This window comes from Polypterus senegalus, chromosome 9 (genome assembly GCF_016835505.1).
Source record: "Polypterus senegalus isolate Bchr_013 chromosome 9, ASM1683550v1, whole genome shotgun sequence".
Lineage (NCBI taxonomy): Eukaryota > Metazoa > Chordata > Cladistia > Polypteriformes > Polypteridae > Polypterus > Polypterus senegalus.
Window position 1 is genome coordinate 103,086,536 of NC_053162.1, and position 286,194 is coordinate 103,372,729.

Genomic DNA, 286,194 nt, shown 5'->3' on the forward strand with positions numbered 1-286,194 from the left:
ATATCATCTGCATGTAATGAAATTTTCTGTTCCAGTCCTTCTCTGCTAATCCCCTTTATCTGATCAGTATTTTGGCAATGTATTGCCAGTGGTTCAACGGCAATTGCAAACAACAGGGCTGACAAGGAGCAAATGTGGTTGATGCAAACTGAAGCTTCTGGGTTAGTATACAGTAATTTGATCCATGCACAAATGTTCGGGCCAAACCCAAACTTCTCCATTGTAGTAAAAAGATATTTCCATTCAATCATTTTGAATGCTTTTTCTGCATCCAATGATAATAATATTTCTGGGGTGTTTGATTTAGTTGGTGAGTATATTACATTAAACAGGCGTCGAAGATTTGAAGATAAGTGTCGGCCCCTAATAAATCCAGTTTGGTCTTGTGATATTACCGAGGGGAGCACTTTCTCCATCCTTCTAGCTATGATTTTAGAGAGTATTTTAACGTCGTTATTTAGAAGTGAAATTGGTCTGTATGATGCACATTGTAATAAGTCCTTATTTTGTTTTGGAAAAACGGTGATTAGTGCTTGGCTTAAAGGTTTGAGGAAGAGATTGGTTATCTCTGGCTTCTGTAAATGTTGCTAATGGGAGAGGAGCTAGCTGAGCGGAGAATTTCTTGTAAAATTCTGCAGGGTAGCCATCAGGGCCTGCTGCTTTCCCTCCTTGGAGTGACTTTATAGCATCTAGTAATTCTGATAATGCCAGAGGTTTCTCAAGTTCCTCCGCACTAAAAGTGTCTATTTGTGGTATTTGTAATGTATCCAGAAATGCATTAGATTGTGTATTGTCTTCTTTAAACTCAGTAGTATATAAGGATTTATATTAGTCTCTGAAAGTGTGCTATATGTTTTTGTGGTTGACGATTTTAACTCCATTTGCGTTGGTGATTACTGAGATTGCGTTGCGCACTTCTTGCTTGTGAATTTGTTGAGCTAAAAGCTTATTAGCTTTCTCACCATGTTCATAGTAATGGTGTCTGGATTTATAAATTAGTTGTTCAGTTTCTTTAGTTGTCAAGAGGTTTAGTTCTGAATGCAGAGCCTGCCTTTTCCTATGCAGAGTCTCGTTTGGTAGTCTGGCGTGTTCTTCATCTATTCTAGTAATTACGCTTTTTGTCTCTGCTACTTTCTTGGCTTCGAATTTATTTCTGTGGGAAAGATGTGAGATAATCTGTCCTCTTAAGTAGGTCTTAAGAGTTTCCCAGAGTGTTCCTGCAGAGATCTCGGAGGATGTATTTGTCTCTAGAAAGCATTGGATTTATTTGGATATAAATTCTGTACAATTCTCGTCTGCTAATTGAAGCGGGTTGAGACGCCATCTGCGGGGTGAGTGTATGGGGCTTAGTAATTTTAGCTCCATAATCATAGGTGCATGGTCAGAAATAACAATAGCATCGTATTCGCAAGATTTAATCATAGGCAAGAAGTTATTATCTATAAAGAAGTAATCAATCCTTGAGTAGTAATGATGTACTGGTGGGTAGAAAGAATATGTTCTTGAGTTTGGGTTTAAAAACCTCCAGGGGTCTGATAAGTTGTGGTCAGTTATAAACTTTGTAATTATCTTTGCGGTGTTAGATGCTGTTCCCCCTGTGGAAGAAGTTCTATCTAAAAGTGGATTTAGAACACAATTAAAGTCCAAAGCCATTATAACTTTGAGTGTTCAGATTGGGAATTGATGGAAATAAATTTTGTATAAATTCCTTATAATCGACATTAGGTGCATAAACATTAATCAAGATCATTTTACAGTTAGATAAGTCTCCCATGACCATTACATATCTCCCTTCAGGATCCAATACTACATCTGATGCTACAAATGGGACTGTTCTATGTATGAGAATTCCCACCCCTCTAGTTTTCTTTGTAAAACTAGAATGGAACATTTGGCCAGTCCAGTCTTTTTGCAGCCAGATCTGATCCTTGCCTAGTAAGTGGGTCTCCTGTAAAAATACTATTTTAGCGTTTAGACCTGTTAGGTGAGGGAGAACTTTCTTTCTCTTTAATTCGTGATTCAAGCCTTTAACATTTCAGCTAACGGAATTGACTGTCCCATCATAGAGACATTGACTCTGAGTTTTTGATGTCATTTTATAGTCTTAACTGGAAGTGAGACAGCTTCGGCCTTAATTTCCTATTTCCCCTAGAGTTGTTGCCATGCAGCTTATTATTACATTGGTAGTTATAATTATAAAGATTAAGAGGATAGATTAGGTATAGAGCAGGCCTGCTCTCTTTCTTTCACCCCCTTAACCCCCCACTCTCCCTTTTTGCCTCCCCAAGTGAGGCTAGAACCCACTTCACACAGTCCCAGTCCTCTGACATACCCAGAGACAGAGCACGCCCAAAGCAAAACAAGCCCCCACACAGCGGTGTTTTAGGATTAAAAGATAGAGATATCTATCTATAATAATAAAAGGCAAAGCCCTCACTGACTGGTTCACTGACTCATTGACTGACTGACTCCTCACTAATTCTCCAACTTCCCATGTAGGTAGAAAGCTGAAATTTGGCAGGCTTATTCTTACAGCTTACTTACAAAAATTAAGCAGGTTTCATTTCGAAATTCTTCACGTAACGGTCATAACAGTCGACAACGTCCGCCATGTTGAACTTTCATATTTATGGCCTCATCTTCATGAAATTTGGTAGGCGGCTTCCCTGCGCTAACCAAAACCGATGTACTTACTTATTTCGATGGTATGACGCCACTGTCGGCCGCCATATTGAACTTTCCAATGTCACCAATTTTCAAACTTCCCGTGTAGGTAGAAGGCTGACCCCATCTTCACAAAATTTGGTAGGTGGCTTCCCTGCGCTAACCAAAACCGATGTACGTACTTATTTCGCTGGTATTACGCCACTGTCAGCCGCCATATTGAACTTTCCAACATCACTAATTCTCCAACTTCCCGTGTAGGTAGAAGGCTGAAATTTGGCAGGCCCATTCCTTACAGCTTTCTTTCAACAATTAAGCAGGTTTCATTTCGAAATTCTACGTGCAGCGGTCATAACGGTCAACAACGTCTGCCATGTTGAACTTTCTTATTTACGACCCCATCTTCACGAAATTTGGTAGGTGGATTCCCTGCGCTAACCGAAACCAATGTCCTTACTTATTTCGGTGGTATGACTCCACTGTCAGCCGACATATTGAATTTTCCAACATCACTAATTCTCCAACTTCCCGTATAGGTAGAAGGCTGAAATTTGGCATGCTCATTCCTTACAGCTTACTTACAAAAGTTAAGCAGGTTTCATTTCGAAATTCTATGCGTAATGGTCATAACGGTCGCCATGTTGAACTTTCTTATTTATGGCCCCATCTTCTCGAAATTTGGTAGGCGGCTTCCCTGCACTATCCGAAACCAATGTACGTACTTATTTCGGTGGTATGATGCCACTGTCGGCCGCCATATTGAACTTTTCAACATTCTTTGTTACTTATGGGCCCATCTTCAAGAAATTTGGTACACGGGTTCCCAACGCTAACTGAATCCTACTTACGTACATATATACGTCCATAGCCTGCAGCTCGGTCACCGTGTTAGGCGGCGTTGGGTCCCCCATCCCAACGCCTCCCACGTTGTTGGCTGCCTGCCTATATAAGGCCGTCCGTCGTTCCAGTCTCTACATTCCCTTCCTTGCTTCGCCATGGGATTCACGTCTCCCTACTGATAACTACAGCCTTTTTGTTTAATCCACGGCTTCTCCGCTGTTTTATTGTTTGTTTATTACAATCGAGATGATCACTATCGATCTAAGAACTATCACTTACCGAGTGGTTTCCATGCCCGGAGATACCACCTACCCTTTTCCATTCTCTTTGTTACATATTGCACGGCCATATCAGGCTCAGTCTTGATATCCGGAGGAACATTTTGTCTTATGTATTGAATGACTAGGACAGGTTCAAGGTGTGGACTGATGACGGTACAGGAGTTAATTCTACTACACAGGAGCACTATAAGAGTGAAATGCTTAAGCCCTTCACCTATGGTTTTGCATGTGAGTTGATGGCTGCCGCTGAATTGTTCGGTTGTCGCTTCGCGTACGAAATGGCCAAATATTTTACACCTTTCGACAACCGCCAATGCCTCTTAAACATCTTAGATTTACAGGTGACGATTTCAGTAGTGGACACTTTGAGGTTTATGAATGTTTAAACTCTCAAAAGCTGGATGTGATTTTATCGCTGAAACTGGTTGTGTGCTTACAACGCTTGACAGATGCCGAATGTCACTTCAGTACAACAAATCCTGCAAATACTATCCTAATTGAAACAAACCATGAAACTGAAACCGATTATGACAGCAGCAATCCAAGCTGTGAGATTTGAGACAAAATTACTGTTCACATGGCCAACTGTAAGTTGCATGCTCAAGAGTAAGCTCAGCGCACAGCTTGGTCATGTTACAACCAGAGGGCCGAAATGACAACATGGTATACAAAGAGATCCTTTACAAATAATTATTGGCATATTTTCCCTCAGTTTAAAAAGGTAAAATTTTAATGCAGTACTTCGCCGCTGCGAAGCACGGGTATTTTGCTAGTTACCAATATACTCTAAAAAAAAAATAAATAAATAAATAAATGTGCATTTAAAATATATATAGTCTTCAGCAATCTTAGTGCATTCAGATAATACACCCAGACAATAAACCCGGGGGATAGTGTTGGAAATTTGTCCAAAAATAAGCATAATACATCTTAATGCAATAATAGCAATAACCATAAACCAAGGGTTTGATTTTGAACATTCTCGTTTAGGGTAGAGATAAAATAAAAATAAAAAAAAAAAGTAATTAAGCACAATAAAACATAGACAGCGCCCTAGTAATACTAAGTAATAATGAGAATATATGATGATAAAAACCCATATTTTAAACAGAAAAGATCAGACAGTAGATTATTAGTCCTTGCTATATATCATTAACGGCCATGACTCACTATTATGTATCAGAATAGTCCCTGGATCAGCTTTCTTAATTCCTTTTCTGCTTCTTCCTTGCTAGCGAAGAAATAGAATTGACCTTGCAATTCAACTTTCAGTTTGGCCGGATACAAGAGGCTGTATTTGACGTTGGCTTGCCATAACCGCTGTGTAATGTTGTAGAAGGCTGCGCGTTTAGTAGTTATTGTTGGAGAGAAGTCAGGGAAGATATGAATGCGGTTATTCTCATATATAATATCTTGCTTGTCTCTGAGGAGTGCCATCACCTTTAGCCTAAATGATAATCTTTCAAAGCGATTAATAAAAGATCTGGATTGAATGGTATTTGATCCGCGTACGCGATAAGCCGCTGCTATCTCAGATTCTGCTTTAAAGTACTCCCCGATTATTTTAGAGAAGAGTTCAGCTGCGAATTTCACTGTGTTTGGACTTTCTCGATTCTCAGGCAGACCTTCAATTCTCACATTATACCTTCTGCTTCCATCTTCCAAAGCAGCCAGTCTGTCTCCGAGTTTTTTGCATTCGGAGCTGACATTTTCTGCTTTTTCTTCGGCATTGGCAGCTAAATTTTTGGCTATTTCATGACACTTTTTTTTTTGTTTTGTTTTATTTTATCATTTTTACTGAATAAAAGTCTCTATTACTCAACAGAAGTGCAATCTCCCCTTCCTGCTCAGTCACAGTTGGTTGTGCAGTGGCTATTTTGGCAAGTTCCCAAGACAAAGGACAGTAGAAAAGCATGTTTTATAGTGTTTTTAAAAGAGAATCTTGCACATCAAGTGTAACCGTAAGAAATCCAATTACTTTATGCACTTTTAAAAAAATTAGCGTTCTGTTATTTGCTAGTCCAGTGAGAACAGGGACGTATAAAAATAATGAGAAGGTACCATTTAGTTACATTGGCTCTATTAAAGTCATTTGAATACTTTAAATGTCAGTTTTATTCCTAATTTCTTGCTTCTAAAATACAGTACATAAAATTTCTTTTAAGACTTTTAGAATTTAGGTTATCAATTTGTCTCACTATATAGTTATTTAAAATCAGATAATGTTTATGTATTATGTTTTGGAGTCATACAACAGTATTTACTATAGTAGCACTAGTAAATCTTCATTAATGCTCCCTGTGCTTGTGTAAGTAAATATAGATACACTGTAGACATGTATAAAATATTTCTACAGCGTATCATCTTATATTGAGAGGAAATGTATGTGTATGCCCAGTACATGTGTATAGATAGTCTTCTGCCTGCTTTTCATTTCTTATGACTAAACATCAGTGTTAAAAATGAGCAATAGGATCCTATTCCTTAATTCTGTTAGGGGTGTTTTTTTTTTTTTTTTAATGCTTCCCTTTTAAAAACTGACAGTTGATATCAACAATACCAGTAATGCATTTCAAGTTAATACTGGGTTTGTCTCTCTTTTACAGTTAATATTGAGAGAATAGAGCTAAAAGGAATAAACAAAAAAAGTGAAAAATCAGCAGAGTACACATTTGAGGTGAGTAAAACTAAATGTAATTCTGACACCTTTTACATTTCTTTGCTTCATGAAAGGTTTTTAATTCACATTTGTCTTTGCTGGAAATATGTAATTAATAGGCAGTGATATTGTACGGAATGCTTTTTAATTCCAGAATTGACTTTGAATTTTTGGTGATTAATTGAGAGGAGTGATTATGACAATTAAAACATTGTAAAACCAAATCTCCTTTTTTTTTTTTTTTTTTTTGTTTTTTGTTGCCCTCATTTCCTAAATTTTTTTTACATAAATCGTTAATGTTTGACTTCAGTGATTTTGCACATTAGCACATTAGATTAGCCTTTTGGAAAAACTGGAGGCAAATTCAAGCAAAAGTTCTGTGTGTACTAGGCATCTACCTGTCTGAGGTTTTTTATCTGTGTCATTGGTTAGTTGAGTACTTTCAATCAGATGTCAGGCAACACAAAGAAAATGAGCTAACAAAATAGCAAAACAGAATCTGAAATGCCATCCCTGTCCTCTTAAAATAAAATAAGATGCATTTTAAATGCTATCTTTAGGAGTAGCTGTAGTATTTGCACAAACGAAAATGTTAGTTTTTGCCCTGTGATGAACTGGTGCCTTTTCCATACTAAGTTCCTGTTTTTCATCTGTAACTGCTGGGATGAATGTTATTGGCCTTGTAAGTATTATGGAAAATACTTTGGTAAATAAAGAAGAGTCTTGAGCCAATGAGATGTTGTGAATTTCCCCTTGGGATTAATAAAGTATCTATCTATCTCTATCTCTCTATCTATCTCTCTCTCTCTCTCCTTTGTTTACACCAACAGGTAGAGTCCCACATGCTTTAGTTAATGCAGCATGGCAGACTGAAGAAATCTAACAGCACTGTCTTCTTTTTGGTGTGTTCCAATAGCACCTTTGAATTTGCAGTGGTGCCTCATATTTTGAATGATTATAAATTCAAGCGTTCCATAGTTTGAACAATGCTTCTACATTCGAAACTGTGTTTGCAGTGGAAAAAAAATGCAGCAATAGATGTCACTTATGCAGCAAGTGTGAACATCATTTGTTGTTTACAGTCTTAGTGTTAGTACACTGGCTGTTTTTGACATACAGGCATAATCCCCTCCCTCACTTTCTCTTACTGGAATATCCGGTCCTGTCTTGCCAGTGTACTATGTGGTATGCTAGCTCGATAGCTGTATCTGAAATGAGTGAATGTAATTAGCAGAATGCCAGCTGTCCTTAATCTTATTCACTGCAATTCGTCCATCTTATTTGCAAGGGATCTTACCTTGGTGAGAAAAATGCTAGAATGGGGTGGCTTGTGTGGCCGCCTCCATAGCCTCACCAGCACCCCAGCCCTGCTCTTGCCTCTTGTCCCTGTGTGGGGTAGCCCAGACGCCTGGCTATGTCTGCTAGGAGGCTGCTGAGAAACTCGGCTATAATAGTTTGCTCGCTGCATAGTTCTGTTTTTATGAGATTGTGGCGGATGTAGACGGTGTTCACCCAGGATATTTCAATAATGACAAACGGCAACACATACACAAAAGGACAAACAAAGCACCGAAAGGAAGAGCATCTATGTGCGATGCCATACATTTCATTTTATTATTCACTATTTACATCTTTTATTTATTGCTTTCATATTTTAATTTATTATTTAGGACATTTCATTGTTGTTGTTGCAATCAGACCATTAATTTGTACCATTGGTTGTGACATGAACAGTACAAGTATTTACTTCAAAAGTTACAAGTTTATATTGCCAATGACATATGCAGCAATGGCTAAAGAGAGAGTTCTTGTATAAACAACCATACTTGTCATCCACAAAGTCACCCTGATTTATATCCAGCTGTGGTCTATACTGGGTTCCCTCCCACCATTGCTTACTACTAAAGACAGGCAGTATACATGCCTGACAGTAGGAGTCAGTCCTGTTGTTGGAAGACTTTGTCACTTCTTTCATTTTTACAAGACACTAGCCCTTTTCAGAGACACATTTGAATTACAAGGATTGCACCCAAATGTCTTACTTATGTTAAACATCTTCAGCAACCAGCTGGGATCTTTTGGTTTCAGTGTAATGTTTTGAAATGTAATTATGCTAGCGCTGTTAGGGTCAGATCAGGAAGGGAGGGAGAGTGTGAACGTGACTGAGAGAATAAAAGTGAAAAATGCTAACTTTACAAGTAACATAAATATTACCCAATCTGTTTGTTTTCAAATAATGTTGCATTACTGCGATGATGTTTTCTGATACTACTGATGGTACTATTCAGGTCATACAATGATTTCTTCAAAATGTCCAATATATTTGTCTCTCTCTTTTTTTTTTTTTTTTTTCTTTTCTCCCCCCAGTGCTACGTGCTGACAGCATGCACCAGAAGGCATGAACTTATTCAGTGCTAGCAGGAGCATGCAGGTGGCCAGTTGCTTGTGCTATAACAAGCTTGACCTGGCGGCGATCAACGCACATGTACTGTGCAACTGAGAAAAGCATTCATGGCTCACCTTGCAGAGGAACATTCTTTCCTCTGCATGTCCTGGAGTCCTGTGCAGACTGGGCAAGATCAAAGGGGAAAAGAAACGCGGTCACTGAAGCGCAAGAAGGTTACGTGAATTAATATGAATAATGTTGCATTTGTGCCACAGTGTTTTCCGAAATCTACTATACAGGTCATAAAATGAATAATTCCAAATATCATATATATCTCCGTTTTTTTTTTTTTTGTCAGTGCGGCTTTGACATCATGGACCATAAGGCACATACTAATTCAGCATGAGCAGGAACACTCAATAAAACTGAATTAAAAAAAAAAAAATCAAGTGACAGTGATATACGAATAAGGCAGATTGACCAGCTTTTGTGTGTCAGCTTTTATCCATCCAGATCAAAGAATGTCCAGTTCGATTATCCCAAAACACTACTCACATCTACAGTTATTCCCAGTTTCAGATAAAAAGTTATACTTGTACCACTGCCCCGGGAGAACAACTCACCCCGGGTTACTGCACAATTAGAAAACTGCTGGAGCAAAGCAGTTCAATTTCGAAAATCTATTGGGCAACGTGACCAGCACTCGTCCTTTTATTTGACCCCTCAGCACAAGTCCAAGCTCAGCATTAAACTACATGCCATATCACAAAATAAAGAAGAGGCAAAAAAATAATATATGTATATTTTATATATTAAAAAAAAAAACAAAACCAAGTACATTGCATTTGAAACCACCCCACCTGTTTTAGGAGCGCAATGTTCATGAATAGGAGAAAGCAGGTTGTCCAAATAGATTTACTGTCCTTACTGTTTAGGGCAAAGAGAAACCCTACCGGAATATGCCGGCCGTCGAGCCGATAACAAAAAAGTTAAAGCCTACAAGTCCAAGTAATCGTCAGGAAAACCAAAGAACAAAAGAGTCCATCTTCAGAGACGCGTCTCACTTGTGTCACTGAGTCTTCAAAAAAAACTTTTTCCAGCAGATATTTTACTTGGTGCTACCTTGTCTCTTCTCTTTGCTCCACCACAAAATGTCACTTTCTCTCCCCCCTTCTTTTCCGGTTTTTAAGTCTTCAGCACCAACTGCCCTGACTGTGTTATGACCTCCCCCTTAAAGGTGTATTTACAGTGTCCACTTTCCCTGCAATGCACCCTAAGGAGTAGCAAACTGCTCATGGAATTATAGCACATGTGGCATCTGCTATAAAGTAACAGCATCAGATCCCGGGTTCCGGTGTGTTGTGGTAGTATGTATCGTGATCGTGACTGAGAGAATAAAAGTAGGGAAGAAAAAAAAAAAGTTTTTTACATGTACTATATATTTACAGCGACTGTTACACACGAAAAACAAAATGTATGTGTTTATTGTATATTATTAAGAATAAGAGTAGCTCACTACTCAAAACGGTAAATATACGAGACAGTCAGGATCGAACCGGGGGACTCTTGATTATAAGTTAGCAAATCTTACAGCTACACCACGGAAGCTGTTGTATCATCCTTGAACCTTTTGTGAAAGTGTTTATTTGATGTTTGCACTTCAGGGTTCACATATTATATAGTTTGTCTACATTTTGTCATTTCTTACTAAAATATGAAAAATGCTTCTGTTTTAATGATACGTTTCCGTTTCTACAATAACCTGTGTAAACACATGAAATGCACGTGTTCCAAATAACATTCTATTATTTCCATTCTAAAACTCCAGCACTTCACTCCCAGATAATGAAGAGTAGGAGAACTTTGTGGCCGCTCTGCGGCGGTGGGGGGATGGAATTGTAGGCTCCTTGCTGCTTGTCTTAATCGGCACATTTACATGACAAAAGACACTGACGGAGAAGTGCGAAGGGATTTAAGGTGGGCTGGATTTACAAGTTTTTTCATAGTCTTTGGTAATTCCAGTGTTAAAATTAAGTAAGGATGTGAATAATGCAATAAGTTAATGCAGGAAATGTCTTAGGATTCAGTTTCTATTTCCATTTAAAATGCCCTTTAAAGTACTTTGTGCAACACACTATTGCATGTTGCAAATGGAGGTTCTGCTTCTTTGTAGCAGTTAAATATTACTTTTGTTTTAACTATAAGAAAACAGTCTAAAGAATAAATGAGAATTTATCCATGCTTAGCAATATAGATTTCTTTACTCATAACATTCTGTTAAGGCTAATTCATGCACGCTTTGTTGTTGTTGACTTAAGGTTTCTCTTGTGTTTTTTCGGAGTGATGTTTCTTTAGAGAAAGCACAGATTACCCTTTGTTATTTACAGACATTGTGTGAATGTGGAAAGTCTACACAGAAAATATTCAAACTTTAATTTTCTAATTGCAAGGCAGCAGTGCAATGCACTGTACCACACTACCAGCTTTCCTTTAAAATTTTTCGAACATATTAAGTCATTTACCAAATTACCTTTATTTATTTAGAGACAAGCAAACAATCGAGCACCGCGCAGGAAGCATATCTTCTAGCATTGAGGAGTTTTAGTTAATATGTAATACATGCTCTGATTGGGTAGCTTCTAAGCCATCCACCAATAGCATTCCTTGTATGAAATCAACTGGGCAAACAAACTGAGGAAGCATGTACCATAAATTAAAAGACCCATTGTCCGCAGAAATCTGCCAACCAGCAAAAAATCCGTGATATATATTTAGATGTGCTTACATTTTAAAATCCGCGATAGTCAAAGCGCGATATAGCGAGGGATTACTGTGTGTATGTATGTGTGTGTGTATATATATATATATATATATATATATATATATATATATATATATATATTGTGAACTTGACCCCGGACACAGGCAGACAGACATCGTTTTGCTCACCACACACTCGTTTATTTATACTATTTACAGATTTTTCCCGCGCTCAAGTCCCCAGTGCCTCTTGCAACGATTCTAGGCCTTACAACGCCTCTGTCTCTCTTCCCAGGCCTTACAATGCCTCTTTTCTCTCTTTTCTCTCTTTTTCTCTGGCCGCCTCCAGTCCTCCCGCTAGCTCCGTCCTCTTCCACCCGACTTCCGCTCCAGACTGAAGGGAGGCGGCCCTTATATAGTGCTCCCGGATGAGCACCAGGTGTTTCCGCATCCACTCTTGGCCACGCCCCAGCGTGGCGGAAGTGCCGCTGTCCTCCCGCAGCTCTCCGGTCGCCACAATAAGTCTTCCCCGCACTTCCTGGTGTGGCGGAAGTGCCGGGCTCCCGGGATAATTAGGCACCGGGGCGCCGCCTGGCGGTGGCCACGGGTCCCTACAGGGCTGGGCTTCAAAGCCCTGTACCCGAGGCCCCCTGTCTAACCAGGACGGACGCCCCCACTCGGTCTGGAGGAGGCACACGCCTCCTCGTCCTCTAAGCGCCCGCCGGGCTCCACCCCGCCGAGGGCCACACGGATGAACCGCATCGGGCGCCGCCTGGCGGTAACCACGGGCCCCTACAGGGTAGGGCTTCCATGCCCTCGACCCGTGGCTCCCAATAGAACCAGGACGGACGCCCCCTCGCGGTCTGGAGGAGGCACAAGTCCTCCTCACGCCCTCCTGCCCCGGCCGGGCTCCAGCCCCGGCCGGGGGCCACAATATATATATAATGTGTGTGTGTGTGTGTGTGCAGGGTGGGCCATTTATATGGATACACCTTAATAAAATGTGAATGGTTGGTGATATTAACTTTCTGCTTGTGGCACATTAGTATATGTGAGGGGGGAAACTTTTCAAGATGGGTGGTAACCATGGTGGCCATTTTGAAGTCGGCCATTTTGGATCCAACTTTTGTTTTTTCAATAGGAAGAGGGTCATGTGACACGTCAAACTTATTGGGAATTTCACAAGAAAAACAATGGTGTGCTTGGTTTTAACGTAACTTTTTATTCTTTCATGAGTTATTTACAAGTTTCTGACCACTTATAAAATGTGTTCAATGTGCTGCCCATTGTGTTGGATTGTCAATGCAACCCTCTACTCCCACTCTTCACACACTGATAGCAACACCAAGCAGGAGAAATGCTAGCACAGGCTTCCAGTATCCGTAGTTTCAGGTGCTGCACATCTCGTATCTTCACAGCATAGACAATTGCCTTCAGATGACCCCAAAGATAAAAGTCTAAAGGGGTCAGATCAGGAGACCTTGGGGGCCATTCAACTGGCCCACGACGACCAATCCACTTTCCAGGAAACTGTTCATCTAGGAATGCTCGGACCTGACACCCATAATGTGGTGGCGCATCATCTTGCTGGAAAAACTCAGGGAACATGCCAGCTTTCGTGCATAAAGAGGGAAACACATCATCATGTAGCAATTTCGCATATCCAGTGGCCTTGAGGTTTCCATTGATGAAGAATGGCCCCACTATCTTTGTACCCCATATACCACACCATACCATCAATTTTTTTGTTCCAACACTCTTGGAGGGATCTATCCAATGTGGGTTAGTGTCAGACCAATAGCGGTGATTTTGTTTGTTAACTTCACCATTCACATAAAAGTTTGCCTCATCACTGAACAAAATCTTCTTCGTAAACTGAGGGTCCTGTTCCAATTTTTGTTTTGCCCATTCTGCAAATTCAGTGCGCCAATCTGGGTCATCCTCGTTGAGATGCTGCAGTAGCTGGAGTTTATAAGGGTGCCATTTGTGAGTAGCTAATATCCGCCGAAGGGATGTTCGACTAATGCCACTCTCCAGTGACATGCGGCGAGTGCTACGCTGTGGGCTCTTGCTGAATGAAGTTAGGACAGCCACTGATGTTTCTTCATTAACGACAGTTTTCATGCATCCACATTTTGGCAAATCCAACACTGAACCAGTTTCACAAAACTTAGCAAGCAGCATGGGAGATGGGTGGTCTCGTAGGGTGTCTTGCATTGAAATCTGCTGCAATGACCCGGTTACTGCGTTCACCAGACATTAATACAATTTCTATCCACTCGTCCCGTGTTAACCTCTGCGACATGTCAATGGCTGTAAACAAAGAGAAACTTGTAAATAACTCATGAAAGAATAAAGTTACGTTAAAACCAAGCACACCATTGTTTTTCTTGTGAAATTCCCAATAAGTTTGATGTGTCACATGACCCTCTTCCTATTGAAAAAACAAAAGTTGGATCCAAAATGGCAGACTTCCAAATGGCCACCATGGTCACCACCCATCTTGAAAAGTTTCCCCTCTCACATATACTAATGTGCCACAAACAGGAAGTTAATATCACCAACCATTCCCATTTTATTAAGGTGTATCCATATAAATGGCCCACCCTGTATAATATAATTTTTTTTGGGGTTAAGATTCAACTATGACAAAATTCAGTTTAGCATCTAACTAGAAAGTGCAAATACGGTAGTAAAACAGTGGGTGCAAATAAGAACTTAAAGTATAGTAGACAATAAGGTGCAATAAGGCAGCATACAAATGAGACTGAAGTTATTGATATTTAGAAAGGTCATCTATTGTGTGGTAAGGTTTGAGAATTCAGAATAGTAATGGTGTTATGAAAGAAACTATTCCTGACTCTGCTCCTGCAGGACCGAAGGCTCCTGTACTGTCTACCTGACGGAAATAGGGTAAACAGCCCATGGTTGGGGGGTGATTCATCCTTGATGATGTTGCAAGCCTGTTGACAGACACCATGTGTTATGGTCAACTATAGTCAGCAGTGGGATGCCAATGATGTGCTGGGCAGTTTTCACCACCTGTTGCAGGGCCTTCCTGTCAGCTGTGTGGCAGTTGTCGTACCACACTGTAATGTAATTAGTCAATATGCTCTTGACAATGCAGTGGTAAAAGTTCAACAGAATCTGAGGAGACAGGCAAGCTTCCTTTAGTCTCTGCAGAAAGTAAAATCGGTACTTCGTCTTTTTAACCAGACTGGAAATGTTTATTGTCCAAGAAAGGTCCTCAGACGTGGACGCCCAATAATTTGAAGCTGGAAACACACTCTGCTCCATTTCTATGGATGGGAGCGTGTCTGCTGCCTTTTTAGTTTTCTGATAATCCATAATGAGCTCTTTGGTTGCCTTGGTGTTGAGGGCGAGGTTGTTTCCAGGAGGTCAACCTCCTCTCTGTAGGCTGACTTATCATTGTTGCTGATCAGTCCTATTACCGTGGTGTTTTCTGTGAACTTTATGATGGAGTTGGAGCCATATAAAGGTACATAGTCATGGGTGAAGAGGGATTTGAGGAGTGGGCTGAGTACACACCCCTGCGTAATGCCAGTACAGTGGAATCTCGATTTGTGAGCATCATTCGTTCCGGAAATCTGCTCCAACCCAAAGCACTCGTATATCAAAGCGAATTTCCCCATAAAATGAAATAATGGAAACTCAGATGATTCGTTCCACAACCCAAAACTATTCATATAAAAATGATTATTACAAAATATAAAGTAAAAATACATAAAACAAATTAACCTGCACTTTACCTTTGAATAGAATCATGGCTGGTATGAGTGAGTTTCTAAACTCTCTTGGGATTCCACCCAACGGGACGACAGGTGGAAAAACGTCCCGAAGCAAACCGCAGGCTCCAAGCACTGTAGCAATTCACCGTAAAAGCGAATCCGAAAAGATCGCAGACATGCTATAAGTGCCTGCTGTTGATCGGTAATACAGGAGCATTATAAATGCGCAGGGCACAGTATTACTTGGCCACTAACCTAGCCCCGACCCTGCCTGACTGTTGTGTCTTTGTATAGTTAGTGGCAGATCCCGCTACAATAAATAACTGTGCTGTTCCTGTTACAAGCTGAATAAAGCTGGTGTCGCTAAAGTACTGAGACTCAGCTTCATGTTTTGGAGTGCAAGACAGGAACTTGCACGTTACAACACTCACACGTGGTTACCATGCTATAGTAAACAGTATACGCTTGTACGGATGTTGACTATATGAGTGAGGCACGCCGACTCAGATGGAGAATGGGAGACGATTACCCACAATCCTGCAGCAAGAGAGAGAAGAACAATCAGCTCAGTTTTGATCACATGACAAAGAAAAAGGTACAAATATAACACAACAATTGCGCTTTTATTCAAAAATTTAACTGCAGAAACAAAAAGCCACCTTAACATGCGAAATTGACAGCTGTTTGTTGTAATTGCCTCCGTGGTTCAATAGAACCAGTTCCCGTTTGGGAATCAAAAGGTCGCGAGTTCGATCCTGCACCACTCCGTTTTGAGAAGTAAACTGCTCTTAGTCTTACTATTTTAGAATAAAAGCATACATTTGATTTCGGTCTGTAACAGCTGGTGCAATTTATGATCCTTGTAAAGGTTAGCTTTTTTTTTTTTATTCACCTTTCATTCCCTCAGTCGCGTTCAGAATCAATCCATACAACCCCATCTGACACGGCTGTTTTCACATAAAGACGCGCTATAGCTCTGCAGTGTACCACGATGCATACTAAAGCCCTGACCCCCAGGTTGCTGACACACAAATGCTGGCGAAGCTGCCTTCTTCATATCTCACCCTCACTTGATTTTCTTTTTATTCAGTTTTATTGAGTGTTCCTGCCAGTCCCCGCATGTTGCTGTATGATGTTTCGTTTGTACAACAGGACATGCAGAGGAGAGAATGGTAAAGAGCAGTAACTTCGGCGCTATATGCAATAATCAGACACTCCCCATCTGCCCGTTGTTTTGTTATACTTTTACACCAACATATGTTCCGTCCTGTGTTTGAGCATGCTCAAACGGGCATGCTCAAAAAATACACGTGTGTCAGCAACCTGGGGGGCGGGCTTTAGTATGCATCGTGGCACACTGCAGAGCTATAGCGCGTCTTTATGTGAAAACAGCTGTGTCAGATGGGGTTGTATGGATTGATTCTGAACGCGACTGAGAGAATGAAAAGTGAATAAAAAAAAAAAAAAGCTAACCTTTACAAGGATCATAAATTGCACCAGCTGTTACAGACCGAAATCAAATGTATGCTTTTATTCTAAAATAGTAAGACTAAGAGCAGTTTACTTCTCAAAACGGAGTGGTGCAGGATCGAACTCGCGACCTTTTGATTCCCAAACGGGAACTGGTTCTATTGAACCACGGAGGCAATTACAACAAACAGCTGTCAATGTCGCATGTTAAGGTGGCTTTTTGTTTCTGCAGTTATATTTTTGAATAAATGCGCAATTGTTGTGTTATATTTGTACCTTTTTCTTTGATATTTGGACTTCAGGCTTCATACATTATATAGTTTATGCCTACATTTTGTCATCTACTACTAGAATATAAAAAACGTTTCTGTTTTAACAATGTGTTTACACAGATTACTGTAGAAATGGAACAGACATGAAATGCGTGTGTTCCAAATAACAATCTATTATTTCCACTCTAAAACTTTCCTTCACTCCCAGATACTCAATCAAGGCATGAGCTGAGAGAAGTTCGTGCACGTTCTAAATTGGTGGGGGGATGGAATACCCGGCTGCTCCTAGCTTCTCTTTATCAGCACATTTAGAGGACAAAGGATGCTGACGGAGAGGTGTGAAGGGATTTAAGAAGCGATGTAAGGTGGGACGGAATTACGAGATTTTTCGTAGTCTCTGGTAATTCTAGTGTTAAAGTTGCAATGATTGAAATCGCTTATAGTAATGAAATAGAATGCAGACAAAGTGGAAACAGAATATAGATGAAAAAACAATAATAGTAAAAGCAGACTTCAGCAGTCTCAAAATAAAGCAAGATCCAGCATCTCAAGATGACAGTAAACTTTAGCAGCTAAGACTCTTCAGTATGCGACCGACTCTCCACGCTAGTGTTTAGATCTGGACAGAGTATGTACCCAAAAAAAGAAGTCTGACTGTATTCTCGTACCATTGCTCATGTACTGAAGTGTCCGCAGGCATTTTTCGTGGCATTACATGTGTAATTTGTGAGCATGCCCTTGTCGATCAAACAGAGGAAGCTCTGCAGTCTACTTGTGACTTTACGCTGCAGGAAGATAAGTAAATAAATCAAGGTAAATAAGCTCTGGCTTTTATATAAGTAACATATAAATATTTCTTATATAAAGACCATCACAAAACATAATCAGAAACAGGACTTTGCACGATATGTTGGCGAGCTCTTTAAGCCAAGCTGCTTTGTTGGAGGACAGGTATGGGGCAGACCGACTAGCAGAATGACGCCCCAACTCTGGGTGCATCCAAACGGTGTCAACTTTTACCTTTACGCCTGGTGCAGCTGCGTTGTTCTTATATGTGAGTGGATGTTTCTTGTGGGGCTGCTTCTGTTCTCTTTCTCCGATGCAGAACCCTCGTACTCATCCGAGTTCACCTTTGTTATAGCACGTCTTTATTTGAAAACTGACAGTGTCAGATTGGGAGAAGCGTGAGCACGACTGAGAGAATAAAACTAAATAAAAAAAAAAATGCTAGCCTTTACAAGAAGCATGCATTTACATCGGTTGTTACAGACTAAAATTAAATGTATGTTTTTATTGTATAATAGCAACAATAAGAGAGCTCACTACTCATAACGTTTATTTTGAGACGTGGGGAGGCTCGACCCGGCGACCCTTTGAATAGGAGTCAACAGCTCTCATTGCTGTACTACCAAAGAAGTCGCTACAGCGACCCACGCTAGCCTGATTTCTTTTTCTTTGGTTATAGTCTTGAATAAAAGCACACTTGTTTGATTATATTTATACCTTTTGTGAAAGTGCCTATTTGATATTTGGACTTCAGTCTTCACACATTATATACTTCATGTCTACATTTTGTCGATAGTCCTAAAACATGGATAAAGTTTGTCTTTTAGGTATGTGTTCAACATTTCTTGCATTTCCTGTCATCCTACACTTAGATCTTTGTAGACACGGAACACATGTGAAATGTATGTGTTCCAAATAACGATATACTGTATTTTTTTTAGCTTATACAGCGCTTGGTACTACTTCACTCCCTGATAGACAAGGCTTGAGATGGGGGAGCAATTTTTGCACTTTCTGAGGCAGTGGGAGGATGGGATAGTAGGCTCCTTGCTGCTTGGGCTTATCAACACATTTACAAGACAACAGAGGCTTAATGGAAAGGTGCAAACCGATTTAAGGTAGGCCGGATTTACGAGTTTTTTCATAAGCTTTGGTAATTCTAGTGTTAAAAAGGCAGGCAGTTTCAAGAACCTTTTCTCTTACGTAAGTCATAGGCTTTTCTGTATAAAGTAGGTTGTGGCTTCTTTGTGATGAATGTTTTCTGAGCAAAAGAAAAACTGACATCAAGTCAGGGAACTAATTCCCAATACATGGGTTGAGAAATGGAGAGCATTTAGTCCATATCAGTGGTTCTTGATTATAGAATGCAATGCTCAGTTTGCTGTAAACTGAGTGCATCACAGATAAAATGTTAAGTGAACTTAAGGTGAGTGATATTGAGATGGGTGTTCCATCTCGCTGATCATCTTGGTCAGTTACAAGAAAGGTTCCATAGGAGGCATAATTGACACCTGTTATAAAAGGTCTGAATTGGTTAAGCAGTCTTTTCATAATTTTTAATATCTACAGTACTACAGTCACACATACAGTACCTAGTGACTAATGTCACCTTTGTAATAGTTTACACATTTTTATAAATGCTGCCTACATGTCTAATTTTGTACCAGTGTATTTATCAAATTAAAAAACATCTAGGAAATCGCCGAAGGCAGTTATTGTGGAAATTTGAGTGACATTTGAGTATTTATTATTATTGTTATTGTTACTAGATGTTTATGATTTTCATTTATTTATGTTGTTCACTGAAGTAAAGAATTTTTCATCAGTCAACAGTACTTCATGTTCCTTTTTAAAGTCCACAGATGCAAATGTATATGCAAAGCAGTGTTTGAAGTGGATATAAATAAGTGCCAGTATCGTATGCAATACACTGATGTATTAAATGTGAAGAATGAGTACCACCTTGTATGGAGTAGTTGCATTCAGGCTTCACAATGCAATTTCTGTAGCTTTCCCATTAGAAATTCTGTCTATGACCAATGCTGTGATATTGCACAATTTATGTGCTGTGATTGAAGTGGGGGTGGATAGATGGGGTGTCTCACTTGGAATTTGCCACACTTTGATCAAAAAGCAGTTGGAGGGTCTTGGTGTCTATCCCCTTTTCAATGCCGCGACTGGGGGCTGGAGGTCAACAAAGATGAGAGCCAATGTGCTTCAAAGAGTGCCAACAATAGTGAACAGTAAGCAAAGTAGCATGTGCTAACCATTGAGCTTTACATCTTCCTTGAGCTTTACTGGATTTTCTCTTTCCATTTCAAAATGTGATCACATCTTTTTTTGTGTCCAGAATACCTTAGGTCATCTGTACAACCTATTGGTTAATGGTGCTATTAATGTGGCCAGTCATTTAGTTCTACTCTGTCCTTCATTTGCATAAAGCATGCTCTTGGCACACAGTATACAAGACAGGATAATATAAATTAATTTCAGCAATTAAATATTGACAAATCAATAAACCTGTGTTGGCTAATGTTCTGTTTTCTATAATGTTACCAAACTTCAATCATATCCAACAAGGCATTATTGAGATTTTGGTGTATTTTTTTTTGTTTTTCTGTTGTACAGGGTATTTTACCCCCTAAATATTGATACATCAAAATGTCCTTGTTAGCAGATACCATCTACACTTTATGTACGATCCTAACAAATTTTGGGTTTTTAATTAAATGGGAAGGTTTTTTGTTGATGAGTGAATGAGTCAGTCTGCTTTGCACTTGTATATAATTAGAGAGAAAGCTGGCTCAGTACTTATTCCTGAGGGATACCACTTTTAAAGCAACCTAACTCTCAAAGTTTCTCTCATCATATGCCTTTGCTTTCCTACTTTTCAGTCAATTTTGTACACATCAGTAGCGACCAACCCATTCGTCCGGAACGGCAGCTATACCACCAAGACCTGTGGCCTGGCAAACTAAGGGATCGTCAGACCAGACAAGCCGTACTTCTTCTAAATCACTTCCCCAATAGATGATTAAACAGGCAAAAAGCCAGCAGTTAAATAATAAGGTGAATATTTATTAATAAAAAGAAATGAAACAAACCCCAAATAATATATATCTCTCTCCCCGACCAGCCCCAACATAACCCACAATCCCAAAAATGAATGGCGCTACATAATAATAAAAGGTGCATCAATAAATATACAAACCCTCCCTTGTCCCTACAATGAACATGAGACAAATATGACACACAAAGAACATGAAACACACAAAAGTCCAAAAGATTAAACTGAAAATGATTAATGAGAGTGAACCTTGTCCGGCTGGAAAGTGTCCTATAGTAATTATCACATGGATGAAATGGTTGTTTGCTCCTTCCCCAAATGACAAAAAACAGTCTCTCTGTGTTGTCCTCAGTGTATCGGTATGATCCAGAACCACGGGGTTTGTGAAACGATGGTGGTGAGGTTAAATGTCTGGCATTGAAAGCAGCAAGCAAGTGCAAATTCTTTATGGGCATTCTTTCTTTGGTGAAGTGTTTGGATTGTAACTGTCTCTCTTGTTTTCTTTCGCCCTCTTGTTTATATAGAAATAACCTGGGTGAAATCGATGTGTGGAAAGGGAAAATTACCTCAAGGGGTCATGGTTCCACAGCGTTCTCCTTCCTCCTTTATTTCCAGGGGGAAAATATTTAAACAGATACAACACTGTATAAATGGGACAACACTATAAAAGACGCGACTCAGCACAAAACACCATTTAAGACGCCCCCATCTACACACTTTTCTTTGAATTCCCACTACCTTTAGTTTAGCCACTGACCTTTATTTTTACTTTATTAAAAAGCTTTCTGAAAATCAGTAAAGTTAAATGTCATATGCACCTTTTCTTGCTGCATGCTTTCAGCACTTCCTCCTAGAATTCCAATATATTTCTGAATCCTAGCCTTCCCTTTCTCAGTTGCCCTCCACTGAGTCAATGCCTTAATGTGATGGAGTGGCTTGTGTGATCATTGATCCCCTGAGTAATGCTGTCAGGATTCGTGTACTCCTGGTAGGGGCACCCATTGCAGCAAGGTTAGAGGTGAGGTCTTGACTGAGACTGACCTTCTCATGCCCCCATCACACCAAGTGGTGAAATTTCCTGCCATACCTCGACTTGCACTTGGCTTGCCACATGGATTACTGACAGGAAGTGAAACAGTGATATATATCAATAACTCCTTTGCACAGCCTCTTCCTCCCATCTATCTTCCTCATTCTTTCTCTTGCATCAAAGTCCAGCCCATGCCAACAGCCAGACAGAGTTAGCCAACACTTGAGTATGCTTTTCATCCAAATTCTGATAGTTGTTTGTACATAAAGTACAACAAACACAATTTAACAACATTGTTATACTAGCTGTGTAGATCACACATGCTATATAATTTACAGAATTTGGATTAGCATGCTTTTCATGAACTACTGAAAAGTGGATGGAACAGACACTTAACACATACTTTGCATTCAGCATTAAAACATAAATGCACTAAAGCCCTGTGATAAAACACCCAGCAATAGCATGATTTGCTCTGCTTTCCTTCCCTGCAATCTCCCCAGTCAATATTCTTAATAATGCATGTCATAGTTAGAATAAGTAAACTGTATAATAACATATATTAAACCTTGAACAATATGCTGCCTAGTAATATCACATTAGAATCTCTGAAGCCTTTGAAAAAAGTCATAATGCCTGGCTACCTTAAACTCCTTCACACCTATTCATCAGCATCTTTGTTTTGCAAATGTGCCAATCAGCACAAGCAGCCTGCTCACTCATCCTCCACCAACACAGCTAAAGAGACTCAAAATTCTCATAGCTCAAGTCTGTTTATTTGGGTGTGAGTTGACTTGAGTTGTATAGGGAAAGTAATCTAACATTATTTGGAATATGTACATTTCATGTGTGTTCCATTTCTACAATAATCTGGATAAATGTAGGATGGCAAGAAATGTTCAACACAGCTTAAACAGAATTTTTTATGCTATAGTAGTAGTAATTGATAAAATATTGACGTGAAATGTATAATGTGTGAAGACTGAAGTCCAAATATCAAATAAATTCACAAAAGGTACAACAAAACAAGGTCAACTTTATTCAAGAATATAACCAAACAAAAAGAATTTTTTTAACTTACATGTTGCTGTCACTATGTAAAAACCGAAACCCATTTATCAATTGAATAGGTGGGTTAAAGGTAAGAATGGCTTCTTCTAATTCAAGAGGTTGCAGGTTTGATCCCAGGTCTTCTCCTAATTTTCCGTTTTGAGTCATGAGTTATTATTATTACTATTACGTCCATTTTTCAAGCCAAAAATATTAGAATTGATCCATGTCTGAGATTACATATATATTTGCAAACAGAGTATCCGTGACATTTTAAGAAGAATGGAAAAAAATACGCCATTTTCAAAGTAAACTGGCTGTGCACTATACTTCACTTTACTTTGTTGTCCTCCTTGGCGATATTTCAGTGCAGAGAGCATGGATTCACCACATAAACTATCATTGACATTGAGTGTTGATGTCCAGACCTGAAATGCAGTCTCTGTTCTGTAGCCCTCTAGACAAAAATAATAGAAAATGTGTTGGATTCTTGCATTTTTTCACTATAAGGAAGCTTGTTTCATCCATCCCATCCATTTTTGTTATTTTGCAAATATAAGTATTTGATTGATAATAGAGGTGTGTGCTACAGTGAGAGAAACTAAGTACGCCTATAGCATGCAATAATAACTGAATAAACATTATATGCAGTGCTTGAAGTGGAACAAAATTACTGGCAATAGGTCTCTAGTGTTGGCATCTTGGTTGTTCTTGCAATGTGCTATTTAATTTTACATGACACTTAATCCTGGTTATAAACCTACATCTGAGAGCAGATTTATGGGTAAGGTGCAAGACAGAAGTGATCCCTGGAAAAGGTGTCAGTCCATTGCAGAGTCAACTCACACACCCCACAGGCTAAGATCAATTTAACAATGTCAGTTTACCTAAATTTAATTGGGTTGAAGTTTAGTACTTATTTTTTAACATAGGCACAATGATGATACAAAGCTGTCATTCGTTATTCACAGCACCATAATCTGCATTGGTTTTTTCACATTCTCTGCCCAGAGATATTGATACAAGTGAGTGAAGAATTCATCAGGTGAGAAAGAAGGATGCAGGAATTAATGTATATTAACACTAGAATCCCTGATGCCTGCGAAAATATTTGTAAGGCCGGACCACCTTAATTTTACTTGCACCTCCTCATCACTGAGTTAATTGCACACTGATAACACCTTTATTTTGTATATGTGTCAATCGGCTGCAGGCAGGCAGCCTGCTTTCCTATCCCCCTACCAAGGCAGCCAGAGTCAGACACAAAATACTCACAGCTGAAGTCTGTTTATCTGGGAGTGAGGTGTGCAGAATTGTACAGGAAAATAATATATCATTATTTGAAATGCATACATTTCATGTTTGTTCATTGTCTACAATGATCTATATAAATGTTAGGTGCCAGTTGAACACATAATTAAAACAGAATTTTTTTTCATGTAAGTAATAACAAAATGTTGACGTGAAGTGTATAATATGTGAAGACTGAAGTCCAAATATCAGATGTTTTCACAAAAGGTATAACAAAACTAGAATTTTTGAATTTTATTGAAGAATAAAACCGAAGAAATTGTTCAATATACACGTTGCTGTTAATGAGATATGGCCTTTATGAAATCTGAAGTTCAAATATCAATCAGTATGAAGTAAAGAACTTTGCATGCATGTGTATGTTTTTGATTTTCACAGTGGAAATGCAGCAGTCTCACAAATGTCTGCTTAGCTGGTAAGAGTTGCTACTTCATAGTCAACGTGTTGCTGGTTCAATCCCAGATCCTTCCTGCTTTGAGTGGTGGGCTGCTATTTTTGTTACTATTGTACAGGGTGAGCCAAAAAGAGTATCACATTTCAAATGTTTATTCTACAAAAACCAAGATAAAATAAGTTTCATTATGACACAAGACAGGGTGTACAACATTTTTTTTTTTTTTGCTGTGTTTTAAAAATGTCTTCAAGGTGGTGGCCATCATTAGCAATATGCTCTTCGAGACGATTTCTGAACGCTCGCATGATTCATTTGGCCATTTCAAAGGGAATAGCGGCAATTTTGTGGTGAATGGCATCTTTCAAAATTTTCAGGTCAGTGTGTGTATACCTTCGACTTGGGATAGCCCCACAAGAAGAAATCACAGGGAACAAGGTCAGGCAAATGTGAAGGCCACCTGAAATCAGCATGCAGATAGATGAACTTCCCTCTAAATCATCTCCTACAAAACTTGTATAGATCTCCACGCCGTATGAGCTGTTGCGCTATCCTGTTGGATGTGGAGGATGCCTGGTTTCATTTCTTCCTGTTGGGACCGCACAAACTTCTCTACAATGTGAAATTCTGCCATGGCACACCAAACTGTAACACGCTCACTGTGCAGGGGTCTCTGAAGTTCACAAGGGTTGATTTCAGCCCAATAATGAAAGTTTTGCTTATTTACACAACCATTCAAATGGAAATGTGCCTCGCCACTGCACATGACAATGGCATCTCAATGAACAGTTTGCAGAATGTTCGTGCACAACTCTACTGCTCTCCCAGTCTCTCTCAGTGAGTTCCTGCTCTACCATTGTTTTGTATGGATGGTAATTATGGTCCTCATGCAAAATCCTCCTCGAAGATGTGTTGGAAATGCCTAAGGCAGAAGTATGTTTGCGTACGGAACATCTAGGAGACTGCAAAATTGATGCCCTTACAGCTTGGATGTTTTCAGGCATTTGTACAGTACAAGGGCAGCCTGGAGATTTTCTGTTCAATGTTGTACCCATCTGTCTAAATTTAGCCACCCATTGAAGAATTGTTTTCTGAGTTGGGATTTTGCCATTAGGGGTAATGCTGGAGTACGTTCAGAAGGCATATTATGTGGTGATGATGGATTTGTTGTTTTTGAAGAACGCTTCGACAGCAAAAGCATGGTGTGCATTGGACCAAGGCATGTTGCCAACTGAAAACTACAAGGGATCGTCTATCAAAGGAACCCCAACCCACTCAGCTGCGTTTACCTCACGCAATGACCTTGAAAAATGTGGTACTTCATTTTGGCTCACCCTGTATAATAAAAACTTATATTTGATTTGAGTCAACAAAACAAGTATGCTTTTATTAAGTAATACCAACTGAATTGTTGTTGACATGGAACATACATGAAATGTATGTAGTTCAAATAACGGTATATTTTTCCCTATATAATTCAAGACACCTCACTCCCAGATAAACTTCAGCTATGAGAATTTTGTGTCCGACTTTAGCTGCCTCAGTGGTGGATGTGGATAGAAGGCTGCCTGCCTGTGGCCAATTGACACCCATGCAAAACAAAGGTGTTATCAGTGCACAGTTAATGCAGTGATGAGGACGTGTGAGTAAGGTGGCCCGGCATTATAAATATTTTTGCAGGCTTCAGGGTTTCTGGTGTTAACAACTGACATGAAATTAACCAGAGAAAACGTGAATATCTTGATTTCGTACTGTCTGCAATGAAATAAATTTAAGAACTACTGCTTTTTTTTCCCCCTGATTTCTGTCAGCTGTTCTGCAGAGACATGCAAGTATAAGGCGCATAATGCTATGTGCATCTATACTAATTAAAGCCCTCACTGACTAACTGACTCACTCATTACTAATTCTCCAACTTCCCGTGTAGGTAGAAGGCTGAAATTTTGCAGGCTCATTCCTTACAATAGTTAAGCAGGTTTCAATTCTACGTGTAACGATCATAACGGTCGGCAACGTCCGCCATGTTAAACTTTCTTATTTATGGCCCCATCTTCACGAAATTTGGTAGACAGCTTCCCTGCACTAATCGAAACCAATGTACATACTTATTTTGGTGGTATGACGCCACTGTCGGCCGCCATATTGAACTTTCCATCGTCACTAATTCTCCAACTTCCCGTGTAGGTAGAAGGCTGAAATTTGGCAGGCTCATTCCTTATAGCTTACTTACAAAGGTTAAGCAGGTTTCATTTAGAAATTCTATGTGTAATGGTCGACAACGTCTGCCATGTTAAACTTTCTTATTTATGGCCCCATCTTCACGAAATTTGGTAGGCGGCTTCCGTGCGCTAACCAAAACCTATGTACGTACTTATTTCTGTGGTATGATGCCACCGTCGGCCGCCATATCGAATTTTCCAACAGTCTTTGTTACCTATGAGCCCATCTTCAAGAATGCTAACTGAATCTTACTTGCATACATATATGCGTCCATAGCCTGAAGCTCAGTCACCGTGTGAGGTGGCCTTGGGTCCCCCATCCCCCACCTCCCACGTTGTTGGCTGCCTGCCTATATAAGGACGTCCGTTGCTCCGCTGTTTTATTGTTCGTTTATTGCGATTATAGTTATTGTATAGGTATTTTAGACTTGGTTTACATTGTTCAGGTACCCATTTCCTTTATCGTTCCAACTGTACCCCCCTTAACATGTCTATCGAGGTGATCACCATTGATCAAAGAATTGTCACTTACCGAGTGGTTTCCATGCCCGGAGATGGCGCCTGCCTTTTCCATTCTCTGTGTTACATATTGCATGGCCATATCAGGCTCACTCTTGATATACAGAGGAACATTGTGTCTTATGTATTGAATGACTGGGACAGGTTCAAGGTGTGGACTGATGACGGTACAGGAGATAATTATACTATACAGGAGCACTAGAAGAGTGAAATACTTAAGCCCTTCACCTATGGTTCTGCATGCGAGTTGATGGCTGCCACTGAATTGTTCGGTTGTCGCTTTCAAGTGTACCGAAATGGCTAAATATTTTACACCTTTGGACAACCGCTAATGCCTCTTAAACATCTTAGATTCAAAGGTGACGATTTGAGTCGTGGACACTTTGATGTTTATGAATGTTTAAACTCTCAAAAGCTGGATGCAAAGTTATCGATGAAACCAGTTGTATGCTTGCAACGCTTGAGAGATGCCGAATGTCACTTCAGCACAACAAGTCCTGCAAATACTGTCGTAATTGAAACAAACCATGAAACTCAAACCGATTATGACAGCAGCAATCCAAGCTGTGAGATTTGAGGCAAGATTGCTTTTCACATGGCCAACTGTAAGTTACATGCTCAAGAGTAAGCTCAGAGCACAGCTTGGTCATATTACAACCGGAGGGCCAAACTGACAACGTGGCATACAAAGAGATCCTTAACAAGTAATTATTGGTATATTTTCCTTCAGTTTAAAAAGGTTTACTTTTCTTCTTAATAAAAATTTTAAGGCAGTACTTCGCCGCTGCGAAGCGCGGGTATTTTGCTAGTATGACAATAAACTTGAAAATTGCTTTAAATGTGCATTTAAATTGTCAAATTAAAAAAAGAACAATCTCAAGTTAGGTTTAAATTTTGAATCCAGAAACAATTAAAATAAGGCATTTTCAGCATCAGTCCTAATTTAAGTTTTGAGTTAACTTCCATAAATTCATGAGCCAATGAGAGATGGCCGCTCGGCTAGAACCTAGAGTGCAACACTCTTGAACTTGACAAGAAGGTAACTACATGGCATTGTAATAGAATTCTATAAGAGCTGACTCATATACTTTTTTTAAAGTGTAAGCATTTCTGAAATAGTACAGAAGGAGGTTCCAAAGCAAAAAGGTTAATACAAATGGGACACAAGCTTGGAGGTGCCCACTGTCCATGAGTATCAACCTTTTTGTTAGATATACCCAGTCATTTTGAATACTTTACAGACATGAACAGTGCTTTTGAAACCTCTGGAGTGGTAGATACAGTAGGATTGAGATGCCAAAGTGGGATTTCATTAAACCAGTTCTCGGCAACAGGGACGTGGTGGACTGAGTTATTGGACGCACAGACATTCAGCTTTTTATAGAAGATTCATTTCTGTGTCTTAACAAGACATTGCATATTTGAGCATATGAATAGGCACCTATAAGCTACGATGGGTTTATTTGTTATTGACTTTGTCTGGACTGGTGACCTAGATCAGAATAAAAATCCAGCTCTATAAGACTAAATTTATAAGACTAGTTGCACTAGACTTAGAAGCAGACTTTACAGGGTGGTCAGAAAATTTTAACATGTGGCTCAGCTCTTGGTATATGATAGAGACCCCCAGGTACATTAGACACTTGACTTTTTTATTGTGCAGATGGGACTTGTACTGCCAAAACAGGGTAATTCTGAACTGGAGGAGCATTAATGTATTGCAGAGGCATTTTTACAAGTTAATGAAGTACTACTAAATGGAAATGTCATTCAGGGATTTAAGGATAGGGCAGATGTGAAGGTTCTTCCATCCATCGTCTAACCCGCTGAATCCAAATAGGGTCACGGGGGACTGCTGGAGCCAATCCCAGCCAACACAGGGCACAAGGCAGGAACCAATCCTGGGCAGGGTGCCAACCCACCGCAGGACACACACAAATACACCCACACACCAAGCACACATTATAAAGTCTTAGTTTTCTTTTAAACTCCTGAAAAGATGTTTAACAACCCATAACTGCAATGCTTCTGAATGCTGTACATCTCTGACCCAGTATTATTCTGAGTGGAAATTTTCACTCTCTGAAAATATTCATGACTCATACATGTTGTTTGAGGTACGTTGTTGTTAAGTCAAACAAAACTTCTTCTGATTAGTTATTTTATTATAAATTTAATGCTCAAAAATAAGATTAGCAGAATTCATTGTTACTTTTTTGATAATGTACATTAGATAAATTCATAGACGCCTTTCATTTCTGCGTATTGAAAAGCTTAAGTCTAGTCTTGCCTCATCTCTATCCCCCCTCCTCCAAATTGGCATGGTGTGAATGGAAAAACAAAGAAAAGCTTGTTTGCCTTCCCTCAGTTCCCTGCAAACATTAAACTGACTCTGGAGAAAATGGACATGGCTCCCAGAGACTGTTTTGTAAATTTAAATGACTGAGCAAAGGGAAGGGGAAATTCCAGTATTATGTAATCTGTTTAGAAATAACATTTTCTTTAATCAGCAAAGTCCCAAGTATGACATTGTATTAACTGGAGAGAATAGTTTAGATTTGTGGGCAAAGTGTACTTCTTGCAATTAATTTGTTCTTTGCTTCTTTTTATTGATCGTGAAGTTGCATTTAAATGTAAGTGTTAAACTGTGCCTTATCCAAAGGTTTACAAAAAGTCCTTAGAGTACTTTTGTGTAATCCTTATAATGTGTAACTACTGCTCCACAAATGGGAGCAATTTCAGAGGATTTCAGAATTAATGCTTGAAAAGAGTACTTAACATCATTTTTGGACAAATGACCAATATTATGGTGATTTATTTTATTATTAAGCCTCCTTGCAATTTTACAGTATATTGAAAAAGTGGGTTAGAAGAGTGAAAGATTGACAAAATGAAAAGATTTATACTTGGGCCATAATCATAGTTTATGTTGGCAGCCTAAACATTATACATTCTATGCAGATTTTTATAGCAAACTACAAACCTTTTTTTTTTTTAATAAATTTTATTGTAATCACACAACATTCCATACAAATAGATCAAACTTTACAATAATAGGATTGAAAACAAATCAACCCCCCACTCCTGAGAAAGAGAGCATGGCCAGCAGAGTAAAACTTAAAGCTAGTAAAAATAAGTAAATACATGAATTAATAAGTAAATAAAGATAAATGGAGAATAAAAAGAAATGGGGAGAAAAGTCTGCTTCCTCAGTGCTTTAAATGCATATTCTAAAATGTTATTGATTAGATCCTGCCAGATTTTGAAAAAGTTCTGCACAGATCTTCTAAGTTCAAATTTGATTTTTTTCAGTTTCAAATAGTATATGACATCAGTTACCCACTGACTTAACAGAGGAGAATTAGGATTCTTCCAGTTGAGCAAGATAAATCTATGTGCTAATAGTGTAGTAAAGGCTATCACAATTTGTTTGCCCTTCTCCACTTTAAGCCCATCTGGGAGTACACTTCTCGAAGCGCACGACAAAAGTCCCAGGTTTAGAGGTATTTGATCCCCGTATGTGATAAGCTACTGCTATCTTGGTGTCTGATTTAAAGTCCTCTCCAGTTATTTTTGAGAATACAGTAATCCCTCGCTATATCGCGCTTCGACTTTCACGGTTTCACTCTATCGCGGATTTTATATGTAAGCATATCTAAATATATAACATGGATTTTTCGATGCTTCGCGGGTTCTGCGGACAATGGGTCTTTTTACTTCCTGTACATGCTTCCTCAGTTGGTTTGCCCAGTTGATTTCATACAAGGGACGCTATTGGCAGATGGCTGAGAAGCTAACCAATCGGAGCATGCAGTTAAGTTCCTGTGTGCTGAATGGCTCAGCGACGCAGCACCAAATACAATTCCGCGGCGTTAACCAGGAAGTCTCGTCTCGCTCATTCAGCATCAACATGTTTCGCTGTGTAAAGAGTTAACTTTTGTGCTCTTTTTTTTTTTTTATTTATTTTTTTTATTTTTATTTTTATTAATTTTATTACAATCCATACAAAGCAATCAAGTTTTACAAAAAAAAATTAGTTAAGAACAGATCGATCCCCACCCTGAGAGAGAGAGCAAGCCAAACGTAAAATTTAAGGCTTGTAAACATACCTAAATTAATAAATTCTTTGTGCTTTATGAACTTATTTTAAAATATTACTGATTAGATCCTGCCATGTTTTGAAAAAAGTCTGTACAGATCCTCTAACTGAGTATTTGATTTTTTCCAATTTCAAATAATATAACACATCAGTTTCCCACTGACTTAAAAGAGGAGAGTTTGGGTTCTTCCAGTTTATCAGAATAAGTCTGCGTGCCAACAGTGTAGTGAATGCAATCACAATTTGTTTGTCTTTCTCCACTTTAAACCCTCTGGAAGAACCCCAAACACAGCTGTTAATGGGTTAGGAGGGATTGTGAGTCCAAGGCTGTCTGAGAGGTAATTAAAAATTTTTGTCCAGAATAATGTTAATTTGGTGCAGGCCCAGAACATGTGACCTAGTGAGGCTGGGACTTGGTTGCAACGTTCGCAGGTTGGATCATGCCCTGGAAACATTTTGAGAGTTTTAGTCGAGACAGATGTGCTTGATATATAATTTTGAGTTGTATAATTGTATGCTTTGCGCATATGGAGCTTGAGTGAATTCTCTGCATTGCTACTTTCCACTCCTTTTCTGATATATTAATTGAGAAGTCATTTTCCCAGTGTCCTCTTGGATCTTTGAAAGGAAGGGATTGTAAAAGGATTTTATATATTGTAGAGATGGAGTCTAACTCCTTGAAATTGAGCAATAATTTTTCCAGCATGGATGAGGGTGCAAGATGAGGAAAATCTGGAAGGTTCTGTTTAACAAAGTTCCTGATTTGAAGATAGTGAAAGAAATGTGTAGCTGGAATGTTAAATTTGGAATGTAATTGTTCATAGGATGCAAAGACGTTGTCTATATAAAGATCTCTAAGCAAGTTAATTCCAAATTTTTCCAGATATTAAAACTGCATATGTTTGTGAAGGTTGAAAGAGGTGGTTCTCTTGCAGAGGTGCCACAGAAGAAGCTTCTCCGTCTTACAATTCTTTCTACATTGGTTCCAGATTCTAAGTGAGTGGAGCACAATTGGGTTATTAGTGTATTGCCGATAACGTGTGTTTATTGGAGCACAGAGCAAGGAATACAAAGAAGTACTGCAGGATTTTACTTGTATTGCGGTTTAAGCCTGTGTATGTTCTTCTATTTGTGTCCAGGTTCTTATCCTGTATATTTGCTGCCCAGTAATAAAACTGGAAGTTAGGTAGAGCCATGCCACCTTCTGCCTTTTGTCTTTGTAGGGTCGCTCTTTTGATGCGTGGATGTTTTGAATTCCAAATAAATGAGGTTATTGTTGAATCTAATTGCTTAAAGAATGATTTATTAATGTATATTGGATGTTTTGAAATAAAAAGGAGCTTAGGAAGAATATTCATCTTAACAGTGTTAATTCTTCCAGCTAGTGTGAGATGAAGGGTTGACCATCTATGCAAGTCTTGTTTAATTTTTTCCATGCAGACGAAATTTTGTTGATAAAGAGCTTTATGTTTACTTGTGATGTTTACCCGAGGTATTTAAACTGTTCTGCAATGATAAAAGGTAGGGTGTCTAATCTAATATTATATGCTTGAGAATTCACTGGAAAGAGTACACTTTTATTCAGATTAATTCTGAGACCAGAGATCTTTTGAAATTCTGTGAGTGCTGCTAAGACTGCAGGCACAGAATTTTCTGGGTCCGATATATACAGTACCATGTCATCTGCATATAATGAGATTTTCTGTTCCAGTCCTTCTCTGCTAATCCCCTTTATCTGATCAGTATTTCGACAATGTATTGCCAGTGGTTCAATGGCAATTGCAAACAGCAGTGGTGACAAGGGCATCTTTGTCTAGTGCCACGTTCTAGTTTAAAGTAGTCTGAGCAAATGTTATTGATGCAAACTGAAGCTTCTGGGTTAGTATACAGTAATTTAATCCATGCACAAATGTTCGGCCAAACCCAAACTTCTCCAATGTAGTAAAAAGGTATTTCCATTCAATCATGTCGAATGCTTTTTCTGCATCCAATGATAATAATATTTCTGGGGTGTTTGATTTAGTTGGTGAGTATATTACATTAAACAGGCGTCGAAGATTTGAAGATAAGTGTCGGCCCCTAATAAATCCAGTTTGGTCTTGTGATATTACGAGGGAGCACTTTCTCCATCCTTCTAGCTATGATTTTAGAGAGTATTTTAACGTCGTTATTCAGAAGTGAAATTGGTCTGTATGATGCACATTGTAATAAGTCCTTATTTTGTTTTGGAAAGACAGTGATTAGTGCTTGGCGAAAGGTTTGTGGAAGAGATTGGTTATCTCTGGCTTCTGTAAATGTTGCTAATAGGAGGGAGCTAGCTGAGCGGAGAATTTCTTGTAAAACTCTGCAGGGTAGCCATCAGGGCCTGCTGCTTTTCCACCTTGGAGTGACTTTATAGCATCTAGTAATTCTGATAATGCCAGAGGTTTATCAAGTTCCTCCACACTAAAGCGTCTATTTGTGGTATCTGTAATGTATCCAGAAATGCATTAGATTGTGTATTGTCTTCTTTAAACTCAGTAGTATATAGGGATTTATAGTAGTCTCTGAAAGTGTGCATTATATTTTTGTGTTCGATGATTTTATCTCCATTCGTGTTAGTAATTACGAGATTGCTTGCACTTCTTGCTTGTGAATTTGTTGAGCTAAAAGCTTATTAGCTTTCTCTCCATGTTCATAGTAATGATGTCTGGATTTGTAAATTAGTTGTTCAGTTTCTTTAGTTGTCAAGAGGTTTAATTCTGAATGTAGAGCCTGCCTCCTCTATGTAGAGTCTCGCTTGGTAGTCTGGCATGTTCTTCATCTATTTTAGTAATTTCGCTTTTTATCTCTGCTACTTTCTTGGCTTCGGATTTATTTCTGTGGGAAAGATATGAGATAATCTGTCCTCTTAAGAAGGCCTTAAGAGTTTCCCAGAGTATTCCTGCAGAGATCTCGGGGATGTATTTGTCTCTAGAAAGAATTTGATTTGTTTGGATATAAATTCAGTACAATTCTCGTCAGCTAATAGAAGCGGGTTGAGGCCATCTGGGTGAGTGTATGGGGCTTAGTAATTTCAGCTCTAAGATCATAGGTGCATGGTCCGAAATAACAATAGCATCGTATTTACAAGATTTAATCTTAGGCAAGAAGTTATTGTCTATAAAGAAGTAATCAATCCTTGAGTAGCAATGATGTACTGGTGAGTAGAAAGAATATGTTCTTGAATTTGGGTTTAAAAACCTCCAGGGATCTGATAAGTTGTGATCAGTTATAAACTTTGTAATTATCTTTGCAGTGTTAGATCGTTCCCCTGTGGAGGAAGTCCTATCTAAAAGTGGATTTAAACACAATTAAAGTCCCCAGCCATTATAACTTTATGAGTGTTCAGATTGGGAATGGATGCAAATAAATTTTGTATAAATTCCTTATCATCAACATTAGGTGCATAAACATTTATCAGAATCATTTTACAGTTAGATAAGTCTCCCATGACCATTACATATCTCCCTTCAGGATCCAGTACTACATCTGATGCTACAAATGGTACTGTTCTATGTATGAGAATTCCCACCCTCTAGTTTTCTTTGTAAAACTAGAATGGAACATTTGGCCAGTCCAGTCTTTTGCAGCCGGAACTGATCCTTGCTTAGTAAGTGGGTTTCCTGTAAAAATACTATTTTAGCATTTAGACCTGTTAGGTGAGAAGTACTTTCTTTCTCTTTAATTCGTGATTCAGGCCTTTAACATTCCAGCTTACGGTTAACTGTCCCATCATGGAGACACTGATTCTGAGTTTTTGATGTCATTTTATAGTCTTAACTGGAAGTGAGACATTTTGGTCTTAATTTCCTATTTCCCCAAGAGTTGTTGCCATGCAGCTTATTATTACGTTGGTAGTTATAATTATAAAGATTGAGGATAGATTAGGTATAGATCAAGCCTGCTCTCTTTCTCTCCCCTTAACCCCCACCCTCCCTTTTGCCTCCCCAAGTGAGGCTAAAACCCACTTCACATAGTCCCAGTCCTCTGACATACCCAGAGACAGAGCACGTCCAAAGCAAAACAAGCCCCATGCAGTGGCGCTTTAGGGTTAAAAGATAGAGATATCTGTTACCAATATAGTCTTTAAAAGAGAAAAAAAAAAAAAAATTTTGCACTTAAAATATATATATAGTCTTCAGCAATTTTAGTGCATTAAGATGATACCCCCAGATAATAAACCCGGGGGATGGTGTTAAAATGTGTCCAGAATAAGCATAACAAGTCTTAATGCAGTAATAGCAATAACAATAAACCAAGGGTATGATATTGAACAGTCTCGTTTAGGGTAAGATGAAATAATTAGAAAAGAAAAAAAGAAAAAAAAAAGTAATTAAGCACAATAAAACATAAACAGATAGCCTAGTAATACTAAGTAATAATGAGAATATATGCTGATAAAACCCGTATTTTAAAACAAATAGATCAGACAGTAGATTATTAATCCTTGCTATATCATTAACGCCATGACTCACTATTATGTATCAGAATAGTCCGGATCAGCTTTCTTAATTCTTTCTCTGCTTCTTCCTTGCTAGCGAAGACATAGAATTGACCCTGCCATTCCACTTTCAGTTTTGCCGGATACAAGAGGCTGTATTTGACACTGATTTACCGTAACCGCTGTTTAATGTTATAGAAGGCTGCGCATTTAGTAGCTGTTGCTGGAGAGAAGTCAGGAAGATACAAATGTGGTTATTTTCATATGTAATATCTTCCTTTTTTTCTGAGGAGTGCCATCACCTCTAGCTTAAATGATAATCGCTCAAAACGAACTATAAAAGATCTTGGTCGGGTCTAACGGTGTTTGATCAGCGCTGTAAGCGCTGCTATCTCAGATTCTGCTTTAAAGTCCTCCCGATTATTTTGGAAAAAAGTTCAGCTGCGAATTTCACAGGGTTTGAACTTTCTCGATTCTCAGGCAGACCTTCAATTCTGACATTATACCTTCTACTCCCATCTTCCAAAGCAGCCAGTCTGTCTCCGAGTTTTTTGCATTCGGAGCTGACATTAACTGCTTTTTCCTCGGCACTGGCAGCTGCCTTTTCGCCATTTCAATCCGATCGTGAATGTCTCCTTGAGATCCTCCAATTGATCAGTAAGCGTGCTCAGTTTAACCGAGTTTTCCTGAATGTGCTCTTCAATTTTACCCCGCACCTGTCGAAGCTCAAGTTGCACCTCTTGACGCAGCCTTTCCATCTCCTGTTTCAAATCCTGTTTCAGTCTCTCAAGTGCCTTTGCCGTTGCTTTCTCATTAGCCTTCTCGCTTTTCTTTATATCTTGCGTAAGCTCAGCGAGCAGCACCTTCAGTTCAGATAGTTCAATTGTGCTTTTTTGTACCGAAGATGAAGCAGCAGGCTCTGCTGCTCCCGGCTTGCGTAGTTGCGTAATTGAAGCCGCGGACTTCAAGGCCCTTTCCAGCTTCAGGTGATCTTCTCCGATCGGCGAGCTATCCAGATCTGCACTCACGATTGCACCCTCGCTCCCCTTTTCGCTCTCAGCCGGCGACGATGTAGCGGACCGTGGTCCCGAGGAGTCTGTGCTTTCGGCCATCTGATCCAGGTCTGTCTTTGAGAGGCTGTATCTCGAGCTAGGGCTTGCTGATCGTAGCTTGGATGTAGCTTTAGTCTTCGATTCTTTCGAACCCCCCTTCTTGTTGGCCATGTTTATATGTGCTTACATATACTGTAGCAGTCCCTCTCAGGTTGAATAAATACAAGATATCTCAGGATAATAAGCAAATAATATGAAAAATAACATCCAACTTTTGTGCTCTTTTGTGTTTATCTTTGTGCATAGTCAATCCCTTCATTATGGCTCCAAAACGATCTGCTCCTGCTACTGCTTCAGGGGCCATGCCCAAGCGCCAACGGAAGATGTTAGGCCGGAGTTATACTTCACGCGACGAGACGCATGCTGCAGCAGACGCTCCTGCTACGCAAGCGTTGTAGTGTTTATACTTGCGCGCGTACTTTATGTAAATCTGGAGGAATCCACCAGGTGGCAGTGCGAGATATTATCGAGGTGAGAAAATGTTCGGCTTCTCTGTGTTGTGAATTGCCTAAAACACCTATTAAATTCCGATAACACCTTACCGCAATATCTCTGAAAAGGATGTTTATTGATTAAATCCATAAATCCAGGGATGTATGTGTCCATTCCAGGAAGCATTGGGCACGAGTGAGAAACAGTCCCTTGACGAGGCCTCAGCTCATCGCAAGGTGAATAGAAGCACACACATACACTAGCGTCATTTTAGCGGCACCAAATCCCCAAATCTGCATATCTTTGGATGGAAACCGGAGCACAGTGTGGAATACAAGCAGGAAATACCAGCAACATAACTCCCTGCTTGAGACAGCAGTGCTATCGCTCCGCCACCGTGACACCCCCATGTGTGTAATTATTCCCCCATGTGTGTATTTATTAACAGTATTCATTATTTAAACGAAACTATATGTAAAATGTAGCATACACATTTTAATGCATTTCATCATGAAAGTGATATCAAGTATAAATCTAAAGATTCTAAATGTGCAGAGAGTTGGAATATCATACATTTAATTTGTTCTGGTTGGCGATCTATTGCTGCTTTCCGCTGCTGAAGCAAAATGCCGACATACAGATGCATTCGTGGTGCTTTTATATTCAAGCGTCACATATTCCCAATCGTAATGACACGATACATTTTAAAAATCTCACATACCATCTTTTGTGCCATCTATTTTTTATTGTTTTACTTTACCTGCTGTCAGGTCCAAGAAGCTCGTAGCGATTAAAAACTGGGATGATGTTTACGACCGTCTGCTTTAATGATAAAGTAAACTACGAGGTTAAAGTGGACATTTCGAGATTAAAGCCGAAATTTCCACTTTAATTACAAAATACACGTTTTCACCGTGTCCTTTATTTTTTTCTCAGTGGCTCAAATATAATGCTATACATTATGTTGCTGTTGTTAAGTTGCAAAAATTAAAACATAAAATAGACATATATAAATGACACAATACATTTTAAAAGTCTCACATACCATCTTTTGTGCCGCCTATTTTTTTGCAACTTCGATCGGCTGCATAATGTATAGCGCTATTTGAGCCATTCATCAAACAGCAAAGTGCGCACATCGATCCCCGAAGGATCTCCATAGAGGCTTGCTGTCACATGTAGATAGTAATCAAAGACTGACGTCACGTTCCGACTTTTAGCACACTGCGCCCCCTGACTTTTTGCTGGTACTGCAATTCTCGCACGCTGCCAAGCATTTCTGAGAACCTGCTCGGAGGACGCGAAATGAACGCTGGGAACGCTGCGGCAGCCATGATGCGACGCCAGACGCGTTCTGAGCGTGAAGTATAAATGAGCCCTAAATGACTGCCGAAAAGGTAAATTTTTTGAATATGTTGAAGGAAGGGAAAAGCTACACCGCTGTAGGACACCATTACGGCATCAATGAGGCTGTGATTCTTTTTATTTAAAAAGTAGGAAAGGAAAATATAAGATCTACGGCCGGAGTGTCCTTTTAACCAGGGTGCAAAGCGAGTTGTAAGTGGATGTAATAAGGCAGTAGTCTGGATTGAATCTGCTTTAGGGATTTGGATTGAAGACTGCTGGAAGAACAACAACGGCAGTGCTACTCAGTCGCCTGAAGAGGCTCTTTTAGGAGAGCTGTAACGCTCTCCTTTGTTGTGCAGTAAAACTAAACTCATCGTTATCGGACAAGTCATCGTGTCATTGTTGGTGAGTAACCATAATTAATTTTCTTCTTACAGTACTTAGTATATGTACGTACGTTTAGTGTCACTGTACACACATTTACTTTATACAATTTTTCTTGCATTGTACGTATTTATTGCTGGTGGCCTGTCTATCGTAATGGCTGTAACATATGTGATATCAGAGACACTTTGATATCTTTAAAAATAATATTTAGGTTTTACTGCATATAAACAGTGTGTTTACATACATAATTTCAATGAATCTTACCTAATATCTATAAGAATACAAAGGGTTTATGCGGTATAACTGTGCAATAAATGTTTATAAGAGTGTGGGAGAGTTTATAAGGCCTTAAAATATATAAAAATAACCATACAAACATTTGGTTTCTACTTCATGGATTTTCACCTATAGCAGGGGGAGTCTGGAACGCAACCCATGCAATCGAGGAGGGATTACTGTAGTTCTGCTATGAATTTCACTGGGTTTGGACTTTCACGATTCTTAGGTAGACCTTCGGTTCTAATATTATTCCTTCTGCATCCATCTTCCAGACCCGCAAGTCTTTCTCTGAGTTTTTTGCATTTGGAATTCACAGATGTTCAGCTGCTTCAATTAGAGTCGTGAATGATTGCTTAACGTCTTCCAGCTGATCGCCTAGTGCTCTTAGTTTTTCCTCAAACTTGGACGCATTTTCCTGAATGTGTTCCTAAGTTTTTTTAAGCATACCTTTTAAAGGCTGCCTCAAAGTAATTATATACACATTTCTCCAAGTCTTTATTATCCTGCCACGGCTCCTGCTGCTCCAGCTGCAGCTTTTTGTTTGTCTTGAGCATACCATTTATATCTTTCTTCAGCTCATTTATTTCACAAGCATTGGTTGTGACCATTGTAGTGATCATTGCCTTCAGTTCGGACAGAACGTTGTGGCCTTCGTGCTCTGCAGGTGAAGTGGCAAGCCCTATTACAGCCAATGCTCCCGGCTCGCGAGGAGTACATGAAAGCGCGGACTGCAAGGCCATTTCCAGTTTCAAGTGATCTTCTGGAATCGACGAGCTATTGTGACCTGCATTGCTTGCACATTCGCTCCCATTTTCATTCTCAACTGGAGACGATGCAGTGTAGCAGGGTCCTGGAAAGTCTGTGGTTTTGCCTACCTGTTCCAGGTCAGTCTCTGAAAGGCCATACTTTGAACTTAGATTTGATGACTGTCTAGGCTTGGATGTAGCTTTAGATTTTGTTTCTTTCTGAGCCTCTTTCTTGCTGCTCATGGTTATATATGCTTGCATATACTGTAATAGAAACTCCCCGGGATAATAAGAAATAAGAGAAAAAATAACACCGCTGCTAACGGAGCGCCGCTCCAGACGTCCATCTCCCGTAATGGACGAGACCAACTACAAACAAATCTAAAGCAGTAAACTGCTTTAAGTGTTTAATTATTGGCCATATTGCCCAAGTCTGTAGTAAGTGTAAGTCAGGAGTTTGATAGCTTTTGAGGCAGTTTAATATCAGCATTTGTACTGTAATATTTAGAATACTGTCTAATGCACGGGTGTATTGTGTGTGAGTGAGAAATTTTGCATGTGTCCAGGTTGGACTTGACTGTATTTAAATTATACATTTTTAAGTACAGCTGTTTTAAAATGTATTTAGCTGTCATGCTTTTTAAAGTAAAAACTTTTTTTTTTTTTTTTTAAACATTTTGCTTTGCACCCTCCGCCTCTATAACCTGTCGTCTGTTGGGGCAGGAATGAAACCTTAAAGTGCATCAATAATTTTAATCTCCGATTTCCTACAGATCTTGACATTTTCTGGTTCCCTGATACTGAAAGCATCAATATATTGATGATGCGTGTGTGTCACAATTTCTTGAGGATGGGACGGTCTACAGCTAAAATGGTTAGACAACAAAATACCAAACTAGAAACTTAAGCCTATTATTAGATGACAATGTGCTGTTTAGTTTTTGAGCCAAATCATGCAAGAGAAAGAGGCAATCAAGAGGAACCCTTAAAATCAGTAATTCTGCAATTTATTATGAATTCTTCTTGTCAATTGCAACCCTAATGACCTATTTTATGATCAAAAAGATCAACATCAGAACAGTAAATAATTACTAAAATGTATCCTCTTTAATAAAACCCCTGTGTGCGTCCAGGTGTCCGTGTGTGTGTGTCTTTTGGTGAAGTGTGCATGCACGGGCCACGCCGCACATTGTACCATGCCCCGCCCATGCGCTCGGCACGTGGACGCACACACACTGGAAGCTGGGCGCGCAGTGAATGGCCTAGCCGCTGCCGCGCATGATAAGATATAAAGGACACCTTTGCTGGGGAGAGTGCTGATTGGATAGTCACGGCAGCACACATAAAATCTGTTGTTGGGGAGACGCCACACAAAATAATCAGTTGCACGCCCCCACAGATTAAAATACTTGCTGGGGAGACACCATAGGCACGATTATAAGCAGCACGCCACACATTACATCAGTTGCTGGGGACACTCTGCTGATTACCCACTGTTGTGACAGAAAATTAAAGTCATATTACGGACATCAAAGCCAGTATTACTGTCAGAGAAAATTACATGCATTTTATGGAAATACAAACCAGTAATACTGCGAGAGAAAATTAAAGACATATTAAAGGATGCATATTACAGCACATACAAGCCAGTATTACTGTAGGAGAAAATATTACGGACGTATCTACTAACAACATGCCACCCAAAAAATGACACGTCAAGTAGGACAAAAGACACAGACAATCAAATCCTATATAAGCAACATCTCCTGGAAGAACAGTCAGCTCAACAAGTAAACATCAACAAAAGAAACGCTGAAAGACAAAGAAAAATACGAACAAATAGACCGATTGAAGAAAAAGTAAATGACTGTCAGAAAAACGCAAAAAGAGAAAAACCCAGAAGAGCAAACCTTAGAAAAGGTTGGCATTTACTTGCCAGAACCAGTATTCAGCCATGGTTAGTTATATGTTGCATTATCAAGAGTTAGAAGTTGTTTTCCAGATGATGATGTCAAGGTTGTAGAGATTCCTGAACAAGGCAAACTGATGCCAAACTCAGACAGAATATTTACAAGAAATGTTGTCTATAATGAAATTGTATAGAAAAATTTCATGAGGTAAAAAAATTTAAAATTTTACCTAAATATCTTCTTCAGATATTGTGTCTTATAGATTGTTACAAAGTTTTACACTAAGGCAATATTAATTATACTTACTGTATTGTCATGTATGTTTCTATTTTATTTTTATTATTATTTTACTTTAGGCTTCTTGAAAAAATATTTTTGACAAAAAAAAATTAAGACAAGAAACAGAATGAGGTCAAGGTCCCTTGCCATTTAATATAGACTGTTCCTACTAATGTTCATGCACTACTGTTCTAGCGCCCGTTATTGTAATGGGCTTAATGTCTAGTATAGAATAAATCAGTTAACTTGCTTCCTATGGTGCAAAGCCTATTCACACTCGCATCCAAATTTTTTCATTTTAATATCTCATCTTTGTGTATTATGCTACATCTGCAATAATTCAAATTTGTGATATTTTAGTTTACCCCATCATCTTGTAGAAGTGCCTTGATACTTATATCTACTCTAAAATATATTGTAGCTTGATAAACATGCATACACCGTAGTTTACATTTTACTGTATGACCTCTGAATTGAACTAACCACCCACTACATATAATTCACACAAAAAATGAAATGTAATCTAAAAATGTTTATATTTGTGAGAAGAAAGTGTATATTATACACTAAAAAAATTCACGGCTTGAATGAGTAACTGATATAAATACTATAAACTATATACTGTCCTGACTGTTCTAAAGTTCACTATAGCATGTAAAAAAATTAACAGGACTTAAATGAAATACTGGAAAAGCAACTAGGTTCCAATAAGATCTTTAGTGGGTATAAGCCTGGATTAGGCTTCCTGTTAGAATTCTTAACCTCTTTATTCACTTTATTGGATTTGTAATGTATAAAAGTCTTTTTATTGATAGTATGTTTGCAGTGACAAATTAAGCAAATGCATAGCATGCAGTCAGCGTTATCAACTAAACTGATGTTACATGTACATGTTTAGTTTTCATCAGGTTATTAGTATTGATGTTTCAATGTGGGTTATGTGGTGTAGCAGAGCGAATTCTTGTCACAATATTACCATGAACTTCTATGTTAAATGCTGTATCGATAGCAAATGGATGAACTCCAATAATCTTAATATGGTATATTTTGAATGCTGCGTTATTACGTTTTTAACAAGGGACCATGAAATGCTGTACTTGGTAGTACATCGGCACTCTTAATACTGAAGTACGCAATCTCACTTAGGGTTTATTTTAACAAGACCAATGTACCACATCTACTCGGTATTGAAATAACCTATGGCATGATATGTGGGCAGCAGACTTATCTAATATTGCTTTGTTTAAAAATTCATAATGGCTCATCAGTGGTAAAGCACTCAATCTATTTAATTTTCTGCAGTTTTAAAACTTGATAAATTGTGGAAAAATCTCTAAGTTTGCATCTCTAAGTTGGACGATTCTGTCTGAGTGTTTATTTTGCAGCTTTGTGGATGTCTGGCTGGGAGTGTTACTTCTGAACAGAACGTGAAACAAATAGCCATTAAATGGTCAATGTCATCAAGGATTTGGCTGTGAAACTGATAAAGAAATCACATTCATTGTTCCTTATCAGTGTGAATGATTGTAACATCTATATTTATATTCCTGCATGTATTGTATGCATATAGAAATTATTCGTTCAAGGGTTTCTTGTTTTTGTCCTGGTTGTTTCTTAATCTAATTCAAAACTTGAAGTTTCAAATATTTATTAATCTTTGATATTAGTTTGTATTCTGTGTTATTGATGTCATCTTTGCTTTTATTTCTGTTGGGTTCCTTTGAATATTTATGAAGTTCTTTGTATTTGCACTGAGTGTATGTAACTTTTAGATATTGTTTAATAGCTGGATATTGAAAGAATTTAATTAAACACTCAATTGCCAAAATATTTTTCCTACATGTGTTGTTAAATTACATCCTTTCAGTTTAGCCTCACAGGACTAGTTTGATCAATGCACCACATATGTTAGGGCCAATCCCAAATTTATGCAAAGTAATGAATAGGTAATCCCATTCAACCATATCAAATTATTTTCTGCATCAAAAGATAGTAAGATCACTGGAGTGTTGGACTTTATGGGCAAATACATTAAATTAAATAAGCGTGGAAGCTTGGAAGCCAAATATCTACCTTTAATAAATCTGGTTTGGTCTTGTGTTTTGTCTTGGTAAAGGAATGTATTTCCCACTTTGTATTATTAATATGTAGCCTTTGTCAGAATGCCTCAAATCTCACAGGCTGTTTATAAGGTATTGTACCATATAACTTCTCCCCACCTTCCCTTCTACATTTATAACCTCAGGCAATTACAGTAGATGTAGTAAAAGACAAACAGGAGTTAAGTTACACTTTAAATAATATATTACTGATAGTATTCATAAATAATAACAATAAGCAAAGCACATTTGAATATTGACAACCATACAACCTTATAAATTGTGATATGTAGTTTCAGGCGGCACAGAGACTTGTTAGTTAGTTAAAATTTCTCTAGTTAAGTCCTCATTTTTGGTCAGCTTTCTTCAGAATAGGCCACATGCCTTTCTCAATATGGCTGCCGAGCTGTGCTCTTCATTGTGTTGTCCTTTTCAGTTCATGGTGTGTGAGATGCTCTTTCATGAGATGTTTGTAAGAGAGAGAGCTAGGGAGGGGTAAAGCAAGCAAATTTATATATTTTCTGTTTAAACCCTACAGCCAATTGGGTGTCATGGTACTTAATGGCTTCTGATACAAGCCAATTCCAAACAGCCATACTTCAGACCAATGGGGCAGAGTATACTCACACCTGCCCCCAAAACCATTTGTTAATGTGAAGCTTGCCAGGTCAGTAGATTGGCTTTCTTGTGGGGGTTGATTCAGAGAGTCCTAAAGAGAAACATTTTCCAAACTTATTTGAGGCACTTCCCCAAAACTGTCATAAAATTACAAGGAACTGGTTCTTAACCATCTATCCACAACCAAAACCACTTTTCAATAAACATTAGTGTTATAAGTTACAAATAAAGACATACAAAATATTTATCAACTTATGTACAAAATTTCACACCACAACAACTTATTATTACTGAAGGAAGCACTTTCTCAATCCTTCTAGGTAGGACTTTGGAAAGTATCTTAACATCATTATTCAGAACTGAGATTGGTGTGTATGATGCACTTTGTAATAAGTCCTTACTTTTCTTAGGAAACATGGTAATTAATGCTTGGTGAAAAGTTTGAGGTAGAATTTTATTGTCTCTGGCTTCTATAAAAGTTGCTAATAAAAGGGGCGCTAACGTTATTGAATTTTTTTTATTTTTTTTTTTATAAAATTCATCAGGGTAGCTGTATTATCATGGTATTTCCCTCTACTTACCCTTTCGCTAGGGGTAAGTGTACTCATCAGAATTGTTACCGGGTTGGTCTACTGTTGCACCTTAAGATTAACACACACATACATAGATATATACATACACACAGAAACAACAGTGCCCTATGAATGATACACACACAGCTGGTTAACCTCTAACACTTTAAACCACACAAGTGCCTTCGGAATAACACAGCCTGTCACTCTCTCAGTACTTCAAGAGACTTACTTAATATCGGCACAAACAACATACGATGTTTTAAAGATATCTCAGACCTAAATATTACTTTTGGTCTCCAAGAATACATTTAAACATATAAAGGCTCAGCATCCTTGACTATTGGCCATTTATCAGCCAAGAATGCCTTACTTTACTTTATGTACCGTTCCCTAATTTTGGGTGGAGCTCTCAACCTCAGCCCTTAATAAACCTCACAGCACAGAGGTAATGGCAAATCTCCAGCTGCACCAGGTGCTCAAAGAAATCTACCTTATTACTTCAATCACTCTAGACATTAAAACAAAGCACAGAAAGTTAAAAGCAGCATGGTATTTATTACAGGAATAACAATACTAGTGGAACAAAGAATAATAGAAAATAGGACTGATAGTAAAGTCTGGATATATATAGTCTTTAGAAAAAGCTTATGAAAAGTTTAAAGATGACAAGGAATAATGTCGCAAGTGGCATGTGATCTAGTTGTAGTTGTTCGGCACCCTCTTCTGACATTGTTCTGTTCCCTTCTCTTGATGTTTTCGTCCCTTCTTCCTCCCTCCTCTGTTGCTCTTCAAATGAGGCATATTCATTATAAAATTTTACTGGGGGTTTTGCAAGATGTGATTGTTAGATATTCTGATTGGCTAGCTGTCAATATGATGAATGAATTCACTGTCTGTTTTTCCCAAACAATAAAACTTTTTTTTTTTAATGTTGCTTAGTGCCTACTGGCATGTCTTCCTTTCCCAGGCTGTAAACCCATTTAGCAACTTATTGTCCCAGATGTCCATCCTTTCTCAGGTTATAAAGTAATTGATAGCCTGAGGCATTGCCATGTCTTCCTCTTTTGCTTGAACAGCTGTTTTAAAAGTGAGTCACAATTGGGAAGAAGATATGCTTTAATGTGTCCTGTGTGTAAATTCATCTGGTATTTTGTCTCGGACAAAATATAATGAAAAAAATAAACCAAACTGTATAGATTTTGTACCCCACAACAGTAGCCATCCGTACCTGGGTGCTTTCCCACTCTGAAGTGAGTTTATAGTGTCTAGTAATTCTGATAGTGCCAGAGGTTTATCCAATTCCTCTGCACTAAGAGTATCTAGCTATGGTAATGGTATGGTAATGTATCAAAAAATGCATTAGATTGTGTCTTGTATTCTTTAAACTGAGTAGAATATAAGAACTTATAGTAGTCTCTAAATGTGTGCATTTTATTTTTATGGCCAATGATTTTATTGCTGTCTGTGTTGGTGATTACTGATATGGCATTGCAAACTTCCTGCATGTGGATTTGTTGAGCTAAGATCTTATTAGCCTTCTCTCTGTGCTCATAGTAATTATTTTGAGATTTAAAAATTAGTTGTTCTGTTTCTTTTGTTGTCAAATGGTTGAGTTCTGATTGCAAAGCCTGTCTTGTCCTAAAAAGTCCCACATTTGGAGACCTGGCATGTTCTTGATCTCTAATTTCACGGATTAACTCTGAGGCCTTCTTGGTTTCCAATTTATTTTTGTGGGAGAGATATGAGATAATCGGTCCTCTTAAAAATGCCTTCTGAATTTCTCAGCGTGTTCCTGCAGAAACATCTGAGGATGCATTTGTTTCTAAAAAAAAAAAAAATCAATTTTCTTAGATATAAATTCTGTACAGTTCTTGTCAGCTAATAACAGGGTGTTAAGACGCCAGCTGTGAGATGAGTATGTGGGGCAGAGTGATGTGACCTTGATCAGAGGGGCATGGTTGGAGATAACAATAGCATCATATTTGCAAGATTTGATCACAGGCAATAAATTGTTATCTATAAAGAAATAATCAATTTTTGAGTAACAATGATGTACTGGTGAGAAGAAGGAAGCTCTTAATTATGGATTTAGAAATCTCCATGGGTCTGATAAGTTATGATCAGTTAAAACTGTGACTATTTTTTCAGTGTTAGATGTTGTCACCCTGTAGGTGAAGACCTATCCATGTCTGGATTTAAAACACAAAGTCACTGATCATTATTATTTTGTGAGTGTTCAAGTTAGGCATAGATGCAAATACAATACAATACAGTTTATTTTTGTATAGCCCAAAATCACACAGGAAGTGCCGCAATGGGCTTTAACAGGCCCTGCCTCTTGAAAGCCCCCCAGCCTTGACTCAAAAAAAACCTTGTAGGGAAAATGGAAGAAACCTTGGGAAAGACAGATCAAAGAGAGACCCCTTTCCAGGTAGGTTGGGCGTGCTGTGGGTGTCAAAAGAAGGGAGCATACAATACACAGAACAGAACAAATCCTCAATATAGCATAAAAATAAAACTTTTAGAAGTACGGAGCAGAATTTAACAATAGATGATATCATATAATAAGATTTGGATATATTTAGAGTCCTGGAGACCTCATCCATCAAGCTGCCTCCCCCATTTGGCCATTCCATGGCTAAAAACAGTGCTGGGCCAGCCAGTCCGATGAAAGGACCCCTCTTTCCCATGATTCCTGCGATCCTCCATCAGGGATGACTTTACCATAGGCAGGCAAAACAACTTGACAGGTGGGCCGTGGCACCAAGTGCCACATTTGAGTACCGAGGAGAAAAACAGAATAGGTGAGGGTTAGTATTCAATTATAACTGTCATGTTACTTATGTTTTAGTGCTAATGACTAACAACAGAGATGCAGTATGTACAGTAAATCAGCAGCTCTAGTCAGAATATGCTAAACTGAAGTAGTGAGTCTTCAGCCGGGATTTAAAGGCTGAGACCGAAGGGGAATCTCTTATAGAAGCAGGCAGACCATTCCACAGTTTAGGGGCCCTGTAACTAAAAGCTCGACCTCCAACTGTTATTTTATAAATCCTTCGAATCATAAGCAGACCGGCATCTGCTTAATGTGAATCTTAATGTGCATTCTGGTTTGTAAGTCATGATAAATTCAGACAAGTAAGTCAGACCTTGGCCATTTAATGCTTTATATGTTAAAAGGAAGATTTTTGAAATCTGCCCTAAACTTAACCGGGAGCCAGTGTAAGGATTTAAGAACTGGAGTTATGTGTTCGTATTTTCTTGTTCTTGTAATAATTCTTGCAGCCGCATTTTGGATTAACTGAAGGCTGTATAGAGAACAGTTTGAACAGCCAGTGAAAACCGCATTGCAGTTGTCAATCCTACTTGAGATAAATGCATGAATTAATTTCTCAGAATCCTGTTTATTTAGAAAGCGCCTTAATTTCCTAACATTTTTAAGATGGAAGAAACATATTTTGAACAACTTTATAATATGCACTTTAAATGACATGCTAGAGTCAAAAATAACTTCTAGATTGAGGGCTGGTTCAGTAAAATTAATTGGGATTCCAACTGAGTTAAATGATGACAAAATATTGTTGTGATCAGCGTCTTTCCCTCCAACAATTAACATCTCTGTTTTATCTGTATTTAAAGACAAGTAGTTCTCATTCATCCACTCCTTTAATTCGCTAACACAACTAATTAAAGACAACATCGGAGAAACTTCATTTGATTTAAATGAAAGGTATAACTGGGTGTCATCTGCATACAAGTGAAAATTAACATTATGTTTCCTAATGAGAGATCCCAGTGGAAGCATGTAAAGTGAAAACAGTAAAGGTCCCAGTACTGAGCCCTGTAGGACACCAAATCTCACTTCTATGTATAATGATGGAGTACTGTCAGCACATTTCTGTACATATTGGAATCGATTTGATAAATAAGAACTAAACCAAGCGAGCACAGGGCCTGTAAGTAAAATAGAATGGTCAGTGGTGTCAAATGCTGCACTTAAGTCCAACAACATAATTACATTGGAGTTTCCTTCATCATATCAGAATGTCATTTACAACCCGTGTTAGTGCCGTTTCTGTACTATGACCAGTGCGAAAACCAGACTGGAATTTTGCAGTTTTTACTAGTTTTGTTGGCATGGATCTAGTGAACAAGTAGTGGGCTTCATTTTAGAAATTAAAGTTAAGACTTCCTGCTCAGTTACAGGATTAAAAATATTAAAGTGCTGAATGCAATGTGAGACAGGGTCTGCTAAGCTAGTATTTGGTTTGTACTGTGATGCAGAGATCTGGGATCTTTTTAATTTTCTCATTGAAGAAGTTCATAAAGTCTGTACTGCTAATATCTGTTGGTATTTTGCACTGTTGATCTGAATTCCCATTTGTTAATTTAGCCACTGTTCTAAACAGTACCCGAGGATTAATGTAAAATAGTATTCTGAGCGAGCTTTAAAGAGGACTTTTTTATATTTATTAACACTCTCTGTCCATGCAATTTGAAAGACATGTAGCTTTGTTGTTTTCCATCTGCGCTCCAGTTTTTGACACTCTAATTTAAGAGCTCGAGTGTTTTCATTAAACCATGGAGAGTTTCTGTGTGCTTTGATCACTTTTTTTTTTTAAGGGGAGCCACTGTATCCAGAGCATCTCTCAAGGTCACATTATAATTAACATTGTTTTCCACGTTTACATTTGATATTAACTGATCTAAATGGTTTTCCGCAATTACACTCAATTTACTCAAGGTATCTATGAATTATGAAGCAGAATTACAATCTAGATGTCACACTGTCTTTGTTTTAATCTGTGAGTGCATTGGCAAGGGCAGGACTAAATCAAATGTAATTAAGAAGTGATCGGAAATAACTTAATTTAATGGAGTAATATTTAAATTTTGAATTTTAACTTTGTAAGTTATAATTAAATCTAATGTGTGGTTATGATTATGAATTGGAGCATTGACAATCTGGCAAAATCCTATTGAATTTAACAAATAAGTAAAACATTTGATAAAAGTGTCAGTTTCCACATCAATGTGTACAATAAAATCCCCCATCAGTACTATGTGATCATAATTTATAGCCAAATCAGATAGAAGGTTGCTAAATTCAGTCTTGAACAATGAATATGGCCCTGGTGGTCTGTAGACTAGCACTATAATTGTGTTGGAATCTGTTTTAATGTTTAAAATGAATACCTCAAAGGATGTAAAGTTGCCTTAATTTTTAGAAGTGATTTGCATTTTGTTACAATGAATTATTCCAAGGCCTCCTCCTCGACCAGAATCACTAGACTTACGAAGGAACGAGTATCCATCTGCTGACGCCTCAGCTAGGGGAACAGTGTCATATTTACTAAGCCAGGTTTCAGCGATAAGAAACAGATCAGACTTTGTACTTAATATAATATCATTTACCAAAACAGCTTTAGTGCCAAGAGAGCGAATTTCAATAAACAGCATTTAAAACTGCATGGTTCTTTCTGAACTGGTGATATATTTTTTGTTTTAATTTGAAGTAAATTTCTATTACAGATGCCCCTGGTGGAGGGTCTGGTTTTATCCCTTGGTCTAATTATACACCTTATTTTTTGGTTATCAATTAATTTAGGGTTTGTATCAAGATTAAATTTACTGGATGCCCCACGACAGGGATTTTGGGTAACAGCTTCAGGAAAATAACATTTTGGATAAAGTCTCTATCATCCACATTGGGTGCGTAGATATTTATCAAAATCACTTTACAGTTAATAAATTACCCATCACCATCACATATCACCCTTCAAGATCAGATACATCTGATATGGCAAGTGAAATTGTTCTATAAGTTAAGATTCCCACGCCTCTAGTTTTCTTTGTATAGATAATGGAATATTTGGCCAGTCCAGTCTGTTTGCGAGTGAGTCTGTAAAAATGCTATCTTGGCATTTAGACCTGTTACGTGAAAGAATACTTTCTTCCTCTTTAATTCATGATTAAAACCTTAGATATTCCAGCTCACAAAGTTCACTGTTTGTCCATAGAGACATTGCTTCTGAGCAAGCCCAGGCGAAGTACTGCCTTAAAATTTTTATTAAGAAGAAAATTAAACCTTTTCAAACTGAGGAAAAAATATAACAATAATTATTTGTTAAGGATCTCTTTGTATACCACATTGTGAGTTCGGTCCTCCGGTTGTAATATGACCAAGCTGTGCGCTGAGCTTACTCTTGAGTATGCAACATACAGTTTGCCATGTGAAAAGCAATCTTGTTTCAAATCTCACAGCTTGGATTGCCGCTGTCATAATCGGTTTGAGTTTAATGGTTTGTTTTAATTACGACAGTATTTGTAGGACTTGTGTTGAAGAGACATTCGCCATCTGTCAAGCGTTGTAAGTATACAACCGGTTTCACCGATAACTTCACATCCAGCTTTTGAGAGTTTAAACATTCATAAACATCAAAGTGTCCTACTGAAATCGTCACCTGTGAATCAAAGATGACAATCGAAAGTTGTAAAATATTTGGCGATTTCAGTACACTTGAAAGCGACAACCAAACAATTCAGTGACAGCCATCAACTTACATGCAGATCTATAGGTAAAGTGCTCCTGTGTAGTATAATTATCTCCTGTACCGTCATCAGTCCACACCTTGAACCTGTCCCAGTCATTCAATACATAAGACACAATGTTCCTCCAGATATCAAGAGTGAGCCTGATCTGGCCGTGCAATATGTAACAAAGAGAGTGGAAAAGGCAGGTCCCATCTCTGGGCATGGAAACCACTCGGTAAGTGACAGTTCTTTGATCGATGGTGATCACCTCGATAGACATGTTAATGGAGGTATGGTTGGAATGATAAAGGAAATGGGTACCTGAACAATGTAAAGTAAGTCTAAAATACCTAAACAATAACTATAATCGTTATAATGAACAATAAAACAGAGGAGAAGCCGTTGATTAAATAAAAAGGATGTAGTTATCAGCAGGAAGACATGAATCCCGTGGCGAAGCAAGGAAGGGAATGTAGAGACTGGAGCGACGGACGGCCTTATATAGGCAGGCAGCCAACAACGTGGGAGGCGTTGGGATGGGGGACCCAACGCCTCACACGGTGACCGAGCTGCAAGCTATGGACGTATATATGTACTGTAAGTAGGATTCAGTTAGCGTTGGGAACCTGCGTACCAAATTTCTTGAAGATGGGCCCATAAGTAACAAAGACCGTTGAAAAGTTCAATATGGCGGCCGACAGTGGCATCATACCACCGAAACAAGTACCAAATTTCAGCCTTCTACCTACACGGGAAGTTGGAGTATTAGTGACGTTGGAAAGTTCAATATGGCGGCTGACAGTGGCGTCATACCACCGAAATAAGTATGTACATTGGTTTCGGTTAGCGCAGGGAAGCCACCTACCAAATTTGGTGCAAATGGGGCTATGAATAAGAAAGTTCAACATGACGGACGTTGTTGAACGTTATGACCATTATGCGTAGAATTTCGAAATGAAACCTGCTTAACTTTTGTAAGTAAGCTGTAAGAAATGAGCCTGAAAAAAAATTCAGCCTTCTACCTACACGGAAAGTCGGAGAATTAGTGAGTGAGTGTGTGAGTCAGCGAGTGAGTGAGTGAGTCAGTGAGGGCTTTGCCTTTTATTAGTATATATATATATATATATATATATATATATATACTGTATATAGATATATACTGCTCAAAAAATTAAAGGAACACTTTTTAATCAGAGTATAGCATCAAGTCAATGAAACTCTGGGATATTGATTTGGTCAGTTAAGTAGCACAGGGGGTTGTTAATCAGTTTCAGCTGCTTTGCTGTTAATGAAATTAACAACAGGTGCACTAGAGGGCAACAATGAGATGACCCCAAAACAGGAATGGTTTAACAGGTGGAAGCCACTGACATTTTCCCTCCTCATCTTTTCTGACTGTTTTTTCACTAGTTTTGCATTTCTATGGTCAGTGTAACTATTGGTAGCATGAGGCTTAAACCTGGACCCTACAGAGGTTGCACAGGAAATCCAACTTCTCCAGGATGGCACATCAATGTGTGTCATTGCCAGAAGGTTTGCAGTGTCTCCCAGCACTGTCTCAAGGGCATGGAGGAGATTCCAGGAGACAGGCAGTTAGTCTAGGAGAGCTGGACAGGACCATAGAAGGTTCTTAACCCATCAGCAGGACTGGTATCTGCTCCTTTGGACAAGGACAAACAGGATGAGCATTTCCAGAGCTCTACAAAATGACCTCCAGCAGGCCACTGGTGTGAATGTCTCTGACCAAACAATCAGAAACAGACTGTCCTCTAGTGGGCCCTGTGCTCACAACCCAGCACAGTGGAGCTCGATCGGCATTTACCATAGAATACCAGAATTGTCAGGTCCACCAATGGCACCCTGTGTTTTTTACAGATGAGAGCAGGTTCACCCTGAGCACATGTGACAGATGTTGAAGGGTCTGCAGAAGCCATGGAGAATGTTATGCTGTCTGTAACATCATTCGGCATGACCAGTTTGGTGGTGGGTCAGTGATGGTCTGGGAAGGCATATCCATGGAGGGACGCACAGACTTCTACAAGCTAGACAAAGACACCTTGACTGCTATTAGGTATCAGGATGAAATCCTTGGACCCATTGTCAGACCCTGCGCTGGTGCAGTAGGTTCTGGTTTCCTCCTAATGCACGACAATGCCCGGCCTCATGTGGCAAGAGTATGCAGGCAGTACCTGGAGGCTGAAGGAATTGAAACAACTGAATGGCCTTCACGATCCCCTGTCCTTAAACCCAATAGAACATCTGTGGGACGTTATGTTTCGGTCCATTAGGCGCCACCAGGTTGCTCCTCAGACTGTACAACAGCTCAGGGATGCCCTCATACAGATCTGGGAGGAAATGCCACAAGACACCATCCGTCGTCTCATTAGGAGCATGCCCCGACGTTGTCAAGCATGCATACAAGCTCGTGGGGGGCCACACAAGATACTGAAAAGCATTTTGAGTAGCAGAAATTAAGTTTTTGAAAAAATGGACTAGCCTGCCACATCTTCATTTCACTCTGATTTTAGGGTGTCTACACAATTGAGCCCTCTGTAGGCAGAAAACTTTTATTTCCATTAAAAGACTTGGCACCCTTTTGTTCCTAGGACATTGCCCTGTTGCTATTTGTATAGATATCCAACTTCATATTGAGATCTGATGTATCAAATGTGTTTCTTTAAAGTGTTCCTTTAATTTTTGTGAGCAGTGTATATATGTAAAATATAGATTTGTGTATATGCACATATATGTAAATATATATATTCATATATATACACACACATACAAATAGAATTATTATTGCAATTAAAGTAGCAGAGAAGAAAATAAAATGTATAATTACGGCAAAAGTCTCACTGCCAGTAGGCCAAATTGCAGGACATGATGTGACTCACAATCTTATTTTTTGTTTAGTGTTTTTTAGCTCTCTTTCTCCTTCATCCAGAGAACTAAATATGTAGAGCCTGCCTTGATTATCCACTTTTAATTTAGCAGGATACATCTTAATTCGACTTTGCATAAGCACTGTTTAATGCTGTAAAATAAGGTACGTTTAGCAGCTGTTGAAGGTGAAAAACTAGGAAAAATGAATGTAGTTATTTATTTATTTATTTATTTATTTATTTATTTATCAAGCACCTTTAAACAACTTTCATTGACCAAAGTGCTGTACAACTAAAAGACAAAAAGGTTAGCAGGTACTACACAGCGCATATATACTCAATATACATTGCACACTACTATACTAAACCGATCGATAAAATCAAAACAAAATAAGTAATAATAATAATAAATAAGATGAAACCAACTACATAAAATCAAGAGGAATTAAATGCACATGAAAACAGATGTGTCTTAAGCAGGGTTTTAAAATGATTAAGATTCTGGGCCGCTCTCAACTGCAAGGGGAGGCTGTTCCACAAACTGGGGGCTATTACCGAAAATGCTCTACCTCCTCTGGTTTTAAGCTTTATTCTGGGGATATGGAGTAACTGAAGATCAGAGGATCGCAAGGTTCTGACAGAAGAATACGGAACAAGAAGCTCCGACAAGTAGACAGGTGCCAAGTCATTTAAGCTTTTAAAAACAAGCAGTAATATTTTAAACTGGATCCTGAAATGAACAGGAATCCAGTGAAGGGAGGCCAGTATAGGTGTTATATGGTCACGCTTTTTCTTCCCTGTCAGAAGGCGGGCCGCTGCATTTTGAACGGCTTGCAGCCTCTGAATTTGTGCCTGACTGAGACCTATGTATAATGAGTTACAGTAGTCAAGGCGTGATGTAACGAAAGCATGAATTACTGTCTCAAACTGTTCATGGGGAATGTAGTGCTTGATTTTACTAAGTAGTCTAAGTTGAAAAAAGCTGGACCTTACAACTGCGCTGATCTGTTTATCCAACTTAAAAGCAGAGTCAAAAATTACCCCCAAATTTCTGGCAGACTGATGAAAAAAAGATGCCAGAGTTCCAATAACACTGTCGTACCCACTGAGGACATTGGACTTTCCAAAAGCAATAATTTCAGTTTTGCTTTTGTTCAGACTGAGAAAGTTTATCTCCAACCATGTTTGAACATCTCGGAGACAGTTCAACAAGGTCTGAATAGCTGGGTGACTATTTGCTGGAATAGATAGATAGATTTGAAGAACATCAGCAAAGCAGTGGAAGGCGATTTTATGCTTTCTAAAAATAGACCCCAATGGAAGCATGTACAATGAAAAGAGGATTGGCCCCAAAATGGAACCCTGGGGTATCCCACAGCCAAGAGAAGACACTGAAGATGATTACTTCCCTAAATGGACTGAGAAGCTCATTTTCGATTTCAATTAACCTCTTGAAATTGACCACGAGGCCTCCTAGCCCAACTCACTCCCACTTTCGCTCCCACTTTTGCTCTTACCTGGAGTAAATGCTGTAGTTTTAGGTGATTAATTCTTTTGCCTGTCTATTCAAGGTTAGTCTCTGCCAGGCCATAACTTGAGCTTGAGGCCTGTTTAGACTTAGATGAAGCTTTAGCTGTCTCTTCTGCTTCTTTCTGAGCCTTTTTTCTGTCAGTCATGCTTATATATACTTGCATATGCTGCAATCAAAACCCTTCGGGTTAAGTAAATACAGGATACCTTGGGATGAAAGGTAAAATAACACTGCTGCTAATGGAGTTCTGTCTCAGACATCCATCTCACAAAATGGACGAGACCAAAATACATTTTAAATGAAACACTGTATGTTTCTTACAAGGGGACGCTTTGTGGCAGTGTGACTTAGCTGATTTAACGAGTATGTCTGAACAACACAAATATTTGTTAACATGTATAAATGTTTGATCAAAGTTCACCGGGGTATACTTACTAAAAAAAAAAAAAAAAAAAGCAATATAGACTTTTAGAATCATGTCCAGCAAAGGTTGAACTCCCCTGAAACTACAGTCTAATCAAAGGAAGGTGTTTTTTAGTCTAAACTAACACTCCGTCTGGACTAGTGTTTTCACATCATTTGCAAAAGTATATTCACCCTTACTAAAATAACTAGAAATGCATATAGCATAGCCATTCCCCTACACTGTCCATGTGAATATCGGGGGAAGTAGGAATTAGAAATGTCCCTCTTTAAGAGATGGTTACACCACTGGCCATACGATTTTATCGCTAAACTGTAGCAGCTGGTTATTCTTTCCCTTTTGCTTATTTTTGCAGCATTCAAACTGTAAAAAATGTAATTTAGATGCATACAGGTAAACAACACAGTGCCATGGAAAATAACTCCTCTGCTTCCTCTATATTGAATATGGTTTTCTTCCATGAAATTTGACCAGTCTGCGAATGTGACATTGTGATGAGCGGGATCCTATTTGGGGAAGAGCCATGTAATAAGCACAGACCAATCATAACGCAATTAGAGAATGTGTTTCACCCATCCACACTTTCCATATTTCCAAAAATATATTCATCTGGAGAACATTTTCAAAAAAGAAAGAAATCAAAAAAATGTTTTAAAAATGCCTTTGCACATGGAATGCCTGAAAAATTTGTGAAGTCTGAGGATTTGTTTTCGATGCTTAGATCAGCATGAAGAAAAGTGTTGTGGAAACACCTCTTTTCTCAATATCTGAAGTGAGCCTCTGCAATTTCTTTTAGCAGAGAATGGAAAGACTGCATCGATCTTACAATAACATTAATACACATGAGATGTAAAGTAGTTGCAGGTGGTGGGAGAAATATTGCATCTGATGCAAAGGCTGGATTTTCTAATCACCCTACAGCCAGCTTATACTCTTAGGTGGATGTCACATTGGGCAGTTGTCTAATTTCAAAGCACTCAAATTGCTGTTCCTACAGAGCTATGATTGAATCCTTGCTAAATTATAGTCAGGAGACCCTTTCTTTGCAGTTTGCATCAGGACCTTCTTTATAAAGGCAACTCTAATATTTTGGATGAAGTGGACCACCAGGGTGACAATGCAGGTTTAAAATGGAAGCAAAATACAGTGAAAAGTAGAACAGTGGAGTTTCTGGGTCATATAAATACTGACGTCTTCTTTCAGGGAAAAATTATTCTGAATGGATTCGATATGAAAATTCAAATATGGATCACAACAAATTTTGTTTAATGTTCAGAGAATGTCAAGCACTAAAAAATGGAGATTTTGTCAATCTTACTTTTGTGAAAAAAAAAATTCTTTCACTGGCTGTGACATGCTTGTGCTCTCCTAATAGGAAAATCTTTAGCATTCCTGCTGGAATCCACATATGCAAATCAAAAGACCTTGCTTTAGAGTAGCTGCCAAAATATTTTCTTTTTTGTATGGTTACAATAGTAAACTTTCCAAATCCTTTAATAGAACCCCATCTAATTTCAAGCATAATGTAATGAAGTTCCTGGCTATAATCTGGACAAATCCCTGCTAAACCTTTTCAGCCTCACTTTGTTAATGAAATCACACCCAGGGAGTATTTCAGTTTAGTCCTAGCCACAGGAAAACATCTGAAAGATATTCCAATTTCTATTACCTGAAAAAATAATTCTTAGGGCTACATCTTGTTTGTGTCTGATCTAATGTTGAGATCTTTTTCTCCTGGTAAAAACTAGAAATATGAGATTTAAAATGTAATTCAGAGTTCCATTAACACAGACAGTTAACATACTGGTTTATTTAATAGTCTAATAACATTGGTCTGCCTCCATCCCATCAAAAATATTAGGTTTCTTTAGAGATTTGAGGTTGCTGAATCAAAATCTGGCAACAGAATTGCTCTGTCACGTCCAGTTTTTGATCAATGAAGATAAAAAATGAAAAAACTACTTAAAAAGTAATATTTGTAAAATAATTTTGACTTGAAAAAATGAAAAATTACAGCATTTTTTAAATCAAATTATTACTTACAAAAAAGTAGTCACTTGATATATTCCCCACGCCACAACCAACCGTTGGAAGGGCAAACACATGCTAACACAGAATCGCTCTATTTTCCATTATAATGTCTCTTCATTTGAGCAATATTCTGGTGGAACCTTCTCCCTATATTTATCAGAGACCACTTGCTATTCTTGGGAAGTGGGGGAGGAATACCAATAATTAAAATTCGAATGTAGAAAATTAATTCTTAAATAGTTACACCCAAATGCTATGAAGGGATTTTAGCTAGTTCCTCTAGCACATGCTTTTTTCTTTGTCTAATAAAGAAAGGATGTTTATTCTTCTACCTGTTACTTGGTCCAAGACCATTGATGGATCAATCCAACCTTGCATATTTATAGAAAATTGATTTAAATAACAACTTTCTCTCTTTTTACAATTAAAGGGCATCTGTCCTTCTAAATATAAATTTGTCTGTTTTAAAGGCATAAGAAGACAGAGAAGTAAAATTACTAATTGAGAACAAAAAGTGTGTAGCAAACACTTGATTTTGGTTGTTTCCACCTCATTTAATATTAATAACTAGGATGACCTTTATTTTTTAGCTCAAAAAATATTCAAATAATATTCTGAGCAAATATGCTGATTCACTGAATCCAAAATCTCATGGAAACTGTGGTAGAGAAATTCCAGTTTCAGATGTGGATTCAAGCACACCTACATTTTAAGAAATACAGAGTGTTTTTTTTGGCAGACCAGTGTAATGTGTTAGTGATAAGGCATAATATAATGTCTGTCTATTAAAAGTTAACATAAACATAAAGCAGTTATGATCATGTCCCTTGCCCTATACAGAAAAAACAATTTAAGGAGAACTGTTCTGATTCAGTGTTATGGGCAAAAAATTGTGAACCTTTATGGCATTAGACGGAGTCTTGTATACATCATCTGGTAATATTTTATTGCAGAGAGAACGATTGTGTATAAAAGTACTTTGATAACCGGCACCTGCACACCCCTTCCATTTGATGCAAAAAATATGTTAGTGCTTCTTCAGATAATTTTATAAAGGTCCTTTCTTTCCTATAAATTAAGACACCATGAGCCTTCGTTGGTGAGCTACGGTGAGTAAAAAAAAACTAAGTGATTATTGTCACAAAATTTGATATTTTTTTTCCTCATTAATATTTAGAATGTATAAATATGTAAAAAGAGTCGGAGTGTTTATTAGGGAATGACTAGGTTAATAATAGCTAACAAAAGTTTGAAGCAAAGCAGATGAATCACAGGCTATACTTAGTTTGGTAGCAAGATGGAAGAATTAAAACAAAAACAAAAAAAAAAACACACACACAAATGCAACTGGTAGATGGAAGAGCATTTTGGACTTTTTCTTTAAAACAGAAAACCAGTTGAGTACAGTGGGTGGGAGTAGGTGCCCAAGGACTGACAAACAAAACTAACCTAACCTGATTGTCCTTTTAGCCTTTACATGTGAAGCAAATATGCCTTATTACTGTAGCTAATGTGTGTTAAGTAAGCAGCTGGCTATATTACAGACTGTGAATAAAACTGTGTATTGGCAAAGGTAACTAAAATGTGCTTTGCTGAACAGACTCTTTTAAAAGATGATGGTACAATGAAAAGAAAAATCAGAAATATAATATCAATATATCAATAAAACTGCACCCAGAAATTATCAGTCATTTCAGCATATGGATGAGGTGGCTGGTTAGTAATCTAAAGTTTGCAGTATTGCAACTGGTTTGGGATGAGTGTTGCTGAGCTGCGAACATGATAAAAACAAATTTTTCATCGGTGCCAAATATCAGCTAGATGGAGAATATCGTTGGTTGATTGGGTGCATGCGCTGATAGCTTGTTACCGCCCCACCGCCCAACGAACCACCTGAATTGGGACCGGAGTGCAGCAGGTGAAACCTTTGCACCACGCTGGAACAGTGTGAGTTTTTTTTCATTGTGGCTGGAGTGCCAATTCTCCACCAACCCCCCAAGTTTTCCTGCAAGTTGGAGGACCTGTTTGCAGGGCTAAATGCAGATTAACATCATTCTCAGAATGAAGCAATTGCAGGTTAAGGGCTTGCTTTTTTATTAGAGAAATGCCATTTGCATAAGCTTTCACTGTTGTTCAGTAATGAATGACTTTTATGATGAGCAACATGACAATTAAAACGAGAGTGATAATTTGCAGATGCAGGGTTTCATTGCTTGTTCATTTGTGCAGAAATAGTTTGAAACAAAATTGAAAAATTGCAGAACGTTGTCCTTTAGTAATGTATTGACTCCTAATAGCTGTTTCAATTAGGTTTCCCTCTGGGAGGAGATTCTTGCTAGTCATAGGTCTGGTCCAGTGCGACATCGGTCTTCTGTGGTGGTGAAGTTTGTGCTGGAGGAAATGGAAGGGGCAGGGCTGTCAAGTTGATCAGTAATCCTCTGGAGAGTTCTACTCCATTCTGGGGCAAACAGAAATTGTGTGAAACTGTGTCACATGCAAATCCTCCCCTCTAAGTATTTTAGTGAGACTTAAAACCTTGTAGTACACTCCAATGCCCATGTGCTTAAAGAGCCATTATACAATTTTTATTTATTTATTTTTTTTTTAATAGTTAGATGAAGTGAAACCTGCTGAAATTCACTGAAGGATGTTGGATCGGTACAGAAGTGAAAACTGAACGAAAAGTTTCGTGAATGGTTAGAAAGGCAGAGCGTCCATATTCATTTGACCTTTTGTTCAAATAAACTAATGTGCTGTGCTGTGTGTGTGTTCAAGCTACTTATAAGCCGTTGCAAACATGTTACTGTATATTGCATCATCTTCTATGCATTGCGGGTGTCTTATTTTCAGTTTGGCTTTACTTTTTGATTTACCCTTCTATATTAAAACCATTAAGGCTTCGACGTGAAAAGCAAAAGCTGCTTTCCTTTCTCAATAAACATAATGGGAAATAATTGTCCTATTTCTGATTTTCCTTTTATTGCTATAATTCTGAAGAGAGTTTTTAGTGTCTAAAAGCAAAGTTCACTATGTCATCCAAACATGTGTCATTTGGAGTCTGTTCATGAAATTCCTTAAAGGCGTAATGAAAAATAAAATATATGTAACCGTATTTTTGCTTAATCGGTCTCCCGGGAGATCCTGTTTAGTTTAATCATGTATGTTATTCTTTCACCAACGAACAATCACCTCAGCACTTGAATGCTGTCCATGTTTACAAACTTAGGCATGTTCAGTACAAATGTACATGTAGTAGCACTCAAAACTTTTAATCTATGTTTGAATATATTTGAGTATTTTACTAATTTTTCATGAGAGAAATATTGTCTAATACCAAGTCTAAGCACTAAAATAGATCGGTATCTCCCAAAATGACGTTTTTTACCATCCGTGTTCAGAATAGAAGGCTGAAATGTACACAGCTCCAGAGTAGTTTATATTTTGAATGTGCCTTTCAAAAGTTGTTAATAATATACATCTACCATAAAATATTGTAAATAGTTATATAAAGATAGGATGCTTTTTTGTCATCTTTAATAAAAACATTAAGGGCAAAGGCACATATTTGTGTAGCCCATTCAGTTTGTTTACGAAACCTGACAGACTGCAGCCACAGAATTGCATTCTGATACAGCCTTTCATAATTCATAGAATGAACAAAAAGATAAGATTAAACACCTTATTTTTGGATAGTCTAAGGTAGGGGGTCAGCAACCTAATTCACATGTACAACAGCAGGCATGTAGCATTATTTTCAGTGACACGTGGAAGATTGAAAATTAAATATAACTGTAGTAAAGTTTCTTTAATATTATCTAGTCTGTAGTGTCTATTTATTATAGTAATCCATCCATCATAACTACAGGGTCACAGGGGTCTGCTAGAGTGCTAAAGCCAATCCCAGCCAACACAGGGCGCAAGGCAGGAAACAAAATTGTAGTGATTATTTAATTTTTTTTTTAAAAAAGTGTAACAATAATGTTGTGCAGATGTGTGTTCCTCACTACATGGCCATACGCACAGTAGCAGTAGCAATTGCCAAAACCATCTAATTGATGTGGCCTTGTGTTAATATGGTGCGAAATGACAGACAAATGCAACAGTTGTTGTTCTCAGCCTAAATGGGCAAAGGAGTTTGGTTTGTTGCAGAAGAGGATCAAACCACATGTTGTGAAAACACTGTGTAGAATATGAAGTATATGCTGTCACTTCGAAACAAAGCATTAGAAATATTTGAAGGATGAGGCACACAGAGGAATTTATCAGGAGAGCAGTAGCAACATATCAGAAGCAAAGTAATTTCTTCAAAACTATGCAGTGCTAAAACTACAGAAGGCAGCCATAACCTCTTAGAATGCATTTTACGATTTACATATGGAGAATACTTTGCCTATTTCAGCAAGAGCAGTAGAAAGGCATATTTGCAAAATTGCTGAAAACATCAATTTCCCGCAATCCGTTTCATTGACAGATGCACCAGTGTTCAGTGCGACTGTGGACAAAAAATATGAATATCGATTGACATCTCACTTCTAGCTATTGTTGTAAGATACTGTGATGGAGATTGTATAAAAGAGTACGTTTGCTGCCTTAGGCCTATGTATGGCACTACTAAAGGAGAAGATCTGGCAAGAACTTTCACCAGCCAGTTTGAGGTACAAACATGAAGAAAATATTCACCATTATGACAGATAGTGTCCCTGCTATGGTGGAGATGCTGAAGGGGTTTGTGAGTTTAATTGAAAATCAGATCAGTCCCCTAGTCATGACGTTTCATTACATTATTCACCTGAAAAAGTTTTGTGCCAAAATATGAATAGATTGTTATGAAGAAAGCCCACTGTATGTTATTGCATTTGCATACATATACATAATTACTTCTGCTGAAGCATTGCAAGTGAACTGCTTCTGTGTTTTTTATATGCAGATTGCTCCATCTATAAAGGGCCGCTTTATGTGTTCTTCTGTTCCCACGTCAGGCTGATGCTAGTGGTGTACTTTGTATTCCAGGTGTGCATAAACACTGCAATGTAATTTCTGGTGAGATTACAGTGCATCCGGAAAGCATTCACAGTGCATAACTTTTTCCACATTTTGTTATGTTACAGCCTTATTCCAAAATGGATTAAATTCATTTTTTTTCCTCAGAATTCTACACACAACACCTCATAATGACAACGTGAAAAACGTTTACTTGAGGTTTTTGCAAATTTATTAAAAATAAAAAAATTGAGAAAGCGCATGTACATAAGTATTCACAGGTTTGGGAGGGTTGAGAATTAAAATGTCAATTTAGGAAATACATTTTTAAAGACATGTGGCACCTAAGTGCATATTAGGAAGACTGAACCCTTCAGTTTTCTGCCTTTATATTCCCAAGAACATTGCAGTACATGCCCATCCACCCCTTTAGTAAAGAAAGGGTGCATATTTTACCATTTGCTTACCTGTTACCTAATCAAGGCAATCCCAATCTGGCATATTTCTGTAAACACAAATGAAACAACAAATTCCTCTCTTCTGGATAATACAAAACCACCTTCTAACAAGACAGGGAAAAATACTGATTGAGAGCAAAAATGTAGGAAATACTTGATTTTAGATTGTTTCCAACTCAAATTAAGTTACGAATGAAGACAACTACTATTTTCCAGTTCAAAATATACTTCAAATAATATTCGAAGCATGGTATTTTCCCTGAATCCAATATCTTGCATAAACAGTTTGTGGTAGAAAAATTCCAATTTCAGATACAGACACAGCACACCTAAGTCTAAAGTACAGTGGAACCTCAGTTCACGAACGTCTCGGAACACATACAAATCGGTTTACAATCAAAAAGTTTGCCAAAAGTTCAACTCGGTATACGAACAAGCCAGTTTTCCTTTCGGTTTGTGCGCGCTGATGATTTCTGCACGTGTTCAGTCTCTCCCTGTGCATTCCCTGTGCAGCAAGAGAGACACACACACACACACACACACACACACACACACACACGAGAGACCGCTGGATGCATAAGTCTTGTTTTTTTAAAAGACAGATCCGAGCATTGTTTTAACCTCGTTGTATTTAATGAAGACTTTTTTTCTATTGGATTTTAACGTCCACTTCACTTCTGTTTACAGCGATCAGTTCGTAGCGTGCATTGTTGCAATGTTACTTTTCTTGGTGGTTTATTATATTATGGATTTTTCAAATGTTAATTTTTTCCCCTGTGCTTAAAACTCATTAAAAAAACTGTTTTTAGCAAGCGGTTCGTAGCGCTACAGTGCAAACTCTTGCAGTATTAGTTTTGTTGGTTGTGGAAGGTTTTCTCAGTGTTATTCAGTGTTTTTACATTTAGTTTACTATTACGCTGTGCATTCTATGGTGTGATTAACTATATTTTTGCTTAAAAATCTTTTTTTTGTGTATTTTTGTGTATGTCTGTTTGAGTGGATTTTGGTCCACACCAGTGTAATTGAATACATACTTCTGCCTGGTAGCTTTATTGCATTACTTATCTTGTCACACTGAAACTTTTTCATTTAGCTGAGGCTAACCCTTTAAGTAAAGATTGTATTGCATGTGATTCTGTCTTGACATGCGTACGACACAAAGTAAATGTTAATTTAATGCAAAATCTGAGAGTTAAGATAAAAAAATACAATTGGCCGGGTGGAAGCATGATTATTCAACCCAAATTATTATTGGGTGCCCAGTCGGGAGGGTAGGCCTCAGTTTTAATCACAAAGTAGTACAGACGAATGAAATAGAAATAAGGTATTTTCTTGTCCCCATCCTCTTTATGATGTGCACAAAATCACATTTTTGCACCTTACAAAAGCATCCTGGGGTGGTTTTAATTGTTGTTTTTTCCCCACAAACCTTTGATGCATAATCCTACACATTTGGCCAATCAAAGGAAGAACCGTAATGCATGGGACAACCATGATATAAGTGCACTGCAAATTCAAATACATTTTTGAGCATCTGCAATTTTTAGAAACCATCCAGAAAAAAACAACCCATTTTAAATTTAACCATGATTTAATGTGAGCCAAAAATATGTTCTCAGCTTCAGGTAAGAACATAAGCCATTGAATAGAAAAATATTTCTTGGTGATGTAACAATTATTAGAAGTTAAAATAGCATTTGATTTCAGGAGCATACAGTTTTGTCTCTATATAGTGATACAGAGAGAAGCAATGGTAGTACACTAAAACTGATTTATGTTATGTGTACATATAAATTCCTCTGTCAATATCATAAATGTGGTCCTTAAAATTTTAACATCATTTTTACACCGTAGTACTTTGATTCAGGATGGAAACTGGCATGATTTTGGTTCAGCTGTGTGTTTATAAAACTTAGGGAAATAACTATTTCTGGTCAGCTCTCAAGATATTTAAATAAATACTAGCTATTACACCTTTTAGAATTGTGGGCTTTGAACATGTACTTGTGATACTTAAATTTACAATATTTAGTGAAATTTCCTTGGCTGCACAGTTCCAGGATTTTCCATTCATATGCATATGAAATGTATATAATGTTTTGTTGCTTCAATTGATGGCATTGCAAGCCATTGATAATGTATTTACTGTCAATTTCTTAAGGCTTTAGCCTTTCTATAAAGAACTCTTGATTTTTATTTATTTATTTTTTTTCGTTTTGAAGGACAGATGTTTTTAGCTGGCACTTGTAAGGTTTCGAATCGATCCTCACAGTATTGCATGTAAACCTGAGGATATGCATATCATTGATGTTTTCATTAAATCGTTGCTGAGAAAGGCAAAAACTGGAATAGCAATCACAGTTACAGTGGCGGTAATTAATGGCTTCCTCACAACTATCTCAGCAGTCTAATAAAAAACATACATTAGAGAAAAACTGGCACCTGTGTGATAGCCAAGTTTATGTGAAATTATGTGAAACAGAAATCATGCACATTTGACAACAAGAACCCCTTTTAAATTCAAAATATTGCAGTGTTCATTGTATGAAAATAATAATTTGTTCTGGTGGTTTCTAGCACTTTACACTTTAAATTTTAAAGATTTATAAATCTTGGAATACATGTACCAGACTAGTATTAATTATATATAGTAGAAATTAATTAAATTTGTGGATGTCTGCAAAGGAAACATTTTAATATTCAGAAACTGCTTCATTATTTGAAGAATTAAAGGCTTCTATTACACACAGCTCATACTCTGTGGCATTTGCTTCACCATGAGTAAGTACTTTAGTGAGACTGAATAACGTGCTGATGTAGCATTTCATGATACTTAAACGGATTTTATTTAGCCTTACATTTTTTTCACAATTTAATAAATCTTGTATAAAGTTGTGGTTTTTCAAAAGTTAATTTTCTTTTCTTTTCATATTTTGATACAAGGAGCATGCCATAGGAGCAAGTTTGGGCAGTTTTTCTGTAGGCAGCTCAGCTGGATTTCAAGGCAATAGAATTTACCAAGACAGCTGAATAATCAAGACAATCTTGATTTAAAAGTTATTATATGAGCTAATACAGGCAACACTATTGATGACAATTTTGCACCTGCATTCATATGCAACACCTCAGCTACGCAAACCAAATGAAAGTGAAGATATGGTCAGGGATTTAGAATGGTATAAGTTTAAACCACAAAATCACCTGTAGACATTAAGCAAAGAGTGCATGTATACCAAGCGGTCAGGAATACCATTTACTGAGAATCCATGAAAAACCAATAATAAATTATCTGTTCAACACATTTTCATTGTGGAGGTATTGGTAACCAGGCACCCAAATTTAGTTTACTAGAAAAATATGGTTCCTGGTTGGTATACAGATTGAAACTTGATGGTGCCTTTTGTTTCTACTTTGCCTGATTGTCTCAAAACACTACTCACATCCACAATTATTCCTAGTCAAGTACATGCCTTTATCCGAAAACAGTGTCAGATTGGGGATTTGGGTGGGTGGGGGATTTAGTGGGAGCGTGAACGTGACTGAGAGAAAAAAATTGAAAAAAAAAAAGGTTGACCTAGCGGCGATGAACACACATGTACTGTACAAGGCATGCATGGGGTCCACTGAGAAAAGAAGAGTGTTCATGGCTCACCTTGCAGAGGAGCATGGCACCACATCTTACAAGAAAAGGTGATGGAAAAAGAAAAGACGATGCAACATAGACAAGCTTCTGTTCCTAGACCTTTGCTTCCCCCAGGAAATACAGTTCAGTGTCAGGTACTAATTCAGTGTAATAGGAACCACAGCATAAACAGGTGTGTACATTGCATTATTATTATTGACCAGATTTGTGGTAAAGAAAATCAGGACAACCGCCTGTACCAACCACCGCCATTAATAAAAACTTATGATGTTGAAAGCTTGATGTATAATGATTTGGGTCATATAAAGGGCATTCTGTATAAAGTGTAATGAGAATGCACTTTTAAGAGATGCAGCACCAGCTGTTCCAAAATGAAATACTTTGTAACGCAGGTGTGCCTTGAAATGTTGAGAGACTGCTGTATATTTCAGTGTAATTTTCTCTTAAAGTAATGCTTACATTAAAACTGGAATAAAACTTGTCTTAAAATCTTTTACAGTTTAGACACAGGAGACATATCTTTCATAATGTACAAGTTCATTCTGCCATGCAGGCGTACAAGTTCTTCCTTTTTGCTAAGTGCCCACTAATTTTCCACAGCGACTCGACTATCTACAATGGAAAAACCCACAAACTGCACCGCTGCAATGACAGTTTTGTAGGCTATCTGGCAAACATAAATTGTAAAAACCTGACGAAAAAAGTTAGGTGATGCCATTAACGTGTTCCCTTTCTTCTCCGCTTATGTTTTCAGAGCAGTTTGCCTTGCAGTCTTAAGTTATACACAGTCCCAGCAAGCCGCCTCGCAATGCTGACTATGAGTTTGCTGTAAATGTAGGATGATATTGGTTGGATATTTGGAAGCTGCAGTGTATGGGTTATTTAAAAAAATTAAATAAATAAATAATTAAATCCGTAACTGTTTTTTTTTTCCATTCGAGACGTCTGGTCAACCTAATTAGTATGATAATTGTTAATTTTATAATCTTGTTATTTTACCTCAGCAGCAGTCGAATGTGGTTTTGCAGCCACATACGAATTTTCTTCAAGAATTTCTGCATACATCTCCAGCAATGCAGCAGCAACTTCTTTCCGAGTGCAAATCTTTTTTTCCTTTGTGGTTCGCTGTTGCTTTCACCATCTCCTTCACCAGCTGACATCTCAACCAGTTGTTTTTGAAGTGCTTCTTGCGCTTGTTTTTTGGTATCTTTGTCAAAAAATCGATCTTTGTACCGTGGATCAAGAACAGTAGATAGATAGTATAGTGGCTTAGAGGCTGTCACAAAAATGTTCAGTAGTGCATTCTCCAAAAGTGTGGTTTTCTACGTCTGAACTCCGAAATCTGTCTTGCCACACTTTTTAAACAGACACTTCAACAGATGGAATTGTAGATGAATGCACAGTTATGTCTTTAGTAAAATGTTCGAGTGGAGTAATCATGTTTTCCACAAGTCCCCACTGATGCACCGTGAGGAGACTTAAAGACAAAAATGGTTGTTTGGACTCTGTATAGAAAATGTGTATATACATGTTTATACAGTATGGTACTGATCTAAAGTCTTTGTTTTTTGAGAATATATGACATTTTCAATCAAAATAATCACAATATTAGTTTAGGTCCATATTGTTTAGCCCTAGTTTTCGCTTTTTTGTTCTGTTTCTCATAGCCTTTGTACTGAGTGTATTCCTTATAGTAGGGATGTAAATTTAAAAAACTGTTTGAGATCCACTTACGAAATAAAAAAAGCAACTAAACCCTATCCCCTCTTTCCACACTTCCAATCACAACACACTCTACTGAGAAAACAAGATTTCAGCATAGCCCTCTTGGCAAACTGCAGGTCACGTCCATAAATCAAATTTGCATAGCTGTCATAAAAAAAGCAGTCACTTACCATCCCAGGTCATACAGGTTTTAGGGTTTCCTTGACAGTGGTTCTCATTTTTTATGCTCTAATGATGTGCACGATTACAACTTGCCAGTACTTACTGCACGTGGAAGCCACAGTTACAATCAAGCAGCAAACAAGCAAAGAACAGAAAATGTGTACTTCTATGAAACTGTGATACTGTGGTGTGTAGTATAGGCACAGTAAGAAAAGAAATGTTAGAACTTCCTTGGATTCAGGACATATCATGGTGAGTACAGTAAGCAATACTTATATATGTAACAGCTGACAATGTCGTTGAGAACTTCCAGTTTTAACCATTATAAGCACTGATGTTGTCTCTTGCAGCTGGGCTGGTTTTTCTGCTTACAGATAAGCAGAACATTCTGTTTTTCAATATTTTAGTTTTCATAAAAGAAAATTGATAGTCTTTAAAACATTGTATTTAAAACCAAAGGGTTTGTGCTCTTAAAGGTTTGCTTTCTAAGTGTAAACTAATTCAGAATGTTGACCAGAAAAGTAATTAATTTTATAATGGCCCCCAGATTTTTGACTGGCTTAATTGACTTTTATTGGCTACATGTGTAGGATCTCTGGCGGTGTGTTCCAGAGATGGTGTATAGCACTTCTGAAGTTGCAAAAAGTTAAAAGATGCAGTTTCCAAGATGTTACATATTTAGAAGTGTTATATGAGGCTCATCTTTCCCACTTACATCTCCTTTTCAAGTGTGATTGCATTACCTGTTATTCATTTATTTGTATAGATGTTTTGTTCCCTGCTTACACAGTTAAAGTTCTGTTTATAAATACACTATTAGTAGTAAGACAGGTATCAAGGTTATTTGCTTTTATGGCACAGATTTTCAAACCGTTGGGAATACAGAAAACTGCACTTGATAAAAGTGAACCTTTTGCACTGCATTCTTCAAAATATTACACAACTCTGTATTCATTTTATGGCTAACTGCTCCAGATGCAGAGCTATCACATTCATATCCAAATTTTGAAAGAAAGTCAAATGTCTGTTATAGCTACTGTTGCCTTCAGTGAATTGAAACCCCTTTCTCTTCAGTGAGAAACAGGAGCCTTTTTCTTTTTTTAAATGAAAACTTCTCTGCAGAGTCACATGATAGTTTAGCTTTTAGCTGAAGGTGGACAGGGATTTCTAAACTGCAGAATACAAGAAGTTGATGCTTAAAGGTTGGTTTACCCTTCAGGCACCAAATATATTTTGGGATATTTTACTCCCACAAACTGTGTTAACCAATCAATAAAATGGTACTTTTTGCACAGTGGATCTCTTTCTGCCTGTTGCATACAATGGGGCTGCTAGAGTTAAGACCGGCTCCCGTGGCATACAGAGCGGAAGTGTGGGCTCATTTTGGCTTTCACAATAAAGGAAGGCACTAAGGAGATTGGCAAGAGCCATACCGTCTGCAAATTTTGCCATGCCAAAGTTAAATATTCAGGGAACACAACAAATCTGAGAGCACACTTAGCCAGACACCATTCTAATGTACAGATAAAGGAGCAGCAAACGGCAAGCGTTAAAAAAGTGGGTGCCTCTCAACTTATTAATGGAACAAGTTCAAACACAGAAGTTAGCACAGACCTCAACTCATGCAAACAACATAACTCTCTCAATACTTTATTTTATTTGCAAAGATATCCGCCTTCTGAGTGTTGTAGAGAGTGAAGGTTTCTGAAATATGGTGAATGCAATGGAGCCTCGTTATACCATACCCACCCAAAAACACATCACTGACATGGATGTGCCCAAGTTGAAGAGGAGGTAAAAATGAAGGTACTGGAATCTTCGCTCCACGCAGGAGACGTTACCACAGGGAAGTGTTCTGAAAGCTGGACATGTTGACCAGCTCATCTTCCTCCACAAAAACTTTGACATTAAAAATGAGCAAACAAACTGTAATGACATGTGCAACCCAAGTTTAAGATCTAAAAATATTCCCCATGAATATATACATAATTTCTTACATTTGTTTAATATTTTCTTTAGGGATCCTGCAAGCAGTTTAATTTTCACTGATATAGGCAGATGTAGTTCCTTTTTTCAGATTGCAGAAAATATAGTGTTATGATGTTGGATGTTACAGGGACAATGTATTTTCTTTTATTAACCACTTCAGATTGAAAAATTTTTAAATGGCCTACATACTACTGTAGAATGTGAACCTTTAAAACAGAATTTAATATATATGTTACGGCCAAAACCCGAAATCGGCCAAAGCGGAAAATGGCCAATGTCACTGTAACTGGACCAGCCAATGTCCAATCTTTTTAATGATTTCGGGATTTGGCAAGGCAGTTTGCGAAATAGCATGAGGCGATCGGCCAAAGTCGGAAGAAAAAAGGCATGAGCAGCGATTTGTTGTGCACTTAGCTGTGCAATTGCATCGAGTGTAGCATTGGCGACTCTTGTTCAGAAAGTGGATGCCACTTGGTTGTTTCACAATAATTAAGATTAGGTATATAAGTTGGTTTCACATTTCTGTCATCATTTTAGCCCTAAAATAGTGACTTAACATCAGGGACCTATTTTATTGACCTTAAGGTTAGTGTTTGGGCGAAGGGAAGGCCATCTCAATTGGCGTCCGCTTTCTGAACAAGACCTGCCTTGAGCAGTTTCTTGTGCAGAATGGAAAACTCACTTTTGAATCTGCATCTAAAATTTTTAGGCATCTTCACACCTTGAGTGGACAGTCTTACATTAGCACATCGAATTTTGGCCAGGAAGTTTTTACCACTTTGTGAAATGGCTGCCCAAAGTAGCATATACACTGGTCATTTCTAGTAACTTAGACTTTGGCCACACCTTTAAGCCAAAATGCGAAATGACCGGCCAATTCAGGAACTGGCCGAACTTTGGGTTTTGGCCGTAACATATATAATGTCTGAATTTATATGTAACACTGTTTGATTTTATTTATATATATATATATATATATATATATATATATATATATATATATATATTTTTTTTTTTTTTCTCAATTTGTCTACCTAAAGAATTATGCAAGCAGTTTTATTTTTTACTGATATACTATAAACAAATATTAATTCCTTTGTTCAGATTACATTGCTATGATGTTATGCATTTTCTTATAAACTACTTGAAGCATAGTGTGACATACTATGAACCTTTAAAGCAGGATCAAAAAGTACAGTGATTTTTTTAGTGATATAGGAACATGTTAATTCCTTTCCTCAGATTGCACCAAAGGTATTGCTATGATGTCTGAAGTTATAGGGACTGTGATAAATGCAGTTGCAGATCCCACTGTTCTGATTGCATAAAAAAGTAAACTTTTTTTTTTACTCAGATTTTATGCATGTAGTGGTGTTTTCTTTACACTATAATAGTTTTCCTATAATTAGATAAAACAAATTGCAATTTATCAACTGGCTTACAGTATTGCAATATAATGCAATATATTGAATCATAACCCCTGTATTATGATATGTATCTTATCGCAAAATTCTTGCCAATACACAGCCCTAGTCTTCATATATCATCAGATCTGGTAGTTCAGAGTGAGACAAAGTCCACACCTTCCACTTACCTAATCCAGTGCAATTTAAGTCTATTATGTGAATTATTTTCTTAATCTGTGCTAATTTTGTGTCTAACTACTAATTAGACTCCTGTCCCAAACTATCCATTTAAGCATATGCAGCTGTACAACTAACTTCAAAATTCGAAAGGTAACATACCGCATTTGCCAGTACAACCACTTCTGCCCAAGTGAGAGCACATGTACCATTGCATACACTGTTCACAAACTAACATTTGTGGCCCCTCTTCATGCATTTGGGGTTGACTTAGTTGCCTCTTGTGCCTTTCTACCCATGATGCAACCCTTGACTGACATTAGCTTTTACCAGTATAGGCTGGCATCACCACTATGAAACATCATAGAATGCAACCCTCATCATTCCCCCTATAGGCCACCCCTAGAGTTGTTTGCTCACCATATGCATACTCACTGTGTTAAACATCTCTGTTCAGAACTGGCCCATTGGTCCACTGGTCCTGAGCTGGTACCAGAGCTGACAACCGCAGCAGGGCTTCAGTGTTTTCCAAATTAGACTTTACTTAAACATCGGAGCCCATATGATTTGCAAATGTACCAGCTGCACCTGCTCTTTAGAAAAATGTCACCAGTTTACTCAGTATCCCTTTCTTTAATAATAGTTTTAATTATATTAATTATCCCACTTAATACACAGAATCTACACTTTATGAGCCCAAAATTAATGTCATTATTTTTTTGCCATTCCTAACTGGTTTGCGTAGTTTCCACCCCTTGGATTACAAATTTGCTTCAGTAATGAACAAACCTTTTTTTTTTTTTTTAAACTAAGCTATTGAACTATTGTGACTAGTCCTATTATTGTATGACTTGTGGACTTGGTACTCACTTAAACCCCAGTAAGTGTATTTTTCTTGCTGTCTCTTCAGTTCTTCTTCATGCCTTTGTCTGTAGTCTTTGCTTGTCATCTTTTCATAGCTTCTTTATTCATTCTGCTATGTAGGCAGGTCTGCAAAATGGAAGATGACAAAGCAGTCTCTATCCATCTCATCATGGTTGTCGGTCTGGTGCCAACACTCAGCTTTGCTTCTGGGCATTCATTGGAACAGCTTGGCCACTAGTATCACTCCACTCCAATGTGCTACTGGTAAACCAGTCTCCTGTATGGATTTTACTCTGCCAATTGCCTTCACTATTTATTACCCACACCATCCCAAAGTCTGTAAAACGTCACAATAGAAGTAGCACTATTGTAAAAGATAAGAAAATGGAAACAGTTAGAAATAGCTTTTCCCTTTCCTGTCTTCCTGCATTATCCATCTGTTTTTTGTCAATACCTGTGTGTCCTTTTTTTATTATATAGTAACTGCTACCTAAAAATGTGGGCTAAAACCTCTCCAAAATCCAAGTGCCAAATCCAACATCTCTCCTAAAACTGACCTTTGTTCTTTACTCACAACCACCTCACTTTTCTCAATTTTATTGAAGGGAGTTTCATAGTCTTTTTAATGAACTGGTCAGTCAGGTTTCGAATTACTGAAACTTAGTGTGTGTGCTTTTTAATTACAGACTGGCCTAGCAGAGCTATTAGGATACTTGCACCCCTGTGCATTCCTGACTTGCTGCCTGAACTTGTAAAAACTTCCTGCTGCACCATCCCCCATCCTTTGCTCTTTTGCTTGTCCTGCTTCGTTCAAACAACTACTAAACTGGTGCAGTTTCTTTCCAACTCAGTCATTCTTGCACTAGCACTTTCAGACCTTTCACATACAAGCACTTGTTTTATTTCCACACTTTCTTCATTCAGTACCCATATGCCATTATCCAGTTCATGCCCTTCAGTCAACAATTTCCATTCAAACTCACCAGCTTCTCTGCTTTCTATCTGATTTCTTTTTCCTAAATCAAATGTCAATGCAGCACTGGTTACCTTTCCTAACAGTGGTGAAATATCTATCTGTGTAGCATGTTCTTTAAATACCGGATAGACCTCAGAATTACCTGAAGATTGTGGTGCAGTGGAGAATAATGGAAGGAAACACCCTTGCTGTTTTTCCTTCCTTTCATCCCTCTCCTATTCCTCACACTCACATTTCCACTCTTTATCTGAGCACTCATCTGTTTCAGGTAAGTCACCCACCCATGTTTTAGGGTTCCAGTCAGATCCTGTTACTACTGCCTTAATTTTCACCATATGTGGTTTGCCCACCTTTTTTCCCCTGCTTTCTCCTTTAGCAGTGGGTGTTCTACATGCTAGCACCTCACATTTTGCACACCAACTGCTGCATCTCTCAGAACTTAGACATTCACACAACATTCCATTTTCACTTTCATCCACTTGATTTTCTTTTTCATACTGATCTTCCTTATTGCCAATAATACAAGATAGTAAACCCCTTATAACAGCAGCTGTCTTTTTTTATACCAGATCTCTGTTTTCCTCCTTTTAACCCTTCCAGCCTCTTTCCCTTTTTGTAGCATGCTTGGCACAGCTTCTTCTTTCTCTACCTGCACTACAGGTTTCCATTTCCTAGCTTTGGCCTGCTTACCTCTGCTATTCCATTGGAAGATGGCTGGCTTTAATATGAATTTAGGCTTTTCTGAGTCTACAATGCTACTCTAATACACTTTGCCAAATTCGTTACAATAAGTGCCGTATGAATGACACATGCATATCCCATCATTCCCTAGCACTCCAATTAGGGACTCACTACCACCAGCACTAACAAACATGCGGGTCTCATCTCTAAACTTTTTTTGGCTATATTCCATTCAGCAATCAAACAATGTTTTATTTCCACCGCATTGTACACTGGATGCCCTAAAATTCACATATATACACACACATATACATCAAAAATGTATTTGCAAACAGGGTACAAAACATGGTTAACCCAAAATCCTGCCGACTACGCAAATTGTTTTGTCTTTATAGAGTAATATATTACTCTACTTTCCCCTTTTGTATTATTAATATGTAGCCTTTGTCAGAATTCCTCAAACCTCACAGACTTACCACTGTTTATAAGGTACTAGCTGTATTACCTCGTGTTACCTGGGCTATTCATAGTTGAAATATGAAACAAAATACTGTTTATTTTGATTTGATTAGAATATGATACTATGATTATTTATTTTATTAATATATATTTTATGTTATAAATATATTGTATTTATATATTTTATCATCTTTATATGTAAAATTGTACGGTGACTGACTGACTGACTAATAGATAGGGTTGCCAGACGTCCCTTATATATGGGACATGTCCCATATTTGATCATTTTGTCACCTGTCCCATACTGACCTTTCAGGGACACCCAAATGTCCCAAATTTAGTTCATTTTCAAATTTCGTAATAAAAATATATTTTTACTACCTTCTTATGGTACTTAGATGAAACTTTATAAGTTATTAGCTGAAATACCCAGTGTTTCCAAGCAGGAAAAAAGGTGTTTTTTTGTTTTAATTATTTGAGAAAAACACAACTTTAAAAATATTTTAACAAACAATAAAGACTTACCCTACAGTATTTTTAATCGACCAATGAGAAACATGTGTACCAAGTTTACACATACTGTGTATCTATACTAATAAAAGGCAAAGCCCTCACTCACTCACTCACTCACTCACTCATCACTAATTCTCCAACTTCCCGTGTGGGTGGAAGGCTGAAATTTGGCAGGTTCATTCCTTACAGCTTCCTTACAAAAGTTGGGCAGGTTTTATATCGAAATTCTACGCGTAATGGTCATAACTGGAAGCTGTTTTCTCCATTTACTGTAATGGAGATGAGCTTCAACGCCGTGGGGGCGGAGTTTCGTGTGACATCATCACGCCTCCCACGTAATCACGCAGTACATAGAAAACCAGGAAGACCTCAAAAAAGCGCTGAAGAAAACATGCATTATATAATTAAGAAGGCAGCGAAACAATAAGAAGCGAGCGAGTGACATATACAACCATATTCATGAGTTCTGCTACTGGAAACAAAGCACGATGTAAACCTACACTTTAAATTAAGTTCATAGACAGGCTGCGCTGGCGTTTGTAATTTAGTGCCTGCCCATATAAGGCCGTCCGTCAGCGGCAATCCAATAGCAAACTCCACTAAATATTCATGGGTGAAGGACTGTGTTTATGGAGAGGAAGATGAGATGGTCAGGGTGGTGTTTGACACAAACTCAGCTAAACTGCGAGAGAAAGTTTTAAGTGCCAGGACTAAGGTAACATTAAATACAGCCATGGACATAGCACGAGATGGCACCAGCACAGCTGGGAACCTTCGATGCATGTACACCGAGTGGCTCACGGAACTGACGCAGTGCACAGATAAAAGCAACAGTTCCAAAGAGCTGAACAAAACCAATTACACAATTGAAAAGGCAGCAAAAATATGAAGCGCCTGATACATACAAGCATATTCATAAATCCAGCTACTGCGGAAACAAAGCACACGTTGGAAAAAGTCAATGTCCCGCTAAAGGAAGACAGTGTAAAAAAAACCCGTGCATGCAGTGTGTCAGGTCTCAGATAAAGAAGAAGACGAGCTGTTTATTGATGCAGTAAGAAACGAATCGATGAATGAAACCTGTCATCTTTACAACGATTGACAAACATTGAATGTAACTTGAACACAACACATCCTACAAATACGAACCTGATTGAAAGAAATAATGATAATCAAATCCTTGATGACAGCAACACTCAGTAACACTCACAAAACAAATACTGTATATTGACAGTCATGTTACGCTATTTTTAAAATGTTCCCTTTTCTTTTCTAGCTTTTTAACACACTACTTCTCGCTGCGATACGCTGGTATATATATATATATATATATATATATATATCCCGATCTACATACTCGAATAATGGATACTTTATTCGCCATCAATGATTGTTTTGGTAAAGCCATACTCAGTGTATTCATTAGATGAACGGTAAAAAGTAAGAGCGAGGGAGGATGACTTATTGAGGCATGCAGGCTGTAGTGCGTCAACTCTATCTGAATTGTGCGATCACATTTGAAAAAATATATCTTTTCAAGTTCTATTTAGTCCATATGTGTCAAACTCAAGGGCAGGGCCACATCCGCCCGGCGTAATTATATCCGCCCGCGAGATCATTTTATATACTGTATTATTGTTATTAATGGCCCGGTATATGAAGCGCTGGTAACACAATAAACTACAGATCCCATAATGCAGCGCTTCAGCTGCCTTGCCGAACACTTACCGTTAATCAAGTCTAGCTTATGATGCTGCAAGTTATTGCGGCTAGCTCACACGATGCTGAAGAGAAAAGTTGATTCTGAAAATAGAGCCTTTAAAACCGATGGGAGGCTGAGTATATGTTTACTGAACCCGTGTGTCTCATTTGTGGAGCTAATGTGGCTGTAATTACAGAATTTAATCTAAGACGGCACTATGAGACAAAACATCAGGGTAACCTGAATGCAATGCAGAAGATACAGAAAGCAGAAGAATTAAATAAGAATCTGACACTTCAGCGGACGCTTTACCCGTGCACAATCACAAAGTGATTTCAAGTGAAGCTGCTTTTATGGGAGACACAAATGCACCAGTGCAATTTGCCCCACTTTCCCTGTTGCCAAGTAATGTTAAACCAAGTCGTCACTACGGTGTTCCCAACACGCACTTTGCTGATAAACTGAGCGCACTGAGTTTGCACGGCGCTTTGGTGACTTTGAAGAACAAAAAGTCCGTCTACATGCGGCTCGAACCTTGTGCATGTTTGGTAGCACATATCTGTGTGAGAAGCTCTTCTCAGTGATAAAGACTAACAAAACAGCACACAGGAGTCGCCTCACTGATGAGCACCTGCAATCCATCCTGAGAATCTCCACAACACAGAACCTCACACCAAACAGAAACGAACCTGTTGCCAAAAAGATGCCAGGCGTCCAGCTCTAAAATGACATATGAGCAAAGACAACTGAATGATTTGATTTGTTATTGCTGAAAGGAACACATTTTATTTATATTTCCAGGTTTTGTTATGCAGCATGTTCATATTTGAATTTGTATAATTTTGACAGGATATATTTTTATGGAGAGCAAAATCTTTTGGGATATTTAAAATCTAAGTTTATTTTTTATATAAAATTACATAAGAGTAAAGAAATTTGAATGTTTGTTCTTTTAACGCTTACTTTATTTCTAACTTGTATAATTTAGACAGGATATATTTTTATGGAGAGCAAAATATTATAAGTTGTTTAAGGTTTGAGTTGATTTATTCACAAATAATATTCCTGTCTGTTTTACCATTCCTACCAAAGATATTTCTGTCGACTAAATAAAAATTCCTTCTATTTAAAATTTAAATAGAACTTGAACAAATACGATAGTTCATAATATCCACGCAGACTTGCACGTAAGAGCGGGAGTTATCCGTTTTAACAAGCAGCGTATTGCACTGATACGAAATAGCTGTGTGTGTATATATGTAGATATGTATGTATATGTATATATATGTTTATATATGTGTGTGTGTATGTATGTATATATATATATATATATATATATATATGTGTATTTGTGTGTATATATGTAGATATATATGTATGTATATATGTGTGTCTGTATATTTATGTGTATATGTATAGATATGTATATATATATGTTTATGTGTGTGTGTGTGTGTGTGTGTGTAAATATATATATATATATATATATATGACAGCAACACTCATCACTCACAACAGTGACAAAACAATTACATTGACAATCATGTTACGTTATTTTCAAAATGTTTCCTTTTCTTTTTCATTGCTTCTTTAACACACTACTTCTCCGCTGCGAATCGCGGGTATTTTGCTAGTCTATACTAATAAAAGGCAAAGCTCTCACTCACTCACTCATCACTAATTCTCCAACTTGAAGGCTGAAATTTGGCAGGCTTATTCCTTACAGCTTACTTACAAAAGTTAAGTAGGTTTCATTTCGAAATTCTACACGTAACGGTCATAACAGTCGACAATGTCCGCCATGTTGAACTTTCTTATTTATGGCTCCATCTTCACGAAATTTGGTAGGCGGCTTCCCGCGCTAACCGAAACCAATGTATGTACTTATTTCGGTGGTATGATGCCACTGTTGGCCGCCAGATTGCACTTTTCAACGGCCTTTGTTACTTATGGGCCCATCATCAAGAAATTTGGTACGGGGGTTCCCAACGCTAACTGAATCCTACTTATGTACATATATATGCCTGCAGCTCGGTCACCATGTGAGGCGGCGTTGGGTCCCCCATCCCAACGCCTCCCACGTTGTTGGCTGCCTGCCTATATAAGGCCGTCCATCGTTACAGTCTCTACATCCCCTTCCTTGCTTCGCCACGGGATTCATGTCTCCCTACTGATAACTACAGCCTTTTTGTTTAATCCACGGCTTCTCCACTTTTTTATTGTTTGTTTATTACAATTATAGTTATTGTATATGTATTTTAGACTTACTTTACATTGATCAGGTACCCATTTCCTTTATTGTTCCAACCATACCCCTATTAACATGTCTAGTGAGGTGATCATCATCAGTCAAAGAACTGTCACTTACCGAGTGGTTTCCATGCCCGGAGATGGCACCTACCTTTTCCATTCTCTTTGTTACATATTGCACGGCCATATCCGGCTCACTCTTGATATCCGGAGGAACAGTGTGTCTTATGTATTGAATGACTGGGACAGGTTTAAGGTGTGGACTGATGACTGTACAGGAGATAATTATACTACACAGGAACACTATAAGACTGAAATGCTTAAGCCCTTCACCTATGGTTCTGCATGTAAGTTGACAGCTGCCGCTGAATTGTTCAGTTGTCGCTTTCAAGTGTACCGAAATGGCCAAATATTTTACACCTTTTGACAACCGCCAATGCCTCTTAAACATCTTAGATTCACAGGTGACGATTTCATTAGTGGACACTTTGATGTTTATGAATGTTTAAACTCTCAAAAGCTGGATGTGATTTTATCGATGAAACCGGTTGTGTGCTTACAACGCTTGATAGATGCCGAATGTCACTTCAATACAACATATCCTGCAAATACTATCGTAATTGAAACAAACCATGAAACTCAAACCGATTATGACAGCAGCAATCCAAGCTGTGAGATTTGAGGCAAGATTACTGTTCACATGACCAACTGTAAGTTGCATGCTTAAGAGTAAGCTCAGCGCACAGCTTGGTCATGTTACAACCGGAGGGCCGAACTGACAACATGGTATCCAAAGAGATCCTTAACATAATTATTGGCATATTTTCCCTCAGTTTAAAAAGGTTTAATTTTCTTCTTAATAAAAATTTTAATGTAGTACTTTGCCAGCTGAGCTGGTATTTTGCTAGTGTATGTGTGTGTGTGTATATAGATATATATATAGATATAGATAGATAGATATATATAGATATATATATATATATATATATATATATAGATATAGATAGATATAGATATATAGATATATATCTATCTATATATATCTATATATATATATATCTCTATACTAATAAAAGGCAAAGCCCTCACTCACTGACTCATCACTAATTCTCCAACTTCCCGTGTAGGTAGAAGGCTGAAATTTGGCAGGCTCATTCCTTACAGCTTACTTACAAAAGTTGGGCAGTTTTCATTTCGGAATTCTACGCGTAATGGTCATAACTGGAAGGTATTTTTCTCCATTTACTGTAATGGAGTTGAGCTCACAAGCCGTGGGGGGAGGAGTTTCGTATGCCATCATCACGCCTCCCACGTAATCACGTGAACTGATTGTCAACGCAGTGCGTAGAAAACCAGGAAGACCTCCAAAAAGCGCTTAAGAAAACATGCATTATATAATTGAGAAGGCAGCTAAACAATAAGAAGCGAGCGAGTGACATATACTACCATATTCATGAGTGCTGCTACCTCGGAAAGAAAGCACGGTGTAAACTTAAAGTTTAAATTAAGTTCATAGACAGGCTACCACTGGCGTTTCACATGCCCACAGGAATGCGGGATACAAGTTTAATGAGAGGACGCAGGATATAAACGAGAGTTTTGATCACTTTGTAACTAAGTTAAAATTGTAGGTGAAGGGGTGTGCTTATGCAAATTCCAAGAGACTGTGTTTGTGAGGGATTGACAGTTAAGGCGGGTGGGGGAGTCACGTCATCATCTCCCCTCCCATTCATCTCATTTCGGTCTGAGCTGAGCTCCAGGGCTAACGCCGTCTTCCAAAGCAACTTCGTCAGACTGCCACCAAATACTCACAGAAAAATCCACAAGTTAATACACACGCGGTCTCTAGAGTTTCTCCACACTGAATCCTCCAGGCACTACTTAGAAAAGATTACATTGACAATCGTGTTACGTTATTTTTAAAATCTTTCCTTTTCTTAGCACAAGCACAGCTGAGAAGCTTCGATGCATGTGCTCCATAACGCTAAAAATAATGCATTTAATCACACTTTGCATTACAAGCAAAGGGGAGCTTTTGTCAATGCATGATTTCCTGGTACACCGATTACATTGATCAGCGCATCCCGATTCATTTTACCCTCGCACCACCTTAGTTTGAGAAGAAGTTTGAAAAAATATGAGGTTAACACAGAAAAACATATCACCAATTCAAGCTTTATGAATAATCGATTCGCCATCAATAATTGTTTTGGTAAAGCCATCCTCCTTTCATTTTATAATTTTTCCGCCACTAGCCATGATTAAATGAACGGTAAAAAAGTAAGAGCAAAGCGAGGGTGAATTATTTAGGCAGGCATATATATGACAGCAACACTCATAACAATGTCAATCATGTTATGTTATTATTAAAATGTTTCCTTTTCTTTTTCATTACTTCTTTAACACACTACTTCTCCGCTGCGAGGCGCGGGTATTTTGCTATATATATATATATGAATGACCTCCAAAGAGCACTGAGACTTTTGATATCATGAACGTGTCTGCAAAAACTGGGGTCTCCTGCCCAGCAAGAGTCGAGCAGCCAGCGCGCGTGCATAGCTGTGCCGGCCTTTGAGGCGCTGACTGCGCTTCTGCCTTAAGTCAAAGTGAGCACTTTTAATTTTTTTCTTCCTCCCTCTGCGCTATAGCCCAGACAAGTGCAAACACAGGACCCCTTTTCTACACCACGGCAAAATAATATTAAGGCGATTCACACTTTCTTTTGCACGTATACGATTATGAGGTCCTCAGCTCGGATTATGAAGACACGCACAGGAGTGTCAAACTCAAGGGCCGCGGGCCACATCCGGCCCGGCGTGTAATTATATCCAGCCCGCGAGATAAGTTTATATACTGTATTATTGTTATTAATGGCCCGGGTATGTGAAGCGCTGGTAACACAATAAACTACAGATCCCATAATGCAGCGCTTCAGCTGCCTTGCCAACACTCTCCGCGTTAATCAAGTCTAGCTTATGATGCTGCAAGTTATTGCGAAGCTAGCTCACACGATGCTGAAGAGGAAAGTTGATTCTGAAAATAGAGCCTTTAAAAACCGATGGGAGGCTGAGTATATGTTTACTGAACCCGTGTGTCTCATTTGTGGAGCTAATGTGGCTGTAATTACAGAATTTAATCTAAGACGGCACTATGAGACAAAACATCAGGGAGTTCTGTGTTGTGGAGATTCTCAGGATGGATTGCAGGTGCTCATCAGTGAGGCTGAAAGACCTGAATGCAATGCAGAAGATACAGAAAGCAGAAGAATTAAATAAGAATCTGACACTTCAGCGGACGTTTTACCCGTGCACAATCACAAAGTGATTTCAAGTGAAGTTGCTTTTATGGGAGACACAAATGCACCAGTGCAACTTTCCCTGTTGCCAAGTAATGTTAAACCAAGTCGTCACTACGGTGTTCCCAAATACGCACTTTGCTGATAAACCGAGCGCACTGAGTTTGCACGGCGCTTTGGTGACTTTGAAGAACAAAAAAAATCCGTCTACATGCGGCTCGAACCTTGTGCATGTTTGGTAGCACATATCTGTGTGAGAAGCTCTTCTCAGTGATAAAGACTAACAAAACAGCACACAGGAGTCGCCTCACTGATGAGCACCTGCAATCCATCCTGAGAATCTCCACAACACAGAACCTCACACCAAACAGAAACGAACTTGTTGCCAAAAAAAGATGCCAGGCATCCAGCTCTAAAATGACATATGAGCAAAGACAACTGAATGATTTGATTTGTTATTGCTGAAAGGAACACATTTTATTTATATTTCCAGGTTTTGTTATGCAGCATGTTCATATTTGAATTTGTATAATTTTGACAGGATATATTTTTATGGAGAGCAAAATCTTTTGGGATATTTAAAATCTAAGTTTATTTTTATATAAAATTACATAAGAGTAAAGAAATTTGAATGTTTGTTCTTTTAATGTTTACTTTATTTCTAACTTGTATAATTTAGACAGGATATATTTTTATGGAGAGCAAAATATTATAAGTTGTTTAAGGTTTGAGTTGATTTATTCAGGAATAATATTCCTGTCTGTTTTTACCATTCCTACCAAAGATATTTCTGTCAAATAAATAAAAATTCCTTCTATTTAAAATTTAAATAGAACTTGAACAAATACTGATAGTTCATAATATCCACGCAGACTTGCACGTAAGAGCGGGAGTTATCCGTTTTAACAAGCAGCGTATTGCACTGATCGAAATAGCTGTGTGTATATATATGTAGATATGTATGTATATGTATATATGTTTATATATATGTGTGTGTGTATGTATATGTATATATATATATGTATTTGTGTGTATATATGTGTGTGTATGTATGTATGTATGTGTATGTATGTATGTGTGTATGTATATGTATGTGTATATATATATATATATATATATATATATATATATATATATATATATATATATATATATATATATATATATATATATATATATATATATATTAGGGTTGGCGGTATCCAAATTTTAATACCGTCAAACCTCCTCCCTATTTTACCTCGTATACGGTATTACCGTGAATAATAAAAAAAATTGTGACGTAAGGCTCAGACAGCGTCACCAAACTGTTGGCTTGTGCCTAAACCGTTCAGAAACTGAATATCAAACACTAATACTGAAACAATAACAAAATAACATGCAGAACAATATTAACAACTTTTATTAGCAACAAATAGCAGTTTATAAAAAGTGCAAATACAACAGTCGAACAGAATTAAATTAACATAAACATCCAGAACAGTTTTCCGCGAGACGCAAGCACACAAATCAATTAAATTAAATCACACCGCCTGAACAACTTTTAATAACAAAGATGAGCAGCTTATAAAAAGGGCAAATCGACCCACAACAGTCAACCAGAGTTAAATTAACATAAACATCATCCATATTATAAAAAGTATTGCAAAGCAATAGTCCTAAACAAAACGTCTTCTTTCCAATATCGTTTTTAACGTAAACCAAATAAAAATACTTGAATCAATGAAATAAAAATAAACACAGTGCGAAAAGGAACGAATGGCAAGTGGCATCAATCTATTCAAGATTTCGCTAGAAAAACCAGCATGTTTACTTTGTCCGGCTTTAACAGGGCACGTTGTGGACCGACAACTTTACCTGCGGTGCTGAAAACCCGCTCCGATGGTGTGCTTGTGGCACAGATGCACAGGTACTTTCGTGCCACTCGCGACATCTGGGGAAAACGCCTGGCAGCATTTTTCCACCAGAGAAGTGGGTCCTCGTCTCCTTGAGTAACTGGCTCCAAACAGTAGGCTGTTATTTCAGCTCCGACTCGTCCTCTACGGTGCCGATGCGATGGGACCTACCATTGCATCAGATTTTTTTTGCAGCATACTCCCCAAAGTCACCACGGCCAATGCAGGGACCTGATTGCGGCATGAATGTTGGCAGCGTTGTCAGTGGTTATGGCTGAAAGTTTTTTCTCGTTAAGTTGCCATTCCTGAAGTGTAGCTCTGAGCGCAGCAGCAAGATTGTCTGCTGTATGACTCTCAGGAAAATACGTAGTTTGGAGGCATTTGGATTCAAGTTTCCAGTCAGGTGTAATAGTACGGACAGTCAGAAACATATATGGTGTCATGTTAACTGACGACCACATGTCAGTTGTTAAGGAATAACTGTGTGACGCTGACAGCAGCACTTGAACATTGTCTCTAACTTTACTATATAAATGTGGGACGGCTGTTTGTGAGAAATATTTCCGTCCAGGCAGCTCGTACTGGGCATCTAGGACATTTACCATGTCCGTAAAGGACTTTTTTTCCACTGTGTGGAAAGAGACCATTTCCTTCGCCAAGTATTTTGTCACTGCATCAGTACAGGTTTTGCAACGGACACTGTCCCTTTTGTACTTTGTTGCTTTCCCGAAGGCCCCCATTATCGTCGGTTGCGTACTGGCGGTGGACCTAAATGTTGTTGGTCCTGCATCGGGAGGAGTTGAAACTGTTGCACTGAGTGAACTCGGGTCCATCCTCGCAGCAGTGAGTGAATGGTGGTTTCGTATATGCGACCTTAGGTTCGAGGTATTTCCATTTCTCGCGGTCACCTTTTTGTTGCACAATTTGCAAATTGCCTCGTCCGTATTTACCGCCTCTCCCTTCTCGTTCGGCCGAAACCCGAAATACTGCCAAACTGCAGAAGTTGTGTTCTTTTTCGAGACCAGGTCACTTGGTGTGCGACTCGCCATCTTTCCCCACCTCTCTCTTTCTCCATCACGCTGTCACGTGATGACAACCATGCATCGCATACGCATTTTTAGGCATTAAATAAATTATATTTAATATTTAATCCTTGTCTCCTATATAAGTGCATTGTTTTTATGACGGTATATATGACAACAACACTCATCACTCACAACAGTGACAAAACAATTACATTGACAATCATGTTACGTTATTTTCAAAATGCTTCCTTTTCTTTTTCATTGCTTCTTTAACACACTACTTCTCTGCTGCGAAGCGCGAGTATTTTGCTAGTATATATATATTTTGTACCATATAACTTCTCCCCACCTTCCCTTCTATATTTATAACCTCAGGCAAATTAAGTGTAGAAAAGGACAAGCAAGTTAAGTTACAATTTAAATAATATATTATCTATACTAATAAAAGGCAAAGCCCTCGCTGACTGACTGACTGACTCACTCACTGACTCATCACTAATTCTCCAACTTTCCATGTAGGTGGAAGGCTGAAATGTGGCAGGCTCATTCCTTACAGCTTACTTACAAAAATTAGGCAGGTTTCATTTAGAAATTCTATGTGTAACGGTCATAACTGGAACCTACTTTCGTCCATATATACTGCCATAGCCTGCAGCTCGGTCGCCATGTGAGGCAGAGTTGCGTCCCGCATCATCACGCCTCCCCGTAATTGAGTGCCTGCCCATATAAGGTAAATATTCGCGGATGAAGGACTGTGCTTTCACTTCGATGAATGAAACCTGTTCTCAATTGTGTAATGTGTTTTTTGAAGGCAGCAAAAGAATATGAAGCGAGTGACGCATACAAGCATATTCATAAGTGCAGCTACTGTGGAAACAAAGCACGGTGTAAACATAAACTTTAAATTAAGTTCATAGACAGGCTGCCACTGGCATTTGTCATGCCTAAGACGAATACGATATTCGCGAGATACAATTTTAATGAGAGGACGCAGGGTATAAACGACACTTTTCAGCACTTTGTAGTGGAGTTAAAATTGCTGGTTAAGGACTGTGCTTATGCAAACAAAGATGAGATGGTCAGGGATAGAATAGTGTTTGGCGCAAACTCAGCAAAAGTGCGAGAGAAACTTTTAAGTGCCGGGTCTGAGCTAACATTAAATAAAGCCATGGACATTGTGAGATCGAAAGAGATAGCACAAGCACAGCTGAGAAGCTTCGATGCATGTACTCCGAGCGGCTCACGTGAACTGACTTTGCAGGACTGGGAAAGGTTAAATTAAGTTCATAGACACGCTACCACTAAATATTCGCAAGCAAATCCACAACTTAATACCAGGAATACCTTTTAAACATCTTAGATTAACGAGTACCGATTTGGGTAGTGAACACTTCGATGAATGAAACCTGTTATCTTTACAGCGGTTGACAAACACAGAATATAACTTGAACACAACACCTCCTCCAAATACAAACCTGATTGAAAGAAATAATGATAATCAAATCCTTGATGACAGCAACACTCAAGTTACGTTATTTTTAAAATGTTTCCTTTTCAATTTTCATAACTTTTTTAACACACTACTTCTCCGCTGCGAAGCACGGGTATTTTGCTAGTTGATGATATTCATAAGTAATAACAATATGCAAAGTACATTTGAGTATTGGCAACCATACAACCTGATAAATGCAGATGTGTAGTTTCAGGTGGCACACAGACTTGTTAACTAGAGACATTTTAAGTAACTAAGTCTTCATTTTTGGTCAGCTTTCTTCAGAACTGTCTGCATGCCTGTCTCAATATGGCTGCCGAGCTATTCACTTCATTGCATTTTCCTTTTCAGTTCATGGTGTGAGATGCTCCTTTATCAGTTGGTAAGAGAAAGAGGGGTGAAGTAAGCAAGTTAATAGATTTTCTGTCCAACCCTTACAGCCAATAGGGTGTCATGGTACTTAAAGGCTTCTGATAAAAGCCAGTTCCAAACAGCCATACTTTAGACCAATGGGGCATAGAATACCTTCACACCTGCCCCCAAAACCATTTGTTAAGGTGAAGCTTGCAAGCTGGGCAGGCTGGCTTTCCGGTGATGGTTGATTGAGAGAGTCCTGTACTTGCCAAACTTGTTTCAGGCTCTTCCCCCAACCCTGTCTTAAAATTTACTATCCTGACTTAGTCCTATGGGGGTTGGGTAAACATGAATGCTTCTCACTAATGAAATACTAATATTACATTGCTTAAGTTACAAATAAAGACATGCAAAATATGTATCAACTTGTATGCAAAATTTCACACCACAGCAAAGGGTAACATGCTTAATACATTTACACAGAAAACAGGCTTTTTGCTTAAGAACCAAATGTGTCTATTGTTTACTATGCACCCTGGATGAATTCTTTTTTTGTTTGTTTTTAGATTTTTTTCTCCTAATTACAAGTATGAGCTGCTGTACTAAACACAAGCTCACTCACCATTTACACTCAGCCAAGCTGTGTCTGTTTTAATTACAGGACAAAATGAAAAGGTGTGAACTCATTCTCTTAATTTCTACCAAAGACTTGCCTCTCTTTTCTTAATACTCTGTTGTTTCTTTTTTTCCACAGCATGGCTCCTTAGAATTGTTTGTCTGTCTGTTTGCTTGTCTGTCTTTTAATGTAAAAGCCAATATTCCTACCTTCACTCTCTCTATAATTTTCACTCTCGGCTGTCTGTTTACAGGAAGATTGGCAACAAAATGACATGTACAATTTGTTAACTACTGTAATATCTCACTTAAAGTACTTATGTAAAGCTTAGAAAATCAGATTCTGAAAATGATTCTTTTTGTATCAGCTAATTTACCAAAAATTAAGTCATTTAGTGTTAAAATCAGCCTATTTCAATCAGCAGACAATTGATCATTACTAATCACTTCCTTTACTGTTACTGTAGATAATCACTGTACATAATTTTCAGTCTAAATTGTGCTTCTAGAAAGAAGTAATAAGAAGAAAGATTCTGTCCCCTCTTGTTTTACTGGAATATTCAGATTGACTTTTCCAATGTTTTTTGATCCACTAAGCAGTTATTTTTGTCTGCAGAGCAAATAACCCAGAATAGTTTAATTGTTCACCATGTAATTAACAGTATCACTAATCACCCTGTTAATTCTGTAATGCACTACAAACCTTAAAGTATTAACTGCTTACTGGAGTTTTAGCAAAAGTGCTGCTGGCAGAATTGGGTCCTTCACTGTCACAAAGAGTTTTTTTATTTTAATTTTTTTAAATGTCCACAAATAGCAACACTTCATATAAAGCCATCTGCTTTACTTAAGTTGATGCTATAGTTATTTTCTTTCATTTTCTTTCACTACTCTTAAATTTAGAGAATTTTCATCTAAAGAATTCATAGAACACAGAAAAGGTATATGGTAGAGAGGTGGTGTCCCTGTTTGTGACTGAGGAACTGATTTATTATAAGAATCACAGAAGTTTTTTTTTTTTTTTTTTTTACTTATTTTTATATACAAACAAATAGTAATGTGATAATTCCAAATTTTGCACATTTGTACAGATCCTTAAATAGCCACCCCTCTTTGGAGCTAATTCATTATTGACGGTGAAGTATACAAAATATTAAAGTAAATTTCTGTAGGCTACTTGTTCTCTTTGGAAGACTTGCAAATACTTTTATGTATGTGTTTACTTTTACAGGTTTTGTGGTCTGATTCTACATTAACAACAGTTACCAAAGCACAGCAGGACCTGACTGAATTTCTCTCAAAGGTAAAACTTACCAAAACCATTTTCACGGTTAAATATTTAGAGCTCAAAACTATAATGTGGAACCTTTTTTTTTTTAAATAGTCAATCTGTAGCTGTAGAAGTATTATTTTTAACTATATTATGATGTTTGTGTTGTATAGAATTCACACACTGCACAGTACATAACATATCAGTGTTTTTTTATTACATGATAACTTAGAGTGCAAATAAAATTCAAAATAGAATCTTTATGGTATATCAGGAACTTAAAGTATCACTTGGGCAAAAAACAAATCTCAAAGCTACAACCTATGTTTGCCAGTAATCACTCATTTTAAAATAATTTCATCTTTTACTAATTTTAGTCTAAATCTTAATGTTGTTTTTGCTCATACCCCTAATTTCTATTGTCTCAATTCTCAACTGTGTTTTGCCATTATAGAAGAGAGAGCAGCAGTCCATATTTCCAGGCTACTACAGCTGAAGTATGGTTTGAAGCGACAAGCAGAATCTTTTTGAATGCTTTGATGATCTTTGTTTTGCTTGAGTCACGCTGTTCGTATTTACATCCTGAGAACTACTGATTATATCATTTCGTTGAAAGCGCAGCCACTTCTTCAACTGTTATTTCATAGTTTTAAAAAAAGCGTACATCAAGAGAGAGAACAGAAAATAGCTGCTGTTAACATATAGCCTGTTCATCTAGTCTAATTCTATATATTACTATACTAATAAAGTAACCAAAGCTTATTAAGACTTGATTAAATTTCTTTTAACACCTGAATCCCTGAAGCTTACAATTTTTTTCATTGTCCTTGACCTTTTTAAATTTTCCTAAGCTATGCCAAAAAGCTCCGTACCTCCTTATCACTGCGCTGATAGCCCACTTTTGTTTTGCAAAGATGTGGATTAGCAGAGCGCAGCCTGCTACATCCCCAACCCCCTATTCAGTCAGATGAAGGCATCGCCCTGCTGCATTCCTCAAAGCTGAAATGTGTGTTCCAGTATTTATCATTTCATATGTGTTCTGTGTCCACAATGATCTGTGTAAATATAGAATGACAGAGAAAATGTGGAGCAAGAAATGCTGAACACACTGCTAAAACAGAAAAAGTTTTCATATGTTAGTAATAACATAATGTTTACATGAAGTGTAGGATGCGTGAAGGCCAAATATGCAAGAAATACTTTAACAAAAGGTGTAACAAAACAACTATGCTTTTATTCAAGAATAAAACCGAAGAAAAAGAAATTACTAAATCAAGGTGTTGCTGAAGCCCAGCTATTAGTCAGTACAAAATAAAATTAATTTGCATACGTGTGTGTTTGCGTGTTTCATTTTCAACCAATTGTCACAGTGGTAACACTGCTCCGTCACAGGTCTGCACAGATGGCTCAGTGGATAAGCTACTGTTTAGCAATAGTGAGGTAATAGGTTCAAATCCTGCGACTTCTCTGTATATAGAACTTTGAATAGTGAGCTGCTGCTGTTTATTATTATTATGATTATTTTTATCATATAACAAAGACATGCATTTAATGCAAGTCTGTAACATCCTGCATAAATTTATGGTAGTTGTAAAAGATGTTACTTATTCTTGCACACAGACATTCATATCAACATGTCATTTGAATATTTTTTTTATTGAGTTTTATTCCTGAATTCTTAAATAAAACTTAATTTGAACTTTTTTTTATTCAGTTTTATTTTTGGATTCTTATATAATAATATATGAATTAAAAAATCGTTAAAATTACATGTTGATGTGAATGTCCATGTGTGAAGAAAAGTAACATTCACCATAGACACTACAGTGTCTGTTTTCTCAACAAGACGCCAAAAAGAAATGATTGAGCTGTGTTTGTGTGTCTACTTTTATCCCTTCAGCACTAACTTTTAGAAGTACCATAAATTTACACCGACTGTTATAGACTAAAATCAAATGTATGTTTTTATTATTTACTGTAATTGTAACAGTAATAGCAGCTAACTACTCAAAAAGGTAAATGAAAGGAAGTCCCAGGATCGAACCTGCAACCTCTTGATTATGAGGCTGCCGTTCTCACCTCTGCACTAGCCAAACAGACATGCCTACTTTGTATCGATTGATAGTTGGGCTTTAGTTTTTACACATTGCCAGTAACATGTATATTGAACAATTTCTCTTCCTTCAGTTATGTTCTTGAATAAAAGCGCACTTGTTTTGTTATAGTTTTTGTGAAAGTGTTTATTTGATATTTGGACTTTAGTCTTCACACATTATAGACTTCATGTCAGCATTTTGTCAATTATTACTACAACATGAAAAAAGTTTCTATTTTAGTTGTGTTCATTTCTTGCCTCACATTTCCTGTCATCCTACATTTACACAACTCATTGTATTCCAAATAACGATATATTATTAACCTTATACAATTCCAGACACCTTACCCCCAGCTCTGAGAATTTTGCGTCTGACTTATCTTCATTTGCCTTGTTGGGGGATGAGATAACAGGCTGCTTGTGCTGATTGACACATTTGCAAAACAATCACACAGCATTACTGTATATTTTTAAGGCTTTAGTGATTCTAATGTTAGGAGTAAAATGTCTTTTTTATATTGTTTTTATTTTTATTTTGCAAATTGGAGAAACTGACTGTTAATGTATATTTGAAAGAGAAAAGAAAACTAAGCAATTCTTTATAACATGCATTTTCTTTCACTCCTCAACTTCTTGTTGTATTGTATTTGTGTCCACTGAAGATGTACTTTCTTGTTTTTCACTAATATCACCATTTGGCATGGTCTTCAGCTGTCGTCATTGTTGAATTTGGACATGATTACATGGTTTTGATGATTCAGTTTGCTTGTATGATTCTTATTTTTCTTTTTCATATTTCCATTATGAATCTAGATAAAAGCCAAGCAAAATGACACCTTTTATTGGCTAACTAAAAAGATTACAATATGCAAGCCTGAAGAAGGGGCCTGAGTTGCCTCGAAAGCTTGCATATTGTAATCTTTTTAGTTAGCCAATAAAAGGTGTAATTTTGCTTGGCTTTTCTCTACTCGCTATTCTTGGTAAACCTTGAAGATGCGCGTGACAACAGCCATTCATGCCAAATTCAGAATCACTGATGTTCCTTTTTTGCGCATCTCTAGTAAATTGAATACTAACTGTGGCTAAAAATACCTGTTGCTTGATGTATACCCCACATTGCTACCATGTGATTAGATTAGATAAACTTTATTAATCATAAGAAGAAATTAAGAATGCGCAATTATTGTGAAAATAGAGGTTAATCTGACAAACTGCCATTTTCTGTTATTATGTGATGTGTTCTTTTAGACTGTTTTATGTATGATGGTTAATTTGGTAATCTGTACTGTGAGTTAATGCAATAAAGAAGGGCCTAATTTGTAACCCCTGTTGTTAGATACTATAATATTCTCTTTTTAAATGATTTGGTGCCAAAGGCATAACATAATTGTAGACAAAGTGCTTGAACTCAGTGTAGACTTTCTAGTGTTGAAGGCAAAAAAGATTCAGTGTGCTATTCAGTATATTTTATATAAAACATAAGGGTTGCTATGTAGCCTAAGCATGCCAGAGAAGCCTGGTGAAAAAGGCTTATGCCTACGTTAAATGATTGTTATAGCGGCACTCCTATCTAAAAACTCTTGTCATAAAGCAGATTCACTTTCACAGAAATAACTAGGCAGGGAAGAATCTAGGTATGCACACTACATAGTTGTGCTTTAAGGTGTTCTCATATCTTAGTTGTTTTCTTTGTAGCACATCAGGAGATGATTCATTACATTGTTTCAATCTTCGGTTTGTTTAGTTTTACCCAACAAACTTTCAAGCAAACCAGAAATAACAAACACCCTGTGGGTGTGTCATGGACTTCTTTACTGGGCAAAAACATTTTTTTCCAGGGAACATTTGTCAGAGTGTCAGCAACAGCTACCTTTTGCAGAAATTCATGTGGTGTGTTTACCAAATCCAGCTCTGTAAGCAGAATGTATATTATCTGATAACTAAAAGAGCACATGAAAATTCAGTGCTACTTTGCATACTACAGAAATGATACATCTACAGAAGATGGCAAGCTCTACTGAGGGCACAGAGTGGTGTGATCAATTTCATTTAAACATTTTAGGTGAATTTCATTTCATGGTATGATGATTTGTATTTATTCTCCAGTAGCCTATATGAACATAACCTGTATCTTGTTTAATTCAAATCGCATGTCTTCTGACCTGTAAATATTTACTATTTCTTCATTTTGGTATGTTACCATTCATTATATAGTATCATAGTTAATGTGCCTTCAATGTCCACATCGTGCCTGATGAGGGATTGTATTGAGAGTGTTCCCCCATGACTACTATTAACTCTGATTTGTTGCCCACATTGCGTAAAATGTCTTACACAAAATTATTCACACATCACTGTAAAGACAAAAGTTAATGAGATTTTGTTAGAAATTAAGTTAGATGACACGACTATTTCAAGAGTTATTGGGCAATATTATTCAGTTTACCTCTGTGTTCAACAATTTTCAAAATATGTGCTGAAATCTCTGCTTACAAGGAGTTGTGGATGTACACATTAGGATAAATAAGAAAATTGCATTTTATGTAGAAAAAAGGTAATCCGCCATCACTGCCTGGCAGAAAGTAGTTGTGTAAAATAAAGTAAATTTAGGAAGAGAGAGACTGTAGCAGCCCTAGGATGGTAAAAGTTCACAATGTTTTAACAGTAATTTATGAATTTTATTAGAGAAACCTGGACATCACGTATCATGGTCCAACTCTCACAAAACTCCCATAGATGTACACATAAGATATTTCAATAATTTTGAGAAACCTAAGTATTTTTAACATTTTAAGATTACTTCAATACTCATTTTTATGGTATCAATTCTGCAGCCTACATTATAATTCCACTTCTTGGTTTCCATGGCGTTGCAACCCCATTTTCACACACTCACAGGTGTTAATATGGCAACTTCGGCGGTTTAGGAGCCCTTTGGAGTCCACTGTGTGTAGTCAGTAATATGAAACACTGAGAAGTGGAGGTGTCCTCTGCGCAAGGCCTTCAACTTATCTAAACTGTATCCCTTGGATGACAGTGCCCTAGGTCAGTGTTTCCCAACCTCGGTCCTGGGGGCACACTGTTGCTGCAGGTTTTTGTTCCAACAAGCATCTGTTTTTAATTGGACTACTGGGCTAACTAAGTGAACTGATATTTCCCAAGTTCTGTGTTTTGGAAACAATATAAAAATTAGAAAACTAAGTTTGGTAAAAAAAAAAATAATAAATATATATACAGTAATCCCTCGCTATATCGCGCTTCAACTTTCGCGGATTTTAAATGTAAGCATATCTAAATATATATCACGGATTTTTCACTGGTTCGCGGATTTCTTCAGACAATGGTTCTTTTAATTTATGGTACATGCTTCCTCAGTTTTTTTGCCCAGTTGATTTCATACAAGGGACGCTATTGGCAGATGGCTTAGAAGCTACCCAATCAGAGCATGTATTACATATTAACTAAAACTCCTCAATTATATAAGATATGCTTCCTGCGCGGTGCTTGATTGTTTGCTTTTCTCGCTCTCTCACCCTCTCTGACATTCTCTGCGCCTGACGGAGGGGGTGTGAGCAGAGGGACTGTTTGCACAGAGGCTGTTTGCCTAGAGGATATGGACACTCCTCTAAGAAATGCCGCTTTATCGTATTGATTGTTTGCTTTTCTTAGCGAGCACTCTCTCTCTCTCTCTCTCTCTCTCTCTCTCTCTCTCTCTCTCTCTCTGAAATTCTCTGCTCCTGATGTGCGCACTCCTTTGAAGAGAAGATATATTTGCATTCTTTTAATTGTGAGAAAGAACTGTCATCTCTGTCTTGTCATGGAGCACAGTTTCTGTTGCTAAAGTAGTTGCAGCCTTTGATTATTAGGTGTTGTTTGCCAATGTGTCTGCTCTGCTCATTTTTAATTGTCATTAATAAAATACAACAAAGGGGGAAAAACTGCACAGAGAAAGGGCAAAATATAATGGAAACAAAAGAGTTAAGCATTTAAATCTATAGCAAAAGCAGAATTGTCTTCTAAATGTAAAAATCATGCTGCTGTGCTTTTTTAAATTTCGAATAAGAGAAAAATAATACCAGCTAATTAAATGAGATCAGTATTATCAGGTGTTGTCACTGATTAAGAATCTGATTGGAACAAAAACCTTCAGCCACAGTATGCCCCCAGTACCGAGGTTGGGAAACACAGCCCTTGGTAGCTGTGTAGTACACCTAATAGGTTGATCAGCTCTGCTTAATTGCCTAACACACAAGTCAATACAAAGAATTTTGAGAGGTATGCTATTTCTAAATTAGGAAACATTAATAGGTATAAAAATGCAAATTGTTATGTTTGAAATATGGATGTGATGTTAATGTTTTTAATGTTCTACTGGTTAAAATGTTTTGTGTAGCTGAAAGTTAAAAACAAAGCCAAGGGTCTGCAATTACTTTTTCCCTGCAGGTCACTTTTATTCTGTGTTGTTCAATTGGGCCAGCACTCTTTAGCATTAGAGCTCTGATGTTCTCTGGATTTTTTTTAATTATCACTGTAATGTGTGGTTACTTTACTTTATTACATGTGATTTTAAAATTATTTTTGTCACATTTACTGTATAATGCAAGTCGCTCTGACTTTTCATAACAATTGTAACATTTCATTGTACTACCTAAGTAACAGTATTAGTACTCATCAATGTAAAAAAAAAAAAAGTTCTTTACTTGTTACTGTTCGCTCTTACCTTTTACAAAAGAATGCACAACTTGAAGTATTTGCATTTAATCACAATTTCCATTTGTTTTCATCAATGTGAAGATTTTATTGAATGTAGAATTGCAATTTAAATACATTTTTTTCAGTTTAAGAAATGGTATCAAATTGCAATACTTAGTATTGTGTCAAAGTTTGAAATTTTGGTATCACACGACACATTTTTAAATAGGCAAAAACATGTATTCTGAAAATTATTAACAATCCAAAATAAATACAGTTATAGTATTGTTTTTCGTGATAGAGTTCTATATTACTCTACTTTCCCCTGTTTTTATTTTTTATCTGAATGTACCAAATCCCATAAACTTGCCACTTTTTATAAGGCATTGTACTTTATACAGTTCTCCTGATAAGTTTACATACCCTGGCAGTATTTGTAAGGTGTGTATCTTTAAAGATAAGATGACTGATCAGGCAAAAGACATTTTGTTTACTTTTAATGGAATTCAAATTAAACTATAAGGTATCACACAATGGCACAACCATTAAACAAAACATAGTAATAATAACACCACTTGTTTGCAGAAAAGCCTGTATCTCAGCAGAAGTGGCTTGTGGGGGTTTTTTTTTTTTTTTTTGGAATCTCGACAAATGATCCTGGCAATTATGGCTGAAGTCTTGGTTGGTGTACCTGACCGTGGTTTGGTAACAACAGAACCCCTAACTTACTACTTTATCAGTCTGAACACTACTGACATTCAGTTTCAAATCTCTGGAAATCTTTTTATATTCTTTTACTGATTTGTACAAATCAACAGTCTTTTTCTTAAAGGTCCTTTGACAGTTCATTTGCTTTCCCCTTGCCTTGGTGTCCAGCAAAGTCAGTGCAGCACTGCATGTATTTAAATGTACTGTTTATATACACACACTGATTACAGTCAAAGAGGTTACAGGTGTGGACACTCTCCCTTAATTACCCATAATTTGAACCTGTGTGTGTGTGTGTCAGCTTGTGTGTATACTATCAGCCTCAACATTCAAGAGTATGCAAACTTTTGATCAGGCCTATTTGGGTGAAACAGGATGCACCTGAGCTTAATTTTGAGCTTCATGGCAAAGGCTATAAACACTTATGTACAATTGATCTCTCAATTTTTTTTATTTTTTAATGAATTTAATCTATTTTGGAATAAGGCTGTAGCATAAAATGTGGAAAAAGTGATGCGCTGTGAATACTTTCCAGGTGCACTGTAAATACAGCGTACTAATTAACAAGAAACACTATTTTTTGGCCACATTGTCATCAGCTATGTCAATACTCTCTCTTTCTGTTTTATATTCAATATATATTAGCGTGGCGGCCCTGTGCAGATGCACAGTTTGCACATGCCTAAGGCTGCCCCTGCTGCTGCTGCCTAGCACTTCAGTTTTGACATTGCGGCTCATTAACTTTGGTCAAGGCTTGTGGCTATACTAGCAGATGACATTTCTGGTACCGTAATGCCATGGAAAAAGTGCTTTTGTCAGAAGGCAGAAGTAAGAAAAATCAATAAGTAACAGCGAAGATGCAAAATGATTCAATCACAAATGATAGTAATCATTTTGTACAAGTTCATCGCTAACTAGGATCGGTCATGCGGGCCGCATGTGGCCCGGGGGCCGCGTGTTTGACGTGCTTGCTCTACACAGTGAATGGGCATAAATTCCAACAGAAACACTGCAAAATCTTGTGAAAAGCCTTCCAGAGTGGAAGCTATTACTGCTGTAATTGGGGGTTAGGGCTGCAACTTCATATTAAAGTCTATGTACAGTATTTGAATGCAATGTCATTAAAGTCACTGTTGGTCTAATGGTCAGGAATCCCAATACTTTTGTCCCGATGGTGTAATTCAAAAGGAGAGAAGCCCGTAGAGGCCTTTGGTACCTCCTGATAAGCAAACAATATGAGGGGGATTAACTAATATGAGTTTTGTCCATCCTTTCTGACCTCCTTTTAAGGGTCTGGTTAAATCACTGGACTGAACCATCAGTTTGAGAGTGATATACTGAGGTTTTTGCATGCTTAATTTGGAGTAATTTGGTAACCTCCTTGATCATTTCTGAGGTAAATGGCCTCCCTTCTTCCTCGTCTTCTTTAGGGATGCCAACGCACTCAAAGACCCGTGCGATAGTTTGAGTTGCCCACTCGCAAAGGAACTGCTTCAGGATAACGAGTAGTGTAATCCACTACAACAAAATGTATTTTTGTCCTCTAGCAGAAGGTTCAAGGGGTCCTACAATAGCAACCCCCAGTCACTCAAAAGGAATATCTGTGAGCGGGACAGGGGTCCATGAGAGGAGTACAATCTTTATGAGGAACCTGTCTTAATTGACATTTGGCAGAAGAAGCACAAAACTAATGGACCTCCTCATTAATCCCTGGCCAGTAAAACTGGAGTTTAATTCTCTCCATTGTTTTTTCGAAGCTTAATTGGGGGGTTCCTAATTGGGGGAGCCTCAAAGCTGGTCCTGGGCTAGCACACAAACATGTCGCTGGAATTTCATGTAATTAGCAACATCAGTCTCTCTTCACCCTTATGCTCGGCTACTCAATAAAAAAGTTTTTCAGCTCAAAGTGGGGTCCCTGTGCCATGTAATTACTGGCACGGATTCCATCAATCGAAGCAACCACATTCAAAGGCAACTTAAGGGAGAAGCTGTTCCACTGCTCTCTCTTAACTTCCTAAGGCTGAGTTTATATTTCACGTGATGTGATGCATGCCCCTACAGACACTACTCCTACGCAAGCGTTGTACTGTTTGTACTTGCATGCGTACTTTACATAAAGCTGTAAGATTCCCAGGTGGCACTGCGAGATATCATCACATGATAAAACGTTCGGCTTTCTTGTGTTGTGAATTGCCTGAAACATCCATTAAATTCCGATGCCACTTTCCCACAATATCTCTGAAAAGGATGGATGTTTAATGATTACATCCGTCAATCCAGCTTGCCAAAACGGGGGCAGTTGGGAATGGTTAACTCCTAACAAGTTGTGTGCTTCTCCTTGGGCTGCAGTACCGGTTCTGTGTCTGGTCGGGTGGGCTCCTGTGTAGCGACACATCCAGGATTGGACTTATTCTGCATGCTTGACTAGAGGACCATTCTGCATGCTTGACTTGTGAAGTGAACCGGTGGTGCTCAAGGGCTAGAAGTCTAGGTTTTTGTGCTCGTCTTCAGACCAGTCAAACAAGATAGTCGGGGAGGGCATTCAAAAGTAGATCACACATGACCATCTCAGTAATTGGCTTTGCCAAGTTTACCTCTGGCTTCAGCCATTGCCCAACTCTGCCCTACAAATTGAACACCTGTGACCAAGTCGGCCTTTCAGTGTCGAATGTCCACTCGTGACACACTCCAGCCTGCTGGACCAGATTACTTCCGTACCATAACAGTACTTCTGCCTTCAGTAGGGAATCCATTCCCGGATGGGTTTATCCATTCCCAGGAATTTGGGAATCCCACTTGTCATTCCCAGGAATCCTAGGCTCCCGGGGATGACACAGTGCACGGGCATCTCACATGTGAACGGTTTTAGAACAACCGACACTTAATTTTAATAAAACTACTGCAGTATGTTGACACCAATAAAAGACTAACCTTATCCACAAGCAGTTCATGCTGTCCTATAAGTACATGTATCTAGTTCAGGGGTGCCCACACTTTTTCGGCTTGTGAGCTACTTTTAAAATGACCAGGTCGAAATGATCTACCTACATTAAAAAATGCTATATATTGCATAGTTTTACTGTCAAATAATGCAAAGTGTACACAACACATGTTTCGCTCTTTACGTTGCTCCACGGCGTGTGGTTTGTTTATTTGGCAGCATATAGATCGGGGTAATTACATTCATGGCATTTGTAGTCTGAACCACAATCTGATCGTATGGGTGGTTACCTACCAGGTAACGCTTGTGTCGGCAAACATCCGCCACGGTGCCCTCTCCAGTTGCGAGAAGCAGAACATAGAATGTTGCAAAGTTTTACTGTCAAATAATGCAAAGAGTACGCGACACGTGTTTTGCCCTAATTCTGGGCTCATCAGGTGTACACACTCATGCTCACTCACGTCAGTGTCAGAGGTGAAGCCACAGCGTGTGGTTCATTTATTTGACAGCATGTAGATCGGGGTAATTATATTCATGGCATTTGTAGTCTGAATCACAATCTGATTGTATGGGTGCATGTGAGATGACCAGTGTGTTAGAAGAAAAGAGATCTCAGACTGGCCGCCCTGTATGTCAATCAAGTGGCAAATGCCATCGGGAGGATACATGATAGACTAACGTTTAAAAAACATTTTTTTGAATGCAACGCGATTAACCTGATCAGATACTGATACACTTGTTCTAAACAATGCCATTGCTCTGAAACACTGCCATTTCAGCTTTTACTGATGCATCCAGTTTCTTGTCTTTATTTTGTGATGACAGGTTTCTTGGCACAGATAATGCGGATGCAACAGACTGACACATTGCAATTTCAAGCTGTTGTCTGACAGACGTCAATGAAGTCTGCCCTGTCCCGGCATTCGTGAGCTGCAGTGTGCAGACTCCTCCCAGTCCACTGTACTCAGTCTTAGTCGGAGCCGGGAGACTGACGACTACTGCTGGTTGACTGAATTAATCTGCAACACACTACAGCGTGGGCCAAAAAACAATGCCACTTAATTATTTTCAACTATAACTCTGTTATTTCTTGATCGATTTTTACACTTTTACACGCTATATATGCAAGCTTGGCTGTTCCCGGTTTCCTGGGAATTACACCAGTTTCATTCCCGGGAATGAAAAATGTCCAGGAATCCCGGGCTCCCAGTAATCGGGAGCCTGGGAATGGATTCCCTAGCTTTCAGCTGATTATAGTTACCGGCCGCCTGCTTATCAAGCTCGTAGTAGGCCCACTGTGCCGATCCCCTCTAGAACAGCTTCAGTATGTGTGCAGTCTGCATGGTCCCATGTGGCCATTCTTTCAAACACTAATAAGTATGTCTCAGTGTCATCAACTGGATGTATGTGTAATAACACCTGAGACGGACCCATCTGGAGGTCCTGCCGGAGAGTAACACAAGCATGGTTGCGTACTGCTGCTTCGGCAAGCTGGGTTTGTTGCTTCCCCACCTGGGCCTAAATCTTTGCAGGCATCGCCTGAATGGACAGATATTATGTCCTGTGGCTCAGACATTCTTTCTTGCCTGCTAGAAATCCTGCCGACTATGCCACTGTAAAAGGACAAGGGTAGACTTTTGGGGCGCCCTGCAGCCAGCACTGTACAACTCTATAAAGAGTAAATGCAAAGAAAGTGCATTAAAATGCCAAATTTTCCTGACTTCTGTCTAAGGTAGGTTAATTAGGATAGCGGCCCTTCCACGTTTAAGGTGTTCTGGGAGGAAGAGGTGGGTCCAGGTGGACAAACTCCGGAGGGGACGTCAGACGGAATGGTTGCAGTGATGCTTTCTACAGATGGGGGAGAAAAAAAGGTCGTTAGTGCAGTGTCACCTCATGTCTCGGCAGAAAATTGTCGTCTCCCAAGCCTTCAAACTGTTTCCCATACACGTGACAAGTTGAACTTAAATTCCCAGAAAAATGTAGGAAATAAGGTTTGATGAGGATGATGCCCTATTTAATTAAGATAATTTCTGGTTCTGATTGATCATGCCAGGTGATTCGGACCTATTCTGCTGTCCATTCTGAATAAACTGAAGATAACGTGTTGGTCAGATAGTAGACCTCACGACCATAGCTGAGATTATTATAGTGCAGAGAAAACTTTTGCTACCGGCTTTCTCTCTAAATTGTCAGAGCAGCATCTAGATAAGTAGATTTCTGAAATACTCCTGCTTAAGATTGAAATCTGTCATAGCAAATGCAAATTTTATCTTTGATTTACTGGTTTTATTTTTAAAGACCTTTACTATGATTTATTTTTAGGTAGAAAACTCAATTTACGGTGTATACTCTTTCTTTTTTTTTTCTTTTTATTTATATATAATTCCTTTAGCTTTCCCAGTTGGTATCGGATGACGATCAAGATAAAATGGCCCCACACTCTGCTGGTGTAGACTCTTATTATATGCAAGATAAGAATCACTCTGACCTGGAAGCAGATCTTCGGTAAGGAGGACGCAAGAAAAGAAGAATATTTTTTGTTGAATAATCAGTTTCCTTATAGTAGTGTTTAAAATGTTGTCTTAGTTAATGTGAATTATAATGAAATGCAAAATGAATATAATATCATGACATCATCCTTACTGCAAACATTATTGCTGCTTTACTGTTTTTTATCTTTAATGCGCAATTTGTCTGTAATGGAAATGATAAATCAATTACTTTATTTAAATAAATTGTACTTTTAGTCAAAGCTGACAAATACTTATGCCTGATGAGAGTCTGCTTCTTCCTGCTATAGTTTAGTCCAACATTTTGAACAAGTGGCACTTGAGATGTTTCATCACATTTTAAAAGGGAGGTTGCTGAGAGGTACATGCAGTTGTACAGTACCTGCAGTATTATGAAGGACTGGGAGGATTATTTGCACCCAAATAAAATTTAGTCCAACATGTTAACTGTATTGTAGTGCAATGCATATGCTCATTTTGCATTTAATTTAGTTTTGTCATATTAACACCATTAACACTACGAAAAAACTCGTCGATCTGTCCTATCTTAAATCACTTTGCACCTCTCCGTCAGCGTCTTTTGTCCTGTAAATGTGCCGATAAGCAGCAAACAGCAAGCGCCCTGCTATCACATCCCCCCACCCTGCATAGTTTTCTCAGCTCAAGTCTGTTTACCTGCGTGTCAGTTGCTTAGAGTTGTATGGAGTGAGAAGTCAAGCAAAATGAATGACACCTTTTATAAATACTATATCGTTATTTGGAACACATGCATTTCATGTGTGTTTTGTGTCTACAATGATCTATGTAAACACATCACTGAAACAGAAATATTTTTCATGTTTTAGTAATAATTGACAAAATGTAGACATGAAGTATATATTGTGTTAAGCCTGATTTCCAAATATCAAAGAAACACCAACCCTAAGTTTTCACTGCAAGTTGGGACACCTGCTTGCAGGAATGGATGCAAATTAACATCATACCAGAATGAAGCAATTACAGGTTAAGAGCCTTGCTCAAGGTCCCAACAGAGTAGAGTCGCTTCTGCTTTTTACAGGATTCAAGCAGGCAACCTTCTGTTTGCCTGCACAGATCCCTAGACTTGGACCCACCACTCCTCCCTAAAGAAAATAGGAACACTGATAATTTATTACCATGGTGGAAGCTTCTTTAAAGCTAGAATTGAAAGTTTTCTTAATAAATGTTTGCATTCTTTAGCCAAACTAAAAGCTTTGCTAGCATGATTTTTTTTTTCAGATATGAATAATTAGATCAAAAATAAATATACAGAAGCTAATCTCCTTATCAGCTACTTGTGATAATCTGAAGACAATTATGAGGCTGATTTGTTTTGCATGGATTTCTGTAGAAATGTGCATTATCTATTGAAAAGTCAACTCACTACCGGGAGTATACTTTTAGCAATGTACATTTTATTTTAGTGTTGACACATCTGTTTAATTTTTTTTATAAAAATATACCCATTTTCTATAATTGGATTAACTTTTTACCAATACATGTAACCGCCATAGGAGAAAAAAACTAACATCTTGAGTCACTTGTTTTTAGAATTTATATGTTTCACTAGTGACCAACAAATTCTGGATTTTCTGCAGACACCTTTCATCTCTGCCTTCTCATGTGCTCAGAAACAACTACATCAAGAAATTCTTCTGCACTTCATCAGTTATTCCCTGTGTTCAAAATTTAAGTAAGTCTTGGGTTATACATTTAATGTTTCCTGTGAACACTGTGTATTACCAGTCAATACTTTTCTATGTACAGGGGATCCTTGGTGTTATGAGACAGTTCCGTTCCTACAACAGTGATGTAACCTGAATTTTGGTGGAAGTCGAAACACACCCTAGCCTAAGTCTCTTACCTATCCTAATACATTTGCAAAATCATAATCTAGAACATAAAAAAAACAAGTAAGCCACAGAAAATGGAAAAGGACATAAATATACTGTACTGTATACTATACTGTAGTAACAGAAAAAATGGCAAAAAATGAGCGTAGAAAATTCCTTACCTTTATTACTTTTTATCACTTTATAATGTCTAAATTTCTTTTCCATCGTGATGGCTTTCCTCTTCTTCGAAGCACTGCCAGACTCTGACTTTCATTTAGAAGTTATGATAAGGGCCACAAAGTCGCCAAACAAAGCCACACAAATGGAACACTTCCTCCGTGTGCAACAAAACTATTTAGCCAACTCCGTCACTCATATGCTGTGTTACTGCATATTCTTCCACTGCGTACAACCAAACTAGTTCACGCACATAGTCTGTAAGTACGACGCTAATGATGCGTTTTAAACTTGAAACGTTGTATGTCAAAACTTTGTAACCCAAGGACTCCCTGTACTATATATAATTACTACTCTGAAATTAAGAAAGATCCTTTTTACAGTTGTAGCTTTTAGTGCTCAATGGTTAACTAATTTTTGCTTCTCATCTAGTGTTATTTTTGCTTTCCCAATTTAAATTCTTTATTTTCTTTTTAGCCAGCTACCAGTAAACAGTGAAGTGTAATTGCAGTAAAAGGTAGCCAGATACTGATTTGTCTTAATTGTGCTCATAATAAATTTGCTGTTTGAGTAAAATATTTGGAATCAAATTTGAAATTTTGAGACCCAAGGTTGAAATCTCCACTTAATATCCAATTAAATGTGCATATATTATTTTAACTGTTTTAAATTAAAAAAAATCGGAAAGTACAGATTTTGTTATGCATTACCATACTGTCCGAGACAATAAAGTAATGTTGGCAACTTTTAAGCACCCCCAGATTTTTATTAGTTAATTCTCTGTGTTTTTGTTGAGAATTACTAACGTATGCCTGCAACTGTAAATGAAACCGAAACAAACATGGTTACGATTATTATATATAAGAAAGTTAAATTACCTTATTGCAAATGGCATGTGTCAGAGTCCAACACTAAAGAAGTACACAATGATTTATCAGTTTCTCATATTGCATGTTTTTATAGAAGTTTAAATCATACTGCATCTTTTTATAACAAGGAATTAAAACTGGGATTTTTGGTGATATTTTTCCATATGGTTAACTGGAGTATACATGCAAGGTAACATAATATAGAAATAGTAATGTAATCATAGGTTTTCAGACTTGTATTTGAAAAGTTGGGCAACATTATCTTTAGACCTTTACTGTATTACTTGAGCCATCATTTTAGTACTGGAAAAATATACAAAAAAAACTAATTTCAAACAAGATTAATTTCAGAAATGTGTAATTATTACATACTAGAAATTATTAAACACTTTGTATTTTTCATGACGTTAATTTATTATTTGTCTCCATATTGCCCTCTCTGCATAATTCTTTATTAATGTATAAATTGTGGTATACATTATTTAGAATTATATTACAAATTTAACAATTTAAAAAGAATTGTATTTGTTTTTAAACTGAGACAGATATTTTTATGCAGTATACCTTACATTTCTCTTAGGCTATAACTCATCTTCCCAGCACAAGGTCACCTTTAATACAGCTGTAAGGTAGGACACATCTTTGTAAAATTCTGATTTACTTTTTCCAAAGTATTGCTTAAAATATCCCTCTGTACTGTGTATTTATGTGTAATATTTTCATTGCTTATTCCATTGTCATGCACAGCTGAAATGTTCTCTTACATTAACTCCTATGTATTATCTTAAATTTATCATGCCATATGTGAAAAGATTTTCATTAAATGAATTTGAGTATTATATATGATGATGTGAACAATGTGTGCATCATTGAAGTAATCTCTTGACGTTTAAAAAAAGTTTTGAAGAGTATCTTTCTGTGTCATATTCGGTGGAAACTGATATTTGGCAAATGAAAAACTGTTTTGAAAAATTTAAATGTTTGTTAATGCAGTGAACTAAGCCTCTGAGGCTGCTGGAGCTGAAGTAAACTGGTATGCATTAATTCTAGAGGAAATATTTTGCATCATTTTAGCCACTGCAGATGACTGTGAAAATAATAATTTGGCAGAAGATTTAATAATATGGAGTGGTGTGTGAAAAGGTAGCTCTGTGATAAGTTGGTACTTTATTTGTAGACACTTTATTCGTGTCCTTGCTAGAGAGAAGACATGCCATATTCACTGGAATGGTTTATTTCAGTTGTAGAGTTGTATGTTCATACAGGAACTTTACAAGTTGATATCTGAGAGATTCTTGGAATTAACTTTCTGCATTCATTGTTTTTGATACTGGTCTGAATGCGTAAGTATTAGTAGAATGGAAAACATTGTTTTAAGATATATTTCTCCACCTGGATATATTTCTGAAGGAATCTAAATGCTTAAGCTTCCTTTTTACGTAAATATAAAACTCCTTTTGTCATTTTTGATGGTTTAAGGTTTTTTTTTTTTCTTCTTCTTCTTTCTTTACAGGCCAATATGTGGTGTTGCCAGCATACAGTCCTCTAATAGCTGCAGCACCACAATACTACAGCCTTCTCTTTTTAGCCCTTCCTTTTCTGCTTCCCAGACTATGAGCATTTTGTCAACTACTGGGCCGCAGACAGATAATTTGACAAGTACATCTGGCTTATCATCAACAGGGAGTCAATTATCCAATTCCTTACAGACTCCACCAAATCCTGAACAGAATGGAATCCTTGACTGGCTTCGCAAATTACGCTTGCATAAATACTACCCTGTTTTTAAGCAGTTAACCATGGAAAAGGTAGATGGACCAGTTTGTTTAATCTTTTAAATCAGCCTTTTTTTTAATACTTGGAGCAATCTGTAGTAGATTGGTAGATATCTGCAGTTTGCTTTTACTTTGGTAAATGCTTTCTTGTCTTTTAAATCATAACTCAACACTGGTTATTTGACTTTGATAAGAGCTGATACGGCATGGTATTTGTAGAGCATATAGTCTTGGTATTGCTTTTTTTTTTCAAATTAGCAAAAGGCGCTATATAAACATGCTGAAAACAGAAGAGATACTCATTTTAATATAAATATTTATATTACCAGTTGAAAGATAACTCTGTAAAAGTTCATCAGAGTATCAGAAACAAATATTCTGTAAAATTAGTGTGTAAAACAGTGGAGACAAAGGTCAAGTTACCTGTAGAGCCTGTAGTTTATGTCCATTTAGCAAGCGTACCTGCCCAGACCTTTTGTTTTCATCACACCATTTGCTTTTTATAAATTGGTAGCTGTTAATATTATAATGATTGCTATGTTTGAATTGATAACACAATAACACACATCTTTGCCACATTTTATCATGTACCTGCATAAAGAAGGAAAGCAAGGTGATATACCATAGTAAGCAAGGACTTAATGTAATAACTGGTGCACCTTTAACTAAACTGTCACTTTTATGTAGTTTTTAGCCCTTACAGAAGAGGATCTAAATAAATATGATCTCACCCAAGGAGCAAAGAAAAAGCTGAAAACTCAACTCGAACTTCAAAAGTGAGTAGTGTGGTTTGAACTAATCTCTTAGTTATATTTGGCAGGATACAGGCTGTATATAATAGACAAATTCAGGAAAAAACAGCATGTTTCAGTCTTTAAGTAAAATGTCTTGTAGTAGCCTGAGTCAACCATGCTGTTTTCAAGATATGTATTAACAGGCTTTACTCTGTAATTGCTGACCTTCGATATTATTGGCTGTTTTAGACCCACTTCAGTGACTCAGTCTTCTTACCTTTAACAGACAACTCTCAGACTGTTTAGAGCCATTACTTGTCTTCAAAATGGTCTTTCTGTATTAGCAGTGTTTTAAATGATAATTTTTGGTAATCTGGGGCTGCATTCTAACAGTGTTAAGCCTCAAAATTTTTCATAAAATTTACAGTGAACATAAGGCAATATTCTTGAAAGGACACAGTGTTCTGCTGATTTTCAAGTGATATATATTTTTTGATCTCATATCTACATCATTTGAATTTTGCAGTCAAATAAGACATCCACATGTGCAATTAAAAGATTATCAATCTGTAATTTTTCTATTGTTACATTTTTTCCATCAGTATCTATATATATATATATAATTCACTAAGGCAAGACAACCATGGAAAGCATGCCGGAAGAGGTGTGGATTCACTAAGCTGCCGACAAGTAAGACACATATGGCGCACGCAGGAAAGAGCCACGCCCACCAACTCCAAGACCATTGGATACGACAACAACTCGCATGGCCACGCCCACTAACTCGGACGCGACGACACAGAAAAAATGGCGTCATTTATATTCGTCTGTCGTAGAGGCCACATGCAGTGCAGGTCAGGTTAATGTCATGCACCTCCGAGCTACGTTGACTGTTCATAGAAGCATGTTTCTAGCGGAGGTGAATCGCCATATGCAGCATGTGAAACGGTTTGCGAGGGGTATCCCATGGGATCCTTAAAACAATCCTTTACAACTTAAGTTGAAGCACAATTTCGGTTATGACGCACGACCGCGTGCACACCATTGCAAACTGTTTTACACGCTACATACAGCTATTCGCTTCCGCGACAAACATGCATCTTCTTAGATGCTCCTGCAGGAACACGGAAGACGTTTTCCTGCCCACCAACGCTCCTTTTTCACCGGACGGCGTCTACCCTCGCTCTTTAGGCATTCACACTGCCTGCCCATTTGCCCGGACGCAAAAACTCACCGGCCACCCAGTTAGTCCCTTTCGTCTGTGGTAAGAGTCCGCATGCACGTCTGAGCCACGCGCCGTTTGTTATGCTGCGGGTTCACTATTGTGTTGTATTTTGCTCTCTCCAGAGTTCCATCTTTTCATTCACTTACTGTTGTATTCTCACACCAACCCGTTTTAGACATCTGTGTCTTTCCAGTGTTTAGCATTCAATAAATAAATATGCATGACATTGACCGTGTGTCTATCCAGCGCAGAGAGGCGTGGGTAAGCCGATGAACCCCATTCAGGCTGCAAACTAAGTCCCACTAAGTGCGACTCACACGCTCCCACTGGTTCCGTCCCAACCCTTTGTACACACCCCCCTCCCACCTCACTACTACCGTGGTCGGGTGTCTTGGTGGAATATACAGTATATAGAATAGCAGCCAAAACCGCACAGAGCAATGAAAAGTCTACGTCAGTCACAGGTACATCTGTACTTTGTAAAGACGGCGACTCAAGTGACGAGTTGGATGTGGACACATGAGCGGGCAATGCATACTGAACGAGAAATCAGCAGACTAGCATGACGGACGGAGCTGAATCGACGTCATTCTCCTTTCCTCCCGTTCCACACTCCGCACCGTGCACCCCCATCCCTCCGTCTGGCAGGAGAAGGCGCGAGGACGGTGCGCCAGTTTTCAGTCACTTCAGACGATTGTGTGTTGGTTCGTTCCATGCATTGTTACAATGTTGCTTTTCTTGCTGATTTATTACATAACCGATTTTTCAAATGTTAATTTTCTCCCTCTGCTTAAAAATCATTAAAAAACCGGCCTGATTATGCGGCGTATGGTACGCCGTGGGTTGGCTAGTTTAAAATATTTTTAGACTTCTTCATTCTTTGAAGTCCAAATTGCAGATTACAATTTTTTAATCCAACTGTTTTCTTCCCCGCATAAACCAGTTGCTTCAAACTATCCCAACAGTACAATATACAAGACAGAAACCTTTTCAAAAACATTATCAGATTGGAGCGGTGTGCAGGAAAGATGAACATCAATTATAAATAAATGTGTATGATGCAAAATATTACATCTCCTGCAAATGTACCTCTTTTGTTTTAGAGTGTGATCTGATTGGTAAATTTGTGCTCCAATAACACAGAATAAAACAATTAATAAATATGATTGCTAATCCATGTCATGTGGTGTGAATGAACTGACCTTCTGAATGTTACAGTATCCCATAGTCATTCATGCCATGTACATCTCCTACTGCTTCATTATTCACTGACTCTTGTGCCTTTTTATGGTTCTTTCAAAAATATTAAGCCATGCTGTACCTAGCAAAAGATCCAGTGTTGTACAGCATCTTTCTTCACACAAATCTCTTTTTGGATTTATACACCTGCAATGTTTTCATAGTTCACAAAGTTATCTTTACTGAGCAATTGTGCAGCAATGCCTGTGATCAATCATTTTATATATTCTCCTCTGATATGAAAAGATGTTTGCACTTGATAAGATGGGAATACAAATGAAGCTAATAAATTGTTAAAATGATATTGAAAGAATTCAGTGTAATAAACTGCATTCATTTCTGCTGGTACTGAAAACAAAATTAAAACTTACACTTTCTGTAACAATTCACTCTTAAAGCTGCAGTGCTGGAGAAATTAACTTGCAAACATTTCTATGAGAAAACAAGCAGACAGACAATGGTATTCCTGTAATTGCAATATACTTCAACCTCTTTCACAAATCTGGAAATACAGAAAACATGAACTCATCTAAAAGATAAGTTGTCATTTTGGGAAGTGCACAGGAGAAATCAAAATATGTATTCTGTATTGCACAGGGTTGATTAAAACAAAATTTTTAATTTAAAAGAAAATAGGTTATATCTGTCCCTCTATTTTCCACTTAATCCAATTCCAAGTCAATATCTGGACACAGTGGCGAGACTTGGACACACACCCATAAAGAACAGCATGCCTGATGAAGGCCAGAAAGCAAGAACATTTTGTCTTACCTTTTATTATTCTGGATGTGATTAACCTTTAACCTTTCAGTCTACTAACAAGATTTATATCATCTGAAACTTTATTTTAGTGCAAGCTATATTGTGTTTCTATCCTTGAATAGCGTAACTAAAATGAAATTGCAGCCTACACCCAAACCATAATCAGTTTTTAATTTTATTTTTAAAACTTCTTTATTTAAATGAATTTCACATGCTGTAATTTAAGATTCCCTTCCATTTCTGCATAATCTGTCCTAATAAAATCCACCTCAATCCATGGTCACACTCTGATGCACCTCTTAAATTATAGTAAAACCACTGAGGTCATGAGGTATTCAGGCATTCAGCATTTGGACAAGCCTTCAACCTTCTTTGAGCAATCTGACAAGATGAAAGTGAGAGGGCCAATGAAAGCAAAGAGCACCATGTACTTTGAAACTCCTGAAAATGTCTTTAATTGAATTAATCACCATAGGTAAATCATTTTGATCAGTACAAAGTTCAGCTAAAGTATGGTCAAAGTTTAATTTTTATTTGAATTAAAGTGTCAGGTTTGTCAATCCATCCATTATGAAACCCACTTAATCTAGTTCAGAATCATTGACAGCCTAATACTTCAAAGACCACACCCACAGAAAACTCGGGTTATACATTGTAAATTATTCTTCATCCTTCAAAGACCACACCCACAGAAAACTCGGGTTAAACATTGTAAATTATTCTTCATCCTTGCATTCATCAACTTTTAATAAAAGTACAATTTATTTAATCTCATTGGTAGAACTTGCACCTTCATGAAATTATGGATTTAAATGTTAAGCAAATCGACTACCTTCAACATTATGCATTGTGAGACTTGCTTGTTGATTTAAAAAAAACTGTCATTAGCCCCAGAGTACGTTACTGTTTGTATCAGTAAAATTATATAGTGAACAGCTAACACTCTCCCATTAACACTAGCTTGAACTGGTTCACTTTGTAAGTAAGATGCATTTTACAATTATTTTAGAAAGGGAACTCTCAAATTCCTGTGCAAATTTCAATTTTTAAACTTCTATTTTAATACCAGAAATTTAACCAACTAGAATATTAGTTCAGGGTGAATTTAACTTTACTGCTAACACTTAAAATAAACTTTAAGGGTTTATTTTTCATAGTTACAGTTTCTAAACTATAAACCATTAAAGACTGTCTGTGTCACAATTAAATGCAGTCCAACAGGTAAAATATTGTAGCGACCCGTGGAGGAGTCTTTTAAGATTTCGAGCCGAACTCTGCCGTGCACCTCTCCGAAGCTGTCGGCTAGCGGCTTGCCAGCGTCATGCACGCAACTGCACCCAGCTCTTTAAGAAAGAGAACACTCGTGCCCCATACACCGCATGACTCCGAGTGTCTCGGTAGTTTGCTTAGATAAAATCTTGGCAATAAAACAGCTCTGTCCTGTTGTATCTTTTTATTACAGAAGATAGTCAGAAACAAAAGCTCAACATTATTGCTCGGCCATTGCCAAGGTCACGCACAGAGACACATTTCAATAAATTGGTACTTTTTACAAAATAAATAACCCCCGGACGGCGATGTCCCAAACCCACCCAACCAATTAAATACAAACACACCATTACTTACAACACAAATGACAATACGTAAATGTCGACATACAATAAGCTTTTTATAAATTACCCATAAATTCCCCACAAACTATTTACATAAATTACCATGAGGCGTCACTCCGCCAGCGCTTGCTGCCGGGTTGTTACACAGCCCCCTCCTAAGAGGGTTAGTGTCCCCACAACCCTACTCATCACAGATAAAATCACGTAAATGTCCTGGCCGTCGACGGATACGCTTTGTCCTGCCGGAGGTGCCGTCACTTGTGTCGGGCTCAGTCCTGTCAATGTCTGACTCGGTGCCGGGGGTGGAGGTTGGAGAACCGCTTGTATTTTCGAGTTGTTGTTGTTCTGGGGCCAGTGGGTGGTATGGTGCTAAACGGTCCTTGTGCAGCACCACCCGTCTGCCTCGTCCAGGCATTCGGACTCGGAAAACTACCTCCGATATTTTGTCCAATATTTCCCCCGGTCCTTGCCAATGGTGAGCTAGTTTTGGGGACAATCCCCGTTTCCGTTGCGGGCAAAATACCCACACTTTGTCCCCTGGCTTCAGCGTCGGGCCATGAGCCCGTGAATCGTAAGCCCGTTTTTGGCGCTCCAGCTCCCTCCAGGGCCTCCCTGGCCAGTCGATGAACGGTGTCCAGCCGCTCTTTTAGCCGTCTAAAATAATCCATTTCGGGCCCACCAATAATCTCAGGCTCAGGGGGTGAGCCAAACACTAATTCCACCGGCGTGCGAGTTCCCTTCCAAACATCAGCCCGCTGGCGTGCATTGGCTCGACTCCTGCACTGCTGTCCGATATGCCCATAGGACCAAAGGCAAATGTTGGTCCCAGTCCCGCTGGTGTTGACTGGTCAGAATTGCCAGTTGAGTGGCCAGGGTGCGATTAAATCGCTCGACCAATCCATCACTTTGTGGGTGAAGGGGGGTGGTCCGGGTCTTTTTCACCCCCAGTCGCTGACACACCTCCCTGAACAAACGGCTCTCAAAGTTCCGCCCTGATCGCTGTGGAGCTCGTCCGAACTCCAAATCGAGTGAACATTTCATCCACGAGTTTTGGGCAGCTGTGGGGCACTCTGATCCGAACTGCATACGCCTCTGGCCATTTGGTAAAGTAGTCCATTGCTACCAAAGCGTAGCGATTTCCGGCTTCCGTTACAGGAAAAGGACCCAGTATGTCCACGCCAATTCTCTCCATGGGTGCCCGACCAGGTATCGTTGCAATGGCGCGTGAGAACGCGTTGACCAGGTCCTTTTGTGCAGTGCAGACGTCACAGCAGTGGGCGTGTAGCTCTGCGTCTTGCCGACACCCGGGCCAATAAAACCGCTGCCGTAGTCGACGCACTGTCTTAGCGTTCCCGTAATGTCCGGATCCAGCCGCTCCGTGGACCCATCGGAGGACCTCGGCGCAAAGCCTGGGGAACCAGTAGTTGTAGCCGGTCAATTCCTCCGGGTGCGTGCCACCGCCTGTAGATTACGCCATCGTGCAACTCCAAGTTGCCCAACTGAGAGTGGAGTATTTTGAGTTCAGGCCCCTGTGACGACACGGTTTGCCAGTCGGGACGTTCTTGTGTCTCCAACCAGCCCTTTACCTTTTCTAGTGCTTGATCGTTCGCCTGTAACTGCCTCAATTGGTCAATAGTGTACGGCTCCCCTACTCCAACAGTGTCATCTATCCTTGCGGATGCGGCGATGGCCCCAGCCCCCTTTCTTCCTGTCGGCGGCAATATCGACATTCATTGCTGAGGCATGGACGCCTGGAGAGGGCATCAGCGTTGGCATGCTGCCGTCCGGTCGGTGCTGTATCTCAAAGTCATATTCTTGTAGAATCTCCATCCACCTTGCCACCTGGCCCTCTGGTTGCCTGAAATTCAACATCCAGGTGAGGCTAGCATGGTCAGTCCGCAGTGTGAACCTAGTGCCCAATAGGTAGGGCCGAAAGTGCCGTACCGCTAGGATCACTGCCAACAGTTCCCGCCGAGTGACACAGTAATTCCTCTCCGGTCGACTGAGGCTGCAGCTGTAATAAGCTATCACTCTTTCTCCAGCCTCCCCCTTCTGTGAGAGCACGGCCCCAATCCCCACATTGCTAGCGTCAGTGTCCACCACAAAAGGTTGGTTGGGGTCAGGGTACGCCAGGACAGGCGCGCTGACGAGGGCAGCCTTTAACTGTTGGAAGGCGGCTGTGCAGTCCTCCGTCCACCCAAACTGTTGGCCCTTACTCGTTAGTCGGTGCAAAGGGCTGGCAATGGTCGCAAAGTTTTTTACGAATCTTCGGTAGTAGGAGGCTAAACCCAAAAAGCTCCGCAGTTCAGTGATATTGGCTGGTGGGGCCAGTTGCTCACGGCAGTCACCTTGCGGGTCTGTAGCCACCCCACTCTCGCTGATTACGTGCCCTAGAAACTGAGTCTGTCGGGCGAGAAGATTGCATTTCTCAGGGTTTAACCGCAACCCGGCGCTACGAATGGCGGTCAGGACCTCCCTTAAATTGTGCACCGCCTGGTCAAAGTCTCTGGCATGAATCAGCAGGTCATCTAAATAGACCACACAACGGGTTCGGGGAATGTCTTTTAGGACCCGCTCCATTAGTCTTTCAAACGTGGCCGGCGCATTACAAAGTCCAAACGGCATTACCTTAAACTGCCACAGCCCTTGTCCGATGGTGAATGCAGTTTTGGGTCGGTCCTCTGCTGCCAGTTCTACCTGCCAATATCCACTGCGCAAGTCCAAAGTGCTGAACCAACGGGATCCAGCCACATAGTCCAATGCATCATCGATGCGAGGCAATGGGTAAGAGTCTTTTCGAGTGACTGCATTTAATTTACGAAAGTCCACACAAGGCGCCAACCCCGTTTTCTTCCGCACCATGACCATGGGTGCGGCCAGGACTGTCCGAAGGCTCAATGATGTCGTTGGTTACCATCTCGCGAATCAATTCTTCGGCAGCTTGGCGTTTTGCAAGAGGCAATCTGTGGGGGCGCAACCGAATGGGGGCGGCGTGGCCAGTGTCAATGTGGTGTTTGACTAACGAGGTTCTGGTGCAGTCCTCTTCTCGAGCCGCAAAAATGTCCACAAAGTCGTTCAATACTTTCTGGAGTTGCTCCTGCTGTGGCGTGCTCAGCTGTTCACCACTTCGATGGCCCAATTCCTCCACAGCAGCAACCGTCTCAGTGGATGGGTGGTCGTGTGAGGAAAACCGTTGGGGAGCACTGGTCTGAGCTGCAATACTCTCCTGGGGTCCTCTTCAGTCCCTGCATCTTCCGAACAACGGTCGGGAGCCGGTGAGCCGTGGTGTCCAGGCAAATCCAAGCTAACAGCCCTTCCAGGATGATTCCAGCCCGATTGGGCGACACAGTCTCATTACCTACGAGAGGATGGCCCTGGACACATCAACACATGCTCCCCAGTGGGCCAGCAAGTCTAACCCAATTATGCATTTGTCTTTAATGTCCATGAGCCAGAATTCGTGGCTGGTCTGGCTCGTCCCTACTACTACAGTCAATAGTTTCTTTCCGGCATTTTTGTCCGTTCACCCGTAACCGTCGCAGTTCGATGTTAGAAGGAGTCCAGTCTTTTGGAAGAGGACCAGCTGTTTCGGGCAACACTCCTCTCTGTAATAGACAAATAGTGGACCCCGTGTCCACTAAGGCACTGCATGGCCGTCCGTCTATAATGCAGTCTAGGTATAGTCCACCTGAAAACCCACAGCGCCCCACTTTAGGGCAGTCATTGCGGAGGGATGCTGAAAATTGGAGCGAGGGTCCCTCACGGCCTCACTCAAGTCGTTTCCCAAGGTGATGTTGTACGAGGCAGGGGACTTGGAGCAGGGCAGTCCCTGGCAAAATGCCCTGGTTCTCCGCGATCGGAAACAGCGGTCCGATCTTTGTCTCTGTCGGGGAATTGATGATGGCTGGGCGCGACTGACCTCCACACCCTCAGGCTGGTCCCTTTCTACCACTCGCTCAACTGCTCTCGATAGCGCGCTTGGGCGTGATGATTGACGTGCCGGAGACCCAAACTGTAGTACCTCTTCAGCCCGTTCAGCCTCCCGTAGTGCCTCGCTCAAATGTCTGGGCGACGACAGACAGACATGCTGACGAAGACGCTCTGGTGCAAGGCCCCGCAGGAAAGCATGAAGACTGAGTTCTTCCCTTGCTGCTGTCGAGAAAGTAGGGTAACCTTTCCGTACATAGACCCTGATGTCAGCTGCAAATGCTCCCACACTCTCACCTTCACGCCGATGTCGGTTTGTCAGCTCCTCCCTGCTGTGTTCCGCTGAGGTTCTCTGTCCAAACGACGGGTGAGAGCATCGGTGAGGGCCTGAAGATCACGACACTCCTCAGGCGGCAGGTCGATGAGTACCTGAAGTGCGGGACCCTCCAAGGCAAGGGCCAAGTGTGTTGCAGCTTCCTCGCAGCTCCAACCATTGTGAAGAGCAGCCAGATCCACTTGTGCAAGGTATGGCTCCAGGGGCGTCAACCCGCTGTATCGTGGCAGCTTAGCGGGTGACCGTGTGGGGAGGACCGGCCGACTGGTGATTTGGGGTGTCGCTTGCGGCAGCTACAGGTTCATTCCGGCCGTGCCTAGAAGATCGCAACACTGTCCGGGGAATACTGGCACCCTCAGGCCAGTTTGTCCTTTTTCTCCGTGCAGTTCTGCTGATCAGGCGCTCCAACATAACGCTATTTTCCGAGATGGCACGCTCTATTTCTTCAAGACTCTGTTCCATGACGGCGTCTTCTAAACAGCCTGGTCTCCCACTTCTGACACCAATGTAGCGACCCGTGGAGGAGTCTTTTAAGATTTCGAGCCGAACTCTGCCGTGCACCTCTCCGAAGCTGTCGGCTAGCGGCTTGCCAGCGTCATGCACGCAACTGCACCCAGCTCTTTAAGAAAGAGAACACTCGTGCCCCATACACCGCACGACTCCGAGTGTCTCGGTAGTTTGCTTAGATAAAATCTTGGCAATAAAACAGCTCTGTCCTGTTGTATCTTTTTATTACAGAAGATAGTCAGAAACAAAAGCTCAACATTATTGCTCGGCCATTGCCAAGGTCACGCACAGAGACACATTTCAATAAATTGGTACTTTTTACAAAATAAATAACCCCCGGACGGCGATGTCCCAAACCCACCCAACCAATTAAATACAAACACACCATTACTTACAACACAAATGACAATACGTAAATGTCGACATACAATAAGCTTTTTATAAATTACCCACAAACTATTTACATAAATTACCATGAGGCGTCACTCCGCCAGCGCTTGCTGCCGGGTTGTTACAATATCCTTAATTTTAACAAAATTTTTCCTTGTCAGAATTCAGAAGAAATCAATAAAATTATTCATTGCTTTTATATACAAAACACATTATTGCCAAATTAAAATGCAATACAAAAGCATATATTTAATTCATGTCCATTCAGTCACAAACTGAATGTGACTTAATTCAAAGTAAAGTAAACTCGTTAAATTTCATCTCATGTGTGATTGGAGCACATTGCGTTTCTTTTCACAACCATACATTAATCATGCCAAAACTAAATTAAATGACAATTCAGCATCAAAAGATGGGTTAAGGTGCATCAACAGTATGGATAAGGAGACTTTGGAGTTATGACTGTGTTCTGGTGTAGTAGTTATTAAGTAATGGTCGATTTCCCCAAACAATTCTTTCTTTTTGATAGACTCTTTTCAGTGAATCATATGTCTTGATTCATGAGCACAAACAAATCAGTTCAGTGGAGCTCAACAGGAGGGCTAAGGCATCTTACATGACGTTGTCATATTTTGTTTCGCTGCAGTTGCTGCTGTTCATTTCATTCATCAATGAGTTGCTCCCCGAGAATCAGTCCAGTGATTCTTGTTTATTTGATCTGCAAATGAATTACTAACTGAGAATCAACCTAACAATTCTTGTGAATCTGTAAACAAATCATTACAAGTTTCAGAGTTTTCATTCACTTGTGATTCTGTCATGACCGGTGTTATTTTAATTAGGCATCTTGAATATGATACCATGCTTTATGTGCTGAAAGAGGACAATAGCATATGAATTATGTTAAATATATACACTGCTCACAAAAATTAAAGGAACACTTTAAAGAAACACATTAGATACATCAGATCTCAATATGAAGTTGGATATCTATACAAATAACGACAGGGCAATGTCTTAGGAACAAAGGGATGCCAAGTCTTTTAATAGAAATAAAAGTTTTATGCCTACAGAGGGCTCAATTGTGTAGACACCCTAAAATCAGAGTGAAATGAAGATGTGGCAGGCTGGTCTATTTTTTCAAAAACTTAATTTCTGCTACTCAAAATGCTTTTCAGTATCTTGTGTGGCCCCCACGAGCTTGTATGCATGCTTGACAACGTCGGGGCATGCTCCTAATGAGACGACGGATGGTGTCTTGTAGTATTTCCTCCCAGATCTGTATGAGGGCATCCCTGAGCTGTTGTACAGTCTGAGGAGCAACCTGGTGGCGCCTAATGGACCGAAACATAATGTCCCACAGATGTTCTGTTGGGTTTAAGTCAGGGGATCGTGAAGGCCATTCAATTGTTTCAATTCCTTCATCCTCCAGGTACTGCCTGCATACTCTTGCCACATGAGGCCGGGCATTGTTGTGCATTAGGAGGAAACCAGGACCTACTGCACCAGCGTAGGGTCTGACAATGGGTTCAAGGATTTCGTCTCGATACCTTATGGCAGTCAGAGCACCATTTCCTACGCAGTAGATGTCTGTGCGTCCCTCCATGGATATACCTCCCCAGACCATCACTGACCCACCACCAAACCTGTCATGTTGAACGACGTTGCAGGCAGCATATCGTTCTCCTTGTCTTCTCCAGACTCTTTCACGTCTATCACAGCTGCTCAGGGTGAACCTGCTCTCGTCTGTAAAAAGTACAGGGCGCCAGTGGCGGACTTGCCAATTCTGGTGTTCTTGAGCAAATTAGTCGAGCTCCACGGTGCTGGGCAGTGAGCACAGGGCCCACTACAGGACGTCGGGCCCTCAGGCCATCTTCATGAAGTCTGTTCCTGATTGTTTGGGTAGAGACATTCACACCAGTGGCCCTCTGGAGGTCATTCTGTAGGGCACGAGCAGTGCTCAGCCTGTTCCGCCTTGCACAAAGGAGCAGGTATTTGTCCTGCTGATGGGTTGATGACCTTCTACGGCCCTGTCCAGCTCTCCGAGAAAGACAGCCAGTCTCCTGAAATCTCCTCCATGTTCTGGAGATTGTGCTGGGAGACACATTAAACCTTCTTGCTGCAGCACGTGTTGATGTGCCATCCTGGAGAAGTTGGACAACCTGTGCAACTTCTGTAGGGTTAAGGAATCGCCTCATACTGCCAGTAGAGATGATTACTCAAGCAAAAACTAGCACGAGTGGAAAACCAGCCAAAAAAGATCAAGAGGGAGAAACTTGAAATGACCTCCACATGTAAAACCAGTCCTGTTTTGAGGGTTTTCTAATTGTTGCCACTTTAGTGCACCTGTCGTTAAGTCCATGAACACCAATACAGCTGAAAGTGATTAACAATGACCTCAGCTGCTTAACCAACCAGAAAATTATCAGACAGGTTTAATTGATTTCATGCCAGGCCGAATAAAAAAAGTGTTCCTTTAATTTTTGTGAGCAGTATATTTATATATAATTAATGTATATAATCCTATATTTAAAGCAAATTAAGTATAAATTAAAAGCAATAGTATTATATATTTAGATATAGTACATACATATGTGAAAATAATGTATATAAATATGAAGTCTGTGATGCGATTAGAGGGGATACCAACCCCCCTTTGACATCTGTTCACCAATCGGAATGGAGCTGTGGCTCAGAAAGACAGGTAGGTTCCTGTCTCAACTTGTCCAAATGTGTTCCAGCCTGCAAACTCTGCCACATGACTATTCTTTTTTGCCCTTTTAGAAAGTTATAAAATGTTCAAAAACAGCAATAACAATATTTTAACCCAAATTTAACTGGAAAAAAAACTCAAAAACTTTGGGTGAAATCAGCTTTAATGGTTACTTTTAAAACCACCCTTAAATTGTTCTGTGACAAAATATTTCTTGACCACTGCAGTTAGATTTTAGAGTTGTGGATAATTGTTTTAATCATCTAAATAGTAAATGTAGACAAACATTTGGTAGCATTATCTGTCACCACTGAGCTTGGGGGTTTTCATGGTGTTTTGATTTATTTTTTTATTTTTACCCTTTGTAATAGCCAGATATTATATTATCTCATTTTTTGTGTTCACCTGTACCTGCCAAAAAATTTTACAAATGCTGAAGTTGAAAGAATGCAATGAACAAAAATTAGTTAGTTTGGTTAGGCAAGCTACAGATGCTCAGAAAAAGGCAAATAAGGGTACTACAGCAACAAATGAAAATAAAATTTTGTATGAAAGGAATTTTCCTCTTATAGCTGAGATTAATCTCTATGAAGTTAACCAGTTCCTTCCATCTTTTCCATATTCCTGGATTTTGCCAGTCACACAGGCTTTTATCATTCTTGAGTAGTGATGGGTGAACCCTGCTGAATCTGCTTTGTGAAAAATGCAGAAACATTTGGGAATTTCAGTGAAATATGCTGGATCAATTATTGAGGCCAAAAATGTGACCTGAGCCACGAAGCAGCAGTATGGCACTGTATCTAAAGCCATCACTTTTAAACAGGCAAAAGTCAGAGAAATGCTGGATCAACTGCAAGTAATTTCTTGACTTTTCTTAAACTGATGCACCTCAAATGCCCATGATGTTGAAATTCTAAAATTCCATTCAAAAAATCTGATTGATATTCTTCTTTGTCTTATAATTAAAGGTTCCTGTTTCACCACCACAAGTAATGCCATTGAACACTGGTACCAAGGCGTAAATTTCTGTCCCTCTTCTCTGGCTCACAATTGACTTGTCCTTGACAAATTGTCATCTGCCTCTCTTACTGACATTGCACAACATTGTTTCCCATTGCTATCTTTAGCAGACAACTCTCTTGTAATCACTCACATTGTTTCACTATACTTGATGTAGAAAAAAACTACATTAGTTATTTCAGACACACATAGTGGAAGGAGCAATTAAGCCACGAGTGAAATGTGCAGAAGTGGATGGTGGCTCACTCACAGAATTTTCATAGACTTTATTGACCCAACAATGAATTCAAGTATGAAAATAAATGGTCTGCTTTCTTTGTGAGAATGGAAGGACAGATGCAACGAGGCACTTGACCATAAATGAGGCATGATTTTTGAGGAAAAAGACATAGAGGATTAAGAGTTGCATATTGGCTGCCTTTGGGTGTTAGCCTCTACCCTCTGTTTTTCAGCTCCTGACTGGCTTCCACTGGCAGACTCTGAGCCTGTCATGCAAGGGGATTAAAATTTTATACTTGGGAAGGGCTGTCCCATCCAACATTGGCTACTACAGCTGTGTGATTTCACATTGGCTTCACAAAGCATTATGGGATGCTGTTAATAAAAAGTTCACCTAAGCAAACTGCTCAGCACATTTTCAGGTAAAAATTAGGCGACCAGGATTGTCGGTGAACCTAGGAAATTTGCTGCAAGGAATGAATTGGTGAATTTCTCTGATCAATGTTACTCTTAAGCAATTGTTTATTCAATGCTGATTTAAAAAGTAATTAGCCGATGTAAGAATAGGAATGGAAAACTGTGAGAAAGGAATTCATAAATCAACAAGAAAGAAATACTTCTTGAAAGACAAAGTTGTGAATAGGTGTTTTGCTGGAAATGACAGATAATGAGTAAAAAGATCTAATTTCGGAAAGAGCTTGAATTTCAGCTTCATCACCGTAAACTCCAGATGTTGCCATGTTTTGATAGTACTCCTGACTTGTTATGATAACTCGACATGCGTTGAAAAGAATAACAGGAAGAACATCTCCAAATCTGTTCCAATGTGATGCAATGAAATCTACTGCCCTATGTCGTAGTGAGAGTGCATTGCCTTCGTCAACCGTTTGTGTCAAGAAATAACCCACTGATAGGAACAGGCAGTTGCCGGATCCCGGAATACAGATAATGGACAAAATCCCGTCGACAGAGAAGATACTGTCGTTCGTTTTATAACAAAAGCTTAGGAAATTACCGTCGCAGTATAACGAGAATAGCAAGGAGTGAAACCAATAGCAAGGAGCGAAACCAATGCCAATGGTCGAGAGTGTATCTTCCTGTAGCAGGCTACGGAAAAGACTCCCAGGCCGCAGACATGACCGAAGTGAAAGGTCACACGGTCAAGCTTGATATCCATAGACATGTATAGATAGATGCCGCATTCACTGTGTTGCCCAGTCGACACGTTACATCAGCGCGTCCGCCCTAGTGCAAGTGGCAAAAGTGCCATTTAAACAAATGCAGGTAGACGTGGAAACCGGGTTTTCTGATGAAAAAACAATAACATTTAAAACAGTATCATTTACATACAACAGATTTTGGCGAATCGTTTGCATGCAATTATTTATATCCATTTATACATTAATAATGGCAATTATTAAATAACTTCGCAGCGGAGAAGTAATGTGTTAAAGAAGTTAAGAAAAAGAAAAGGAAACATCTTAAAAATAACGTAACATGATTGTCAATGTAATTGTATTGTCACTGTTATGAATATTGCTGTCAAATTATATATATATATATATATATATATATATATATAAAAATATATACACACACACATAAACATATATACATATACATATATGCATATCTACATATACACATATCTGTATATATATATATATATCTCAACATATATATACACACATACATACAGATAAATATACATATATATACACATACACACACATATATATATATATATATATATATATATATATATATATATATATATATATATATATATATATATATATATACATATCCACATACAAACCAGATTCCAAAAAAGTTGGGACACTAAACAAATTGTGAATAAAAACAATGCAATGATGTGGAGATGGCAAATGTCAATATTTTATTTGTAATAGAACGTAGGTGACAGATCAAACGTTTAATCCGAGTAAATGTATCATTTTAAAGGAAAATATGTTGATTCAAAATTTCACGGTGTCAACAAATCCCAAAAAGTTGGGACAAGTAGCAATAAGAGGCTGGAAAAAGTAAATTTGAGCATAACGAAGAGCTGGAAGACCAATTAACACTAATTAGGTCAATTGGCAACATGATTGGGTATAAAAAGAGCTTCTCAGAGTGGCAGTGTCTCTCAGACGCCAAGATGGGAATAGGATCACCAATTCCCACAATGTTGCGCAGAAAGATAGTGGAGCAATATCAGAAAGGTGTTACCCAACGAAAAATTGCAAAGACTTTGCATCTATCATCATCAACTGTGCATAACATCATCCGAAGATTCAGAGAATCTGGAACAATCTCTGTGCGTAAGGGTCAAGGCCGTAAAACCATACTGGATGCCCGTGATCTCCGGCCCTTAAACGACACTGCACCACAAACAGGAATGCTACTGTAAAGGAAATCACAGAATGGGCTCAGGAATACTTCCAGAAACCATTGTCAGTGAACACAATCCACCGTGCCATCCGCCGTTGCCAACTGAAACTCTACAGTGCAAAGAAGAAGCCATTTCTAAGCAAGATCCACAAGCTCAGGTGTTTTCACTTGGCCAGGGATCATTTAAAATGGAGTGTGGCAAAATGGAAGACTGTTCTGTGGTCAGACGAGTCACGATTCGAAGTTCTTTTTGGAAATCTGGGACACCATGTCATCCGGACCAAAGAGGACAAGGACAACCCAAGTTGTTATCAACGCTCAGTTCAGAAGCCTGCATCTCTGATGGTATGGGGTTGCATGAGTGCGTGTGGCATGGGCAGCTTGCATGTCTGGAAAGGCACCATCAATGCAGAAAAATATATTCAGGTTCTAGAACAACATATGCTCCCATCCAGACGTCATCTCTTTCAGGGAAGACCCTGCATTTTTCAACAAGATAATGCCAGACCAAATTCTGCATCAATCACAACATCATGGCTGCGTAGGAGAAGGATCCGGGTACTGAAATAGCCAGTCTGCAGTCCAGATCTTTCACCTATAGAGAACATTTGGCACATCATAAAGAGGAAGGTGCGACAAAGAAGGCCCAAGACGATTGAACAGTTAGAGGCCTGTATTAGACAAGAATGGGAGAGCATTCCTATTTCTAAACTTGGAGAAACTGGTCTCCTCAGTCCCTGAGACTTATTACTTGTCATCATGAAGCAGAGCCTTATTGGAAATTGGAGGCATTTGAATTGAAATGGGAGATCAGAGGGTATAACAGGGATGCGAGGAATACATTGAGTATGGAGAAACTCTAGAGACAGCGTGTGTATTAACTTGTGGATTTTTCTGTGAGTATTTGGTGGCAGCGTGACGAAGTTGCTTCCGCAAGACCGCGTTAGCTGTGGAGCTCAGCTTGGAGTATATTCTTTTCCTACCTTGTCAATTGTGTAATGCGTTTTTTGAACAAGTTTGATGCATGGAAGTGATCACTCGTACTGCGTTCAGTCAGTTCACGTGAGCTTCTCTCTTGTGTGATGTTGCGATGTCCACGGCTTTATTTAATGTTAGCCAAGACCTGACTTAAAAGTTTCTCACTACAGCAATTTTAACTCCATTACAAAGCGATCCAAAGTCTCATTTATACCTCGTATCTTCTCATTAAACTTGTATCTCGCGAATAAAGTATTCGATGAAGGCATGACAAACGGCAGTGGGAGCGTGTCCATAAACTTAATTTAAACTTACGGTTTACACCGTGCTTTGTTTTTGCAGTAGCTGCACTTATGAATAAGCTTGTATGCGTTTTTCTTCAGCGCTATTTGGAGCTCTTCCTTGTTTTCTACGTACTGCGTTCACAGTCAGTTCACGTGATTACGTGAGAGGCGTGATGATTTCACACGCAACTCCGCCCCCCACGGCCATCGAGCTAAAATCCATTACAGTATATGGAGGAAAATAGGTTCCAGTTATGACCATTATGCGTAGAATTTCGAAATGAAACCTGCCCAACTTTTGTAAGTTAGCTGTAAGGAATGAGCCTGCCAAATTTCAGCCTTCTACCTACACGGGAAGTTGGAGAATTAGTGATGAGTGAGTGAGTCAGTGAGGGCTTTGCCTTTTATTAGTATAGATAATAATAATTATTATTAAATAATTCCTCCCATATAAGTAACATTTCTCGGACTGCCTTCCATCTCCAAAACATTTCTAGACGTCCTGTTTAAGCTTACGTAGCACAGTACTGAAGTATTGGTTAATGCCTTAGTCACCTCACATATTACTGTAATGCTATTCTATCTGGCATCCCACAAAAACTTATCCATCACTTACAACTTCTTCAAAATTCTGCTGCCAGGATAATAACCTGTTCTAAATCCACTGAACATATTATACCGATTCTCTCTCAACGTCACTGGCTCCCTGTTAACTACAGAATACAATACAAAATACTGCTCTTAACATTTAAAGCTCTCCACAACCTCACTGATCTCCTCCAGACTGACACTCCCTCTCGCTCACTCAGATCCTCATCTGCAGCTCTACTTTCTGTACCACACATCAGACTCTGTTCTATGGGAACTCGAGCGTCTCTCATAGTGCTCCTCAACTCAGGAATTCTCTTCCCTCTCATATGCGTCAGCTCGATTCAATAACACATTTTAAAACTGCCCTTAAAACTTATCTTTTCAAACTGACATACCAATTGTGAATTTTGCACTGTTACTGCCAGTTATCTTTGTTTGTTTGCAAATTATTGCTTTTTGATTTATTCTCTTATTTTAATTTTACTTATGTTGTTTAATTTTATTGTAAGGTAACCTTGAGTGCTAAGATATATAAAATGGAATTTTCTAATGGCCAAATATAACCAAAACGATTGTTCAGCCTTTCCTATGAAATGTAATCCCCAGAGATCTGGTTTGGAGCGTACAGTGGTTTGTACAATCCCAAGCAGCGTATTATTCATTACTTCACTCCGCAGCAGTGCCACTCGCAATATGGCGGCGACGTTGACGTATGATGCTGCTGGTCATGCGGCATCTAGTAATTCTATGTCTATGTAGATATCAGGCGGTGATGTGACATCAATGGGGTCATGAGAGAGGAGCGGGGAACACGGTAGTCTGAAGGAGGAATAGGACTCGAGAAAAGCGGTGTGGGGGTGTATGGGAGGCCACAGGCAGTATGGGGAAGGGTTTGGAAGAGGATGAATAGGAAAAGAGAAATGCCGTGTCGGCTGCGTGTGGGCAGGACCGGTTTTGAAGTGGAAGCAGGACGAACTAGAAGAGAAATATATATAAGAGATTTTAGCTGCTTTCAACATTGTACCAAAAAGATCTCTCACCATTTCTGTCATTTCACCCATGTCTGTTTATTGACACTTTCACTATTACAGTCGTAGTATTTTAATACTATCAGTTTAGGACGGTTAGGAAAATTTTTTCCACCTTTCTCTCTCATAAGATCTCATCTGACTATTACACAAATAGAATATATGAACAGAATAGCAAGGTAATTCTGTTTTTTAGTGGTTTAAAGAAATGCCTTCACTTTTTTATCCTCAAACTCATGCTTTTTGTTTTTCTTATATTTCCCCTACAAAGTACATTCATGCTTTTCTAAATTAAATGCTATACTCCACTGACTAATACATGTGCCCTTCCTTATTTTATATGCTGTTGGCTCCATGCTACACACAGAGTACAAAAAATAAAGGAGAAATTTTCCTGACTGTAGTATACAGGTCAAATTCCATTGGAACAAATATCTTTACAATGAAATTTTGATTACAACAAAGTATTTTTATGGTCCTGACAATTTTCCCATATGACAGAGTTTATAGAACTCTCATTACTATGAAATACATTCAGCAGATGCTTTCATTACAATGAAGTGCCCAAAAGACCTTGAAATACCTGAATGGATCATCCACAGAGCAGATAGTTATGTGGTCACAGCTCAGTTGTGCACAATGATCTCCAAACAAACATTGTAATTTTTTTCTTTCTTTTTGTTTTGAGGTACAAGACAGGGACTTATAGTGAGACCATGATCTTTTCAGATTTGCTTCTGCGATTCTTCGCTGCAGCACTGTGAGCCTGTGGTTGCCCTGCTCTGGCAACAGACAAACAGTCTTATACAGACGCAGCAATCACGCTTTGGCGTGTCATTACGTTTTTCGGTTCCAAAAGAGTTCACAAACCTCACAATATGAAGAAGAAGAGAACGATGATTCGGCTTCTGATTGATAACTCTGCTACCTACACCATGTTTCCACATTTCGAGTTCCTCCTGCCCAATTGCACAGCAGTGCTTCAGCCATTGGATTTGGGTATCATTTGCACCCTGAAAGTGTATTATCACAAGGAAAGGCTGAGACAAATTCTCATTAGCATAACTTGAAGACAGGAGGAGATGAAAATTAACGTGAAAGAAGCTATTGAAATGATTGCAAATGCCTGGACGCAAGTTAAAGAAAGCACTATAGCGACACATATACAGAATCTTATTACTATGAAATTTTCATAACTGAAATATTTTTTAGCTCCCTGGCACTTCATTGTTTCATAATTTGACCTGTATATTGAAATTTATTTCATTAAGGCTATACTGATTCCAATTGTTGTTATGAACACGTATTACATAGTTTTTAGTCGCATGATAAACTTATCTGAGATTTTATTTTCATTAAGTGCACATTCCACAAATATTCATGTGATGCTCTATCTAAGACTTTTCCTTCTTCCAGCTTTATGGCATCTCACCAGAATTCCAGTATCGGATTATCTATTCAATTCTTATCAGTCACACCACATGTTCGAAAACTTCTTTTTTATAAATAACACATTCTGTCTGCATATAATTTCTAATATTTTGTTGTCTTGGTATCATAATATCACTGTTCTTCAATTTATTTTTTTAATACATGCTTTCTTAAGTATTAGATTTATAATGCCTGATATCATTGTTGGGAGAGTTTATTTCCTTTAATATTCTTTGAAAACTTCCAAAATATCCAGTTTTTGCATTTTTTTTTTTTGTTTTTAATAAAATTCTCCTGGCAGTCCACCACATTCTGATGTGTCTAATTCAGAAGTGTAATTGCTATTTGACTGTTGATAACAATCTCATGTGTTTTTTTTTCACATATTTTTGCCTCTTGGTCTGTATTTTTTTCCCTGATTGGATATTTATTTTTTCCCTTCCATTCACATATTCTTTCTTCCAATTGTTATTTAGGAATCAAGTGCTGCTTACTTTTCCCATCCACTCTTTTTAAATTTATTGTTTCTCAGGCCTATAATCTCTAATTTCTTACCACCTTTCATTCTTTACTCTTACTTATTTTGGGTGTTTTCTTTCTTTTTTTTGGGTTGTGGTAATGTGGGACTCGCATGCTTTGATCTCTTATGTGACTATCTTATAGGTGTAGTTATATTTCAGGTCACCTCTTTTTTTCCTCTTTTTTTCCTTCTTAGTTGGGAGTAAAGAGTGGGACAGGGATTTCATTGTACTCTTTCAATAATGTAGTTTTCCACACCCTAGCTGCACTTTCTAATAATTTTTCTTCTACAGCTTTTTATCTTATTACTCATCACCAAAATTCAGTTGCCCCTGTTTCAAACATATGGCTGGTTCGATAATGGTCCTTCAGTTAATTTGTTCATTCGTTCTCTCTCTGTTTCACTTCCTTTGCCCTCATTATGTTCATCCAAGAAGTCTTTTGTGTTTTTTTTTTTTCTGTTCATATAAACTTCTGTCCTTTTCAATTGTTCCTTGTCTTCCAAATGTTTCATTACCAGCTTTGCATTATTGGCAAAGAGTTTCAGGTAGTCTCTAAATGTGTGATTGTATCCTTTGTAGAATCATATCTCCACCATATCTCTTACATACCTTGTCACTACAATTGCTTGTCACTTGTCGTTCTACATCACATCCTCATCTGGTCTTCCAAAAATAACACCCCTGTTCCCATTCCCACGTATGTAATGTTGGCAGGAGACAGACATATCTTACATCTCTTATTTTTCTTTTACTCTCTACATTTTAATACCTTTGTGTTTATCTTTCTGGCGCACTGCAAATATAACTGTACACTAGTACTAACTCCATGTCAAAGGATCCGGTTTGTGTGTGTTTTCTGAATGCATCTTGAGATTTACTTCTGTTATTTTACTTAAATGAATGAAATATGCTGCTTTTGTTTTAGTGTAAATATGTTAATGCAACAAATATCCTGGAAATTTATATCAATTTTGATAGAAATGGATATGTTAAGTCCATGTTACATAATACAACTTTTCAAGCAATTTTCATTCATAGCCTTCGTTTACATAATCTTAGTGAGTCTGAGGGAGTCAGTGGTGTGCTATCTTGAACCTGGTCTCCTAATGTGATATACCAACCATCTCACTCCAACTAACCTATGACTTGCTATATTAAAATAAACTCTGTGTGCATGAGAGCTGGTAGCCTAAGCATGCTCAGCCAAGGAATAAGGAACAGGCATGTTTTGAATCTTGAAAACAGGCTTGTCTTGTGTTTCCCTTACTAAAGCAAAATGCAAAAAAGGGCAGAGACTGCAGCTGAACGCACCATATCTCTTAACCCTTCATACAGCATAGGCTGTGTCAGGCAGCACGCTATTGACTGTCACAGAAAGGAATGAGCATGACTGTGCTGGAAGGTTGGCACTCAGTCTGTAAGTGGGGCGTGATTTTCAATCACTTATAATGACATGGTCTGGGGAAGGAGATCATCAACTGTGGTTGAAAAATTTGATATATACCCCACAACTTTAATTCATGTAATGTGACATCAGCTTAAAGTAAGCAAATATGATCATTTTAAATCAAATCAATTTAGTGTAGGTATATATTTTTTTTAATTGGAAAACAAAACCTTGTGGTAATTTTTGAGTATAATTTTTTAAAAATTGTATTCTTCAGTGTGATAATCTTAATAATCATCATCGTGAGCGTATGGCAGTGCAACAGTTATCCATTCTCATATCCATAGAATGGTAGTAACATGGCTGACATGATAGTCTCTGCCTCTGAATTATCTTTTTTTTCTTCTTCTGAACAGCTTATCGGGGCCAACTTCAAACAGCAAAAGTCAGAAACGTTGACATTAAACTGTGAAAGCATAACATGATTCGTTTTCTAGGGTTTGGAACCCTGTACTGCTTGCTTCCTCTTCATTTTAATTCTGTTTTGGTGACAAGTTAGTAATTTTAACATTTATATTTGCAAATTCTACTATACTATTCTCTATATACAAAAATATTAGGACAATAGGTATATGTACATATATATAATATTTAAATTAATTAGTACTGGTTTTACAGGATTAATGTTCTATATGGAATTGAGTATTGGAAAGTTATCAGCAAAATAATTAATCATATCCAACCCTTTTTAGAAAAGAATTTGAACAAACACATGAAAAAGTAACTTTATATTTATTTTTAGCAATGTACAGCTTTGCTGTGAGTGCTGAAGAACTAGACATGATTTTGTTTTTTGAAAGATTAGCTTTATGAAAAGTAAACTGTAATCTTGTAACAAATGTTACATATTCACATAACTTGGCCCAGTGTATTTGGTGTGTAATAGAAAGAAAATTCGACAGCCAGTCAAATAAAGTTTTGGGGAACCTCCCCATATATTGCCCAAAGGACAGGTCAAAATAATGATGAAACATAAAGGGTTCAACCAAGCATTTGACAACCAAACATTGAAAACAGGGGGGTATTTATACAGAAACTCAAAAGTGACGTCTTAGCTCCGACTTGTTCGTGACGTCATCAAGGAGGGACAGAAGGACAAGTCAACCATTTTGGCTCTGCGATACAGCTGTTTTTTTTTTCCATCTTTGTTTCTGCGGGAAGAAAGAGAGAGGTTAGTACCCTTTTGTAGCCCTTCATCTCACAACTGTCTACTCCCCGTGGGTTTTGTCGACTGTCTCCGAAGCACGCGTGCATGACGGGTGGTAATCCCATCTCTTTTCATCTTTGGTCATGCCACGGTATTTAGAACCAACAGGATGTCTCTGACAACACTGAGCTTTGAACTTTCCAGCCATTGAGAAACTTTTTTAATTTTCCACAAATCCTTTCTTTTTTCTTTTCTGCCTACAGATTTAGATCAAGATAAGGGGAGTTAATTTAACTTCCATGCTCCTTTCTATAACTTCTTTCATTTACTGTCCCCTACTAGGAAACCAGTGACAACCTTGTCCACTACTCTTTCTAAGATATTATATAGCTCACTATATTCGATTCCAAACTATCAGCATATTCAATTCAAATATATATTGTTATATAGTACTATACCTCATTCCTCAAAAGCATTGTGCTATGAGTCTAGCTTCAGATCCTTACTGACATTTGTGCTCTTCTGAATGCACCAGGCACATGTAAGCATATGTTCTGGAACTGTCCACCAGTAAAAGTTTCTGGTCTCTTGCTGCTGGCTTTCTCTTCTCCGTTCTCTCTTCTAGTATACATCTTCTTGCTCAAAGGATCCTCCTTTTGGATTTTCCCTCACTCCCTCACCTATTTACAGCAATGGTCATTACTGTTGTGCAGTATTATTGCAAAATCCAAATTAGCCTCTTGCTAGAAATCTGTTGATTTTCTTTCTTTTAATGGTCACAGTATAATTCTTTCTTCCATAACTTAGTGCTGCTTGAACGTCCAAGCATGGATTATCAAGCCACCTGCCCCCAGTATTAACAGATGGAAATTTGTGATATCTCATAAGGCAAAAGTCTCTACCCATCTTGTGTACTAGTCAATCAAAACCAATAGGAAGGTGTTACCATCTTTGCTCCTAAGGAAGGGTGCCTTAAAATCAAGACCTAACATTTTTCTTGGAAGTTTTCACTTTAGTTGTCTGTATTAGTCCTGAAGGTTTCCAAGAGTCTGGCTTATATTTTTGGCTGGTAACTTGTGTTTTGAAATGATTACAGATATCTTTTTATACTGTTGGCCACCAGCCCATTTCCAATATCCTAAGTACAATTTTAAGCCAACCTAGATGTCCACTTATTGGGCCATCAAGAAGATACTGTAGGAAATTATTAATCGGCGGGGAAGGCACAACTACCTGGAACTGTGCCCTGTGGATGCTCAAAGGAAGCTTTCTGTATAAATCACCTTGATTTACCACTAAGGAGATCTGGTCACTCCTCTGTTCAGGGTGATTAGCTGTCTTAAAAAAGAGAAAAAGGCTTTCATTACCTTCCTGAGCACTCCTAATGTCATACAGGGCAGCAGAAAGATGCTTAGGTCATAAATACTACAGATGAGGAACCTGGAGGGCTACATGGTAGAGCATCAGAGGTAATAACAGTTAATGCCCCTTTCCTGTAGGTGCTAAAAAAGCCAAATTGTTGTACCTAGGGAATCCATTCCTGGATGGGTTTATCCATTCCCAGGAATTTGGGAATCCCACATGTCATTCCCGGGAATCCCGGGCTCCCGGGGATGACACAGTGCACAGGCATATCACATGTGAACGGTTTTAGAACAACCAACACTTTTTTTAATAAAACTACTGCAACATGTTGACACCAATAAAAGACTAACCTTATCTACAAGCAGTTCATGCTGTCATATAAGTACATGTATCTAGTTCAGGGGTGCCCACACTTTTTCAGCTTGCGAGCTACTTTTAAAATGACCAGGTCAAAATGATCTACCTGCATTAAAAATGATGCAAAGTTTTACTGTAAAATAATGCAAAGAGTACGCGACATGTGTTTTGCCCTAATTCTGGGCTCATCAGGCGTACACACTCACTGCACCCCCCTCTCAGGAATTGAACCTCGGACGTCAGCGTCAAAGGCGAAGCCACAGCGTGTGGTTCGTTTATTTGACAGCATGTAGATTCGGGTAGTTACATTCATAGTCTGAATCACAATCTGATTGTATGGGTGCATGTGGGATGACCAGTGTGTTAGAAGAAAAGAGATCTCAGACTGGCCGCCCTGTATGTCAATCAAGTGGCAAATGCCATAGGGAGGATATATATTTTTTTTAATGCAACGCGATTAACCTGATCAGATACTGATACACTTGTTCTAAACAACGCCCACGCTTGCCATTGCTCTGAAACACCACCATTTCAGCATTTACTGATGCTTCCAGCTTCTTGTCATCATTCTGTGATGGCAACTTTCTTGGCACAGATAATGCGGATGCAACAGACTGACTCATTGCAATTTCAAGTTGCTGTTCAAAGCTGTTGTTTGACAGAAATCAATGAAGTCTACCCTGTCCCGGCATTCATGAGTTGCAGAATGCAGACTCCTCCCAGTCCACTGTACTCAGTCTTAGTCGAAGCCGGGAGACTGATGACTGCTGCTGGTTGTCTGAATTAATCTTCAACACACTACAGCGTGGGCCAAAAAAACGTGCCACTTAATTATTTTCAACTATAACTCTTATAACTATAATTTCTTGATCGATTTTTACACTTTTACACGCTATATATGTGAGCTTGGCTGTTCCCAGCTTCACTAGTTGTACGCTCAATATGTAGAAAGTGGGCCAAGATGATGTTTTAGGACAGTTGAAGGCTCAGGTTAAGGGTCTGTAATGACCTGAAACTTCTTCCAAAATGCATTTTTCCACTGCCCAAACAACTGACAAACATTATTTCTCAGAGGCGGAGTAATTTATTTCTGCTCCTATCAAAACCATGGAAGCTTACCTTTTCTGTGCCATGTTTTTGCTGAGTTACAAGTCCAATGGCACTCTCATCAGTTTGTCGGGATCTGGTTGAGACAATACTGGAGGACATGCCAATGCTTGGACACATACACCATCAGCATGGCACTGCCAGATCTAAACATTAACATGGTGAGTTGCTCACATACTGAAGTGACTTTAGCTGCAGGTGGAAGTCCCATTTTACTTAAAGTGCCAAGCAGAGTTGTGTTGCAGTGCAGCAGTCTATTACCAGCAAAAGCACTGTGAAAAAGCAGTCTGTTGTTACGGTTCTACCTTTGTCCAGAAACGGCTCCATAAGAATTATGACCACAGACTCGGAAATTCTTTGCCCTGGGTTGTAACTCAAAACACAGCTCTCAACAAAACGTTGCCAGATGTCTGAAATAGCAACAAATTTGTCATTTTTCACACATTCTGCATGGGTGTCTTTGTTATCAAAGTGCAAATGCCGCATGATAGTCTGATAGCATTCAGGAGACATCGTATCTTTGATTGCCGATACAACAAATAGTTCTGAGCAGGCATCAATCACGCCACCAACTGTGGTCATCACTGCTTTTGGTGAAAAGAATGGAGATAAATGCCATCAACTCAGAGAGAGAGTGGCAAGTTTGTTGTACCACATGAACGTCACAGACAGAATAAAACTAAAGAATAAAAAAAACAAAAGTGCTAACTTTTACAGGTAGCCAAAATTTACACCGAGTGTTACAGATTTAAATCAAATGTTTGTTTTTATTTTATTATGGTAGTAATAATAGCAGCTCACTACTCAAAAACGCGGAGCATCTGGACTCAAACCTGGAACCTTTTGGTTATAGGGCAGCAGTTTTTACCTCTGCACTATCCAAGAATACATATCATCTTTCTGTTGATTGACATTTGAGCTTGGGTTTTTAACTCACTGACAGCAACATGTACAATGAATGTTTTTTTTTCTTTGGTTATATTCTTGAATAAAAAAATCACGTTTATTTGATATTTAGACTAAAGTCTTCACACATTATACACTTCACTTCATTATAAGTATAACTTGGAAAAATTTTCTGTTTTAGGTAGGTGTTCAGCATTTCTTGTCTTGTATCCTACATTTACACAGATCATTGTAGACACAGAAGATGCATGAAATGTATATATTCCACATAGTGATATATTATTTACGCTATACAAATCCAGGAACCTCACACCCAGATAAACACACTTAAGCTCTGAGAATTTTGTGACTGACTTCAGCTCCATGGTTCAGTGGTTCTAGGGTGGGGGAATGGGATAGCAGGCTTCTTGTAATGAGCAACAAATTTGCAAAACAAAAGACGCTAATGAGGAGAGGTGCAAAGGAATTTAAGGTGGCCAAGGATTATTCATTTTTTCGTAAACTTCAGGGATTCTAGTGTTAAGAAAGCTGTTCTCACACTCGAGTCCATTTCCATGTATACCCTTTTTACTTCTAGTTTTTTTAAGATGATTTAATGGAGCAGCCAAATCTGAAAAGTGGGGTATAAACTTGTGATGCCATCCTTCCATACCTAGGAATCTTTGTAGTGACTTAAGATTTTTTGGACACAATAGTGGTGACTAGTTTGAGTGTTTCAGGATCCATAGATGTTCCTTCTTCAGAGACTACATAATCTAAAACTCTAAATTGTTTTTTAGGAAAGACACTTATTTAAGTTTTAGGATTAGACTAGCTTCTTCAGGTCTTTTAACAACCATCGCAAGGTCTTGAAGATGACAATCCAGAGAAGGGGAAAATTCAGTAATATCATCAACATATACATAATGGATTTTCACATAAAATTCTCTCAATAAGCCATTAAATGAGGCCGCAGCATTCTTCAATCTAAACTGCATTACTTTAAATTGGTAGAGACCAAATGGTGTGGTGGCTGCAGTCTTGGCTTTACTATCTGGATCCATTTCCACTTGCCAATATTCTGAATAAAAAAAAAGTATGGAAGCATGTTTTCCCCTTGCATGGATTCCAAAATTTCATGAATTAGCTGAATGGGGTAGGCATTAAGCAGAGTTTTACCATTTAAACCTCTATAATCAACACAAACGATAAGTGCTGTCCGATTTGTTCACAATAGCAGCAGGTGCCGCCCAAGCAGAAGATGATGGCTCTATGATGTCTTCCTCCAGTGTCTGCTGGATTTGTTTCCTTATTTCTGTTTTGAGAGGGGAAACTCAACAGGTGCAAGACTTAACAGGTACTACATCCAGAGTCCTTATGACATGAGTCGGTCACTCTGGTTCAGCCCCTTAACCCCACACATACCAAAGTGTAAATAGAGAAGAGAAAATACTGTACAGCTCCTTAGGGTGATCTTCCCATAGTTGTTGTTTTTCTTTGTCCAGTAATACTGGCTTAGATGTGAGGTAATGCTCAGTAGGAACAGCACAATAAAGTGAAACAGGAAAATCCTCTCTTACCCAATTTGTAGAAGACATGTGGGTTAGAAATGAGTGAAATTAAATATTTTTGTTTTGTTTTCAATATTTCCCCTGGTGCAAAATAGTAGAAGTTAAATGTAGGATGTTCCAACCCCAGCAAAAGAGGAAATGACAGATCTGGGTCTTTCATGACATACACATCAAAATTAAAGGTGTCATGCCATACAAAGGGGACTTTGGTTTTGCCTTTAGCACTGTGACTTTTACCATCAGCCATTATAAATGTAAGCTAATCAACTGATAACAGCTGACCTTGTGGAGTTCCCATCATCTTCCGTATAAAAGTACTGCCTGTATCCACCATAGCCTTCACTTCTATCCCTCCAATCTTTATCAGCACTAACGGCAGCTGAGGAAACATAGTGGGTAGTGTCTTTATGTTGGACTATATTAACATCAGCTATGGCCTTGTTAGGTCATTTTGATTTGTTCTTTTCTGCTGTTTGATGTTTGGCTTTTGCCCAATAATCCTTTTTAGCCGACAAATCCCTTTCCATCATGGATCCTGTTTTAACCAGCTGATCTACTATATGTAATGTGCCCTTTATGCAACTGGCCAAAGCAGGATTACTTTTGTTTAATATTCTACGCACCAACTCACTTTCTTCATAGAAGGTTTCCATTAAAGACGTAGGGCTCTGTAATCAAAAGCAAATCTCAAATGCGTCGGTGTGATGCTTGTACTGAATTTCTTATTTTTTTCTTCCATCTCTGTAACATAATCGGTTGGAAGAAATGCCAACAGGAAAACAGCCTTAAATGCACTCTAAGTCCGAATCTTCTAAAGTTCAGCACTCAACCGGCTCTGTGTATGTCCTGACAGCCCAGCAGAAAGAGTTGCAATCAAATCTGTTTCAACCCGTTGTCTAATGGACATAAGTTTCACACTGGTCAATAAAAGCAAGGGCATCCCTATTTTCTCTAGAGTTGCCAGACTTCGAAAATCCAACTTGTATAGGTAGAGGGTTAGCAAAGGAGTTACCACAACCAGACAAATCCATACAGTTAGGAGAACTCTGAGCATGAGGTGTGGAATAGGCTAGGGATGAGGAAAGGTTATTCAACTTTCCCTATTTTTCGTCTCTTTGCAAGAAACAGTGATATACTTTCAATTCTAAGTCATTTACCAAATCCTTCATTTTATCCTCCAGACCAGCAAGTGCTGACTCTATACCATCTCTAAGAGACTGCTCCCTGTTGATTGAGCTTTCAGCTGCAGTTCATACTTGGTTTTCTATATCCACCATTCTCTCTGTAAGTTTATGTATGTTTTCCATTAACTGTGCTATATCAGTAACAATATTTCCTCTGATTTCCTAAGGCTGCTCAATATGAAGAATTGCCTCATTATTATCTCCTTCCCTATCATCAAGATATAGGCTACTCAATAATGATGATACCTCCTCAATTGGCTCTTCAGTTGCCCCAAGCTTGGCTACTTCAGATGGTTGAACAGACATAGTTAGTTTAAAGATATATATATATCTTGCTTTCTAGCCCATTTTCAACCCATAAACGTTTACTAGCTCACCCTTAATGATAGCAGCCTACACCAGTACCCCTCCCCAACCTTGGTGGCACCTGATTCAATCGTGTGCCCTACGTCCATTAGTGCTCCTGATTATTTTGTGACACTTATTTCTTCTGCCCATTAAAATCTTTAAAAAATCTCTTGTAGTGTTTCTTGTCTCAATCTTGATGCATTAACTTATGTGAATCTAATTCAGTAGTGGTAGTTGTTTAGCCTTCTTTACCTTAACCATGTCTTTGAGCACTTGACACTTTGGATTTCTGGATTCTCCTAGAAGGTTGCATTTCTAGAATATTGTGATAATGGATGTTAATGGTTTTCTGAATGCTTCATGTTTAATTCTTCTTAAGTCTTTTAATTTGCATCTCCTGCATCCAGTTTTTGCTAAACCGCGGACTATCTGCAAAAAAAGGTTTGACTGTCTGATGGTCGTACTTCAATAGCTTAGCAGTTTCCAATGAGTTGCATCCGCCTGAAAGGCATTTATACAATTTTTCACTTGTAGTGTCAGTGAAACCTCTTTTTTGGCCTATTTAACCTGAGGTAATGAAGCTGCCTAATAATTGTGAATACTTTAATGTAAGGTGTTTAATCACTTTAAGTCACACCCTAATTCATTAAAAAATTACATATCACCTGAATATTACTTCCAATTACCAGGTATATATGGTATAAAGTTGGGAGATGTACTGTATATAGAAATAATAAGGTCAGAAAACTGACTTACATAAAATTTGTGCATGCAGTGTATATGTGTATAATTTCCCTACAGTCACTTGGCTACAATTTTAAACAAGATATTGCCTTCAACACTTACCAAGGTGATAATGTAAAATTGATCATGTTGTCTGATCTCTTCTCTTTGGGTATCCACAACAGCTCAATACCTTAATGAGTCAAAGACCTTCCAGATTCCCCACATCACCCTCAAAACTCTCTTCCATGCTGTTTCTCATCAACCCCTTCTGTGCCTCTTTGCAGGGTCAGCGGTGTTCTCCTGAGCATTGCCCAGAGATCTGCCCATGCAGCTTTTATAACTTTTTTTCCTACTTTAACTTAATTCTTGGGCAATTTATGCTCCTAGATTCTCACTACTCGGTGTTTCAGATACGTCTGTGGGTACTGGCTTGGTAGCTTCTGCCCCAAACCTCTTTATGGCAATGAAGGCAGTTATCATAGCCATCATCATCCACTATCAGTCCACATACTGATCACACTGCTGCCACTCCATATATTGTATGTATTTTTAGTAAAATAAACTACTTAAAGAAAATCATTTCATAATTGGTATTCAAAAGGGATCCATTTTTACATTTTCTGGAGTCTTTTTCCGCTCTTGCAGACATTTTGTTAAACTGCATGAATTGTGGTGGTGGTGTGTTGTAGATGATCTGCGACTATGGTTAAGGCTTTGGTTTTGATGTCATATATGTGACTCCACTGTTGTTCCTACATGCAACACTCCTGTGCCAGAACCCAGTGACACATAAGTATGCTGCATGCAAAATATACATTAGCAGACAACATGTACATACTTCTGGCTACATCTGATTGCACAAATCAGTTTTCCACAGTGATGCAGTAGCATAGCTGAAGATTAAGTAATGCCTGGTACTCCATCTTGTGGATTGATAAGATATTGCAATACAGGCAAAGAAAGGAAAAACCACAGTTGTGGAAAACTTGCAATTTCAATCAGTCTGTTTTTTTAGTTTCCTCTTCTGCAAATTAAATAATCCAAATAGTAGACACCTAAGCATTCACAAAGCTCAAATCACTTGTCACAATAATTTTGTAAGAAAACCACTTCTACTGTAGACACTCTTGTATAAATAGTTAAGCAACTGATTCCAATCACTGTTTCTTGGATCAATGCAGTAGTAGAGTGGGTTTTTTTTTTTTTTTAACTTTCTCATAACTTGATGTCGATTTTGATAAATATTGACATTTTGGACCTTCCCGAGTTTGAAAATACCATTTTTGAAATTGTCAGTCTGTGTGTAAATAACTCAAATGCGTTGACCTAGGTCAATGAGATTTTGTACACCTGCTTTATATAAAATATAAGGAATACTATCAACTTCCAGCACCTGAAAGTTGTACGTTAACTGAATATTTTTACAAAAGTAAACTATGGTTGCAATTACAGATAGATGATTCAGATTTTGTCTAGATATTGATAATCATAAAAAGCAAACAGATATGAAATTTGACAAAAATTACTCAACTGGAAATAGTATTTTATTTAAACAACCATCCAAATTTTTTGTATCATGGGACTATAAATTTGTGCACAATATTAAAAATTGTATTCAATATAATGCATATTCTTTCAATAACTATTATTAATATTATTGTAATTTATACATCATCAGTTTAACAATAAAGTGTAAACACTGAACATACCATGTAAATATAAAAATATAATGGGGACAATAAGCTACTAAAAGCCAAAACCCACCCCCTCGTCCTGTTCCTGCTAATGAATTAAATTTTATGATTTTTTTTTCCCACCATTATCATACTTAAATGTAGCTAAATGTAGTTTTCCCTATAGCAATTTATTGCAACAAATATTATATAATACTAACACTTTTTTATGTTTTTAGGTGTCTATAACACTTTTTACTTTGCACGTAATCTGGGTAATTCATTTGTAATCATGAAAAAATTCCACCACTGTTTTCGACATCCCTAAGTGCAAAACTATCATTTTAATATAAAGTTTGATTATAAATAGAGATAAATGATTGTGTATCGATATTAGAAATTAGTTATGATGAGAAACAAAGACGTATGATATTTGAGAAATATTGCAACTGGAAGTGGTTCTGACGATCTTTCCTCTATCTCAGTATTAAAGAAGCTTGAGGGGAGCACACTCCCAATTTTTTTATTTATTTTTTTAATTTTTTTTTGTAGGTTCACTTGTGTTGTCATAAGTGAATTAAAAATGCTCATTATTTGTGCTTCTGGATGGGCTTCACAACCTATGGGCTTTAGTTGGACTTAACAAGTTTTAGAATGTTATGTTTTTAATGGGCCCTGCCTTAAAATATATTAGTTTTATTAACTATTTATTTGTCTGAGATGCACACTACTCTCATTTTACCTTGCAACATTTTTTCTTTGATTTATTATGAAGTATAGAATTTTTAAAGGTACATTAACAGATGATTTATTTTTACATTAGCAGGGCCTGTTGTGATTATACTTGTTTTCTTAATTTTATTTGAATAAAATACATTTCTGTGCTTATGCCAGAGGTTAATGGTAATATTTGTCTTTGTTTTGATTTGGTGAATTTTGCTGGTTATATTGGCAATCTTTATTAAATCAAAAGGAGTATGGGTTATTCAGCACATTAACAGAACATAAGAAGTTTAACAAACAAGGGAAGACACTTCAGTCCATTAAGCTTATTTGGATTTTTAGTAGCAATGTTGTCCCAATATCTCAACCAGATACTACTTAAAAGTAGTCAAGGTTCCAATGCATGATTCTATAGTTTGCTCCAGAATCCTATGACTCTTTCTGCTAAAAAGTTTTTTCAGTTTTTAATACACTTCAAGTTTATGATTTGCTTTTAAATTAAATATGTTCTCCTGGATCAAATTTACTGATGCCATAAAGAATTATCTGAACTTGAAATAGATCCTCCCTAAGTTTTCCCTTCAGTAAAGGGGGTAAATCATTGAGACTGTCAGAATAGGACAAGCCATTTCGTCCTCTGCATAGCCTGAAATACTAATATGTGGTTTTGTAATGTACTTCACACGTAGTCTCACTAGTGCATTATACATTCTACACATAACCTCTCTTAATTTATGTACAGTAGTTTTTACTATATAACCTGACATTTTTTTAGCCCTATAAATTTCTCATACACATTGCCTAGATGGTGAGAATGCTGCCCACATACAGTATGTCCCTACAATCTTTTCAGAGGTTGCTTCCTGTAAGGCAGTGCTTCCCATTTTGTTTAGAGAAAGGTTTTGTTTTGCCTACATGTAGCACTTTGCATTTTTCTACATTAAGCTGCATTTTTCAAGCATTCATCTAGTTTGAAATATTGAACAGTTGTGTTTGCTGCCTCCTCTGCATCTGATACGCCTACAATATTTAGTACTTGTGAATTTCACAAGTTTACAATATATGCCTGGATCTGTGTCATTAATATAGATTAGATAAAGGTAAGGTCCAAAGACAGACCCCTGAGGGACTCTACTGATGAACTCATTCAAAATGGAGTATTAATTTCCTTATCTGTAAAATTCAAGAATCTTGAATGAAAAACTTTTAGTTTCATGAATCTTCAGTGAAGAAGTATATCAAAGGTTTTGTGCAGGTTAAGATAATTGTTACATTCTTTGCCTTTGTCTGCTACTTATATTGCTTTTTCAAATAAAAAAAAAGAGTCTGCCAGATTGATTTGTTGGGATTGTCCTCTGTTAAACCAGTGCTGGCTGTTATTTAGTATATCAATTTCATAAAGTTGTCCTTTTAATGTACTTCCTGTTATAGTTTTCATAATTTTAATTAGTATAGAGTAAGGGATTTTTTTAACCATTATTTTTTCTTAAATTGTTACTGCTGAACTTTCTTTAAGCAAAATTAAAGATATTTATTTAGTGCCAACCAAATGTTGTATGTAGGGATTTTAACAAGTTATTACAAATAGTTTGCATTTATCATTTTAATCTTTCTTCTTCTTCTTTTTTTGGCTGCTCCCGTTAAGGGTCGCCACAGCAGATCATCTTTTCCTCTGCATCTTACTCTGTTACACCCACCACCTACATGTCCCTTCTCACCGCATCCATAAATCTCCTCTTAGTCCTTTCACTTTTCCTCTTACCTGGCAGCTCCAACTCTAGCATTCTTCTCCTATTATACCCTGTATCTCTCCTCTCCACATGTCTAAACCAATGCAATCTTGCCTCTCTGGCTTTGTGTCCAAACCATACAACCTGAGCTAACCCTCTAATGTACTCATTTCTAATCCTGTAAATTCTTGTCACACCCATTGCTAATCTGAACATCTTTAACTCTGCCACTTCCAGCTCTGTCTCCTGTCTTTTTGTCAGTGCCACCGTCTCCAACCCATATAACAAGCTGGTCACACTGCAATCTTGTACACCTTCCCTTTCACTCTTACTGGTACTCGTCTGTCACAAACCACTCCTGACACTCTTCTCTACCCACTCTACCCTGCCTTCACTCTCTTCTTCACCACTCTTCCACTGTTTTGATCCTAAGTATTTAAACTCATCCTCCTTCACCAACTCTTCTTCCAGCATCCTCACCATTCCTCTGACCTCCGTCTCATTCACACACATGTATTTTTTTTTACCTTACTGACCTTCATTCCTTTCCTCTCTAGGGCATATCTCCCCCTCTGCAGGGTCTCCTCAACTTGCTCCTTACTCGTTCCAGATCACAGTGTCATCCACAAACATCATAGTCCACAGCGACGCCTGTTTAATCTCCTCTGTCGACTTTTCCATCATCATTTCAAATAAGAAAGGGCTCAGAGCCTATCCCCAATGTAATCCCACCTCCACCTTAAATGCATCCATCACTCCTACCACCTCCTCACCACTGTAACACTTCTCTTGTACGTATCTTGCACCAATCTCTGCCTCTCCCGACATATATACAATACCACAACTCCTCTCTAGGCATCATATTTGCTTTCTCTAAATCCATAAAGACACTGTGCTACTCCTTTTGGCCTTCTTCATACTTTTCCATCAACCCCCTCAGAGGAAACATCGCATCTATAGTGTTCTTTCCCAGCATGAAACCATACTGTTTCTCACTAATCATCACCTCCCTTCTTAACCTAGCTTCCACTACTCTTTCCCATAACTTCATGCTGTAGTTTATCAGTTTCATCCCTGTGTAGCTACAACAGTTCTATACGTCACCTTTATTCTTAAAAATGGTACCAGTACACTTCTTCTCCATTCCTCAAGCATCCTCTCACTTTCCAAGATAGCATTTAACAATATGGTTAAAAACGCCACTGCCCTCTCTCCTAAACACCATCATGCTTCCACAGTTATGTCGTCTGCCTTCCCATTCTTCATTCTCTTCATAACTCTCCTTAATTCCACCTTGCTAATCTGTTGCACCTCCTGATTCACTATCGCCACATCATCTAACTTTCTGTCTCACTCTCTTCATTCATCAACTTCTCAAAGTACTCTTTTAATCTGTTCAACAGGCTCTGATCTTCTTGATTCCTCTCCTTGACACCATACCTACCCATCACCTCCTCATCCCCTCTGTTCCCTTCTCTAACATGTCCCTCCACCACTTCATCCAACTCACTCCAGAAATCTTCTTTCTCATCCACCGCACACCCAACTTGCAGGGCATATGCATTAATAACATTCATCATCACATCTTCAATTAATATCAAAATGTCCATGAGAAAATTATCAAATTGGCAATGTTGCATAATCCAAACATCAAGTATCTAGTCATTTTCTTTCCACTGCCTAAAAATGCTTTTTTCCTAAACTATATAAGCCATTTCTGTCTGAGTGCTAGTTCACTCCTCCTCTGACTGACTACCTAACACTGCTCAAGTCTCACAGAGCCCTGGGTACAGAAGTAAGGTAAATTTGTCTATAATTAATAGGATACTTTGTCTGTCTTCTTGTGGAGTCACACTGACAACTTTCTAGCCATCAAATATTTCTCCCATCTAAAGTCACTGTTGCAATATCCTCTACAAAGTGTCTAATTTCTTTCATTACATCTAATAAAATTTCATTAGATGTTGGAGTTTTATTATCCTTCAACACATATCAACAGCCTGAAGTACATCTCATTTTTTTGTGAATGTTTATACTGCTACAAATGTAAGTTATCTTCTATCTTACATTGTTGTATTGCATCTCATTGTATTTTTATGTACTTTGTTAAATGTCTTATACTGATGGTTTCAGTAAAAGATTAAATTCAGTTCATTCTTGTTGACCTAAAACAATAGTTGACTAGAGTAAGGTTAATTGAAACATAGTATTTTCCAATAAAGAAGTTCATTGTGTGTTTTTATTTTATGCTGATATGCAGCAGATGAGTATTTCTAGGTAATAACTGGATCAGTGTAGTTCATCCAGATCTTTTTTTCTTCTTTTTTGGCTGAAATATTAATGTTATGGGTTCTTAAGAATCATGTAAAAAAATTGTACAATTCTGTCAAAACTAGAGACCTGAGGAACATCACAAACTGAAAGACTAACTGGTTATATTTTATTTAATCTGTATAGGGAGAAATCTGAAAAACTGTACCAGTTTCCAGTTGCTAGCACTGGAGTGGCAAGGATTACACCTACAAGTCATTTAGGACAATTCCAGCCAGTTCAAGCCAAGACTAATGCAGGTAATGTTCCCTTATGTTTCGTTAACTGTTCTGTTACTATTCATATAGTATACTAGTAAATATTTTTAGTGTTCTTTGTTTTCTTTAAATAATATCTAGAATAATAATCTTCCACTCAATTGAGTTGTAGATTGCTAATAACATAGCTGATGTGTTGTTGTGATAGGAAAGAGTGTTGAAATGTTTCATAATTTATATAAACACTTTATTCTTTTAAAAAACGTTTGTTGCTATCATAAGAAGACTAATGGCAGTGTTTTATGATGTTAGGGACTTGAATAAGTTTGAAATTGTAATTTTGCTTCATCTTTTTAATAAATTTAATCTGTTAATATTAAATTATTATTGATGCTCTTTTAACTAAATATTATTAAAATTTGACACCATATGACATAACCGACCAAGAGAGGATGATGATCCTATTGCCACTGAAATTCCTGAGTATGCATTAGAGAGGAATATCAAGCTCCTTTGTTGGATCGGGTTTCCTATACTTTTAAATTATTGTAAGAACAATACACAAATTATCTGCACACAGTTGCACATGATCTATAAAGATAATCTGTGTCTACTCAGTTGTTAAAATTATGTATCTGGAATAAATCCATTATGTGTACTTGTTTTCAGATAAAAGGTGGTGCCTAGTTTTTATACTTTTTATTTACTCATTTTGCATTTGTTTTATAAGTTTTAAATTACAAGTGACAAACTGAACTTATGTGGAACTACCATTACACTATTTTCATCTCTTTTAAAACTTAGTTGAGCTTCGAGTAGACATGGAGCAGTGCCTCCATCCATATGCCAGAGATAGCAGCATTTCTTCTGGGTACTCCAGTGCACCTTCAAGCCCCATGGGTTTACACACAAAAGATGAGACCTTTGACACAATGGAACAACAGAGTGATAGACGTAAGTGAACCTAAAATAGTAAATTAAAAAGTAAAAGTAAATAGTGATTCGGTGAATAGAAAATATTTTATTCTGCAAACTACAGCAAATGTCCCAAAACCAAAAATAACTTTACATTCTTATTATTGTCAAGTTAACATAGATGCCACTAGATTACATCTAATGCACATTTTTAAAGCCTCTGAATCCAATTCATATGATATTCTGCATTTGATCTTTATTTACTTCATCTATGCCATGTGATGTTTCCAAGGCAATGTGTTTGGCCTTGTACTACCATCCTTATTTTCTTTGAGAATATGATAGACACATACAATTATTATGAATGGTGCTGAGCATAGTAATGGGTGTTATAATGGGTATACTGTAATACATGCTTTTATTAAGCTGTAACCACAAACATTCTTTGGGTGATAGGTCCTGTTATAAATCCTCTCTAACCAGAAACATTTTCTGTATAAAAAAAAAATAAAGTTGTGCATTAGACTTGCTTGTATCTCACTGTGAAGGCTGTTTGTCTGTTACTTTAGCTTCACTCCAAAAAAAAAAAACCCCTTTAACAATAAGTAAACCAGTTTTAAGGGTCACTCAACAAATAATTTATGTGTTTAGTTACTGTTTTTTGTTTTGTATACTGTAGGTACATTTTTATGTGTAAAAATGAACAGTAAGTTTTAAACAAATTTAATCCTGATATAATTTGAAAGGTTTTTATTTATTATTTGTAATCAAAAGTGATCAATGTAAAATGTCTAACAGTAATTATTTTCTGACTTATTTAAAAACATTAATTTACTGGTCACGGAAAATGACGATGAACTTCTGTTAATTTTGCTTAGGTTCAAGAATAATTCTGTGCATGGGGGGATAGGGGCAACATAATGTCATGTAAACAGTTAATTTATTTTATTTTCTTCCCCTCTAAGGCAAAGAATCCACATCAGAATGTCCCGATAAGGAAAAGCCAACAAGCTTATCAAATACTTTCATGGCAGCTGGTGTACCAAGGCCTACTGCTCAGGTTCTGCCAGTTCAAAATGATATTGGTGCCAATACTTCTTCCCACCTGCCCTTGCCAGTCATTTCATCTAACATTTCTCCCAGCCGTGTTCTCTGTTCAGTACGAAAACCAGAGAGAGGGAACTCCAGGATGCCGTCTCCTGTAAGCATGGAGGACCGGAATAAGACACTGCAGGGATCGACGGGGCCAAGCAATGGTATTAAAATTGAGAAGAGGTTTCCCAATATTGGTTTGGAAGTGGCTTCAGTTCATCCTGCATCAAATTCTGCTGTCCTCTTGGAGAAAAATACTTTGCCAGTATCCCTAATGAATTTTGCAGGCCGGACCAAAGTTTCACTGTCTACTGTGGATACTGTTAACAGAGTATCCCAGCAACCTGCATTAATGATCGAGACTAGTACAGCTTCCGCAGCCACTTCAAGTACAGTGTACCATGTTTCCCATCCACCATTAAAGCTTCAGGTCACTCCTTCCCTTCCTGTTGATGCTAGTGGCACTGGCCATATGGTTTACACAAGTGGTGTGCCAATCAAAAGTGTCCCACCTGCAGTTGTTAACTCTCGGACAGCCCCTTATTCATCTAATACCAAAGTGGCCTTTTCTGCAATGAATACTGTGCCAGTGGCTGCCGTTCCAGGCACTTACTGTTCTAACAATAGTATCACCTCTTCAAGCACTCATCCATCTGGCTCATTCAGTAATGTTTTGACAGTTCCAAGCAGTCCTGTATCCAGTGCTAGTCCATCACTATCTTCTCTTGCAGAGAACAGCTGTTATAGCAGTGCAAACAGCAGCAATTCAGGCTCAGGAATTTTAAACCAGAACTTGCAACAGCAGCCTGGTTGTGTTTGCAGCTCATGTGGATGCAGTGGCAGCTGTGGATCATATAATACTGTATCTGCTAGTTACGCAAGTTATTTTCAGCATCCATTTTCTGGGCCTTCTATGTTTACTTTGCCATTCTTGCACTTCAGTCCGCTGTGTAACAGCAGCTATGTTAACCCACAACAGTATAACACAACCACTGGATTTTCATATCCTGTTCTTCCACCACCCATGTACAACAGCAGCTTAACAGGAGATTCATCAATGAGCAGTCAGTCTGGCTTTGTAATGTCTCCAGTACAAAACTTCATTACTGGAGCCAGTGGATTGTATCAGGCTCAAGGAGTAATGGGAAGCACAAGTGTGACTGGACTCAAAAAAAGTGTGAATGTGTCATGTTATAACTGTGGCATCAGTGGGCATCGAGCCCATGACTGCAAGCTGCCTCCCATGGATTCCAACCAGCAAGGTAAAACATTATATTAAGCATACAAGTCTGTATTTATGCAAATATAAATTGCCCCCCAAAATTACTTGAACAGCAACATTAACAACTCTTAGGCATTTTGTCTCTGATGGTAAATGTATATCTGCTACTTTTTTTTTTCCAAGTTTAATTTTGGTGTGTTGTAGTGCATGTTCTACAATAGACTGATGTATTAATAATAAAAACAAAGTACATTTTGATTTGCCCGCGTACAATTAGTTATTATTAGCATTAGTTATTTATTCAGGACATTTAAGAGTAAATGCTATGAAAACATTGATAAATATCTTTTAGTGAGTACCTTTACTTCATGTAATTGTATTAGATTTTGGCATATGAATACAAGATAAAATTATACCCAGAAAATTTTCCACTATAACCAAATATAATTAATATTGAAGAATTGGAAGGCTTTGATACTTTAATTCCCTTGAAAGAATGTGCTATTGTTAGTAATACAATAAAATTCTTGCTGCAGCTATAAATACTAAAAACCTGCATGTAATATGTTTAAATGTTAAAGTAAATCTACTTTGACCATGTGATTTTGTGTTACATTAACAGAAAGCAAGAGTGATCAGAGAAGCCAAGCATACACTTTTAAGTGAGAGCCAGTAATGAGATTTGAAATATAATTAAAATTTTGTAGCCCTTCTGGCAAATAAATAGTCCTTCAATCTATTATGTGTCTTATCTTCTTCATCAGACAAAAATGTTGGGAAATCTCTTGGTATATACTGTACTTCGTTTTTTAACTACTGCATAGTCTGTCATCCAGTTTTATAAAGGCAGGAAATAAAACAGGCTAAAATTAGCACAGAGCCAGCATATTGTAATCTTTTTAGTTAGCCAATAAAAGGTGTCATTTTGCTTGGCTTTTCTCTACAGAGCACCAGCAAATTGTAAGACAGATAAATATGATTTTGATTATTATTTGTCATTAAGTTACAGCAAGAAAGAGGTTTGGTGCCTGATTAATTTCAGAACTTTGCATATTAAGGCTTTAGATACTTTGTTTTCTGAATCCACCTTTTAGAGAAGGCAAAGTAGTGCAATCATTAAAGAGTTTAGATCTTTTATCACACCAATTTATGGGCCAGGGTTTGTTTCCCAATTCGATGTCTCATTATGTGAACTTAATATTTTCTCCCTGTGTTTACATGGACTTTCTTCAGCACTCTAGTGTTCTTACAAATGCCAGAGATATGCACATTAGATAGACTGATAACTCTTAAATGTCCTGTGCAAGGTTAGTTTGTTTTGCTTCCATTGTTGTAACTTTAAAGGTATAGCTCTGTGCATCTCTTTATTAGAATATCCAAATCAAGAAAATGTTTGGACAAATCAATGGGTATGCCTTTCTGTCTCTGTTGGTGTGTATTTATGCTATACCTTTGTGCTTTGAGGCTTCTAGAGGTTTTGATGCCTTTAACCAAATGCATACCATGATTTGAACTAGGACTGGATGATATTTAAATACCTTTAAGACATCCATCCATTTTCAAAACCAACTTATCCTGAGCGATGCTTTGGGGTGGCTAGACCCATCCCATCAAGCATTGGGAGCAAGGCAGAAACAATCCATGGACAGGGCAGCCAGGCCATCGCAGCATGAATGCACCTACTCACAAACACATACTAGGACCAGTTTAGCAACACCATTTCACCTTAACCTGCATGTCTTTGGACGAGTACACTGAGGAAACCCACATGGCTATGAGGAGGAACATGCATACGACACGCAGGGGCGACATACTACTGTAAAATCCAGTTCTTTACCAGTTATTCTTTTTGACTCATAAATATTCATATGACTAGTAAATGCCAAATGTGCTGTTTGTTGTTGTTGTTTTATGTTTAAAAAGTTTTGAATTCTGCCATAAGCTAGTAAAATTCTGAAGATCAGACACTTGGATTTATTTAATTAATCTCAATGGAGCTTTTACTTTGAGTGCTTTAACTTAAACAAAGGGTCTTATTGTTTCACAAAAACTCATGCTTGCAAAAACGCAAGTCCTTGATCCTTTTGTCATATTGTACAGTGTATGCTGTGATGGAATACATGGTGTTCAGCACTTGCCATACCTGATCTTTAGGCGATTTGCCACATGTGGAAAGTCAACACACATAAAGTGTACAATTTGTACATTTATTGATATTTATGATTTGTATGATTACTAAGATATGTCTAGTTGCGGGATTACCAGTAAAACTAGTAAATGCATGTCAATGGTGTGTCTAATACAAAACACATCACTCTAACAGTATTTTTATCAACCAATGCCCATTAGTGTTTTTATTGAAGTAGTCACATAATCTGGCCATCAGTAGGAAATCTGGTGACGGAAATCCTGTCCCTCTAGATGTGTTGTTCAGCTGTGTCAGGGGTTATAAATAAATGGTTAATGTGGATAACAGTAGCGGATATCAAAATAACCCAAGTGCCTTCAACCTTCACATATGTACAGTAATGGAGTCATCTACTCTGTAAAATGTAATGTTCCAAAAACATTAACAATCAGCATTTTATAAAAATAAGCATTTCACGGCCCATCAAACTCAATATTAAGAAAAATTTTAACTGTATCAATTAACATTTTATTGTTCTCTCTTTATTTTCAGGTACCTTTAGGCTTAAGTATGCCCCTCCATCTGAAAACCTTGATGCAGCAGATTAGCATTAATAGGAAACTTTGAACACTACTTTCTGATAATTATTTATGGAACATACAGAAAATCAGCAATTGCTGCTAAAGTGTCTTATAATCCAAAGGTGCTCTTAACATTGCTTTTATTAAATATAAATAAAAACCTTCGAATGTGCACTAAATGAGTTTGGAACTTTGGAAAAACAAGGATTTCAGTATCACGTCATCGCCGGATTAAAGGAGTTTCCTTTCAAAATGCTAAAACAATTCTGGAGATGTGTCTAGCAAAATTGGAATGCAGGTCCGCTCATTTTGCTATTGCTGGTTGACTACGCCTTCCCTTGAAACCATATTATTGCACAGCATCTTTGACTGACGGTTTTGCCAGGTTGGTATGACCTCCAGAATTTTAAGAAGTATTTAGAATACAACACCCATCTTGAATGAATTGCATGCAAAAACACTTTTTTTTTGTTTTTGTTTTGGACCAAAAAATTGCTGCCAACCTTCTAACATCAGGGAGCTAATGTACTGATATAAAATTTGTATTTTACTTTATTGTTGAATCTTCAGAAAAAAGTGTTATTTGGAAAAAAAATCTATTAATCATTCGAAATGTGATGAACTTATTATATTTGGTCAACATTTTTCATACTTTTGTTAACCAAAGGTTTTACTTTTTATAGCAAATTTTCAAAAAAGCAAGCTCTTCAAGAGAACAACATGCATTTTCCTCAAAGGAGCTGTTAAACAGTGCCCAGAAGCATGCAAATTGCATAACCTAATGGCCAATCCATGCTGCAGAAGGTATTTCAGACCCGAGGTATCCAAAGGTATCCAAGATTTTTCTGAACTGTTGGTCACCTTTGTAATGGCCTGTACCACCATGATTCTGGCAGGTCCAACTGCATGTTGCAGTTTTGCCTCTCATCTGAAGTGCTGCCTGCTAACAAAGAAGAAGCACATTGTTTTTGAGAATAGGAAACAAAGCTCCTTAATTGGTACTATGAGATTAACTTTAAAAGCTGTAAACGTTCCTATTTTGAAAAAATGTATTTTCATTTAAAATATTTTTGCTTTGTAAGTGTTCTTTGTTGTAAATCAGTCAAAATATGTTTCTCAAAATGCCAAGCTTTCAACACAAACAAAAGCAGCTGTTAAAGAATCATATATTTTTACAACAAAGGCTTAGAACACTATGGAAGAGGCCCTCCCACAGATTACAAGAAAACTAGCATTAAAGAGTAAATGCTAGCATTTACATAACACTAGCTGTCGCAAGGAAATTTATCGAGCTAGTGCTGAAGAAGCTTTTTTTTTTTTTTCTTTTTGATTTTTACAATTAAAAATGGAATGTTAAATTGAAGTTTTTGGAGGTATAAAAAGTAAAAGGGGAAAATAGCAATATCATAATAATGTTGTGATAAATGTGTACAATCAAAGGTTTTGCACTCAAAAAGGTAAATGCAGAATGATAAAGGTGGAGTATATAGCTTCTGGTTTTGTTATTACTTTCTGTAGATATTTTTTAATTGTAAGCCTCCATGGTGTTCTGTTGTATGAAGATAAAGCAATATTGACTACAGCCTAGGTACTGTATGAGTGAGCACTTTCAAGTTTTCTGCCTGGAAATGTACTTTTAGCAGTAGTCCATCTTCACATGAGGATTGGATATTCTAGCATTTGAGAAAAACATTTAAAGATATACAAGCATATTTTAAATATAAACAACTGGCTTATATTGAATGAGTTGAAAAGATAAGTCCTTTCTACCTAAATCCACCTTACATTGACAACATTTTGTAAAGCCAAGTTATGTAAGGCTGTCACATTTTGTATGTGCCATTCATTATAAGCACATTACCATTAAGGCATAAATAATGTTATTTTGCAGAAAATATAGGGTTTGTATACTCTGGTAATGTTACTGTGTGAAGATCTATAAGAAAAAGTACAAGAAGGCAAATCATGTATAGGACAATCTGTAAATCAAGACATATTTGTACACCATAAGATAACAAAATGCACAGAAAACGGCAAGCTGTGAATAGCATGGTTGAACTTTGAAAACGGGAGAGGATAAACTAATACTCTGATACCGTCTGGCAATCAGTAGATATGTGAGAGACAAGAAATAAAAAGGACTTGCAAATATTTTAAAGGTCGACTAGGAGATATGTCCATTTCAGATTCCTAAAACTTCGCTGGCCTAAGATTTTTTTTCCTATTCTGGCTGCTTTGTAGATTATTTCTTTTTACCAATTTGCCATGGAATCTTCTTTCAACTCCGTGTGATCTCTTATTTTCTTTGAATTTAAAACTAGATATAAAAACTAGTTAATGCTTAAGTGCTGAAATTGTCATCTTCATATTCTTGGTACAGTTCTCTGTTTAATGAACTTCTTCTGTTCAGTTTAAGTTTGATCAAAGCAACCCAGTAATTGTAAGAGTACCCAGTTGGCACTCTGATTCTCCACAGGGTAAACACTCTGATCCTGCATATGAAGCTGCCTTAGCAGAAAAATAAAGTTCAACCAACACGTGTGCCTCGGATGTTTTTAGAGGTTCTTCAGTGGCGGCTTATCTCCAGTCAGTACTGATTGATTGGCATAATGACACGAAAAGTGGAGATTGCCATTGATTAGGTAATCCTCTACTGTGGATATGTTAGCATTTTAAAACCTGCAGATGCAGAAAATGGTTTTGTAAAATCACCATATAATATTTATAAGTCATAGCTGCCCAGTTATCAATAAGAGGCTCAATGCCATGGTGTATTGTTTTCCATTATTTGCAATGTTTTCTGCTAATGCCAGTTGTTTTTTGCTATTAATTCAAAAGTTTGTTATACATGTCATTAATATTGACTGAAAGTGTGTATATTTGTGGGTTATTTTTAAGCAGTGTTAAAGGACATTTGAGATGAGCATCTACTACATTGTATGTGAAATAAGCCAATCATTAGCACTCGTTTTGTTTTTGTTAAATTTGTTGGCTTTTGTCTGTCATGGAATCATAATGAACTGTAATTAGAGTAGAAATGATATGTTATATGTTTAAGTTGAGAAAAAGATACCAGGTTACCTCCTAAAATGGTCTTTGTTTTAGAGCAATACAAACTAGTGCTTATTTTGTGTGTTAAAGCACACAATAAAATACTTGGTATGTATGAAAAAATGGTGATCAGAAAATGTTCCCATGCAGCATTATTTCTTTCTTCTTCAAGCACAGTATTTTTTCTATTTGGTTCCTCCTTTCAGAAACATTTGAGGCTGATTGGAGTTTTTATTATGTTGCGCTAAATGTGGTATGTTAGTTTTCTGGTCTGCATTTGAAACATTTAGGTAGATAACTTTTTCAAACTCCATCTAGTGTTTTTTTTAGCAGTGTGGCTCTTCGTTTAGTTTGAGACTTCAGAGCTTCTGTGCCAGTGCTAAGCCCATGATTGGCAAAGCTCACAGAACGTCTGTGCAGAAGCAGGCATCACAAGGGTTTGTTAAATGCCAGGAGACAGAAGCTTTGAGGCTCACTGTGATCCATACCTCGTGGATGTAAATATGTACTGCACCAAAGAGGAGTTTTAAATGGTGGAGCTTTCCTTGAAGGTCAATTCAGCAATGTATGTATCATTTTCTGACAATTTCAATTTTCTGTGCACATCAGATATTTTCATTTTGCCACACTTCACTGTGTCACACTGGTTACATCTTAAGTATTCATTTTAAGAAATGTGTCTCTGGCATCTAAAGCTGTGTGGTAAAGTTATGTGGGCACGTTTGGTGCGTATGAGTGAGTGATTGACAAAGGAGACAATTTGATATGTGAGTAACAAAATAAGAAGCTTGTTGTTTCCCTTTTATCGGTGTGCAGCTTGCAGAAGATTGTATAGCTGTTTTGTAAAAACTTAAGTTTAATAATTTTTTTTTATTTTTGCGTTTTTGTACATATTTTTTTTCCCTCAATACTGAAAGAGTTTAAGTTTAAAGAGAAAGGACAGCACAAAGCAAGATTCTCAGTGACACACACGTATCTTAGATTTCTCTTACAAAGTGTTTTGCCGTCTTGAGTCACTGTTTAATCCCACTTTGTAAGGAAATCTACCCGACAATCATTGATGATGAAATTATGCAAAATGTTTTACACGTATGTTACAAATTACACACAAATGCAGTAGGAGACGCCTGCCTTGTCATCTTTCGTGTGTAGCACTGCCTAAAGAAAAGAGATGATTGTGAACTTTTGACACATCCAGTATTTATCACGTTTATTTTCTCTGCCAATTTTGTGATTTTAATGTAAAGTACTTCATACAGTGTCCAAAAAATAAATAAACCTGCATGTATTGGGCATAGTGGCCACAAAGTAGCTTATTGCTATTTAATCAGGACTCTTGGCTGACAGCTAAATGCTTGCTTAGTCTTCATCATTATTGTATTTCAAGGAAAACTGAACAGGATAGTAAGTGTCTCTGCGCTGAACAGTTTGAGATGCTCAGTTTTTAATTAGTTCCTTTTTAACCCGCATTCAGAATCTGAAATTAAGACTTTTTATTTTTAAAGCATGCTTTTCTGGCATGTCTGTAATGCAAAAACTTCACTTGCAGACACATACTGGCTTTGTGTAGTTGTAGTCATTTTTGACAGTACATGAATGACAGTTAATTGAATTTACTTGTTTTTAAATGCCAAAAAGTAGAAGAGATAGTAATTAATTCAACTGTTTTTGTTCTGCTTTCTTGTATTATAAACTGCTAGCTACTGCTGATCAACAGTTTCCTTAATGCCATTTTAATGATTAGTACAGTAGAGCTTCTGTAACAAGAAAAAAAACTTAGGAATGAAGGGAAACTCCATTTGTGAGCCATTTTCTTATTCATCAACTTTTAAAAGTACAGAATTTTTCATCAGTGTGCATGAAACTTTGTATTTTTCAAGATCTTGTTGCAGTTTTTTAAAATGTAAGAATATGCAAATGAATAACTTGAAGTGTAAATCTCATTGTTTTTTTTTCTTTTTGTGACAATGTTACTTTTATATTTTAGTATTTCCTGTGTAGCTGAACTTGTACATTAAAGAGCAAACTTTTTTTTATATATTGACAGAAAAACTATTTTGTAAAGTTAATTAAAAAAAAAAAAAAAAACTTAAAACTGTTATTGAGTCTGTGCTTTTTAGTTAGAATATCAGCCTTCACTGCTAAAGATCATTTAAGAATGTAATTCCAAGTCCCCAATGTCACTGAGCCCATCAGTTAGTAGCCGATGACTTTTCTGTTTAATAATTCTGTCAGAATGGAAGCCACAAAGCAGTGAAAGCAGTTAACGAAGATGTGCATCATTTTCAGCTCATTGAATTCACAAACTGAACACAGAACACCATGTGAGGAGACTCCTACACAACGTCCTGAAGGCTGACCCTTGTCTTTGCTGGAGTCGACTGTCCCCTGCATGCTTGTCTGCTTTGACATCTCATATCAAACAGGTTAGACTATTCATTCCCTACTTAATTGGAAGAATTCTGCTGGATTCATTTCATTTTATTGATGCTTTTGAGAGTCTTGATGAGCTGAACTAGATCTCCACGTAACCTCTTCTACTCGAGAGTGAAGATTTCCCGCTCCTTAAGCATGTCATGCCCTTATGTCCTGGGATGCTCTTGGTTGCTCTCTTCTGCGCACAACTGCTGTGTTTTGCAATGTTATAACCAAACTTGCGCAAAGTCCTGTAGACACAATGTCATTAGTGTATTGTAACTATTTTTACAATATAAGTTAACATTTTATCAACTTTTTTTTTTTAAATTGCTTCTGCGCATTGCCCTGATCATTCATTTTCAAACATGATGACTCAACAGTCTGGACAAGTCTGACGTTATTAAAATTTCCAGTGTTAAATAGAGAAACTTTAAGTTCCCTCATAAATATAATACTTCAGTACTATAATATTATAAAAAAAACTCTGTGTCCTACAGATTTTGCATAAAATTATTCCAGTGTAAAAGTATGACTGGAGCTGTAGTTCTCGACCTGTGCAGTACATGAGCAGGTGAATAACAGTGGACAAGTGGTTCTTAAAACAACTATTTGTTACACAGCCGCCAAACCCAAGTCTCCATGTTTGGTTGGGTTTCTGTTCCTCTGCTCTGACCTGTAGTGATGATACTTCATCCCCATCTGTGCCAATTCAAAATCTCCCGCTGCTCCCGTTGGGGTCTGAGCACAAGCAGCTCCCTTTCAATCCCCACTGTGAGCTCTTTAAGCTGATCCATGCCAGGATTGAGATTGCCCGAGAACTACATGCCAAGACCGATGGATTTTAGTTAAAGGGAGCATCTTACCAGGTGAGTGTGGTCTTTCTCGCCCTCTGTTTACCCCAAACCAGTTCCACAACAGACGTTTGCACAGCACTGGCATGTCTAACTCGCTGTCAGGTCCCGTCTATTATTTTTAGTTTTGGTAAACTTTTTAGATGTGCTATCATTTTTAGAAGAGTTTATAAAATTATCAGACTAATACAGAATAATATACAATGAAGAACAAAGCCTAATGTTACCAATTATTAATAAACTAAATCATAGTTTCTTAATCTATGGGACTTCAAGTGTTGCTGGCTTTTGGATCTCACAGAGCCATTAATCACCGTTGTATTCAGTGGGAAAGGATATCACGAACAGCAAAATGTGTTGTGGGCAGTATAAGCACATTCTACATTACAATCTATATTTCTCCGCTGTGACTATTGGCAGCAATTCACTAAGGTGGGCCCCCACGATCTTATGGTTGTCATGGAGTGAGTCTCAAAGATACTAAGAAGGGCAAGATTGAAAGAAATGCTTTTAGGAAGCATTCAGCTAAATTAATGTGCTCTCAGTTGCCTGTTTTTGGCTGCCAGGAGTGGCTCCCATTGTGGTCTCCCCCTCCTGTAGTCCATCTTGTGCATTCAGAGATGCTGTTCTGCATACCTCAGTTGTAACGAGTTTTTGAGTTACTGTTGCCTTTCTATCAGCTCAAACTAGTCTCTGGCATCAACAAGGCTTTTTCTGCCCAAGGAACTAACACTCACTGGATATTTTCCCTTTTTCAGACCATTCTCTGTAAACTCTAGAGATGGTTGTGTGTGAAAATCACACAAGATCAGCAGTTTCAGAAATACTCAGACCAGCCAGCCTGGCACCAACAGCCGTGCTATGTTCAAAGTTATTTTAATCACCTTTCTTTTGCATTCTCAGTTTTAATTTCAGCAGGTCATCTTGACAATGTCTACACATATAAAATCACAGAGTTGCTGATATGTGAAAATAACTAATCCGCCAAACACCGAAAATGGGCAAACTGAAAATGTCCCATAATGTAATGCAGAGGAGTCCAAAAGCAATTTTTGAGAAATTTGCTGTCTTATGATGGAAGATGGTTTAGCCTGCTGTAATTAAAAGGTATATTTTTCTAATACAGTATTGTGGAAAATTAGTTAATTTCTGTGAAGTTGTGTTTTATGGTGTATGCTTGCATGAAAATAGTGAGCATGTGCAGTACAAATCGGGCTTTTGGACGCAGATCGGTCACCACACATGCACCTCCTTAAATGTTCTATGAGATGCCCTCCAGACACTTATGACATTGACGTAGTACGTGATAGAAATGTGCTGCACAAGTACCCGAACTTGAGTAACTGTAATGTTTAAACTGTAACATAATCTGCTGTTTCTAATTGGATTACGGTAACCCATGACTTAATACTTGGTTACTTCCAACTCTGCTGGCAGCCCAGAGGCTTTTTCAATTCTATTTTTCAGAGGAAAACTACAATATAATTGTTTTATAAAATAATATAATGCAATTTTAGCAACCCAAACTAAATTTTGTTTGCATTTGGACAAGTATACATTTCCATTGGAATAATGTTCCTAATGTGGCTACTCAGATCTGGGGTCTTAATTACAACACCTTGCATGGATTCAAGCATGAAATTACGTGTCTACCAAAAAGAAAAAAATTGGAAGTGTATTTAGTGCATAAACCTTTCTTAAATGGAGACACTGCGCTTATCCTTGAGTTCCACCAAAGCGGATTTGTGCAAATCGCGTGTGGTAACCAAGGCCAACCCTTAGTGTGGTCTGTGCCAGACTAAAAATGAAGTTTAGCGTAGTGCTGCAGAAGTAACCTGCTGCAGTCTGGACAGTTTTAGGCCTCCAACAGATCCAAGCATTACAGACACTATGAGGCCTCCAGCCTCTTTGCATTCATGTGAGAAACATGACGTTTATTTTTACCTCTATATATGTATAACTGTACAATTAAATAATTTACCAATTGGATTCTGTAGAATGCAATGTGTTGCTGGTTATTTTGGTTTTTTTCACACAAAAAAGTTAACTTCTGAAAACGTATATGCAAAACCAATAACAAAAGGCACATCCATTCTATTTTAGGTTTTTCTTAGGATGCAGAACTGAGAGACCTCAATAATTTACAAGTTTAATAAATTCTGGATACATGGTCATCAAAACTACAGCAATAATATTCAACTGCAGAGCCAAAGCACCATACTGTACATCACTGCAGCTCTGGACCAGCAGTTATAGGACAGAAGTTAAGGTTAGGGGTTAGTTTGGTTAGCATGTATGATAAATGGTTAAGGTTAGGGTTCGGTGGGGTTGGCGTGTCAATTTGATTTGTGATGACCTATAAACATTTATTGTCAAACTGCTGGTCTAGCCATGCAGTTGGCGTCACTTCCATGCTGAAATTGCTGGTGTAGACCTATGGTGACATATGGTGCTGTGGCTCTGGTGGATCATCGAATTACAGAGTCCACTGGTTTGAGAGCAGGAACTAAAAGGAATTGAAATAGACATGAGGGGTGTGTAATGTAGATGTCAGTACACCAGCAAAATAGGGGTGTGGCTCCAAGAAAGTGGGCGGGACCAAAGAGATACCACTGATAGAGTTGTCCCCATACGGGCCTCAGAATGTCTCAGGTCATTGAATCTATTTGAGGCTTCAGACTGTCTCGCCTGCAGCAAGAGTCTATTCGAGAGTTGAGCATCGAGAGTTCATGAAATACCCACTTGATGAGAAATAAAACCTTCAAGAAAGGTTCCAGGTTTTTTTTTTTATTTTATTTTTTAATTTTAATATAATATAGTTAATGCCATGGAATTCTTGTTTAACTTCATCGTACATGATCATTACAAAATGCTAAAACATTATAACCTATCCTATTGATTGATAATGAATACCATGTAAATTGTCATTCATTGATGATTTTTTTGTTTTTGACAGGATTTTTTTTTAGCCTATCATAGTTACACAATTATTTAAATTACTCTGTCATTCATTGCAAAGTAGTAACACATTAAAAGCTGTACTGTTGAATGCCAACAATTAATGATATATCATGTTTAAATTACACCATTTATCCCATTCAATTTTTGTCAAGGAGAGAGAAAAAAAAATACAGTGATCTAAAAATTGAGAAAGGACATCCTCCTAAAGATAAAGTCGTCGGTTATAAAGAGTACCAATTCAAAGTCGGTAAACTTCAAATACTATAAAAGTGCAGAGATGTGTCCCATCAAGCCTTTCTAGGATCAACCTCTTGATCTTTGCAAACTATGAGGAGCTTTCAAATCAGCAGCACAAGGAAGGATTAGGAAGAAGGCCCCTGGTCATATCTGATTCAAGTCAAGACAGTACTTACAGTATGCAGTACAGGCCAAAAGTTTGGACACACCTCCTCATTGAATGTGTTTTCTTTATTTTCATGACCATTTACAGCACTCCATCATTCTCCTTCTTGGTCAAATAGCCCTTACACAGCCTGGAGGTGTGTTTGGGGTCATTGTCTTGTTGAAAAATAAATGATCGTCCAACTAACCTGACTTCTGCACAACACAACTGCTGGTCCCAACCCCAATGATAAAGCAAGAAATTCCACTAAATAACCCTGATAAGGCACACCTGTGAAGTGAAAACCATTTCAGGTGACTACCTGTTGAAGCTCAGCGAGAGAATGCCAAGAGTGTGGAAAGCAGTAATCAGAGCAAAGGGTGGCTATTTTGAAGAAACTAGAATATAAAACATGTTTTCAGTTATTTCACCTTTTTTGTTAAGTACATAACTCCACATGTGTTCATTCATAGTTTTAATGCCTTCAGTGAGAATCTACCAATGTAAATGGTCATTAAAATAAGGAAAACACATTGAATGAGGAAGTGTGTCCAAACTTTTGGCCTGTACTGTATGTACATTGTGAATAACAGAGTAATGTATATTATTAGTTTAATAATTAAAGGAATTTAACATCTTCATTTCATAATAGTCCATATTGTGTTTTCTCACCACTAGTAAAATATTAAAAATACAAAATGTTCCAATTGCTGAGGATACCCCAGTAGAATAGAAACACTCGTGATACAATTTGTGAAGTCTGGTCTGGTAGTCAGCCAGATGATGATTTCAGATGTTTGTGGTCACATTCATTGCTTAAAAAGTCTGTTTATTCTCAGCAATTCTGTGAGATCATCCATGGCCTGTCTATTCTTTGAAAATCTGATGATTCAGGAGCTCAGATTGCCTATAAAAAAAATAAAAAACACAGGCCCCTGTCAGGCAAATCCTGACATCTACAGAATCACAAAACACAATTTAATATGTAGATAGCTAAAGCCAGACATTGTAAAGTCAGTGGCGTAGCTCGAGTTCGTGCCACTCGGTGTAGAGCGGTGCTTAAATTTTTTTACTATGTTAACCTTTTTAAATAGAAAATTAAAATGACGTGTAGAGAAAAATTGAGATACATTTTGCATAGATTTATTCAAATATAGAGAAATAGCAATAATTTTTCACATATAAATTATTTCTAAGCATCAACTAGACCAGAATATAGTATAGATGCACTGATAAGCCAAGTTCAAATTATTAGTTTAATATAATTATGCTGCGAAAACCAGAATCAGTGTAGTATACAAGTGATAGGTAGGGATGTTTTCTGCGCAGAGCAAGAATGCATTTGGATTGATAATGAAACAAAATTATACATTGTAAATTAGTTGTTTATCTTCCTAGAAATTATTATAGGTGTAATGTTTCTGTTTATTTTTGTTATTGCCTTATAAATTTCAACTGCTGTGTCTGATGCCGTCACAGAAGGACAGCCTGAAAATGATTTTTGAAGCATTTGTGGATGACAATCAGACAATTTTACTTTTTTCATTCATGAGTGATATTTTTCTGAACCCTGCTGCTTACACACGAATTGTACTGAGTCTTTTGCCCAATAATGTTGCCACCAAAAATGTGCCGCCGGGGCCTCCCACTCTTAGCTACGCCAGTGTGCAAAGTCAACTTGTCACAGCAAATGGCCTAACCAGTGCGTAAACTGTTTGAATCAATTTGACTCTTACTTTTGGTGAGTCTGTGTAAAATATATTTATACCAAAGTCGTATTAGTTCAAGTAGATAATGTTGTTTAAGCTTCCCAAACGTGCTGAGCACAGTAGATTGTGGGAATAACAACAAGGCCAAACTAATCTAAAGACTGTAAATACAAAGCATTCATGGCATCCTTGCACAGGCCAGTTTAATGGACATGGGTGTGAATGTCCAATCCGACGTTCTGATGGTCTGCCTCGAGGGGTCGGTGTCCCAAATTTTTATAGGGCTTTTGTCTTATGACTTTAGTTACACAAGTATTTCAAAATATTAGCCTGAATCAGCACTAACATAAATCTACAGGTGGAATACATCTGTTAGTTTCCTTAGTTTGGGGCTCGATGAGTCCACACTTGTGGTTTTTTGTGTAGTAACCTTAAAACAAGAAGTAGCACTTAGCACGCATACTTTGGGTACGCAGGGTCTTCATGACCCTTGTCACGTACGCCATGGGCAAGCAGGGTCTGCATGGCTCTTGTCACGTACACCATGGGCAAGCAGGGTCTGCATGGCTCTTGTCACGTACACCATGGGCAAGCAGGGTCTGCATAGCTCTTGTCACATACACCAGATTGATCAAGCTGTTTTGTATTTTTCCACAACACCCAGATCCAACATTCGCTTGATCTCCAGCTCTGTTTCATTCTGTTTTGCCTCTAGGAGGTGGTAGGGGCATTCCCTGACGATCACCCCCAATTCTGTGACAATGTTCTGCTTAATCAGTGAAGTCCGGCCAGGTAACTTGCTAACCACTACTGGGACAGACAGGATAGCGAATTCTGCTCCTGTCTTTGTTGGGGAGTCAAATTGGTACCGAGATTAAGGGATGGTTTAAATGAGAAAAGGGAACGGGGTTGACCAGAGGGGAGATCTACTTCCCTTTCCTTCCATGGTTTCAACCGGTTGACATGATAAATAAGCTCATTTGCCTGACAGTTTGGTTGTCTAACCAAATATTTGACAAGGCCTATTCTCTCTTTAATCTCGTATGGGCCTTGCCAATGAGCTATCAGTTTTGAGTGAGAAGTGGGAATGAGTACCATCACTTGATATCCCGGGAGGAGAGCTGATTGAAATTTATCCATATGTATTTTAGTATTGGTCTAATCTTTTCCAATCTATCGCGTAACTGCACAATATATTCCAATATATTCATAGATTGGAGTACCTCCCCTTCCCATCCTTCCTTTAGTATATCCAGAATACCCCAGGGTTGTCACCCATATAACAGTTCAAAAGAGGAAAGCCCTGTCGAGGCTTGTGGCGCCTCCCGTTATGCAAAAAGGATGAGGGGGAGTAGCTGATCCCAGTTCCTCCCATTCTTGCTAACTACCTTGCGAATGTTTCGTTGACCTTTGATGGGTGCTTAGGAGATGGGTATGCACTAGTTCACAAACCTCCCTCCGGTAGGCTTGGGGTACTAGCAGCAATGACCTCACCTCTCCCTCATGTTCTGCTACTCAATACACCAGATAGTTTTTTAATACAAAGTGGGGCCCTTGTGGTATAGGATCCTGAAGGGCAGTGGTGTCCACCTCTAGTCCTGGTGAGCCACAGTGGCTGCAGGTTTTCATTCTAACCGTCTTCTTAATTAGTGAGCCACGTTTGCTGCTGATTAACTGGCTTTGCCTTAGTTTTAATTAATGTGACTCAGACCCCTTAGTTGTTTCTTTTTCCTTAATGAGCAGCCAAACAATAAGGAGACACAGAACAAGCTGCCACATGACCAGCTAACCTGAAAATAAAGAAAGGTGATGGTCTCGATCGTGTTGGACTGCTCAGGTCACCAAAACATATTGACGGTGGTCTTAAAAAAAAAACAGAAAATCAACAGTCTGCTGTGGCAGAATGAGAGCAGCAGCAAGTCCTAATATTCAATAACAGCAAGAATTTGCATCTAATTAAGAAACTGGTTGGAGTGAAATTGACTGGAGTTTGATGTTCCAATTTAGCAGGTCACCTGTCTGCTCATTGCACGTCTCATTTCTGTTTGGCTGCCATTTAATGAAGAAATGAGGACTGAATCCTTAAAAACAGGGCTATTAAAATGAAGGGAAAAGGAGTTAATGAGTAGTGAAAACTGCTCACTGTTTAGGAAAAGGGTTAGAATGAAAATCTACAGCCTCTGCGGCCCACTAGGACCAGAGTTGGACACCCCTGGTGTAGGGGTTACCCATCTACTGCTATTATCGCATTTCTAAAAAAGTTCAGGGAATCATCATTCCACTGTTCCCTTTTAAAGGATGAAGAAGTTCATTTAAATTGATAGTGTAAGGTCGATAGAGGATCACCTATGATCTCAAGGGGTGGGGTTTCAACCTCCTCGACCACTGAGGAGAGCATCTCCACTTCCAAGTCAGCAACAGAGGTGTTCGCTCTGCCACTCAGGTCATTGGCGTCACTTTGCTCAGGCGAATTAAACGGCATGGGGTCAGCCAAGTCCAGGGAATCCCCATCCGTTATAAAGCCCAACCTTTCAGTAGGAGTGGTGATCTCCATATACCATTTAGTATTAGACCAGTCCTGCCCAAAAATCCCTGGAAAAGAAGAGTTACACAACACCACGACTAATAAAGTTTTTGGTGTGCCTTCCCAAGTGATGACATATTTGGTGGACTTAAAATATCTGGTCTCTTCATGTTTACATGTTAAACTAGTCACAACTTTTTAAACCTTCATGGTAGGACAAACCGGTAAGCAACAACAGACCTATTACCTCAGACTCAAACATAGCAACCACCTGATGTCCATTCACTAGTACCACTCCTGTATTAGGAGGAGATAGGGGGTTGGACAAAGCACAATATCTCTCTCCTTTTGCTCAGGTACAGTCCATCAGCTCCATGGAGAGCGGAGAGGCGGTTATGATATATCCCTGCTCCCCACACTTAAAACAGCAGGGAAGACTGGGCGCCATTTCTTTTGATCTAGCTGGAGGCTTGGTGCTGCGCCGGATGGGCTCAGTGTTAGCGATATGTGCCTGTCAGGCTAGATGAACAGACTGCTCAGATCTCTCTGCCTTAGAAGCTGCCTGATGGCGCTCAATGACCTCAGTAAGGGTGTCCAAATTTTTGTAGGACTCTCTTCGAACCTGCTGGGCGAGGTGGACAGGCACAGTGTTCGCTAAAGTCTCACAGGAGATCTGTTCTAGGACCTGCTGGGCATTATTTATATCAGGCCATAGCCATCGCCCTATTTTTCTCCAGATCTCAAAGCCTTGTCTCTGTGCGGGTCTGTCAGAATCGAATTTCCACTGCCTCCATTTCCTCACCTGCTGGTTCGAGGTGATGCCTTAGCATTTTAAGATCTCTCCCTTAAGGGTATCATAATCAGTGGCCTCCTTCTCAGGGAGATCATGATAAGCCCGCTGTACGTCTCCTTGTAGGTATGGGGTTAGTATGTTTGCCCACAGCAAAAAGATTATATGCAGCAGTGTGCTCAAAAATAGGTAAATAAGACTCAATGTCGTCCCCCTCCGCTAAAACTACTAACGACGGGGGTGGAGGTTGAACGGCCTCTGGCTTTACCGCTTCCATGGCGGTGAGTCAGCTTCTGTTTCCACCAACTGTGTTCGGCTCTCTCCCAGTTGCAGTTTTATGGTCTGTAACTCTGTCCGGATGGTTATGAGCATTGTGTTAAGGTGTTGTTCTGTCATTTTCTGAACAATCAATCCTGCCCACTGCTCCAATCTGCGATAAATAAAGAGCACAAAACAGAGCAATTAAGGGGTTGGGGAAACCCGTAAGGCTCTACCACCTAAGGGGGTAGCCACTGTCACTTGGCACATGCTGTTGCAAGAAATAACAGGCCATATGAAACAGTAAGTGTTCAGCCATCGCATGCCTTAAAATAAATAAATCATAGGTTGACCCTTAGGCCACCTTACCATGACATTTATCTGTCTCATTTTGGTATCGCAGAACACTTAAGCATTAATGGAATGTCACTACTTATGCTAAAATTAAAAAAAAAGCAGTATCATTCTCGCTAGGTGCCCATGTGAGTACCATCAATTTCCCAGATTACATTAGGAAAATGGACTTTGCCTCAAATTGCCTTTTTAACTTAGCATGTTCACCTACACCAAATGGAAACTGAAAGTAGTGCTTCGACAGTTGGTTTATGGCTTTCAGAACAGCAGCCACGATGGAGCTGTAGCTTGGTCGAGATATTTCTTCCTTGACAAGTAACAACAAGTTACTTCAAGTTACTACTACAAGTTCATCATAAAGTGATGAAAATCTAAAAATATTTTTTAGTGTAAATACACAGAATTGTCTGTCTTAAAGGAACTAAACTACAGTTTGTGCATCATCTTCAGCACATTATATAACAATGGCTTAGTGATTATAAATTATTATACACATAATTCATCATTTAGCTGTTTTATCTGCATGTCCCTACTTGCCAGAAAGCCAACTATTGTTAAAACCATGATATGAATGGGTGTAGCCTGGTTTCAGGAGGTCTGTCTTTCTAATGACAGGCCCAACTTGGCACATAGCGCCAAGAGAATGACGTTTGAAATTCTAAATCGGCTCATAAGCCAGTCATCATGATGGGCAAGAAGAAAATCCTGTCAGACCCTAAAAGCTCATTCCCTTCATATATGACAATTTGCCTAGTCTTCAGGTAGTGCCAAACAAGTCATATTATATCAAATTATTAGGCTATGAATAGGCTGACGGACATGTGATTTAGAGCATTCTGTCAGCAGGGAGTGAATCACTCTTCTGTTTTTACTTAATGCAGTTATTGACAGCAGGGATTGGATTGGTTTCTGATTCTTAGAATTGACATTAAGAAGCCAATTAAACTGACAAAAAAGCAAAATGTTCTTCAGTGCAAATATGTAACATTAACCCCCTTAAAAGCACTAAAATGCATCATATTCATCACTTATGAGCTGTCATATGTTTGTTACGTTAACAGGCATTCTAATAAGAGACTCCGTAACAGGACTGAATTGTTATGTAGCTGACTTGACTGCGTTTCTCTCATTGATCAAGGGTGTTGCCATTTCCCACGTTCTCGTAAATGCTGGGTCAGAGTTGCCTTGAATATACTTGTTTTCCTGTGAAGTTTTCTTTTCTTTTCTGTAGAAAGTTACGTGCACACATTTCAGGCCTTCTTTTGTGCAAACGTAAGTTCTATAAATCTGTCCCCCAGTGTGTTTGCAGGAAAGCTGAATGAACCTTTAAGTCTTTCACTGCTTAGCTGAATTCTGCGTCCAGCAGGGGGCATTAGCTCTATAGCTGGAGCAGGTTCAATGTTGGGAAAGGTCATTCCATTTAAAGTACGGTACTGACGCCAAGCCGCAATGGAGACATAAAGACCACAACAACTAAAATCAATCTTGGACCAAAGAACAACTTCATGATTAGGTTGTTGTAGCCTCCTTAGCGTTATGTTCACACCCCCATTTATTTTTTTTTTTTAACAATGAAAAATGTCAAGTTTAACAGAAACTTAAATATCAAAATGACAAATAAATACAGTAGGAAAGGCATGTTTAGTGTCCATTGATGTACTGATGTAGATTAAGTACATTTTTGTGGGACATTATTTGAAACAGTCACCAACACTCAACGGCACATTGGAATCAGGACAGTTGAAGTGTTTTTTTTGTGTACTTTTCTTATTTTTTTTTTTTTCTGTTGCTTACACATGAGAGGGTAGAACGTCAGTGCCTGATCTGCACAATAACGTGCCCCTTGTGTTATTGTAGGCTACCACAGCATTAGGCTTAGTGACTTCTACATTTCCTTCAACACAAACAATACTTGGCGCATTATGAACAGTGCTTAGGGGGCTAACGTCTTTCTACTTAAATCACTTTGCCTTTTGGACACACACCTATTTGTGAACCTTCACTGGGCCACGTTCACCTGCCATATCTTGCTTTAGTCGTACAGTGTCGTGTGCACCAGTTTCACTATCCACGTCACATGATCATTACGATTGCTTGATTCAACTAATGGTTCAGTTTGTCTTTACAGCATCTCATTTACATGCCATTGGGTTTTGGTTGAAGGCTCCACCCCACTCATGAATATTGATGAGTTACAGTAAACTGACAATGCATAGAAATAGCAATTTTTTTTCAGCATCATGTCATTTCATTCACTAGATGGCAGCAGGATACTGTCCTGAGCATTATTCAGGCTTAACATTATCATTACATGTCACTCCAAGTCTGACTCGGGCTTAACCGGACTTGCATAGACTTCCAAGCTTGACTTGTACTCCAGAAGATAAGGAATCATTCTGTGTGCAGACCACACCAGGCTCGGCTAGAAAATGAAATATCAGGTGTGGGAGGATTGCTGCAGTTCTTTGGATGATCTCACTGTCTCTCACAGCATGCCAGCGTTTGTCTTCCCCAGATGTTTTCCTACCACATAGGAATGTTTTATGAAAGGTTACAAAGTAAAAATCTTAGGGTTGGGCAAGTCAGCAGCTCTGGTACTCCAATTTAGCTGGGGTTCAGCAGGTGTGGGGGTCCTCAAGTACCAAGGTGTGGAAACATTTTTTTAGCGATTCACCCCCTTTGCTTAAAGTGTCTAGAAACAAAAATGTTTCTCAGCGTTTCCCCTGGCATCGCCTGCAAAATACTTTTTCACAGACTAATGAAGAATATTAATTAACACAAAAAAGCAAAAATGTATAATAAGAAGGAAAAGTAAGCAATGTAACATACTAGGTAGAAATAAAATATATAATGTATACATTAGCTACTGAAGAAATAATGTTCTTTAAATATGAGTTCAAAGAGCGTCAGTTAGAGAGCTAAGAGAGAACTGGGCTGTGAGGGCAGCTGATGTGCTACATGGAGATGTGTGGCGGTCCTGGGGCCTCATGTATAACGGCGTGCGTAGAATTCGCGCTATAACATGGCGTAAGCACAAAAGCCGAAATGTGTTTACGCACAGAAAAATCCAGATGCAGGAATCTGTGCGTACTCCAACTTCCACGTTCTTCTGCTACATAAATCCCGATCAGCGTGAAAACTAACGCTCGTGCACGCGCTTTATGTAACACCCCAACTCCTCCCAGAATTACGCCTCTTTGAATATGCAAATCAATATAAATCGCCCTTAAACTCAGCCTTCTGTGAAAAGACAATGGGAAAAGCACGGGGGAAAATATAAGAATTTCAGCGAATACCAAGTGGAGGCAAAGGAAAAACATACTATTTGTTCAAATAAACCGTGGTTTAATCAACAAAAGGAAGTTGATCGAGTAAAATAGCGTGTTGGAGAAACTTGAAAGCTCACATCCACAAAATCGCACAGTGCCGGAAATAAAAAAGAAGTCACATATCAAAGTTGCTGCGAAAAGCCGAGTTGTAGCCCACTGTCTGAGTGTCATATGAAAGCTTATTAGGGTACAGAGAAAAAAGGCACACAGTGAGGAAAAAGCACGAAATGTCCACTTCAATCTCGATATTTCCACTTTAATCACGTAGTTTATTTTGTCATTAAAGTAGAACATCATAAACTTCATCTTAAAATCGTTTAATTAACCAGTTTATCAAATCACATCGTAATTAAAGTAGCACGTTAAATGCTTTGTTTTGTTTTGTATTTGATCTTCTATGTGCTCTATGTGTGTGAATCACTAGTGCTTTTTAAACTGGCTCTCTTCCTATAACTGGACACAGAATCAATTACATTTGTAATATTACAGCTCTCTGAATAACTAAAATACTGAGATGTATACGTGATATCATTTTCATGATGATAGGAGTTAAAGCACGTTATTAAACATGTGTTTCACTTCGATGAAATAATTTATTGCAGCAGTACAATCAGGGGCGGCTCTAAGCTTGTGGTGGCACTGGGCAGAGGAAGAATCGGTGGCTCCTTCGCCCGCCAATGTCAGTAAAGTATCTTATGCATGGTGGATGGCCACGTCCGTTGCAGACACTGCTTAGCCGCCTTGTGCGCATGACACAAGCATTTATCTTTTGCCGAAATTTGTCGCTGCGTTTTTAGCTGTGTTGTTATTTTCTCCTTCTGTTTTATATTCAATATATATTGGCGTAGCCGTCACTGCAGTCAGTGCTTTTCTTTCCCCAAGTAACCGATCGCCATACAATCAGCTCTGTAATAGACGTTAAGCCATCTGTAAGCTTAGCCGATTCTTCAAAACGTTTAAGGAACATTGAAATATCTTCGTAGTACATGTTTAATTATTCTATCCTTCACAACACTCCCAGTGAAGAATATAGATTATTTAAATGAAGTTAAAGTTTTATCTGTATAATTTAACAAACATATTTTGCTGCATTTCACCTTAAAAATGATATCGTCATCATATGTAAATACGTGCTTTATAAAGTGGCCCAGGTTGTGAGATATTATAACTGTAGTGCAAGTTTACAGTGGGGTGATTGTACTTATAAGTACAAACCGTTCTACAAGGTGCAATTGATTGAGTGCATTTAAAGTTCTTGGGATGAAACTGTTTCTGAACCGCGAGGTCCGTACAGGAAAGGCTTTAAAACATTTTGCAGTGGCTGAGGTAGCGTGTCCTTAAAGCTGTATACCGATAATTCTCTTTCCGATCAGCTGCTGCTGTGATTCACACTCAGATACAGTGATATAAATACTCCGATTTGTGCAGTGAGAGAAATATGGAAAAAGATGATCCGCTGTGGCAACTCCTAACGGGAGGAGCTGAAAGAAGAAGAAGAAGAAGTGAGAGGAACAACGCTAAAGCAGTTATGGTATTTGGAATACTATGGCTGTTCCCTCTACCATTATATTGTTACGAGTTAATTACAATCAGATGCGTTACACTAATAAACAATATGCGGTTAGTTTCAGTGTATTTATAAAGCAGCATCAGGAAAATGAGGTGTAACCACACAGGAACAGTAGCACTGCTTTGATGCTGGATGCCGCCGGTCTGCAAAACCGACCGGAGAACTTGCCTACGACAAGGTATGAGGTACCGTGGAAAAGTGTGTGGCTTTATGCCAAGTGTAGGTTTAATACATCGCGATTTGAATGTGGAAAAGTTCTTACGCAACATTTCTGTGTGTACGCACCATTTATACATGAGGCCCCTGGAGCTTCGACAGACTCCCATTATGTGTCCGTACAGAAAACTAGGCAGAATGTACTCAGACATGGCCTGCTCTTTTGTTTGATTCCTGCCTTCTCAAGCTCTTGAGGTAACCCTTGTCCTGAAATTTTGGAAGCCCTTTGTAGAGACTTCACTGGTCCGGCTGAGACTGTGGTGTCAGTCTGTTGAGATCCTCTCTACTGAGGGCTGCTGATTGGGTGACAGCTTGTATCCCATAGCCAAATCTACTATTTAATAAAACACTAAAGGCTGTGTGTCCAGGCCCTCTGTGCAATCTGATTGGTCAGTTTGGTCTTGGTGACATGACGAAAGAGGAAGTGCAACAAGTGTGAGACGCACAAGCAGCAGAAATGGCATGGGAGGCATGCGGAGAGTCACCTTCAAAGATGGCAAGTATAAAAGTGGACAGGATGCGAGAAAGCTGCCCTGAAAATAACAATGGGGTCTGAGAAGCAGACTTTACAGGAAATGGCCTGTGAAGAAATGTTCACACACATGCAAATACTGAGGAAAGTAGCTGAAAGTGCATGTAGGACAAGAGATAGCAAATATTAAGTTATTCTATTACCTGTTCTTTGACAGGGAGTGAGGCTAGTAATTAATAAACCTCTTGAAAACACACACATGAATCCTCCATGAGACATATTGAAAATCACTACAACGAATGAACTGTGACATCCACTGCTGAAATGATGCAAACCGTCCAATGTTGAAGTTGGAGTGAAAATAAAGGCAACAAAGTGGTGAATGACGCCTGCACCCACCCAATCCAGAGCAAGAAGATGGCCGTGTCACTTTATAATATGGGATTAAAAACAATAAAACTTATCCTGTCACTTTTAAGCAATGGAAAACGTGCTTCCTCAGCTGGGCATGAGTTACTGTATCTTTGTATCTTTGATGGCTTTGGGAATCCTCATACTCCACACCTACCCACTGTACTGAGTGAATTTCTTATTTTGAGTCTTTAGAAATGGTGGAGACATCTATGAAGATTTGGTATTATTTTAAAATAAGGTGGCTATGATCTCCTGTTCCCCTTGGTGGTGTTCTTATTCTCAAAAAGAAACTTCTCACTGGATGGCGCTGCAGTTTAAATAAACCTCCTTCCAGAGGGAAAGGTCATATGATGCGTAACGGTGGTCTTGTTAGACCTAATGGGCTCACATCACACTTTCAAGCATGCAGTGCCTTCAGCTTATGGTCAAAAGGAATAATGAATAATTATTTTGGATGGCTACCACTTGGCTCCAGGATTGTACAGCGTCTTGCAAAAACATTCAGAGCCTTGATCAAATTTTCTGGTTTTATTGAAGAACTAATTCTACATCAAAATTGTGCTTTCTCTGATATTTTTATTTCAAAGCAGTAAAACTCCTTCCTCGTCCACACTTACTGGGTTTCCATTTAAAAATGTTACTTTTAAATGAAAATAATCTCCGTCTATACTGGTGTTTTAATATCACTTACAAAAGAAACCCTGTCTATGCTAAATGCTCATAAACACAATATGCTGCAGACATTCTCCTACACTGGGCATGTGCGCATCAGCAGAAAAATCCCAAAGGGACAGTGTAGTGACAAAGTCAGAGACTCCCTGGTGCTTTAGGTCCTATCAAAACTGTCAGCATGAGCAGAACTCTTAAAGCACGGTCACAGCACGGCAAAAAGAAAACAAAATCCTTCAAGAAGCCGCAGCACGTTGCTCCCATTAAAGCTCTCATCACAAATGAAAGTACCAGTCTTCACAATTGGTGATGATGGTCTTGTTATTAAATAAAAACACTACAAGTGTTAATGTGACACTTTAAAAAGAAAAAAGTGATCAGCTCAAAGTTCATTCACAAGAATTATAATTAATACTATAATTATTTCTGTTTTTTTAATAGATTTTCCCTCCCACTGCCAGCTTCTTCCAATGAGCAGTCCATCCACGCCATCCTACTACATCAAGTGGAATGGCCAGTGAGACCTCCTCTGGCCTTCCGTGTTGGTTGTCAATAACTAAAGACCCAGTAAAGAGATAATTGAGGAAGGTTCATAAAGATGGAGTCAGTCCTTGACTTCTAAAGTCCTCTGCTGACCAACTTTGTGGTGTTCTCTGTCACTGGTTCAGTTTGTCCCTAAGGCTTCAGAAAGTGTCAATGCTGTGGAAAACATCCTACATTTGTCCTGTTCCAAAGAAGGCAGGGGCCTCTTCATCTAATGACTACATCCTAGTTACACTTACGTCACACATCATGAAGACCTTTGAGAGGCTGGTCCTGGACTATATGAGTCCTCTTGTGGTAGACCACCTGGGCCCACTGTAGTTTGTCTATTGGACAAAGACTGGAGTGGAGAATCCATCTTCTCCCCAAGGCTTATTCTCACCTGGACAAAGCTGGCAGCACTGTGACGATTATGTTTTTTGATTTCTCCAGCACCTTCAATACCATCCAGCCATCCCTGTTAAGGGGTAAACTCAAAGATATGAAGGTGGATGAGCCTGTGGTGTCCAGGATCATTAACTATCTGTTGGGCACCCCGCAGTTTGTGAGACTCAAGGACTGGAGCACCACCGGGAACAGTCCTCTCTCCTGCTCTCTCTACTATGTACACTTCAGACTATAAATATAAGAGTTGGTCATGTCGCAGAAATTCTCTGATGATTATGCGCTCATGGGGTGCATTGATGAACAACAACAACATTTATTTATATAGCACATTTTCATACAAACAGTAGCTCAAAATGCTTTACATAATGAAGAATAGAAAAATAAAAGACACATTAAGAAAATAAAATAAGTCAACGTTAATTAACATAGAATAAGAGTAAGGTCCGATGGCCAGGGTGGACAGAAAAAAAACAAAAAAACTCCAGACGGCTGGAGAAAAAATAAAATCTGTAGGGATTCCAGACCATGAGACCGCCCAGTCCCTCTGGGCATTCTACCTAACATAAATGAAACAGTCCTCTTTGTATTTAGGGTTCTCACAGGAAGGACTTGATGATGATGGTCACGTAGACTTCTGGCTTTTAGTCCATCAATGTTGGAGCATCATGATGCTTTGAGTAGGTGGTGGTGGCGCAGGCCGCCACCACAAAGAAACCGGAAAAAGAAACAGAAGAGAGAGTAGGGGTCAGTACGGATTTTAGAGCCACCATGAATAGTTATTATGATGAATTGAACATACAGAGTATCAGGATTAAGTTAAAGTGAAGTTATGAGAAGGCCATGTTAAAGTAATGTGTTTTCAGCAGTGTTTTAAAGTGCTCTACTGTATTTGCCTGGCGAATTCCTATTGGCAGGCTATTCCAGATTTTAGGTGCATAACAGCAGAAGGCCGCCTCACCACTTCTTTTAAGTTTAGCTTTTGGAATTCTAAGGAGACACTCATTTGAGGATCTAAGGTTACGATTTGGAATATAAGGTGTCAGACATTCCGATATATAAGATGGGCAGATTATTTAAGGCTTTATAAACCATAAGCAGAATTTTAAAGTCAATCCTGAATGACACAGGTAACCAGTGTAGTGACATCAAAACTGGAGAAATGTGTTCAGATTTTCTTTTCCTAGTTAGGATTCTAGCAGCTGCATTCTGCACTAGTTGCAAGTGATTTATGTCTTTTTTGGGTAGTCCTGAGAGGAGTGCGTTACAGTAATCTAGTCGACTGAAAACAAAAGCGTGAACTAATTTCTCAGCATCTTTCAATGATATAAGAGGTCTAACTTTGCTATGTTTCTTAAGTGAAAAATGCTGTGCTAGTGGTCTGATGAATATGCGATTTAAAATTCAGATTACAGTTACCCCTAAGTTTTTTACTTCCGCCTTAACTTTTAATCCTAATGCATCAAGTTTATTTCTGATAACCTCATTGCATCCATTATTGCCAATTACTAAAATTTCAGTTTTCTCTTTATTTAGTTTGAGAAAATTACTATTCATCCATTCAGAAATACCAGTAAGACATTGTGTTAGTGAATCGAGAGAGTCGGTGTCATCAGGTACTATTGATAAGTACAGCTGTGTGTCATCAGCATAGCTCACGTTGTAACCTCAGATAATCTGACCTAACGGAAGCATGTAGATTGAGAAAAGCAGCGGACCCAGGATAGAGCCTTGTGGAACACCATATAGAATATCATGTGTCTTTGAGTTGTAATTACCACAACTAACAAAGAATTTTCTCCCTGCCAGGTAGGATTCAAACCAATTTAAGACACTGCCAGAGAGGCCCACCCATTGACTAAGGCGATTTCTAAGAATATTATGATTAATGGTGTCAAATGCGGCACTCAGATCTAGGAGGATGAGAACAGATAAATGGCCGCAAGTCATTTACTACTTTAACAAGTGCAGTTTCTGTGCTGTGATTTGTTCTGAAACCTGACTGAAATTTATCAGGAATAGCATGTTTATTGAGGTGGTCATTTAACTGCATAATGACTGCCTTCTCTAGAATTTTACTTAAGAAGGACAGGTTAGAGATGGGTCTAAAATTTTCAAAAGCAGAGGGGTCAAGATTATTTTTCTTGAGCAGGGGTTTAACTACAGCAGTCTTAAGACAGTCTGGGAAGACCCCCGTATCTAATGACGAATTTACTATGTCAAGAATATTCTCCATTAGCACGCCTGATACTTCCTTGAAAAACCTTGTTGGTATTGGGTCAAGGACGAAGGTGGAGGGTTTCATTTGAGAGATTATTTTATTTAAATCAGGCAAATCTATCCTAGTGAAAGAGTTTAATTTGTTTATAACGGAGTACCGGGGCTCAGGAGGATCCGCAGTGTTGGGGAGATATACTATGTTATTTCTAATATCATTAATTTTTTGATTGAAAAATACAGCAATGCCTCACAGGTTTCACTGGAATTATTTGGAGGCATTCCTTTGTGTTATCTGGGTTTAGCAGACGATCAATTGTAGAAAATAAGACTCTGGAATTACTAGCATTGTTATTTATAATATTAGAGAAATAGCAGCGCCTCTCAAGACGGACTGTGTTATTGTATTCTGTTATTTTAACCTTCAATATCTCATAGTGGATAGTTAGTTTAGTTTTCCTCCATTTACGCTCAGCTCTACGACATGTGCTTTTTAAATCAGACACTCTTTGGGTCTTCCATGGTATAACAATGCTAGAAGATTTTTAACTGTCTTTTCAGGTGCAACTATGTCAACAGCAGCTCTCACTTTAGTATTAAATCTTTCCACTTTACTATTTACATTATCCTCGCTATTATAGTTGGCACTATAAACGGACTGATTGCTTAGAATAGTTGTAAGTTTTAAAGCTGCTGATGAGCCAAAGGGTTTTTTAACCATATGCTTCTCATGAATATTTTCTATCATTATTTCTATTTTAAATAGTAGAAGAAAATGGTCTGATAGACCAATATCAATGACCTTCTTTATATCAACTTTAGTCCTTTAGTTATTACTAAGTCTAACGTATGACCTGCTTTATGTGTAGGTTGATTAACTAGCTGTCTCAAATCAAAAGAGTCCAGGAGATTGATGAACTCCTTTACTTTTAGGTCACACTGATTATCGATATGAAAGTTAAAGTCACCGACTATTAGGAGTGTGTCATAGTTCGTAATTAAAATTGACATTAAGTCTGAGAATTCCTCAAAGAAAGACGCGTTAAATTTAGGAGGTCTATACACGGATAAAACTAGAACATGACAATCTCCATGGTTAACAACAGCGAGATACTCAAAGGACTTGAATTTACCAAAACTAACAGGTTTACATTTTAACCAGCAGGAATAGATGTTTTCCAAGTTGCCCCAAAGCCTTTTTCAATGGCGACCCACACGTGTAAAACTGTAATCCGGAGGCGCAGATTCGATTAAAACAGCCGCAGCGTTTGAGCTAAGCCACGTTTTATTTAGTGCAATAAAATCAATTTCTCTATCACTAAAAAGTTCATTGATAAAAAATGTCTTGTTAGTTAAAGCTCTAACATTTAATAGTGCCTTATTTAATGTTTCGGAGGGGCAGAGCTGAATTCTATGCACGTTATTGATATGAAGAGGATGAGACAGAGTATAGGAGTCAGGTGGAGAATTTGGTTTCTTAGTGCAAAGAGAATTGTCTTCATCTTAACATCAGTAACACCAAGGAACTGGGTATTGACTTTCACCACATCAAAGAATCTTTAGGTCCAATCACTATTCAGGGAGTGGATGTAGAGGCGATCCACTCCTCAAGTACTTGGGGGTCCTCATTAATGACAGGTTGGACTGGTCTCAGAACACAGAAGAACTGTATAAGAAAGGGTAGACCAGGCTCTTGTTCCTTAGGAAATTGTGTTACTTTAATGTAAGAAGTGAAATCCTTCATCTCTTCTATAACTGTGATGGCCAGCATGATTTTTATATGCTGTAGTGAGCTTATTAAAAGGGCAGGCTCAGTTACATGTAACATTCTGAACCCCACAGAGGTAGCAGCAAAAGAGAGAATTAACACAAAACTGACTGCCATTATGAACAATGCTGCACATTCTCTCACTAACACACAGAGTATGTTCAGCCAATGAATCATTCAGCCGAAGTGTGTCAAGAAACACCACTGGAGGCTCCTTTATAACAACAGCAATACACCTGCATAATGTCCCACTCTGACTGTAACTGCCAAGTCAGGACTTTTCTTTCATCTTTAATTTCCTTCCTTTTTAATTATTCTGTGTGTTCAGACCCATGGTGTTTGTGTGGTGATTATTTATTTAATTTTTTTTTTTTTTTTTAAATCCAAATTTTCTGCTGAGGACAAATAAAAATATATTTATTATAAGCAGTCCAAAGCAACCCGAATGCATCTTGTACCAAAAACTATTAGATAAAATATAGTCATGTTTTTTTATATCTTTACTGTGAGTTCAGCTGTGTTCTGCACTCGTCCACATTAAGCGTCCCCCAATACTAAATGGACCAACTTTCAGTAATAAACGTTAACAAGTGACTGTCAACTGACTTGTTTGCAATCTGATTTTCACAGGGCTTTGCATTTTTCACCACAGTGGTATCGCCACCAGCCATAGGATTTATCGCATCAATAAATTATTTGCCTTTTGTGCATGTAAGCAGCATTCAAACTGCACAAAACGTAATTCAGCCACATACAGGTAAGCAGCTCTTCCTTGCCCGCTGTGTTGGTATATGATCTCTTCCATGGAGGGTGACCAAGCAGGGAATGAGACGTCATAAAGAGCAGGATCCGGTAAGGGAAGGGACACATAATAAGCACAAACAATTCACATCTCAATTAGTGTGTGGTTTTTGAAGATCTGTGTTTTCACACATCCATAGTGAAATTTTGAACCACTGTTTTGAGAAGCACCCCCTTGACCCTGTGTTCAGATTCAGAGGGTTTTGAAAATGGATGGATGTTTTCAGAAGCATACAGACCAGGGGCCTCATGTATAAACGGTGCGTACGCACAGAAATGTTGCGTAAGAATGTTTTCACGTTCAAATCACAATGTATAAAACCTACACTTGGCGTAAAGCCACGCACTTTTCCACGGTACCTCATACCCTGTCGTACGCAAGTTCTCCGCTCGGTTATGAAGACTGGCGGCACCCAGCGTCAAAGCAGTGCTACTGTTCCTGTGTTGTTACTCCTTATTTTCCTGACGTGGCTTTATAAATACACTGAAACTAACCGCATATTGTTTATTAGTGTAATACATCTGATTGTAATTAACTTGTAACAATATAATGGTCCAGGGAACAGCCATAGTATTCCAAATATCATAACTGCTTTAGCGTTGTTACTCTCACTGCACCATCTTCTTCTTTTTCTTCTTTCAGCTGCTCCCTTTAAGGGTTGCCACAGCGGATCATCTTTTTCCATATTTCTCTCACTGCACCACTCAGAGTATTTTTATCACTGTATCTAAATGGGGAATCACAACAGCAGCTGATCGGAAAGAGAATTATCGGTATACAGCATCAAGCCCACGCTGCCAAAGCCACGGCAAAACGTTTCAAAGCCTTTCCTGTACGGACCTCGCAGTTCAGAAGGAGTTTCATCCCAAGAACTATAAATGCACTCAATCAATTGCTCCTTGTAGAACTATTTGTACTTATAAGTACAATTACCCCACTGTAAACTTGCACTACAGTTATAATATTACACAACCTGCGCCACTTTATAAAGCGCGTATTTACATATGATAACTATCATTTTTAAGATGAAATGCAGCAAAATATGTTGATTATATTATATAGATAAAGCTTTAACTTCATTTAAATAATCTGTATTGTTAATAATTAAACATGTGAGGACAAGGTGCCGCAGCACTAGCAAGTTCATGTATTGTCTCTGCCTTGCGCTGTATATTTGCTGAGGCTGGTGCGACACTAGAAGGATAGATGGATAGAGTAATTAAACGCGTACTATGAAGATATTTTAATGTTCCTTAAAAGTTTTGAAGAATCTTCGTTGTAAGCTTACAGATGGCTTAACGTCTATTACAGAGCTGATGGTGTGGCGATTGGGTATTTGGGGAAAGAAAAGTAACGACAGGAATTGGATGATAGTACGTTTGAAAGAGACAGTACTACTACAATAAATTATTTCATCGAAGGTCGCGCATGGCACAGCAGCATGTTGTGTGAGACATGAACAATCACTGCGCCATCGTGTTCCCATGTTTAATAACATGCTTTCATTCCAATCATCATGAAAATGATATCACGTATACATGTCAGTATTTTAATTATTCAGAGAGCTGTAATTTCATGAATGTAATGGATTCTGTGTCCTGTCGGAGAAAGAGAAAGAACGGAAGCACGTAGTGATTCACACACACAGAGCACATTGAAGATCAAATACAAAACAAAGCATTTAACGTGCTACTTTAGTTACGATGGGATTTGAGAAACTCATAAATTAAATGAATTTAAGATGAAGTTTATGATGTTCAAAATACATTTCAAGATTAAAGTTGACATTTTGTGCTTTTTTCCCCACTGTGTGCCTATTTTTTTTTTGTCTGTACCCTAATCAGCTCAGACGGTGGGCTACAACTCGCCTTTTCACGGCGACTTTGATATGTGACTTCTTTTTTATTTTGGCACTGTGTGATTTTGTGAACTTGAGCTTTCGAGTTTCTCCAACACGCTATGTCACTCGATCAACTTCCTTTTGTTGATTATATCACGGTTTATTTGAACAAATAGTATGTGTTTCCTTGCCTCCACTTGGTATTCGCTGAAATTCTTATATTTTCCCATTGTCTTTTCATAGAACGCTGAGCTTAAGGGCTATTTATATTGATTTGCATATTCAAAGTGGCGTAATTCTGGGAGGAGTTTGGGCGGGACAGCAGGCGCGTGCACAAGCGTTACTTTTCACGCTGACTGGGATTTATGTAGCGGGAGAACGTGGAAGTTGGAGTATGCACAGATTCCTGCATCTGGATTTTTCTGTGCGTAAGCACATTTTGGCTTTTGTGCTTTCGTCATGTTATAGTGAGAATTCTATGCACAGTGTTATGCATGAGGCCCCTGGAGAGCATTTTCAGAAGTCTCTGCTTTTGGGGGTTGAAAAGCCAGTATAGTGTGGACAAAAGGCAAAAACTGAGACTAATGTTTGCATTTCATAATGAAAATTTAAAAGTGTGGATAGGGCCTTGGCCTTACTCTTGCAATGTGATATCGGCGATTTAATATGCTGTTTGGCTAAGCGTTCAAATCCCACACTTAAATATCCTGAGGTCCCACCTTTTTCAGTAATAACAGCTTTCTGTCTTTTGGTTGCATTTATGGACCAGCCTGCCACAATTCTAGAGTGGTTTTTGTCTTTCTTCAGCAAATTTGCTTGAAGCTTTTATAATTGGACCAAATTCCTGGCTGATAACTCATCCACGATGTACACCTGAGCAAAGCTCTGACTTGGGCAATTCAAGCTGTACTCACCCCACTACAATATGTGTTCCCCACAAACATTTTCCCAGTTGATAATAAAATAGTCATGTTATAACATAAATAATGTTAAGTGAATGAATGTATTGTAAAAGGGTAAATCCCCTCAGCTAAAGTGCATACAATATTTAGAGAGCAGCACAGAAGCACAACAAACACTGGTCCTCCCTCATTTCTTTTTTCCAATCTAAATAATTTAGACTAGACATACTAATACTAGACTCAGCAAAACACATACAAAATCCAATAAATGCAAAGCCTCTGTAGTCAACAGAGAAATGAGAGCAGGTCCTCGAAATGAAATATAAACAGACAGAACAGCACAAACAGAGCCACTCCGCCATATAAGCAATACACCATAGAATCCTGGTGGACAGATGGACTGCTATCGTGAGAGTCCTAAGAGGCCTGGAAAAAAAAGTCTTTACTGCTGCATATGGCCATAGCGGATATGATCATTGGAATTGGCAGTGGCCAAACCGAAGGATATATAGGTGGCTTGTAATCAGGGCCAGTGCAACCATTAAGGCGAATTAGACATTCATCTAGGGTACAGATCATAAGGGGGATGGGGGTTAGAGGCCAGCCGCACGGGTTAGTTGACGAACAGTCAGTTGGCACACTAATAAGCTTGGCCTAGGGCACAAAATAACCTAGCACTTGGCACTGAATAGACACAGAACTTCAAGTGGTGATGGAGCATCAGGGAATCACTTTTCTGTATCAAGTGGCAAGTACGTTTCATATTTTTGCATATCTGAGGCTCTTCAACAAGCGGAAGGCCACTTCACCAGTATAGGTTCAGAAAACCCAAAGTAATGCAAATGTGCTTTCCAAAATGAACAGAAACACAACAATGTGGCCACTTTCTGTGCGTAGTGAAACTTTTTCTGTAGAGGATTATTATACCCAGCCTGGAGGAGGCAAATCAATACTTTTGAAACAAACAGCTGCACCAGCTTCTGGAAAATGACAAATGTGCTGGTGAAATTGCAGCCAATGGATCTGATTCTTGCCAGGTGTAGAACATTCGTGAAGCTAAGGTGTTTTACGACCTTTCAGATGTCTCACACACACAAGGCTTAGCCAAAGGTAAAACATTAGTCTTTGTACAACTGTTAACACTGCAAGAGTGCAATATTTTTTTGGCTGCTCCCAGTAGGGGTTGCCACAGCGGATTGTCCTTTTCCATGTCATCCTGTCCTCTGCATCTTGCTCTGTCACATCCATCACCTGCATGTCCTCGCTCACCACATCCATGTCTGGCAGCTTTATCCTTAGCAGCCTTTTCCCAATATACCCAGCACCTCTCCTCTGCACATGTCTAAACCAACGCAATCTTGCCTCTCTGACTGTCTCTCCCAACCGTCCAACCTGAGCCGTCCATCCTCATCACACCCAATGCAAATCTTAGCATCTTTTACTCTGCCACCTCCAGCTCTGTCTCCTGATTTCTGGTGAGTGCCACCGTCTCCAACCCATATAACATAGTTGGTCTCACTACCACCCTGTAGACCTCTCTTTCACTCTTGCTGATAACCGTCTGTCACAAATTACTCCTGACATTCTTCTCCACCCATTCCACCCTGCCTGCACTTTCTTCTTCACCTCTCTTCCACAATCCCCATTACTCTGTACCGTTGATCCCAAGTATTTAAACTCATCCACCTTCGCCAACTCTACTCCTTGCACCCTCACCATTCTGCTGACTTTCCTCTCATTCATATACATGTATTTTGTGATACAAAGCTAAAATTGAGACTGATAGTAGCAAGCCCAGATTAAGACCCCCACAGGTCTCTGAGTGACTAAATGAATGCAGCTCTTAATAGAGAGACAATCGTTGTTTTAACGTTAATCTGTTGCCATGTATGGACACTGGACAGTTTCAGTGAACAGTGAACAGGAACAGTCTTCTTTGGTGATTTTGTCTTGCAGACATTAGATCATCTCATCCTTCCCCTCTTGTTGACAATGATGCATGAACACTCCGTACTTTTATCGAACAGTGGTTGCCATATTCATTTAAGTGCACAGACATTGGATCATTTCATGGAAAGGTGGTGAGGAGTCCTCCTTGGTGATTTTAGTGCTTGGACACTCAATCGTTAAATGAGTAGGAGTGTGGGGTAGTGCAGGATGAAAGGGTGCACACCCAGAATGCACTGCGAGTAGATCAGCCCTTAGATAGCAGTGGGAAAACCTGTCATTATTCTATGAAGATTAACAGACAGGCCCAACGTAAATAAAGAGTTGGAATGGCATTCTTTTAAACTCCCTAATGTATTTAGATTTTTAGAGGTTGTGAAAGAAAATGAAAAACAATTTAAGGTTCCATGATAATAAGAATTTTTTTGTTATGAAGATAATAATAAATTTGCTCTCTACTGTTTCATCATGGAGCTGATCATAGGCAGCCATGGTTGTTTGGTAGCTGCTTTGTGCGTGTAATGCTTTTGTCTGTTAACTTTGCTTTTCTCTCTATTATAAAAAAAATGTTGGAAGGTTGGAAGGAGACGAGATGTGATTTTCTTAGCGAGACACTTTCACGTCCTGCGAGACAAGTCTTTGTGCCAAGAGATTTAACCACACCCGGGGGCGGAAATAAAACAAAGTGTGAACGTCATAAACAATTCAAAAATGTTGGCACAGGTTAGAGATAATGGAAGTACAAAAATTCAAAAGTCTCAAAAAAAGGATAGTAAAGATCGCATTGGTGCAAAAAAATGGAAATTATTACTCAGGAAATAACGGAACAGCAAAAATAGATTGAATATATTGTTCGGATATTAAGTTTAAGTCGGAGACTTGTACATCATTTATTTCATATTGTCTTTAGTGTTTCTTTCCAATGAAGAAGCGTATCCATGAGAATTACAAGATGTGGTGTTTGGTGAAAGTGAAATTCCGCAAGAGAAATCATTTCTCATTTGTGTGAATGCTGTTGTGAGACACATTTCTTGTAGAGAGAAAGAAATGACATTCACTCATGGGCAATTATACGCTGCGTTGTAATGATGTAATACCAAACACTGAATCAAAATTCAATGTGATATTGGTGAAAAGGTAAAAGCAAAAAGAGATTGAATATATGGACATAGGTGATATGACAGAAGTGTGCTGCGCAAGATGCAGATCACGCGACGCAGCAGCAGCAGCAGCAGCAAGCCAGCAGCAATGCAGTTGATTGAGCAAAGAGGAGGTAAAAAAAAAACTGAATTTGTTTCCCATTGTTATCACCGTTTAAGAGAGGGTTTTGGAGGAACGATCGCATCTCCTTAGGGTGCGTTCAGCCCCCCTCTTCACAGCGCAAGTGGCAGAGATGCGAAGTGGCCAGTGCGTAGTGCAGGTCGGGGGCTGGGGTTGGCAACCAAAGTGAGCAGGGGGCAAAGCCCCATAGTTTGTAATAAAATGAGAATTACTGACACTCAAGATCAGCTGCCGACTAATGGGAACTGACTTCAGACAGCTTGAATGAAACAATGACACATTCAGTACTTGTGAGCCATTCGGCTACAAATTTGGAGTCCCAGCCAGGTAATGTGAACCTGAAGCCTTGGAGGGGGAAGCATGCAGGGTCTCTCGTGCACTTCACAAGCATAGTGATAGTTAAATTGATTAAAACTGATGTTTCCATTTTGTTAAAGCACTGCTCTGGCAATCTGGAATTAATTGCTACTAGCAAAATACCCGCGCTTCGCAGTGGAGAAGTAGTGTGTTGAAGAAGTTATGAAAAAGAAAAGGAAACATTTTAAAAATAATGTAACATGATTGTCAATGTAATTGTTTTGTGACTGTTATGAGTGTTGCTGTCATCAAGGATTTGATTTTCATTATTTCTTTCAATCAGGTTCGTATTTGGAGGATGTGTTGTGTTCAAATTACATTCCGTGTTTGTCAACCGTTGTAAAGATAACAGGTTTCACTCATCGAAGTGTTCACTACCCAAATTGGTACTCGTGAATCTGAGATGTTTAACAGGCATTCCCGATTATTAAGTTGTGGATTTGCCTGCGAGTATTTAGCGAAAGCATGACTATTAACTTGTGGATTTTTCTGCGAGTATTTGGCGGCAGCGTCACAAAGTTGTTTCCGTCTAGCTGCATCAGAAAATGTAGCACAACGTCTGACACGCCTCCTTTTTACTGTTTTCTCACAGCTTGGATTTAGGCTGACCGACGGCCTTATATGGGCAGGCAGTCAATTACATGGGAGGCGTGGTGAGGGGGGATGCAACTCTGCCTCACACGGCGACCGAGCTGCAGGCTATGGATGTATATATGTACGTAAGTAGGATTCAGTTTTGACCGTTATGCGTAGAATTTAGAAATGAAACCTGCTTAACTTTTGTAAGTAAGCTGTAAGGAATGAGCCTGCCAAATTTCAACCTTCTACCTACATGGGAAGTTGGAGAATTAGTGATGAGTGAGTGAGTGAGTAAGTCAGTCAGTCAGTCAGTCAGTCAGTCAGTGAGGGCTTTGCCTTTTATTAGTATAGATTAAGTGTAATTCATTAAATTCACCTCAAGAATTTTCTTTAATAGTTTTTGGTGGAGTTTACATCCAGCCTGAGGGGTGAACAAGAATGAAGCGTAGCTGTGGTTGGCAGATTGTGTCAGAAGTTTCAACAGCAGTCATCTGAATTCCCACATTATAGTGAAGAGTGACTTTAATTGTGCAAACTTAGCATTGACACCAATACCAAATTGAGCTTCCAGATACAAACAGCTTGTTAAGTGACCTTTCAAAGATGGGAAGGCTTTGGATCACTGCCACTGCACTAAAAATAGCAGTAGAGTGTTGTATCGTGTTAGATTGATACAGGAGAAAGTAGGGTGAAATGACACCTTTTATTTACTAACTAAATAGATTACAAATGCAAGCTTTCGGGGCAGCTAAGGCCCCTTCATCAGGCAAGGTAAGCCTTATACCATTTCACCCTACTTTCTCCTGTACTGCACTAAGAACACATACCGGGCTTAACCTCATGCATAGCTGGGTAATACTGCCCTTGTAATGCTACTTTTTTTACCCACTAATACGCAGAGACTGAAATGTGCTAAAATCTGCATGTTCATGGTCCGCTGAGGTAGTTGAAAATGCACAGGATTGTCTGAATGCACTGATTAGGATGTCTTTAAAAATCCTTGTAAAAAACATTCACGAGCTGAGAGACAGTGTCTGATCTTATGTTAGCTTCTGTGCTAACATGCTTGTGGATTCATGCTCCTAGTTAGACCCTGCTTGGCTCAGTATTATCTTACAGTCACCACACACTGGTGTTTGAGACCCCTCAATGATTGAACCCCAGACCTGTTTAGAGCACTATAGCTGCTGACCTGTAAACCTCAGACCTTGTGTATTGTGGCTCTCAGTAACCTTTCACCATTCAAACCTGCACCTGGACGAGATATAACAGCGGAGGTGAGAATGAGAATGCTGAACGCTACAGAAACCTTCAACCTGTCTGTTTTCATTTGAGGTCTCCTTAACTAGACTGTATGCTGAATGATTACTTAATACATTCTAATATAAAATGATTATTTGTGTCATGACTGCTCTTTTGTCATTGTTGTGGATATATGGTTGCCCTTGTGGCTTTAAGGTGATACTGTAAGCAGGACCACGGCACTAAACCTGGTCCATTTGTAGAGTTAATGCTTCCTGCTGGATATGCTCAGTTACATCTACTCTATTTATATAAAATCCTAAGCCTAAAAGTGCAACAATTTTGTGCAATGATTTTATGTCACATTTTTATGTCACGTTTTTTTGTCACACTTTAAATCAGACTTATTTTAAAACCTACATATATGTTTGATATCATTGTTTTTTGAATTTATCTAACTTTAATGTGATGTTGTTAGATGTTCAGATTCTTATTCCATTTTTTTATTTAATTATAATTAATTATAATTTAATTATAAACTAAAAAATATCAAGAACTCACATCCTGCGAGATGAGACTTTGTGCCAAGAGATTTAACCACACCCAGGGCTGGAAGTAAAAGACAAAGAGTAGGACAGCTGCTGTACAGTCTTTTAAATGTTCGATGCACCGCGTGAGATGCAGATCATGCGGTACGGCAGCAGCAGCAAGCCAGCAGCTGATCGAGCAAAAAAGGAGGTAAAAAAAACTATTTGTTTCCCATTATATCACCGTTTAAAAGGGGGTTTCGGAGGTGCGACTGCATCTCTTTGGGGTGCGTTTAGCCCCCCTCTTCACAACGCGAGCGGCAGACTGGCCACAACTGGGGGTTGGGCGCCACAGAAGCTGACCCCCATCACAATTCCAGATGTGCTTGAATTAAGCATCACTGACACTATATGAGATTTCCTCCTTGGCATGAACAGGACAAACCTGGAGTGAGAATTTTGAAATCCGTATAGAAGAGCCAGAGATTTTACAATTATGGTCGTTTTTCATGAAGGACAATTAGTTGGTGTATAACAGTGATCAAGTGCTGCATTTCTTTTGTCGCAGTATTCAAGAAAACCTAGTTCTTGCTCAATGAGGAAGTGAAAAATTGAAAAACATCAGAACAGCAAGAATCTTAAGAATGTGCCACTACATCTTCCCCTGTTTCTGAAAACTGCATTAGGTGCAGCGCCAGTGCCATACCATCTCCAGTCTGTGACTACAGAGTACACTTGCTGGCAGAAGTTACTAAAAGAAATGGACGGCACAGGTCAGGGTGCTGTGGTAACTCAGGCCTGATGGCTCCCTCTTCAGCTCTGCTGGACATTTAATTTCTTATTAAAGTGTCCATCCAACTCCCAATCATTTCTCAAATGTGTAACCTTAGTCAAATGAACACACATACTTCTTCAGTTATATTTAAAAACTCTTTTGAGATATAAGAAGTGTTCTTTATAGGTTAATGATGGCACTTCTTACCTAAGGCTGTTATCATATTTTTTATGCTTGTCACTGCACTTATTTGCCTTTTGTATACAGATAAGCAGCAAATTCCTAAAAGAGGACAAGACCTTGGAAGTTGCTTGGTCATGTTGACTCAGGGTTTGTTCACACATACTCTCACGTCAGCAGTTTACTGTTAAATTCTTGGAATAGCCTGATGTTGGGCTGACTGGCCTGCTATTCTCAAAAATATTCTACAGGTAATCAATCCTGCATCTGAGCAGTAAAAGCTGCTTTCTCCATCTTTCAAGTTCACAGGTTTTTAATCTGCCTATTAAATGCATTAGATAGAATTATTGTGTGGGATGCTTAATGGGTGCACCTGAGACAGCCTTAACAGCCCACAACTCTGAATCAGATAAAGCCATTGGAGAATGTGTGTATGTTTGAGTTTTGGGCTGTCAAGAACATTCTGTTACTACAACTAGAACTTACATCCATGGAACTTCAGTTGCAAGGTCAGCATGTTTGCTTCAATTTAGTACTTCAAACAGATTTACTGCTTTAGATATAAAGTAGTGACTGACTTTGTTACCTCCTTTATCTTACAGGTGTCAGTGCCTTTATCTACAGAGCTGTAAAAGGCAGAGTTGCCTACCTATAAATGTTTAGGATACCCAATTGATCTCAAAATATAAGTCAAGGCTGAAAGTTCATCATGTTAGCCTAGGATGCTACAATTAAAGCTGCTGCATCACCATATGCACTTTTCTTTTTAACTTTTATTTTGGGTATCAACAAGGCTTAGCTGCTGCTAAGCCTTTCCTATTCTTTTTCCTTTTGCATCAAGATGGCCAGCACACCTCAGCTTTAAAGGAGACCCACAAATTAATGGAGACAATAGCCAAGTTTCCATCCAGTTTTTTGCGACGTTTTGTTATCAACAAACAGAATATACGTAAACAAATTGTGCGAAATTTGCTGTCTCCAGCCTGTTTCCATCAAACTGGCTTTTTATCGATAAAATGGTGTGCGTGATGACATCATCCCCTCCAAAACGAACTGTCGCATAAGTTTTGTTGTATCGCGAAAAAAAATCTGCCCTTGAGCCGTTTCCATATTTAATTTTGTGTATGTCGCAAATTATCTACCTTTTGTTTTCCACGTTACACCCCCTCCACTAAACAAAGAAACAAAGAAATGGAGAGATTATTCAGACAGTTTTTTGAAATTTGCCAGCTTACTGTTATTTCAGTTTCACAAATAATTGGAATTGTACATAATATCCGAAGACAACAGCAGAATGAAGCAGTTGCTTGTCTAATACCCTTAGAGCTCGAAGAAAGTACCCCAGTGCGACGAAACCCACGGGTATGGGAGAGACGACGGAATAAGACCTTCTGGGAGGAGGTGGTGGGGAGACACTTCACAGAAAATATCTGGATGCAACATTTTAGAATGACACGACCAATGTTTGAGATGTTGTGTGGATTCATCAGTCCTGATGTTGCGCCCATCACAGGTTGTCACCGACCACCGGTTCCAACCCCAAAGCGGATCGCCATCGCCCTTTACAAGCTGGCAACCTGCGGTGAGTATAGAGTAGTTGAAGAAACTAAAACTACCGTCCATCGATGTGTATATGCTGTGTGCACCGCTATTAAAGAAACATTAATGCGGCGTTATATCAGACTTCCGACTGTAGTGGAGGCCAATGAAATTTCATACCGCAATTCCTTGGTGCATCTTGTGCCACAGATTTATGGTGCGCTGGATGGCACGCATCTGCCTATTCTTCCCCCGACGGAAGGCTACCGTGATTACATTAATCACAAAGGGTGGCCATCTATTGTTCTCCAGGCCCTTGTTGATGACAGGTGCATGAAACGAGACATTTGCATTGGCACTCCTGGAAGTGTTTGCAGCATCGGATCTGTACAGGTGAGCCCACCTTTCAACATCCCTTCTCAATGCGATAATAACTGAATTAGAACTGTAACCTGCCTCCCTTAAGGTTTTTAATTAAAACTGAAATTTGAATTAATACAAAATAACGACATTTAATCAAAAAAAACTAAAGTTAATATTAATGAGAGAATTTCTCATATATGCTAAAACATCTGCCATTTAATAATAAGAAAAAAATTTTAGATAATGAAACACACGGTTTATTAAATATTTTGACTGGCACAGTAAATTACCTTTGCGGTTTTTGTATTATTTAGACATACTGAGAGACACCCCCAGGCTACAGTTGATGTGGAGGGAGTTCAGGTACCCCTTTTAGTAGCAGGAGACCCAGCCTATCCGCTACTGCATTGGCTCATCACGAGAAATAACGAGTCTCTTCATCAGACCATGCGAACCGCTCTGCTATTTTGTTTTGATTGCACATGATGAAAATGTATCATGTGACACATTTATTTGCGTTAAAGCCCTTTTTTTTACGACAAAAAGTGTTTCCAATGTAGTTTTTGCGACATCTGAAGTATCGATATGGAATTTATGCGCTAAAGTTAAACGAAAAATATTATGTCGACATGTACAACATTTTATCGATAATTAGCATTTACATCAGCTAAAATTTGAAGCGGTAAATATTTTTTCGCAAAAACTCCTTGGATGGAAACCTGGTTAATGACATCCATTGTGATAGGCCTGGAACCAGACCATAATATCAAATACCCTGCACTGTGGATGTGGGCAGGGTGGTCTGTTGGGTCTAGTTTAAGGACCATCTGGACCGGGCTTTTCATTTTTCCCTCAGTTGCTAACTGGTTCTATTTCAGTCATTTTGGAGAGGATCACTTCACTTTGAGGTAGGTGTACCTAATAAAGTGGCAACCAACTGCATCATTGAAAGAAAGAACAATTCTTGATGTTGACTTTTGTCAACACCCACCCTAGCAGTAGGCTAAAAATCAAGAAAGAACTACTAGAATTTGTTTAGTTTTACATTTGCGAGGTGACAATAAAGACTACTAGGAAAATGAGGCTGGACTTGGACAGACTCCAAGATCAGGCTGTTTCCAACAGGTCTGCACACAGTTTGTGTGAGGAACATGCAGACTTGGGTGAGATTTCTGATCCTGATGTGATGTGGGATACCTTCTGTGACAAGACCCTAAAGGTTGCTGAGGGATGTGTTGCTGCACCTCGTGTTCCCAGAAGGTGGTGTTTTATCTCAATGGGGTACCCTGGCTATCATCGAGAGGAGTCCGCATGACAGTGACTCCGATCTATACCGGGAATTCAGAAGGATGGCTGTGAGGGGTCTGAAGGCAGATGATGAGATGTTTAATAGAGGAATCTGTGAGCAAGTGACACACTATCTGTGGTTTAGCAACCCACGTCCTGTTTACAGTGGATCTGAAGCATTACGCTCAACCAAATCTGCTCCACAGTTTTGGGGTGATTGAACGGTCCTTACTGATGACACTGGGCTACTTTAAGCAGCTGTTTAAAGCTGATCCTCCGGCATGAAGCTTGACATCTCTGGGTCCACAATTCTTGAGCTGATCCTCCAATTAACTGTGAACCACCCAATCTCTGAGATTGCACAAGTGGTGCAACAGTTGATGATGGGAAAGGCTGCAAGATTTTGTGGTATGCGGGGAGAAACTCTTCAGGCTGGTGCTAAGGCTGTCCTCTTGCCATTGCAAGCAATCTTTACTTTCATATAGGAGACGGGCATCATCCCAACTGGCTCAATAACAGGACTTGTCACCCCTATCTGGAAAGGGAAGGGTGATCACCTTGATTATGACAACTAAACAAGGGTTAACACTGCTCTCTGTGTGATCCATGATCACTTGCTCGCCTACCTGCGACTGGAGCAGTCCTGTTTTACGCCTAAGAAGTGTACCATCGACCACATCCTGGTAGCGAGGGTTCCCATTGAGCAAAAATGCAAATATCAGCAGTTTCTTTGCAACCTTTGCCGATTTTCATAAAGCGTTCAACTCAGTTGATCGAGCTGCCCTGTGCAACATCCTGAGACTTTGTGGGATCTCGTCAAAGTTGCTGGATGTCATGGACGGCCTGTACACTGGTACTATGAATGGTGTGCAGAGTGGAGGAAGAACCTGTGTTTTTCTCCAGTTGATACTGGAGTTCTTGCTCCTACTCTGTTCAATGCTTGCATGGACTGGGTGTTGAGAAGGGCCACAGGTTCCAGTGGCTATGGGGCATCTGTTGGTGTAGAAACATTCACTGATTTTGACTTTGTCAGTGATGGTGTGATCTTTGCAGAGTCAATGGAGGCTCTGATCGGGGCTCTAGGGAGACTGAGCAAGGAGTCCGAGTGTCTGGGCTTGCAATTGTCCTGGATAAAATCCAAGATCCAGGCATTTAATGACCTCTTAGACAACCATCAGTGGTGTGTGTGTCTGATGAGAGAATTTCAACCTTGTCTAGAGGTTTACTTACCTATGGTAGCGAAACTGACGTCTCTGGTGACTCTTCCCATGATGCCAGTAACTTAATTGGGAGAGCATGAGGTTGCTGGAAAGGGGTGGGTATCTTTGCAAAAAGATGAAGGTCCAAGTCTTTAGAGTCCTGGTGCTTCCCGTCTTGTTATATGGTTGTGAGACATGGATGCTATCCAGTGACCCGAGACAAAGACTGGACTCTTTTGGTACTGTGTCTCTTCAGAGAATCCTTGGGTACCGCTGGTTTGACTTTGTGTTAAAGGAGTGATTGCTGATGGAGTCCCGAATGAAGCACATTACCTGTACTGTGAGGAAGCATCAGCTAAGGCACTACGGCCATGTGGCAGGATTTCCCCCAAGGGTGATCCAGATCACAGGATCCTCATTGTTGGAGGACCGGAGTGGCTGGACCAGGCCAAGGGGACACCTGCGTAACACCTGGAATGCGGGAAGTACAGTGGTGTGAAAAACTATTTGCCCCCTTCCTGATTTCTTATTCTTTTGCATGTTTGTCACACAAAATGTTTCTGATCCTCAAACACATTTAACCATTAGTCAAATATAACACAAGTAAACACAAAATGCAGTTTTTAAACGATGGTTTTTATTATTTAGGGAGAAAAAAAAAATCCAAACCTACATGGCCCTGTGTGAAAAAGTAATTGCCCCCTGAACCTAATAACTGGTTGGGCCACCCTTAGCAGCAATAGCTGCAATCAAGCATTTGCGATAACTTGCAATGAGTCTTTACAGCTCTGGAGGAATTTTGGCCCACTCATCTTTGCAGAATTGTTGTAATTCAGCTTTATTTGAGGGTTTTCTAGCATGAACCGCCTTTTTAAGGTCATGCCATAGCATCTCAATTGGATTCAGGTCAGGACTTTGACTAGGCCACTCCAAAGTCTTCATTTTGTTTTTCTTCAGCCATTCAGAGGTGGATTTGCTGGTGTGTTTTGGGTCATTGTCCTGTTGCAGCACCCAAGATCGCTTCAGCTTGAGTTGACGAACAGATGGCGGACATTCTCCTTCAGGATTTTTTGGTAGACAGTAGAATTCATGGTTCCATCTATCACAGCAAGCCTTCCAGGTCCTGAAGCAGCAAAACAACCCCAGACCATCACACTACCACCACCATATTTTACTGTTGGTATGATGTTCTTTTTCTGAAATGCTGTGTTCCTTTTACGCCAGATGTAACGGACATTTGCCTTCCAAAAGTTCAACTTTTGTCTCATCAGTCCACAAGGTATTTTCCCAAAAGTCTTGGCAATCATTGAGATGTTTCTTAGCAAAATTGAGACGAGCCCTAATGTTCTTTTTGCTTAACAGTGGTTTGCATCTTGGAAATCTGCCATGCAGGCCATTTTTCCCCAGTCTCTTTCTTATGGTGGAGTCGTGAACACTGACCTTAATTGAGGCAAGTGAGGCCTGCAGTTCTTTAGATGTTGTCCTGGGGTCTTTTGTGACCTTGCAGATGAGTCGTCTCTTGGGGGAATTTTGGTCGGGCGGCCACTCCTGGGAAGGTTCACCACTGTTCCATGTTTTTGCCATTTGTGGATAACAGCTCTCACTGTGGTTCGCTGGAGTCCCAAAGCTTTAGAAATGGCTTTATAACCTTTACCAGACTGATAGATCTCAATTACTTCTGTTCTCATTTGTTCCTGAATTTTTTTGGATCTTGGCATAATGTCTAGCTTTGAGGTGCTTTTGGTCTACTTCTCTGTGTCAGGCAGCTCCTATTTAAGTGATTTCTTGATTGAAACAGGTGTGGCAGTAATCAGACCCGGGGGGTGTGGGCTACGGAAATTGAACTCAGGTGTGATACACCATAGTTAGGTTATTTTTTAACAAGGGGGCAATTACTTTTTCACACAGGGCCATGTAGGTTTGGATTTTTTTTTCTCCCTAAATAATAAAAACCATCATTTAAAAACTGCATTTTGTGTTTACTTGTGTTATATTTGACTAATGGTTAAATGTGTTTGATGATCAGAAACATTTTGTGTGACAAACATGCAAAAGAATAAGAAATCAGGAAGGGGGCAAATAGTTTTTCACACCACTGTAGATGGTCATTTTGGGCTGGGGCAGGTACTGGACCATGTGTCCACCTGGGGTGTTGTCAACTGGGATCCCAAGCTGTTTCATCGCGTGTTGGGTGTGGCAACGTACTGTAACAGTACATACTCCCCAGCCTGACCTGTTTATCTGTCTACAAAGTGTAACTGCACAAAAAGAAATCATTCATTCACTGAGGCAGATCAGGATCACCTTTTTATTTACTTTTACAAGAATGGTCATCTGTTTCAGCTGCAGAAAACATTCAACAGTCCGTGTACTGCAAAATCCAACCAAATACAAACAAACCTTTAAATGTACAAAATATGCAAATTGTAATAAATCAATAACATAATAAATGTACATGATGAAAATAAAAATTTCAAATTTTACAAACTAGATAAAAAGGGGCATTAAGGTACATGCACATAAACAATACATAAAATATTAACATTTTTGTGATTAAACATAAAATGAATATATTGCGCTTAATTTAATGCGACAGATAGAAAGTGGAGACGAGTCTACTAAAACTGATAAAGAGAAAGGACATTATACTCAAAAACCAGAACTACAGTACTTATCTAAAAATATATCTCCTATTCCAAAGGAAGATACAGTTGTATTAAAAAGTAGAATTAAATGGCAGAGTGATGGGCGCTGAGCAGGCTCCTGTCAATCATGGAGAATCCAGTGCATCCTCTGAGCAGTATCATCTCCAGACAGAGGAGCAGCTTCAGCAACAGACTGAGGAGATCGTTCCTCCCCCACACTATGTGACTCTTGAATTCCACCTGGGGGGGGAGGAGTAGGGGAGTAGTGAGGGTATGGTTTAAATATTAACATTATATAAAGTTATTATCTGTTATACCTGCATTTTTATCACTCTTTAATTTAATATTGTTTTTTATCAGTATGCTGCTGCTGGAGTATGTGAATTTCCCCTTGGGATTAATAAAGTATCTATCTATATATCTAAATAAATAGAAATAACCGCTTTTCTTAGCTATTATTTCTAAATCATGAAAAACACCTATTAGACATTGCGTTAGTGGGCAAAATAACTTGAAGGTGACTCCATTTACAAACTGAATGTGACTACAGAATTAGACAAGGAGGGAAAATGTAACACAGCTATGGCTTAAATAGAAACTACAAAGTAAACTTTCCAAGTCAAGTAGTTACTAACGGCAGAGTCCTTTACTTGTCTTATGATGATATCTTTGAGATGGTGGCTGCATCTATGACCACCAAATAGATGGCTTTGAAAATAAAAGTTGACTAGCTCTTCATTAATGACAACCAAATATGGCCAAGTACCAAGGAGACATTCCATGTACACTAAACTTTGCTTTTTTTTCTTCAAACTATTTCTTTTTTTTTTTGCACAGTGATAATATAAGCTTAGCAAGATCCTGCCTTGCCCCTATTGCAGCCAAAATGGGCTGTGGCCCCCCATAAAGCCCCAAAGTGTTAAAGAATGGATGTGAAAAGGCATGGTAAGGCTACTTAGAAAAGGCGGGAATTGCTTGGCTTAGGTAGTGAAACTACTTTTGCATAAATGATGTCAGTTTAAATTATGGTTATTTGTTAAAGAAGCAAACTGGTGTTTACCGTCTCCAAAAAAAAGTCAAGCAAATTAACAAAAACGATCAAAGCCTAGTAAGATGGAGGGACTGGTAAGTGGAAAAGGAGAAAAGGGCTGTCACTTGATAGGCTTGATGGGTGGGGAGTTTTGGCCTGGTTTCCTATTCCATTTCTTATCAAGTGATTTGCTTTACAGAAGAACTACACTTCAGCAAAAGTTAAGAATGCTGGAGGAATTCAAAACCTCCATGACTTGCTCCCACTTAAAACAGACAAGTCTTTACTGGTTAATTAATTCTCTGCTCAGTGACATCCTTTTCTTTTGAATTTCTAGTTGACTTTTCTCAGGTGTTAGACAAGGGATGAAATTGACTTAGGATGCAAAGAAGTATATCTGACAAAAGTTACAGGCTGACTCTGGTGCCAAAGGTTTCCTGAGATGCATAAACCATGTAGAGAAAGCCATCGTCATCCTTTTCACGTTCATAGACCTCCGAAATTGGAGTGGAGACACTAACCATGCTGTGTCCATTAACCAAGAGGAAGAAGGCCTGATTGGAGTTGAGCTGAAGACGTCTCCTGCAGGATTAAAAGAAAAAGGAAAAACAATGTTTGCATATGGCATTCCAGTATTAAACCTTTACTAGCCGAGAGTCAAGTTTACCTGGAGTTATATGACACCACCAAATTCCATTCCTATCATATTTCACACCTCTGTCCCATATGACAAAGACTCCCACTCATTGAACCAAATGGTAACGGCAGAACTGAAAGTAAATATGCTAGTATTATGGAGTCTAAATATGACGACTATAATATTACTAAAAGGAAAACATTTCTAGAATTTTGCTCAGTATAGAAAGTAAAGTAATGGAATGTTGATTCTTGCCATTATGCTATTACAGCAGGTGCAGAACTATAAATTACACATGAACAACTAAAGCAGGCCTTTAATGTCTTTCATGAATTCTGTCTAATCAACTTTTATATCGACTCAGGGATGTAGCAATGAGTAAATGTGTCCAAATTCAATAGAGAAATTAAAGAAACCCAACAAAGCAAGTGTTCAATTACGCCTGAGATTTATCAATGTCATCACAACTGGAAATTCACCATGAATTAAACCGGAATGAATTTTTACATATTTTAGCACGAAATAAAATACCTTTGTTTTGTTTCTACTAGTCCTAGGTATTACATTAAACTGCATCCAGCCCTGCAAGAGGTCGTCCAACTAGCAGGGAAAACCTAGGGGTTGGCGGCAGGATTGCCTTTCCAGCCACCGTAAAATCTTTAGGCAACTCCAAAATGGCAGACAGGACTCCTTTTATTCACAACTGTGCCTGGTGGTTGATGAATGCCTGTGACACTTCTCTGGTCATGAGTAACTTTAGTGTGACTATGGGCACATGTCAGTTCCCATGGCTCAAGCAATTGTAGTGAAAGTGGCTCCATGTTCCTTGTCTTTGTGAAAGGTCAAGGGCTGCAGATTGCAAGATCCTGGTTCCAGTGCCCGGAGCAGCATTCATTGGAAGGAGACTGATCACATCTTCATGGGCAGACGCTGGAGGCTCCAACAGAACTGCAGGGTCTACACAAGTGCCCAGTTTGTTAATTCTGACCACAGATTTGTTATTGCTATTCTGAAGATCCAGCTTAAGTTGGACCTCGCCAGACTCCAAAAGATCAGACTGTTTCTAATGAGTCTGCCTGCACTTTGTGTGTGGAACTTGCAGACGTAAGTGCAACTGCCAATCCTAATGTGATGTGGGAGGACTTCCGTGACAAGACCCTGAAGGTTGTTGAGAATTATGTTGGTGTTGCCGGTGTTTCCAGAAGGAGTTATTTCATTTTGCAGGGCAACCAGGCTACCGTCAAAAGGAATCACAGCGCACGGCTTGATGGCAACCATGGTCTGTACAAAGAACTGAGAAAGATTGCTATGAGGGCAGAAAATAAGGCATTTGTTAGAGGAATCTGTGAGCAAGTGATACACCATATGTGGTCTAGTAACCCGCATCCTGCTTACAGAGGAATCGAAGCACATTCAAATCTGTTCCTCTGAGGATCCATACAGATGATGCTGCAGTTGTGACTCACTCAGCTAGCTACTTTGAGCAACTGTTTACTAGAATTTGCAAAGTCTACGAAAACACTTGTTAATCCACCCCAACTTGAATCCTTTCACACCTCTTCGTCAGCGTCTTTTGTTTTTTAAATGTGCCGATAAGCAGCAAGCAGCCTGCTCTCATCCCCCAACTGCTGCAAAGTTTTCTCAGCTCAAGTCTGTTTACCTGCGTGTCAGCTGCTTAGAGTTGTATAGACTAGAGTAAGAGTAAGTACTCTATTGTTATTTGGAACACCTGCATTTCATGTGTGTTCCGTGTCTACAACAATCTATGTAAACACATTGTTAAAACATAAACATTTTCATGTTTTAGTAATAATTGACAAAATGTAGACATGAAGCATATAATGTGTGAAGCCTGAAGTCCAAATATCAAATAAACACTTTCACAAAAGGTACAAGTATAACAAAACAAGTGCGCTTTTATTCAAGAATATAACTGCAGAAAAACAACCTGTGTTAGGGTGTGACATTGACACATCTTTAACACGACTGCTTTGGTGGCGTAACAGTAAGAACTACTGACAGTTAATCAAAGGGTCATGAGTTCGATCCCGCACGACTCTGTTTTGAATGCAAACGCAAATACTGGCAGAGTTTCTTTGCAGCCTTTGTCGATTTTTGTAAAGTGTTTGACTCAGTTGATTGAGCTGCCATGTGGGACTATCCTGAGACATTTGTGGCTTGCCTGTACACCGAGTGCTGTGCAGAGTGTAGGCAGAACCTCTTGAGTTTTTCCAAGATGACTGTGGGGTTTGTTAGGGGTGTGTTCTTGCTCCTACTCTGTTCAATGTTTGCATGGACAGGAGATTGGGCAGGATCATAGAATTTATCTGTTGGTGAAAAGATTCACTGATTTTGACTTTGCCGATGATGCTGTGATCTTTGCTTAGGCACTGATTGTGACTGAGCGATGAGTCTAAGTGCCTGGGCTTGCAAGTGTCCTGGGTAAAAACCAAGATCCAGTTCTTTAATGACCTATTGAGCACAGCCATCAGCTATGCTATGTTTCTGCCTGGGGAGTGAATGTAAACCTCTTCGAGGGGGGGAGTAGGGGGTCGGGGTCATGAGGTCGCTGGAAAGGGGTGTGTAGCACTCCCGATATCTTTGTAAAAGGATGAAGGTCCAAGTCTTTATAGTCCTGAGGCTCCTTTTGCTATAGGTAAAATTCCATTACAATGAATATCTTTACAACAAAAGTTTCATTACAACAAAGTATTTTTATGGTCCCGAAAGTTTCCCCATATGACATAAGTCTATAGAAATCTCATTACTACGAAGAACATTCAGCAGACACTTTCATTACAATAAAGTGCCCAAAAGACCTTGAAATGCCTGAATGAATCATCCACAGGGCAGTTAGTTCTATGGTCGCAGCTCAGTTGTGCACAATGATCCCCAAACAGAAACATTGCACATTTTTTTTCTCTTTGAACTTTCCTCATACTGTTTTTTTGCTATTTTTGTTTTCTGTGGTTTTCAGTGAAACCTTTTGCTTATGGCTCGTCAACATTTGAAAAACATCTATTGGAATTAACTCATTGTCACCCTCCTATAAAAATGGTAGACGCGAAAAAACAACGACAGTTCATATTAGAAAAATTTTTTTTTTGCAGCTCTCAGTTCCAGCAAAAAGAAAAAAAAGACATTGCCAGTGAATTTGGAATTTCTTAAAAAAAAAAAAAAAAAATCTCAGGTTGCAAACGTATGCAAACTGCTGCTATTAATGTGCCACTCATTTAAGAAAAAGCAAAGTCACGATTGTGAGGTTTCTAAACTCTCTTGGGACCTCCCCCAACTGGATGTTGGGGATGACACACTGAAGAATGTCCTGAAGTGCGATCACCGTGTCTGTGGAAGACTGTTTATCTGTTGCCAGGGCAACAGCCGGCTCACCGCCAAAGCAAACTTAAAAAGAACTCAATGGGTGATGCAAGGAATATTGTAAATGCAGGGAACAGTATTACTTGGCCACTAACCTAGCCACAACCCTACCTGACTGCTGTGTCTGTGTATAGCAGAATGGTAGATCACGCTACAATAAATAACCGTGCTGTTCCCGTTTCAAGCTGAATAAAGCTGTTTTTTCTAAATTACTGAGACTTATAGCGCAACCACGATTTTTTAGGATTTGTTTCTGTGGTGCTTTGTTGCAGCGCTGTGAGCCTGCTGTTGCCCTGCCCCAGCAACAGCCAATCTTCCACAGACGCGGCAATCGGCTTCGGGGCACACTTTGGTGTGTCGTTCCATTGGCTGGGGGGGGTCCCAAAAGAGTTCAGAAACCTCACAATATAAAGAAGAAAAGGATGTTCCGGCTTCTGATTGATAACTGTGCTGCCCACAACATGCTTCACGTTTAGATAATGTTTGCGTTGTATTCCGCCCAACCAATTGCACAGCAGTGCTTCAGCCTTTTGGATTTGGGCATCATTTGCACCCTGGAAGTGTATTATAGTAAGGAAATAATGAGAAAAATTCTCGTCAGCACAACTTGTAGACAGGAAGAGATTAAAATTAATGTGAAAGAAGCTACTGATATGATTGCAAAAGCCTGGACGCAAGTTAAAGAAAGCACTATAGTGACAAATATGGAATCTCATTACTACAAAATTTTCATGACAACAAAAAAGATAGTTGGTCATTTCTGGAAGCTGGGACTGGACCACATGTCTGCTTTGGGGGTTGCAAATCAGGATCCTGAGCTGTTTCGTTGTGTGGTGTGTATGGCAACATGCTGTACCAGTGCATACTCCCCAACCTGACATATTAGTAATAATTCTCTGCTCTAAACCTACTTTTTGCATTTCAGATCCTTTAATAATAAATTAACCAATTCCAATTCATGTTAATAGATCTACTCAGTTGAGAAAAAAAATCATTACCATATAGGAACGCAGGTTAGCTGACAGAGTGTGTAGCCATCCAGCAGTGCTACACACAGGATGAGGGCACCAGGAAGCTCACTACTCTTACAGCAGTTTTAGAAGTTGCTCATGTGCACAGAGGCAGAAACAATTCATTAATGCTCCATACATTAAGAAGCTGCTTCTGAGTCTGACTTTTGTCACCTAAGAGTCAAATGTTTGCGGATAGGAATCGGCAGTTCTACAGGTGAATATCGGACTGGAACAAAGGCTATACAGAAGCTTAGACTATCACAAAAGAAATATTTATGTGCAGCAGGTCTATTTTACAAGTATTAAGACCTTGAATTTCAACTGATCTCCGACAGGTTGGTTAACTCTTAAACTTACTCCAGCCAAGCCAACATGATCATGCAGAACATATAAAACAGAATTCCAAAATATGAAGATGTGTTCATAAAGGACCACCTATTTTTTTTACCTCCTTTTGGTGGCATTACAATGGGGATTTTGTAGTAAACAGAACCAATTTTCAATAAAATGATTAGCTACTGCTGAAATGGGACAATAGGCATATGTGTAATGGCACTGATGTGCATCAGAGTGATGGTGTGTAGAGTGACTTGCTTTCACTGATTCTTAAAATTGTTTACATTTGCTTGCATTTTCTTCCATGTTTTGCATTTTACAAAGGTAAAAAGATTATCTGTGCAGAACAAAATCTTTGAACACAAGAGTAATATCAATAATATAAAAACATCTTTGAACACAAGAGTAATATCAATAATATAAAAACATCTGTTCATGCGATTAATCACGTAATACACATAATGGGAGGTCTGAAAATCAGAGTACACCTTGTGAGAAGGATTTAGGCATCTTAGCAGACTCTATTCTATCAACTTCCAGACCGTGTTTCGAAGCCATTAAGAAGGCAAACAAATGTTAGGTTATGTGTAGAGTATACAAGTTCAAGGAGGTTATGCTAAAGCTTTTTAGTGCACTTGGTGAGGCCTCATCTGGAGTACTGTGTGCAGTTTTAGTTTTCAGACTACAAAAGGGACATAGCAGCACTAGAAAAAAGTCCAGAGAAGAGCAAATCGGTGTCATTCCAGGTCTAAAGTGGATTAATTATTAAGAACAATTAAAAGAACTGAGCCTTTTCAGTTTAAACAAAACAGTATTAAGAGGTGACATGATTGAAGTGTTTAAAATTAAGAAGGGAATTAGTACAGTGGATTGTGACTGTTATTTTTAAATAAGTTAATCAAGAACACGAGGATACAGTTGGAAACTTGTTATGGGTACATTTCACACAAACTTTAAGAAGTATTTCTTTACAAGAGAACCATAGACAGTTGGAATAATCTACCAAGTAGCGTGGCAGACAGTAAGACTTTAGTGGCTATCAAAACTAGAGTTGATGGGTTTTTTTTAGAAGAATTAAATGGATAGGAGCTTTGTTGGCCTGAATGGCCTGTTCTTGTCTAGACCGTTCTAATGTTCTACACTGTGCGATTTGGATTTGTCAACAAAACAGCTATGGTATGAATTCTGGACAATAGACAAGACAATTGAACAAAAGAAATTCAGTATAGAAGAGGAGATAACAGGAGGCAAACAACTTCAGGGATTTCTTCATGCATCGATGCTGCTTTGTCATTTATTTTTAATGATAAAAAATGTAAATAAAAAAAAGAAAGTATGTACAGTGTTTTGTTTCCAAAGATGTCACCTCAAATAAACACTAATCCAGGGAGCACAGAAAGCAGAATGAAAGAAAGATGCACCAATTGTGACTTCAGGGCTAGAAATATCTTCTTATATAATATGCTACTGTGGCTGTTCGTTTGTCTGTCCAGTATTTTAAATCAACCTGTAGCTCGCAAACTGTTTCACCTATTGACTTGAAATATGGTAAATATATACTATGTGACATCTACTATCCGCTTTTGGGAGATGATTTTTATTACTCTTATTATTTTATTTTATTGTAGAATCAACTCTTGGCAGCGCGCAGCAGGGCGGCCGTGCGGCGCATGCGATTGGGCGCCGTTCTCATTCCCTACCACCTTCGCTAATAAGTCTTCAATCTGTCTCAAGAATGAAGTGCCAGCTTAAGTGAAAAATTAAAGAAAACGTACTAAGTAATTACAACACAAAAACGCGTGTCAATTTTCACGTGAAAAGATGCAGACGAAAGAAGAGAAGCAGCAGGCCTAGGGTAGAGAAAAGAAGAGCTGCTCAGGAAGCAGCAAACGCATCAACCACTGAGCAAACGAATGCTAAACAGAGACAGAGAAAGAGAATGAAAACTAGGAATGCTCAAGTCAAGTGTATTCACTGCACGTTATCGTGCAGTACACCGTTACTGGTTTTAAATAATGAATAAACCGTATGCTGGCTCAAAACAGAGTGGGACTTCAGATTATCCCTGAAAACTCCAGGCTAATGCAGGTTTTATTTTTCTTCTTCTTTTTTTTTTTTTTTTTTTGAATATTCCAGATCTTAGCATCCTCCCATTATAATGGCCGTTTGCCTACAGTGATTAAAGAACATGTTTGAAAACTCCCCATTTGTCCAATGTATTTTCTTGCTCATGTATTGTGGAGTCAAAACTACCATCAAAATTAAATTGAAATAAAAGATTCTATGCAAATTGTATACAAGTGTAGGGTGTTACTGTGGCTTACTGAATGATTGTCTTGTACTGCTTGATATTTTTGCCATTTTCATATGTGGCACATAACCAAACCAATTACTGCTTGATATTTGTTTCCATTTTTGTATGTGGCACATAAACAAACCAATCTCTTATTTTAATATAGTAAGGATGATTTTGACCTTGAAATTAAAGCCCAGCATTTCTGATTTGAGAGCTGAAGACGTGCTGCAAAGCAAATATGATATGGCAGCAATGTTCAAAAAAAGCTTCATACAATGGTGTGAACTTTGCTCACATATCAGACAAGACAAAAAAAATGTTATGTTAAATAATCAAAATAATGTTTAATGCAAAAACCTCATACCTGATAATCTTGATTAATTCACTCATGTTGACATGGTCAGGAACCAGGAACTTTGTTTTATCCAGAATAGGAAGTTGCTTTTCCCCCTTGTATCTTTCAATGATGACCTAAAACAAAAAATAACATTTGGTAGAAATGTCATGAAGCTAAATATATTTAATAAACATTTTACATAATTCATAAAAAGTCAAATACCTTTTTATGATAAAAATGTATGTGCTAGTTACAAATAATTGAATGATACCAGTGAGAATGACAATATGCCAAACTACCACATCATAATATTTTTTACGCATTCCCATAATGTTAGTATAATGCAGAGGAGAAGAAGAAGAAGAAAAAAAAATATGCTGTTTAAAAGTATACTACCTTCTTCAATGCAAATTTCAGAATCTAAAACATTGCATAAATGAATAAATATTTCAGGGAAAATAAACTTCATCTTGATCTTGACATTGCCTTACGTAACTATGGTTCTACCACTGTACTGGTGTGTGATCACAAGATTGTATTACTGAAACTTACGTCACATGAATTTGTTGTACAACAGAAAAAGAAAATCTTGCAAAAACATTTTATGTATCCTTTCAATTTCTGAGCCTAAGTAGAGCTGATAAGGATCAAAGCCTGTTTTTACAGCAATGGTTGCAAAAATTGCATCAGTGTCAAATTTAACTGCACATTAATGAACATTATACTAAACCTTCACAGTGGACTTGAAGATTCAACATTCCATGGAAAGATAACTAAGAAATTGCCTTTGCCTGATAGCACTTTAGAATAGGCTATTAATAGGTAAATAATTAGTCATACAGTGTTATGTAAGAAGACATTAAAAGGCTTTGTTTGGTCTTAATAACAAAGTGTCTGTAAAGTGTTTATTTACTTTGGTGCGATGTGCCATACGAAAATCACTTTCGTGGTTTAAGTCGATGATAATGTGTCTCAGTATTAAAAACATGGGACATTCAAAAAGTTTCCGCACTTTATATTTTCATTGGAAACAGTAAAGGCGGGAGTAATAGTAACTGGGCATTAAAAAGTTGGTACAAAGCTGGGAAAATTTAATTGCAAACGAAGGTGACTGTGTACAAAAATGATGTAATTTACAGTTAAAAAAAATAATAATAATGCAGAAACGTTTTGAACTTTCCTCGCATTTCAGTATAAGGCTTGAGAACCCTTAACTATTTTTAGCAAGACCAAAGATGGTATCATATTCATAATTCATTTTACCAGCATATCACAAACTCTTAATATGCCACACTGCAAAGAGATGAATAACCACTTTCATTATGTTATTTGTGCGGTATTACATAATTTGTGTGACTAATAGATGCATTATGGGTAGTACTGATCCAAAGTGTTGACCATTTTTAAATTTAAGAACTTCATTATTTATTGAATTAAAATATAAAATCTCTTTGTAAACTATATTTTCGATTTGATTTTAAAGCATAAAATTTACCTTTACTTCCCACTAAAAAGCAACATATATATATTGTAAGCTGGAGGGTCCGATCGCACCCCAAGAGGACACAGATGCCCTTGGGAATACCCCTGAAACACAGTTTACCTTCACACTGCTCCTTACTCTTCTCACTTGCACTATAACATGTACATAGCGCGGCACTCCGCTTACTTAAAAGCCTTGTGTGTGTTCTCTCTCTCTCTCTCTCTGACTTGTCATGGAGCACATTTAAGCTTTTGAAAAAGAAACAAATGTTTGTTTGCAGTGTTTGAATAAAATTCCTGTTTTCTACAATCTCTTGTGTCTCTGTGCAAATCTGTGAACCAAGTGTGACAATAATTTTATATACACTAGCAAAATACCTGCGCGATAAAAGGAATATATATATATATATATATATATATATATATATATATATACATACACACACACACATACACTGTCGAGGATGCCAGGGGCCACGACCCGGCCAGGACGCCTTGAAGGACCGGAAGTGGGCATGTGCCCATCTGGGATCACGTGGGGGCCGCCTTTCTGGTTGCTTTGGGGGCCACGGGTTCAGGGTATGGAAGTCACACCCTGTAGGGGCCCGTGGTCACCGCCAGGAGGCACCCCAATGCCTTGGGGACTTGTGACCGCAGCACTAGAGCTGCCGGGAGAACAGCTGGCACTTCCGCCACGCTGGGGCGTGGCCAAGAGGGGAATGCCGAGAACCACCTGGAGCTCGTCCGGGAGTGTATAAAAGGGGCCGTCTCCCTTCATTCAAGGCTAGAGTCGGGTGGAAGAGGACGAGGCAAGAGCGGAGAGTGGAGGCGGCCCGAGAAGAAGGCATTGCGTGGCCAGTGTGTTTGGGGTTTGTGCACTAACTGAACTGAGTCTGAGTGACCATTTAATTGTAAATAATTGTGGAAATAAACGTGTGGTGGTATTTAACATGTCCGCCTGTCTGTGTCCGGGTCGGCTCCACATCTGGAGTAGACGGCAGGATGCTCCGTCTGTTAAAAGGCGGGGACCTGATAAAAACAATTTTGTTGTGGACGGCCCGGCGTAGCAGGGGATCCCACCCACGTACCGCAGGTGCTGCGTGCACACAGCCCCGCGGGGTTAAGCAACCTCATGGACCACCAGGGGTCCGTGAGAAGGCTATATTTCCCTGATGCGGGCAGGCGGCGTGCATGACAAGGGGGCAGCGGTCTCCAACTAGAGCTCTGTTGCCAGAGGCGCCCGGGACGGCATGGTGTCAAGAGAGGCCACGCCGAGGATGGTTCCTTGGCTGGACGAGTCCGGGGAGGCGAGTTCCCTGGCTATCGGCAGCCGGCCCGTAGTGGCCGGGCGTGTTTTCTCTTTTACAGGCAGGGACTTTCCGGATCCAGCGTCAGTGGCGGCGATGCCGGTCTGTGGGGCTCCGGCAGCACGGTCGCAGCCACGAGGATTGCGGAGGAGGAGATGCTGCAGCTCGAGGCGGCAGCAACAGCAAGGCTGCCGGCAAGCACGCTGCCGCCGCAGAAGGGGAGGCAAGATGGCTGCAGACCAGAAGTCCCTCCCCCTGACAGGCACGCGATTTGATGGTGTGTCTTGCGTGCCCGCCAATGAATGTATAGAGGCGGGACCAAGGAGTGTTCATCGCGTGCAGGGGGGAGACCTGATTGGGCCAGAGGAGGAGGAGGCCCCACAGGAAGTTGCCGGTGTCAGAGGCTGACAGACAGGTAGGCTCCGCGTCACAACTTCCTCTCTTTGCTGGCTGCTCTGTCGGAGCTGGAGGCGTGCCTTCAGCCCGCGGAGCAGTGTTTATTGCAGGTGCTACGTGCCCACCGGGCAGAGATGCAGGTACTGGAGAGGAAGGCAATCGCGTCCATGGAAGAGTTTCGTTTGCCGATCCGACGGCGCGGCGCTGGATTCTCCAGCCGGGGGTGCATGGTGGGGAAGGTAGGTTTTATCGTCCCTGTACAGCATGAGGGAGGGTCTGCTGAACATGGCTGTGATTCTCAGGATCAGCTTCAAGTAAGCAGCCCTCCGACAATAGATGTGGTGCAACGGGCTGTGCGCACAGCGAGGGGGGAGTCCGTGAGGACGCTGCCTGGACACGGGCTGCTGAGTGCCCTGGGTCCTAGCGCCCTCTTCCCCGAGTCGGCCGCGGTCTTGCGCCGCACTGTAGGGACGCAGACGGGAAAGAGGCTCTTTCTTTCTAATAAGGAGTCTCAGACCGTCAGGGGATCCCAGAGTGAGAGGAGGAATGGGAGGCTGAGTGCCGCTTCCTCCGATAAGATGGGACGTGCTGCTGGGTGCACGCGTCTGGGTGCTGGCCGCCCTCTGCGGGGGCAGAGGGAATCCCTGAGGCCAGAGAGGAGGAAAAGACTGCAGGCGGTTCCAACACCAGGAGGGACATGGGACCCACGGAGAGGGTGCCAAAAAGGCAAGTGTCGTGGTGTCGGAGGAAGGGGGGGAACGCTGCCAGTGCATGGCACGAAGAGACGCCGGGGAAGGGTGTGTAGGCAGCGGTTCTGCCCCTCTCTTTCTGTCTGTTTCAGGACCGGACCCCGGACTGGTAATAGGACCCACTTCATTGGGACCCTGCCCTCAGGAGATGGGCCGTCTGCGGGAAGGACTCTCCGCTGGCGAGGGGGTGCCGCCACGGCTGCCGGAGGCCACGGAGGAGCAAGTGGCTCCCACCAAAGGGGCGCGGAAACCTCAGAGGGGGTGCTGAACGAGGGGGTGCCGGTAAGAGGGGGGGAGCGCAACCTGTGCGAGGCACATGAGGACACCAACTAGTGGTGTCCAGGTGGCGTCTCCGCCCCTAGCCCTGTTGGGAGAACAGGGCAGGACCTCGGCGACCCAGGAGTAGGACCCGCTTCGGGGGTATGCTGCGAGTGGTCTTCACTGGCTGTGGGGCAGTGTCGAGGATGTCAGGGGCCACGACCTGGCCGGGACGCCTTGAAGGACCGGAAGTGGGCGTGTGCCCATCTGGGATCACGTGGGGCCGCCTTCCTGGTTGCTTTGGGGGCCACGGGTTCAGGGCATGGAAGCCCCACCCTGTAGGGGCCCGTGGTCACCGCCAGGAGGCGCCCCAATGCCTTGGGGACTTGTGACCTCAGCACTTCCATCACACCAGGAAGTGCTGGGGGGAAGAATTAGACGGACACCCGGAGAGCTGCCGGGAGAACAGCCGGCACTTCCACCACGCTGGGGCGTGGCCAAGAGGAGAATGCTGGGAACCACCTGGAGCTCGTCCGGGAGTGTATAAGAGGGGCTGTCTCCCTTGATTCAAAGCTAGAGTCGGGTGGAAGAGGACGAGGCAAGAGAGGAGAGTGGAGGCGGCCTGAGAAGAAGGCATTGCGTGGCCAGGACTGTGTTTGGGGTTTGTGCACTAACTGAACTGGGTCTGAGTGACCATTTAATTGTAAATAATTGTGTAAATAAACGTGTGGTGGTATTTAACAACATGTCCGCCTGTCTGTGTCCGGGTCGGCTCCACAACACACACACACACATATATAATATATAATATATATATATATATATATATATATATATATATATATATATATATATATATATATATATATATATATATACAGTCATGTGAAAACATTAGGACACCCTTTGAAAGCATGTGGTTTTTGTAACATTTTTAATAAATGGTTATTTCATCTCCGTTTCAACAATACAGAGATTAAAGTAATCCAACTAAACAAAGAAAACTGAAGAAAAGTCTTTTCAAGATCTTCTGTAAATGTCATTCTACAAAAATGCCTATTCTAACTGAGGAAAAGATAGGACACCCTCACATGTATTCCCTCTTAAATTGGCTCAGATCTCACACAGGTATATCACACCAGGTGCACATAATTAGTAGATCGTTACTCTGCATGTTGAATGAGGCTTGCCCTATTTAAACCTCAGACATTTAGTTTGGTGTGCTCCTGACTGTTGAAGTGAGAGTGAGCACCATGGTGAGAACAAAAGAGCTGTCAGAGGACTTCAGAAAAAGATTGTAGCAGCCTATGAGTCTGGGAAGGGATTTAAAAGATCTCAAAAGATTTTGAAATCAGCCATTCCACTGTCCGGAAGATAGTCTACAAGTGGAGGGCTTTCAAAACAACTGCCAACATGCCCAGGACTGGTCGCCCCAGCAAGTTCACCCCAAGAGCAGACCGCAAGATGCTAAAAGAGGTCTCCAAAACCCTAAAGTGTCATCTCGAGAACTACAGCAGGCTCTGGCTACTGTTGATGTAGAAGTACATGCCTCTACAATCAGAAAGAGACTGTACAAGTTTAACTTGCATGGGAGGTGTGCAAGGAGGAAACCTTTGCTTTCCAAGAGAAACATCGAGGCCAGACTGACATTTGCCAGAGATAAAGTTGACAAAGACCAGGACTTCTGGAATAATGTTCTTTGGACAGATGAGTCCAAAATTGAATTATTTGGACACAACAGCAGAGGACATGTTTGGCGTAAACCAAACACAGCATTCCAAGAAAAGAACCTCATACCAACTGTGAAGCATGGAGGTGGAAGTGTCATGGTTTGGGGCTGCTTTGCTGCAGCAGGACCTGGTCAGCTCACCATCATAGAATCCACGATGAATTCTACTGTGTATCAGAAGGTGCTTGAAGAACATGTGAGACCATCAGTTAGAAAATTAAAGCTGAAGCGGAACTGGACCATGCAACATGACAATGACCCAAAACATACTAGTAAATCAACCAAAGATTGGCTGAAAAGAAGAAATGGAGAGTCCTGGAATGGCCAAGTCAAAGTCCAGATTTGAATCCCATTGAGATGCTGTGGGGTGACTTGAAAAGGGCTGTACGTGCAAGAAACCCTCAAACATCTCACAGCTGAAAAAGTTCTGCATTGAGGAGTGGGGTAAAATTTCCTCAGACCGATGTCGAAGACTGGTAGATGGCTACAAGAACCGTCTCACTGCAGTTATTTCAGCCAAAGGAGGTAACACTCGCTATTAGGGGCAAGGGTGTCCTATGTTTTCCTCAGTTAGAATAGGCATTTTTGTAGAATGACATTTACAGAAGATCTTGAAAAGACTTTTCTTCAGTTTTCTTTGTTTAGTTGGATTACTTTAATCTCTCTGTATTGTTGAAACGGAGATGAAATAACCATTTATTAAAAATGTTACAAAAACCACATGCTTTCAAAGGGTGTCCTAATGTTTTCACATGACTGTATATATATATATATATATATATATATATATATATATATATATATATATATATATATATATATATATATATATATATATATATATATATATATATATATATATATATATATATATATATATATATATATATATATATATATATATATATATATAAAATAAACATACATACATACATACATATACTGTATATAGCAAAATCAGCTTCATGCATGACAAAGAACTGCTTTTAAATTTTATTAAGAAGAAAAGAAAACCTTTTTAAACTGAGGGAAAATATACCAATAACTATCTGTTAAGGATCGCTTTGTATATCACATAGTCAGTTCAGCACTCCGGTTGTAATATGAACAAGCTGTGCACAGAGATTACTTTTGAGAATGCAACGTATAGTTTTGTCCAGGAGAAAAGCAATGTTGCCTCAAATCAATGGCAACCTTTTGTAGGGTGTGTCCCTGAGACTTATTTTCATCGCGAAGCAGAGCCTTACTGGAAATTTGAGGCATCTGAAATTGAAATGGGAGATCAGAGGATATAACTGTGATGCCAGGAATACATTCAGCGTGTGGCGCTCTGCTGTTTTTTTGTGTAGTTGCCTTCACACAGCTTCTCCGCTGCTTTATAAACGAACGCCATATAAGGCCATCATTTCTCCTTGCTTCGCGCTTCTGTACTGCTTTATTGTTCGTTTATTACGATTCTTATAGTTATTGTGTAGCTAATCAAGACTTACTTTACTGTTCAGGTACCCATTTCCTTTATTTAATCCATGGCTTGTACGCTATTTTTTGTTTGTTTATTACGATTACAGATATTTATTGATTCCCTTCTTTAGCCGACTGCCTGCTCATATAAGATGCTCCGCTGTTTTTTTGTGAAACAGCCTTTACACAGCTTCTCCGCTGTTTTATAAACAAACGACATATAAAGCCATCACCTTGTCAATTGTGTATCGTTTTTGAACAGGTTTGATGCATGGAAGTGATCACTTTCATTATGCGTTCAGTCAGTTCACGTGAGCTGCTCTCTTGTGTGATGTTGCGATGTCCACGGCTTTACTTAATGTTAGCTAAGACCCGGTACTTAATAGATAGATAGATATAGAGATATATATATATAGAGATATATATAGAGACTAGCAGAATACCCGCGCTTCGCAGCGGAGAAGTAGTGTGTTAAAGAAGGTACGAAAAAGAAAAGGAAAAAATTTGAAAATAACGTAACATGGTTGTTAATGTAATTGTTTTGTCATTGATATGAGTGTTGTTCTCATATCTATCTATATATATATATATCTATCTATCTATCTATCTATCTATCTATATCTATATCTATATCTATATCTATATATATATATATACCCGCGCTTGGCAGCGGAGAAGTAGTGTGTTAAAGAAGAAAAGAGAAAGAAAAGGAAACATTTTGAAAATAACGTAACATGATTGTCAAAGTAATTGTTTTGTGTATTTGGCGGCAGCGTCACGAAGTTGTTTTCGGCAGCTGCATCAGAAAATGTACCACGACGTCTGACACGCCTCCTTTTTACTGTTTTCTCACAGCTTGGATTGCTGCTGTCATATATATATATATATACACACACACACACACCACACACACACACACATACATATTATATATATACAGTACATATATACACATACATATACATGTGTGTATGTTTGTATGTGTCTATATGTGTGTGTATAGGTTTGGTCACTGAGTGCAAGGGAAAAATAATAAATTATAGTCTATAAGTTATTAAACAGTAAAACATTAACGTTTTAAGAAGTACAGGTACATTGAAATTACATTTTCTATGTGAACGTTCAAATTTGTGCCTCTGGTAATGTGCCTTACCGGCATTTAAAGAAAATTAGTTTTGTGTCCTCAGCAGTGTTAAGAGAGAAAGGCTTTGGTTTGGGATAAAAGGTGTAAAGAAAGGAAAGTTGCCCTTTTCTTTTATATAGTATAGAGAGATGTGTTCGCTCACGTTATGATCGCCTTTTGGGGACAGTCGCGGTGGGTCTGGTGAGACGTCCCGCCATTAATCGGCTGTGATGGCACTGTCAGTCCTCCACTCCTGTGTGTGTCTTCATAATTCGAGGTGAGGACCTGATAATCGTATACGTGCAAAAGAAAGTGTGAATCGCCTTAATATTATTTTGCCGTGGTGTAGAAAAGGGGTCCCGTGTTTGCACTTGTCTGGGCTATAGCGCAGGGGGAGGATGAAAAAAATTAAAAGTGCTCACTTTGACTTAAGGCAGAAGCGCAGTCAGCGTCTCAAAGGCGGCACAGCTATGCTGCGCTGGCTGCTCGACTTTGCTGGGCAGGAGACCCCAGTTTGCAGACACGTTCATGATATCAAAAGTCTCAGCTCTTTGGAGGTCATTCATATATATATATATATAGCAAAATACCCTACGCAGCGGAGAAGTAGTGTGTTAAAGAAGTAATGAAAAGAAAAGGAAACATTTTAATAATAGCGTAACATGATTGACATTGTCATGAGTGTTGCTGTCATATATATGCCTGCCTAAATAAGTCACCCTCGCTTTGCTCTTACTTTTTACCGTTCATTTAATCATGGCTAGTGGCAGAAAAATTATAAAATGGAAGGAGGATGGCTTTACCAAAACAATTATTGATGGCGAATCGATTATTCATAAAGCTTGAATTGGTGATCTGTTTTTCTGTGTTAACCTCATATTTTTCATACTTCTTCTCAAACTAAGGTGGTGCGAGGGTAAAATGAATCGGATGCGCTGATCAATGTAATCGTGTACCAGGAAATCATGCATTGACAAAAGCTCCCCTTTGCTTGTAATGCAAAGTGTGATTAAATGCATTATTTTTAATGCGTTATGGAGCACATGCATGAAGCTTCTCAGCTGTGCTTGTGCTAAGAAAAGGAAAGATTTTAAAAATAACGTAACACGATTGTCAATGTGACCTTTTGTAAGTAGTGCCTGGAGGATTCAGTGTGTAGAAACTCTAGAGACAGCGTGTGTATTAACTTGTGGATTTTTCTGTGAGTATTTGGTGGCAGTCTGATGAAGTTGCTTGAAGACAGCGTTAGCATGAGCTCAGCTCAGAGCAAAATGAGGTGGGAGGGGAGATGATGACGTGACTCCCCCACCCGCCTTAACTGTCAATCCCCACAAACACAGTCACTCGGAATTTGTATAAGCACACCCCTTCACCTACAATTTTAACTTAGTTACAAAGTGATCAAAACTCGCTTATATCCTCGTCCTCTCATTAAACTTGTATCCCGCATTACCTGTGGGCATGTGAAACGCCAGTGGCAGCCTGTCTATGAACTTAATTTAAAGTTTAGGTTTACACCTTGCTTTCTTTCCGAGCTGGCAACACTCATGAATATGGTAGTATATGTCACTCGCTCACTTCTTATTGTTTCGCTGCCTTCTCAATTATATAATGCATGTTTTCTTAAGCGCTTTTGGAGGTCTTCCTGGTTTTCTACGCACTGCGCTGACAGTCAGTTCACGTGATTACGTGGGAGGCGTGATGATGTCACACAAACCTCCGCCCCCCACGTCATTCCAGCTCAACTCCATTACAGTTAATGGAGAAAATACCTTCCAGTTATGACCATTAGGCGTAGAATTTCGAAATGAAACCTGCCCAACTTTTGTAAGTAAACTGTAAGAAATGAGCCTGCCAAATTTCAGCCTTCTACCTACACGGGAAGTTGGAGAATCAGTGATGAGTGAGTGAGTGAGGGCTTTGCCTTTTATTAGTATATATATATATCTATCTATAGCTCTATATATCTCTATATCTCTATATATATCTATATATATATATATATATATATATATATATATATATAGATATATATATATCTATATCTATCTCTAATCTATATATATATATATATATATATATATATATATATATATATATATATATATATCTATATATCTATATATCTATATATCTATATATATCTATATATATCTATATATCTATATATATCTATATCTATATCTATATATATCTCTAATATATATCTATATATATATATATATCTCTAATATATATATATTGTCAGGGATGCCAGGGGCCATGACCGGCCGGGCGCCAGGAGGGACGGAAGAGGGTCAGAGCCCTGCCTGGACCACGTGGGGTTGCCTTCGGGTTGCTTTGGGGACCACGGGTCAAGGGCATGGAAGCCTTTCCTGTAGGAGCCCGTGGTCACCGCCAGGAGGCCCCAATGCCTTGGGGACTTGTTTCCCCAGCACTCCTGCCACACCAGGAAGTGCTGGGGAAGATTTATAACGCCGGAGAGCAGCCGGGAGGACAGCCGGCACTTCCGCCACGCTGGGGCGTGTGAAGAATGCCGGGAACACCAGGTGCTCATCGGGTCAGCTATAAAGGGGCCGTCTCCCTTCATTCAGAGCTGGAGTCGGGTGGAAGGAGGGCGAAGCAGTGGAGAGTGGAGGCGGCCCGAAGAAGGCATTGTGGCCAGGACTTTGTGTGATTTGGGGTTTGTGCACTGAACTGGGTCTTTGTGACCATTATTTGGGGTCTTTGTGACCATTATTTGGGGTCTTTGTGACCAAGAACTGTAAATAGTGTAAATAAGCGTGTGGTGGTTGTGAAAACAAGATGTCTGCCTGTCTGTGCTCGGGTGCCGTTGACATCTGGCGTAGCGGCAGGATGCTCCGCCTGTTGCAAAGCGGGACCTGCAACAAATAAATTTGTTGTGGGCGGCGGGCGCAGCAGGGGACACCACCCGTTCAGCGGGTGCTGCGTGCACACAGCCCAGCGAGAGAAAAACACGGACTGCCAGGGGTCCGTTTGATGGCCATACTTCCCTGACGGCGGGCGGTATGCCTAGCTGGAGAGCAGCGGTCTCCAGGGATCGTGCCGTTGCTGCAGGCGAGGCGGCATGGCGTCGGAAGAAGCCTGCCGGAGGTGTCCTCAGTTGGGCGGGTCCGGGAAGGTGAGTCCCTGCCTAGTGGCAGTCGGCCCGGAGGGCGGGCGTGTTTTCTTTCTCAGGCAGGGACTTCCCGGATTCACGCGTCGGTGGCGGGCGCATGCGGTCTGCAGGCGCTGGCAGCACGGCGGCAGCCGCAAAGGCTGCGGAGAAGGAGGCGCTGCGTCTCGAAGAGTGCTGGCAACAACAGAGCTGCCGGCAGGCATATCGACGCCGAGAAAAGGGAGGCAAGATGGCCTGGACGGATGTCCCTCCCCTGACAGGCCGCGTTGGGCGGTGTGTCTTGGGTGCCGCCAATGACCAAGAGGCGGGACCAAGGAATGTTCGTCACGGGCCGGGGAGACCGATTGGGCCAGAGGAGAGGGCCCACAGGAAGTGGCGGCGTCGGGCTGGCGTACAGGTAGGCTCAGCGTCGGTTGACTTTCTGTCCTTGCGGCTGCTCTGGCGGAGCTGGGGCGTGCCTTCAGCCTGCAGAGCAGAGTGTGTTACAGTTGCTACGTGCCCTCCGGGCTGCAGTGCGGGATCTGGAGAAGAAGGCCCTCGCGACCTTACGGAAGTTTCGACTGACAGCGGGGGCGCGGCGCTGGAATCTCCAGCGGAGAGAGCGGCGGTTTGGTGAGTACAGCCGACTCCGTTACAGCAACTGGGAGGGTCTGCGAAAATGGCTGTGATAGCGATGAGCAGTTTGAGTAAGCAGCCCTCCGACAAATAGTCTTGGCGCTAATGGCTGTATCTTGGCGCAGGGAAGTCGAGAGGGGCGCTAGAATGAACCGCGGGCTGCTTAGTGCCCGGGTCCTAAGCGCCCTCCGCCCGAGTTGGCTCGACCTCGCGCTGTACTGTAGGGGCGCAGGCGGGAAAGGGGCTTGTGTTTGTTAATACAAAGTCGCGTACCGTCAAGGCGTCCAAGAGTGAAGGGAGGATTAAGCGGCTGGGTGCTGCTTCCTCCAATATGGTGAGGCAGCGTTGCTGGGTGCAGCGTATGGCTGGCTGCCCTCTGGGGAGCAGAGGAATCCCTGAGGCAGGCAGAGAGAGAGCAGGTGGTGCCGGCGACTCCATCATCGAGAGGGACACGGAAGCGCGGAGAGGGTGCCGATCAGGCAAGTGCGGGGTGATTGGAGGGGAGCGCTGCCCGTGCATGGCACGAGCTGGGTGCTGGCAGCGGTTCTGCCCCTGTGTTCTCTTTGTAGGGACGGACCCGGGCGGGCTGAAGGAACCCCTCCGTGGCGGAACAGCCCTCTGATGTCGGGCCGTCAGCGGAATGATCTCTCTGCCGGTGCGCAGCTGCGCTCACAGCTGGAGGAGCCTACGGGGAGCAGTGGCTCGGAACAAAGGCGCGGAGGTCTCGGAGGGTGCCGATCGAGGAGGCCCGGGGTGCGGTAAAGGGGAGCACAACCTGTGCGAGGCACAGGGATGCACCATGGGTTGGTGCTCAGATTGTGTCTCCGCCCCTGTCCCTGCTAGGAGTGCGGGGCGGACCCGGCTATCCTCGGGTGGGACCCGTTTGGGACTCTGCTGCCCTCGGGGCGGGTCGCTCTTTCCCGCGAGTGGTCTTAAGCTGGCTGTGGGGCACTGTCAGGGATGCCAGGGGCCATGACCCGGCGGGGCGCCAGGAGGGACGGAAGAGGGTCAGAGCCCTGCCTGGACCACGTGGGGTTACGCCTTCCGGGTTGCTTTGGGGACCCGGGTCAAGGGCATGGAAGCCTTTCCTGTAGGAGCCCGTGGTCACCGCCAGGAGGCGCCCCAATGCCTTGGGGACTTGTTTCCCCAGCACTCCTGCCACACCAGGAAGTGCTGGGGAAGATTTATGCGCCGCCCGAGAGCAGCGGGAGGACAGCCCGGCACTTCCGCCACGCTGGGGCGTGGCCAGCGAGACGCGGGAACACCAGGTGCTCATCGGGTCAGCTATAAAGGGGCCGTCTCCCTTCATTCAGAGCTGGAGTCGGGTGGAAGGAGGGCGAAGCAGTGGAGAGTGGAGCGGCCGAGAAGAGGCATTGTGGCCAGGACTTTGTGTGATTTGGGGTTTGTGCACTGAACTGGGTCTTTGTGACCATTATTTGGGGGTCTTTGTGACCATTATTTGGGGTCTTTGTGACCAAGAACTGTAAATAGTGTAAATAAGCGTGTGGTGGTTGTGAAAAACAAGATGTCTGCCTGTCTGTGCTTTCGGGTGCCCGTTGACAATATATATATATATATATATATATATATATATATATATTGTGGACGGTGGGCCGACACACACAGACGGTTTATCGTTGTTACCCAACACACTTTTATTTACAACAATATTTATAGTTTTTCGATGCACTCACACACCCCAGTGTCTCCAGCACCGATTCCCCCAATGTCCAGGCCACACTCTTCCAGTGCCTTTCTCCTGGCTGCCTCTAGTCCTCCCTCCAGCTCCGTCCTCTTCCACCTGACTTCTGCCGATGACTGGAGGGAGGCGACCCCTTAAATAGGAACCCGGATGGGCTCCAGCTGCTTTCCGGCATTCCTCTGTAGCCACGCCCCAGTGTGGCGGAAGTGCTGGCTGCGCACCCGGAAGCCGTCCAGGTGTCCCCCGTCGTCTTCCCTCCAGCACTTCCTGGTGTGGCGGAAGTGCTGGGCTCCCGGGATATTCAGGCACTGGGGCGCCACCTGGCGGTGGCCACGGGTCCCTACAGGGCTGGGCTTCCAAGCCCTTCACCCGAGGCCACCAACATAACCAGGACGGACACCCTCTCACGGTCTGGAGGAGGCACAAGCCCTCCTCCGGTCCTCCTGGGGTCCCGGCCGAGCTCCAGCCCTGGCCGGGGACCACAATATACACACATACATACAAACATATCTACATATATAAAAATTTCTGCTGCTTTGAAGGTCCCAATGAGCACAGTGGCCTCCATCATCCGCAAGTGGAAGAAGTTCGAAACCACCAGGACTCTTCCTAGAGCTGGCCGGCCATCTAAACTGAGTGATCGGGGGAGAAGGGCCTTAGTCAGGGAGGTGACCAGGAACCCGATGGTCACTCTGTCAGAGTTGCAGAGGTCCTCTGTGGAGAGAGGAGAACCTTCCAGAAGGACAACCATCTCTGCAGCAATCCACCAATCAGGCCTGTATGGTAGAGTGGCCAGACAGAAACCACTCCTTAGTAAAAGGCACATGGCAGCCTGCCTGGAGTCTGCCAAAAGGAACCTGAAGGACTCTCAGACCATGAGAAACAAAATTCTCTGGTCTGATGGGACAAAGATTGACCTCTTTGGTGTGAATGCCAGGCGTCACGTTTGGAGGAAACCAGGCACTGCTCATCACCAGGTCAATACCATCCCTACAGTGAAGCATGGTGGTGGCAGCATCATGCTGTCGGGATGTTTTTTAGTGGCAGGAACTGGGAGACTAGTCAGGATAAAGGGAAAGATGACTGCAGCAATATACAGAGACATCCTGGATGAAAACCTGCTCCAGAGCGCTCTTGACCTCAGACTGGGGCAACGGTTCATCTTTCAGCAGGACAACGACCCTAAGCAGACAGCCAAAATATCAAAGGAGTGGCTTCAGGACAACTCTGTGAATGTCCTTGAGTGTGCCAGCCAGAGCCCAGACTTGAATCCGATTGAACATCTCTGGAGAGATCTTAAAATGGCTGTGCACCGACGCTTCCCATCCAACCTGATGGAACTCGAGAGGTGCTGCAAAGAGGAATGGGCAAAACTGGCCAAGGATAGGTGTGCCAAGCTTGTGGCATCATATTCAAAAAGACCTGAGGCTGTAATTGCTGCCAAATGTGCATCGACAAAGTATTGAGCAAAGGCTGTGAATACTTATGTACATGCGATTTCTCACTTTTTTTATTTTTAATAAATTTGCAAAATCCTCAAGTAAGCTTTTTTCACATTGTCATTATGGGGTGTTGTGTGTAGAATTCCGAGGAAAAAAATGAATTCAATCCATTTTGGAATAAGGCTGTAACATAACAAAATGTGGAAAATGTGATGCACTGTATAGGTCTGTACCTTCTGCACACAGTCTCCTCTGATGATCATGAGGTCCATGAGGGGCCTGGGACTCCTAAATCCACCACAAGTTCCTTGGTCTTGCTGCTGTTCAGGTGTAAGTGGTTTGAGTCGCACCATTTAACAAAGTCTTTGATTAGCTTCCTATACTCCTCCTCCTGCCCACTCCTGATGCAGCCCACAATAGCAATGTCATCAGCAAACTTTATGCACGTGGCAGGACTCCGAATTGTATTTGGAAGTCTGATGTATATAGGCTGAACAGGACCGAAGAAAGTACAGTCCCCTGCGGTGCTCCTGTGTTGCGAACCACAATGTCAGACCTGCAGTTCCCGAGACGCACATACTGAGGTCTGTCTGTAAGATAGTCCACGATCCATGCAACCAGGCGTGAATCTACTCCCATCTCTGTCAGCTTGTCCCTAAGGAGCAGAGGTTGGATGGTGTCGAAGGCGCTAGAGAAGTCCAAAAACATAATTCTTACAGCACCACTGCCTCTGTCCAAGTGGGAGAGGGTTCGGTGTAGTATATAGATGATGACATCTTCCGCTCCCACCTCCTCCTGGTATGCAAACTGCAGAGGGTCAAGGCCAAGGTGGACCTGTGGCCTCAGGTCGTAAAGCAGCCGCCGCTCCATGGTCTTCATCACATGTGACATCAGAGTAACAGGCTGGAAGTCATTCAGCTGACTAGGATGTGATACCTTTGGGACTGGGGTGATACAAGAGTTTTCCTAAGCCTTGGGACTCTCCCCTGTTCCAGGCTCAGGTTGAAGATACGCTGTAGAGGACTCCCCAGTTCCAGTGCACAGGCCTTCAGCAGTCATGGCAATATTCTATCTGGACCCGCTGCTTTGCTGGCACGAAGTCTCCTCAGCTCTCTGCTCACCTGCGCTGCTGTAATTGTGGGTGGAGATGTCTCTCCTATGCTGGTATCAGCAGAAGGATGGTTGGAGGATGCAGTACTCGAGGTGAGAGTGGGTTAGGGTGGTCAAACCTATTAAAGAAGTTGTTCATTTGGTTTGCTCTCTCCACATCTCTCTCGATGGTGGCACCCCACTTCGAGCTGCAGCCAGTGATGATCTTCATCCCATCCCACACTTCCTTCATGCTGTTATTCTGCAACTTCTGCTCCAGCTTTCTCCTGTACTGCTCCTTCGCCGCCCTGAGCTGGACTTGGAGTTCCTTCTGCACGCTTGAGCTCATGCTGATCACCGCCTTTAAAAGCCCTTTTCTTCTGGTTCAAAAGGCCCTTGATGTCACTTGTAATCCATGGCTTGTTAGCATAGCAGCGTACTGTTCTAACTGGAACTACAATGTCCATACAGAAGTTGATGTAATCAGTTGTGCAGTCAACAACCTCCTCAATGTATCCTGCAGGATATCCCAGTCTGTAGTTCCAAAGCAGTCTCTCAGAGCTTGCTCTGCCTCAGGGGACCACTTCCTGAATGAGCTTGTGATTGTAGGTAGTGCCCTCACTCTTGGTTTGTAGTGAGGCTGAAGCAGAACCAGGTTATGATCTGCTTTCCCAAGTGCAGGCAGTGGGGTGGCACTGTATATGCCTTTAACGTTTGCATACAGTAGGTCAATGGTCCTATTTCCCCAAGTGTTACAGTCCACATACTGGGAGAAGGCAGGTACGGAAACCTTGTTACGACTTTTACTTCCTCTAGATAGTCAAGTTCGATCGTCTTCTCGGCGCTCTGCCAGATGCCGCGAGCGACCGCGGCAGGACCGATCCGAGGACCTCACTAAACCATCAAATCGGTAGTAGCGACGGGCGGTGTGTGTGTCCAAACTCTCTGGGCAAGTAATAGGGACGCAAATTTACGGCCAACAGTTCGACGTCCTTGCAGCAAGTGGAGATTTAAACGTTTACATGTCCTGAGTTACACCACCTTGTGTTTACATAGAGAGAGAGTCCTCCTCCTTTCTGCTTCCCGCTGGTACTTGCGTCTCCGTCCTCTCTAACTGTACTAAACCCGGGTAGGTCCACGTTAGCATCTGGGATGTTAGTGGATAGCCACGTTTCACTAAAACACAGCAAACTGCATTCTCCGTAGATCCTGACATTTTTCACCAGTGCAGCCAGTTCGTCTATCTTATTTGGTAGTGAGTTCACATTTCCCAGGATCACAGAAGGCACCGAAGATTTGTAGCGCCACTTTCTTGCTAGACGCGTGGCTTTTATCTCTGCTGCCCCGATACCGCCTTCTTACCTCGTCAGGTAAATAGGGAACCACACCGGCGTGCGCATTTGTTCACAGTGCTTGAAGTTGACTACTTGAATAGACAAGTCTTGGTGTGTAAAAATCCATCTCCAAGTAGTAAAAAGTGTTCAAGGAACGAGTCCACATAAAAGAAAGTGGTAGGAGTGAACAGTGAAATAAAGAAAAATAGTGAAAAAGGTAGAAAGATAAAGTCATACACAGAGCTGCTGGAAAGGCTGCCGCTCACATCAGCGCCAGAGTCATTACCCAAAATGAACCACCAGGTTTACCATCAGTACTTAGTACATGTACATACGTTTAGTGTGACTGTACAAACATTTTACTGTATACAATTTTTCTTGTATTGTACATATTTATTGCTGGTGGCCTGTCTATCGTAATGGCTGTAACATATGCGATATCGGAGACGCTCGATATCTTTAAAATAAATATTTAGGTTTTACTGTATATAATCAGTGTATTTACATACATAATTTCAGCGAATCTTACCTAATATCTAAGACAATACGAAGGGTTTATGCTGTATAACTGTGGGAAATGTTTATAAGAGTGCAGGAGTGTTAATAAGGGCTTAAAATATATAAAAATAACTATATGAACATATGGTTTTTACTTTGCAGAGATTCACCTTTCACGGGGGGTTCTGGAACGCAACTCCCACGATTGAGGAGGGATCACATATATATATATATATATATATATATACACACATATACATATATATACATATATATATATATACATATATATATATATATATATATATATATATATATATATATATATATATATATATATATATATATATATATATATATATACATATATATATATATATATATATATATATATACATATATATATATATATATATATATATATATATATATATATATACATATATATATATATATATACACATATATATATATATATATATATATATATATATACATATATATATATACATATACATATATATACATATACATATATATATATATATATATATATATATATATATATATATATATATATATATATATATATATATATATATATATATATATATATATATATATATATATATATATATATATATATATATATATAAATCCAAAAATAGAAGGGAGTCCTAAAATATATTCTCATCGAATTTAAAAAGTTTGCCCCAAAGCTTATATTGTACACAATACAAATTTAAATTCTGAATCGCAGACTTTAAAACTTGAATGGAAAGCCTGTGGTATGGCACATATTAGCAAATAAAGAAGTGGCTTTTCCAGTTCTCATTTTCCTTCAAAAACAATTTGGTCATTCTTAGTAATCCTGTGCTATCATTAAGTAATCAATTGCTTAAATTTACCAGAGACATATAAAAGGATCTGCAATTTTAATTTAGAAATATGTGTCAGTAACCCTGAAACTCCCGAACAGTTAAAAACAATTCAACAGGTCTCTTCATCAAATACCAAGGTATCATTGAATGTGGAGTGGATTCAGTAAGTATTAAAACCCCTTCACTTTCTGCACGTTTGTCCTGGGGATGTAATTTTAAATGGGTAAATGATGCAGTAAAAATATGTTTGCAAACATAAAAGTGTTGCTACTTTAATAAAAATCTGTATTATGTGTCTTAATTCAGTACCTTGTGAAAGCCACTTTGGTACCAATTACGATTCTCCTAAAGTTAGTTTCTACAAGCTTTGCACACCTGTATTTTGGCAATTTATACTGGCAGATCCCCTCATGCATTGTTAAATTACATGGGAAACATCTCTAAACTGACACCACTAGGTCTCTCTCTCTCCACAGATAGATTTATGAGTTTAATTCAGCTACTCAAGGACAAATCGGAGTCTTATTTCAAAGCTACACCATCACATTGTATTGGCTCTGTGCTTCATGTCATTGATGTGCTGAAGGATGAACTGTCACCCCCATCCAAGGTGGCATGCATTCTGTAGCAGGCTTTCTTCAAGGACGCCTCTGTATTTGGTTGTATTCATCCTTGCATCAATTCTGGCCAGTCACCCCTGTCCCAGTCACTAAGAAGAACCCCCCACAGCATGATGCTGCCACCACCATGCTTCACCGTAATGATATACTAAGCAGCTAATGAGCATTGCCTGGTCTTTGCCAGATATACTGTATTGCTTGGAGTTCGGCCCAAATTTTTCACTTTTTGCCTCATAAGACCGCTGAATCTTTTTTGCATGCTCTCAGAGGCCTTTAAATGTTGTTTGGCAAATTCCAAGTATACCTTTTACCAGAAAGTGGCTTCAGAGATGGCTGTCCTTCCAAAAGGTTCTCCCTTCTCAGAAGGTGACTTCTGAAGCTCAGTTACAGCGATCATTGGGTTCTTGGTCACCTCCCTGAGCAAACACCTTCTTGCCAGGTTATTCCGTTTGGCCAGATTAGCCCACTTTGGGATGACTCCTTGAGGTTTCAAACTTATTTGATCTCATAATTTGTAAGGCCCCTATGTTCCTCCAGAGAACACTCAAAGCTTTAAAATTGGTTTTATACCCTTGTCCTGAGCTATGCCTCACTACAGTTTGATCAAGGAGGTCTACAGAAAGTTCCCTTGGACTTCATGGCTTGGTTTTTGTCCTGACATACAGTACAACCTTGTGGGACCTTATATACACATAGGTGTGTGACTTTTTAAATGATGTCCAATCAATTTAATAAACAACAGGTGGACTCCAATCAAGTTCTTAACACATCTGTCTCAAGAACAATTAAAGCAAACAGGATGCACCTGGCTACAATTTGATGTTCTACAGCAAAAGGTCTGAAGATTTCAGTATATATTTTCAAGCCTTTTACTTTTGTCATTATAGGTTATTAAGATGGGCAACAATGGCAAATGTACCGATTTAACATTAAATCTACAACACAATAAAGTGTGCAGAAAGTGAAGCAGTCTGAATCCATTGTGTATCTATTTAAAGCCCTCTGACTTTTTGCTACATAAATTTTGAACCATTTCTTGCTCATTTACATGGCATACTGACCTGATAATATACTGATCTGATACAACATAATTAATAGGAAAGTAAAGCAATAATATATGAAAATATATTTTTGTGGTATTGGGTTCCCAGGCAAAGAAAAAAAAAATCAGGTAAAGACAAAAAACTACAATAAACATTTCAAAAATACACACTATATAAAATGTTCATTATTAATTACAGTATACCCAGAAATATTCTGATTTGAAAACTTGCAATGTCTGTTATATACTGATGTAAATCTTCACTTGTCATGTCCTGAGAAAACGTTATGAAGTGTACTACATTCATTCACTTTCAGCAATATTCTGTTGACTTCAGCTGCCTATAAAATATTTTTATTTTGTTCTGTGCTTACACTACATTGCCCACTGATCTACCTATTGTGAAGGCAATGTGCATTGGACTTCCCTAGTTTATCCAAATATAATGCCAATATTTGTTATCCTGTCAGACACACACTCGCGCTCTTATTTATAGGATGCACTACACAAAGTTACACTGATTTGTGTAATGTGTGACAGATGGTTGGTTCTGAATCTGCTCATCCATTTCAATGTGCTATAGTGTCTGCACGTGTTATTTGATGAATTCTGATCAGGGTAAATACTAAAATTTATTATTTTACACCTCAATTATAAAAGTGAAACCTGAGTGCAGAAATCAAGTAAGAAAATTGAGGACAGCTTCATTCCATCTGTCTGTTCCTCCATTTTCTTACCACCTTACTCCAATTAATAATCTCATAGCACATGGCATTGCAGCTGGTGTTAGCAACAAATGGTGTCACGCAGAGACCTTTTTAAATTGCTTAAGTCAAGGTGCCATTGGGTGCACTGTTCTGTTATTTAAAGGACACTGAATTTCATGTCAACATTTATCCATTATTTAAAGTCACATTACCTCCTTCTACTTAATTCGTCACCAGACGTAACCAGAAGTTTTCTTTTTTTTTCCCCCACATTGAAAGCTGAAAGGGCACTAGTAGACCCACCTGCCAGGTCAGAGGATTCATACATAGTTAAACTGTTTTCAATCCAGTAGCATCTGCAAACTTTTTTGCAGCTTGCTTTCAGTTTCAACAATATTCAAATATGCAATGCAAATATGCAGTTTAGCCCCCCACCTCCAAACTTTATGATTACAAAAACACAGTTCATGTTTAACTCCAACAGTAAAAGATGCTTATCACCTGGTGCAGACACATCTTTCACAAGTATGTTTTCACATGTGCATCTTGGTGGCCTCCTACTAACTTAAATTCTTAATTTAATATTAATAATAATAATCAGTATTTAAAAAGGGAGAAACACACAGGATGTTATCTTCAACAAGGTCAGGCAACAGATTTCTGTATTATCAGGGTAAAGTAATGCACAAGTGTTAAAATTTTGATTTTGTACATCTGTGAGGCATTCTCACTCTGATGGATCACTTAACCTTCAATTTTACTTTTTTGGGATAGTACTAAGGGTTAAGAAACTAGATCTCACCAAGTAAAAATTTCAATATTATGTAAATTGCAACCTTGTTGACACTTGCCAAATGTCCCATCAATATAGAGTATAAGTTGAAAAAACAAAACTTTCTTTTCACTTCACATCTCTCACTGTGTCATTCTTCACTGTCTATTTGCCATGGTGTGCTGACTTCAGCCTTGTGTGGTAAAGTTTATCTGAAAATGCACTCTACCTGTGTGCATGTAAACAGAGCTTGTCCATTTGAAAAAAAAAATTAAAAGATGAATGGATCAGATTTTAGAAAAATGCCTTTTGACAAATGTTATGTGAGAGCAAACAAAATAATCCACATTTTTCCTATTGAAATATACTTGCAAAGGGATGAATACCAGCATGGAAAATATGATGCATTGTGGTATTCAGTGGTCATCTCCCCTATAGTACCACACAATATCAGATAACAACAATAAACTATTCAAATTAAACACTGCTAAAAGCCCCAAAACCTCAGCTTGTGTCTCCCCACATGCCATCCACTTCACTTAAGACTCATGTAGTAGACTTTCTTCTTCTTTCTACTTCACTCATCTTACTAAAATACAGGAATGTAGCTCATCCAAAGACTATGTTTTTCATTCACACATACTCCTCCATTACTAAAGGCTTCTTCCAGTTAAGAAGAGAACACAAGCAATACAGACTGCTTGTTCAGATGTACAGTCATGGCCGAAATTATCGGCACCCCTGGAATTTCCCCAGAAAATGCACCATTTCTCCCAGAAAATTGTTTTAATTACAAATGTTTTGGTATACAGTACACATGTTTATTTCCTTTATGTGCATTGGAACAACACAAAAATACCCAAAAAACATCCCCAAAACATCTTAGAACCTCCACCATGCTTGACTGTAGGTATTGTGTTCTTTTCTTCGTAGGCCTCATTCCGTTTTCTGTAAACAGTAGAATGATGAGCTTTACCAAAAAGCTCTACCTTGTTCTCATCTGTCCACAAGATGTTCGCCCAGAAGGATTTTGGTTTCCTTAAGTACATTTTGGCAAACTCCAGTCTGGCTTTTTTATGTTTGTGTCAGCAGTGGGGTCCTCCTGGCTCTCCTGCCATAGCGTTTCATTTCTTTCAGATGTCGACGGATAGTTCGAGCTGACACTGTTGCACCCCGAGTCTGCAGAACAGCTTGAATATGTTTTGAAGTTGATTGGGGCTGTTTATCCACCATTCAGACTATCCTTTGTTGCAGTCTTTTATCAATTTCTCTTCCATCCACGTCCAGGGAGATTAGCTGCAGTGCCATGTGTTGTAAACTTCTTGATTATGTTGCGCACAGTGGACAAAGGAACAAGATCTCTGGAGATGGACTTGTAGCCTTGAGATTTTTGATATTTTTCCACAATTTTTGTTCTCAACTCCTCAGACAATTCTCTGCTCTTCTTTCTGTTCTCCATGCTTAGTGTGGCACACTCAGACACACAACAGAAAGGTTGAGTCAACTTTTCTTGATTTAACTGGCTTCAGGTGTGATTGCTATATTGCCAGCACCTGTTTCATGCCACAGGGGAGTTCAAACGAGCATCATATGCTTGAAATAAAATGATTTACCCACAATTTTGAAAAGGTGCCAATAATTTTGTCTGGCCCATTTTTGGAGTTCTGTGTGACATGAGGTCAGACTTGGCTTTTTTTCTCTGTTTTTTTGTGTTGTTCCAATGCACATGAAGGAAATAAACATGTGTATACCAAAACATTTGTAATTGCAACAATTTTCTGGGAGAAACGGTGCATTTTCTGGCAAAATTCCAGGGGTGTCGATAATTTTGCCCATGACTGTACCTGAAGTTGATAATGTTTTTGTTGTTGTCCGTAATGCTGTACTCTTCTTCAAAGTTGAAGAAAACAGTAACTAAATTTTTGTTATTTGCCTAACAAAATCAGAAAAATACTGGTTACATGTAGGTCAACTGCCATAAACAGCTGGCACCAATTTCTGGTGGGCTGGTCAGTGCAGTACTATGAAAGGATGCAATTTATTTTGAAAATTCAGCCTCCACATTACCAGTGTGCTTCATCATTCTGAGAAACCTCATTAGGGTGTGCCTGGTATTGATTTGAGACCCATTATTATAGACAGACAACAGAGTGGATGGATTAATAATTTATTATGGATTATAGAATATGCGTAACGGGAGATTTCTTCATGGATGCTTTTGATATAGTTTGTTATTGTCCAGCACTGATCACTATAGGCTTCCATTCAACACTGTTATCGCCATTCTCCATGAGCACATAAGATTTACATTTTTTTGGCCATCACTATAAACTACATAGGTAAGTAATAGATAAAAAAAAATATAATTTATGTGGTGGAGTATTCTTTTAAAATTTATTGAAATTTGGCTTGGCTGAATCTACACACAATTACAGTGTAAACCTTAGATATCTTATTTTAACATTATCTAATAAAAACTGTACAATTAAGGTGGTTTCTTCAAGTGAAATTGACTAGTATTGTTGTACTGTTGAACTGTTTCAATCATTTCATTACTACTATATAAATAAATAAAACAACTGTGGGTGGCAAAATTTTTCAGACACAAGGGCACCAAATTCTGGAAGGCTCCTTGCAAATAACTGACATCACGTCAGTCACTGCATTTAAATAAAATGTGAAGAATAATTTTACTATAGTGATACTCATTTTGAGTTTATAGTGAGCCTATTCATATTACCTTGATAATGTTGGCAATCATGGTGATTAATTCTAACCAAGTCTTTCCCATTGTCTAGCTCTTGTGGACCTTGATATCACTGCCCTCTTCAACAATCTATCCTTATCACAATGGAAGAACACCTTATAAGGATCTTAGAATAGATGTGCTTTCACTAACAACAGACTAAATGTCTGCCAAAATCATAAGAATTTGTCTGTACCATGGGACACTGCAAAAAAATCCAGGGTCAGGCTGGTTGGCCAGGTAGCCAAAGGCTTTCCTTTCCATTGCTAGCTTCCCTTATCTTAATGTATAGAAGACTTTCAATTTATTTGATTTAATAAAAGGAAACTACAGTACTTATATACAGCACACATAAGCTGCATGGTGTTTTCATTCCTTTTCAGCGTTTTGTGTATGGTAGTGTTCATTACTTTACATTTGTAAATCTATATAGAACTGTGCTCTTCTTCTTTTACAATGCACTTCTTTATACAAGGTAAATAAAAAAAAGTGTCAAGTGTTTGCTATATTCAGTGAAGGATACCATGAAATAATGTATTAACCAATGGTACTTGGGGAGAGAAAAAATTCTGTACCAGAAACAAGGATTTCCTGAACTTGTATTAAAACGTACAGAAAAAGGTGATGCAGCAAGGCTACTCTTTATATTGTCCAACAACCAACTAGGTGACAATCAGAAATGTGTGGCTGTTTGCCACGCTGATTCATAACAGGCGTAAGCAGAAACCACTCTGGTGTTATGGAAACACAGAAGATGCAGACAGCTGTTTGAGTGTAGAAAGAACTGGAAAAAAACAAGAGCAGACTCATACAACCTTAAGGAGGAGATGCAACTAATCTAAACAAAATGCTCCTTCTTTTTACATAAAACTTCTTTTTAATATCAGTCTCCATCATCACTGCAGTCATTCATCCAATTATGTTTTCAAATTAAAATTGTTTTTTGGATATGTACCGCCTCAGTTGAAAATCCACTGTATTAAAGACAATGAAATCAGTGTTCTTTGCTCATTCTAAAGTTGACTATGATTAGCTTATTTTCACTTTAATACGTTAATAAAAGTTCTCGTGGTACACAAAATAAAGTAAAAAATTGTCAAATAACACATGAAATGTAATAAAACAAGGTCTGAAAAATGTTTATACTTAATTGGATTGGTCTGCTGATGTCAACAAGGTCAGTTACCTAAAAGAGAGATATAACCCTTTGTGATTTCATCCATCCATTATCCAACCCACTATATCCTAACTACATGGTCACTGGGGTTTGCTGGAGCCAATCCCAGGTAACACAGGGTGCAAGGCAGAAAAAAAACCCCAGGCAGGACACCAGCCCACCACAGGGCACAAACACACACGCACCAAGCACACACTAGGGACGAAATTACAAATCACCAATGCACCTAACCTGCATGTCTTTGGACTATGGGAGGAAACCGGAGCAAACCCACGCAGACACGGGAAGAACATGCAAACCAGACGGAGGGAGGACCCGAGAAGCAAACCTGGGTCTCCTAACTGCAAGGCAGCAGCGCTACTCACCGCGCCACCCCTTTGTGAACCCAATATTTTAAAATACATAAATAAACAGCATTAAATAGAATTAAAAACATAACCTTTGTTCAGATCTAGGCCAGGTTTCATTTAAGTGGAGATTGCACTTTGTCCTGAGGGTCATGAGGTTTATTTTGTGATCTTCAGTTTCTTCTACATCTCAAAGATGTGCATGTTTCATTAACTAGGAACTCTAAACTGGCCAGCTACATGTGCAGCAGTGTGCCAGTGATGAATTGGTATACCATCCAGAAATGACCGTTGCTTTGCACTCATCAATGCCGAGAAATGTTATGAGACACTCTGCAATCATTTAGTGTTCAAGTGTAGATAATGGATGGAGAGATTAATAAAATGAAGAAGAAAAAAAAAAAAGCAAAACTTACTGGTATTTTGGTTGGGTGTTGCTCTCGAATTAATCTTACATCTTCCACTCTTTGCTCTAAAGTAAAGAAAAGATATTTACATTAAGACAAAAAAAAATCTTAAAAGCACTAAAATTGTATTTTCTGTCCAAACATTAATTTACGGAATGAATGCCAGGCTTATGCATATACAATGTTTTGAGTAATAAAAGCCATACCTATACTGGCAACACACCCCACCCATAACCTACAAGGGGCAAAACCACTGTCAAAATCATAACCCTCAGTCCACATGATCCCCAGAAAAAAGGTCAAAGTGTCTCGGCTCATCATCATTGATAGTGCCTTGAACTAGGTGCAAATTTTTCACAAATTGCAACATGTCCTCCTTCAAATCATATCAGTTGACCTTTCCTCTATTACTCTACAAGGTGACCATTGCTCAAAATATACTACAAAAATAATTAATGGAGAAGCACCCATTTTTTTTTAGTCAAACTTATTTATTTACATTCATGGTATAAATTTGCCACACAAAGTTGTATACTAAAGTGAAGCATTTTTTTTACAATGTTTTAAAAAATACCATGCCTATTCTTGTGGTTTAAAATTGGCTTCAAAGAGTACTTACCTTTTTCACATGTTTATTTAAATTATACAATGAATAACAGAATATAAATGTGGCATGATGTTTCTTATATTATAGCTCCTTTATCTACACCTACTGTTTAAATGAAGATCAAATCTTGATATATCCACACATGTTTAAAAAAAAAAAAAACCACACATTTCATGGGGTGTATTTACTTTCACATGACTAATATTTATGGTATTAACTTTGACAAAATATCCTTTAGTTATTTAAGTTGAGTTTTTGTTCTTTAAGCATGGGCATCGTCAAGCAAAGTACTACATGGTATCAAATTTGATTTTCATTTGAAACTGAATATATGCCAACAGAACAATAAAATAATCAACAAGGGCTATTTTCCATAGTAAATCTGAACTGCCACATTCCTAGGCAGTACACCTCAAAAACAGCTCCATGGAATTTGTCTTACAAAAGACAGGGAAACCAAAACCAAACCACCCCCTCAAAATGATATCAAAATGACTTTCAGTACACAAAGTCTTCGACTTACAACCTATGCATCTTGCAACCATTTGACTTACGACCGCAAACCTTCTCTCATGGGCAAACGACCATGCAAAGCTCCGTATGCTGTGACTCATTCATTTTGATCTCAGTTTTATTACCTGCTGCAGTTTCGACTATGTTCAGCTACATTTGTCTTACAATTACAGGAAAAAAATGTAAATGATCTTGACACAGAAATGAAGGTGATCAAGCAGTATGAGGGTAGAAAGAAAGCGAATGTGATTGCATGCGACTTCATGTCATTCCAATGTAACCAGTGTTCACTGCATACGCTGTACTAATGCACTCCGGCTATGAATCTGGGTAACCTCCGAAGCTTTTTCGAACTGCCACAAAGGGGTAGTGAAACCACACTGAACTCCTTTATCTGTTAATAATTATTATTAACAGGCAGAAATGTTAAAACAGAAAGAATACAACAGCACCCAAGTGAGCAACAGTAATAACGAAACAAAACATACAAAAATGTCAGAAAATCGACACAATTCGCTAAGAATGATGACAAGAAAAGGATATAAAACAAATATATATGACTTAAAGACTCATTTCTATTCACTTGCATTCTGTAACCTTCAGTAATACTGATGGTTTCCTCATTGTAATATTGTAGCATTACTTCTATTTATTATTTTTATTTATGTTTATTTTATTTCTAATTATGCTATTCATGTTAATTGTATGTTTTTCTTTTATTCTTTTATTGTAAAGCACTTTGGCCACAGCATTCCTATGTTGTTTTAAATGTGTATAAATAAATTTGAAATGGACTTAAGGGACTTATTATACAATACTGTACATACAGTCAAGTTTCAATACATATACCGGTCTTTCTTACTTCAGAACCAAACGTATTTGTTGTTGACGACTATCTGTATGCACTGTACTATTTTTGCTCTCTACATGGTAAAACTCCAAGCTACCCCAAATGTCTTGGCAGAGGCGTACAAGAATTGAGGACTGTCCTCCAACATCAGAAAAACCAAGATGTCCAACATCATGTAACTGACTACCTCTGGAAAAATTTTTTTTACTGTGTCAAAAAGCATCAACCATGGCAAAATCTCCTTCAGAAAACTATGGTATTAGGTCTTCAAGAACTGAGACATCAAGATTAAAGTCCAGTTAATGATCTACAGGATCATTTACATTGCTGCTCTTCTGTATGGAAACAGGACCTAGATTACTTACTGTTGTCACTTTAAAACATTTGAGAAATTCAACATTTAAACTCTTTGAATTGCTGCACTAATACATTGATCTAAACTGAGACAAAAGGTGAAATCAAGATTCTTCAGAACCAACTCTGTCAAACTAATGACTTGAGGATTTGACTCACTGGTCTTACAAGGTTACACAACCTTACAGTATATAAGCTTACCAGACATAATCCTTATTTCAAATGATCACTTAGACAGAAAGAGATATGTTATGATGAAATAAGTGTTAAATTAACCCTAATTATATAACAATGTGATATGGATTATATTTACTTTTACTATTGCATGTCAATTTTCTTCTTAATAACTTGATTCTGAAATATATGCAAAGACTGTCCCTAGAGATAACTATCATTCTCATAAGAGTTTATCCTGATTAACTCATAGCAAATGCAAGTTAATTGGAAGGAGAAATAGAGAGAAATTAATAAATTCTGGTGGTCTTGCAATCTTTGTGAAAGTAAAAGAGGAATGTCATTCATTCTGAATTACAGACAAATAATTCCAATCAGGGATGGTCTTGATAACTTCAAACCATTTTTGTACAATTCCTGTACACAAATATCCATCCATTTGTTGACACCACCTAATTCAAGCACAGGGAGATGGTACTTATCAGGATCAGCTGCAAGGCTGGAAAGGCAGAGTTGTCCGAGAATCTGCTGTATGTTGATTAGCATGTGCTTGTCAAGAATTTCACTGTATTGTGTACAAGTGTCAATACAGTAATCTTCCAATAAACCCAAAACAGGGCCAGCTCAAAAGTGAAGCCGGTGGCCAACTTTCCATAAATCGGCATCTCTCTCTTCATATGTATATAAAAATATGAATACATGTCTAAATACTTTAATAGCATGACAACTCAAAACTAGTAGGAGAGCAGATGCACTTTCCAAACCCGAGGAATGTCTGTCCTACACTAACTACTGTATCAATTATAAGCTAAAAGTTATTTCAGAATGCAGCACAAATCTCCCATTAAATAAAAAAAGTTAGCTGGTGGAAAAAAATCATGATCTCAAGCAGAATTGGGGACAAACAACCACAGAGGGTGTGAGAAAAGAAAAAAGAAGCAGAAGAGGCAGGTTGTGAATGTGGCTCTTGAAGTTTATTAAAAACCAGGAGCGAAGAACAAAAAGAACATAGTTGACGATCTTGACAATGATGGCAGTGAGACACTGAGAGCAGTTGCATCATATTTAGAAAACAAAAGCAATGAATTTAATTTTTTGTAGAACTAATTAAGCACTTTAACTTTATGATATAATTCCATAAAATTAAAATTCTTTGGAGTTTTAAAACTAATTTTTACAATAACTTAAAGTCACTCATGCAATCTTTAACATTAAAGGCATATTAAATTTTAATTACCAGTACATTATTGTTCTACTCCTCAAGTACATAAGAAAAAATGCATTGCTAATAACATGCTAAGAGTTTTTTTTTTTTTTCTAAACTTCTTTTACTACATATCTCCAGCCCATGTAAAACCAACAAAAACAATCTATGATATTTATTATGGCTAAGTGCTTTTCAGCTGGACAAAGGACGATAATGGTTAAATAAATGAGGGGTTTTTTAAAGTGCTACTTACCAGCTGCTTCCTATAAAATACTCTAGAATCCCCCATCTCGTTTAGGAGAAGGCAGGCACTAATTAAATATTCAGTGAAATATGAGTAAGGGCAGCATTGTAAACTGCAAGCTTTGTGGCCTAATCATCGATAAGTGAGCTTGACAGATCATTTGCTTGATCACAGAGTAAAAAGCTACAGATGGCATTAATTCACAGTAAGATGACAGGTGTATAAAATATAGACTACATCATTTAAAGAAAGTGTATGTGTATCCATTTTGTTTAAACCATAAACAGTGGATATTCCTAAATGCAACTATAATTATTTCAAAGGTGAAAAATGTTGCAGAGCTTAAGCCTTCACAAAATTCACATTAAATAAATGAATTCTAACAACTATTAGAGCTAAGGCATGGTCATGACTGCTGGCAGTGGCTCTGCTCCATTTCACTACCGTTGTCTCTAAGGTGCTTGACCACTTAAAAGTCAAGGAATTTCAGTACAGGCAGGCATTCATTTTTGATAAAATTGGAAATGTTTCCATGAAAATCTTTAGCTGTCAGAACATGAAGGAAATTTCTGTTGAGAGATAGAGAGATATTTAAAGTAATAAAAATTGCATACATACATGTGAAATTCATGAGCATCCGGGTACAGCTATTCAAATATCCTCTTATTCCATCACGATTTATTAAATGTATTTTACGTACACTATAGTATTCCATCAAAATAAAAGTTGCATACAAAATTTTATGAAAGAAGAGGCAAGTCATAAGACAGAGAACTGTAACATCAGTTGTCAGAACAGCCCCAGTGCAGTGTGCTATACCATACAACAAAGTTTTGTTTTTCAGGTAAACAGCTTACATAATCTTTGTACATTGTAACACATATAAAGCTGCTTAATATTTTGTCATTGTAGTTATACATTTTGTATACCATTCACTATACATGCTCTATGTGTAAAATGGAAAATAAAAAATTAGCACCACAATTAGAATATGGCAAGAAACATTGGCGATGCTAGGCATAACACAGGTTCATGTTCTCATTGGAAATATGGCTTGTTTTCAGGAGGGCGCATGTTCAAAGTAAATGTACAGTTACATTTCCTTATTCAATTGTATTCTTTTATTCAAGAGATACACAAAGAGTTTTAACAGCTCATCCACTTACAGTATAGTACTATGTGCCACTGTATGTTTTATTATATGGCCACTCATGACACAAAGTTATAATACATACTACATACAAAAAGACGTATCTCAGTTGTACCAAAGGTTCTTCAGAATCCTGGGTTCAAATCCTGACATGGTCATCCATCCTATGTATAAATGGGTTTTCTATGAAATTCTGATTTCCTCCCACTGGTAATTCTAAACTGCCATTCATTCATGGACTAAAAACATACTTTTGTTATTTATATTGAAATAAGTTAAGTGTAACACTCATCTCTCATTTACAGAGCCAGGGATTTCTGTTATAATCTTGAGGAAGTCATATAACCCAGCCATGACACACTAGAATATAAAATGCATAGTCCAGATCTCTCTGACTAGGTAGGCCGCCCGAATGTCATGCATTCCTAACAATGTAAGCTAATTGCTTGTTTTAAGGTTTCACACACAGTGGTCTGGACAAGCAAGAAGCATATTCTATCATTAATGCAGCTGAAGATTCAACACTAGCTGGGTGTGCTTATCAACAATGACTGGGCATCCCACAATGAAAAGGTAAATACTTCAGTGAATGATGCAATTATAAACAGCTGTCTCTCCCTTACTGTTAAGGACTCAAAAGTGCCCAATTGTGGACTGCAAGAGACTTGTAGGGGGTCATCCACCTAGTGATATTGATGAAGGCGATGAAGGAGGGGCGAGTAGCTAAGTTCAACTAGGACTTCTTCTGCTCTTTTCATTACCACCTATCTTTGATAAGAAGACTGTACAAGGTTATTGAAAAGGCCGAGAAAGAAGCAATCTGTTACTTTACAAACCTACCTACCTAATACACACAGTGGAAAGAGCACACTGATAAGCTGATTTATTCACTGTGGCAACTGCACTGCAGAAGACAGCAAGTCTTTGCCTTGGGTGGTTGCAATTATCCAGTTAATTTTTGGAATCAGCCATCTAAAATGTTTTTCTCAGACACTTCACACCACTAACAAACTGGACACCCCATCCACTGATATCCTTATCATTCAATGCCATATAAGCAGCCTTGCAAACAGTCAAATCTCATACAACCGACTTATTTTAACTTCCACTATGTAACTATCTGCACTACCAATCCCATAAAACCCATATGGAGCCCTAGGCAGCATCTGGATCACACACCCCTTTCAGTTACCAAAACAGTTCCACTTGGTGTCCATAGAACAGCGGATTCCAGAGCACACGCCCCTCGGATGATACTGCCCTAAGTGGCCATTTATGTCGCCTAATGAATTGACCGGCCCTGCCAGTATGCCACCATTAAACCTGACAAAAGGGTTGTGGTTTTGGCATATTCTGGACCTTTCAGTAGGCAATGTTTTCCAGTCCTATAATGTTCATTATTTGGTTTTGTTTGACCATTGCAAACAAATGTTCTTGTTTTTTTTCTGAAATGATTTGAATTTGGCTATGTCACTGGATATCTCACATCCATGATAAGGTAGGATATGATGTGCATCCTGGTATATTTCTTACAGCTCCAGTGTTGTACTCTGTTACCTGAACGATTGTTATTTCCCACAGGTTTTGCCAACCTCCATTCACCTCGTTCACCAACAGACTGTTTTCATTTACATGACTGCCATTCAAATGGTGACCCATTCTTTATACACGTGTAAATCCCTAGGCATGCGGTTCTCCACAAAGTCAATGCCCGCACATCTAATGTCTACTGCCATGACAGTTCAAGCCACACTAATCTTTAGCCCTACCCATTTTTTTCTAAACTGAACACACATGACTGACTGGTACATGCCTATCAACTCTAAAGAGCAACCTGTACCTATATGATGTGGGAAGGGTAGTTGTACTTAACTGAATGCAGCACAATGTATTCTTCATTACCTTCTTCTTGTTTGTACCAAGTAAAGCAACACACCAAATGAATAACTGCAGCCTAACATACTCAGTTCACATACTACAGTTTGGCATGAGATAAGGTATCTATTGTCACAGCTGACATTTCCCTAACAAACATAATTAGTATTCCAAATGCAAAGGGCTAGACAAACTAGAGATTAAACTAGGCACTTTTGTTTTCAGCACTAGAGAGACTAGAGAGTTCTCGTTATTCAGACAAACTGAGAAGTTCACTGCACTCTTGTGCACGTGACAATGGGACTACAAGAAAACTTTTTCATTGTCAAACAGCAGCTACAGTACACTAAGTAAACATTACTTTCATAATCAAACACATAATGTATGCAACCTCAGAGCTCTGTTCTACAAACACCACCAAGTGTGGAGAAAATGGCTGCAGGGAAGGAGGAGAATACTCAAAGTAACAATCATCATGTTGCTATTAATCCTGTAAATTTCCACTAACAAATATTTAAAGTTAAATTATATTCTAACCAGGTCATGTTTGGTACATCAACAAAGATGTCTCCCAGAAGTAAGATTATTTCATACACTCTGTCTCCTTCAAATTAAATTTCCCAGTGTTAAATGAATCCATGTAGTGTCAAAAGAAACCTTAAAATGTGTGTGTATAGATAGATAGATAGATAGATAGATAGATAGATAGATAGATAGATAGATAGATAGATAGATAGATAGATAGATAGAACACATGTTTAGCAAAGGCAGTTCTGCTGCTTTTGATGCTGGGCATTCAGAAGCTGGAAGGAGCAGGAAATGTAATAGTCAATTGGAGCACAGCAAAACATTTCAGAACCTAATGAAGAATGCAATGACTCAGCACCTTTTAGAAAATGATGAATTTCGATTTTATATCACATCATCTTTTTAATTTTATATCACATCGTCTTCTTCATAAAGCTGCCACCACATTTCACTCAACAAGCAAGCCATTCTATGTTACAAAGCATAATCAGGTCATTAGAAACTGCATTTCCCCATTTAATTTTTGTGCTCCAGGAAAAAACATTCAATTAGCAACAGACAAAAAAAAAAAAATGAAATTACTAATCCTGTATTTTTAGAAAGTTCTTACATTATCTGTCTCAATCACTTAGAGGCCTGGTACCTTTCCACAACTTGGCAGGTTAAAGACTTTTTGTCTAGCTTTTCTTTGTACTGCACGGGACAGTTTAAAATAGAAGTGGAAAAAAGCACATTTCTGTAAGTAAAATCCATTTCAAACCATTTACAATTAAAAAAGAAGGCTAGCTGGGTTAGGCTCCAGCTTCCCCATGACCCTGCTTAGAATAATAAGTAGGTTTGAAAAATGGATGGATAGATGGACGGTTAAAGTGACATCTGTGTTAATTTTATACAGGATTATATATTTTTATGGTAATTTTTGATTGCCTTACACAATATTTTAAGGATTGGTCTGTTCCTATTTTTTTTGGCCAAATAACACGAGTTTTGTTTTTAGCCGATTATGAATGGGTTGTGAACAACAGATATTTCTCCAAGTCTCTTTTTTCACTCCCTGCCCATATTATAAACCTCAATATGGTTCCAACAACAATCCAGGCATTTGTATACAAATGATGCTTATTTAATACGTCCATTTCCAACTTGACAGTAAACCACGGATTCCAAGCAATACTGAAAGTTTCTGAATAAGCGAATTATATGGAGCGATTTTTCCTCATCTTTCTGCCGACAGAAAAACTGCGACTTGTCAGGGTGTTACCACAACTGTTGAACAGTGACTTGCAAAATACAAGTAAAAGTGTACCATACCTCAACTCCAAACAAAGCTGAATAGGTTGTATTTAAACCGATTTTTAAAATTCTGCAATGGCCAGTATCCCCGTTACTTTTGTAGACACTGACCTTCGCTGCGAACTTTGTTCCAATCGCAATCGTAAGTTATTTTAATTTGAAGGGTTCCGGATCATCAACTATCACGATATTCTGGAGACAGCCAATACCGAACTGAACTCTTATTTCCCTCGCGGCAGATGATTCCTAAGCAGGTTCGTGTCTAGATTTGTATTTTCGCCTTTATTTTTCTTTCGTTTATTTCTGAGGCCTATGAAAAGCACATATAAACGTCAACCCATCCCCCAATCCTGCAGCGGACGGAGCTGCATTTAGACTTCGGATCTTCGTTCTGTTTACCTCAGCTGCAGCACACGCCGTACAGCCGGACGAGGTCTTACAGAAGCGTCTCGCACAACTAATTACCATTTTCCGATTATAGATTCCGTAAGTTATCATCACTAAACACGGTTCGAAGTCCCCTTAAGAAGATTGTGGACTGCCAACACCCATTAAGATACTAAATAAAAATCGTCAAATTATCTGACTCGGCTACAACACTATCTGCTTTGTTGACAATTTTGAAATTATTTCAAGGGGAAAATATTTAAGAAGACCAATCAACATGAAGAGCGGACCATTATGGTGAACGCAATGACATTTAGATCAGTGCCAGTAATAAAACACAACAAAGGTAACGAGTAGAAAAACCTAACTATTATAAAAAGAAAGGCAAACCAAGCCAAACAGACGATTGTTTTTATTATACTGATAAATACGTACCAAATGTCCTTCTTTGTTTGAAGGTCTTTTCAGAAGGCATCTTTCTTCGAATCGATACAGACAATTTGTTAAGGCCTAAATATCGAACACGCTGATATAAAAGTGATGAAAAAAGATATTATTATATATGCGTCTTTAAAGCTATTGTCTCAGGCACAATAACACTGCAACCCTCTTTATCTTTCCTGTTTCTGTCGTCTGCTTAGTCCACCTTAAGCAGCAAAACAAAACTGTCAGCTGGGTGATGACGTCACAGGTGAGCCCGCCGGCCGCCTCCGGCTTCCATGATACTGCAGCAGGAGGGCGCTGTCGCGTGATGTGATTATCAGTCCTTGGCCGCATTCAGTTCGGTTTCGTTAATGCGCCCAATTTAACCACTGTAGGTTTTGAAGATTATAAAAGAGTACGTAAGAGCTTTTGTTAAGGCTATGAGGAGGCTTTTAATCCCAAACAGAGCCGCCCGGTTATGGGATGATTATGACTTGATCTGTTAGCTGTGGTATGAATATCGCCAACACCTGAACACATTCATAAACAGATAGCAACTATATTTAAATGAGTGAATTTACTACAATTGGTGAGAAATGTACTATTAAAATATACTGAAACTATTTATTTATTTTATTGACATTGCTGTGAACTTAGTGTTTGGTTTTTATATATTTCCTAGTATGAAAATATATTGTGATCAAGTTCAAGCACTTTATTGTCATTGTGTAACACAATGAAATTACTTTTTGTGACAGCCCCAAGGTGCATTTAAAGAAAAGTCATTCACTTACAATGTTGAGAATTGCATTATTTATATATACATTTACTAAATTTAGTGAGAAGTAGCATTACTTAAACTGGTTAGTGAGACTGCCAAGGAGAGCAATTTCTAGCCATTTTGATCTCTTTACCTGTTTTGGTACAGGAGTGCAGAAACCCTGTTTTTTCTCGCTATGGGTAAGGAGCTCCCCATCAACTACAAGGTGGCAAGTGCTATCTTAGCTCATTTACGCCATCCAGTACGCATTTTACTGGAAAAGCTACTCTCTTTCTAGCTCATTCTCTCTATAATATATTCATGTTTTGATTACTTTTAAGTTTTCATAATTAAATTAACCAACATTTAGTGATGACAATGACATCACTTGATATGCCCCATGCTCCTTACCTGTTGTTAGGGAAGGCTTGTAAATAGTACATTATTCGAAACATTATTGGATGATGCTTGCGTAATCATTGGATTTTGTACCTCTTTTCATGGGTTTAGCTGCACCTTCTGTTCAAGCTACAAAAAATATATAGCTTGAATAGAATTGAGCCAGGCAATTTAATTGATGGATATGGGTATTCACTCAGTTTGTAAATGTTTGCATAAAAAAAATGACATATAGTAAGTATTCCTATGATCAGCTGAGGCACTGCAAACATTACTGTCTAAGGTGAGAACAAAAAGCAAGGTAGAAAGGTTTCAGATCTGGCCTGCCTCCAAATAATGAGGAATGCTCGATCGTTTTTAAATAAGTTGGATGAACAGTCAGATCTCAAGGAGTGTCATGGTGAGTTCAGGTACTGTGGCATTTTGGGTACTGTGGAGAACTGGCTCAGACTTATCTACTGTTTAAATGCTGGATACTAGGTTACTTTCTATTCACTATTTAAATGCTGGATATGTTTCGTCTGATATGAAAAAATGGAAAAGACAGGAATGGGACTAGACATCTATGTAAAAGGTCAATGGATAAAAAAAAGGAGCACATTATAGTTAGAATTCAAAGGTATAATCCAGATAACAAATGGGTTACGTCAACCTTGTTAATATTTATTAACTCAGCAGCTGAACAGATTCACTTTGTTACCAGCACTCTAATAATGAGTCATTCGGACCCTAGAATATGGGTGACATCAACAGGGATATCTTTGGAATGAGTAAACTTCTATCAACTTTAAAAGTAAACATGTGGCACAACTATGTGACTGTCTTACTGCCTCCCACAATCCTGTTATCAGACGGCAGCAGCTCTCTTATTATCTGGTTTATTATTGGGTTTCACATTAACTCATACCATTCTCTTCATTTTTACTCTGTTTATGCTGGAGAGGGTCACTGTAATATCATGGCAAGCTAGAAAGACCTGGCAATTCTATGCTCATCAATTTCTGCCTGCTGTTTCAGGGGAATTTACTGGCACTGGGAGCAATAAAGAGATATAACCCCAGCACTTGGTACATCCCCCCAATGAGAGGTGCTCTTGGCAATACGAAGTACATGCCCAGACCACTTCAGCTAGTTCATCTCGATTGAGAGTGGAAGGGGTTCTACTGGAATGTATTCCTGTACTCCTGAGCACTTCATCTTACCATGCTCAGTATCCTCAGTACTTTTTGTCTTATTTTTTGGTTTCTACCCAAATCACATGGCCATAGATGAGGATGGAGATAATAGACTGATTTGGTAAATTGAAAATCTGGCATGAGGATTTAACTCTCACTTGACCACCATGGTGTGGTACTACCTCCACAAAACTGGTGCTGCTTGCACTGATTCATTTACCAAACTTGCAATCACCTCTAGGCTGACTTGTAAGCAAGACCCTAGTGGGCTAGGTGCTCACCTCTTATCTACAGGGAACAAGCCATTTGCTGCATCAACAATATGGATTCTGTTCAATGAAACAGTAGACCACTAAGGGTAGGTTATTCTCATTTCAAATACACCTTTTCCTTTCCACACACTTTTTTAAGCAGAGTGTCTCAGAACCTTCTAAGCATCAGTTTCCAAAACAGTACTGTCTACTGGAACTTCCAGTATAGTTTGCAAATCACAATACAAAATTCCTCCCTTTGGAACAAAAATTACCTTTTGTTTGTAACAGCAGTGTATTATTCTTTTTTCACTGCTCAATAACTATAGTCATCTAGAACTAAGATAATTTAGCTACATTTCCAAGTCATTGCAGAAGGCTTTGTATACTTGACCTCTCACTGCCTATACCCTTAAATAGTCTGGCAAGTATCCTCAAAGTAGACATGACCTTACACTTTCTCTGGCTTGTTTTTGTGTAAACTTTCTGGCAAAGCCAAACGATGTGAAGCATTCCACATCTTGCCCACATCTAGAAGATAAGTGTTAGGACAGGTCTTCTTTATTACAATTTCTGGTCTTGTGCATTTATTCTGACCCACTCTATTCAAGATTGAGACAGTTTTTTTCTTTAGAAATTAGTCAGAAAAAGATCAGACTCAGGGCAGGAGCCTGGAATCAGCACTTCTTTGACCAGAATAATATCAGAAAGTTTTTTTTAAAAATAAAAATCAAAAAAGCTCAGGTCCAGACTTAAAAAGTGTGCACTGCTTAACGTCTGTGCAGAGTAGATCCGTTCAATATTCCACTCCATATTTAAGATTTCTTTGGAATTACAGCAAGTGCCTTTGGAAACAGACAAATGTTACTCCAGTAACAAAATCTGCACATACAAAAACATTAAGTGAATCAGACCAGTGGCCTGAACTTCTCATTTCATGAAATCTATTGAGACGTTTATTACAAAACAACTACTAAACAAAACCCAAGCCAATCTGGACCCTTACCAATTTACATACAGAGCAAACACTTCTGAATTTACTGTGTGAGCACTTGGAAGGATTGAAAAACAATATGAGATTGCTATAGATTTCTCTCTATAGCTTTTAATACAATTCAGCTCTAGTTGATCAAGTCATTGATCAATTCTGTTTGAACCCTAACTTGAAAGGGTGGAGTCTGGACTTTATAATTAACAGAACAAAAAGAAAAAAGTGAGTGTTAATGGCTGTTTTTCTGACAGCCTAAATAAATATATCAATACCCCACAAGGCTGCTGCCTATCACATCTTTTGTTTATCTCATTTACAATTGAATGCAGAAGTTCACACAAGGACAGACATTTCCCAAAATTTGCAGACGACTCTGACTTGCAAGTCTTCTGTAAGATAAGGAGGACACCCATGGACCAACTGTTGATGAGCTGATTCAATAGTATGATTGTTCCATAAATATTTCTAATACAAAGGATATTCATGTTTATTTATTACATGTTTATGTAATGCTGTTTCTCACTAAATTTAGTAAATGTATATAAAAAATTCTCAATACTGCCAGAGAATGAGTTAATCACCAAGAGACCTAACATTTTGTACAAGAGATTGGGTGTTTTTGTGCTTCAGGTTACACATCTTCTCCTTCCTTCTGCTTCATTTGCCTAACAAAGATTTAATGTGTTTTTATTTATTAAATTTTGTTGTTACTTTTATTTGCATTTCACATTTGCAATAAACTAAGTATGTAAATATACATTTTCATTACAGATTTTCCACTGCTGCCTTTCCTGACATTCCTGGGCACAGAACAGAAAACAACTCTGGAAAGGGCACGTACAGTACATACACCTAAACCATTTGCACAGGACCCAATCAATCTAATCAGCACCTTTTTTACTATGTACATTGTGACACATGAGTCACTGTCTTGCACCCCAAAATACGAGGCTGAGCCTCAGTACTTTAGCAAAACCAGTGTAAGAAAGACGCTATATAGCGCCCGACCTGACACAGATCAGACACAGGAGGCACGTATAAAATTAAATAAATTTAAGACGTGTCTCACAACCCAACACAGTCCCAAGCACACAATAAATACTTTCTTCTTCTCACTCCACCACTCCTCACCAAGCTTCGTCCTCCTTCCACCTGACTCTGGCCCCTGAGTGGTGGTCTCTGGCTCCCTTTATAGTTCACCCAGAAGTGCTCCAGGTGCGTGATCCTTGATTTCCTGCTTCACTTCCGGGTGTGATGAATAGGCTGCCCACACGAACTCAGGAGTCCCAACTACAGCGCCCCCTGGCGGTACCTGCCGGAGCCAAAAGGGCTGTACCCAACTCCAATTCCCAGGATGCCCTGCGGGAACCTGAGACACTGTTCCATCCCAGGGAGTTGGCCAACTAACGTTCAGTGGGAGGTATTGCAACGTCCATGGCTGTTCCCCCTGAATATAGTGTGCAGGGGTGTCCAGGCTAGGTAAGGATGCCAAGCCCCTGTCACATCAGCTTTATTCAGGTTGAAACAGGAACAGAACGGTTATTTATTGTAGTGGGATCTACCATTCTCCTATACACAGACACAGCAAACAGGCAGGGTTGGGGCTAGGTTAGTGGCCAAGTAATACTGTTCCCTGCATTTATAATGTTCCTTGCATCACCCATCTACCACAGGCAGTTATAGCTCGATAGCGAACTTGCTCGGAGTTGCTTCCATGGTGTTATGCTGCAGCGCTGCGAACCCGCGGTTGCCTCGGCGATGGACAGGCAGTCTTCCACAGACACAGCAATCGTGCCTCAGCATGTTGTCCCATTGGAGGGTTCTCAAAAGAGTTCAGAAACCTAACAACATCAACAACTGGCATACTCTGGAGTAGTGGAGTGGAACAGTGACATTTGATGGAAGTGGGGGTGGAGCTTCACCATGTGAAACTGCAAGCAGTGGCATGGCATGGCATGGCGCAGCACGATACAAGTACACACAATCAAAGAGTAGTCCCCATGACAATTCATGTAGTGTGATTCAGTGATTTTCTGTCAGGGCGGGTGTCCTAACATCAGACTTACAGCGTAACAGTACTTCACTGGTATGCTAAGGAGTTGAAACAGGAACAGCAGGGTTCAGAAAACTAATGTAGGAAGAATATGTAGCAGATGGCAGATGCTTGAACAGTATACCTTTGGTCCATAACACTTCAAAATTACGAGGTGTAGCAGAAAAGTAATGAAACTGATTTTTTATTTACCAAAGTTTTTATTTTTTTCAAACATCAATGTTATCCCCTTCAAACTAGTTCCTTTGGGCAGCTACACACCGATGGAGACGTTGTTCCCACTGTTGGTAGCAGCGCTGGAAGTCTTCAACCGGTATGGTCTTCAGCATGTCCGTTACACTCTTTTGGATGTTTTCTAAAGTCCCGAAATGACGTCCTTTGAGGACATTTTTCAGTTTAGGAAAAAGGAAAAAGTCACATGGACTGAGGTCAGGTGAATAAGGGGGCTGGGGAACCACAGGAATGCCGTTTGAGGTCAAAAAGTTTGTTATGGAGAGGGCAGTTTTTTGGCACCATTTTGGCACAGACCTTTCGCATGTGCAAATGTTCAGTCAAAATTTGATGAACGGTAAATCTGTTCAAATTTAATTGTTCACTCAACATTCTTAATGTTAAACGACGGTCTGATCTCACAAGAGTGTTCACATGTTCGATGTTTTCATTGTTTTTGAAGTTGAAGTCCTCCCTGAACGGTGTTCATCTTCAACGTGTTTTCTGCCTTCCAAAAATGATTTGTGCCAGCGAAAACTTGAGTTTGGGATAAAGAATGTTCCCCATAGGCCTGTTTTAACTTTTCAAACGTCACACTTGCCATTTAATGGCACAACGTTGCTCCAAATTCCGCTGTTCCATTTTGCGTGACGCACAACCAAAAACGCAAAAAAAACGCGAAAAAAACTTCTCTAATAGCAGTCACAAAAATCACGTAGTTAACAGAAGGAGTTGAAACTTGCACTGAGTTATGGGAGGGTACTGATACACATGCTCTATCAAGGACAACAGCGCAGAGTTGCCAGATCGCTTGCAGTGTTGCCAGTCTCATTACTTTTCTGCCACACCTCGTAAACTGTAAGCAATACTTAAAATCAAGCATAGCATCGAGTTCTTTAGCAAATGTGTCATTCTCAATAGAGTCATAACTGTAATTCAAGGTCTTTATATTCCATATCACTAGCATTCTGTAACTTTTCTAGGACTTCCTTAACAGTATGTTTTCTTTTTTGAAAAAGACAAAGACATTTCACTGCTACAAACATCCAAGTCTTTTTGCGCATCAACCAAACAATCCTAATGCAGTCTCACAGAAGCTTTGTGCATAAATGTGCATACACATGAACTACCATGCACACAATTTATTTCCTGCATTTTACATACGGCTGTGACATGTAATATGAATGACCAATTATAAACAATTATACATCATCGGAATGTCTTGAAACTCAGCTATCCAATGGTAATGACCCTTTCACTGTATGTGGCTTGATGTAAGTGGGATTTTTGTTAAAAGCAATATTAACTCAGCAGTGATGCCATGTTAACCTAGACACATGCGTGTGCAAAACGCATAGTTTGCTAATGAAATAGAGGAGACAACAAGGAAACCTATGAATTATTTGAAAGAAGATACCATTGTATAAGAATGTTGTTTTTGCCTTTGATTGACTTGTGGGTTTATTGTAACATACACAAACAACTTTGAAATATGGCAGTGTCCCACTGGCAGGACACCTAGTGCATCAATGGTTATAAGTGGTCAAAACCATAATGACATTTTTTAATATTTTATATACATAATATACATTTTTTTATATTTTGTTGAGTTGGCAACCTCAGCATTAAGAACATAACTGATCTTAACAACATTCTAAAAACTAGCAGTAAAATAATTGGTTTACAGCTGACCTCTGTCACTGAGATGTAGTACAAACAAGTTAGAAAGAAGGTCAGCTCAGTTCTGTCAGACAGTAGCCATCCTCTTTTTTCTAAATTTCAGCTGTTGCCATGAGGCTGCAGATGTAGGATAATGAGCAACAAATTTAAGAACTCTTAAATTCCCAGAGCTCTTGATTTCTGTTACTCATAGGGATGCTGCTATAAACAAAATTCTGAATTATTTTATGTATTGTTAAAGCTAATTATTAATCTTTGAAGGAATATTGAGGGTGCTGAGGTGTCACCCACTGCACTCAGATCCCAGGTGGTACATCGTGTGGTAGGTGAGGCAACGTGCTCTCAGTACATGCTCCCAGTCTCTCTCTCTTGTATTTTTTTTCTTGTATCAGTGTAACAATGTCTTATGTTTTTGTACTATCCTGCTGCAAGCAAAATTCCCTCTGGGATAAGGAAGTCTACCTACTTAAATACCTACCTACCTACCTACCTTCCTAACCTTCCAAGGTTTTTTTCCTCACATTGTTTCACTTGGTGTGAACTTATCTTGTTTTGCACATCTTTTAGCATCAGTGTAACTTTAATTTTTTTCTCTTTTTGCTTCACTTTTTTTCAGCATGACATTATCACCATCAGTTACAAGTGCAGGTGAATACAGAATCTGGAGTTTTGCTCTCATCTGCCTGCTATGAAGTGGCTTGGATAGAGACACTCCAGTGGTGGCATGCGGCATAGATCTGTAATCCATTAAAAGCTTGTGGATGAGTGACTTCCATGGTTCCCTTTAGATGGTTTGGTTGTAAACAGTCCTTCAGCACTTTGTTAAATCTTTCTACCTCTTATTTGTAGTGAGGGCAGTAGACTGATGATTTTGAGTGCTTTTTTCCCCTGTGTTTTAAGAATTCTGCAAACCTACTTGCCATCAATTGTACTCCATTAACTGAATCCAGTTCACATGGATTCTCTTCTCAGCTAAATATTGAGCTCAATATGCAGATTACAGGCTGTATATCTTTTCTAGAACAAAAAAGCAGCTTCAGGCTGGTGGTATGCAATTCAATGTCATTTGAGGTCATTATTATTAGTTAGGTAAAGTAATGTTTAAGATAGAGAAGTCTGCATTGTAATGAAAAACATACACAAGTACAAAGGTTTGGAGCACTTACAGGCAAACCCTGTATAACTGAAAAAAGCAAATTATAAACGTATTGAAAAAGAAAAAAAATGATGCCTTTATAAACGCAAGTTTTATAAACCCAAAAATCTATGTTTGTCATGTTAATGCACATTATCTATACTAATAAAAGGCAAAGCCCTCACTGACTGACTGACGCATTGACTCATCACTAATTCTCCAACTTCCCTTTGGCAGACTCATTCCTTACAGTTTCCTTACAGAAGTTAGGCAGGTTTCATTTCGAAATTCTACGCGTAACGGTTATAAATGGAACCTACTTACGTACATATATACGGCCATAGCCTGCAGCTTGGTCGCCGTGTGAGGCGGAGTTGCGTCCTTCATCGTCACGCCTCCCACGTAATTGAGTGCCTTCCCATATAAGGCCGTCCGTCAGCAGCAATCCAATAGACACACTGCCGCTAAATATTCGCGGGTGAAGGACTGTGCTTATGCAAACGAAGATGAGATGGTCAGGAATAGACTAGTGTTTGGCACAAACTCAGCAAAAGTGCGAGAGAAACTTTTAAGTGCCGGGTCTTAGCTAACATTAAATAAAGCCGTGGACATCGCAAGTTCGCACGAGATAGCACAAGCACAGCTGAGAACCTTCGATGCATGTACTCCGAGCGGCTCACGTGAACTGACTGTGAACGCAGTACACAGAGAACAAGCAAGAGCTCCAAAGAGCTCTAAACAAAAAACGCATTACACAATTGAGAAGGCAGCAAAAGAATATGAAGCGAGTGACGCATACAAGCATATTGGCCTTGGAATAATTCATTGTAACAAAATGCAAATCACTTCTAAAAATTTAGGCAACTTTACATCCTTTGAGGTATTCATTTTAAATATTAAAACAGATTCCAACACAATTATAGTGCTAGTCTACAGACCACCAGGGCCATATTCATTGTTCATGACTGAATTTAGCAACCTTCTATCTGATTTGGCTATAAATTATGATCACGTAGTTCTGATGGGGGATTTTAATGTACACATTGATGTGGAAACTGACACTTTTAGCAAATGTTTTAATTATTTGTTAAATTCAGTAGGATTTTGTCAGATTGTCAAAGGTCCAACTCATAATCATAGCCACACATTAGATTTAATTATAACTTACAAAGTTGAAATTCAAAATTTAAATATTACTCCATTAAATGTAGTTATTTCCGATCACTTCTTAATTACATTTGATTTAGTTCTGCCCATGCCAGCGCACTCACAGATTAAAACAAAGACAGTGCGACATCTAGATTGTAATTCTGCTTCAAAATTTATAGATACCTTGAGTAAGTCGAGTGTAATTGTGGAAAACCATTTAGATCAGTTAACATCAAATGTAAAAATGGAAAACAATTCAGATCAGCTAATATCACATTATAATGTGACCTTGAGAGATGCTCTGGACACAGTGGCTCCCCTTAAAACAAAAGTGATCAAAGCACATAGAAACTCTCCCTGGTTTAATGAAAATACTGAGCTCTTAAATTAGAGTGTCAAAACTGGAGCGCAGATGGAGAACAACAAAGCTACATGTCTTTCAAATTGCATGGACAGAGAGTGTTAAAAATATAAAAAAGCCCTCTTTAAAGCTCGCTCAGAATACTATTCTACATTAATAGATAGCAATAATAAAAATCCTCGGGTACTGTTTAGAACAGTGGCTAAATTAACAAATGGCAATTCAGATCAACAGTGCAAAATACCAACAGATATTAGCAGTACAGACTTTATGAACTTCTTCAATGAGAAAATTAAAAATATAAGATCCCAGATCTCAGCATCACAGTACAAACCAAATACTAGCTTAGCAGACCCTGCCACATTGCATTCAGCACTTTAGTAATTTTAATCCTGTAACTCACCAGGAAGTCTTAACTTTAATTACTAAAATGAAGCCCACTACTTGTTCCCTAGATCCAGTGCCAACAAAACTAGTAAAAGTGCAATGGATGTTCTTGCAGCCCCTATTCTAACCATTATCAATAGTTCATTACTGCATGGCACAGTACCTGATGCACTAAAAGTGTCAGTCATTAAACCTTTACTTAAAAAGTCAGACCTAGACCCACACATACTAAATAACTATAGGCCTATTTCAAATTTACCATTTCTCTCTAAAATACTAGAAAAGTAGTCGCCAGTCAGCTTCAGTCACACCTTACGCATTACAATTTATTTGAGAAATTCCAGTCTGGCTTTCGCACTGGTCATAGTACAGAAACGCACTAACACGGGTTGTAAATGACATTCTGATATCCTCTGATGAAGGAAACTCCACTGTAATTATGTTGTTGGACTTAAGTGCAGCATTTGACACCATTGACCATTCTATTTTACTGCACAGGCTAGAAAACGATGTTGGGCTTACAGGCCCGTGCTCGCTTGGTTCAGTTCTTATTTATCAAATCGATTCCAATATGTACAGAAATGTGCTGACAGTACTCCATCATTATACACAGAAGTTCAATATGGTGTCCCAGGGCTCAGTACTGGGACCTTTACTGTTTTCACTTTACATGCTTCCACTGGGATCTCTCATTAGGAAACATAATGTTAATTTTCACTGTATGCAGATGACACCCAGTTATACCTTTCATTTAAATCAAATGAAGTTTCTCCGATGTTGTCTTTAATTAGTTGTGTTAGTGAATTAAAGGAATGGATGAATGAGAACTACTTGTCTTTAAATACAGATAAAACAGAGATGTTAATTGTTGGAGGGAATGACGCTGATCACAGCAATATTTTGTCGTCATTTAACTCAGTTGGAATCCCAATTAATTTTACTGAATCAGCCCGCAATCTAGGAGTTATCTTTGACTCTAGCATGTCATTTAAAGCACATATTACAAAGTTGTCCAAAACATGTTTTTCCATCTTAAAAATGTTAGGAAATTAAGGCCTTTCTAAATAAACAGGATTGTGAGAAATTAATTCATGCATTTATCTCTAGTAGGATTGACTACTGCAATGCGGTGTTCACTGGCTGTTCAAACTGTTCTCTATACAGCCTCCAGTTAATCCAAAATGGCTGCAAGAATTATTACAAGAACAAGAAAATATGAACACATAACTCCAGTTCTTAAATCTTACACTGGCTCCCAGTTAAGTTTAGGGCAGATTTCAAAATCCTCCTTTTAACATATAAAGCATTAAATGGCCAAGGTCCGCTTACTTGTCTGAACTTATCATGACTTACAAACCTGAGCGCACATTAAGATCTCAAGATGCCGGTCTGCTTAGGATTCCAAGGATTAATAAAATAACAGTGGGAGGTCGAGCTTTTAGTTACAGGGCCCCTAAACTGTGGAATGGTCTTCCTGCTTCCATAAGAGATGCCCCTTCAGTCTCAGCCTTTAAATCCCGGCTGAAGACTCACTACTTCAGTTTAGCATATCCTGACTAGAGCTGCTGATTAACTGTACATACTGCATCTCTGTTGTTAGTCATTAGCACTAAAACATAAGTAACATGATAATTATATTTGAATACTAACCCTCACCTATTCTGTTTCTGTTCTCGGTACCCAAATGTGGCAATTGGTGCCACGGCCCACCTGCCAAGTTGTTTGCCTGCCTACGGTAAAGTCATCCCTGATGGAGGATCACAGGAATCATGGGAAATAGGGGTTCTTTCATCTGAGCAACGTTTCAGCCCTGGAATGGCCAAATGGGGAGGCAGCTTGATGGATGAGGTCTCCAGGACTCTAAAAATATCCAAACCTATTATGTGATATCATCTACTGTTAAACCGTGCTCCACTTCTAAAATTTTATTATTATGCTGTATTAAGGATTTGTTCTGTTCTGTGTATTGTATTGTATTGACCCCTTCTTTTGACACCCACTGCACCCAACCTACCTGGAAAGGGGTCTCTCTTTGAACTGCCTTTCCCAAGGTTTCTTCCATTTTCCCTACAATGTTTTTTGGGAGTTTTTCCTTGTCTTCTCAGAGAGTCAAGGCTGGGGGGCTGTCAAGAGGCAGGGCCTGTTAAAGCCCATTGCGGCACTTCCTGTGTGATTTTGGGCTATACAAAAATATACTGTATTGTATTGTATTGTATATTCATAAGTGCAGCTACTGTGGAAACAAAGCACAGTGTAAACCTTAAGTTTAAATTAAGTTCATAGACACGCTGCTGCTGGCGTTTGTCATGCCTACGACGAATACGATATTCGAGAGATACAAGTTTAATGAGAAGATGCAGGGTATAAACGAGACTTTTGATCACTTTGTAACAGAGTTAAAATTGCTGGTGAAGGACTGTGCTTATGCAAACGAAGATTAGATGGTCAGGGATAGAATAGCGTTTGGCACAAACTCAGCAAAAGTGCGAGAGAAACTTTTAAGTGCTGGGTCTGAGCTAACATTAAATAAAGCCGTGGACATCACAAGATCACACGAGATATTACAAGTACAGCTGAGAACCTTTGATGCATGTACTCCGAGCGGCTCACGTGAATTGACTTTGCAGGACTGGGAAAGGTAAACCTGTGCATGCGGTGTGTGATGTCTCACATAAAGAGGAAGACGAGCTGCTTATTGATGCAGTAGGAAAGAAACAACCCTCTGACGCTTAACAAGCCTTTGTAGACATATCAATAGGAAAGCAAGGTGTAAAGCTTAATTTTAAATTACGTTCATAGGTACGCTGCCGCTAAATATTCGCAGTCAAATCCACAACTTAATACCGGGAATGCCTGTTAAACATCTTAGATTCACGAGTACCGATTTGGGTAGTGATCACTTCGATGAATGAAACCTGTTATCTTTACAACGGTTGAGAACGAAGATTAGATGGTCAGGGATAGACTAGACAAACACAGAATGTAACTTGAACGCAACACATCCTCCAAATACGAACCTGATTGAAAGAAATAATGATAATCAAATCCTTGATGACAGCAACACTCATAACAGTCACAAAACAATTACATTAACAATCATGTTACGTTATTTTTAAAATGTTTCCTTTTCTTTTTCATAACTTCTTTAACACACTACTTCTCCGCTGCGAAGCATGGGTATTTTGCTAGTAATATAATATAATAGTGATATGAATTATTACAGTATGTGTATGAGTTGTCATTTAGCTCGTTTGCCTGCATTTCCCTACTTGATCAAGGGTGTTGTCATTTCTCATTTTCTCTGAAAGTTGCTCACACATAGGTCAGAGTTGCTGTAAATACACACATGTTCCCACAGAATAGTTCACACAGGAGTGGAGTTGCTCTGATGATAAGACTTGCGTGTACTCAGTTGGGTTAGTGCTGTGCTGAAAAGAACCCTAGCTCTGGGATCTTCTACTGATGTGTGATAAGAGTAGTTTGTGGTGTTCTCTATTTTAAATAAATAAATCAAGTCCCGGAGTGTGCAGGCTACGAGCAGATGCTGGTGCACATGTGAGTGTGCACGCACTACTCTAAGGTTGATTTGGGTTCGGAGGGGAGTTCTACAGAAGCAGATGGAGTGGCAGTAGGAACCTGAACCCAGGATTAATTGGATGACTGCATCTGATGGGCATCTCCTCATGCTGCAAGGTCCTGATTGGATAAGCTGAGGAAATGCTAGATTTTAGGAAAAGGCATTGGGGCTTATCACTATTTTAATAGAAGAACCTTCCTGGGATTTTAACCTTGTTTTATGGGAATTATTTAATTGGATTCTAACCCTCATATGGCAGCTTTGTTTTAATTGATTACTTATTTATTTAAGGCCCTGTTTGAAGCACTGCACTTTTGTGTCCTCATTTGCCTGACTCATCCTTGGATATGTTAACAAACATTCTGGGTCCAAGAGGCTCTAAAAGCAACCATGGCATTTGGAGCCACCCTGGGTTATCACAAGCTGCACCAAGACTTCTGAGTCACTGTCAGACTGACAAGTACACCTAGTCCTGCTTAAGTTTGTCCACGCTCCATTCTGCTCCACTGCTTTTGCTCAGCACCTCAAGAAGATCAGCATCAACAGGTTAATAGGTCTCAATAGTATGCCAGACCCATCTTAATCTAATTCAGGGTCATGAGGAGCTAGAGCCCATCTCTTATCAATAATCACATAATTTGAAAAAAAAAAACAGTTAATTTAACCAATCTGTCTTTGGGTCACCTAGGATTAAACCAGAGTATGTGGAGGGAAATTTAGGCTGAGAATGTGCAAAATCCACATGGACAAAAACTGAGCGCAGGATTTGATCCCAGAGTGCTTAATCTGTGAAGTGACAGTGCTACCATGTCATTCAAACATGCTTTATTTATATTTAACTATCTTATGTGACCAGAACATTATAAAATGAAATGTATGTAATTAACATAAAAACTACCCCATTAAAAGTGTTAACTGGAATTATTTTGGATATGTTATTTTGATTATCATAATTTGTCTTATTATCCCATTATACTCTATGCAATATTATTTTAAGAAAGACACATTAATTAGACATAATCTACAATGCCCAAGAAATTATATTAAAGCAAGTATTTGTTGCATCACTGCACTTTGTTCATAAATTCAGCTGCAGGTCAGGCTGTATTCCCAATGAAATGCTTATATATATTTTATGTTGTTTAGATTGCCTTTGAGTACTTAATGTAATGACAAGCTCTCACGATTGCCAATGTTGTGAAACAGCCTGCCTGATTATATTCAGACTGGTGTGCATGTCCTGTATGGTTGGGATCCCATCCAAGATGAGACTTTTCATGTGTAACTGAATCCCTCACAGACACTCGACAAAGTCTCATACTTCTTTTATAGGTGTTTTAATGGAAAAAGAGACACCTTTATGGAGAGCCATGGGTCAAAGCTTATAGTAGCCATATATGAAAAACTCTTTTTCACTAACAAAAAAAAAGAAATTCCATCCACAAGCTAGTGCAGGCAGTGTTGAACCACTAGAGGTTGAGCTTGAGTAAGCCCAAGGAGGTTAAAAGAGTTGAGTTGTTTAAGGAAGGATTTGATTGCCCACCTTGACACCATCCTCTGCTCTTGTATTCACTTAGAAGAACTCTGACCTATGTTTCAAGGGGATACAGGACATCTAATCAGTAATAAATATAAATTATAAAATGAACAGTTAAAGAAATATATGAATAACAGGTATTTTTTTTATTGATTGTAATAAAAATATATTTTAAGTGCAGAATGGTTATCACATAACATTGAACAAAGCTCTGAGTGATTTATTGCAATAGTATTTATACTTAACAATTTAAAAAAGAACACTTTTATTAACTAGTCTTGACCTTTTAATCAAATGAAATACAATTGAGACAATATTCTAATTTAGATAATTTCAAAGACAATTGAAAGGAACTGTTTCAATGAGCAAGCAGACCATGCATCCTAATATTGAAATTTTCCTATCCAAATACATTGGATTGTGCCATCAGTATTAAGATTACATTTTGAGTAATTTATCTAAAACTATTGGTCAAGTATCAAATTATAGTGTGCAACAAGATACATTGTGTTGGTTAGCCAGTCTGGTATACCTTTTTACAAGGAAGGTTTAGCCAATGAAATACAAAAATGGAGAAAAAGAAATGAATAGTCTGGCAGTCTGATAAGCACAGAGGGGCCTCTGTTAAGCAGCTGCTGCTTCTTAGATCTGTCCTCTACTGAAATGATCCAATTTGAATGGTGATTTCTGGTCTGCATGTTCTTTAAATAGCAGAAAGACTAGAAAGGGTGTGGCGGAATAAATTTTATTGTTTGCTGGGATTTTTCTCCTCCACTCTTCTAAAGGTAAACATAGTGTAGGTGCCCAGGAGGACGAATGGGCACCCCAACCAGGACGGAGGAAGATTTCTTGCCCAGCAGGGAAGGCATAATGGTAGGATGGCCAGGTTGCAGACACAACCTGGCCAGGCCACCTCATAATAAAAAAAATGACTAATAAGAGTGAGAAGCCAGGAGCAGTTCACCCCCAAAATTAATAGGTGGCAAAGTCCCTCACAAATAGTCCCAGTTTGGACACAGACAAGGCTGCATGGGAATTGGAGTCCAGAAGAGTAGCCCTGTACGGGTCCTTGGGGGAAAATAGAGGGCGCTGTTGGGGGAGGATCTCCCTAGTTTCGTTATGACCCTGAAGTGCTTCCAACAAGTCACAACGTGGCTCTGTAAGTAATGCTGAGTCCAACTTAAAAGTCACCTGCAGCCATACCTGAGTGAATCAGAGTTGGATGGAAGAGGGTCGAAACTCACTGGAAGAGAGAAGGAAAGACAGAAAAGAGAGAGAACATTTGTGTATTGACTGTGATTATTGTTTTATTAAAGGCGCTTTTCCACTGCATAGTATGGCACAGCACGGTTCAGTACAGCTCACCTTGGTTCGGCTCAGCTCGGCTCGGTTTGCGTTTCGACTGCAGTTTAGTACCGCTTTAGAGTGGGCGGGATTATTCCGCGTGTCGTTATAGTTGCACCGCCTCTACTGCCGTGACACCATGGAACTTTTACAACAACACGCAGACAACGACAACACTTTAGCTCGACGACGCGCAAGGGTAAGCATCTAAAAAAAGCACATCACTAGCTAACTTTTATCACTGTTGCAAAGCATAAAATGAACTTAACTGCCAGTGTAACATTAAAATACTGATTCTGTATATTACAGATCTTCCACATTTTGCAAAAAAGTCGCCGCAACAGACCATCTGTTTGGACATTTAACCGTGCTTCAGAGTGGTGGGATGTGATTGTTCCCGGTTTTACAAACACTCAGTGGCTGGAGAACTTTCGAATGTCTGAAGAAACATTCATCCACTTATGCAAAAAACTGCGTCCAGCGATGGAGAGACGGGACACAAACTTCCGCGTGTATAAAGAAAAGAATAGCCAGTGACGCAGTAATGACGATTTTCTCCAGCCAATCAGTGACCAGCAGAGTTTACACGTCACGTTTTGGTAACGGTTCGGCGCACTTGGAACCTCGGCTGAGGTGGTACTAAAAAAAGGACCAGGTACCAGGTACTGTTACCAGTGGAAAACGCCCCAAAAGTGAGCTGAACTGAACCGTGTCGTGCCGTACTATGCAGTGGAAAAGCGCCATAAGACTGCTGGGAATAAAAATCCTTTTACTAAAACCGTCGTTGTGTTGGGTCTTGTGAATCTGGGGTTTAGGGGTTTGGTGGCACCCCCTGCTGTTCACAATTTAAAGGTGGTTACTGACTATGTCACACCTTTTTCCTTCTGTGTCATTCATACCTGATTAGAGCCAATGAGGTATTCCTTAGGCTTGTGTGTTTCAGAAGTGTTACCAGAACCAGCATAATATCTGAAGATTACAAAAATGTATTTTTCTACCAAAACACAAGTACTCTATTCATCACCAGTTACAGATAAATACATGTAAAATTACAGAGTATTATGAAATTCTCACTATCAGGTACCATGATTAGTGAGTAGAACTACTTTATTCGAAACGTTTGTCTTCTTTACCTAATAATCAGTTTAAAAGATGAAGATTAAAATTATGCTCAGAAATGAAGAGAAATTACCTATGTTAAAGGACCATTCAAAAAATGTTCTTTAACCTGCTGTTTTACTTTGTTGCTGTGTGTTTTTAATATCTAGCATTTTGTGATAATTGTTTGTTTTAAATTTTCAGTTGATGATTAATTTAAATTGGAAGTTTAAAAAAGAAACAGCTTTCTGACAGTGAGGATATACTGTATATTAAAAGGTAAACATAAAAAGAGGCACTATAAATTCAGAGTTTTTAAGAAGGCATGTCTCACTGCTAAGAACAGCTCTGCTTTATGATGTTAGAAGCCATGGTTTTTAGGAATTCTATCACTGATAAGAACTTTTGTTAAGTGCTTCTCTGGGGTGTACAATATGAAGTGATCAGTTGAAGAAATTGCCAAAGAATACAAGTTAATATGGGCACAATGCAAGACCTGCTTGTAACTGGTAACCCAAGAGCATGATCTCCACCCCCACTGAATGTGAAGCTCCTGTTTTTATTGTTGTTTACATGCAATTTTATCTATGATGTCAGTAGCGTGCTTTTAGAGCCCTCAATTGTGGAGACATGAGTTTCCACAATGGGGAAAGGTTTTTGAAGTATCAGCACCCTTTCCTCATCCAGAAAGAAAGCTTGAGGGATGACAGACATGTTTAAGATATATGAGCTCAGACAAATGACTAAGGAATTAGCTGTACAAAGTCAGATGATGAGTGGCTCAGATAGAGAGCAGACAAGAGGGAGTTGACTACAAAGCTGACCAGAGATAAGTTTATGTGTGCTTTGGCCCACATTCCTTCCTGGTGATTTTCTACTTTTGGGTTATTTTTCATTTTTTTTTTTTATATTTATTTATGTTAATATTTAGTCAATACGCTTAATGTATTATAGTTTTTTTGTATTTAAAAATATGTATATACTGTTTCTTTAAAAGTCCATCACAATTGAAGGGCTGCTCCTAACCCTACAAAGGATAATGGGTAATGCAGTGATTCAGCTTTGGTGGAGTGTGGTTTATCTGTAATTATTTCTATTGAATTTTCTGGGTGTTTTAAAATCTTTTTGTTTCTGTCTTAGAATTTTTAAATAAAATCCTGCAGTACTTCTTTATATTCTTTGCTTTGTACCCCAATAAATGCAAGTTACCACCAATATACTAACAACAATTGTGCTTCACTCACTGGAACCAATGTAGTAATCTCTCCTAACCCATTAACAGCTATGTTTGATGTTCTCCCAGATGGGCTTAAAGTGGAGAAGGACAAACAACTATAATTGCATTTACTACACTATTGGCATGCAGACTTTTCTTGCTCAACTGGAAGAATCCTGACTCTCCTATTCTAAGTTAGTGGGTAACTAATGCTATATACTATTTGAAACTGGAAAAAATCTAATTCTTACTTGTGCAGAACTTTTTCAAAACCTGGCAGGATATAATCAATAACATTTTAGAATAAGCTTTTAAAGCACGGAGGAAGCAGATTCTCTTCCCCTTTTTCCTTTTTTTCCCCATTTATTTACTTATTAATTCATCTGTTTATTTATTTTTACTAGCCTTAAGTTTACTCTGCTGGCTTAGCTCTCTTTCTCAGGGGTGGGGGTTGATTTCTTTTCAGTCTTATCTTTGTAAAAATGTATTTATTTGTATGGAATGTTGTGTGATTTCAATAAAATCACAAAAAAAAATAATTTTGATTTAGTATATTGTATTGAGACTTGTTAGCATTCAGATTGCCTTGTTGGCAACTTCTTTTGCCTCTTTTTCACTCTTTTGAGAATTTTGTTATATTTGTCATATTTTTGTGAACAGTTTTATAAGATTTTTATAGACATGTCTTTAGCCCCTGGAATTGTCATACCTGAAGCTTTTTGAGACCATGTGCTATTATTTTTACTTTAAAAGCCTGTTCTCCACTTTGGGACCTAGTCTTGCCTAAATGCTCACTAGTTGCCTAGAATAAAGCTTGCCTAGGTGAGGCCTATATTGTAGCTGGCCAGTCAGGTTACTGGTTTGTTTTTTGTAAGTCTTTTTGAAGGCCTCACCTGTTTGTGTGATTTTGTGGTGCCAGAATCACAACAGCTGACAAGACAGAACCAAGAGTTCTTGTAGCTAAGGTTAAGGCTGCCTTATGAATGAAATTACACATATCTGATTTCTTTTGTTTATGGCACTAATTATCTCTCTATTAAAAAAAAATCTTGAAAGGAGATCTTGGAAGGAGATGAGACGTGATTTTCTCGGAGAGACACTTATACATCCTGCAAGACGAGACCACACCCGGGGCTGTAAATAAAGGACAAAGAGTAGATCACAAAGTAGAACATCATAAAGAATTCAAAAATGTTGGTGCAGTACACATGCAGAGCAGGTAAGAGATAATGAAAGTACTAAAATTCAAAAGTCTCAAAAAAAATTATAGGAAAAACCGCATTAGCTCAAACAAATGGAAATTATTACTCGGTGAAATAATGGAACAGTGAAAAGAGATTGAATATATTGTTCGGATTCAAACTTTAAATTGTAGATTGTCTAATTTGTGTTGCCAGTGAGAATTAAAAGATTCCAAAAATGTTGGCGCAGTATGAAGTCCTGTGACATGGAGACCTTTAACTTGAGATTCTTTCAAGTCACGCCCTACTTACAACTATTTTCAAACAAGACCAAATTCATCTAACCTCAGTCGTGTGAATGCTTTTGTCAGACACAGTTCCTGTGCTCTTCGCTCTTAGTCGTGTGAATGCTTTTGGCAGACACACTTCCTGGGCTCTCAGCTCTTATAAATTTTACCAGGACAATAATTTTATATGTTCTAGATGACATGTCAACAACTAAGCAAAGAAGAAAGAGCAAAGGACAAACATTCGAAAAAGTTGTTTTATTTATTAGAGAGAAAGAAACGATATTCACTCACAGGCAGTTATACGCTGCATTGTCACGATGCAAGTCTACACATGGAATCAAAATTCAATGCGATCTTGAAGAAAAGTTAATTCCAAATATTGTTTATACTAAAGTTTTAAAGTAAAAGTGAAAATAATGCATATGTAATAATTCCCATGAAAATAACAATCTCTTAAAATTGTATATCTGGTTAACCAAACCTGGGGGTGGGCGAGCAAAGTGAGCAGGGGGGCAGAGCCCCCTAGTAATATTTAAAGACTAGCTGAAGCCCGCCATAGCATACAGCGGTGTAAGAATAGGAACGGAAAATGGTGAGAAAGGAATTCAGTATAACAAAGGCTTAGGAAACCACTGTCGCAGTATAACGAAAATAGCAAGGAGTGAAACCAATGTCAATGGTCGAGAGAGTACCTTCCAGTAGCAGGCTACGGAAAACATAGACATATATAGATAGACGCCGCATTCACTGTATTGCCCAGTCGACACGATAAGTCAGTGCATCCGCAATTTAGCGAGTGGTAAAAGTGCCGTTTAAATTAATACAGGTAGACATGGAAACCGAGTTTTCTGATGAAAAAACAATAACGTTTTAAACAGTATCGTTTACATACAACAGATTTTGGTGAATCGTTTACATGCAATTATTTATATCCATGTATACACTAAATGCGTGCGTATCTCATGGTCTTAGAGTTGGTGGGCGGGGCTCTCTGTCTTGCGTGCACCCCCTGTCTTGCTTGCCCTTAGTTAGAGCTGGCGGGCGGGGCTCTGTGAGTTGGCGATTGTGGCTCTCTGTCTTGCGTGCGGTGTAAAGTCAACGTGGCTCAGAGGTGCATGTGGACTTTTCCACAGACCAAAGCGACTGAGGCTGTGTTTGGTGAGTCGTTGCATGCCTCGTGAGCGACGCTGGACTTGGGGGGATGGTTACAGTTGGCGTGCGTGGCTCTGACGTGCGTATCCCATGACGCGGTAGGAGGGTTAGAGTTGGCGGGTGGGGCTCTGTCGAGCGTATCCCATGGTCTTAGAGTTGGCGGGCGGGGCTCTGTCTTGCTTGCGCTCAGTGTCTTGCGTGCCCTCAGTGCCTTGCTTGCGCTCAGTGTCTTGCGTGCCCTTAGTGAATTATATATATAGATTTGAATGTATAAAGACTGCTTTCCTCCTGTTGGTACATTTTGTTCTATTTTATTATTTAGAATGGAGAAAGTGACTTGTCAGCTAGGCCAGTCAAACGTGTAAGAAATAAGTTACAGTGACAATCATATCTGGGTGAAATCTTTAGTTTGTGGACTGTAAGTGTAAGGTGCAAGTGCATTGCAAATGTGTACTGTAAACCTCTAAAGGTCTGTACGTGAAAGAATAGACAAACATGAGTAGCAACAGAGGTGTAACATATAACAGCCATTGAGAGGAAACAAATCTATGCATTTGATAAAAAGGGATTTATATTTTAAGGGAAGAAGAAATTGTTCAGAAGTGTAACCTTACCAGGATCACTTGACACTTGACAATTTAACTTAAAGAATCACTACAGTTGGCAAGTTCCTCCACCATGCCAAAGTCATGATCCTAAAAAGATGATGCTAATACAACATATTAATATGAATTACTATAAAACTGGTCAGGGAAAAGTGCTATACAAAAATAAACTGAATTAAATTGATCACTGAGAAGAAATAATCTTTTTTGTCTTGTTTAGACTTTGAGTAATGCTTGTATTTTTTAAGTACATTCAGGTTTCCTATTTACATTTAAAATTAGGCCTTAATAGATAAATTTAATTTCAAAAGGTCCTTGAAATGTTCACTTCCTCAAAACAATTTAGTGAAATATCAAAAACTAATCTGCTTATTAATAATGCATATCTTATAGAAGTGATCAATGTCTATAAAAAGAATATACTGACATCAACACTGAAGCACAAAAAAGGGTGACGTACACCAGCAAGGTCCTTGACTTTTTATTTCATCTACAGCATAATACACATCCATTAGTAAGCAAGCAAGGGGAAAATGATTGAAGAGGGCTCATTATTATGGGAAATCCTATTGATATTTTATGATTGCATCATTCCTCTTGTCACTGAAAGAAGATATATACTGTAACTGCAAAATGTGCTGTATCCTGCACATTAAACTTATACAAATTATATACTTATATTGTATTAACATAACATATAAGGTAGAATAACAGATTCTTAATTTGATTAAGTTCTTTACACTTGTTGCCAAATCGAGTATGTAGTTTCCTGTATAAGTTGTCATGCATGTGCATCTGAGGATTTCCTCTGGGGTTCTGTCAAGGTATGTAAAAACCTGCCAAGATGAAAGGCTGTGCTATTTCTAATTGTCTTCTCTCCTTTTCTCCCCTCAGCAACAGGAAACTGTCCAGTGAGGGCATCCTGACTTCACCCCTTCTGGTTCATCAGCTATAAAGACCCTGGGCTCCTGGAAGGTGGCGTCATTTGGCAGATAGACTACTCATGATATGGAGCTCCCAAAAACACTGACTAAAGTTTTCATGTAATTTTTCCTCTTTTGTTTTGACCATCAAGCCTGGGCAGATGCACCAAGACAGGCCCAACTTTCATTTATTTTTCCTGTCTGTTAAACGGGACGACCTAGTTGGTTCGCCAAATATTGATCAAGCCATCTGTCATTCCTTCATTGAAATTGAAAACCAAGCTAAAATTCTTAAGTTTGTGACTAACCTAACATTCTTGTACATTACATCCATTTTTACAGCCTCATCCATCCATTTTAAGACCACCAAGCCTTCAACCTATTCCAACAATATGGAGTACAAGGCATGAACCAAGCCAGTCTAAAATTTAAAGTTCATAAATTGGTGAAGGTGCATGCAAATCAACCATTATTTTCCTGGTTTGTGTTTCACATGTGGCGATAAATAACTATTAAACAAATAAGCCAAACACTTTTTTTTTGCAATAAACAAAGTAACACTGTATTCATTATGTTTGGATGATAGAAGATGGATGTAAGTAGGTGTATACAGACATAGGACAACACAGACAGTAAACAGACAACACAAAACATCCATCCAAGTTAGTTAGTTTCTCTTCCATAGAAAAAAATTACCACACAGAGCTTGATCTTTGATGGCTCATGAGACTCATTTATGTCTCATTTAAGAATCAACTTTGTCTTCTGAAATTCCTTGGGAGAAACAGACAAAAAGAAGACATGAGATACAACTGAAATAGAAGAAGTCGGAATTTGGTTTAAAGAGCACAGGCTATTTTGTAGGATTTGTTTCTAGCCTTGTTTAAGTCTTTTTAAAATTTCATACAGTATTTTTTATTGTACTGATGTCTTTATCCAAGGTGACTTACAACTTATGATCAGTTACATTTCTTTTGCTTTTTCAGTGGGAGCACGGGCATTTAGAGTGACTTGCTCATGGTTACACAGTGGTGTTAGTAGTGGGATTTGAAACCACAACATCAGGATTTGAAGTCCGAAGTCTTGACCTCTATGCCACACTGCCTGCCTTTTTTCTACACTAAGAATGATCTAATTGATGAACAGCAATATAAATTAGAGCAACTAATAGTATGATTCAGAAGCAAGAACTACAGCTTTGTAATTATAGTAAAGTGTTTTGTTACTACATTCACTACATATCATAAAATATTACACAGCATATAATGCAAATACATTGAATTTACAAAAAAAAAAAAAAAATTTCAAGACACTACTTGGAAAATCAGAGCCCATTGTGTGACATTGCTGAGGTCTCTGCTGAAACTCAAGAGGAGACACATATGAGAATTCTGAAGTATTTTTTTCTCAGGAGAAAAATCTGAGAATCAGGAGACAAAAAAAAAAACTCCATTTTCTCTATTTTTAATCTCATTGCTGTCTAGTAGAAACCAAAAAGATATTAAAGAGATACCATTTTTGATTTTTCATTCCTATGGGCTCTCCCTTTCTTCCCATATAGAGAAACACACTTATGAATTACATCTCCCCTTCTTTATTCTTGTTTACTGAATTGTTAAAGGAAACATTGTTTAGTCCGGGCTTGTTTTTAAAGCTTAGGTAATATTTCTTTTGTGTCAGCCAGTTGAATAGGTATATCTTTGTCTAGTTTATAGGGTTCTTATTTCCAAAGTGCTTTGCTACAGCAGCAATGAATTTCTTCTCATCTCCTTTGAGAGGGTGTGTGATTATGTTACGCATTGTTTGAAGGTGTTGTTAATTATTGGAAGGTGCTCTTATTGGTTTAATTGTCCTGTTAATTTCAGTAAGGGAAGTTTATCTATATCTATACATATAAAGAAGAGTTGGGATCCAGGAGACTGTGTTTGTGTGTTTGTGGAGGGATGGAGAGTTAAGGCGGGTGGGGGAGTCACATGATCATCTCCCCTCCCATTCACCTCATTTCATTCACTTCATTTCGCTCTGAGCTGAGCTCCGCAGCTGACGTGGTCTTGCCGTTCTTTTTCTTTAGTTCTCTCTCCTTTACTGATTTACTGTTTACTAGACGCCGTACTTACTGAATAGTATTTTTTCCTTTAGTGTTTCTACTTAGTGTTTCTTAGTGTTTAGTAGACGCGGTGTGCCGGTGTTCCCGGTGGTGTTGCGGTTTACTGTTACTTTCTACTTCGTTTTTGTACTTTAGTGTTTAGTAGACTTTTACTACACTTTGTGTTTCATTATCCAGGAGCTTTTCAGTCCTTGTGATTAAGAGCTGTATACCACAGTTACAGTCTTTGAGGTTTTACAGAGAGGTACTACTTTGCTAGCATAAAATGCACCTGCTGAGAGTTTGGGATTAGTCAGCTCTTCTCTTTAGTAGGACAAATGCATTACTTTTATATACAATCTCTCCTGCTTGTGCACTTAACTTTCTTTTAGCAAGTATGAACTCAATGTAGCACCCACATTCAGCTCCATTATTGACTCTTATGGTCTATATCTTTAGAAATGAAAGTTTGATCAAGCCTTTTGTTGCAGACAACCACCTAGGCAATAGGGTTACTGCTATTGGGCAGCAGTAACACTCAAATCTTTGTTGTTGCAGAGACAGAAAGGGTAGTTAGTTCTGACACTATTCTTGGGTGGACACAAGACTAACACTTTGGTTGATAATTGGTGTAAAGTTTTGTCCATTAAGATTGGTAAGGTTGAATTACAACAATTTTTTTCATTGACCAAAACAAGGCTGAGGCATCTCCAAGCTTAGATGCAACTGATACAGCTTTATCAGATCCAGATCCAGATGCTGCATTCCAAAGGCCAATTGCAACAATCCCATGGAGAAACTCACCCCTTAGTTGAAGTAGGGCTTGCTGCTGTAAGTAGAGGGAAGTCTGCAGCTCAGGTTTGCAGATGCAGCTGATGTCTAATGTGGCATGTCAAAGAAAAGAGGATAGCTTCCACCTTGTCCTACAAACTAACTTTATTTTCAACTTGTTTAAAAACAAATAGTCCCACAAGGAACATTTTTTCAACTTTTTCAGCACATTTAAAGGGTTGGTCAGTCTTTGGACTTTATTATAGCAGACAGGAAGACCTTATATGATTCCTAACACTCACCACACAAAAAATGCAACTCTGTGGGTGCATACAAAGCCTTGATCTAATTGCTTCCTAAAATTATTACAAACCACTACTCCTATTGTATTCTTGTGAGGATGAGCTTTACACAAACTTAGAGTGTACCCAATGCAGCATTCCTTTTTTCAGACCAAATATTAGCAGGTGAGGCATTTCCTACTATAAGTCAGAAAAACATCCTCTGGTCTCATCCCGTGCATGGATCACTAAATTGTTCTGTATACCGTAGGTATAAAATTATCATTGTTTTGTAGACTAGTTACCGCTGGGCCAGGCAATACAAATAAAAGGAAAGAAAGCTCCTTTGTGAGCAACCTTTGGTATTCCATACAGTGGATTCAGAAAGTATGCACACCCTTGCACTTTCTTCACATTGTTTTATGTAGCAGCCTTATGCTAAAATAACCGAAATTCATTTTTCCCCCATCAGGCAACATTTAATAACCAAAAATAATAAAGCAGAAATATAATTTTAGACATTTTTGCAAATTTATTAAAATTATTTTGATCACATAGCTTGGATTTTGATCTGAAACTCACTGTCAACTACAGAAATGTGTGCTTTTGCTAATTATGTCCAATCAATTGAAATTACCAAATGTGGATATCAAACAAGGTGTAGAAACATCTCAGTGAGGATCAATAGAATGAAATGTGCCTGAACAAGATCTCAAGTGTCATATCAAAGGGTCTGAATATTTGTGTCAATGTGATATTTCAGTTTTTTACTTTCATTGATGTGGAAAAAATTCTGAACTCCAGTTTTCACTTTGTCATTCTGGAATGTTGAGCATTGTTTGAAGTGGGAAAAAATTAATGAGTTCAGCACAAGGCTGCAACATATCAAAAAGTGAAAGGGTGTGAACATTTTATAAATCCACTGCATTTTCACATTCTTCAGTTTTTATCTCAATGCCCACAGTCCTGCATGGATTCTAAATCTAATACATAAAGCACAATGTAGGTGTGTTTGTTCTTTATACAATTCCATACCCTTAACCCAGTCTAAACAAAATGTTGCACCGCACATAACCACACTTTTTAGGAAGAGACATTAGAATACTTTGGAATTAAAAATCTTGACATGGCAGGTACCTTTATGGGTGGGTTCCTTTTTACCACAATGAATTTTAAGGAAGGCCTTTTCCTGGGTTTTGAGCCCTGAAATAAATTTAATTAATTTGCCTGTGGCTGGGAGGTACTGTGGGACAGGCTGACATTATCTTTGGCTTAAAAAGCCACTGCTAGGCACTTTTAATGTCAGCTAAGGATCCTCAGTCCTCCTAAAATGGACTCTCTTCAAACTGCAGCCTAGCCTCTGTGCCTTATCTGATAATATAATCAATCACAAGCCAAGGGACATCCCATAAATGGCTCTCCAAGGTACCATCTAAATACCAAAACTCAAACACAGAGCCGTAACTCAATGACTGGCAGCCTTGATTGACAAAACTGTTCCAATAGTCAACCATGAAGGGTGGGCTTATGTACACCCCAGAAACTAATGGACAGGAAAAATGGAAGACCATTCTTAAAAGAAGTTGGAGGATGCTATTAGTTAAAATTTTGCTAAGATAGCAAGCACACAAATAGTGGAAAACCTACACAGAGTCACATGTTCTTCTTGCTGGAAACGTTAGCTGATTGATCACCAGCTGCCCAGTAGACGTGATTTTGTTAGCAACAAGAGGAATGACAGAGTGTGTTTGATCTTAAAAGAGAAATTGCAGGATCACCCACAACCAGAAGGTTTGTCCATGGTGAAGAAGAAAATGAGCTCTTAAAACAAATAAAGAAAAGCACATTGAACATCCTTCTATGTGTCTGGAGAAAGCTGACTAATGTATAATTGTATTGACTTTACTACAACTGAAAGATGATCAAACCTTTGTAAAGGATAACTTCTAGCTGTTATAAGTTTCTTCCTTAATCCAGTAAAGAAAAGCTCAGAGCAGCATTTTACACATGCATAAACTAAATTTACAAGTGGGGTTTAAGCCAGTCAGGCTAGCTATAAGTAAAACAATGCCACCTTAAGTGGCAATGCAGACAATAGAAGCTTAATAACCATCTAGAGAACTTATTCATCTTACTCCATGAATTGAAAGATCAGAATTCAAATGTTATATGCCTTTTTCTATAGGAGAGAAAAAGATTTACCTAAGCCAAGAGATTGAATTCCTAAGTTACATGCCCTTTTCTATAGGAGCTAATGTAATTTTATGTTTTGTATTCTTTTTTATTGTCCTTTTTTCTGATGTCCTGGCTGGAAAATGAAACAGAGATCCCTTATTTTAATACATTACAGTTTAAAAAACACCAATGACAGGAGTTATATAGTTCTGTTTTAAAATTATTTACTTAGACAATGCTGGGTGCTGCTACTAAATATCAATATTTCTGGATTCTTAGGAGAAAGTGTGTTTTATTTTTTTATATTCAGCTTTGCTTCTTCTACACTTTAGACAATGCTTTTCAATTTCAGTCCCCCATTGCTGTTTGTTTTTATTCCTGCCAATTTCACAATCAGTGTATCCTTACTACTTTAAATTAATCTTGCTTTTAGTTACAAATATTTCTAAGAAATTCATGAACATTTGCTTAAATCCTTACATTTCTGAGGTGATCTTCTTTACTCTTTTCTATATAGTTTGCTCCATTAACTTTATCCAAATGCTGATGATTAGCAATGAGCAATTCAGATAAGGGTGCAATCAAGACTGACTGCTAAAGAAGAACAATTATTTCACTGCCATTTTCACTTCTCTGCTCATTAAGAAATGATTCCTACACACGAGCAGACAAGTGACTAAGGCACTAATGTAATTGTTTCTGTTTAGCATTCAGCTTTGTCAGCATTTGTATACAATTAAGGGGTCAAACTTTACAGAAAGAGGTGAATTAAAAAGAAAATGGCAAAGGAAACTTAAGCATTAGAAGCTTTGCCCAAAATACAAATATTTAGTATTTTATGAAAATAACAAAAATGACAGCTCATTAAACAATGAGAGTAATTAAAAGTGAGAAAGAGGCTGTGATTTTGAAACTGGTTGGAGTAAAAACCTGCAGCTGCAGAATCCCCCAGGTTTGAAAAAAATGCAGCAGTTTATAGTGTGTGGCCAGTAGCAAGCCAATTTTCTGAGTAAATAAGTACACTAGTTACTATGAACTGTAAAAGAGGACAAAGATAAAGATTTGGGGTGACACTGTGATCCTGTATATTGTAAAGGCATAAAAATCAATAATGCTTTTCAGCAATGTGTCAGGAGTGTTGTGATACAAAACTGTAATACTGGTTCCCAGCTTAAAAAGGAAAAATACAAAAACAGAGACATTCATCAAGCAGATGCAGCATGTGAAGGAGACAACAAAAGTTGGGTGGTCATTAAGCACTAATGACATGTTCACAATTCAGCTCCTTGACTTTTTCAAATTTTTCAAATCAATTTGAATGGGAGATTTGGATCAGGCAGTTTGTAAACTTTCAGTTTACTAGTAAATAGCATATTTCTGTAGAACATTTTGATGTACCTGCAGTGGGTTGGTGCCCTGCCCAGGGTTTGTTTCCTGTCTTGGCTGGGATTGGCTCCAGCAGACCCCCGTGACCCTGTAGTTAGGATATAGTGGGTTGATAATGGATGGATGGATGGATTTTGAAGTACTGAGTAGGGGACAAGGCAGATGCTATTTAAAAGAGTTAAATTTAAATGGAGAAGAGAAGTGACAGTTTAGCACAGTTAAGCAAAAGTATTTTGTACTTAATGTTAATATTATATATGAGAAAGCAAAATTCAACCACAGAATGCAACATCCAAATAAGATTGTTGATTTGTTTATTACGTCCCTGTATTCTAAATTGTGAAACTGCAATGTTGGACCCATGTACAATAAGTTTATAGAAAACAGATTAGTTGTGGGCATACTGAATTTAGTTTTGTCAGGAGTGGATGCAGCTCAATAGAAACTGAACAATGGAAAAACTACTAATGTGGCACATCAGTTGGAGAAAATTAAATGACAGGGGTTAATGTGAGAGGAAATGTTGTAGTTGTAGGAAAACCAATAGAGGTATGTGGCATTGCAGCAAAAAGTTATGCTACACCAAAAATCAAGATGGATGCACAAAATATATCAACAGGTACTGCTCCAGGGAAGTACAGATCAGTAATATGTAGTTGGTATGGTAAACATGAGTCAAAACAAAGGAAACTGTCCTGCTAAAAATGTAACCTAGACATTTTTACTAAAGTGTGCAGAACTGTGCAAAGACTTAACACCGTTGTAATTGGAAATTTCTTCACAAGCTCAGTGAAAGCAGGAGAAGTTCCAAGGACAGTATGGTTATTATCAGAATTCAGAAAGTGATATTTAAAGTATACACAGGGCTGATGTCATTCGGGCTGGTGGTAAGGCTGTCCTCCTGGCATTGCAAGGAATCTTTGCTTCCATTTGGGAGACTGGCATCATCCCAACTGACTCGAAAACGGGACTTGTCACCCCTATCAGGAAAGGGAAGGGTGATCGCCTGGACTGCAGCAACTACAGGGAGATAACACTGCTCTCGGTGCCGGGTAAATTTATTGCTAGGGTTGTCCTCAATAGGATCTGTGATCACTTGCTCACCTACCAGCGACCAGAACAGTCTGGTTTTACACCTAAGAAGTCTACCATCGACCGCATCGTGGCACTGAGGGTTCTCATGGAGCACAAATGCAAATATTGGCAGAGTTTCTTTGCAACCTTTGTCAATTTTCCCAAAATGTTTGACTCAGTTGATTGAGCTGCCCTGTGGGACATCTTGAGGATTCGCAGGATCCCCTCGAGGTTCCTGGATATCATGGCTGGCCTGTACAATGGTACTGTGAGTGCTGTGCAGAGTGGAGGCAGGACCTCTGCGTTTTTCCCAGTTGATTTGGAGTTTGTCAGGGGTGTGTTCTTGCTCCTACTCTGTTCAATGCTTGTATGAACTGGATGTTGGGCAAAGTCGTGGGGTCCAGTGGCTGTGGGGCATCTGTTGGTAAGAAAGAGTCACGGATCTTGACTTGGCTGACGATGCTGTGATCTTTGCGGTGTCAATGGAGGGTTCTGATCAGGGCGCTCGAGAGACTGAATGAGGAGTCTGAGTGTCTGGGCTTGCGAGTGTCCTGGATAAAAACCAAGAACCAGGCCTTTAATGACCTCTTGGGCACAGCCATCAGCAGTGTGTCTGTTTGCAGTGAGAGTGTTGACCTTCTTCAGAGGTTTACTTACCTTGGCAGTGACATTCATGTCTCTGGTGACTCTTCCTGTGAAGTCAGTTTACAGATTGGGAGAGCATGGGGGGTCATAAGGTCACTGGAATGGGGCGTGTGGCACTCCCGATATCTATGCAAAAAGATGAAGGTCCAAGTCTTTAGAGTCCTGGTGCTTCCTGTCTTGCTATATGGTTGTGAGACATGGACGCTATCCAGTGACCTGAGACTAAGACTGTACTCCTTTGGTACTGTGTCTCTCAAGGAAAATCCTTGGGTACCGTTGGTTTGACTTTGAGTCGAATGAGCAGTTGCTCATGGAGTCCCGAATGAGGCACATTACCTGCATTATGAGGGAGTGTCAGTTACGGCACTATGGCCATGTGGCACATTTCCCCGAGGGTCACCAATGTAACATCTGGCTGCGGCAGATAGAGGGTCATTTCTGGAGGGTGGGACTGGACCACGTTTCTGCCTGGGGGTTTGCAAATCGGAATCTTGAGTTGTTTCGCCGTGTAGTGAGTGCAGCAACGCACTGTACCAGTGCATGCTCCCCAACTTGACTTGATTTGATGTCATTGTTATTTCCGAGAATCCGTACTAAAACATAAATAAGGAGAAGCAGTCTGCAGGCCCAAAAAGTAAAACTGATAAACTACTGCATAGACCTAGTGGATTAACTCTTCTAATGGTAGGTGTTGCTACTATGCTTTTGAAGAAAGAATTATCACCTGAAGTTGGAAAAATCCATACCACATCTTGCAGAGAAATATTGACACCTTTGAGAAACATCTCAAGGATGATCAGGGGAAACAGGATGCACCTGAGCTCAATTTTGAGCTTCATGGCAAAGGGAGTGAATACTTATGCATATGTGCTTTCTCAATTTTTTTATTTTTAATAAATTTGCAAAAACCTCAAGTAAACTTTTTTCATGTTGTCATTATGGGGTGTTGTGTGTAGAATTCTGAGGAAAAAAATTAATTTAATCCATTTTGGAATAAGGCTGTAACATAACAAAATGTGGAAAAAGTGATGTGCTGTGAATACTTTCTGGATGCACTGTACCTTCTGGTGGTGGAATACTTTTTTACAGTTCATAGAAAGTGCTAAATATTTCCACAAAAGATCCAGAAATATATAACTAAAGACAAACATGATAAACACCTTAAAGACATTAGCTAAATTTTCAGAACAGTTTTTTTTATATAACTTTGTATATACAGTGGAACCTCGGTTCACGAACGTCTCGGAACACGTACAAATCAGTTTACGACCAAAAAGTTCGCCAAACTTTTGCATCTGTTCACAACCGCACACTCGGTATACGAACAAGCCAGCTTCCCTTTCGACTTGTGTGCGTCAATGATTTCCGCACGTGTTCAGTATCTCCCTGTGCAGTGAGCGAGAGTGAGAGATAGAGAGAGCAAGAGAGAGAGAGACACACGCGAGGGAGAAAGAGATACACACACACACTCGCGCGCGAGCAAGAGAGAGAGGGCTGGATGCATAAGGCCGAGAAGGCAGTTAAAGAGTGCACTGGACTTGTTTTTAAAGAGACAGATTCAAGCATTGTTTTAACCTCGTTGTATTTAATGAAGACTTTTTTCTATTGGATTTTAACCTCCGCTTCACTTCTGTTTACAGCGAACGGTTCGTAGAATGCATTGTTGCAATGTTACTTTTCTTGGTGGTTTATTAAATTACGAATTTTTCAAATGTTCATTTTTTTCCCTGTGCTTAAAAAGTTTTTTTAGCGAGCGCTTCGTAGTGCTATTGCACAAACTCTTGCAGTGTTAGTTTTCTCTGTTGTTCAAGGTTTTCTCAGTGTTATTCAATGTTTTTACATTTAGTTTACTATTACGCTGTGCATTCTATGGTATTATTAACTATATTTGTGCTTACAAATCTTTAAAATTCATTCAGGATTGACTTTAAAATTCTGCTTATGGTTTATAAAGCCTTAAATAATCTTGCCCCATCTTATATATCGGAATGTCTGACACCTTATATTCCAAATCGTAACCTCAGATCCTCAAATGAGTATCTCCTTAGAACTCCAAGAACAAAACTTAAAAGTGGTGAGGCGGCCTTCTGCTGCTATGCACCTAAAATCTGGAATAGCCTGCCACTGGGAGTTCGCCAGGCTAATACAGTGGAGCATTTTAAAACAACTGTTAAAAACACATTATTTTAATATGGCCTTCTCATAACTTCACTGTAATCAAAATCCTGATACTCTGTATATCCAACTCATTATAATAACTATTCATGGTGGCTCTAATATCCGTACTAACCTCTACTCTCTCTTCTGTTTCCTTTTCCGGTATCCTTTTGGTGGTGGCGCAACTACTCAAAGCACTGTGATGTTCCAACAATGATGGATGGATTAAAAGCCAGAAGTCTGTATGACCATCAACATCAAGTGACTCCGTGAGAACCGTAACTACAAAAAGGACAATTTAATTTATGTTAGGTAGAATGTCCAGAGGGGACTGGGTGGTCCCGTGGCCCGGAACCCCTGCAGATTTTATTTTTTTTTCTGTTTTTTCTGTCCACCCTGACCATCGGACCTTACTCCTTTCTATGTTAACTGATGTCTTATTTTAATTTCTTATTTTGTCTTTTATTTTTCTTTTCTTCATTATGTAAAGCACTATGAGCTACTTTTTGTATGAAAATGTGCTATATAAATAAATTTTGTTGTTGTTGTAAAAAAAAATATATATTTACATACAGTTCATACGGTCTGGAACGGATTAATTGCATTTACATAAAATCCTGTGGGGGAAATTACTTTGGTTCAAGACCAAATCAGTTTACGACCAGCTTTCTGGAACAAATTATGGTCGTGAACTGAGGTTCCACTGTAATTTTGTTTGATCATTGATGTACACAATTTGTTAAATATTACAGGTTAAACATTGCAAGGCAGCAAAGTTACATAAAGCGGCAAGACACAAAGTATGGTAAGTACACAAGGACAAAACAGAATACCAAATGGAATGAAACAACAAACACCATAACTTTAAATCATTAAGGACAGATTTTCGCACAGTCATATGGGAACTGATACATGAACATTGAATAATTCACACACAAAAAAGTATGAAGGCTGCTGTTTTTATTTGTGCATATAACCCGTGAAATGGGAAGATGAGGTCTTACAGGGCTATCTGTACGTGTCTGGCCTTTTCATATGCAATAACATGTTTTATCTTTGGATGCAAAACTGCTTGAGCTGTCATTCCAGGAAACTCAAACCATTTGCAACCAGCAAAGCTCATCCTACTTCTTCTAAACACTTCCTCCTCTGATTCTCACTCTACTTTTACATGTTTATCACTGCCATGGACAGAGTCAACATAAATAAAAAGGGCATGGCAGATTTTGTGGATTTTATTTAACATTCAGGAGAAGCTGTGGAAACTCAAATAAAAGTGCTGAGCATATATATATATATATATATATATATAATACATTTTATTTATACAAGGCGCCTTTCAGAGAACTCAAGGACACCGAACAAACAATAAATAAAAAAATAAATACAAAACACAATTATAAACAACTTAAAACATCAAGAAATCTAAAAATTAAAACCAAACAAAACCACTATGGGGAAGAAGAGAAAGCCATTTTAAACAAATGTATTTTAAGTTTACATTTGAAAGATGAATATGATTTGATATTTCGGAGATCCGCAGGTAATGAGTTCCAGTGCTTGGGAGCAGAACGGCTGAAAGCTCTGCTCCCCATGGTGGTTAGACGGGCGGGAGGAACGGTCAGATGGGTGGAGGAAGAGGATCTAAGGTTACGGGATGGAATGGCAACATGTAGAAGGTCAGACAGATATGGAGGTGCGAGGTTATGGATGGCCTTAAAAGTTAGTAGCAGAATCTTAAAATCAATACGAAACTTGATGGGGAGCCAATGAAGCTGCTGCAAGACCGGAGTAATATGGTGAAAAGATGGGATTCCAGTGATGATACGTGCTGCAGAATTCTGGACTAACTGAAGCTTGTGAAGAGATTTGTTAGGGAGACCAAAGAGGAGTGAATTGCAGTAGTCCAGCCGAGAAGTGACAAGACTATGAACAAGAATGGCAGTAGTATGAGGAGTGAGGGAGGGACGAATGCGATTAATATTACGTAAGTGAAAGTAAGCAGACCGGGTGAGTCCCTGTGTTGCACCCCAAAACAAGCAGTTGGGTCTGAATACATTAGCAAAACCAACTTTATTCAGCTTGAAGCAGGAACAGCATGGTTATTTATTGTAGCGGGATCTACCATTCTCCTAAACGGAGACACAGCAGTCACGTAGGGTTGTGGCTAGGTTAGTGGCCAAGTAATCCAGTTCCCTGCAATTACAATGTTCCTTACATCACCAATGACGACAAGGGCTTATCGACTCGGATCTGCTTTAGCTGCAAGCTGCTTCTGCGTTGGGAGCTCGCGTTTACCCTGGCAACTGATAAACTGTCTTCCATTGATGTGGTGATCACACTTCTGGACGTTTATTGGCGTGTCGTCCCATTCGGGTGAGTCCTAAACGAGTTTAAAAACTTTACATCTCCCCAATAACCCCACCGCTCAGCTTTGTCCACACGGGTGTGGGCAAAGTGACAGTCCAATCCGGGTTTGGCTATGCAGGAGAGAACGTCAGTTTTGGTGTGTGCAGCCCCGAGATGGTGGCAAACATCAAAAGCAAAAGCTTGCAAAACTGATAGACCACCGGGTGAACTGGGCGTTCATATCCTTCTGTTTGTACAGCAATTGCAGCGGAGTCACCAGGGTAAACCATCGTTCTCAGAGATAGTAACTTCCACCGCCCACTTAATTGCTAACCACTCCTTTTTAATAGTCAAATAATTACTATCTCTGGGTAGCAGCTTGCTGCTGAGAAATGTGATGAGATGTTCACCCTCTTAAAATTATAATTAAAATAATAACTAGCCGAAGCCCGTCGTAGCATACGGCGGTGTAAGAATAGGAACGGAAAACTGTGAAAAGGGAATTCAGTATAACAAAGGCTTTAGGAAACCACCGTCGCAATATAACGAAAATAGCAAGTAGCGAAACCAATGCCAATGGTCGAGAGAATACCTTCCTGTAGCAGGCTACGGAAAACATAGACATATATAAATAGTCGCCGCATTCATTGTGTTGCCCAGTCAACACGATTCGTCATTGCGAGTGGTAAATGTGCCGTTTAAACTAATACAGGTAAACGTGGAAACCGGGTTTTCTGATGAAAAAACAATAACGTATTAAACTGTATCGTTTACATACAACATATTTTGGCGAATCGTTTACATGCAATTATTTATATCCATTTATACACTAATAATGGCAATTATTATTATTAAATAGTTCCTCCCGTATAAGTAACATTTCTCGAACTGCTTTCTTCCATCTCCGAAACATTTCTAGACTTCGTCCTGTTCTTACGCAACACAGTACTAAAGTATCGGTTAATGCCCAAGTAACCTAAAGTATAGATTACTGTAATGGAATTCTATCTGTCGTCCCACAAAAAACGTATCCATCGCTTACAATTTATTCAAAATTCTGTGGCCAGGATAATAACCTGCTGTTCTAAATCCACTGAACATATTACACCTATTCTCTCTCAACTTCACTGGCTCCCTGTTAACTACAGAATACAATACTAAATACCGCTTTTAACATTCAAAGCTCTCCACAACCTCACTGATCTTCTACAGACTGACACTCGTCTCGCTCACTCTGATTCTCATCTGTAGCTGTACTTTCTGTACCACACATCAAACACTGTGCATTGGGAGCTCGAGCGTCTCTCATAGTGCTCCTCAACTCGGGAATTCTCTTCTCTCTCATATACATCAGCTCAATTCAATAACACAAACTACCCTCAAAACTTATTTTTTCAAACTGGCATACCAATTGTGAATTTTGCACTGTTACTGCCAGTTATCTTTGTTTGTTTGCTAATTATTGCTGTTTGATCGAGAGCGACGGTGTATGCGGAAGTAGGATTACAGATGGCGGGCGGGGCTCTGTGGTGCGTATCCCATGATCTTAGAGTTGGTGGGCGAGGCTCTCTGTCTTGAGATGCATGTGGATTTTTGCACAGACGAAAGCAACTGAGGCCGTGTTTGGTGAGTTTTTGCGTGCCTCGAGAGCGATGCTGGACTCGGGAGGACGGTTACAGTTGGCGTGCGTGGCTCTGTCGAGCGTATCCCATGGTCTTAGGGCTCATTTATACTTCACGAGACGCGACGCATGCTGCAGCGGACGCTCCTGCTACGCAAGCGTTGAAGTGTTCATACTTGCGCTCGTACTTTACGTAAATCTGGAGGAATCCACCAGGTGGCAGTTCGAGATATTATCACGGTGAGAACATGTTCGGCTTCTCTGTGTTGTGAATTGCCTAGAACACTCATTAAATTCTGATGACACCTTACCACAATATCTCTGAAAATTATTTTTATTGATTAAATCCATCAATCCAGGGAAGTGTCCATTCCAGCAAGCATTGGACACGAGTGAGAAACAATCCCTGGACGAGGTCTCAGCTAATCGCAAGGTGAATACAAGCACTCGCATACACTAGCGTCATTTTAGCGGCACCAAATCCCCAAATCTGCATATCTTTGGAAGGAAACCGGAGCACAGTGTGGAATACAAGCAGGAAATACCAGCAACATAACTCCCTGCAAGACAGCAGTGCTATCACTCCATCACCGTGACACCCCCATGTGTGTAATTATTCCCCCCATGTGTGTAATTATTAACAGTATTCATTATTTAAACAAAATTGTATGTAAAATGTAACATACACACTTTAATGCATTTCATCATGAAAGTGGTATCAAGTACAAATCTAAAATGTGCAGAGATTTGGAATATCATACATTTAATTTGTTCTATGTGGTGATCTATTGCTATTTGCCATTGCTGTCAGGTCCAAGAAGCTTGTAGCGATTAAAAACTGGGATGATGTTTACGATGGTCTGCATTAATGATAAAGTAAACTACGAGGTTAAAGTGGACATTTCGAGATTAAAGCCGAAATTTCCACTTTAATCACAAAATACACGTTTTCACTGTGTCCTTTATTTTTTTCTCAGTAGCTCAAATACAGCGCTATACATTATGTTGCTGTTGCTAAGTTGCAAAAATATATAAAAAAAGATGGTATGTGAGACTTTTAAAATGTATCGTGTCATTACGATCGGGAATATGCGACGCTTGACTATAAAAGCACCACTAATGCATCTGTATGTCAGCATTTTGCTTCACCACATCGAAGCATTCATCCCATAGGATCTGCATAGAGGCTTTCTGTCACATGTAGATAGTAAACAGAGACATTGACGTCATGTTCCGACTTTTAGCACAATGCGCCCCAAGACTTTTTGCTGGTACTGCAACTCGCGACGCTGCGCGTGCTAATTTCTGAGGACCTGCTCAGAAGACGTGTGAAATGAACGCTGGGAACACGTGGCAGCCATGATACGGGCGCCTACGCGTTCTGAGTGTGAACTATAAATCGGCCCTTAGAGTTGGCGGGCGGGTCTCTGTCTTGATTGCGCTCACTGTCTTGCGTGCCCTTAGTGTCTTGCGTGCCCTTAGTGAATTATAGATATAGATAATGAACAAAATTGTGAGAGTACTGTTTCTAAACTGAAAGCGCTAGCATCTGTTTGCAGAATAAATTCCTTTGAAAATAAACCGGCTTTTAGGTCTGTGAAAGCTCTCAAAAGCCGCTTTTCCACTGCATAGTACGGCACGACACGGTTCAGTACAGCTCACTTTTGCGGGGCTTCCCACTGGGAACAGTACCTGGTACCTGGTCCTTTTTTTAGTACCACCTCAGCCGAGGTTCCAAGCGTCGAACCGTTACCAAAATGTGACGTGTAAACTCTGCTGGTCACTGATTGGCCGGAGAAAATCGTCATTACTGCGTCACTGGCTATTCTTTTCTTTAAAGGTACAGACACGCGGAAGTTTCGAAAGTTCTCCAGCCACTGAGTGTTTGTAAAACCGGGAACAATCACATCCCACCACTCTGAAGCACGGTTAAATGTCCAAACAGATGGTCCATTGCGGCGACTTTTTTGCAAAATGTGGAAGATCTGTAATATACAGAATCAGCATTTTAATGTTACACTGGCAGTTAAGTTCATTTTATGCTTTGCAACAGTGATAAAAGTTAGCTAGTGATGTGCTTTTTTTAGATGCTTAACCTTACGCGTCGTCGAGCTAAAGTGTTGTCGCTTGTTCGCGTGTTGTTGTAAAAGTTCCACGGTGTCACGGCAGTAGAGGCGGCGCAACTCTAACGACACGTGAATAATCCCACCCACTCTAAAGCGGTACTAAACTGCAGTCGAAACGCAAACCGAGACGAACTGAGCCGAACCAAGGTGAGCTGTACTGAACCGTGCTGTGCCGTACTATGCAGTGGAAAAGCGGCTTTATAGGTGTTGATCCAGACAACACTATGGTTCTTTCTGCCCTTTGTCAAGTCAGTGAGGGGGGCAGCCCGATGCACAAAATTGGAAATGAACTGCCTGTAATACCCCATGAGGCCAAGGAAGACACAAACCTGCCTCTGTGTTTCGGGATGGGGACATGCAAGCACCACTCCCACCTTCTCCATTTGAGGCTGGAGTAAACCATTCCCCGTGGAATATACCAGATAGTGGGTTTCCGACATACCCAGCTTACACTTCTTATGGTTGGCTTTGAACCCCGCCAGCTGTAAATTGTGAAGCACCGCCTGAAGGCAGACGAGTTGAGATTCCCAGCCATTACTGAAAATTACCATATCCACGAGATAGGCACCCTTAGGAGCTGGTTCATCATTCACTGAAAGGTGAGCGGTACACCATGGAGACCAAAAGGGAGTGCAGTAAATTCAAACAGCCCATCCGGAGTGGCGAATGTGGTCTTCTCACAACTAGACACCTCCAAGGGGACCTTCCAATAACCCTTCGTGAGGTCAAGCGTGGAAATATATGAAGCATGCCCGACCTTTTCCAACAACTTTTTGCATCAGACTTGGAAATATTATTCAAATGCCTAAAATCAATACAGAACTGAACTGCACCATCAGACTTTGAGACAAGTACAATTGGGCTTCGCTTTGCTTGACCAAATAATGCCTAATTGGAGCATCTGTTGGACTTCCTCATGTATCACTTTTCTTGTTGCCACTGGTAGGCGATACAGGGGCACCTGTAAAGTAACACTGGGTGGAGTGAAAATCTTGTGTTCTGCAATCATCGTCCGGCCAAGCGTTGTCAAGAAGATGTCCAAGTTCCTCACAATCAGAGATAGAAATTCTGCTTTCTGGGTGTTAGTTAAATCATCCCCAATAGCGACCTCAGTCTGGGGGCTGCTGCAAACGTAACTAGGATTTTGTGACGGTCATGCCACTCCTTTAAAAGATTAATATGCAAAATTTGTGCAGGTTACCGCAACCCTGAAATTCTGACTTTATAAATCACAGGGGACATACGCTCTTCTATAACTGCCGGCCCTTGCCATTTGGCCCGAATTTCATATGGATCGGATGGGATCAACACCAGCACACAATCTCCCCTCTTAAACTCACGGAACGTACTCGTCTGGTCATAATGATGTTTTTGTGCCTCCTGCTCACGCTGCTGATGCTCCACCACAATAGAGGACGATCTGGCAACCTGTTCTTGCAACGAATCGACTTGGTCGACAAACCTCCCTCTAGGGGGCGCCTCGCGATTTCCCATCCATTCATCCTGAAAAATGTCCAAAACCCTGCATGGTCGCTGGCCAAATAATTGTTCAAAGGGACTCATTCCAATTGACCCTTACGGGGCCTCCCGGACTGCAAACAAGAAGAAAGGGACAACTATATCCCAAGCAGTTGGATCGTCATGGGCTACCCGCTGAATCATCTGTTTTAGGGTTTTATTAAATAGTTCAGTCAGGCAATTCATCTGCAGATGATAGACCCTGGAGTGTAACTGTTTAGTTCTGCTTCATGATGCGAGATATAAAGGGTGTGCCCTGATTAGTGAGAATCTCGTGAGGGATACCAATATGTGTGTAGTGCTTTTGCAATAGCTTTGGTGTCCACCCTTCACAGCACTGCTACTTCTGGGTATCTTGAAGCATAATCAATTAATACAAGCATATACTGAAAGCCACTTTTACTCCTGGGAAGTGGTCCAACAATATCTAATCCCACCATCTCAAAGGCGACATCTAAAAGAGGCCTCGGAACAAGGGGAGCCTGGGCGGGTCTTTGAGCAGAAACTATTTGATGGTCTGGACAGGCCTTAAAACAATCGCTCCACATCCCTGCCCATATTCACCCAATAAAAGCGTTTTGAAATACGTCTTTTCCGCGCAGAGGTTACCCCACAAAGGTTGACCCTGCCTTGGCACGGCCACTAGATGTGCTGCCAAAGATGGCTCCCTCAGACGAGCCAGAGTATTTCCTATTCTGCTTTTAACATATGGCAACATTGATGAGCTTGGACAGGGGAGCCTGGGCAGCTATTTTAGTCCTGTTTTTAACTGGTGAAGCCCTCCAAGCAGTACGGAATCTCCCCCCTGAAGGGCTCGATGATTATGACTACCTGAAGCAATAAATCCTCCTCTGCACGGCTGTGAGCCCAGTGGTCAAGGGGCATCAGTTTCGGCTGTGGCATATTGATCAAAATCATCCTGTACGAAAACAGATCCAAGGCTTAGTGGACTTGATTCAAAACTGAATCCACAGAGACTCTTTCAAGCACATTGTGGAGAAGCTTGCTATTGATGTAGTCATGTCAGGGATAGACAAGATCTGAAGTGGATCTCAACCGCACAGTAGAGGGTGTACACGTCAACTGGAAAGAATGGGGTTACCCAGGATTGTCCCTGATTTTGATCCAGCCAGCACAGAC

The 286,194-nt window shown here is 39.1% G+C and overlaps 2 protein-coding genes across 2 annotated transcripts; one reads left to right on the top strand and one right to left on the bottom strand.

Annotated features, from left to right (window-relative positions):
* Positions 1-6,395: 6,395 nt before the first annotated feature.
* LOC120535594 (zinc finger CCHC domain-containing protein 14-like) lies at positions 6,396-157,964 on the top strand. The gene is made up of 11 exons (XM_039763534.1): positions 6,396-6,462; positions 91,094-91,165; positions 103,961-104,073; positions 105,695-105,789; positions 107,558-107,606; positions 108,491-108,785; positions 109,440-109,528; positions 147,383-147,495; positions 148,258-148,407; positions 149,334-150,722; positions 153,363-157,964. Exons 3-11 carry the CDS (start codon positions 103,997-103,999, stop codon positions 153,416-153,418), a joined length of 2,313 nt encoding a protein of 770 aa, XP_039619468.1. The 5' UTR covers positions 6,396-6,462; positions 91,094-91,165; positions 103,961-103,996; the 3' UTR covers positions 153,419-157,964.
* Positions 157,965-197,385: 39,421 nt separating this feature from the next.
* On the bottom strand, positions 197,386-243,624 carry map1lc3b (microtubule-associated protein 1 light chain 3 beta). Its single transcript, XM_039763537.1, has 4 exons — positions 243,404-243,624; positions 233,796-233,851; positions 206,791-206,897; positions 197,386-199,348 (listed from the first exon to the last, which is right to left on the bottom strand). Exons 1-4 carry the CDS (start codon positions 243,441-243,443, stop codon positions 199,174-199,176), a joined length of 378 nt encoding a protein of 125 aa, XP_039619471.1. The 5' UTR covers positions 243,444-243,624; the 3' UTR covers positions 197,386-199,173.
* Between the last annotated feature and the right edge of the window lie 42,570 nt (positions 243,625-286,194).

Coding starts and splice junctions, on each gene's coding strand:
- LOC120535594 (XM_039763534.1), top strand. CDS start 103,997: ATGGCCCCACACTCTGCTGGTGTAGACTCTTATTATATGCAAGATAAG. Junction 104,074..105,694: donor GACCTGGAAGCAGATCTTCG/GTAAGGAGGACG, acceptor GATTTTCTGCAG/ACACCTTTCATCTCTGCCTT. Junction 148,408..149,333: donor GGAACAACAGAGTGATAGAC/GTAAGTGAACCT, acceptor TTCCCCTCTAAG/GCAAAGAATCCACATCAGAA.
- map1lc3b (XM_039763537.1), bottom strand. CDS start 243,443: ATGCCTTCTGAAAAGACCTTCAAACAAAGAAGGACATTTG. Junction 233,852..243,403: donor CAAACAAAGAAGGACATTTG/GTACGTATTTAT, acceptor TCTTTACTTTAG/AGCAAAGAGTGGAAGATGTA. Junction 206,898..233,795: donor AACACCCAACCAAAATACCA/GTAAGTTTTGCT, acceptor TTTTTGTTTTAG/GTCATCATTGAAAGATACAA.